The sequence below is a fragment of the Leptodactylus fuscus genome, chromosome 5 (assembly GCF_031893055.1).
Source record: "Leptodactylus fuscus isolate aLepFus1 chromosome 5, aLepFus1.hap2, whole genome shotgun sequence".
Taxonomy (NCBI): Eukaryota; Metazoa; Chordata; class Amphibia; order Anura; family Leptodactylidae; genus Leptodactylus; species Leptodactylus fuscus.
This window is the reverse complement of record NC_134269.1, coordinates 120,445,705-120,734,062: the sequence shown is the minus strand read 5'-3', so window position 1 is coordinate 120,734,062 and position 288,358 is coordinate 120,445,705. Positions and strand designations below refer to the sequence as shown.

Below are 288,358 nucleotides of genomic sequence, written 5' to 3'. Positions count from 1 at the left end.
GGCACTTAGGGTGAGTTGAGCCTTGTACCAGCGTGTGTCCCTTAACATCAGGCGGGCCCTAAGTTCTGCGCTTTGCACAAAAGTTCCACATTAACTAGGCTGAATGGTACAAAGATTAGTAGGCCCGAGAACCAGGAACAGGTCTTGCAATGGCTGTCGGATAACGCTTAAAGCACATTGTCCACCAGCCAGTCAGCCTCTACCTCCTCTTACCCAACAGTCTTGTCCTCCTTCCACCCAAAATTCCCAATCTTCTCAGAACAATAACCCCAACTGTCCCTGCTCCCCAGAGCTGTTCTCCCTTCCTTTGACTGTACCGCAACCTGCCCCTCCATTTCGCGATTCCACGGACCTAACAGACGAGTATCTGTGTCCAGATGCTCAAACACTAGAGTCTCCTCCATTCCATCTCCGGTCGATTTGGTGGCGGATGACCAGCAACCCACCCTCATCGACGACGATGAGACGCAGTTGCTGTCAGGGCAGCCAGTTGACATGCGCATTGTGCAGGAGGAGGAGGCGAGACAGGAGTTGGAAGAGGAGGTGGTGGACGACGAGGACACCGACCCTACCTGGACAAGGCAGATGTCAAGCTGGGAAAGTAGTGTGGATGTTGAGGCAGGTGCAGCACCAAAAAGGGTAGCTAGAGGCAGAGACATGTCCAGAGGCAGAGGTCAGCTGCTTTGCCGAAGCCAGGCCAGACCCGGAATGTCCGAAGATGTTCCCTTTTGTACCCAGCCCAGAAAAACTCCCCCATCGAGGGCACGTTTCTTGAAGGTGTAGAGTTTTTTCAAGGAATGCGCCGAGGACAGATATAGTGTCGTCTACACAATTTGCCTCTCGAAATCGAGTAGGGGCCCTGAGAAGAGCAACCTGTCCACCACTTCAATGCACCGTCATTTGGAATCCAAGCAATGGAATCAGTGGCAGGCAGCAACGGCAGGACAAACGTCGCCCGCCGTTCATGCCACTGCCTCTGCTCACAGTGCTGGCGATGCACTCCAGAGGACGAGCCAGGACATCACTTCATCTGCCTCCGCCACTTTGTTGACTTCTCCCTCATCCTCCCCTGTTTCTGTCTTATCTCCTTCTCCTGCACCATCAAAGGCACCATCAGGCGCTTCTTTACAACAACCCACCATCTCTCAGACATTGGAGCGCCGGCAGAAATACACCGCTAACCACCCACCCACGCAAGCCTAGAACGCCAACATCGCTAAACTGCTGGCCCAGGAGAGGTTGGCGTTCCGGCTTGTTGAAACTCCCGCCTTCCCGGACCTGATGGCAACTGTGGCACCTCACTATGCCGTCCCTAGCCGTCTCAACTTCTCCCGGTGTGGCGTCCCCGCCTTGCACCAGCACGTGTCACTCAACATCAGGTGGGCCCTTAGTTCCGCGCTTTGCTGCAAGGTCCACTTGACCACCGACACTTGGACAAGCGCCTGTGGTCAGGGATGCTGCAGTGCTTATCTTTAATGACAGGCAGGGTGAATGTGGTGGAGTCTGTTCCCCGGGTGCAAACTGGGGTGGCCTATCTCCTCTCCCAGGCCAAAATTCATGGCAGGAGTAGACTGAAACCCTACGACGCTGCAACCTCCACCACAGCTACTAGCGGCAAACGCTAAAACACTGGTGTGGGGAGACGTCAGCAGGCGGTGCTGAAGCTCATCAGCTTGGGGGACAGACAGCACAGTGCCTCCGAGGTCAGGGATGCCATCCTGGCTGAGATGGCATTTTTTTTTCCCTGCTACACCTGGGGCCTGGCATTTTTACGCCTGTGATAATGGCTGGAACCTGGTAGCGGCTCTGGAGCTTGCCAGCCTCCAACACGTTCCATGTTTGGCCCACGTCTAACCTAGTGGTGCAAAGTTTTTTAAAAACATACCCAAATGTACCGAAGCTACTGTTGAAAATGCGGCACTTGTGCGCCCACTTTTGCAAGTGCACAGGAGTCGCTGCTAGCCTAAAAACACTCTAGCAAGGCCTACATCTGTCCAAACACAGGCTGTTGTCCGTCATTCACACACGCTGAAACCCTACAATACCATATCTTGAGCAGGGTGTGTGAGCTGCACAGACCTTTGATGAAGTTCCATCTACAAAACCCAAGGGTTCCTCAAAGTCAGCAACCAAAGTTTCTGCACCATGAGTTTCCAGGGGTGGCAGAGTTATGGCTAGGGGAAGAGGCATGGATAGGGATGATGTCTAGGGGCAAAAGCAGTGTGGATGTGGAGGCAAGCTAAGCAGGAAAAACTGGGGGTACAAGCTAAGGCATGGACTGGGGTGATGTCTAGGGGCAAAAGCAGTGTGGATGTGGAGGCAAGCTAAGCAGGAAAAACTGGGGATACAAGCTAAGGCATGGACTGGGGTGATGTCTAGGGGCAAAAGCAGTGTGGATGTGGAGGCAAGCTAAGCAGGAAAAACTGGGGGTACAAGCTAAGGCATGGACTGGGGTGATGTCTAGGGGCAAAAGCAGTGTGGATGTGGAGGCAAGCTAAGCAGGAAAAACTGGGGGTACAAGCTAAGGCATGGACTGGGGTGATGTCTAGGGGCAAAAGCAGTGTGGATGTGGAGGCAAGCTAAGCAGGAAAAACTGGGGGTACAAGCTAAGGCATGGACTGGGGTGATGTCTAGGGGCAAAAGCAGTGTGGATGTGGAGGCAAGCAAAGCAGGGAAAATGGTGGCTAGAGGCAAAGGGATGTCCATAGGCAGCAAGGGCAAAGATGCAAAACTCTCCCGTTTCAAGAATTTTCCTGACTTGTTTCCCCACAAAACATTCCTGGGAGGAGGGCTGAAACACCACCCTCCTCCTCCTCCGCTGTTAGATTTACCCCAGCTACGAGCTGAAAACGCTGCAACACTGGTGTGGGGAGACGTCAGCAGGCTGGGCTGAAGCTCATCAGCTTGGGAGACGGACAGCACACTGCCTCTGAGGTCAGGGATGCCATCCTGGATGAGATGGCAATTTGTTTATCCCCGCTGCCCCTGGGGCCAGGTTTTTTAGCTTGTTGGAGGGCTCTGGAGCTTGCCAGCCTCCAACACGTTCCATGCCTGGCCCACATGTTCAATGTAGTGGTGCAATGATTTTTAAAAACATACCCCAAATTAGCTGAGCTAAGGGTGAAAGTGCGGCACTTGGACACCCACTTTCCCAAGTCTACAGTACCTGGAGCTAGCCGCAATACACTCCAGCAAGGCCTACATCTGCCTGAAGCACCTACTGTTGTGCGAGGTCACCACACGCTCTAACCCTAGATACCGTATGTTCAGCAGGGTGTGTGAGCAGCAGAGACCTTTGATGGAGTACCAGCTACAAAACCCAAGGGTTCCTCAGAGTCAGCTCCCTCACTTTCTGCACCATGAGTTTCCATGGGTGGCAGACTTATGGCTAGAGGCACAGGCATGGATAGGGGTGATGTGTAGGGGCAAAAGCAGTGTGGATGTGGAGGCAAGCTAAGCAGCAAAAACTGGGGGTACAAGCAGCCGGTGACATCATCACTGACAAGCACAGCTGTCTGTCAGCTGACAGGCTGACTTTCACCAAAATGAACAGACAATGGATAGACTCATCATATACATGTCAGTTACATGACAAATTTAGTGCAATTTGCAAGTCCAAGATGGTTTGGAGATCTGCGGAGAGGAATCTCACCACCTCTTGCGGGTGCCATCATTTGGAAGGCAAGCCCTGGGCTCAGTGGGTGAGAGCAAGCGCAGGATAATCGTCGTTTGGCCTGGCGGCCACTGCCTCTTCCACTGTTGACAGGGCTGGCGCTGCAGTCCAGACCAGGAGCCAGGACACCTCCACATCTGCCTCTGACACTTTGGGGAGTTCACCCTTATCCTCACCTTTTCCTGCCATTTCTCCTTTTGCCCGCGCCATCATGCGCCTCTTCCCAGCAACTCCCCATCTCCCAAGCCTTTCATTTCATGCTAAAGTACAGCGCAACCCACCCACATGCCCAAGGCTTCAATGGCCTCATCTCAAGAAATCTGGCCCAGGAGATGTTGGAATCCCGGCTGGGGGACACTCTGCCCTTTTTGGGCAGAGTGTCTACTGCGCCACCGCACTGTGCCGTCCACACCAGCACTTTCCCCCAAACATGAGGCGGTCCCTAAATTCAGCGCTTAGCCCTAAAGTTCCATGTGACCAGTTACGAATGGACAAGTGCATGCGGACAGGGATGCTACCTTTCAATTTGGGCACAGTGGTTGAATGTAGTTGAGGCGTGGACCGGGTCGCAAAATGTGGTGGCCTGACTTGTCTCCCCACACAACATTCCTGGGAGGAGGGCTGAAACACCACCCTCCTCCGCTGTTAAATTGACCCCAGCTACGAGCTGGAAACGCTGCAACACTGGTGTGAGGAGACGTCAGCGGGCCGTGCTGAAGCTCATCAGCTTGGGGGCCAGACAGCACACTGCCTACAAAGTGAGTCATGCCATCCTCGATGAGACGGCAATGTGGTTTTTGCCACTGCACCTGGGCCCAGGCATGTTGTCATGTGTGATAATGGCCGTAACCTGGGATTGGCTCTGTAGCTTGGCAGCCTGCAACATATTCCATGCCTGGGCCACGTTTTTAACTCATTGCTGCTAATCTTTTGAAAAAGGTACCCCAATGTTCCTGAGCTACTGGTGAAAGTGTGGCGCTTGTGCGGATAGTTTTTAAAGTGTATAGTTGCCGCTGCTAGCCTCTATGCACTCCTACAACGCCTGTACCTGCTGGAACAACGGCTGTTGTGCGACGTCTCCACACTGCTGGCACTAAACATATCATGTGTTGAGCAGAGTGTGTGAGCAGCACAGACCTTTGATGTAGTTCCAACTCCAAAACCCTCGGGTTCGTCAAAGTCAACTCCCTCAGTTGCTCAACCATGAGTGGCCATGGGTGGCAGACTTATGTGAAATCCCATCCCATCCATTGCACTGGACACGAAACATTAGCATGCGCTCAGCACAACTTCGGATATGGCAGATGCGTTAAGCAGGGTGCAGGGTACAACACAGACCAGGCCCGAGCACCAGGAACAGGTGTTAGAAATACTGCAGCATCTGCCATTTCCTTCCAATTTTGGGGTTTTGGACCCGCCACCGACTTGTCTGGACTAGAGATGAGCGAACACTAAAATGTTCGAGGTTCGAAATTCGATTCGAACAGCCGCTCACTGTTCGAGTGTTCGAATGGGTTTCGAACCCCATTATAGTCTATGGGGAACATAAACTCGTTAAGGGGGAAACCCAAATTCGTGTCTGGAGGGTCACCAAGTCCACTATGACACCCCAGGAAATGATACCAACACCCTGGAATGACACTGGGACAGCAGGGGAAGCATGTCTGGGGGCATAAAAGTCACTTTATTTCATGGAAATCCCTGTCAGTTTGCGATTTTCGCAAGCTAACTTTTCCCCATAGAAATGCATTGGCCAGTGCTGATTGGCCAGAGTACGGAACTCGACCAATCAGCGCTGGCTCTGCTGGAGGAGGCGGAGTCTAAGATCGCTCCACACCAGTCTCCATTCAGGTCCGACCTTAGACTCCGCCTCCTCCGGCAGAGCCAGCGCTGATTGGCCGAAGGCTGGCCAATGCATTCCTATGCGAATGCAGACTTAGCAGTGCTGAGTCAGTTTTGCTCAACTACACATCTGATGCACACTCGGCACTGCTACATCAGATGTAGCAATCTGATGTAGCAGAGCCGAGGGTGCACTAGAACCCCTGTGCAAACTCAGTTCACGCTAATAGAATGCATTGGCCAGCGCTGATTGGCCAATGCATTCTATTAGCCCGATGAAGTAGAGCTGAATGTGTGTGCTAAGCACACACATTCAGCACTGCTTCATCAAGCCAATACAATGCATTAGCCAGTGCTGATTGGCCAGAGTACGGAATTCGGCCAATCAGCGCTGGCCAATGCATTCTATTAGCCCGATGAAGTAGAGCTGAATGTGTGTGCTAAGCACACACATTCAGCACTGCTTCATCAAGCCAATACAATGCATTAGCCAGTGCTGATTGGCCAGAGTACGGAATTCGGCCAATCAGCGCTGGCCAATGCATTCTATTAGCCCGATGAAGTAGAGCTGAATGTGTGTGCTAAGCACACACATTCAGCACTGCTTCATCACGCCAATACAATGCATTAGCCAGTGCTGATTGGCCAGAGTACGGAATTCGGCCAATCAGCGCTGGCTCTGCTGGAGGAGGCGGAGTCTAAGATCGCTCCACACCAGTCTCCATTCAGGTCCGACCTTAGACTCCGCCTCCTCCGGCAGAGCCAGCGCTGATTGGCCGAAGGCTGGCCAATGCATTCCTATGCGAATGCAGACTTAGCAGTGCTGAGTCAGTTTTGCTCAACTACACATCTGATGCACACTCGGCACTGCTACATCAGATGTAGCAATCTGATGTAGCAGAGCCGAGGGTGCACTAGAACCCCTGTGCAAACTCAGTTCACGCTAATAGAATGCATTGGCCAGCGCTGATTGGCCAATGCATTCTATTAGCCCGATGAAGTAGAGCTGAATGTGTGTGCTAAGCACACACATTCAGCACTGCTTCATCAAGCCAATACAATGCATTAGCCAGTGCTGATTGGCCAGAGTACGGAATTCGGCCAATCAGCGCTGGCCAATGCATTCTATTAGCCCGATGAAGTAGAGCTGAATGTGTGTGCTAAGCACACACATTCAGCACTGCTTCATCAAGCCAATACAATGCATTAGCCAGTGCTGATTGGCCAGAGTACGGAATTCGGCCAATCAGCGCTGGCCAATGCATTCTATTAGCCCGATGAAGTAGAGCTGAATGTGTGTGCTAAGCACACACATTCAGCACTGCTTCATCACGCCAATACAATGCATTAGCCAGTGCTGATTGGCCAGAGTACGGAATTCGGCCAATCAGCGCTGGCTCTGCTGGAGGAGGCGGAGTCTAAGATCGCTCCACACCAGTCTCCATTCAGGTCCGACCTTAGACTCCGCCTCCTCCGGCAGAGCCAGCGCTGATTGGCCGAAGGCTGGCCAATGCATTCCTATGCGAATGCAGACTTAGCAGTGCTGAGTCAGTTTTGCTCAACTACACATCTGATGCACACTCGGCACTGCTACATCAGATGTAGCAATCTGATGTAGCAGAGCCGAGGGTGCACTAGAACCCCTGTGCAAACTCAGTTCACGCTAATAGAATGCATTGGCCAGCGCTGATTGGCCAATGCATTCTATTAGCCCGATGAAGTAGAGCTGAATGTGTGTGCTAAGCACACACATTCAGCACTGCTTCATCAAGCCAATACAATGCATTAGCCAGTGCTGATTGGCCAGAGTACGGAATTCGGCCAATCAGCGCTGGCCAATGCATTCTATTAGCCCGATGAAGTAGAGCTGAATGTGTGTGCTAAGCACACACATTCAGCACTGCTTCATCAAGCCAATACAATGCATTAGCCAGTGCTGATTGGCCAGAGTACGGAATTCGGCCAATCAGCGCTGGCCAATGCATTCTATTAGCCCGATGAAGTAGAGCTGAATGTGTGTGCTAAGCACACACATTCAGCACTGCTTCATCACGCCAATACAATGCATTAGCCAGTGCTGATTGGCCAGAGTACGGAATTCGGCCAATCAGCGCTGGCTCTGCTGGAGGAGGCGGAGTCTAAGATCGCTCCACACCAGTCTCCATTCAGGTCCGACCTTAGACTTAGACTAAGTCTGCATTCGCATAGGAATGCATTGGCCAGCCTTCGGCCAATCAGCGCTGGCTCTGCCGGAGGAGGCGGAGTCTAAGGTCGGACCTGAATGGAGACTGGTGTGGAGCGATCTTAGACTCCGCCTCCTCCAGCAGAGCCAGCGCTGATTGGCCGAATTCCGTACTCTGGCCAATCAGCACTGGCTAATGCATTGTATTGGCGTGATGAAGCAGTGCTGAATGTGTGTGCTTAGCACACACATTCAGCTCTACTTCATCGGGCTAATAGAATGCATTGGCCAGCGCTGATTGGCCGAATTCCGTACTCTGGCCAATCAGTGCTGGCCAATGCATTCTATTAGCTTGATGAAGCAGAGTGTGCACAAGGGTTCAAGCGCACCCTCGGCTCTGATGTAGCAGAGCCGAGGCTGCACAAGGGTTCAAGCGCACCCTCGGCTCTGATGTAGGAGAGCCGAGGGTGCACTTGAACCCTTGTGCACCCTCAGCTCTGCTACATCAGAGCCGAGGGTGCGCTTGAACCCTTGTGCACACTCTGCTTCATCAAGCTAATAGAATGCATTGGCCAGCGCTGATTGGCCAATGTATTCTATTAGCCCGATGAAGTAGAGCTGAATGTGTGTGCTAAGCACACACATTCAACTCTACTTCATCGGGCTAATAGAATGCATTGGCCAGCGCTGATTGGCCAGAGTACGGAACTCGACCAATCAGCGCTGGCTCTGCTGGAGGAGGCGGAGTCTAAGATCGCTCCACACCAGTCTCCATTCAGGTCCGACCTTAGACTCCGCCTCCTCCAGCAGAGCCAGCGCTGATTGGCCGAATTCCGTACTCTGGCCAATCAGCACTGGCTAATGCATTGTATTGGCTTGATGAAGCAGTGCTGAATGTGTGTGCTTAGCACACACATTCAGCTCTACTTCATCGGGCTAATAGAATGCATTGGCCAATCAGCGCTGGCCAATGCATTCTATTAGCGTGAACTGAGTTTGCACAGGGGTTCTAGTGCACCCTCGGCTCTGCTACATCAGATTGCTACATCTGATGTAGCAGTGCCGAGTGTGCATCAGATGTGTAGTTGAGCAAAACTGACTCAGCACTGCTAAGTCTCTGCATTCGCATAGGAATGCATTGGCCAGCCTTCGGCCAATCAGCGCTGGCTCTGCCGGAGGAGGCGGAGTCTAAGGTCGGACCTGAATGGAGACTGGTGTGGAGCGATCTTAGACTCCGCCTCCTCCAGCAGAGCCAGCGCTGATTGGTCGAGTTCCGTACTCTGGCCAATCAGCGCTGGCCAATGCATTCTATTAGCCCGATGAAGTAGAGCTGAATGTGTGTGCTTAGCACACACATTCAGCTCTACTTCATCAGGCTAATAGAATACATTGGCCAATCAGCGCTGGCCAATGCATTCTATTAGCTTGATGAAGCAGAGTGTGCACAAGGGTTCAAGCGCACCCTCGGCTCTGATGTAGCAGAGCTGAGGGTGCACAAGGGTTCAAGTGCACCCTCGGCTCTCCTACATCAGAGCCGAGGGTGCGCTTGAACCCTTGTGCACACTCTGCTTCATCAAGCTAATAGAATGCATTGGCCAGCACTGATTGGCCAGAGTACGGAATTCGGCCAATCAGCGCTGGCCAATGCATCCCTATGGGAAAAAGTTTATCTCACAAAAATCACAATTACACACCCGATAGAGCCCCAAAAAGTTATTTTTAATAACATTCCCCCCTAAATAAAGGTTATCCCTAGCTATCCCTGCCTGTACAGCTATCCCTGTCTCATAGTCACAAAGTTCACATTCTCATATGACCCGGATTTGAAATCCACTATTCGTCTAAAATGGAGGTCACCTGATTTCGGCAGCCAATGACTTTTTCCAATTTTTTTCAATGCCCCCAGTATCGTAGTTCCTGTCCCACCTCCCCTGCGCTGTTATTGGTGCAAAAAAGGCGCCAGGGAAGGTGGGAGGGGAATCGAATTTTGGCGCACTTTACCACGTGGTGTTCGATTCGATTCGAACATGGCGAACACCCTGATATCCGATCGAACATGTGTTCGATAGAACACTGTTCGCTCATCTCTAGTCTGGACCTAAGTGGGGATCATGAGACACAGTTGCCATCAAGGCAAGCTGTGGTCATGTGCGGTTTGCAGTAAGGGGGCAGTGCGCAATTGGAAGAGGAGTTGGTGGATGACGAGGCCACCGACCCCACATGGACAGGGGTGATGTCTAGGGGCTAAAGCAGTGTAGATGTAGAGGGAAGCTAAATCAACAAAAAACCTGGGTAGAAGCAAAGGCATAAACTGGGGTGATGTTTAGGGGTGAAAGCAGAGTAGATGTGGAGGGAAGCTAAGCAGCAAAAACAGTGGGTAGAAGCAAAGGCATGCAAAACTCTACCCTGTTGGAAGACTTATTCCTAGGTCTGGAACACGTTAATGGCCCCCCTGGACAAATTACTGCCACTCAGGGGCCTAGTGTCACCAGGAGGGACAAGTATAGGCGCATGTTGTGGGAATACCTGGCCGACACCAGCTCTGTCCTCTCCGATCCCTCTGTGCTCTACAGCCTAAACTTATTTTCTCATCTTTTTTTCTGAACTGCACATCTCTTGCCTGCTTCCTTTGGGATCTTAGAAATGGTGGTCCACTTCCACAGATGGTAACTTCAATAGACAGTGTAACGGGAGTAGCTGAGGGATCGCTGTCTTAACCACTTTTTGGCACAAAATTAACTTCCAAAGCCAAATATGGTGCAAGTATATGATGCAAGGACACCTACACACCTATCTCTGACACATTGGGGAGTTCACCCTCATGCGCCCTTTTGGCCTGCACCATCATGCGCCTCTTCCCAGCCACTCCACATTTCCCAAGCTTTTCATTGCAGGCAGAAGTACAATACAACCCACCCCCATGCCCAAGCCTGTAACAGCCTCATCGATAAACTGCTGGCCCTGGAGATGTTGGTGTTTGTTTATGCTTCTGGAGACCCAGGCCTTCCGTCAGCAGATGGCATCTGGGGCACCTCCCTATGCTGGGCCTAGCCGTTACTACTTCTCTTGGTGTGCTGTCTCTGCCTTGCGCCTGCATGTGTCCCATAACATCAGTCGGGCCCAGAGCTCTGCGCTTTGCTGCAAGGTCCACTTGACCACCGACACATGGACAAGCGCCTGTGGTCAGGGATGCTGCAGTGCTTATCTTTAATGACAGGCAGGGTGAATGTGGTGGAGTCTGTTCCCCGGGTGCAAACTGGGGTGGCCTATCTCCTCTCCCAGGCCAAAATTCATGGCAGGAGTAGACTGAAACCCTACGATGCTGCAACCTCCACCCCAGCTACTAGCGGCAAACACTGTAACACAGGCGTGGGGAGATGTCAGCAGGCCGTGCTGAAACTGATCAGCTTGGGGGACAGACAGCACAGTGCCTCCGAGGTCAGGGATGCCATCCTGGCTGAGATGGCATTTTTTTTTCCCTGCTACACCTGGGGCCTGGCATTTTTGCGCCTGTGATAATGGCTGGAACCTGGTAGCAGATCTGGAGCTTGCCAGACTCAAACACGGTCCATGCATGGCCCACGTTTTCCAACTTGTTGGTGCCATGTTTCTTTGAAACCTACACCATTGTGCCTGATATACAGGTCAAAGTGGGGCCATTTTCGTAAGTGAGAACTAGCCTCTGCTAGGCAGAAAACATTCAGAGCACACTCCTCTCATCTTCGCACCGTTGGCTGGCGGAGGAAGACGAGGGGGTTGGAGTGGCATCTGATGTCCCTATCCCACACGAGGCTAGAGGGTGCACTTCAGTGCATCCCATTGCTTCACCACAAATGGTGTGAAGGGGAGTGGAAAATGGAGGAAATGGAGAGTGACCCTTACAGTTGGGGCCAGCAAAGGCATGCCAAGTAACACACTGGCACACATGGCTGACTTCATCTTGGGTTGCTTTTCAACACATATTTCACATCATGAAGAACAAATAATACTGGATTTTTTCAAGCCTCGAACCCCGGTCTAGGTCTAATGTCTGTTCCTTTCTTATATTAGGGGAGAGGGAAAAAAAATTACTTCAGTGATACGTTTAGCGTACATAGACTGACTATTAATGTGTATCCCACTTAGTGTTGTTAGGGTTACACACCGTCACAACCTGGCTAAAGCTTCTATAGCTGTTAATAAAGTCAACATAACTTTACGGTATCCAAAAAGACAGCTGGTACCGACAGAGAGCAAGACAAATGTCACCCAAAGCTGTGAGCTCTGAACACCCACAGTGACTTTGGCGTCATCATCATTATAAGGGAGCGGGTGGTAATAAATAACTTGGCAGTGCCTAAAACCCAAAAAGCTTATACAACTATATTTACATTAAGATACACAAATGAAACTTTTCAGTAGCATGTCATGAGACAAGCTGATAAGCTCTTCCTTTGTGCAGTGCTATTTGAAAGTTAAACGCTGCCTTTATTTTAATTCTGGAGAAGGTGCAGACATTAGATTTAGAACATGTTGTCTTCATTGTCCAAATCCTCTATATAGGTAACGCGTTTTTCGGGCCGAGCTGTCTGGGAACGAGCTGGTGCAGCACTGACAACCTGGGTGAATATGGCAAGAGCCTGAGATGTAGGGTGAATGAATCCCCAAATTATTTGTGGAATTCCCAGTGAGACAATGGCACTGTATACCAGTATTAAAAATTGTGGGTGCACATAACCCCCATATATTCTTTGAATTCCCAGTCAGACAATGGCACTGTATAGCAGTATTAAAAATTGTGGGTGCACGTAACCCCCATATATTCTTTGAATTCCCAGTCAGACAATGGCACTGTATACCAGTATTAAAAATTGTGGGTGCACATAACCCCCATATATTCTTTGAATTCCCAGTGAGACAATGGAACTGTATAGCAGTAGCAAAAATTGTGGGTGCACGTAACCCCCATATATTCTTTGAATTCCCAGTCAGACAATGGCACTGTATACCAGTAGTAAAAATTGTGGGTGCACATAACCCCAATATATTCTTTGAATTCCCAGTCAGACAATGGCACTGTATACCAGTATTAAAAATTGTGGGTGCACATAACCCCCATATATTCTTTGAATTCCCAGTCAGACAATGGCACTATATACCAGTATTAAAAATTGTGGGTGCACATAACCCCCATATATTCTTTGAATTCCCAGTGAGACAAAGGAACTGTATAGCAGTATTAAAAATTGTGGGTGCACGTAACCCCCATATATTCTTTGAATTCCCAGTCAGACAATGGCACTGTATACCAGTATTAAAAATTGTGGGTGCACATAACCCCCATATATTCTTTGAATTCCCAGTGAGACAATGGAACTGTATAGCAGTAGCAAAAATTGTGGGTGCACGTAACCCCCATATATTCTTTGAATTCCCAGTCAGACAATGGCACTATATACCAGTATTAAAAATTGTGGGTGCACATAACCCCCATATATTCTTTGAATTCCCAGTCAGACAATGGCACTGTATACCAGTATTAAAAATTGTGGGTGCACATAACCCCCATATATTCTTTGAATTCCCAGTGAGACAATGGAACTGTATAGCAGTAGCAAAAATTGTGGGTGCACGTCACCCCAATATATTCTTTGAATTCCCAGTCAGACAATGGCACTGTATACCAGTAGTAAAAATTGTGGGTGCACATAACCCCCATATATTCTTTGAATTCCCAGTCAGACAATGGCACTGTATACCAGTATTAAAAATTGTGGGTGCACATAACCCCCATATATTCTTTGAATTCCCAGTCAGACAATGGCACTGTATACCAGTATTAAAAATTGTGGGTGCACATAACCCCCATATATTCTTTGAATTCCCAGTGAGACAATGGAACTGTATAGCAGTAGCAAAAATTGTGGGTGCACGTAACCCCCATATATTCTTTGAATTCCCAGTCAGACAATGGCACTGTATACCAGTAGTAAAAATTGTGGGTGCACATAACCCCAATATATTCTTTGAATTCCCAGTCAGACAATGGCACTGTATACCAGTATTAAAAATTGTGGGTGCACATAACCCCCATATATTCTTTGAATTCCCAGTCAGACAATGGCACTATATACCAGTATTAAAAATTGTGGGTGCACATAACCCCCATATATTCTTTGAATTCCCAGTGAGACAAAGGAACTGTATAGCAGTATTAAAAATTGTGGGTGCACGTAACCCCCATATATTCTTTGAATTCCCAGTCAGACAATGGCACTGTATACCAGTATTAAAAATTGTGGGTGCACATAACCCCCATATATTCTTTGAATTCCCAGTGAGACAATGGAACTGTATAGCAGTAGCAAAAATTGTGGGTGCACGTAACCCCCATATATTCTTTGAATTCCCAGTCAGACAATGGCACTATATACCAGTATTAAAAATTGTGGGTGCACATAACCCCCATATATTCTTTGAATTCCCAGTCAGACAATGGCACTGTATACCAGTATTAAAAATTGTGGGTGCACATAACCCCCATATATTCTTTGAATTCCCAGTGAGACAATGGAACTGTATAGCAGTAGCAAAAATTGTGGGTGCACGTCACCCCAATATATTCTTTGAATTCCCAGTCAGACAATGGCACTGTATACCAGTAGTAAAAATTGTGGGTGCACATAACCCCCATATATTCTTTGAATTCCCAGTCAGACAATGGCACTGTATACCAGTATTAAAAATTGTGGGTGCACATAACCCCCATATATTCTTTGAATTCCCAGTCAGACAATGGCACTGTATACCAGTATTAAAAATTGTGGGTGCACATAACCCCCATATATTCTTTGAATTCCCAGTCAGACAATGGCACTATATACCAGTAGTAAAAATTGTGGGTGCACATAACCCCAATATATTCTTTGAATTCCCAGTCAGACAATGGCACTGTATACCAGTATTAAAAATTGTGGGTGCACATAACCCCCATATATTCTTTGAATTCCCAGTCAGACAATGGCACTATATACCAGTAGTAAAAATTGTGGGTGCACATAACCCCAATATATTCTTTGAATTCCCAGTCAGACAATGGCACTGTATACCAGTATTAAAAATTGTGGGTGCACATAACCCCCATATATTCTTTGAATTCCCAGTCAGACAATGGCACTGTATACCAGTATTAAAAATTGTGGGTGCACATAACCCCCATATATTCTTTGAATTCCCAGTGAGACAAAGGAACTGTATAGCAGTATTAAAAATTGTGGGTGCACATAACCCCCATATATTCTTTGAATTCCCAGTCAGACAATGGCACTGTATACCAGTATTAAAAATTGTGGGTGCACGTAACCCCCATATATTCTTTGAATTCCCAGTCAGACAATGGCACTGTATACCAGTATTAAAAATTGTGGGTGCACATAACCCCCATATATTCTTTGAATTCCCAGTCAGACAATGGCACTGTATACCAGTATTAAAAATTGTGGGTGCACATAACCCCCATATATTCTTTGAATTCCCAGTGAGACAAAGGAACTGTATAGCAGTATTAAAAATTGTGGGTGCACATAACCCCCATATATTCTTTGAATTCCCAGTCAGACAATGGCACTGTATACCAGTATTAAAAATTGTGGGTGCACGTAACCCCCATATATTCTTTGAATTCCCAGTCAGACAATGGCACTATATACCAGTATTAAAAATTGTGGGTGCACATAACCCCCATATATTCTTTGAATTCCCAGTCAGACAATGGCACTGTATACCAGTATTAAAAATTGTGGGTGCACATAACCCCCATATATTCTTTGAATTCCCAGTGAGACAATGGAACTGTATAGCAGTAGCAAAAATTGTGGGTGCACGTCACCCCAATATATTCTTTGAATTCCCAGTCAGACAATGGCACTGTATACCAGTAGTAAAAATTGTGGGTGCACATAACCCCCATATATTGTTTGAATTCCCAGTCAGACAATGGCACTGTATAGCAGTATTAAAAATTGTGGGTGCACATAACCCCCATATATTCTTTGAATTCCCAGTCAGACAATGGCACTGTATACCAGTATTAAAAATTGTGGGTGCACATAACCCCCATATATTCTTTGAATTCCCAGTCAGACAATGGCACTATATACCAGTAGTAAAAATTGTGGGTGCACGTAACCCCCATATATTCTTTGAATTCCCAGTCAGACAATGGCACTGTATACCAGTATTAAAAATTGTGGGTGCACATAACCCCCATATATTCTTTGAATTCCCAGTCAGACAATGGCACTGTATACCAGTATTAAAAATTGTGGGTGCACATAACCCCCATATATTCTTTGAATTCCCAGTCAGACAAAGGAACTGTATAGCAGTATTAAAAATTGTGGGTGCACATAACCCCCATATATTCTTTGAATTCCCAGTCAGACAAAGGAACTGTATAGCAGTATTAAAAATTGTGGGTGCACGTAACCCCCATATATTCTTTGAATTCCCAGTCAGACAATGGCACTGTATACCAGTATTAAAAATTGTGGGTGCACATAACCCCCATATATTCTTTGAATTCCCAGTGAGACAATGGAACTGTATAGCAGTAGCAAAAATTGTGGGTGCACGTCACCCCAATATATTCTTTGAATTCCCAGTCAGACAATGGCACTGTATACCAGTAGTAAAAATTGTGGGTGCACATAACCCCCATATATTCTTTGAATTCCCAGTCAGACAATGGCACTGTATACCAGTATTAAAAATTGTGGGTGCACATAACCCCCATATATTCTTTGAATTCCCAGTCAGACAATGGCACTGTATACCAGTATTAAAAATTGTGGGTGCACATAACCCCCATATATTCTTTGAATTCCCAGTCAGACAATGGCACTATATACCAGTAGTAAAAATTGTGGGTGCACATAACCCCAATATATTCTTTGAATTCCCAGTCAGACAATGGCACTGTATACCAGTATTAAAAATTGTGAGTGCACATAACCCCCATATATTCTTTGAATTCCCAGTCAGACAATGGCACTGTATACCAGTATTAAAAATTGTGGGTGCTCATAACCCCCATATATTCTTTGAATTCCCAGTGAGACAAAGGAACTGTATAGCAGTAGCAAAAATTGTGGGTGCACGTCACCCCAATATATTCTTTGAATTCCCAGTCAGACAATGGCACTGTATACCAGTAGTAAAAATTGTGGGTGCACATAACCCCCATATATTCTTTGAATTCCCAGTCAGACAATGGCACTGTATACCAGTATTAAAAATTGTGGGTGCACATAACCCCCATATATTCTTTGAATTCCCAGTCAGACAATGGCACTGTATACCAGTATTAAAAATTGTGGGTGCACATAACCCCCATATATTCTTTGAATTCCCAGTCAGACAATGGCACTATATACCAGTAGTAAAAATTGTGGGTGCACATAACCCCAATATATTCTTTGAATTCCCAGTCAGACAATGGCACTGTATACCAGTATTAAAAATTGTGGGTGCACATAACCCCCATATATTCTTTGAATTCCCAGTGAGACAAAGGAACTGTATAGCAGTATTAAAAATTGTGGGTGCACGTAACCCCCATATATTCTTTGAATTCCCAGTCAGACAATGGCACTGTATACCAGTATTAAAAATTGTGGGTGCACATAACCCCCATATATTCTTTGAATTCCCAGTCAGACAAAGGAACTGTATAGCAGTATTAAAAATTGTGGGTGCACGTAACCCCCATATATTCTTTGAATTCCCAGTCAGACAATGGCACTGTATAGCAGTATTAAAAATTGTGGGTGCACGTAACCCCCATATATTCTTTGAATTCCCAGTCAGACAATGGCACTGTATACCAGTATTAAAAATTGTGGGTGCACATAACCCCCATATATTCTTTGAATTCCCAGTGAGACAATGGCACTGTATAGCAGTAGCAAAAATTGTGGGTGCACGTCACCCCAATATATTCTTTGAATTTCCAGTCAGACAATGGCACTATATACCAGTAGTAAAAATTGTGGGTGCACATAACCCCCATATATTCTTTGAATTCCCAGTGAGACAATGGCACTGTATAGCAGTAGCAAAAATTGTGGGTGCACGTCACCCCAATATACTCTTTGAATTCCCAGTGAGACAATGGCACTATATACCAGTAGCAAAAATTGTGGGTGTATATAGCCCCAATTCTATTGCTAGGGGACTTGCAGGGTATTTCTGAGGTGAAGGTGGGGGGGCACACCGTTGGAACGGGGATTTGGGGTGTATATATGGGGTATACGGGAATACACTGTCAGTGTGTTCCATTCAGGATCCTGGGAAAGCTGGGTTGCGGCGATTGAGCCCGTCAGTGCCACGTTACACTGACAAGCTTCTCCCTGGAATTGAAGTTATATGTAAGCCCAATATATTCTTTGAATTCCCAGTCAGACAATGGCACTATATGGCAGTAGCAAAAATAGTGGGTGTATATAGCCCCAATCCTATTGCTAGGGGACTTGCAGGGTATTTCTGGGGTGAAGGTGGGGGGGGCACACCGTTGGAACGGGTATCGGGGGTATATATCGGGTATACGGGAATACACTGACAGTGTATTCCATTCAGGATCCTGGGAAAGCTGGGTTGCGGCGATTGAGCCCGTCAGTGCCACGTTACACTGACAAGCTTCTCCCTGGAATTTAGCTCTTATAAGAGCTGTTGGTTGTCTTCTCCTTCCTATCCTAGCCTGTCCCTGCCTACCCAGAATCTAACCCCTAGCTAACTGGACGGAAACCTCCGTCCTCGGTGAATTGCAAGCTCAGAATGACGCGAAGCTGGGCGGCGCTGTTCTTTTAAATTAGAGGTCACATGTTTTCGGCAGCCAATGGGTTTTGCCTACTTTTTTCAACGTCACCGGTGTCGTAGTTCCTGTCCCACCTACCCTGTGCTGTTATTGGAGCAAAAAAGGCGCCAGGGAAGGTGGGAGGGGAATCGAGTAATGGCGCACTTTACCACGCGGTGTTCGATTCGATTCGAACATGCCGAACAGCCTAATATCCGATCGAACATGAGTTCGATAGAACACTGTTCGCTCATCTCTAACTGAGAGTACACGATATGGTCTTCATCCTTACATAGCATTAATAGCTTCTTAGATTAGATTTCATATATGTTCTGTATATTGTCATATCATGATTTTTCAGCAGATTTTTTTATGCAGTGGTACATTCAGTATAAACTTTGGTTGTTCTATAAGCTACAATGACATCAATAAATCAAGCTTTACCAGTATAGTTTCTCCTATTAAAGATTCCATTTATATTCAAGAAAATATGCTGCCATTTACAAATTTCACACTGCCTTAAATAATAAGATAACAAAGAAATGTAAATGTACTATGTACGTTTCTAGGTTTTCTTAGATAAATAATCTCTGTTATGTCCAAAGATCATTGCTCATAGTGATTTTCTTTTCGCCTTCCACTCCCATGCAAGTATATGGATTCATACCTGTGTTGAAGTCTCCATAAAAGACTATGTGGCAGAATCAACTTAAAATCGGAGGAGAGAAAAGTCCTGCAAGAGGCCTTTCTCTTCACCAGTTTTCTCCCTAATTAAATCTATAGGGAAAATGCAAGCATTTCTGCAGTTAAAATTGTCATACCGAGTTTTTGAAAACGCAAGATTTCTGCAGCATTTTTTTTCCTGCAATGTGTAGATAGGATTAGCCAGAATCTCATTCACTTTGCTTGTACTGTAAAGTGAATCGGTTTTTGCTGCTGTGTTTCCACGGCCGAAAAAACGCTGCATCTCCAAAACGTGGTTCCTTAGCCTTACATGTATCTTTTCTGTTGATCCAGAAGAAGAAATAAAGAGACACAAGTCTGATGTTAATTCTCCCATGTCAGGGGTAAAAAAATTCCTTGCTGACTTTAAAATTAAGCAATCAGTATAAAATGCTGAATCAACTTGTCTGTAACTCAGATAAGCCAAATACCACCTGTATTTCTCAAATGGACTCCTCCAACATAAATCAGGTTTTCTACACTCAAAGAATTGCTGCTGCTAAACTCTGCTGCTCTTTTAGCACTGGAATGCTTGTACATAAGAGGCTATCACTGCACAGAATGAGGCAATAAATCAGTTAACTAGCCTGCAGAAAACTCCCACTCCTCCACTCCCATCCCTATAGCGTTCTGTGGATGAGGCTTGATAGGGAGACATCAGATTAAAGATAAGGAGCAGAAGAATAGCTTAATAAGTGGCGACGGAAACATATTTCCTTAATAAGATATATTACAAGGTTTCTTATTTTTACGTGGACCATTCTTTTATGAAAAGCTATTTATAACTGAAGGCATGTTTTAAATTAAGTCTAGAATTACCTCCCTCATGTTGGATCCTGTAATAGTTGGGAAAGTTAATTGCCTTTACATATAGTCCATTAGTAACTGTTCTGTTTCCTGAATTATACTTACAATAGACTTACAGTATTCTAAACTCCTATTAATATATGTTTCCCTCCTCTTCATTCTACCCAAGTGCTAGGGTACTTTATAAATATGGGATTGCGCAATAAAAAAAAACTAGTATAATTACATTATGAATATATGTTGCATTGTAATGTACAATTGTTTTCCCTGGATATGTTTATTAAAAACGTAAATGACCATTATTTATGTCTTATATATAAGGGAGATTTCCATGCCTGTCAATGGTCAGTGGGGGAAGCTGCATATTCAACACTCCCTGCTGTGTGCACACAGTGTGTATTCACAGATGTTTAGATTATATCTATTAGGTCTTGCTGCATGTTATCTAAGGGCTCATTCACATCTGCACCTGGGGTCTCCGTTCTGCAGGTTTCCATTTCCTGCACGAAACTGAGCAGGAGACGGAAACCTGCAGGCATTTTCAAACCCATTAATTTGAATGGGTTTGAAAAGTGTCCAGCAGTGAGTGTCCGTGAGCGTTTTGTGCTCTCCACGGCGAAACCGTTTTTTTTTAACCGGACACAAAGTCGGACATGCAGGACTTTGTGTCTGGTTTTAAAAAAACGGTTTCAGGCGCTCACGGCCAGGCACGGTGTGACAAGTTTCCGTCTTCTGTCTGCAGAAGACGGAAACCTGTTAACGGAGACCCGAACGCTGGTGTGAACCCAGCGTCACTGGACTGCCTTACTGATTAGTCTATGTAGTCCCATACATCATAGCAACCATTAGTTCGTTGCTCCAACTGCAAATATCCCTAATGAAAAATAAAGTAGTATTTAGTGCTTATGGTTCCTCACAAAACGGTGTGTCCATGGTTAGAGATTACAACTCTGTGCACTCTCATCCTGCAGTCACACTACTGCACCTAACATCTGTCCAGTAGTTTTTGCTACTCTACTGAGGTTAGCAAGGTGTATGGAACATATGTAAGGTAATTTCAAAAACAGACTACAAAGAATGCTGTATGGTCTATTACAATGGAGACACATAGATCTGTGTGTATGAGTAGGATAGGATACTGGAGAAATAAATCAGTTCTATATGGGTATAAACTCATTAAAATTGTGTTGTAATGTAAGATCCTAGCATATTCACATATTATGCCATGCTGATAGGTATTATATGTGAATATACTATACCTGTTAATATTGTAGTGTTGATTCAGAGTGGGCTCTAGATGTTTTAACCATTGGGATCAAAGGACAGGAATCAGAGGTGGTTATTTCCATTGCAGTTAAGGGAGTATAGAAAGAACTGAGCACTGCTGCCACTTAAACATAGTAAGCTATATGAGAACAGCACTACTACTCTATGGATTGACCTGTGGATATGTCATAATTGTCTTATAAACCCATTCAATTCATAACCAGTCTAAATACAAAACAAATTTACTCTTAAACACCTACAATCATTTTCAGATTTTGAACCTATACTCAAATCTAATTGTTACTTATATTTCTTGTTCACCCTATCACAGTACATAGTTGTCAAAGAAAAAGTTGTGGGCAACTGCTATGGAATTGAACAATTCTCCAGTGGCTGCTACTGAAACCAGGAAGGAAGAGAATGATGGAGACAGTGAGTTCTAAACCTGACCCAGCCCCTGTCCTTGCCTAGGTGGTAGATGGCAACTGGGCGATAGTCCCTTCTCTGGATAAGTGTTACACAGAAAAGGACAAGACAAACACAGAAGCAGAGTCAGCAAGCCGAGGTCAAGCCTGAGAGACAAACAGTACCAAATCAAAATCCAAAAGAGTAGCAACAAGGCAAGTCAGAAGTCAGTACAATACAATACAATAGCAAGAGAACCGCTTAGCAAGGACAGAGTCACAATAGCCAGCAAACGTGTGAGCCTAAACACTTTTTTTTGCTATCCATGCACCCATCACCAGATTCTCTGTCTGTCACCCCCAGGCTTCTTTCATGTGTACTGCACTTATATCTTCTCAGTCTAGCTTCTCCTCAGCTCCTGATTAGACACCATCTTGGCTTCTCAATTTTCAATCCCATGATGCCTCAGCACAGCATCACATGGGCAGCTAGGGGCTGTACTATATCTACCTACTGGGGACAAATTATTTAGGATAGTATAGAGGGAATGAATTGCACTAAGACACTACATGTATATAGTTAAGGAGGCTGAACTGTGAACCTTTATTACAACTATGTAACAGCAACTTGTCTGCCCATCAGTAGTAAGCAGTGGCGTAACTACCACGGAGTCAGCAGAGGCAGCTGCCACAGGGCCCGGGACATCAGGGGCCCGGTGACAGCTGCTATCATTATTCTCGGAGGTCTTTTCGGACCCCCGAGTATAATGATCGGGGCCCCCTGTTGGTAGAATACTTTCCACAAACAGGGGGCCCCGAAGCAGCAGCAACGGCTGACACACAGGAGCTGCAGGTCTGGCTCCTCTCAGTGCTTCAGGACGCTCCCCCTCTCTCCCCCCTCCCTTTCTCTGCCCACCAATGAGAGGGCTGAGGAGAGCCCAGGAGGTGGGGCTTATCCCTGCCGAGTTCCTGCCGTCCTGCACTCAAGAGGAGAAGAGGAAGAAAGGAAGAAGGAAAATGAAACTAAAGAAAGAAAACAGGTCCACAGGTACATACTGGGGTTACTATACTTATTAATATCAGGCATTTGGGGTGATTACTTTTGTTTTAGTAACTCCATGTGCCTCATATTAATAGCAGTTAACCCTATCATGTCCCTCACATTAACCCCTGTGTGCCTCACCATAAGAGTTACTAATATGTGAGACATATGGGGGTAATAGTAATGAAGATACTTTATTATTACCTCCATGTCTCTCACATATCAGTAACTCTTATGTGAGGTACACAAGGGTTAATGTGAGGGACATGATGGGGTTAACTGCTATTAATATGAGGCACATGGAGTTACTAAATTGTAATGCACATGACCAGATTTTTTTATCCACAATTGTCCTGGTATAGCAGTCAGCGGGTGACGTGACAGTATTTAGTCCTGTAGGGGCCACTAAGGGACATAATATTGTGTGCAGTGGCCACTATTGGGTATAATACGGTGTGTAGGGGCCTCTAAGGGACATAATACTGTGTGCAGGGGCCACAATGGGGCATAATACTGTGTGCAGGGGCCACTATGGGGCATAATACTGTGTGCAGGGGCCACTATTGGGTATAATACGGTGTGCAGGGGCCTCTAAGGGACATAATACTATGTGCAGGGGCCACTATGGGGCATAATACTGTGTGCAGGGGCCACTATGGGGCATAATACTGTGTGCAGGGGCCACTATTGGGTATAATATGGTGTGCAGGGGCCTCTAAGGGACATAATACTGTGTGCAGGGGCCACTATGGGGCATAATACTCTGTGCAGGGGCCACTATGGGGCATAATACTGTGTGCAGTGGCCACTATTGGTTATAATACTGTGTGCAGGGGCCTCTAAGGGACATAATACTGTGTGCAGGGGCCACTATGGGGCATAATACTGTGTGCAGGGGCCACTATTGGTCATAATAGAGCGCGCAGGAATGCGTAGGAGGGACTCGGTCGAGATCTTCGGTGTCGGGGGGGCCCCATGTCAAAAGTTCGCCACGGAGCCCCGCCATTCCTAGTTACGCCACTGGTAGTAAGTAAGTTTCTGAGGAGAACCTGTGTGCAACAGTTCCTCATACAGGAGGTCAGAGATCTAGGCATTATCTCCTGTACATTTTCTCAGGTCAGGGTGAGAATCACATGGTCTAGTAGAAAAGGATTCAGAGATATTGGACTAACTAAATAAGGTACTTAATAAATGAAATCACTGAAGAGCTTCTTTAAGTAATATTAGGTGAATAGCAGCTTAATGTTTGCTTTGAATAAGTTTCTTGACAGCCTCCTTCCCTGCAGTTTATATAAGCCTGCTGGCACTTGTAAAGATGTGCGACTAAGGTTTTTAGTTAGCATTTTAGCATAAAGTTATCTGCAAGTTTTATTATTTACAGGGATTATGGCCTTTTAGTCTGGAATGTGTCAGGTATTTATACTGTATATTGTGAATAACCACATGTGAGCTCAGAGCTGCGTATACTTATAGAGCTGTTGTTATATTGTTATTGTTATAGAGCTGTCTGTTTTAGGAAAGTAGTATGTATTTCTCATATATTATTGCCTTCCTTTGAACCGATGTCTAATATAAGTTATGAGGAAATGTCCTTGAATTGTGGCTAACCTCCCCACTTTTAAATCTTCAAGTAATTATTATTCTATAAGGGTGCATTCACACTGAGTAAACGCTAGCTTATTTTGTAGAGTAAAATTACACTTGTAAATTTTGCTATCCCATTGACTTCAATGACATTTTACAGGCGTATTTTTACAGGCGTATTTTTTACAGGCGTATTTTTTACAGGCGTATTTTTACACTTGTAAAAAAATATCATTGAAGTCAATGGGATAGCAAAATTTACAAGTGTAATTTTACTCTACAAAATAAGCTAGCGTTTACTCAGTGTGAATGCACCCTAAGGCAATATTCTCCAACCAATAAACCTAATTTTGTACCATTGTGTGTAGAAATGTCCCTTTTTGTCCTTGTTCTTAGCTTTTTTTTACCTGGAAAAATTAAATGGATAATTGGTTTCATTTTCTGCTTCTACTGGGGCCATAAACACAATAAACTAATAGTTTTCTCTCCCCATGCCACAGTTTCCAGTGCCAGCAACTCAATATGTCTGTATATAGGTCCTCCTGCTTTTTCTACCAGGTGACCACTGCAGCCAATCACAGGCCTCAGCATTCACCTCTTCACAAACTGCACATCATAGGGCTCATTCACATCTGTGCCCGGGGTCTCCCCGTTATACTGGTTTCCGTTTCCTGCCCGAAACTGGGCAGGAAACGGAAACATGCAGGCATTTTTCAAACCCATTCATTTGAATGGGTTTGAAAAGTGTCCGGCCGTGAGTGCCGGTGAGTGTTTTATGCTCTCTGCGGAGAAACCGTTTTTTTTTTAAATCGGACACAAAGTCGGACATGCAGGACTTTGTGTCCGGTTTAAAAAATGGTTTCACTGCGGAGAGCATAAAATGCTCACCGGCGCTCTCGGCCGAACACGGTCTGACAGGTTTCAGTCTTCTGCCGGCAGAAGACAGAAACCTGAGTATGGAGACCGAACGCTGGTGTGAATCCAGCGTCAGCAGTCACACGTTGTTTGTACAAATGGAACATATCTAAGGACCTGTATGCAGATGAACAGAGCTGGGAATGGAGGCCTGGGGAGAGATGAGTATTAGTTTGTTATGGCCCGATTATCAGCAGTGTATAATAAATAATAAATGATATGACACTTACAACTACTATAACAATTCTTCATTCCTATTTTGGAATGAAAAGGTTAAGCAAACCCCAAAAATAAATAATAATAATAATAATAAAAAATAATAATTTTGACATAATTGCTACCCTCCCCCAGGAGATATACATGAAGTATCTGTGTTTACACTTTCATGATTTTTAAGGAGCTCATTGACTTTTCATGTTTTTGCCTGGAGCTCTGTGAGTTGTCTTCTCCTGTAACCTTGCATGGGATGAGGGTTTTTCACTATCACCTTCTTCTTTCCTTAGATTATTTAGGTTTTGCTGCATGAGTATCAGAATTAGTTTTCTAATAGAAACAGGAATATTTGTGCAGACAAGGAAAATACAAAACAGAGCAGATGAATTAGGAATATAAGTGAAATATGTTACAGAGATTTATATACGGCATGTCTCAGGTAGTAGCTTTGGGCTATAGCCCCAGGTATATAAGCCAGTGTTGGGTTCGTAGTGTCCTGTTTTTACTTTGCCTTCAGCAACTTTGCAAAGCCATTAAACTGTCAGGAAATCTGGATTTTAAAAGCTGAAATACAATATATGCGTATAATGTTGTATTCCCAAATATTATTCATCAGAATTAGACCATAATAATTCATTTAAAAAGAATGTACAATACGCAAAGAAAGTCTTCCTCCACCAAAACCTCTTGTGGACGGAGTATCCAGATCATGGCCGTCTTTGCCAATGTGTATGTGGTCAAACACATTGGGACCGGTTAATTTGGCTAGCGATGAGCTAAACGATTCATAACTAGCCAAATTTGACCTGAGTTTTTCAAAAGTTTCATTTTTTACCATTAAGAGTTTTGTTGAAATTTTTTTTACAATACAAACAGGAAATCAACAATAATAGGCATACCAGGCAGAGGGATGGCTCAGGAGAAAGCGGGGAAAAAGCTTAATTTTTCAACAAAACTGAAACCCTCAAAATTCGTCTTTGGTAAAGTAACATGGCCACTATGACTTTCATAGTGCATTTAAATTACAGAGAAGAAGAAGGGTCACATGGTGCTGTGCTGGAAGCTGGCCTCTAATATAGCCTGACCTCACCTGACAGCCTCTCAGCGTAAGTGGTAGATGGACACCTTACCAACAACATTGCAATACATTTCTGCACTATTCTATGGTGTCTGTGTGAATGCAGTTTTTCCGTACACTGGACAGTTCACCGTTTCATTACCAATAATCTCATTGTATTAAGTATTTTTTTGCAATAGAGAAATTTCTTTTGTTACAATATAGTGTCAGATTTGCCATTGTGTACTACAATTACTGTATCTTGCTGCACTGTAATTGTGACTGTCTGACATTGTTTTTACTGACAATATGAGTCATTTTGGTAAGAAGAAAAACAAAACAAAAAAACAAGGTGACTGAAGCAGCGTGTTGTAGTCTATAGTACAAAATCTTCTTATGGTAAGAGTTTTTCTTTGAGCAATGGTGTTTTTTTTTTCCTTATTAATGAAGATTTCATTATAATAGCTAAAAAAACAAGCTGACTGAAATAGTCTATTGTGCAAAATCTCCTTTAGTTAAGGATTTTTTTTTTCACCAATAGTGATTTTTTTTTGTGTTAACTAACACAAATAAAGTTCCATTATCATGGTAAAGAAACAAGGACTGTTGCAGCATGTTGTAGCCTATAGAGCCAAATCTCCTTTTGTCAAGGGTTTTTGTGGGCAACAGTGTTTTTCTCTTAACCAATACATAAAGAGTGCCGGCAAAAAATAAAAATAGCAAAAAAAAAAAAAATGGTTTCCAGGTGGAGAGGCCACATATGGACACCGGCAGTCACCTTTAAAAACCCATTGAAATGAATAGGTTTTAAAGCTGACCACCGGCAATCCTTCCCCTGTCCAGTTTCCGTGAGGTTTAGAACGGAAACCCTGGGGCGGACAGCAGCGGTAGTGTGAACCCAGCCTAACTCTTCAATTCTTTATAGTTTTGGAAGGGGACATTAATGTATAATTTCATTATAATAAAAGCTATCTCTGAAGAATTATGTTACTAAATACATTCCAACAGATGGCCTTCTTCTAGTGTGATAATAGATGGAGGACCTTTCCAAATGAGTGTATAGAATTTTCTATAGTTACCTTTATAAGTGGAGATTGTACTGGTTAGAATCCTGCACATAAACACCAAGAAGTCAGCAAATAGCTGTAATGTGCTATGAACATTTTGTTCTTAGCATGACTGGGCAGACTGCCAAAACCCTTTCAAGTATGTAATGGGCAAGGTAACACTTTTGCCTAACAAGCAGCCCCCACAGTCTGCCTGCAAAATAAAGCTGTCAGTAAACTAAATAGCAGAAAGATGAACATATTCCAGTATCCACTTATACTGTGCCAGTGAACTGCAGCCGTTTAACTGATATATTCATAGAACAACAGGTTCCAGGGGGCACTGGGGACACGGCCTCTTTCATCTCACCTATCGTGTAAGAAAACTGTTCCCGGCAAATTCTCCTTACAGAGGCTGCCTAATCTTCATAACTGTAATTGTATGTAATGGGGATTATTGACCTAAGCTTTAAATAGATAAAAGAAGTCAACCCCTGATATTTATAACTATACATTTCTTTTCTAGGCATGTCTAGACAAAAATACTTTTGAATTGTACATTTACATATAAATAGTGTGAGTGTTTAAATAGTCATTGAGACTGAGCTTTTCTTTTTATAATGTGGTGTACGAGGGAATCAGAAGCAATTTTTTTTGCAAACTGGTCTTTACTGTAACACACAGGGTTATGTGTACAGTTTTCTGCTGCTCAGAATGTCAAACAAAGGCAGCTAACTAAACAGTTCAGTCCCTTACTAACCAGGGGGTCAGCCTATCGCTGGCCTCCTAATAAAGTTTGCAGATAAACATGGGGCACACATACCCGGATCTTAGCAGTGTCCTCTGTGGCAGACTTCTCTCACACTGGTCAACTGCCCCAGTGTTTCAGTCTTGCCCCACTAACCAGCACACCTGTGTCCCTTACATTCCCCTGCTGGTTTGTTCTTAAGTTTGGAGTGGACTGATCTGCAGGATTGGCCCGAACTCCTACTCCAGTCCGGGACCTAAAAACTAAATGCCTGAGCCTACAGCAACAACCTTGGGGAATATAGTGATTCTCCCAGACTATACCTTTCTCAACCTCACAATAAATCTACATGTACATTTATGTTTTAGGGAATTTTATGAAAAAATTGTGAATCATCGTATATATTTAATATGATGTTCTCTCTCAACTCATATATCCGATTCTATTCAAGTTAACAGGTAATATAAATACAGGATGATTCGCATTTTGTGACAAAAGTAGGAAGGAACTTTACAAGGGCAGTGGTCTTTATATCTATCTATCTATCTATCTATCTATCTATCTATCTATCTATCTATCTATGAGATCAAAGTGCTCCTGACCCTCTGTATAACACTGGCACATGTGCACTAGCTTATAATATATCTTTGAATAGAGCCCTAGGCTACCAATAGTGAAATTATCATAGCTTCCATTGTATTTCAATATGACCATGATTGTAATGCCTGTGCAGTACATATTCTTAAGCACACAATGTCCTGAACCATCTACTCCCAAGAGGTTTCCCATCCATCTCAGGAGGTTAACTGGGCTATGGCTCTAGCATGAACCTTCATACTGTTATGGTTTTGATGCAAGGCAAAAAAAAAGTAAAAGCATGATCTGGATGACAACAATGAGCAGTAGAATCAGCTATTTAAAATCAGCACCGCACTGCCAGCTAAGACAGACCCCAGGCACCTTCACCGGCACTGACCACATGATCAGTTGGACTTTTGCTGTATCTGGGAATCTGAGCTGTCACCAAACAGTAACTGCACAAATAATAAACGCACTGCAAACTGAAACCAGAACTAGAACCAGAACCCAACTTCACTTACTGAATAAAACTGGCACAGGAGATTAGTCGACAGGCACAGGTCAAAACCAGGAGAGGATGTCAGAGGCAAAAGCTGGAGACAAAGGCAATAACAAGTCAATGGTCAAATCCAAATAGCTATGTCAAAGGCAAAATTAGCAGACAATAGAGTATCTAAAATTATATGAATGATTCCTAACAAGGGGAAATAAACAAGGAAGTATTTAGACTATGCACAAACAGTAGCTCAGGACACAGGTTAACTGGCAGTACAATGCAACATGAATTAGATGTGTTTTTCCAATGTCCATTAGAATGGAGCATAGAGAGTCAGACTTTTTTCTCAGTAGTAAAGATAAGATGTGTCGCATCTCTCTTGTTGGAATTTTTTTTAATTAATGGAAATTTCTTCATGTTCACCTAAATCTGAGCCCAAACTGTGCACAGTTTATGGGACTTCTACTTCTGGACTTTCTGTAGAAGTGGAAAACAAAATAACTCAAGGATGAAACACATGCTTACATATTACAGAGAAACAGCAAAGTATTCAAGGAAATAGGATGTTGGTTATGGAAAAGTTTTGCAAAAGTAAGACTGATTATCTGTAATATAACATCTAAGGAATTGTTCAGGTGTCTGGTTGAAATACTATGCCTGGTGAAATCAAAAACAATTTACCAAACAGAGTAGTGTGAGGAGCTAGTTGCTGAAGAAATGGCAGTAATTACAAGCCCTTTAGGCTGGGGCCCCACGTTGCAAATATGCCACTGCAAAAATAGACTGTGTATTACAGTACCTGCAAAGTGGATGGGATTCCCATCCAATTACTGTAGAAATAAAATTGAAGCAGAAATGCTGTTGAAATTTCAAAAACCACAATGTTTTTGTAAATCACGCATGTTAATTGTACGTACAGAAGTGCTGGTATATACCATATAGGTATAATAGAGACAGAAAGTCCTGAGAGGAAAACTCTGTGGACTTTCTGTGAAAAACTCTGAAAAAGTGCAATGCGTTTCCACCGTGGCCCGTTTTTCAGCTGTGGCTCGCTACGTGGGATCTTAGCTTTACCCTTCGTTCACATCTGTGGAAAGTAGTTTACAATCTACTTTCCTGTACGCATGATTCGTGCACACGGACCCCATTATAGTCTATGGAGTTCGTGCGCTTTTACTGCACACCGCTTGCAGTTGCGTTCGGTATTCCATCTGGGGGGTTCCCCATGCGGACTCCCCCGGATGGAATACCAACGCACATGTGAACGAGGGGTAACAGAAACTGAAATTCTCAGATAGCATTTGGTTTCCAATTAACTAGATTGGCTACTGGAAAAGTTATGGAGAATCTGGTTTTAAAGAGAAGGCCCAGGCGTGAGGGTCTCCTTGCACAAGGAAAATGATGAGCCCATTCATTGTTTCCAGAAGGAGGAGGGATGTTAGACAGAAATATAATTTACACTTTTCAAAAAAATTAGTGAAGGATTTTCGATCTGTAAAAAATCTGTCAGGGCAGCAGATGCTGTTTTGGTAACCTTAAAGCAATGGCTGCATGCAGGAATTCAGATTCTGAGATTTCCGACACTATTATTCACCTTTACGGTTTGCATACTTACATGTGGAACCTAAATAAAAACCTTAACAGGAGTAGACGGGTTTTTGGCAGATAGGTGGGAGAATTTGGCATATACAGCTGCTAAATCACAACTGCTCTGTAATAACATTGATCTTAAGTAGGATCACAAATATGCACTTAATAGTCCAACCTTACCAAGGAATATTTCTTCCAAACTGGAAATCTTAATATAGCAATTGCTGAAAGTATACTCTAATCTTAGTTTAATGCTGACTACGTTCGAAACATGCAACTTATTACAAAAAAGTGCTGGTTTAAGCTCTCTGGTCACCAGGTTATCCCTGGAGGATATATATAGAAAAGTAGCCATTTATAGACCATTGACCTGAGATAAAGCGCTTTCATGCTCAGCAGTACTGCTAGCGATTCCTAGAAGCAATGCATTTTAATAAGAGTGGCACTGCTTATTATTAGAGATGAGCGAACACTAAAATGTTCGAGGTTCGAAATTCGATTCGAACAGCCGCTCACTGTTCGAGTGTTCGAATGGGTTTCGAACCCCATTATAGTCTATGGGGAACATAAACTCGTTAAGGGGGAAACCCAAATTCGTGTCTGGAGGGTCACCAAGTCCACTATGACACCCCAGGAAATGATACCAACACCCTGGAATGACACTGGGACAGCAGGGGAAGCATGTCTGGGGGCATAAAAGTCACTTTATTTCATGGAAATCCCTGTCAGTTTGCGATTTTCGCAAGCTAACTTTTCCCCATAGAAATGCATTGGCCAGTGCTGATTGGCCAGAGTACGGAACTCGACCAATCAGCGCTGGCTCTGCTGGAGGAGGCGGAGTCTAAGATAGCTCCACACCAGTCTCCATTCAGGTCCGACCTTAGACTCCGCCTCCTCCGGCAGAGCCAGCGCTGATTGGCCGAAGGCTGGCCAATGCATTCCTATGCGAATGCAGACTTAGCAGTGCTGAGTCAGTTTTGCTCAACTACACATCTGATGCACACTCGGCACTGCTACATCAGATGTAGCAATCTGATGTAGCAGAGCCGAGGGTGCACTAGAACCCCTGTGCAAACTCAGTTCACGCTAATAGAATGCATTGGCCAGCGCTGATTGGCCAATGCATTCTATTAGCCCGATGAAGTAGAGCTGAATGTGTGTGCTAAGCACACACATTCAGCACTGCTTCATCAAGCCAATACAATGCATTAGCCAGTGCTGATTGGCCAGAGTACGGAACTCGACCAATCAGCGCTGGCTCTGCTGGAGGAGGCGGAGTCTAAGATAGCTCCACACCAGTCTCCATTCAGGTCCGACCTTAGACTCCGCCTCCTCCGGCAGAGCCAGCGCTGATTGGCCGAAGGCTGGCCAATGCATTCCTATGCGAATGCAGACTTAGCAGTGCTGAGTCAGTTTTGCTCAACTACACATCTGATGCACACTCGGCACTGCTACATCAGATGTAGCAATCTGATGTAGCAGAGCCGAGGGTGCACTAGAACCCCTGTGCAAACTCAGTTCACGCTAATAGAATGCATTGGCCAGCGCTGATTGGCCAATGCATTCTATTAGCCCGATGAAGTAGAGCTGAATGTGTGTGCTAAGCACACACATTCAGCACTGCTTCATCAAGCCAATACAATGCATTAGCCAGTGCTGATTGGCCAGAGTACGGAATTCGGCCAATCAGCGCTGGCTCTGCTGGAGGAGGCGGAGTCTAAGATCGCTCCACACCAGTCTCCATTCAGGTCCGACCTTAGACTCCGCCTCCTCCGGCAGAGCCAGCGCTGATTGGCCGAAGGCTGGCCAATGCATTCCTATGCGAATGCAGACTTAGCAGTGCTGAGTCAGTTTTGCTCAACTACACATCTGATGCACACTCGGCACTGCTACATCAGATGTAGCAATCTGATGTAGCAGAGCCGAGGGTGCACTAGAACCCCTGTGCAAACTCAGTTCACGCTAATAGAATGCATTGGCCAGCGCTGATTGGCCAATGCATTCTATTAGCCCGATGAAGTAGAGCTGAATGTGTGTGCTAAGCACACACATTCAGCACTGCTTCATCAAGCCAATACAATGCATTAGCCAGTGCTGATTGGCCAGAGTACGGAATTCGGCCAATCAGCGCTGGCCAATGCATTCTATTAGCCCGATGAAGTAGAGCTGAATGTGTGTGCTAAGCACACACATTCAGCACTGCTTCATCAAGCCAATACAATGCATTAGCCAGTGCTGATTGGCCAGAGTACGGAATTCGGCCAATCAGCGCTGGCTCTGCTGGAGGAGGCGGAGTCTAAGGTCGGACCTGAATGGAGACTGGTGTGGAGCGATCTTAGACTCCGCCTCCTCCAGCAGAGCCAGCGCTGATTGGCCGAATTCCGTACTCTGGCCAATCAGCACTGGCTAATGCATTGTATTGGCGTGATGAAGCAGTGCTGAATGTGTGTGCTTAGCACACACATTCAGCTCTACTTCATCGGGCTAATAGAATGCATTGGCCAGCGCTGATTGGCCGAATTCCGTACTCTGGCCAATCAGTGCTGGCCAATGCATTCTATTAGCTTGATGAAGCAGAGTGTGCACAAGGGTTCAAGCGCACCCTCGGCTCTGATGTAGCAGAGCCGAGGCTGCACAAGGGTTCAAGCGCACCCTCGGCTCTGATGTAGGAGAGCCGAGGGTGCACTTGAACCCTTGTGCACCCTCAGCTCTGCTACATCAGAGCCGAGGGTGCGCTTGAACCCTTGTGCACACTCTGCTTCATCAAGCTAATAGAATGCATTGGCCAGCGCTGATTGGCCAATGTATTCTATTAGCCTGATGAAGTAGAGCTGAATGTGTGTGCTAAGCACACACATTCAGCTCTACTTCATCGGGCTAATAGAATGCATTGGCCAGCGCTGATTGGCCAGAGTACGGAACTCGACCAATCAGCGCTGGCTCTGCTGGAGGAGGCGGAGTCTAAGATCGCTCCACACCAGTCTCCATTCAGGTCCGACCTTAGACTCCGCCTCCTCCAGCAGAGCCAGCGCTGATTGGCCGAATTCCGTACTCTGGCCAATCAGCACTGGCTAATGCATTGTATTGGCGTGATGAAGCAGTGCTGAATGTGTGTGCTTAGCACACACATTCAGCTCTACTTCATCGGGCTAATAGAATGCATTGGCCAATCAGCGCTGGCCAATGCATTCTATTAGCGTGAACTGAGTTTGCACAGGGGTTCTAGTGCACCCTCGGCTCTGCTACATCAGATTGCTACATCTGATGTAGCAGTGCCGAGTGTGCATCAGATGTGTAGTTGAGCAAAACTGACTCAGCACTGCTAAGTCTCTGCATTCGCATAGGAATGCATTGGCCAGCCTTCGGCCAATCAGCGCTGGCTCTGCCGGAGGAGGCGGAGTCTAAGGTCGGACCTGAATGGAGACTGGTGTGGAGCGATCTTAGACTCCGCCTCCTCCAGCAGAGCCAGCGCTGATTGGTCGAGTTCCGTACTCTGGCCAATCAGCGCTGGCCAATGCATTCTATTAGCCCGATGAAGTAGAGCTGAATGTGTGTGCTTAGCACACACATTCAGCTCTACTTCATCAGGCTAATAGAATACATTGGCCAATCAGCGCTGGCCAATGCATTCTATTAGCTTGATGAAGCAGAGTGTGCACAAGGGTTCAAGCGCACCCTCGGCTCTGATGTAGCAGAGCTGAGGGTGCACAAGGGTTCAAGTGCACCCTCGGCTCTCCTACATCAGAGCCGAGGGTGCGCTTGAACCCTTGTGCAGCCTCGGCTCTGCTACATCAGAGCCGAGGGTGCGCTTGAACCCTTGTGCACACTCTGCTTCATCAAGCTAATAGAATGCATTGGCCAGCACTGATTGGCCAGAGTACGGAATTCGGCCAATCAGCGCTGGCCAATGCATCCCTATGGGAAAAAGTTTATCTCACAAAAATCACAATTACACACCCGATAGAGCCCCAAAAAGTTATTTTTAATAACATTCCCCCCTAAATAAAGGTTATCCCTAGCTATCCCTGCCTGTACAGCTATCCCTGTCTCATAGTCACAAAGTTCACATTCTCATATGACCCGGATTTGAAATCCACTATTCGTCTAAAATGGAGGTCACCTGATTTCGGCAGCCAATGACTTTTTCCAATTTTTTTCAATGCCCCCAGTGTCGTAGTTCCTGTCCCACCTCCCCTGCGCTGTTATTGGTGCAAAAAAGGCGCCAGGGAAGGTGGGAGGGGAATCGAATTTTGGCGCACTTTACCACGTGGTGTTCGATTCGATTCGAACATGGCGAACACCCTGATATCCGATCGAACATGTGTTCGATAGAACACTGTTCGCTCATCTCTACTTATTATGTTTGTGCTATTGAATAGCAAAGTGGTGTCTTCCTCTATATGTCTTCACGCCGTTGCTAACTGAACACTAAGATACATATAATAATACACTGTATTCTTTTGGTGGTGCCTTCAGTTTTACATGTTGTGAGAGCATAAAAATAATTTTTTTTTATGGATTTGTAAAATTATATTTATACAACTAAAAAACAATGATATTCTAAAACTACAAACCTTCAGCCAACTCCAAATACATGTACTGGAGATACAAACTAAACATCATACAACTGTGAGTCCAAACAAAATAAATACACCTATATATAAAAATATAAAATGTTATTGGTATAATAAAAAATAAATAAAAAATTGTCACATGACAAATAAAAAAGGTCACATGATATGATATTGATAATTGCATTAACTTCTATAATACATAAGGCATAATCAAATAAATAACAAATTAATATCAGTACAAATAATAAATAACAAAATTCTAATAAATACTTCACAAAGCAAATTTCAACCTATATAGAAAAATATGTAAAAGAAAGTAAGGAGACATCCACAACGTCCACCTTGAGCGCCAACCCAAGTTTCTCCCCACAACTTCCTGTGAGTCTACCATATAATGTAAGGGCTAGGTCACACATAGTTTTTTGGTCCGGATTTTAATGTGGAATCTGCATCAAAATCCCGGTCAAAAACCGCTTCCCATTGAATCCAATGGGAGCCAGTCATCTCTTTCTTCCGCAAGCGGTATATTACCGTAATATACCGCTTGCGGAAAAAAGAAGCGACTTGCCCCATCTTGACGCAGATTCCGCAGTGGAAACCACTGCGGCGTCTGCATCAAGACAATCCCTCTGGACTAGGCCCATTCATTTGGGCCTAATCCAGAGCGGAAAGCCGCAACTATCGGAAACCGTGACAGTCGCAGCTAGCCGCGGCAGGTGCATTTTAGTCCAGATTCTGACGCGGCTTCCCGCGCCAAAATCCGGACCAAAAAACTGTGTGTGCACTAGCCCTAATAAAATTGTATATTTTTATGTATTGATGGTTTTATTTTTTTCGCCTCAAAGTTGTAGGGTGTTTAAATAAAAAAAAAAAAAAAACAGTTGCAACATTTCTTCAATATCTTCATTTTTCCAAATTCTCTACTCATTTGACAAATTTAAGCCAAAATCTGTTATAATAAAACCTATATCCAGAAGAAAGTAAAGTGTCAAATGTCTCAGTGACTGCAAACCCATTAAATATTTTCTGAATTTAGATCAACCTTTCTTGGTACATTCTATTATGATTTTTTTGACAGAACCTAAAATAATAATAACCTTCGTATTTTTGTAAGTGATGGCATAGAATGGATTGGCTAAGAGTAATGCCAGGGTACAATTTTAACTGCAGAGTAGAGTGAAGGTTACATAAGAGGAAGACATTCCAAAGGTTTCATTCATAATTTATCATACTCTAAGTGTTTCAGATGAGGCTAAAAACACATTTCATTATTATTGATGGTTATGAGTCATGGTGGCATAAAACATAAAGTCACATTCCTACTTCTATTATTTATAAAAACAGTATGTATGCATGAGCTAAAGCACACTTCCCTAATCGCATATTTATGAAAGTGAATGTCAAAAGACAGAGCAATGTAAACACCTAACTATTACTTATAGTGTTTACTATACGTTTATTAAATTCTTTGTTATAATGATTATGGCAGGTTTATTGTGCTCTAAAACAACATCATGACTGAGCTGGATTACATATAAAGTGTAACTGCAGAGTGCTAAAAGAGTAATGGTTAATGGTAGTGCTTAAATTGGGAAATTTTTTTAGGGAGAACGCTCCCTCTCCCCCTCCTCTCCCCACCCCCCCTTCCCGGAAAAGACTTTGACTGACCAACCGACAACCACCCCATCCTCCTTCTCCCCTGCATTCCTGCATACACTATTATGGGGCATAATACTTTGTGCAGGGGCCACTGTGTGGCATAATTTAAGCCCCATAGTGGCTCCTGCACATAGGATTATGCCACATTGTGAACATCCATAAACAATTATTATACTCTGGGGTCTTTTCAGACTCCAGAGTATAGTAATCGAAGATTACCCAGGGTCCAGGGAGAATACAAAAGGCACTGTTACTTCTCTCTGGCTCCAGTGCATTCCCCGCAGTTGTGGAATATTTACAATGATGTACAGGACATCAGATGTCACGTGAGCAGGGGCTGGCGTCGCAACGCATAAGGACACAAGCCCCGGCCCATGTGATATCTGGAACGACACCAAGTAGGTCCGAAGCCTTCTGGAGCCAGGAGAGGTAAGTAACTGTTTTTTCTATGTTCCGCACATTCCATTTCAGACACATTTATGCCAGAACACTTAAAGTCATTTGGCATTTATGCCGGAACTGAGTTCCGGCGCGTTGTGGCCCAATTTAACCACTGGTTAATTGTCTTAAATAAAGATCACATATGTGAGCCATAATTATTTGATGCTATTGATGAAACCAAATTATACTTGCATTGTATTAAATTTTCATGCAATAGCAACATTGTTATTTCTTTATTGATCTTTAGTTAAGAATGTACAGGAATGTAGAACTAGAAAAAAAAAAAAACACCTTTAGGGAGCCTTCACACGATGTAAAGCTGCGCTCATTCTGATCGTAAAAACACATTCAGAATGAGCGCGTAAAAAGCAGCTCCCATTGACTTGAATGGGAGCCGGCATACGTGCGCTCCCCATTGAAATCAATGGGAGGCTTTTTTTCCCTATTGCTTTCAATGTATTTAAGTGTTATAAAGATTTAATTTTTTTGTTTTTCAGTTAAACTCATGTATTGTATTGTGTCTCAGTGATCTTTGGGTCACTTTGAAATCAATCTCAAACACTTTTGATAATTAGTTTACCAGGAGAACCCAATTAAAGGAAACCTACTTAATTAAGAAGGATGTTCCACATTATTAAGCAGACCACAGGTGTCAAGTCATATCGAAAAGAAAAAGGATCTCTCTGCTGTCAAAAAGTGTCTAATAGTGCAATGCCATGGAGAAGGCATGGAAATATTACATATCCCATGAAAACTAAAGCATGATCATTGTAATGTGAAGAGATTTGTGGCTGATTCAGAAGACAGACAACTTTGTGGGGGAAACACAGTGGCTCAGTGGTTAGCACTGCAGCCTTTCAGCGCTGGAGTTCTGGCTTCGAATCCTGTCAAGAACAACATCTGCCAGGAGTTTGTATGTTCTTCCCGTGTTTGCATGTCATTTCCTCCAATACTCCAAAGGCATAGTGACAGGGAAAAAAAGTAGATTGTGAGCCCATATGGGGCTCACAATGTACATTTTTAAAGAAAAAAAAACAGACAGTTTTGTGCAGATAAAGGTATAATGAGGGAGGTTTCTGTCAGAAAAATTAATTGGATTAAGAGAGCAGCTACTAAAATACAGCTAAAGTCTCACAAACCTCGAAGTGATAATACTCGGGCCTGCGTACCAACTGGTCTAAGTCCTCTTATATGCCCATAGGTTGTACTCTGACCTGGGCTGCATTACCATTGTCTGTAGCCGGTAGGGTTAACCTGATAAAAATGATTGCTCTGCCCAAGTGCCTGTACTCCCTCAGTAACTCAGCCGTGCCTGTACCTCTCCGATTTTTTAGACAGATGCACTCCTTGTGGACCTCTTTCGTATGGGGACATTCTAGACCCAAACTGCGATTGTCCGTTCTTCAGAGGCCAAAACAGCTCAGGGGTGCGTCACTCCCCGATCCGCTTCTTTACTATTTAGCGGGACAACTGCGTTTTATAAATCCTTGGCTTTCCCCGACCCAGCTCTCGGGACCTGAGGCGCACCTGGCTCACCACCTGGACTTGCGTGTTTTGTGGCCAGTCCTGGACCAGTCTCGGTTTTTTAGAGGTCGGCTGCTGCCCATCCACACCTTGGTGGCACAGGTCTGGAAACAAGCCTGGAAGGTGTCTTCGTATTCAGACACCCCCACGGAGAGCCCTTTATGGGACAATCCTGGGTTACCTGATTTCTTTGAATTACCCGACGCCAGGTCCTGGTCAGATGTGGGGTGTCTTCCCTGGCAGACTTATACACACAGGGGGTGTTTGTCACTTTTGATTCTCTGGCCTCTTCTCATGAGATTCTGAGACACCAATTCTTTAGATTCCTTCAGATACGGCATGCCCTTTCCTCATTATTTCCTGACCAACCCTGTGCCATATCAGAATACCCGCTTATTGGTGTGCTATGATCCCAGGGCCCAGGGGCCTTATTTCAGTTCTTTACGATCATTTGATTCATGTGAAGGTATCTCTAGCCGAAGCCCCGACATTGATGCGATGGCGTACTAATATTCCAGAACTGACGGAGAAGACGTTTCAGGAGGTTTTAGAATCTCCTCTTTACGTCTCACCCTCGTCTAATAACAAATTGATTCAGATTTTCATTTTACACCAATGTTATTTGACCCCGGTCCAGTTACACTGGATGGGTCAGCTACCTGGACCTAGTTGTCTTAGGCCCGGTTGTCCAGGCCTTTTGTAGGGAGGTGGTGGACCTTCTGGCAGATATCCTGAGCCGTACTGTCCCATTTTCTCCCGAAGTATGCCTGTTTGGCATGTTGGAGGAGGAGCTGTGGCAACATCACACCCGCATTTTTCTTCGGGAATGCTTGTTTTATGCGAGGAAAGCCATTGCCTTACAGTGGATGTCCTCTAGACCCCCATCCGTTTCCCAATGGCGAAAACTGATTAATGAGGTTCTCCCAGATTATATATAAAGGGAGGGGTTGTCCCCAGAAGTTTTATAAAGTTTGGGGAGCATGGTGTGACTCCCCCATGACCCAATATTCTGCTCCTTCAATGCGTTCGGCAATTGATACCTTCACTCCATGAGGGGAGGCTCCTGCCGGATAGGTTCACGGCTCCCCCTGTAATGGCAATGCTTTTTCTTGTCAGTATAATGTGTAACGTTATGCTCTGAACTGTATGGGTGGTGGTGGGGGGCTTAGAGATGGGAGGAAATGATGATGTGGCTTATCTTTGTTCGTCTGTAATTTTCTTTAAGTTTTATTTGTGCTTAGATTTTATTCTCTTCGATTGTATTATTTGCTCTGTTATGCATTCTTCAATAAAACGAGTTTTTTTAAAAAAAAAAAAAAAAAAAAAAAAGTCTCACAAACCTCAAGGTGTAGGATCCTCCAGGGGCTTGCAGTTGTCCATAAAACTACTATTTGGCAAACTCTAAATAGTGCTCACTTATGAATGCCATGCAACCCTGGATGAAAAGAGTAGTGGTTGGTTGGTGGAGGGCCACCATGTCCCAACAAGCTTGTGATGTCAGAAGGGAGAGAGCCAGTACGCCCCTTTAGGGTGCCTGAAGGTGTGAAAATGACCTTTCCAAAATATATAGAGTTTCTGATTGTCCACATTCTTTCATGGTACAAAAAGAAAAAATGCGCCTTCCATAGCAAAATCATCCTCATGCATGCCAATGCACCATGTCATGCCAAGAGAAAAGAATCCCTCTGAGTCATTGTTTGATATGGGCATAAAAGGAGAGAAACTCATGGTGGGGTCACCATCCTCCTGTGAACTCAATCCTATTGAGAACCTTTGGACTATCCCCAAGGAAAACATTTATGAGCGTGGGAGGCAGTTCACATCAAAACAGCAGCTTTTGGAGGCTTTTCTGACAATCTGCAAAGAAATTAAATCAGAAACTATTCAAATACTTACAAGTTCAATGGATGCAAGAATTGTGAAGATGATATCATATAAGGGGTCCTATGTTAACATGTAACTTGGCCATTATCAGTTCTGTACAACTTATAAAATGTTTAGAAACTCTGTTCTGCATAATAATTTGGAAGAATACTGTAGATTTAGATTTTTTTTTTTTTTGTAAAAAAATGGTATCCACTATGTTTGTCCAATAAAATTTGATTTATACTTTATTAGTTGAAGATTTGAACATTATACTAACTGTTATTTCCATTGACCATTTAGGAAAATCAGAGAAAATATAATTTGCATAATAATTTAGAACACAGTCTAGATTATATATACTGTAGATTATCCATCCTACCTAATGAAAATCTCCAATTCTTTCGAGATCTTCATTAGCTTGGATACATAAACCAATCCCACTTAGTTGAATGAACTGTTTCTGGTGCTGCATGGGGTGTTTTTGGCACAGTTTCACTGACTTCACTCTATGACGGTTCTGGCATGAAAGTATTGGTATAATCACACTCAGCTCCTGCTTTCTGCAGTCTATGGAAGAGGAAGAGTGGAATGACCAAATCTGTTCTGATCTTTGTAATTCTACAGAACCACTTGAAGTACACGGTAACTCCTCTTGTAGAAGCTTATACTGTCTTTGGACTATACTTTCTTGAAGAGAATGCGCAATGGTTGTATTTGATTTGCTGAAAACAGTACAGGAATCAGATTTTCGAAGAAGAAAATCTGTATAGAAGTTTACTATTGTAAAACAGCCCTAAACAAACTAATGTGATAAAATCTGCAGTAAAGAGCGGTATACTGCATACCCTGCGTTCAGCGTATTAGTAATTATTATAGAACTAGTTGCAGAGTTGATGCTATATAAGTATAGACATACTAGCTCTGTCTTGGCTCTTTAAACATTACCCCATGAATGATCTATACACTTAGATGACAGTGTGTTATTATAAATAGCTTCTAGCTATCTGTGAAAATTAAGGACACAGAATTGCACATAGCTCGGTTGATTAAATTCTGGCTCAGTTTATTAAAATCTGCTTTTGTTAATGTCCTGTCAACTATTAAAACCAAAATGCTCCCATGAATTCTGTTGGGGCAGAGGGAGATTATTAACGCTCAATGATGTAATATAAAGAGAACTGTACAGACTTCATTGACTTAGAGGAACAATAACATAAAATGCTTATTTTTTATTTTGTCTCCTACCTAATTTATGTTGTATAAAATGTACAGTACATGGCTTGTTCCTATGATGATAAACTAGATCCAGATTTAATAACACCATTCCTGTTTTCTAAAATGGAATCAATGAATCAACACTGAAATACTAAAGTCTATGTCGCTTAAATTGTCAACAATCACATTATTGTAATATGAACCTTTTCTGTGTTATATCACTAGATATATAATGCCTGTCTTTTCTTAGGATTAAAATGTAACCAGGACATCTTTCCTCTTCCCATGTCTTCTTCCTATATTGGCTTCTTGTCATTTATTACATTTTTACTTGCTAATTATAAAAATACTTTATATATCGTTATATTGCATCTAGCTTTTGATAGACAGAATCTGATTTATAGCATTGCCTCCAGCCATGACTTTACATCGTTACATCACATTACTTTGTCACTTATTAGTTTTGTCAGGATATCTGGGCCAATATATGTACTGGCAGTACATTTTATGTTCATTGTGCTATTGCTTTACAACAGATTTCCCTGTGCAAAATATACAGTAGGCTTTAAATGGTGGAGATGTCATTCTTATTTTTCTAAAGGTGAGGAGCTATTGGATTTCTATCAGAGGTTCTGCGTATCCCCCAAAAATAGTGGGACAATTCATGCTGAGACTCCTCATAGAGGCCAGATTTGTGAAGTGCAGGACTTATAGTTGTCCTATGGGCACATTCTCCCACCTGAGCTGTGGATTTCTGCAGCTCCTCCAGAGTGACTGTGGGCCTCTTGGCTGGTTGTTTGACCACTGCTCTCCTTGCTCGATTTGTCTGTTTTGATGGACGGCCATGTCTTGGTAGGTTTACAGTTGTAGAATACGTTTTCCATTCTGGAATGATGGATTGAACAGTGCTCCTTGGGATATGTTTTTATGGCTTCTTCACAACTTTATCTCTGACATGTCTGGTGAGTTCCTTGGTCTTGCTGGTATACTGTCCTTGGCTTGTATACAGGATAACCTCTTGTCTTTTCATTTTGGTGCTCACTCAGATTGCACAGCATGTATTTTTTGCACTGAGCTACTGGGACAATAACCTGAGTCCAAATTCAATGTAAGTGCAACTGGTTTCATAGCAGGCTCTGGTGAAGAATGGCTGGTGTGCCTCAGATCTATCTCCCAGCTCAGTGTGAAATTTAGCTTGCTTGTTCTACTGCTTTCTGATATCTGCCATTTCCTGCTATTCTTGGGAATTGCTCCAGTGGCAATTCCATAACATTCAACTTTTGTAATTGTCTCTGGCAACGTTATATAGATGTGATATCTGCCCAAAAAAAAAAAAAAAAAGATTTTTTTCTTAAAAAAAAAAAAAAAAAAATTCTTCCCATTTCTACTGATGGGCATATTGACAACCTGCCACTAATGTGTCTTCAAAACTAGTTGTCATTCCTCCAATGCCATGTTGTTGCTGTATCTGCTACGAGAAAGGTATACTTTTGGCAGGTTTTTTTTTGCCTATTTCCCTTTTCAATCAGGCAAATTGACAGTCTGCCACAATTCAAATTTTGCTTCATATTCTCTGCTTTACACTTCCACTGTCACATTGTCAGCATTATAAAAATGATATAAACCCATTGCTTCTTACAGTATCACCATGTTAGTGCAGCAGCTTCGCCCAAAAAGCAGCAGTTTCTGGTGCTTCTGTCTGTTTTTTAAAGCAACGTCTTCCCTTTTCAAGTAGGCATGCTGACTGTCTACAACAAAAACTCTGCAATGCCACTGTGTTGGTTTTTCCAATACCAATGCCATGTTGGTGTAGTATTCTATTCTCATAATGGGATCATTTTAGGGTTTTCTTTTGAAAAACACAAATTTTCCTTCAAAATAACAAATTTGTTCCCAAAACAGGGATTTTTTTTTTTTAAAAAAAACATTACTTTTTCCAGTATAACCACTGTGTTGATATGAAAAATGCTCAGGCAGGCATCTTATCGAATGGGCATTTTTAGCATTAAAAGTGTAAAACCTGGCAGCGCAGTGTATGCTAAAACAAGCAGTTTCTATCCACTGCCTACCATCCATTTTTGCATAGATGCATGTGCAGTATACCAGCGGACATTGCAAAACACATGCTGTACTGCATTTACTGTGTTGTGTGCTACTTGTAAATAGTATTTGCAGTTTTATATGTAAATGTGACTGTTTCCCTTCAAGGGTTGTTCACTAAGGATTGGGAAGAACATTTTGTGAGCCGATGGATTAACTTAAGGAGGAGAATGGTAGCTTTCTGGCACCATATTGTTTGATCCTGGATTTATATTTCTGTAAACCATCACCTGGCTTTTTCCCCTCAACCACAGCAGAAATGTTAACAAGATCTGAACCCTAATCTGTTATTGGAAGGTGTTTGGTTGCTGTTGCATCCATTTCAGTAAAGTTTCAACCTATTGTCACCTGCAATCTGACTCTTTTCCTGTATTCACCATCAAGTTCCCTTCCAAATACCACCTCATCCAGAGAGGCTCAAGACTACCAAGGAAGTACTCTAACAGAACTACTACCACCACCATACGGTCCTCTATAGACCCTCTCCGCCCTGCACAAGCCCACGAGGTGAGCTGGAAGATTTGGTCGACTGCTGAGAACTTTGAGTATTCCTACTACTACTCCTAGCCTCAAGGCCCCTCTGATAAGTTGCCACACATGTTACTGTCATTTTGACATGACTTTGGCTGTGTTTACCTTAGAGAGCTAGAAATGCACTAGATAGAACCCTAGAAGCCCTGATAGTTTTATACACTATGTGTTAAGATAATTTAAACTTTGATTTATAAAGAACTTATTCGATCCAAAATGAATCTTGCGAGCGGCTTCCATCATGTTGCAGCTGCCTTCACTGATGACTTAGTACTCACCCTCTCTAATCCCTCTACTGGTATCCCAGAAGTACTCAGTGTATTTGCCCTTTTTGGACAGGTATCTAACTTTAGGATTAATTTCGATAAGTTCGAAATCCTTAACATTAAAGCCCCACCTAGCTCCCTCCAAGATTTGAAAACCTCCACTCCCTTCTTCTGGCCCTCCTACACTATTAAAGTTTTGGGCATCAGGATTCCTGCTTTACTCCCTAAACTACACCCCTCTCCTGGCTGACCTCAAACAGAAGCTTTCTAAAATGAGCATTCCCTTTGTCTCCTGGATGAGCAGGAAAAACATTCTCAAGACGTATATACTCTCTAACTTACTTTATGCTCTACAAATTTCCCCCATTCTCCTCCCTAATACTTTCTTCAAGACTCTCTGTATCCCCTTCATCTCATTCCTCTGGAAGAACTCCCGCCCATGCCTAACCTATTTCCTCCTAGCCCGGCACAAAATGCAAGGTGGCTTTTCAGTTCCTGACATACAATCCTACTATAAGGCTGTGCATCCTTGCAAGATGGCTTGAATTAGTTTCCACTGACCCTCATCCATACTGCCCTGGAACGGTACTTACTACCTGTTCCCTACCAATGGTTTCTCTGGTCTTCTTGTTATACCACTAATGCTTCCACAATACTTAGCAATCTCAACAGGGGCACCATTTGTGTGTGGCAAGTCTTTTCTACACTATCTCCAAGCACTTCCCCTTCCCCCAAAATACCTAATGGACCTCCTTCCTTGTTGGGGTTCCTTTACTCTTCCAAAACTCTCTTTTCCTTGGACTCACCTCCTGCATGTCCCTATCTGTTCCTCACTGAGTGATACGGACCGTCCTCCCCTAATGTACCTCTTGTCCGAGCGGGACTGCCATAGAGTGACCTTCCTGCACTCGCTGTACTCGCTATTTGCCATGTTCAATTGAAGCTACGACCCGAAACCATTCTCCTTTGGGCGCCCTCTCTCGACTTTTCTCCCAGACGGTCATGTCTTATCACTTGGCTAATACAAGCAGCTGAGCTACTGATTCCCCTTTGATGGTGTGAGACTGACCCCACCCCCATCAATCTCCCAGTGGAGGTATAAGGTTAATTTACAGGTTTGAAGAGCTCTGCAGCTGGGGACTTCTGGTTTGTTCCAGTTTCCTGTCCACCTTGGGACCTTGACATCAATTTACTCGTAGAGACAGCTAGCACCCCCGCCTCCCCCAGCTAATATTTGGCTTCCATGGGCCTATAATCCCCACCCTCCCCTCTGATACCCCACCTACATTTGCTTGCTTCTAGTCCTTATGGACTTACCTGGGTTTACTCGAGCCTACCAATCACCTTCCCTCTAGTCTCCCCCCTTCTCCCTCCCTCTTCTGTTGTTTGTTGATCGTGTTACCTGTTAATATTGTGTTTATGTAACTGGTTTATGTGGTATTTGGTTTCATTTCAGCGCATTCATGTATCTCTGCCACGCCACTTTGTCATTTTTGTATGTTCTTTTATAAATAAATAAATATTGAAACAAAAAGAGTCTTGGGGAACAGATCACCCAGATCAGAAACAGGCTGACTCATCTCTACTAAGGGGTTACCCTGCTCTTTTAGTACATCAAACAATGTACTCACAATGCAAAATCATACAGAAATCTATATGAACAGAACACGTCCTGATCCGAAACTACACATATATATTTGTGGGTGTCATGCATCATACCAATGAACCACCTGCTCTTCTGTGTCTGGATATCCCTTGCAATTTTAATAGTTATATTTGTTCTTCGCTGTAATAAAAATAAATGTATATTTAATAAAAATTCATAACAGCAATAAATGTGTAATTCTTTCCTACATTTCCATGGGATTAAGACTCATTTGTCCATATTTTATAGATTCTAATATGAAAATACTTTGCCTACGCTGCAAGTTTACTAAACAAACAATATATCATCATTGTGGACTTAAATTGTGACCCGTTCATTTCTCCTCTGCCAGTGTTCCTGAGAGATGCTGACAGACATGGTTTTGCTCAGAGCAGTTGGATATTTGTCTTTATTAATCCAATTTATCATTCGTCCTGAGTCAGCCTTAACTAGAACTGGATTCCTTTGGTGATTTACAAAAAGGTCAGAATCCAATTAACTATTTTACCTTGTTTCCGGTTTATGAAACTCCACACAAATTATGACAGTCTGCATACTATATTGTATTATAGCTATGGAGAAGAACTATTCTACATTCTAATGTATTATTATAAAATATTGGTCCACATTTACTAATGGCCATCACCATGGCTCATCAAGGGGCCTAAGGCTAAGACCATACATGGAGACACACAACTAAAAAATACTGCAGAAATTTTTTTTATCAAAAACACTTGTGCTTTTCACTACTTTTCCTCTCCATTCTCACTTTAGCCTCCCCACACTATAAAAGTCTATGAGGAAGATGCAGATTTTTTATAGGTAACATTAACATGCTGTTTTTTGCAGTTTTTGCAAAGCATTTTTATCTAAAGTATGTGGATTAGATTAAATAAAATTCATTCACTTGCAGGGACTGTAAAGCACAGTGTTTTTTTCCATGGAATTTCCACAACAGTCACAATGCTGTGATATGTAATGTGTGGTCTTAGTTAGAGATGAGCGAACACTAAAATGTTCGAGGTTCGAAATTCGATTCGAACAGCCGCTCAATGTTCGTGTGTTCGAACGGGTTTCGAACCCCATTATAGTCTATGGGGAACATAAACTCGCTAAGGGGGAAACCCAAATTCGTGTCTGGAGGGTCACCAAGTCCACTATGACACCCCAGGAAATGATACCAACACCCTGGAATGACACTGGGACAGCAGGGGAAGCATGTCTGGGGGCATAAAAGTCACTTTATTTCATGGAAATCCCTGTCAGTTTGCGATTTTCGCAAGCTAACTTTTCCCCATAGAAATGCATTGGCCAGTGCTGATTGGCCAGAGTACGGAACTCGACCAATCAGCGCTGGCTCTGCTGGAGGAGGCGGAGTCTAAGATCGCTCCACACCAGTCTCCATTCAGGTCCGACCTTAGACTCCGCCTCCTCCGGCAGAGCCAGCGCTGATTGGCCGAAGGCTGGCCAATGCATTCCTATGCGAATGCAGAGACTTAGCAGTGCTGAGTCAGTTTTGCTCAACTACACATCTGATGCACACTCGGCACTGCTACATCAGATGTAGCAATCTGATATAGCAGAGCTGAGGGTGCACTAGAACCCCTGTGCAAACTCAGTTCACGCTAATAGAATGCATTGGCCAGCGCTGATTGGCCAATGCATTCTATTAGCCCGATGAAGTAGAGCTGAATGTGTGTGCTAAGCACACACATTCAGCTCTACTTCATCGGGCTAATAGAATGCATTGGCCAGCGCTGATTGGCCAGAGTACGGAACTCGACCAATCAGCGCTGGCTCTGCTGGAGGAGGCGGAGTCTAAGATCGCTCCACACCAGTCTCCATTCAGGTCCGACCTTAGACTCTGCCTCCTCCAGCAGAGCCAGCACTGATTGGCCGAATTCCGTACTCTGGCCAATCAGCACTGGCTAATGCATTGTATTGGCGTGATGAAGCAGTGCTGAATGTGTGTGCTTAGCACACACATTCAGCTCTACTTCATCGGGCTAATAGAATGCATTGGCCAATCAGCGCTGGCCAATGCATTCTATTAGCTTGATGAAGCAGAGTGTGCACAAGGGTTCAAGCGCACCCTCGGCTCTGATGTAGCAGAGCCGAGGGTGCACAAGGGTTCAAGCGCACCCTCGGCTCTGATGTAGCAGAGCCGAGGCTGCACAAGGGTTCAAGTGCACCCTCGGCTCTGATGTAGCAGAGCCGAGGGTGCACAAGGGTTCAAGTGCACCCTCGGCTCTGCTACATCAGAGCCGAGGGTGCGCTTGAACCCTTGTGCAGCCTTGGCTCTGCTACATCAGAGCCGAGGGTGCGCTTGAACCCTTGTGCACACTCTGCTTCATCAAGCTAATAGAATGCATTGGCCAGCGCTGATTGGCCAATGCATTCTATTAGCCCGATGAAGTAGAGCTGAATGTGTGTGCTAAGCACACACATTCAGCACTGCTTCATCACGCCAATACAATGCATTAGCCAGTGCTGATTGGCCAGAGTACGGAATTCGGCCAATCAGCGCTGGCTCTGTTGGAGGAGGCGGAGTCTAAGGTCGGACCTGAATGGAGACTGGTGTGGAGCAATCTTAGACTCCGCCTCCTCCAGCAGAGCCAGCGCTGATTGGTCGAGTTCCGTACTCTGGCCAATCAGCGCTGGCCAATGCATCCCTATGGGAAAAAGTTTATCTCACAAAAATCACAATTACACACCCGATAGAGCCCCAAAAAGTTATTTTTAATAACATTCCTACCTAAATAAAGGTTATCCCTAGCTATCCCTGCCTGTACAGCTATCCCTGTCTCATAGTCACAAAGTTCACATTCTCATATGACCCGGATTTGAAATCCACTATTCGTCTAAAATGGAGGTCACCTGATTTCGGCAGCCAATGACTTTTTCCAATTTTTTTCAATGCCCCCGGTGTCGTAGTTCCTGTCCCACCTCCCCTGCGCTGTTATTGGTGCAAAAAAGGCGCCAGGGAAGGTGGGAGGGGAATCGAATTTTGGCGCACTTTACCACGCGGTGTTCGATTCGATTCGAACATGGCGAACACCCTGATATCCGATCGAACATGTGTTCGATAGAACACTGTTCGCTCATCTCTAGTCTTAGTCTATAAGAAGCATTTTCATGCAATATAACCCCCCCCCCCCTTACCATGATATACTGTATATGTTGCAGCAGATTTATTAATCCTATCTATGAATAAAGCCACATATAGCAAAAATGATGCGGAATGTCCACAGAAGTTGAAATCCACGGGTAAAATTCACAGAAATATTTGAAAGAAAAAAGGCTAAGGCCCTATGCAGTGAATCACAGGTGAAATACTGCAAGAAAAAGCATAGAATAAAGGCAGCACAAACAAAAGTCATTTGGCCTTCCTGGCCTACATAGGTGCCAAACTGTTTTCCAGCCAGGTCATTTCGAAACCTAAAATTCTGCCAGCTAAGAGTCGACAGTCAAGTGGTTCTTCCTGATGGTTCATTTTGTGATCATTTCTTTCATGTTTATTTCTTTGGTTACTCTCCATGTTGGTAAAATTTTATATTTCCACTTTCACCTTTATAAGGTTATATTATAAACAGGGCAAATCAAATACTGTTTGTGGGTTTCCTTTTTCTATATAGACTATCCATTTAATACCAGGTTTTTCTGTCCCCAAATGCATGTTTCATACTGGTGACCTATCCACAAGACAGGTTGTCAGTATCTGATCTGTGGGGGTCTAACAATGAGACCCCACAGAGACCATACACTGATGACCTCCTCCGTCTGTGTCCATTCCCATTGTCTTTGAGACAATGATAGAAGCCAACATGATAGAAGCTTTCTCCTGTCATGTCTGTTTACTATTGTAATAGTTCTCCTTGTAGAAAAGTAAAAAAAAAAAAAAAAAAGACAGATAAAAGCTTTCATCATAATTTTTACATGGGGGTTAATGCAGATGGACACCCAACGGAAGGGGCTCCATTTACAATTTGTGTCTGTGACTCTCATTTTTTTTACAGATTAGAGCAATGGACATTAATAACAGTAGTGTGAACCTACCCTAACTGTAGAGTCACAGAACCAAAAGTAGTACAGTTATCTATGAAGCTAGGAGTCCCTCTCCCAGCATGAAGTTCAGACTGGTAAATCCAGCAAACATATGTCGTATGAATGGGGTTAGGCTTTGGTATTACCTTCAATTTTAGCCTGAGGCCCCACAGCTTTTTTTGATGCAGATTTTTCTGCAGTTTTTTGAGCCAAAGCCAGGAGTGAATTGAGCAGAAACAATAAGTATAAGAGGTTCTTATACACTGCTCAAAAAATAAAGGGAACACTTAAACATCAACAATGAAGGGCGGAATAGACTATAATGGGGTCTGTGTGCTTTCCGCGTAGTGTCTGCACGGAACATACAGACAAAAAAGTACTTTATGAACTACTATTATACTCTATGGGGTCTGTGTGCTTTCACTGCTTGTCAATGCATTCGATAGTCCGTTTTGGGGGGTCCCCATGCGAACTCCCCGAACGGATTACCGAATGCAGATGTGAACCAGGCCTTATACACATGGTTGTATAACATTTGCTAATGGTCATTGTATAGTCCTAGCCTAGGACCGAGGGCAAAAACTTCACCTCTAAACATGCACAAACATGTTAAAGGAAACCAAAAATTTGTGTTTTATAAAAAACATCTATTCGCAATATAGTCTCACTAAAGTTAAATTTAGTTTTAATGATAGAACCTTTTAGTCAAACTATGATCTAAATTAATTTTAGGATAATTCTATGCATAATAATTAGAACTGTAATGCGTTTTAACTGCAAACTCGGAGTAATGAGCAATTATGAAAATATAAATGACTTGTCAGTGAAACGAGATTGTTTATGAAACAAAGTATTCCCAATAAGTAAGGAGGACATTATCAAGTAAAAAAAACTGTCAGCAATTAAAAATGTGTTTTTTTTTTTCTACCTTGCATTCTTCTCACTAATGAGATTGCATACAGTTAGTATTTAGCTATAGTGGATTGAAGCCAATATGCTCTTAAGGGGGTATCTCATTTTATAAAGTAATGGCAATTGCTATGATGTGTGAAACTAGGCAGATTGTATATACTGTATATTTAGCACTAGCATTGCTATAACATAGCATTGTGTTCCCATCAATTTTTTCCCCATTTTTCTTGTGGCCGCTGGCTTGCACAGTCGGCTCTGCCCGAGGCCTACAAGTTTGACCGCCTGCGCCAGAAGAAGACGTGTGAAGAGGACGTTCCTGAAGAAGATGGACATGTCGCTGGAGAGTTCTCTCCCAGCATTGCGGACGCCCCCAGTGCTGTTTGAGTGCTGGGACCCGCCCCCAGTGCTGCGAGAGAACTCATTTGTATATTGACGAAAACCGGGATTTCTACAGAACGGCGGCGCGGAGAAGACATCTAAAGGTAGGAGAAGTATAGTTTTTCTTAAGGCTATTCCTACGTGTCAACCAGAAAAAAATTGTGATTTAATGATGGGATCCCTTTAAAAGCTGTGCCCAGTTGTCTTCTGTACAGGGACGACAGTGGAGTCCTATTCAAGTATGGTCAGAGAAGACTGCATAGTGGTCACAGTCCTATGAATCATAATGATATGGCTAGAGATGGGCAAACAGACCTAAAATGACTGCTGTGACATTCACTATGCAGAGTAATTACAGACGAAACATGTCTGTGACATCCTGGAATAACCTGACAGCCTCTCAGGCAATTTTCAGTGGTACGTTACAATGGATACCTTACAGTGCTGATGCCATATATGTTATATAAGATGCTTTGGGAGGAATACAAGACATGGACAAATTACTTTGAGAAATAATCGCAGATAGGTATTCTCCATCAAAAATATGTGCTGTGATCAGTTGTTGAAATGCACCACCAGTAAGTTGGCCAAGTAGTAATTACAGTTGCGTGCAAGCCGGATGAGTGGTTGCAGATTTCTTTTTACTGGATACACTTTGTTTTATAGATGATGACTGACACTGGCCTGGAAGATGAGGAGGAGAAGCAGATTGAGATCATAATGAATGATAATGATAACCAAGACCATGTGCTAGTGGTGGATGTGACCTATCAACAAAGATGATCTTGGGAAGAAAGAATAGAATGGTGTTGCTCACTTGACGCCACTGCCAATTCTATATGACCTGGTGATGCCATTTCATATCAGAGCAGAGAGACCTAGTTCCTACACGTGTGACTGAGCGTCAGTCAGCTTTTAATTTGCTGCCGTTAAAATGGCGTGAGATTGTATGTATATTGTTGTAAGCAATACATAAACCTTAAAGGGGTTGTCCGGGATAACTGAAAAGCCCTACACTAATCTAAACACCCGCTCGCCTCCTACTTTCTAGAGAACATAATTCATCAAAAATGTATATTTACCCATATTCCTGGGGAAGTCATGTGACCGCCCAGGGACATTTTCTGATTATCCGGAGACTATCTGTTTCCCCATTTCCGGAAAAGAATCGTTACTACTATTCCCGCCCCCCCCCCCCCCATTCACCCCTCCACGCTTCTTCCTCTGAGATGGCTCCTCTTTCTTTACTGATTTTGCAGGGCACGTGCTCTACTCCAAGACCTGCTCTATGCACTGTTGCTGATCATCCACCTCTACTGTGCAGCTTCCACATGCGCAGTAGAGTCGGATCATCACTGCAGAGAACAAAGCACACCCTGCAGAATCATTAAAGGAGGAGCCATCTCACAGGTAGGTAAGTATACTGTATAGTGGGGTCGGGGGTTGGGCTGAGAAGGTAGGGAAGGGTTGGATACAGTGGCATAACAAGTGTCTTTATGTTCTCGAGTGCAAACTTTCGTCCAGGGCCCCACCCCACCATAGTTTACCATTCCCCCCAGAGGTGGTCCCCACACAGTATTATATGCCCAGCAGTGCCCCCCCCCCACATCCACAGTATTACAGTGCCCACCAGTGGCCCTCCACAGTATTACATGTCCACCAATATTGTCCCCCACACACACAGTATTACATGCCCAGCAGTGCCCCCCCCCCACAGTATTGTATGCCTAGAAGTGTCCCCCCCCCCACAGTATTACATGCCTATCAGTGTCGTCCCCTCCCCCTAAACACAGTATTGTATGCCCAGCAGTGGCCCCCACAAAGTATTATATGTCCAGCAGTGCCCCTCCTCTCCGGTGCTATTATTATAGTTTGGGGTCTAGTCAGACTCAGGGAAGGTGAATAAAAATAACAACACTAATACTCACCTTGCCTCACCTTTCCTGGGCATCCTGACTCTGGCTGTCTTCAGCATCTTCTTCAGCCATTTCCCCAATGTCCCTGCTGAGGGCTGTGATTGGTTCTCAACGGTCACGTACATTAATGAAAGCGGTATTTTTAATACGTCCCTGATAGTTACCTACCTATCCTGTTTCTTGTTTGTGCTCAATCGCAGACCTCAGTCACAAAATGGAAGAGCACCAGAGAGGACGCTGAGCCCGGGAGAGATGAGTATAACTATTTATTATTTTAAGTCACCTTCCCTGATCATGGGCATTTAACCACTCAAATGCAATCATGACATATGAGTGGTTACTTTCACTTTCTATTTCATGTTCGGTAATGGGACAGCTGTTCCATTACCATGTCAGCCGTGCTATAGTATTGTAACTAATGAAGCCTGCGTGCAGCAGGCAGATCAAAAGTTCAAGTCCCCTAGGAGAGCTTCAAAAAGTTAAACAAAAAATGTTTTTCAAAATATAAAAAAAATGAAAAAGAACCTAAAAGTTTAAATCCACACCCTTTCCCTAGATCACATATAAATATAAACAAATGAAATTAAACTTAAACACATTAGGCATCTCTAAGTCCAAAAATGCCCAAACTATTAAAATATAAAAACCATTTGTCCCATACAGTGAATGCTATAGCAGAAAAAAAAATCAAAATGGCTTATGGCAGTTTTTGTTTTGCCAAATTGCCTACTTAAAAAATGTAATACATAACCCAACATGGTATCAATAAAAACTACATATTGTCCTTTAAAAAAACCTTACACGGCTCTGTAAACTGAAATATAAAAAGTTAAAGGTGTCAGATTATGGTGATTCAAATTTTTTTTTTCTTCAAAATTTTGAATGTTTGCATAGTTATTAAAACACGAAAAAGTTTGGTATCACCGTGATCGTACTGACCCGCATAATAAAGCCAACATGGATGCCATAAGAACAAAACCCATAAGAAAACGGCAGTACTGCATATTTTTCTCAATTCCACTTAATTCTGAGTTTTTCCCGCTTGCCAGTACATTGTGTAGAATAATAAATGGAAGCATTTTGAAGTACAGCTTGTCATGCAAAAAGCAAGACTTCATATAGCTATGTATATGGAAAAAAGAGAAAGTGATGGCTTTTGAAATGCAGGGAGCAATAAATGAAAACACAAAAAAGGAAACATTTCTGCGTCATGTAGGGGTTAAAAAAATTATTTGTAAAATGAGACAATTACTATCCCTAAATTAAACATGCCATTGCTACTATAAAAGCCAGAACTACTGAAGCTATTTTTTTTACTAATAATCTTTCAGCTTTCATGTTACCTAGGAGATAAATATAGCAGAAAAATATATTTATATAAAAGAAAGACATGAGGTTAACAAGAGAGGATAAAATGAAAATGAAATTCATATAACGCGCCTATTAAAATCGCCTAAGTACAGCATAAATAGCATTAATTACATGAAAGAATTACAAGGATTAATTAAGATTAAATGGTTCAAATGATTTTGTGAAAAATGGAAATAATTTAGTAAATTATAAAACCTTTATCAAAGGAAGAAATAATTAGAGAATATTTTCTTGATAAATCTAAGTCATTTATTTTATTTATAAAAATGTTCAGCAAGCCTCCCAAATCTTTTATTCCCTTGATTTCTTAAGATTCTGTATCCCTGTATTGTCAGTTGAGTTCTATCCAGTAAGCCTTACACTAGGTCTCAGTACGAGACTTCATCCACCATTATGCTTAACCCCTTAGCGACCCTTGACGTAACTGTACGTCATGGGTCGCATGGGGATGTATAGAGCGAGCTCACACGCTGAGCTCGCTCCATACACCGCAGATGCCGGCTGTATAATACAGCCAGGACCTGCCACTAACAGCAGCGGTCGGTGCCCGAGCCGATCGCTGCTGTTAACCCTTTACACACTGCGGTCAAACGTGACCGCAGTGTGTAAACGGCGCCGGCGGCATGGGCGCCGCCATGTTTTGCCGATCGCCGCCCTCCTGAACGTCACAAGAGGGCGGTGATCGGTTGCTATGACAGCCGGAAGCCTATTGAAGGCTTCCAGGCTTGTCTCTGCACTAGATCTATTAGACGATGCCAGAGGCATCGTCTAATAGAAGTGCTGCGATTTTCCTATTCACTGCAATACTGTAGTATTGCAGTGAATAGTATGAGCGATCAGACTCCCTAGGTTTCAAGGTACCTAAGGGGTCTGATCATAAATGTAACAGAAGAAAAAAAAAAGTTTTTAAAAGTATTAAAAAAATTAAAAAAATATAAAAGTTCAAATCACCCCCCTTTCCCTAGATCAGCTATAAAAGTAATTAAAGAACATTAAACATAAACATATTAGGTATCCCTGCGCTCCAAAATGCCTGAACTATTAGAATATTAAAACATTTATCCTGTACTGCGAACGGCGTAGCGGCAAAAAAAATAAAAACAGCCAAAAAGCGTTTTTTTCAACACTTTGCCTCCTATAAAAAATTGAATAAAAAGTGATCAAACCATCGGATCTTTCCCCAAATGGTATCAATAGAAACGTCATCTTGTCCCGCATAAAAAGACACCACAACCAGCTCCATACATGGAAATATGAAAAAGTTACAGGTGTTAGAACATGATGACACAAATTTTTTTTTCTATTTTGCAAAGTTTATCATTTTTTTTAAAAGTATCAAAAAATTTCAAATACTATATAAATTTGGTATCACCGCGTTTGTACTGACACGTAGAACACAGGTAACATGTCATTTGTACCAAACAGTGAATGCTGTAAAAATTAAACCCATAAGAATATGGCGCAAATGCATTTTTTCTCCAATTGCGCCTCATTCTGAATTTTTTTCCAGCTTCCCAGTACATTGCACAGCATATTGAATGGTGCCATTACAAAGTACAATTTGTCCCGCAAACAATAAGCTATCATGTGACTCTGTGAACTGAAAAATGAAAAAGTTATGGCTCTTGAAATGTGAGGAGGGAAAAACGAAAATGCGAAACCAAAAAATGGCCTGGTCCTTAAGGGGTTAAAATATGTGGAGAGAAAAATCCAGCAAGGTGAAAAACAGGAAGAAACCCAGTGGACCACATTATAGTCTATGGGGTCCGCGGTTTTCTGCATTTTTATATGGACAGGGTTTCTGTTATAAGCGGACCCGAAGGGTGGAAGCCTGAGTGTTAGTGTGAATCTAATATTATTTAATTAAACTTTCCATCACAAACAATTAATAAATTAAACGTTGAGATTAATTTTCTTATTTACAGTCACAAGTGGAAATAATGTAAAAGACAAAGCCATATAATAGAATTTTAAAACTGCCATCTATGACATATGTGTTTGTGAGCACTCGCTTCTGGCAAATAATATAGGTTAACTACAGTAAGATGCAATCTTAGATAATTGTTAGGATTGGGTCCCGCAGGTTACTATCATAGCGCACAGCGCCACCTGTGGGTCAGTCTAACTGTCCAGCATTCACCTTACTGAGCATGCTCAGACCTATTGGAGCTGCTCACAAGCTAAGTGTCATTTCTCCCCTATTGAGCATGAGCGGTGAGGTCATCACCACCGCCCCTATTGTGCGGGGACTTCCCTTTAAATAGTGTGAGCCGACACCCGCCGGGTGCTCACACTTCCACTAAAATTTCCTCAAAGTCCACGGAGTGAATGACAGTAGTTTTCAGGGATAGGCTCCAGTACTCTGGCAGGTTTCAGACTAGGCCTCTGTGTGGGGTTCCTCTGCTTCTCCTGGGTGCTGTTAGGTAGGACCTATAAACCCTGAACCGTTAGATCGACACCAGGGCTAGGAGCAGTAGACACCATTCCAGCTTGTAGATCTGCGGCAGGTATGGTCTCTGAGATAGCCTATGTGTACTGTCTGACTTCATGTATGGCTCCCAGTTGTGTGCGGGAGTATGGGTGTGTGATGTCTCCAAGCTGTGTGCAGGACCATGCAAACTCCCCTGGTAACTCCAAGCTGTGTGCAGGAGAATGTTCAAAACTTTCGTGGTGGCCCCTAGCTGTCGCAGGGGTAAGTGTGTGTGTTTGCTGGCCTGGGGTGAGTGTTAACCCTTGGCAGCCGTGTGTGTTTCACTTGTACTGGTGCACCTGGCCAGTGAGCTAAACTGGCAGGATTTTAGTTGCACATTTAGTTCAGGCTGCAGTGTCTTGCAGTAGTTCACATTTGTTCCAGGATGCAGTGTCTTGCAGTAGTTCACATTGAGTCCAGGCTGCAGTGTCTTTGCAGTAGTTCACATTTGAGTTCAGACATACAGCCGCCCACCATTGGGCCTGTGGACCTCGCTGTAGTGTTCTACAGCTAAGAGGTTCTGTAGTTTTTTTTTAAAAAAATTATATATATATATATATATATATATATATATATATATACACAGAACCGTAACAATAATCTAGTGAAAAATCAAAACTGAGATTGGTTGTTTTTAGTTTCATTATGTTCTAGGTCCAAATCATTTGATATACTAGTAGATTGCTGGCTGAAGTTATAGAGTACATATAAACTGTAGTTAGACCTATGATCTTGACTTGTAACGATTGCTGACCAAAAGATATGTCACATAGTATTTGCATCTTGTACCTGTTATCTGTTTGTCCAAAGGGTGAAGAAGTATATTTTTACGGGATTTCCATTACTTTGATAGCCTATCTAGTAACAGGCTTTACTTGAAGACTCACGCCTGCAAAACATTAACACAGGGCAGGTTGCTAAGAACAATGCGAGACCTGAGCACCATCAGAACAGTCTATAAAACAAATTGATCAGCCATACAACCTCTTTACACGTTTCCAGTATCAGTCTATAATACCTCTCATGATATTCAATAGCTCCTACATAGATGGAGAAAGTGAGACCTTAGTCCAATAAACTTTGAAACAAGGATGTAGCTCTCCAGGACAACATCCATCACTTCTATGTATTTTCTAGAAGCACTTCTCTGAAAACGTGGGAGAGTAGTACAGTCATGGCCAAAAGTTTTGAGAATGACACAAATATTATATTTTCACATGATCTGCTGCCCTCTGGTTTTTATGTGTGTTTGTCAGATGTTTTTATCACATACAGAAATATAATTGCAATCATATTATGAGTAACAAAAGCTTATATTGACAGTTAGAATGAGTTAATGCAGCAAGTCAATATTTGCAGTGTTGACCCTTCTTCTTCAGGACCTCTGCAATTCTCCCTGGCATGCTCTCAATCAACTTCTGGACCAAATCCTGACTGATAGCAGTCCATTCTTGCACAATCAATGCTTGCATTTTGTCAGAATTTGTAGGTTTTTGTTTGTCCACCCGTCTCTTGATGATTTACCACAAGTTCTCAATGGGATTAAGAGCTGGGGAGTTTCCAGGCCATGGACCCAAAATCTCTGTTTTGTTCCCTGAGCCATTTAGTTATCACCTTTGCTTTATGGCAAGGTGCTCCATCATGCTGGAAAAGGCATTTTTGATCACCAAACTGCTCTTGGACGGTTGGGAGAAGTTGATCTTGGAGGACATTCTGGTACCATTCTTTATTCATGGCTGTGTTTTTAGGCAAGACTGTGAGAGAGCCGATTCCCTTGGCTGAGAAGCAATCCCACACATGAATGGTTTCAGGATGCTTTATAGTTGGCATGAGGCAAGACTGGTGGTAGTCTTCTCCGAATAAACTGTTTTCCAGATGTCCCAAACAATCGAAAAGGGGATTCATCAGAGAAAATTACTTCACCCCAGTCCTCAGCAGTCCACTCCCTGTACCTTTTGCAGAATATCAGTTTGTCCCTCATGTTTTTTCTGGAGAGAAGTGGTTTCTTCGCTGCCCTCCTTGAGACCAGGCCTTGCTCCAAGAGTCTCCGCCTCACAGTGCGTGCAGATGCACTCACACCTGCCTGCTGCCATTCGTGAGCAAGCTCTGCACTGCTGGTAGCCCGATCCCACAGCTGAAATACTTTTAAGAGACAGTCCTGGCGCTTGCTGATTTTTCTTGGGTGCCCTGGAGTCTTTTTGCCAACAATGGAACCTCTCTCCTTGAAGTTCTTGATGATGCGATAGATTGTTGACTGAGGTGCAATCTTTCTAGCTGCGATACTCTTCCCTGTTAGGCCATTTTTGTGCAGTGCAATGATGACTGCACGTGTTTCTTTAGAGATAACCATGGTTAACAGAAGAGAAACAATGATGCCAAGCACCAACCTCCTTTTAAAGTGTCCAGTGGTGTCATTCTTACTTAATCTTGACAGATTGATCTCCAGCCCTGTCCTCATCAACACCCACACCTATGTTAATGGAGCAATCACTGAAACAATGTTAGCTGGTCCTTTTAAGGCAGGGCTGCAATGATGTTGAAATGTGTTTTGGGGGATAAAGTTAATTTTCTAGGCAAATATTGACTTTGCAAGTAATTGCTGTTAAGCTGATCACTCTTTATAACATTCTGGAGTATATGCAAATTTCCATTAGGAAAACTGAAGCAGTAGACTTTATAAAAATTAATATTTGTATCATTCTCAAAACTTTTGGCCATGACTGTAGGCACCAAATATTGGAAGTAGACGTTGTAGACATATTAGGCTAACCAGCAAACAATTTTGGACTTACAGTGCTGTGAATGAACAAAAGAGAAATTTAGAATCAAATCAATATTTGGTGTGACCATCCATGGGAGAAGGAGTCATGGAAGTGATGATATGGCTTCCATGAAGCTCTGATGTCAACATCATCAAGTCTTTCTGAGAGAACATGAAGAGATAGATAGTTCTACAAGATGTTTGAAACAACCTTCCTGCCGAGTTCCTTCAAAAACTGTATGTAAGTGTACCTAGAGGAATTGATGGTCACACCAAATATTGATTTCATTTAGATTTCTCTTCTGTTCATTCACCTAATTTTGTTAATTGAGAAAAATAAACTATTAACACTTCTATTTCTGAAAGCATTCTTGGTTGGCAGCATTTTCTAACAACTGCCTAAAACATTTGCCCTGTACTGTGTTTGGATACAAATTGGTGTTCATAGGTAGACATTTACAACTGGATTGTAGCATAAATTCAAAGGAAATCCCCTAGGTAAAACAAAGAGAGTTGTCGCCGTTAGAGACGCTCCTTCCGAGATAACAGGATGACCTTGTCTTTCCATTTCTAAAATTATAGGCACACCTGAAAATGAAGTGCTGTGATAGGCAAATAGAAAATATTGTTCAATTTCTCCTGAACAAGTGTGACATAAAACTTTGTACAATTTGTAGATAGAATAGTATGCTGCTAAACCAGCGCTTGCTGTAGTTAAAGAAAGGCCTGTGCAATATATGACCCTTTCTGCCTTCCAAGTTGTACCTCACCTACAATTAGGGGGCCCTAGTCATCAGTCACAATTAGGGGGCCCTAGTCATCAGTCACTATTAGGGGGCCTTAGTCATCAGTCACTATTAGGGGGCCCTAGTCATCAGTCACTATTAGGGGGTCCTAGTAATCAGTCACTATTAGGGGGCCCTAGTCATCAGTCACTATTAGGGGGTCCTAGTAATCAGTCACTATTAGGGGGCCCTAGTCATCAGTCACTATTAGGTGGCCCTAGTCATCAGTCACTATTAGGGGCCCTAGTCATCAGTCACTATTAGGGGGTCCTAGTCATCAGTCACTATTAGGGGGCCCTAGTCATCAGTCACTATTAGGGGTCCTAGTCAGCAGTCACTATTAGGGGGTCCTAGTCATCAGTCACTATTAGGGGGTCCTAGTCATCAGTCACTATTAGGGGCCCTAGTCATCAGTCACTATTAGGGGGTCCTAGTCATCAGTCACTATTAGGGGGTCCTAGTCAGCAGTCACTATTAGAGGGCGCTAGTCAGCAGTCACTATTACTGGGCCCTTGTCAGCAGTCACTATTAGGGGCCATGGTCACCAGTCACTATTAGGGGGCCCTAGTCATCAGTCACAATAATAGGGCCCTAATCAACAGTCATTATTAGGGGGCCCTGGTTACCAGTCACTATTAGGGGCCCTAGTCATCAGTCACTATTAGGGGGCCCTAGTCATCAGTCACTATTAGGGGGTCCTAGTCATCAGTCACTATTAGGGGGCCCTAGTCATCAGTCACTATTAGGGGTCCTAGTCAGCAGTCACTATTAGGGGGTCCTAGTCATCAGTCACTATTAGGGGGCCTTAGTCATCAGTCACTATTAGGGGGTCCTAGTAATCAGTCACTATTAGGGGGCCCTAGTCATCAGTCACTATTAGGGGGTCCTAGTCATCAGTCACTATTAGGGGGCCCTAGTCATCAGTCACTATTAGGTGGCCCTAGTCATCAGTCACTATTAGGGGCCCTAGTCATCAGTCACTATTAGGGGGTCCTAGTCATCAGTCACTATTAGGGGGCCCTAGTCATCAGTCACTATTAGGGGTCCTAGTCAGCAGTCACTATTAGGGGGTCCTAGTCAGCAGTCACTATTAGGGGGTCCTAGTCATCAGTCACTATTAGGGGGTCCTAGTCAGCAGTCACTATTAGGGGTCCTAGTCAGCAGTCACTATTAGGGGGTCCTAGTCAGCAGTCACTATTAGGGGGTCCTAGTCATCAGTCACTATTAGGGGGTCCTAGTCATCAGTCACTATTAGGAGCCCTAGTCATCCGTCACTATTAGAGGGCGCTAGTCAGCAGTCACTATTACTGGGCCCTTGTCAGCAGTCACTATTAGGGGCCATGGTCACCAGTCACTATTAGGGGGCCCTAGTCATCAGTCACAATAATAGGGCCCTAATCAACAGTCATTATTAGGGGGCCCTGGTTACCAGTCACTATTAGGGGCCCTAGTCATCAGTCACTATTAGGGGGCCCTAGTCATCAGTCACTATTAGGGGCCCTAGTCATTAGTCACTATTAGGGGGCCCTAGTCAGCAGTCACTATTAGGGGGCCCTAGTCATCAGTCACTATTAGGGGGCCATGGTCAGCAGTCACTATTAGGGGGCCCTAGTGATCAGTCACTATTAGGGGTCCTAGTCAGCAGTCACTATTAGGGGGTCCTAGTCATCAGTCACTATTAGGGGCCCTAGTCATCAGTCACTATTAGGGGGTCCTAGTCCTCAGTCACTATTAGGGGGCCCTAGTCATCAGTCACTATTAGGGGGCCCTAGTCATCAGTCACTATTAGAGGGCGCTAGTCAGCAGTCACTATTACTGGGCCCTTGTCAGCAGTCACTATTAGGGGCCATGGTCACCAGTCACTATTAGGGGGCCCTAGTCAGCAGTCACAATAATAGGGCCCTAATCAACAGTCATTATTAGGGGGCCCTGGTTACCCGTCACTATTAGGGGCCCTAGTCATCAGTCACTATTAGGGGGCCCTAGTCATCAGTCACTATTAGGGGCCCTAGTCATCAGTCACTATTAGGGGGCCCTAGTCATCAGTCACAATTAGGGGGCCCTAGTCATCAGTCACTATTAGGGGGCCTTAGTCATCAGTCACTATTAGGGGGCCCTAGTCATCAGTCACTATTAGGGGGTCCTAGTAATCAGTCACTATTAGGGGGCCCTAGTCATCAGTCACTATTAGGGGGTCCTAGTAATCAGTCACTATTAGGGGGCCCTAGTCATCAGTCACTATTAGGTGGCCCTAGTCATCAGTCACTATTAGGGGCCCTAGTCATCAGTCACTATTAGGGGGTCCTAGTCATCAGTCACTATTAGGGGGCCCTAGTCATCAGTCACTATTAGGGGTCCTAGTCAGCAGTCACTATTAGGGGGTCCTAGTCATCAGTCACTATTAGGGGGTCCTAGTCATCAGTCACTATTAGGGGCCCTAGTCATCAGTCACTATTAGGGGGTCCTAGTCATCAGTCACTATTAGGGGGTCCTAGTCAGCAGTCACTATTAGAGGGCGCTAGTCAGCAGTCACTATTACTGGGCCCTTGTCAGCAGTCACTATTAGGGGCCATGGTCACCAGTCACTATTAGGGGGCCCTAGTCATCAGTCACAATAATAGGGCCCTAATCAACAGTCATTATTAGGGGGCCCTGGTTACCAGTCACTATTAGGGGCCCTAGTCATCAGTCACTATTAGGGGGCCCTAGTCATCAGTCACTATTAGGGGGTCCTAGTCATCAGTCACTATTAGGGGGCCCTAGTCATCAGTCACTATTAGGGGTCCTAGTCAGCAGTCACTATTAGGGGGTCCTAGTCATCAGTCACTATTAGGGGGCCTTAGTCATCAGTCACTATTAGGGGGTCCTAGTAATCAGTCACTATTAGGGGGCCCTAGTCATCAGTCACTATTAGGGGGTCCTAGTCATCAGTCACTATTAGGGGGCCCTAGTCATCAGTCACTATTAGGTGGCCCTAGTCATCAGTCACTATTAGGGGCCCTAGTCATCAGTCACTATTAGGGGGTCCTAGTCATCAGTCACTATTAGGGGGCCCTAGTCATCAGTCACTATTAGGGGTCCTAGTCAGCAGTCACTATTAGGGGGTCCTAGTCAGCAGTCACTATTAGGGGGTCCTAGTCATCAGTCACTATTAGGGGGTCCTAGTCATCAGTCACTATTAGGGGTCCTAGTCAGCAGTCACTATTAGGGGGTCCTAGTCAGCAGTCACTATTAGGGGGTCCTAGTCATCAGTCACTATTAGGGGGTCCTAGTCATCAGTCACTATTAGGAGCCCTAGTCATCCGTCACTATTAGAGGGCGCTAGTCAGCAGTCACTATTACTGGGCCCTTGTCAGCAGTCACTATTAGGGGCCATGGTCACCAGTCACTATTAGGGGGCCCTAGTCATCAGTCACAATAATAGGGCCCTAATCAACAGTCATTATTAGGGGGCCCTGGTTACCAGTCACTATTAGGGGCCCTAGTCATCAGTCACTATTAGGGGGCCCTAGTCATCAGTCACTATTAGGGGCCCTAGTCATTAGTCACTATTAGGGGGCCCTAGTCAGCAGTCACTATTAGGGGGCCCTAGTCATCAGTCACTATTAGGGGGCCATGGTCAGCAGTCACTATTAGGGGGCCCTAGTGATCAGTCACTATTAGGGGTCCTAGTCAGCAGTCACTATTAGGGGGTCCTAGTCATCAGTCACTATTAGGGGCCCTAGTCATCAGTCACTATTAGGGGGTCCTAGTCCTCAGTCACTATTAGGGGGCCCTAGTCATCAGTCACTATTAGGGGGCCCTAGTCATCAGTCACTATTAGAGGGCGCTAGTCAGCAGTCACTATTACTGGGCCCTTGTCAGCAATCACTATTAGGGGCCATGGTCACCAGTCACTATTAGGGGGCCCTAGTCATCAGTCACAATAATAGGGCCCTAATCAACAGTCATTATTAGGGGGCCCTGGTTACCCGTCACTATTAGGGGCCCTAGTCATCAGTCACTATTAGGGGGCCCTAGTCATCAGTCACTATTAGGGGCCCTAGTCATCAGTCACTATTAGGGGGCCCTAGTCATCAGTCACTATTAGGGGGCCCTAGTCATCAGTCACTATTAGGGGGCCCTAGTCATCAGTCACTATTAGGGGGCCCTAGTCATCAGTCACTATTAGGGGGCCCTAGTCATCAGTCACTATTAGGGGGCCATGGTCAGCAGTCACTATTAGGGGGCCTTAGTCATCAGTCACTATTAGGGGGCCCTAGTCATCAGTCACTATTAGGGGTCCTAGTCAGCAGTCACTATTAGGGGGCCCTAGTCATCAGTCACTATTAGGGGTCCTAGTCAGCAGTCACTATTAGGGGGTCCTAGTCATCAGTCACTATTTGGGGCCCTAGTCATCAGTCACTATTAGGGGGTCCTAGTCATCAGTCACTATTAGGGGGCCCTAGTCATCAGTCACTATTAGGGGGTCCTAGTCAGCAGTCACTATTAGAGGGCGCTAGTCAGCAGTCACTATTACTGGGCCCTTGTCAGCAGTCACTATTAGGGGCCCTAGTCATCAGTCACTATTAGGGGGCCCTAGTCAGCAGTCACTATTAGGGGGCCATGGTCACCAGTCACTATTAGGGGATCCTAGTCAGCAGTCACTATTAGGGAGCCCTAGTCAGCAGTCACTATTAGGGGGCCCTAGTCATCAGTCACAATAACAGGGTCCTAATCAACAGGCAATATTAGGGGGCTATGGTCACCAGTCACTATTGGGGGGCCATGGTCACCAGTCACTATTAGGGGGCCCTGGTCATCAGTCACTATTAGGGGGCCCTAGTCATCAGTCACAATAACAGGGTCATAATCAATAGGCAATATTAGGGGGCCCTGGTCACCAATCACTATTAGGGGGCCCTAGTCAACAGTCACTATTAGGGGTCCTAGTCATCAGTCACTATTAGGAGGTCCTGGTCATCAGTCACTATTAGGTGGCCCTGGTCACCAGTTACTATTAGGGGATCATGGTCACCAGTCACTATTAGGGGGTCCTAGTCAGCAGTCACTATTAGGGGGCCCTGGTCACCAGTCACTACTAGGGGGTCCTGGTCACCAGTCACTATTAGGGGGCCCTAGTCATCAGTCACAACTTGGAATACCCTATCACCAGTCACTATTTGGAAGCCCCTATCACCAGTCACTATTAGGGGGCTCTATTCACCAATCACAATTAGAGGGACCTAATCATCAATTTAAAAAAGCTAAGAACATTAAAATTTAGTTGAATGACATTCAAAAGAATGCAGATATCCTTATAATAATACATATAAAACTGCTGCAAATGCAGATAGAAGTGTATTTGTTTTCTAAATAAAATGAAAAAAAAAATAACCATTTTTCTGTTCACATTTGTGCAGTATTGTATGCTCTTTGGCATGTCATCATTGTATTATGCTGCTCTCTCTTCTATTACTACATTTAATGCCTTGCAATACATAAGGTGAATTGATTTATACTTCAGGCTGCTGGAAGCTTTAGCTGAGCTGTAAAGACGATTACTAGATAAAAAGTCATGTGCAAAACATTAAGCTTCAGGCTTCAACAATAGGATGTGCTGCCTCATGAGAATGGAAGATAATTATATATATATAACGTCGTAGGTAGCTAACGTCTGCCCTAATTTTTTATCGACTTTAATATGACTGCTGTATTTGACCTACTGTAGACACCTACACAATTCCTTGAGTTGGTGGGAGGAAGAAGCGCGCTCTGATATCCTTCACATGAATATTGTTACTAGGGAAATCACTTTGTTCAGCTACTATTGTCAACTGTTTTCTTGTCTCTTTCGTTTTGTTTCAAGCTTAAAACACAATGGAACGCTGTCAGTAGATGAGAAAAAATGCAGGAAATCTTCTCCATAAAAGCTGTCATATGGAGGCTCAATTACTAGATTCCCCCGGACTGAGGTTGGCCAACAGCATTAGCTGGAACTTGACCTGGTAACATTTTATGGGAAGAAATGGTTTCATGTAAAGACACATCATATTACTGAAAATGTTTACTATATTTATTCTATTAAGACAATCAAATGATAATTTTTTTCTAATTACCTTCTTAATATTTGCAGCATCATATGGCTCCATGCACACAGCATCTGTGGTCTCCTGCACACGGTGATAAAGTATGAAACATTCTGGAAATATATGAGGCCTTTTTCCCATCCCAAGCACAGCCGGGATTTCAAGTATCATAGAAGTCTAAGATGCCAGGACTCCCTGTCTCCTTGGGGTTCTAGTGTCCCACAATATATACAATACAGGGAGGTAGAGGGCAAAGTTGATATTCCCTGTTATCATAGATGACTGTGAGGTAAAGGGCCCCTTCACATGGCTGATACGCTGGCTGCTTTAGAACGTGTAAACATTCCGTAGCAGCGGCGTCTAAAGCAGTTCCCATTGTTTTCTATGGGAGCTGGCATACGTGCGCTCCCCATAGAAATGAATGGAAAAAGCAGCCCATTAATTTCTATGGCGAGCGCGCGTCTGCCGGCTCCCATGGAAAACAATGCGATCTGCTTTAGATGCCGCTGCTACGGAACGTTTACACGTTCTAAAGCAGCCAGCGTATCAGCCATGTGAAGGGGCCCTTAGAGTTCAGATCTCTTGACTTGGTTCATTTGGGGAAGTCTGACTTATATGCAGGCTGGATTTCGTTGTTAGTATACTGTATGTTTCATAGTTAGTATATGTTAGGAAGATTTCCTGGCATATGGGTCTGGCATATTCCACTGTATAGTATGGTGATGCCTACTATATCCTAACAAAGGTCAAGAGGACACGCCAGGAGTGTCTTCCGATGCATACACTAGTGACTAAAAGTAACTAAAAGTGACTAGTGACTAAAAGTAAGGCTAGATGCAATGCAATGTAAGGCCAGATAAGGCCTATAGGACCACAAGATCTGTTCATCATATGAAACATGAATGATACTCTATTCCATTGCTGCCAAGCCTCATCTAAAAAATAGCTTGCTTACTATTTTAACATCATCAAAAAAAAGTGAACAGATGGCAGTGACTGATCATGATACTTGTCTTCTAAACATATCAGTCACCATGATCGCTTTCTCAAAAAACTCAACACATCAGATTTCAGTAATTATTAGTAAGACAGAAAAATCTAGTAAATAAAACAAAAGATAAAAGAACAGCAGGTAACTAACTAGTGCTGGCCAATTATGATGTTGAATCAGCCCTATGGCCTGATCCACTGACTGCACATGGGTACAATCATATATTTGGAAGTTATGCAGATTACTATTACAGGAACAGGTCACATTCATCCCCTGCAACTTGTAAACTGAAACTGTGCTCAGTGTTGGGCGGGATGCTATTCGATATCTGGATATTCTCCCGAATTTGAGCACAGTTGCCCTGGTGGGCACTGACAAGTATCAAACATGCTGAATCAAACAATTACGATCGATGTGATTGTACAATAACGTTAGGCAAATGCACCTACTGAATTTACACATATAGTATATATAAGCAATCCTGCTCTTATGTTTCTTATTTTTTCCTATTTACCCTACATTAAGAATGTACATTAAAAATTTTTTGGTACAGAACACAGATATTATAGAATGGTGGCTGCTGCTCCATAAAGAGGGGATGGCAAAGTATTTGTATGACAATAGGACATATACTTATTTACTGCTAGTATAAGAGTGGTTGGACTTTTTTTTTTAAAGGCCATGCTCAGATGCTACATTTTGGTCAATTAAATTTTATAGGAACAGCTATAAACACTCGGGAATATTTATTATGCCTTGTATGTCAGTTTTCTTCAATACAAGGCATGAAAAGTATAAATTTTCGAGCCAAAAAATTATGATCTTTGTTACATTTCCACTCCTTTTGCCACTTCCTGTGAAAAGGGGGCAGGGCGAGGCCGGATAGGTTGTGGGTCATTGGCCCCTCCAGTTTTATCATCATTTACACCAGAAATCTGGCATAAATGAAGTGAGAAATATATGTCAACTATGAGCGTGATGCCCAGTGGAGGGTGCGTGTCATTTATGATGAAGTGTAGATCTTGTCATAAATGAGGTGCCCCATCTAGCAATGATGGAGTTATGAAGACTGGCATTGATAACACCACTCTTCATAAATCTGGCCCACTGTGTTCTTGGATGTTTTAGGCTGAGGACCCATGTTGTAGAAATGCAGCTTTTTGTTGCAGATTTTGCTTGAGATAGGTATGCAAAAAGATTCACATTATGAAAATGTTTTAGTAGTTTTCCTATTTTTCGAAATAGGAACATAAGCTGGGATGATGTCTGGTTGATGTTTAGGCTTTAGGAGTCCATCAATTGCAAATATAATCAATATGATCTTGCTCTGTGCATTTTGGTAAGACTGGTTTATTCCATCATTTTCAGATAGCCTGTCAGATACAGCAGGGAAATGTACTGTATACTGGAATGCTGTCAAATTTGACCTTGTTCATCCAGTTTTTTTTATTTAATATTTAATATCTGTTCTGACCAACTCTAGTTCTTCTTGAAGTTCAATATAGGAATATGTGATGGTGTATTCTTCTGAAAATTTGCCAATTTTATTCTCCATATGACCAACCTTTCTCCTAGAGAGTCCACGGCAGTACTGACATTAAAGATGGCAAGCATGAAGTCTTTTATGAGTGGCTCAGAGATAATTTAGTCTTTTGCATATTGTTTGGCATCCAAGCCATGCCCTTACCCCTTAGATAAATTTGGTTGATCAATATATTTAAGAAAAACACATACTTTGCCAAACATGGTGTGAAAATGGCCAAAGTGCAAACTCCCAATGTTGAAAAGCATTGAATTCGGCACAAAAACTGTGTACGAAATCCTGGTTCACATTAGCGTATGTGTTCCGTTTGGAAGGAGTCCACATGGAGACCCCCAGATGGAACACTAGAGCAATTGCAAGCGCTGTGCTGTAAAATCACACGGACCCATAGACTATAATGGGGTCCATGTGCTTGCCGCACACTTCCTGTACGAATGCTTCGTGCGGGCAGTGCGTGGCAAGCACACAGACCCCATTATAGTCTACGGGGTCTGTGTCCTTTAACTGCACTGCGCTTGCAGTTACATTGGTATTCCGTTCGGGGGGTCCTCATGCAGATTCGCCCGGACAGAATACATATGCTAGTGAGAACCAGGGGTAAGAGTTTCATAGTAAGGATTTCCATGGGCGAGCAGGTTGCCTTACATCACCAAGTACAATGCCAAGCCTAAGAGGAAGTGATATATATAATAAAATAAAATATAAAATATACTTTTCTATATGGCAGTCTGATGGATTCTTAGTTTGCTGAATATCTGGAGAATGTTATGTGTCTGAATGTGCCAGTTTGGTGAAGGAGGGATATTGCTGCAGTGTAGATTTTCAGGATTTGTAGACCATTAGTTCCAATCAAATGAAATCTTAATGCTTCAGCATGCAAAGACATTTAAACAATTGTAAGGTCCAACGTTGTGGAAACAGTTTGGAGAAGACCCTTTTCCGTTCCAGCATGATTGCACCCCAAGTACACAAAGCAAGGTGAATAAAGGTATGTTTGGGTGAGTTCAGTGAGGAGATACCTGACTGTCCCACACAAAGCCCTGACCTCATCCTCATCAAACACCGAGAAAGAAGATCACAAGCCAGGCCACTCATCCAACATCAGGGTCTGACCTCACAAATACTATTCTCAATGAATTGCCAAACATTTCCATACACAAACAAAATTCACTGCAATGCTAACACAGCTTTTTCAATGTTTTTTATGCTCTGTGATAAGATATAAAGCTGCAGTGTCACTGTTACTGTCAGTCATGCTATATCTGTGTAATATGATATTGTTCAATATTTTTACTGGACTTTCCTTTAATGATCTTAGTTATGTAGAAGGGTCACCTAAATCAAATGGTGTTTTTGGTGAATTTGTGTCTCTATTGCTGAGATATCGCTGTTTTTATCAAAATGCAAATGAGCTTTTTGGAGCAGTGCAAGTGTTGTCATTGCTCCAAAGAGTTACATGGCAATTGATCCAAAGGGCTAATCTGCATATTGACAAAAACTTCAATATCTCATTAAGGGAGGCTGGGTTGACATGTTGGGTTTTGGTAACAGACTCTCTTTAATTTTACCGTAAGATATTACATTACAATGCACAGAAAGTGGTATTGTACAGATTGGATACAACATCCACTGAAATATTCAATAAAACTATATACTGACATTTGTAAGAAAAGATACTATGTTACATATACATCTGTGACCTGTGTTTAAAGTTCATCTTTTATATTCAGAATTACAATGTAGCACACTTAGGAGATGGTAGAGCAGTAGTTCTTCTTCACCAGTTATAATAAAGCCTTGTACAGTATATGTCACTTGCAATCTATAGGGAAGAGATGAGTGTTAATTTGCATAAATTATAGAGATCCAATGTATAAAGGCTGTGATTAGTAGGTGGTTAAGTCATTACTACCTATTTGCATAATGTTGTATGAGAATGTCAATATCATCTCAAAAGGTGCAACTGAAATAACACCGAGTACTGTCAAATGGCAACAGTGAATTTAGTCCTGAGTTTATTATATTTCTTATCAGTTTTTACTTGATGAAGGTGGAAAGCTATATTCTTTTCTTGTTACGTCTTGGGAATATGTATACGTGTAATAGAAATTTGGTTTATTTCCACTTTGATTTGGTTTACTAGTTAACAATTAGAAATATATGTTTAAAAAAAAAAACACTAGCCAAATATCCCAGGTTACTGTTTAGTACTAGATACACCATCACCAAAGCCTAACAATTCCTCCTACTATTATAAATGTGAAAGTTTGTATGTTTGGATGTTTTTGTGTTTGTTCCTCAATCACGCAAAAACAGTTGAACCGATTTGGATGAAATTTGGCACATAGATAGTTTGTAACTTGGATTAACACATATGTATGCAGATAACCTGCACAGTTATCTCTCTATTTAAACACAAAGATAACACTGATCATTCTCTGATTGGAAGAAGTCTTCTGTGTCATGTTCAACCAGAGGGAGGAGGGGGAGACAAATACAGGAAGGGAGGAGCAGACATTCGAGGCATTGTGTTCAGACACTGACCTGGGAAAACCCTTTCATCCAAATCGCCAGTTTCAAAATTTTAAGCAAATCGGAAAAACTAAAATAGAGTTTGTCGCAACATTTGCAAAAACTAGAGCTATGAAGGTAGCCAGAAGTCAACAGAGTTCTCCTCAAGTGGAGCTGAGGAAGATTGAGCAAGCTAGGCGTCAAGCGACTCTTAGAGCTAACGAAACGCCAGAGCAGACGGATCATCGACACCAACAAGATGCTCAGTATATGGTGTCCCAGCAAGCTGCTGCGATGTCGAAACAATCACAGGCATGGCGCGCCAACTGTCACACATAGCTATACTTCAGGTTTCCATAACAACCCTGCTATTTTTATACACTACACCTGTAGCAGGGCCGTGTGGGTATGCAGAAATGTAGCAGGACCGTGTGGTATGCAGAGATGTAGCAGAGCTAGGTATGCTGTGCATATGTAGAAATGTAGCAGAGCTGTGTGTATGCAAAGATGTAGCAGAGCAGGGTATGTTGTGCATATACAGAGATGTAGCAAGGGTGGGTATGCTGTGCGTATGCAGAAATGTAGCACAGCTGGGTATACTAGTGTTTTCATACCTTTATACAGGTGGTATTAGTGTAGATTATAAAGAAAGGCCATGTATAGCTGAAAAGTTTACACATTTACTTTTTTATCCTTTCCATTCTGGGTTTTCTCATTAGCATATAATGTACTAGCAGGAGGACCCAGCTTTGCACGTGTATATTTCATTTTTTGTTTGCATAAGCATCGTGGTATCATATGTATCTCATTATGGATATCATTGAAAAACCTGCCATCCAGTTGTTAGCTCCAAACATCCAAACACACAAACTTTCATATTTCTAATATTAGTAGGATGTATCGGGTCTAAAGGACAAACATTTTGAGCTTATTTTTCCTTAAGCATCATACACATGACCTTCATAGTATCTGATGGCACATGTCATGATTCACACAGAATCCAATAGAAAAGACACCTCATTATGACTGTATAAAATTGGATCTATATGGAGATGCAGCTGATGCAGACCCCGTCATTTACATAGGTAATGTATAATGGTCCTTTGATGACTCAGAACTATGGAACTATAGCATGGTAGCGTATATGTGCCCTTAAACTTTTCTGTTTTTTAAATAAATATTACAAAAAAACCTAAAAATGACAATCTCTTACAGTTTATACATAAGTATATAGTATAATAATATCTAATATGACATAATATAATACATGATATATTTATTTATATACATAGGCAAACATCTTGATACAATATTTGAGACAATATATTGAATCAAACTGAAAAATAAATGTATTCATATTCAATAATATTACATCAGCACTTATATATTCTGGTGAAAACATGACTACCCAGATTAGTATTAGTCACTAGCTGAAAACCTGACAATATTTGTCAATCCATTGTCATTATCTTTCCAACTAGCCTTTAAAAGGTATCAACTTTCTGAAGATTTTCACTTTTCATCTTTAATATACAAAGTTAATTTCAGAAAATTATAGTAAGTTAGAATTACTGAAATCAGCTTGGTTCATGGGAGAAAACTTACTGAGTACAAAGATTATTTTTTTTATTAATGGAGAAAGAATTTTTCAAGAAAATGCATTTACATGAACAAAAGTAAATGAGTACAATCTGAATTGATGCATTCAGTTCTGAAAAGTGAAATGATTGCTGTATAGCGTGAAGATCCCAGGTGTGCGGGGACAAAGCGCTGAAATTCTATCAATTATACATTGCTTGTGAATGATGACACTTTAATCATATCACTTGACTAGAAAACTCTACAAAATACATTGACATTACCTATTAGAAAATCATGCAGTGATGATAATAAAAGTGCCTTATACTCAACCAGGGTATATGAAACTAGAATGTGCTGCACAGCAGAGCATTAATATAACATCCGTTACATTCAGGATTAGAGATGAGCGAACAGTGTTCTATCAAACACATGTTCGATCGGATATCAGGGTGTTCGCCATGTTCGAATCGAATCGAACACCGCGTGGTAAAGTGCGCCAAAATTCGATTCCCCTCCCACCTTCCCTGGCGCCTTTTTTGCACCAATAACAGTGCAGGGGAGGTGGGACAGGAACTACGACACCGGGGGAATTGAAAAAAATTGGAAAAAGTCATTGGCTGCCGAAATCAGGTGACCTCCATTTTAGACGAATAGTGGATTTCAAATCCGGGTCATATGAGAATGTGAACTTTGTGACTATGAGACAGGGATAGCTGTACAGGCAGGGATAGCTAGGGATAACCTTTATTTAGGGGGGAATGTTATTAAAAATAACTTTTTGGGGCTCTATCGGGTGTGTAATTGTGATTTTTGTGAGATAAACTTTTTCCCATAGGGATGCATTGGCCAGCGCTGATTGGCCAGAGTACGGAACTCGACCAATCAGCGCTGGCTCTGCTGGAGGAGGCGGAGTCTAAGATTGCTCCACACCAGTCTCCATTCAGGTCCGACCTTAGACTCCGCCTCCTCCAGCAGAGCCAGCGCTGATTGGCCGAATTCCGTACTCTGGCCAATCAGCACTGGCTAATGCATTGTATTGGCGTGATGAAGCAGTGCTGAATGAGTGTGCTTAGCACACACATTCAGCTCTACTTCATCGGGCTAATAGAATGCATTGGCCAATCAGCGCTGGCCAATGCATTATATTAGCGTGAACTGAGTTTGCACAGGGGTTCTAGTGCACCCTCGGCTCTGCTACATCAGATTGCTACATCTGATGTAGCAGTGCCGAGTGTGCATCAGATGTGTAGTTGAGCAAAACTGACTCAGCACTGCTAAGTCTGCATTCGCATAGGAATGCATTGGCCAGCCTTCGGCCAATCAGCGCTGGCTCTGCCGGAGGAGGCGGAGTCTAAGGTCGGACCTGAATGGAGACTGGTGTGGAGCTATCTTAGACTCCGCCTCCTCCAGCAGAGCCAGCGCTGATTGGTCGAGTTCCGTACTCTGGCCAATCAGCACTGGCCAATGCATTTCTATGGGGAAAAGTTAGCTTGCGAAAATCGCAAACTGACAGGGATTTCCATGAAATAAAGTGACTTTTATGCCCCCAGACATGCTTCCCCTGCTGTCCCAGTGTCATTCCAGGGTGTTGGTATCATTTCCTGGGGTGTCATAGTGGACTTGGTGACCCTCCAGACACGAATTTGGGTTTCCCCCTTAACGAGTATATGTTCCCCATAGACTATAATGGGGTTCGAAACCCATTCGAACACTCGAACAGTGAGCGGCTGTTCGAATCGAATTTCGAACCTCGAACATTTTAGTGTTCGCTCATCTCTATTCAGGATATGAATAAAGATAAACTATTTTGCATATTACGGTATATAGTTATTGCATAAGAGCTCAAAATAAAGATTCTTTATTGACTATACTGCGCTTTACAATGAATGGAACTGAGTGAGTTGCTTCAGCATGCATGGACATCCTTGGGATAAGAACACCCAACTATCAAGCATTTATGAATTATCCTCTAGCAGTGACATCAACCTGGAAACCCCTTTACAGATGTATTCTATACACTTGCTATACATTGTAATAACCTGTTAATGCCACACAGTATATTCATTTCATTCTTTCTATACATTGTTTGAAACTCTTTAACAGCAGACAAGGGTTCACTAACTTCTATGTAAAGCCCCTGCATATCTTAATGTCTACACTTGTCCTCACACATGTGGCTAGAGTCTTGCAGTCTTTTAGTTGGGGGTCAAGGAGATTTAATGTACTACTTAAAGGGCATATCCAATGACTGTTTAACCCCTTACTTCCTTCAGGGTGCTATTTAAGTTGAGTCTTGGGTCTCAGCGTTGATTTATACCCTAGATCCCATCCCTGGAATTAACACTGAGCAACTAAATCAATCTTACTCTTCCTTTCTCCCCTGTGCGCATTGGTATTTATGTGTACTATAGCGGTTAGCAGAATAGATCATTATATTAAAGTCTCCATAACTACCTGTGAACAAGAGACAGAGGGGTGGAGGCAGATCACTTTGTGTGTTAGGAGTTGGTCCCTATCATATGATCCAGGATTGGATCCAGCCATGAAACTCAAGGTTCGACCCAAACAGATTCCCATAGGAAATAAGTGGTTAAACATGCTTTGGATAACCCCTTAAAGGAATTGTCTTTAAGGGGGTTGTACCATTAAGTACACTTGTCTCCTATCCGCCAGACAAGAGATAAATGTATGATTGGGGAGGCATTTTTACCGAGACCCCAATGATCAGGATAATGGGTGACCAAAAGAAACTATAAGGCTTCCTTGGGAATGGAGGATCAGGGCTATTATGTGACAAGAGTTTCATTCACTTCTGTGGTCACACAAGTGCACTGGCACTTCATTCACAGGGCGTCTTTAGGGTTAACTATTGGTCCCCCATCCTCCTGATCACTGGGGAACCTGGTGAACGGGCTCAAAGTGATCAGACACTTACAATATCCTCTGTACAATGGATAGGGGATAAGTGTCCTTAATGGCACAACCCCTTTAAAGAGCCTCCTGTAAGGAGTAGAAGAAAAGGACGACCATGTAACCATATATCACAGCTGTGTAGCCACAGTTATTATTACAGACCTTCTCTACTGTTAGCTAAGTGATAAACTGCCAGGATCTTGGGTGAAAATTGTAAATGATGGGGGGACAGTGAGGGGTCCTCGAAACAGGGAGAGTTGGCTCCTCTGCCTTAGTACTTGTGCCACATACATACATAGCAGAACTGAAGTTATTTAATGTATAACTGTATATATAATTTAAAGCAACGCTCAGGTCAACATAATGATCAGAATGATCTATTGCCACAGCTGCTAGAAGTCACATCTGGGATGTGAGAGAGACATCCAGGCGAGGTGTGATTCGGGAGGCCATTCTGACAGTTCCATGACCCGAGGGTCCCTTTCAGCAGCCGTATAAGTAGAGGGTGAGTGAGCACCATCTTCTTCAAATACTGCTATGCCTAGTACTGATGGGCTGAAGAATAATACAATTCACCAGAGTGTAACATTGAGATAGCTGCAATTCTTTTGAAAACCAAAGATAAAATATTATGATATAAAGGCTCATGGTGATAGTTTCAGCTCTGCTATATCTGTGCTTTAAACTAACAATTATTTAATTTAATTTGAATGTATTTCCTATGTATTCCCAAACAATTTCTTGCAATAAAAGCTTTCTGCGTTATGTGCTATTTATTGTGTGTTGGAGAATGCACATGGTTTTATGCAGCGCGTACTGGTCTGTTGTCTTAGAAACCAGATTATAAGTTTGAGAATTTTCTAAATTTGTTTGTATAATCAGCTTGGAAGTGTTCAGGAGCGCCTCTTCACCCCTGTCGTTCTGTTGTCTTGGAAACACTACAGTAAACCGCCGTTATATCATGTAAAATAAGCTCTAAGGAAATATATTAAAAGATATTATTATACCTGACTGTTCAAATAAAAATATATGTATTATGAAGTAAGATAAGTGCTGGCTACAGAAAGATGTTCCATTGTTTGATTATAGGTTTGCTTACATATTCTAGTAACCCTTTAAGACAATGGCACAAATTTACTAATACTGTGCTTTTTAGTTACAGATTTTTGTGAGCCAAAGCCAGAAGTATAAGTGCTTCCTTTATATTTCCTATTCTTTCTGTAGCCATTACTGGGTTTGGATTAAAAAAGCACAGCAAACGCTACAAGACAAGAGCAGCTTTTCCACGATATGGGGTCTAAGCCTAAAGCTGGTTTCACACTAATGAGTTTAGGACGTGAGACTCTGTGTGTGATCCAGATTAACAGGCTTGTACATGATTCCAGGAGACAGACGACTAGCAGTATAGTTATCTAGCATGCTAAGAGTCCCGGCCTCTCTGCGCCATACTGTCCCATAGCGATTAGAATATGTAGTCAGAGAGGTAAGTACTCCAAGCATCAGAGATAAGTATAATGCAAATTCTAGATAAGGCATTTAGTGGGGAAAACTGCTTAATAATGCAGAATACAAGTCATATAACAACTAGAAAGAATGTTACACATCATGGACACACGTTTCAAAGTATCCTGATCAGTTAAGTGAAACGACAGGTACGCTTTAAGTAGAAAATGCAGAAAACAGTAAAATCCTTTTAGGCGTACATTGAGTTTGAGACAGTACCTTGTAGAGGTAGTTCTACTTAAAGACACATTTTCATGCACATCAATGTTTTATTCAGTGTTTTGCCTGGGTATCTAGTGTTGAGACTAAAGTCTAGATGCGTTTCCCCTAATTTTCTTATACATAAAAAGGTGATTTACATGAAAATGGATCTCCAAAACTGAATAACAGAGATGTATTTGGAAATCAGCTCTACAAGGTACTGTTATTGGGTTTATAACACATTTACTTATGACACAATCCATTTTACTGGTAGCATAATGTTATTGTGAAGGTTTTAAATATATGAATCACAAAAATATTGTTATCCTTAAAACTAAATGCAGTAACTATTTATGTTTGAAACTGAATATGATATTACGTGACAAGATGACGCCTGCACCCGGGATCTCTGTGAAGGTGGCCCAGAAATAGAAAATCAGCATATATCTGGATACAGCTATGATGTGCCTTTCTGCCCCAGCTTGAAGTTAAAATCATATGTCCACCCTGATATTTTGTAATCCAATGTTATCTGGGGGAGACAATGGTCCAGTTGATTTGAGCCAACTCCCTTTAGCTGGAAACAGTGGACCCTGGGGTGTCTGGTGCCCAAAGTGGATAAGCACTTCAATATAGCCAATACAATGGATAAGGACGGTAAATAGACACTTCTGGAGTAGATTTCCAAACAAAAGGTAGAAAAACCAGCTGGACTGTCATAGAGAATATACAGATAAGATTCTGGCAAGGACAGTAAATCAAATGACCCCCAGCCCCTCACACATCTTATTTCTGTCAACTATATAAACCCTGGCATTCTCAATAAACCACATGTGTGCCACCTGCTCTTACTGAGAGAGAAACTCATATCAACGCTCTGTGTCTGAAGTTATTTCCTTGCCGCATGTACTCAGTAGATTCCTAATTTGGATAGCGACAGTCACCCAGTGTAGAACTACAGGGACAAACTCAACATTATTAGTTAGAAATGTTGGATTGCTGCAAAACTTGACATTCAGTCATGTCTCAGACAGATATATAATTTATAGATATGGCCTGATTACAAGCTGGGTCTGGCCACAAGAAGGCGAAAGAGTGATTTTCTGCTATGAAAAGGCTCTCAGAGGTTGCTTTTGGGTAATCTACCTCTTAGTGAGAGATCGCTGATTGTCAGACATACAATGATGTACTAGAAGACATTTTGCCTGACAGATTTTGAGAGGGGTTACATCACTGGACTTAGAGAAGCAGAATGGTCATTTAGATAAACTGCCCACCATCTAGGTTGTTTTGACCAATTTATATATCTATATATTCTTCTCCAACTAAAATAATTTCTTCAAAATGCAACAGATTCCTCAAACAACAGACATAAACTCACATAGAAACCCTGCAAATTAGTAACAATCACACATTCAAAAAACAATTACAAAAATGTAAATATATTTTATTAATCACATAGAAACAGACATAAACAGAAAAAATAGGCGGAAGTCGAGGTAACACCCCACATATATCATGCAATGTTATACAATGTTATTAAAAAAAATTACAGAATTATATATTACCTTTAGGCAACAAATATAACAGATATTAGTAGTGCAAAAAACACATCATTATAGTACTGTGATTGCCTCACACATCTCATAATATCATATATAATTGCAGCACAAAATACTATTACAAAGTCATAATGCAGGAGTACTAATAGAAATCGTGTAAAGTACACTGAAATCCTCAATATGCATATTAATCAATAGTCAGGACATAGGTCCTATAACATAAAATAATGTCACCACCTTTATATGTAACCCTGCAGTCAGCAAATACCAAATGCTAAATAACACAGGGGGAAAAAGATACCACGACTTCCACCTTAAGCCCTATGTATGTTTCGCCAACACATCTTCTTCAGGGGGCTACGCAATTGGAATTGCAGATGTTGACTGTTATTATTTCTGTTTGCAGAGCAGTTGGGATGTTCTGTATCTACATTATATTTACACAGTCCAGTCACATTAATGTGACCACCGCCTACTTTTGACGTCAACGCTAAATAACCAATTGCAGAAGGCACGTGTCATCAGCCATCTGGGTGCACTCATCATTGTGGAAGGCACGATGGATCAACACACATATACATCTATCCTTGCGGACCATGTTCACCCCTACATGCGAATTGTTTTTCCTCAGGATAATGGCATCTATCAGTCATAGTCAAAGTCAAAGTCATAGCAGAGAACATACAAAGAATCAGAGATACACAACACTAGACCAGCCATTCACATATGACCGACAATACACTATATATTTTCTATTGTAGAAAAAACTATCATATTGGAAATTTTGAACTGTGGGTGAATTGTGCTACTGAAAATAAAAAATGGACACAATAATGGCCACCTGTAAGCAAGGTTTTTTGCAAAATGTATGTGTTTTTTTTTTTTTTGTTATTTGGTGTGTTATCGTAACATTATAAGCAACTGCTGCAGGATTGAATATCATTAGCTATATGGTTCGGTTCCTTGGGCCCTACAGAAAAAACTGTTCTGAAGACACTCTCTGACTATGTAGAGAGCATGTGCTTTTCTACTTTTAGGCCCCACATAGTGAAAATGCAGAATTTCTGCCACAACGATAAACGTTGCATGTTACAGTACCTGCAAAGTCGATGGGATTCTGGCTAATCCCATCCACACATTGCAGAAAAAAACTTCAGCAGAAAAGCTGCATTTTCAAAGACGTCTGCGTTTTTGAAAATCGCAACATGAAAATTATGCCTCTGGAAATGCTGGCGTTTTCCATACAGGTATTAAAGGGGCATAAAGTCTGCAGAGGAAAACACTGCAAAATCGCAATGAAAAGTGCTGCTGAAAAACTGTGATGTGTTTCCACCACAATGGACACATGAAGCAGTAGTAATGGACAAGAACAATACATGGCTTCATGGCCCACTGGGACATTTCCCGTTCCATCTTGACTAGGGCAAGCAGTTGTGTCCACTGTCTTTCCATTGTTTCATGAGTGGAAGGTGAAGTGTTGCCATGCAGTTTTACAGCGAATGAGCTTTGATCCGAGAAGCTACACAACGGAGGATCTGCTGCTGTACCCTGTAGCAAGTATCTCATCGGATAGCTCCTTTCCAACTACAATGGGGCAGCGGTGCCAGCAACATTGGTACAAATATTATGTCTTCACTGTAGTTGGGTATAACAAAATATTGGTCCCTACTAGAGTTGAGCGAGTACTGTTCGGATCAGCGATCCGAACAGCACGCACGCATTGAAATGAATGGAAGCACCTGGTGCTTCCGGTTTGACGGCAGCCGGCCGCTTAACCTGCCGCGTGCCGGCTGCGTGCATTGATTTCAATGCGTGCGTGCTGTTCGGATCGGCTGATCCGAACAGTACTCACTCAACTCTAGACTCCCTACAAAAAAAAAAAAATCGTGCCATTGCTTCTTCTAATGCCAACGCTGTTTTAGTGTCACAACTGCTCCCATAAACCGATTATTTTTGGTGCCTTTTTTGAAAAGCCATTTACTCTTGCTCACTTTTCATCCAGGTACACTGTCACAAATTTTTCTTCAAAGTAACAAGCCTGTATCACTTACAAGTCTGCAAAATCGGTAAATTTCTTATATAAATCAACCAGTTTAAATGGGGTAGAGAATCAACTGAAGATGACCCCCATTCAGGGCAACCTGTTTATCATCTTCAGAGCAAATATGACAAAGTGGAGGGAATGTTTATGGAAGATTGTTGGATCAAACTCAGTGTTCTAGCTTATATCTTCAATCAGGGGTCGCAGACCATCCTGAAAGGCAGGGTTATCAATCAACGTGAAGTGTATGGAGTTATTTAGGTTTAGGACTGTTAACTGTTGAGCCTGGTGGAATGCTTGTGATCTAAATGTAGGAAGTGAAATGTATGGATGCATGGTTTGGTCCAATGCAATGTCTGTGTGGTCTATCACTGGGAAAAGTCATTTTTAACTAATCACATCCTTACATAGCCTTTAGAAAGTCTATTCCACACCTACCTATAGTATGTAGATTGCCTCAGTGGTTTCTGAATAAGTCAGTTTTTATTTATATGCTAATTAGACTGTTGCACGATACATCGTGCACTCCTCTCCTGTTGTTTCCTATGGGAGGCTGCTGCTGCTGCTGATGACTCAGCTTCCTGTTTGCCTCACACACATAGAAGATAATAGAAGAGAGGAGGCTGCTGGGAACTTCCTGAGCTGGCTGGAGGCTCATTAGCATATTAATAAAAACGGACTTATTCAGAAACCACTGAGGCAATTTACATACTAAAGGTAGGTGTGAAATATCATTTCTAAAGACTATGCAAGGATGTGTTTAGATAAAAATGACTTTTCCCAGTGATAGAGCCCCTTTAATCCAATCCTTGATCATTCTCAGATGAGTTACCATAAACGCAGCTGTAAGTCAGGTCCCCATTGGTTTTATCTTCTGTATACATTGTAGGGGATCCTGCGTCTTTTCTTCTCTACTTGAATCTATGGTATAAATATATTTGGGACATAGATCTTGCAGCAGATCTGTGGTCAGGTTGCAGAGTTTTAGAATTGTGTATTGAACATTAAATGGATATGTAAGATCGGCTAAGAGAGCTGCCTTTGTTACCCCAACAGAGAAGTTATTAAAACAGAGTCTCACTTACTTAATGGAACAGATTATTATACAGTACTACGCCAGTTTTGCAGTGTGAAAAAAGTTGCACCTTTTTTTAATGCTAGTTGCAAAACAAATTTTTGCAACTGATATTTTTTCCACCCATGCTAATTTCCTGAAGTAGGCCTTGCAAGGGCATGTTGGCGGTGTATTATCATTTATGCCAGAAAACTGCTGGAAACGATGCTGGAAATATAGTGTATGATTTTGGGTACACTGGTGGAGATTGATCAAGACCAGCATTTCCTTATCCAGTGTTGATCTTCTCTTCACTAGGTTAAGGTGCGCAGAATTTGTTAAGGGTAACAGCAAAATCAAAGACCCTCACTAATGTTACTTAACAAGAATAGAACTTAAGCTAACAATAACCAGAACTCTATGGTGATATCACTATAATAAAACACAGGCTATGAATAAAGATACGTGAAACTGAGAAATCCATTACACTAGAACACCATCTAGGAACAAAGACAACCACTATTATAAAATCACCACAATAGAACACTTGGAAAGAAGTGAGAGAAACTACTGAGATATGAACACAATGGAAAACAGTCTAGTAATAAAGAAAACCACTGCTGTTACAAAGGACAAAATTGTAACAAAAGACATTGGCTGGTGTAAAAGCATGAAATAAAAACATAGACTATGAATAATGCACTAAGCGTTTCCAGGACATTATGAAAATACAACATACTTTATAAATGACAAGCCATTGTGACATCATCTTAACAGCACAAAACCTAAGAATAAGTATAAAAACTTTAGCAATTTTAGTTGAAAGAACATAAGTTCTAAATGATCATTCAATATACTGTATTGTATGTGATAAAAAATAGGATGAAGTCTATAAAAGGTATAATCACACCCTAACACAGTCCACATACCACAGATACACACTACGACCACCTATTGAGTTGTGGGCCAATAGATACCCAACACACGTACTCTTGCTCTTCTCTAGCGGTCAGTCAGCTAACCACACTTCAAAAGCAATAGATCCACAGAACATAGAGGAACTAACAATAACTACAGTAAATATCTTAATACAAAAGGGTTCAGTGCTAACAAAATTACAAAAAGGAAACAAAATATAATATCATACAACAAGCAGTGGCAGCTAGGGTTGAGCGATCGGGATTGGAAAAGATCGGATCCCGATCGGTGATCAAGTAAATTTCATGATCGTGATCGGATTCCGATCCCGCCTAAAAAAGATTGGGAACGGAATTCCGATCCCGATCGTTCAACCGACTTACCTGCACAGAACTGCTGCCACTCCCTGGAGCTCTGGGCCGTTGTTCTCTACTCTCTTTCATTGCATGCCAGCACAGCACTGTGCACGCCCCCACCTCCCTAGGCTAGTGTTACTTCTGGGAGTAGGCAGGGCTTTTTGTGGCTTAGGAGAGTGTGGGCGGGTACAAGCATCAGTCACACTAGCCTGGGAGGCAGGGGCGCGCATAGCACTCTACCAGCGTGCGAAGAGAGAGAGGAGAGAACAACAAAGCGTACACATTGGGAGAGGAGGCAGCAGCAATTCTGTGCAGGTAGGTGGGGGGACTAAGTAGCCGGCAGATTTTTTTAATCACTGCACAGCGTGGAGGCTTCAATTTTTGGACTCCACGCTGTGTAGTGGACAGGATCGTTTTTAAAATCCGATCTTTGATCATTAAAAGAAAATCCCATTGACTTACATTAGGATCGGAATTGGGTTCGGGATTGATTTCGAATGGAAAATGATCGGAAATCGGATTTCAAAAACGATCCTGAAATCTCAAGATCGGCTCAACCCTAGTGGCAGCTCTCTTGTTTTGATCTGTTGCCAATGAATATGACCGTAAATGCAGGAAATTATCAGTGTTAAAGTATCAGTGTTTCCAGTAGTTGAGCTTTAGTGAATTGCATTAAATTTTGGAGACTAATAATCTTGGAGAATCTGTGAATATATGGATTCCTATACATTGAGGGAGTGAGTGGAGTCTATTGAGACATAAGCAGGGTTTGTCTAGACCAGGGGTCCTCAAACTTTTTAAACAGTGGGCTGGAAGCAGAGCAGGTCACACAGACATCGGGAGTGGTGCCCTCCAATACATAAAGTGAAGAGCACTCCATGGCCTGACACGAGCTCCCCAGGAGCTTCATTATAAATGCACGCCTGCTGGTGTTGTCGGCGGGGCCAGACAGAAGTGCTTGGCGGGCCGCAGTTTGAGGACCGCTGGTCTAGACCAACAAACCCATTGGAGGATCCCACTATGATGCGCCATTCTCTGATTGCCCAATGCATCCATTCTTATTGGATATTAGGTGGAGCCTGACTTTATAGTCTCAGCATTTCCATTATAACAGTGTTTGCTGACATCAATGCAGACATGTGATACTGTGTGTCTTGAATTGGCTACATTGTTGGACTTTAAAAAAAAAATAAAAAAATGATGAGAATATATCTGAATCATATTTTAGAAATGTGTAGGGTCTTAGAATTGTACATAGGCAGGGATTATACATTAGTGTAGACAATAGTTTGGGGGTCTCTTGATGTTACCAGTGCACCTATGTTGTATAAACATGGAGGTTAGAACACAGAGCTTCTTGGTCTGCACTGCAAAATAAGTGCATAAGGTATCCCAGTATCTGTGTGAAATACATTGCCCCATCTGCTTATGGCAGCGATGGTTAACCTTTTGAGATTGGTGTGTCAAAACTTATAAAAAGAAAAAAAAATAGCCAAATCGTGTCTCATGGCTCCCAAACAGTATCAGACTCCTTTTTATGGCACACAGTTTAATACACCCTATATATGGCCCCCACACAGTATATGGCCCCTTTTTTTTAAGTATATGACCTCCCTTTCCCCCCCATCCCCACACATAGTATGAGGGCCGATAATTTTCACTTGCCTATTCACATTCCAGTCCTGGCCACCCTCTGCTGCTGCCTCCAGGGTCTGCTGTAGCCGACACCGAAGAACGTGGGGAAGCTATACATAGAAGTGCTGCCTAGAGGAAGCAGTGGAGGGTGGCCAGGACAGGAGAGTAGACAGCTGAGTAAAGATTATTTCCAGCTGTTTATTGCAATAACACAATAAGTAGCTGCCAATTTAAAAAAAATGCCGCCCTCCAGTTTATTCCATTAGGCGCCGCCTGAGGCCATCACATCAGGTCCCTTCATGGGAGGTGCACCTCTGTAGCTGTCACTTGGTTCGGGCAATGTGTATCATCCAAAATGTCTTGACATATCACCTTTGACATGGGTGTCATAGGTTCACCATCACTGGCTTATGGCAGGAGAGGTAAAGTCTGGGTATTTGTAATGGACACATGGGTGGATAGATTACACAGGGTGTAACACAATTACTATTATGGTGTACAAATTGAGACATAAATAAAGTTTAGGTTTAGCTCCCAATACCTGTACATTGTGAGATAAAAGTCTACCAGAAAAGCCATATGGAATTTGTAAAAACAAGGGATCAGTAAGTGGAGTAATTTAAAGTAGTATCTTCATGTTGAAGTATAACACTGAGAAAAAATAATCTAATTTCAACCCTTTGTGAACCACAATGTCCTATCTTCACCAGTACATTGTGGACATGGTTTTATCCTTTAATCTTCTTCACTGCTACTCGAATGACTGTAATAACATTTCATAACTTCTGGATTGCTACCCTATATAGAAAGGTCTTACATACTTTAATACATTAGATGCATTCTGCACAAAAGCACGGGAAAAGAACAGAAATTGCCAGTGCAAAAAGAGAAAAAAAATGTTTGTGAGAATGACAATTTACAGGAGCCTGGAAACAGAAAACTTACAAAATATTACTTTAGCTCAGAAGCAGCAGTATATATTTCTTGGCATGCAATATCATAAAAAATGTCTTTCTTTCAAGCTAAATCATTTTAATTGATGGAATAATTATTGTTATTAAGTTGACAAGGACTGCCTGCTGACTTTTGACATCAGTCAGAGAAGCTCCTTATACAGCAGCAACAATTATCAATATCGCTGCAGGTAAACCTCCTGCAAGCTATGGGAAAATCTGATGCAGTTTATTACTGAGCGTCCTGATCATGTGACCGCTGGAGGCCCAAAAGAGGTGAGGGAAGGTGGCTATAAATGTTTTTTTTTTTTTTTTTTCTTTTTTTTACACATTCCCGGGTCTCTGACCCCAGAGTATAAGAAAGTCACTTTTCATTTTGACATAGCTTTGGCTGTATTTTCCTTAGAGAGATAGAAATTGGATAGATAGTTTCTAGTAGCTCCGAGGGTGTTCTACACTATGCTTTAAGCCAATGTAAGGTGTGGTTCATACCAAACTTGTTCGACCTGAAATTAATCAGAGACTTGGGACACCCGAATCCGAAATGAATCTTGAGAGGTTTGCCATCTCTATTGTAAAAAAACAAAAAACTTGATAGTCTTCAGTAGTTGATACCTTTTTAATGGCTGACTAATAATTGAGCATACAATAACTAATTAGTAGAAGAACCAATCCTCTATCCTCAGATTGATGGGAAGGGATAAATGTGTATTAGGTCATTGTTTTATTAAACAGCATATCTTAGCCTCTTAAGGACACAGACAATTTAAACCTTAAAGATTCAGCGACATTTTTCAAATCTGTGTCATTTCCTGTAGCAATTTTGGAAAGAAAAAAAACATAGAGGGATGTTGTAGGTTTACAATAATCCCAAACACATTGTTAGGGTATAAAAACTAGATATAAATGCCAGTGCTTAGATATCTCCAAGTTTTATTTAAAACTCCAAATAAAAAGCAGGCTTGAAAAGCCTATATCCAACAAAACAATAAAAACCTTATAAAAAAATGTAAAAATACAAAAGCATTTAGGAACCGAGTGCTTCCTCATATATACACCTTCCACATATTACAAATCAATTATTGACATTTTGAAGCACATTTAAGAGTGATGGCTGTACTTGTATCTGTAACTCAGCACTCCATTCAGCGCCATCTGTCAGACTACACAGATTCCCATAATACATTGAAACTACAGACTAGTATTGGTTTGTTATATTATAGTTCTGTTAACATCTTATTAACAATGTTGCCAGCTTCTTATCTGATGTTTAACAAAATATTAGCCCATGTAAAATCTGTTGGCAATATCAATGTATTACTTGCCTGCATTACATTTCAAATTTGCAAATATTTAAACGATTTACCACTCATTTTATTAGTATTGCACTATTATTTATTGTTGCCCTTTGCAACCAGAGGAATCAATTGCAGCTTTCTGTGCATCTGAGACCAGTTTTAAAAGTTACATTATAAAGCAAGTGCGTGAGTATGATTTGATTCTAAGAGTGGGTTTGCCTTAATTGTAACTAAGATTAATTGACTTTAGATTCAGGGACTTTAAAACACACACACACACACACACACACACACACACACACACACACACACACACACACACACAAATAAACTATTTGAGCATATACACTTTTTATGTGAACTGTTCTTATTTTACTTTTACTTTTTGTTTTGGTGTAATAATCCCCATCAGGTAAGATGTGCTCCATGCTTAGCAATGCGGTCCAGTGCACATTTTCAACATTTATTCTCTACTTGAGCGGCCGCTTGAGGGGGTACACTGCGCACCCTGCTTTGTGGGTGTTAGCCATATGTAACGGCTGATACTGTCCTTTAACACCCACATTTGGAGGTGAGCTCTGATTGCATGTGTTACACCCTGAGATGCTGTGGTCAAACATGACTGCGGCATCTCAGAGGTCTTATTATATATTGGGGTCCCTAATCTTTCCCCCACACAACATTTTCAGGGGGTGCCTCTGCTCCTATTCGGCAGCCTGGGGTCTGACTAGTGACCCTGGGTTTGCCCAATCGCTGTCTCTTCACATGTCTGGTTGATCCTGCCTTGAATGGAGACTGTCACCCTATGCGTTTGCTCGGGCTGACAGCCTCCTATACACTGCAACACAAATGTATTGCAGCATATACCTATTGAAGCAGTGATCAGAATATTTCTGCTTCCATCCCCTATGGAGACAAAAAGAAAAAAATGTTTAAAAAAAGTGTTTAAATGGTCCTGCTGTGGCAACACAGTTCTGATACTCCGTGCCACTCTCAAGGACATTGTTCTTTGTATGCTTAAGAAAAATTTTAAGAAAAAAAATGTTCCAATATAATGTAGTTCATAGTACACTGTCAGAAATAAAAACTGTTTAATACAATAAAAACAATTTAACAAATAATGGTTAATTCTCTGGGATTTTTAACTAGTTTCATGTCATGTAATGAGCTATGCATGACTTGTTATTCTGTAGACTCGGCCGTAATTACAGTTTTCATGGTCACATCAAAAGGACACAGAGCGCAGAGCATGTAAATTCCTAGGGAATTCTCGATATGTTCAGTGCCAGCATGGAATACAGATTGCGAGACAGCTGGGAAGAGATGTCAGCCCTTGTGCTCTTCCAGGCATGTCTGTGATGCTGAGTTTCTTAGATATCTGTGAAGTGACAACTTTATTTTAGTTTCTTATTAATACTGTGTATTAATAGATGACAATCCTGCAGATTGTATATAAAGCTGTAAATCACTTCTCACGTGCATAGTTGCACAATTACATGAAAAAAATCAAAAGACCTCCAAGATAAGCTTGACTTTTTTCAAATTTATTTTTTACTGTTTTTAAAGATAATTGAAAGATAAAAGAACATATAAAACATACAAAAATACAAAGAGAAAACACATCTTATAGCAGATCAGATGAGTATTTGTGCAAATGGGCAAGTATGTTATACCATCTAGCAGTAAATTTTGGACTGTGCATCCATACACAACAGGAGGGGCCCATGAAATGTCAAAAAATAGTGGTAACCTCAGCAGATGTAAGGAAGATATGAAGTTCAGTCTCCCAGGCTTCCAGATAAGAGGGGAGTGATTCTTCTTGGTCTGTTCCACAGTTGGAATATTGTAGGGAGCAAAGTAAAAGGCCTTGCGGGAGAGGTAGGATTCAGGTCACCCAGCACCACCATTCATAGACTGCTGATGTTAGGATATTATTAACCACAACCTTCTTGGCAGAGGACTTTTGAAGCCAGAGTTGGAAAGCCTATAGTAGATTTCTCTACTGGTACATACAGCCTGGGATGGACGGACGTGTGAACCAATCAAGGGCTCCAGAGAGTTGAGCATGGTGGTCGTAGGTTTCTATATCTGGCAGACCAATGACACCAGATTTCTTTGATTTAGTCAATGTGTGGAAAGCTAGTCGTGGGTGAGTGCCCTGCCAAATGTAGGGGAGAATAATCTCTGTATTCTACTTATTATACTTCTAAATAAAATTAACATCTACAAATTTTTTTCAATGTTATCCTGCTTCTATTGTAGCCTGCAATAGAAGTGTCGATATTTAGCAGTGCACTGGTATTGTAATGCAGAGCATTAATGATCAAACCCCATGGGGTTCAAGACCCCATGAAATAAATAATTAAAAATTCAAATAGTTGACAAATCTGCCTGCCATCTGATTTTTGCTGGTGAACTGTATTTTTATTTTTTTTTTAAATCTGTAACAATGCCTTTTGATCACTTTTTACGTTTTGGGGAGATGATGTGACCATTAAAACAATTCACGTGTTGTATTGTATTTTTTAAAAATATTGGATGGATAAATAACAGTTTGAAATTGTTTACCAATTATATTTAATTTTTAAAATTTTTAGGCCAGGTTCACATCTGTGCATGAGTCTCCATCATCTGGTCTGGCCTGGAGACCCGAACGACAGAGACCCGGGTCACTATAACAGCGGTTATATTCATATTCTTAAAACTTAACTATTGTAAAATTTCTTTTACATATGAACATGCGGTTGCTCTATTGCCTGTACAGTATACTGTATTAGGGTCCTTTCACATCATGATTGATCAGTCTTATGAATGCAAACAACTGATGCCAAAAGTGCATGAGATAAATGTAAATTGATGACCATCCATTTTTTGGCTTCAGTTGTTATTCATCTGGAAAAAGAATCAGTTAAACTGTCTCTGGCTGAACCCAATAGGCATCCATATGTGGCAGACTTGAGGCCATTGTTAAGGTTACAGACTGCTATGGTCGCTCTAACCACTTAGATACTGTTGTTGTATTTATCACTGCTTCTAAATGGTTATTCAACTAGAATCTGAGTTATAACTCCAATGGTGAGGCCAGGTACCAACTGTATATTACACAGCACCCGGTAAATTATGTGCATGCTATATCACAGCGCCAAACTATTAAAGTATTATGAATTAACTACATGCTATGTGTAACGTAATAGTACAGTACAATGTGGAAAAAGGTTAAACATCCATTGCTTACTATTTTGGATGCTGACAATATTTTCTATTTTTATGGTGTTATGTATTGTGGATCAGATCAGAATAAATTAGACATAACTACTACACATGAAAGAAACATGTAAATATGAAGTATTAAGGACACAATATTTCCTATATGTTGTCACATGTATGATGAATAAAAAGACATCATATTAGACGCAAGTTGTTTCTGTGAGGTATATTACTGTATACACTCTATGTATGACTTGTATGATTGCATTGCATTGGAGAGCACAATTTTCTGTGCTTTACATAGCTAGAAATAAAGTGGCAAGCAAAAGTTTGGACACCCCGGGTCAAGCTGACTGTTATTGTGAACAGTTAAGCAAGTCATGATATGTTCTTTAAAAGGCATACAGTAAAGATTAAACACATTTGTCTATAATGTTAAGCAATATCAGTGTATTATTATGTTTGAGTACAATTTTAGAGTGAAAAAGAGAAAGGAGTACCATGGAAAAGTTTGGGAACCCTTGCAGATTTGTGTGCTCAGATAACTTTGACCATTAGCCAGTTAGGGTTATGGCTTTTTCACCATCATTGTTAGGAAAGGCCAAGTGATGCAAATTTTAAAGGTTTATAAATCCCCAGCCTCCTCCGACATTGTGCCAAAAATCAGCAGCCGTGGGTTCTTCTAAGCAGCTGCCTAGCACTATGAAAATGAAAATGGTGAAGGCTCACAACGCAGGAGAAGGCTATAAGAAGATAGCAAAGCGTTTTCAAGTAGCCCTTTCCTCATTTCAAAGTGAAATTAAGAAATTATAGTTAAAGGTACATGCTTTTGGGTTGTGTTGCAGCCAATGGCACGGGGAAAATTTCACAGGTAGAGGGAAGAATGGATTCAATGAAATTTCAAAATTCTTGAAGCAAACATAACACCATCTGTAAACAAGCTGGAAGTTGAAAAGAGGATGGCTTCTACAAATGAATGATGTTCCTAAACACACATCACAATCCACCATAGACTACCTAAAAAGGCACAAGCTGAATGTTTTACCAGGGCTCTCACAGTCCCCTGATGTAAAGGACACAGAAGACGGAAACCCGGCATTCTGTGTCCGCTGGTGAGCGTCTTCTGGTCTCCGCGGTGAAAACGTTTTTTTTTTTTGAACCGGACACAAAGTCCTGCATTTCCGACTTTGTGTCCAGTTAAAAAAAAATGGTTTCGCAGAAGATGCTCACGGCCGGACACTTTGCAAACCCATTTAAATGGATGGGTTTGAAAACTGAGTGCTGGTTTCCGTCTCCTGTCCAGTTTCTCGGGCAGAAGACGGAAACCTGAAAGCGGAGACCGAGCAGCTTCCCAAAAAGCGGTGTTGGAAAGAGCATGCAATGGGCAGAGCCATTGACCTAGCCAGATTTACTGGCTCTGGCATAAATGATGTGGGAAATGTATGCTAGCTACTAGCTGGCGTACATTTCCATCTAGGTGCACCCTCTGCTGGCAGTGAAGGATGTGCCCCATGAAAATCTGCCCCAATGGATGTGATATACTCTGAAGACTTGGATCTGTCTCTAATGTGAACCACTTTCTATTGTTCCAAGTCCTATATTTCATCTTAGACCTAAGTTGGGTTTTTAAGAGCAGCCTACTAGTGCATTAGATACTGTAAATCCAATGTTTGTCAATAGGCCATGAACTGATAAGGCAGAAATACTACAGTTGAAGAGTTACAGGTCACACTAAGTCTTCTCTAAATGACAGACCCTAAGCTCTAGTCACTGCTATAACCCATAGTCCAGTACATACAAAATCACATTTTTTCCCTCAACACTCAGAACTATGCAGGGTGATTCACAAAACATGGTGCAAAAGCACTGGCCTTGTAGTTGAAGTAACATTTCTAGTAAATGACCAGTGAATGAAAATCAAAGCAAAACTGGCTCACGCTAGGTTCACATTACCATTGATCTCTCCTTCATTCAGATCTGCATGAGGATTCAAACAACGGAGAGTCTGTCCTCACAAAAAAAAAAAAAAAACTCGTATAAAACTGTCAGAAACTAGATGGATGCCCAGTGACCCACATAGTCTATGAGGTCCATAGGTGTCCGTCAGGTTTCTGCCAGTTTTATACTGAAACCATGCAGGACTTTTCTTTCTGCCAATTTTAGGCAGAACCTGCAGCGGAGTCTTAATTGTTTTTTTTTTTTTAAATGTAGATTGTGAGCCCCATATAGGGATCACAATGTACATTTTTTTTCCTATCAGTATGTCTTTGTAGAATGGGAGGAAATCCATGCAAACACAGGGAGAACATACAAACTCCTGGCAGATGTTGTTCCTGGTGGTATTTGAACCCAGGTCTCCAGCATTGCAAGGCTGCAGTGCTAACCACTGAGCCACCGTGTTGCCCCCATAGCAGAGTCTTAATTTAAACCTAGCTTTAGTAGCCCATTGCAACCAATCACAGCACATCTTTTATTCTTCAAAAATCAAATGTGAATTGTACTTACATAGTGTGACGTAAGAGGGTGACATTGAAGCAAGAAAAAGCCTTTTGTGCATTAAAATTTTTCTAGAACGGGGTTGGTTGTGACAGTACAGTGAAACATTAAGAATAAAATTGGCAAATGTGATCCCCATTGAAAAAGCATTTCGTGTTGGTTTAAGCAATTCTAAACCACTAGGTATTTATGTCATAGAAAAGTGCGAGTGGCCCAAAGACCTCAGAAGAGTCAATGAACAAGCTTCAAGTAGTGTGCAAGCATGGTCCCAGTGTGCAAGCATAGTCCTAGAAAGTCAACTAGAGTAGTATGGAACTACAGCTGCCACAAACCACCGTATGACATATCTTATATCCATGTTGGAAGCCATAAAGGTTACATTTTTCTTCAAAAACCCTACAGTTTTTGGCACAAAATAAGCAGCACAAATCTTCTCTCGCTTATTGGGGAGACAAATATGTGATGCACAAAGTAAATTGTCAGAAATTTATAAGTTTACACCATCTTAAACTTGGTCTACTTTGCTTAAGAAAATCCACACCATATTCATTCTTTTCTTTTTCATAAATGTGTCGTAAAGTTAGACATTTCTATAACACGCCCATTCTGGTGCAAAGGTTTCAAAAAGTGCAAAGCCACTTGTATTTTTTGAGTATCATTCTCGCTGGTGCACACTGTTCAAAAATATGTTACAGATGCTGTGCACCATAAATTTAGGTGCAACTGTAGAAAGAAAAGTGTCGGACTTCTATTGATAAATATGCTCCAATGTATCATCTCCCCTAACATAGGATTTGAATGACCTGAGACTGGATATGCCGTTCCGTGTCTGCACTAGCGCTTAGACATCTGCCAGGTTATCAATGGAAAGCACATCAAACATTTGCAGCATATAGAAAAAACTTGGATAGATACCGTGTCTTTTCATGTAAATAAATTTGTTTTATAATCTCTCGGTTGTGAATGCCGGGCTATACAGTTGCACCATTCTTTTTTAATTACCCTGTGTATATATATATATATATTTTTTTTTTTGGTTGTTCTTTTCATACATAAACAAATACTTAAAGTATTGCAAATAAAGTTGCTAGAGGAAAATCTATATGTACGACCTCTAAATGTTTCCATTAAAATTATTTGCATGTAATAGCAACACAGTCACTTGATTGCTATTCTGAGCGTAATCACACAAAGCTGCCTGCTAAAATCCCTATCATGTACTGGATAGTTCTGTCACCATTTGATCCATTAAATTATTAAAAGGTTCACTGACATTGCACCTTTAACCTCCTCAATGCTTACAAAGCCATTTCATGTTACTTAATTTAGTCATTAGAAATTCTCAGCTGCATAACTTTTCTAAAGCTTTGTGACCATTTCAATTTTCATCATGAACAAAAAGGGATCTAATACATGAGCATTTCAATCAGTTTTAATATAATAAAAAATTAATATATCGCATTACATAAGTATATATCCTCTAAAATTGCAGATATAATTTCATTTTGTTACCATGCTTACAAAAGAAAGGGCTAATTACAATAATTTCTCTTTGAACAGTACATCATAGAAATAGACAAAATATTTATGCATATAGTATGCAAAGAAAATTACATTACAAAGCAGTTACAAGGTTGACACAAAACGACAGAATAGTTTCCATCATTTAAAGGCAATTCACAATCATTTTGAGGAACTGGGTGTGTGTTTAAGGCCATTAGTTCTAGAATAATGTATTGTATTTTACACAAAGTTGCACAAAACTGTGTAATATGCTGTAAAAACTGTACATGCAAAAACATTGTACTGTTATATATGAACAAGCATATATACGTATTTGGGTAATTTAGTAAACATATTTCTTGTGTATAGTCACACACATGTGCATTTCTCAGACATTTCTCTGACACCTCAGTGCTCTGAAGTCCTGCATTAGCATTACTCAGGTAGAGCAATGGAAGACAGGTTCTCAACACATTGCCGCACATTTTCGTCTGCCCATATACTATGGCATTAATGTGATTAGGTGCTAATAATAAACCCCAATATGTTGAGTTCTCTTTTTCAACATACAGATTAAGACACCATGCACCTTATTATAAGAATACAAAACATAAAAATAAGTTACTTAAAAATAAGGAAAACAGTCATACAGGTAGGTAGATGTATTTATGACCTGTCGCTAAATTAATCTGACAAGGCCACGTTTATTAGATTAGGTTTCTAGACAATTAAATATTTTCAGGTTCTCTCTGAATTCTCTGTGTCAGAGTCGTATTTTTCTAAGCTGTTTCATCTGATGAACGGTAATAAGTGCCAAAGTTCAGGGTTTCTTCTTCCTTAAGACCTGTGCATGAACTTGCCCTTGACTTGGGTTGTGTAAGAGATCCTTAAAGGGATATTGCTTTATGTGGCTATATTTATTGCCAGGTAGAAGACACTGGATTTCTATGATTTTAAACTTTTTTTTTCTTTTTTTTGTTTAAGAATAGTTACAAAAGTACTGAACGTTAAAAATTAGTAACATGTAAACATTGACACCAAGGAATTGCATTCCCACATAAGTAGATAGGGAGAACAATAAGGTTTGGATTAAAAGTGTGATTTGTGCTTCCCCCAACAGTTCGAATAAAAATGAATGATCACAAAAATAAGACTCAGATAGGAAACAGTTTTTGTTTTTTTTCTCTTGACAAGTATTAAATATTTAAATTTTCTCTTGCTCTCATATTTACAGTTTTGGTCTGTAAACAGAATCTTCTAGATCCAAAAGCTGATGCTTTTCCAAATACACAAGCAGGTCTTTCAAAAGATCAGTTTTAGTGCACCTTACGTTGAAGCTGTCCAAGCAGCTTTCAAAATTTCACAACAAGTTGGAAGAACTGTACTTTAGTCAGATCTGAGTCTGTAATAGGTGCCCAGTTGGTGTGTATGGTGGTGGAGCTGGAAATGGCTTGAATCCTCTAGATCTCATGTACAAGAGAAACTGGTCAGGAATCTCTGCTAAGACATCCTTGGCAAGTCGTGCCATGCTCAGAACATGGTTCCCAGTTCTGTCAATGTAATCTCGGAAAGGTACAAACTGTAAAGGAAAGTAATAGCTCAACATCAAGAACAAATGACACTATTTAGGTAAATTCCTTGCTGTGAATGTTGAATTATTAATGAAAAGCTGCTATAATTTGTTGTGAATGTATCTTGAGCTCTCTCTTTTATAATGTTCAATTTATGAGGAACATTACTTTAAATGGGGATGCAGCTAATGTACTCAGTAAGACATGATAATATTTCATAACGTCTCCACAGGATATCATGGAAACTATTATAATGACAATATTATTTGTAATGAAATGAAAATGAGCACAAATACACCTGCATGATGTATGCCCTGGTGTGCAGTGGAGTTTTGGACTGTTACACTTGTGGTCCTTCCAATTTACAGTCATTCCATGGTAAAGGAATTATTTAAAAAGACAATGACCGGGAGTAAGAGCTATAACTAATACTACTACATGTTTACCTGCACAATGTCCCTTTCTGCATATCGTCCTCTTGATGAAACCCGGACTTCATCACCATCCAATTCTATCATGGCTTTCACATGAAAAAGTAAGATATATTTTATTCATCAAACTGTATTGAAGATAAGTCAATCACAACAGATATTTTAGGATCCTGAGTAATAAATATGAATTAAGATGTACATTAACTAAACTGACACTCTATGAGACTTTAATGCGATCAAACCAGGCATGATTTGTTGATACGTGGTGAATTTCTGGTTTTGGACTGACACGTTGATGCACCTGGCATGGCCATACACCTTTATGGGCAAAAATATATGCGACTTGATGTGTGACACCTCCTTTTTCTTTATTAAATGTAAAATATCCAGCATGACCAATCTAGTTTTGGCAAATTAAAGTGTCCCATCGATTTGCTGCAAACATTGAGAGCATTGATGTACCTAAATATCACCCAAAAATCTAATGTGTATGGCCAACTTAACCCCTTCCTGACATCTGCCGTACTGTTAAGGCGGATGGTGGGTCTTTAAAAATACCCTTTTTTGTGATTACATATGATGAATACCCCTACTATTTTTTCCCATGTTCTATATATGGAAAAAGATAATAAAGCGCAAGTTCTTGTGTCAATAGTTCCACTTTATAAATGTCAATAAAATAGTGAAAAATCAATTTTACCAGAAAGAAAACAAGCATATCAAGCTATACAAGTAACAAAAGAACTAAAAGTATGTAGCATACAGTAGTGGGCTTTTGAAATGTCATCTTTCTAAAGCACAAAAGGCATTCTTTGTATTAATTCATCATGAAGCATTTGCCAGACAAAGGGGGGGAAAAAAAAGCAGAAAAACACATTTTTTCTGTATTGACTTATTGCACCACATATCGATTGTTTCAGGCAGTAGGCTTGTGGCAAGCATTCTGCCAAAGTATCAGTCAGTTGCACATTTATTTTCCAATGAATTGTGCATTTGGCTTATAAACATGCTCTTGTCTGATTCCAATTTTACATTTCAGACATTTTTAAGACATGATTGTTTTGTTCAACTGTTTCATATTACAAAGCTCTTAAGGATAACCGCTCATTTACTTGACTTGTATAAACAGCAGCTATTGTGTTGTGTACCACTTAGCAAATAAGGCATACAACACATATAAAATAAAACATATGCAATTACAGATTCAGGATCCTGAAAGCCGTGAGAGTTCTTTGTGGTCACAGTCAGACTCACATTTTACAGAATAGAGGAAATTATACACGCTGCTACTATGTGATTGAAAGAGAAGTAGGTTGGCAGGTATTTATTTTACCCGACAAGGCAAGGGAAACAAAACTCATAGGTTATGTGTATAAAACAATATTTTGTACATCTCATAAAATATCAGGTTAAAAGTTTTAATACAAGAGAATGAAAATTCCTACAATATATCATAAAATACAAACTGCTGTATTACACAGACAGAGACATAGATCTTACCATCAAATTCTGCAGGTCCCACTCCTACAATAATAATGGACATTGGAAGCTTGGAAGCCTTTAAAAGAAAATAATATATTGTAGACCAAATGTACCAACATAGCAATACTGTATGTAGAAGATACATAGAGATAAAGTTACTTTTTAGAAATACTATAGCAAATTCTGTAGGTGCTGGTGGAAGGGAATATAATGTTTAGGGAAACATTGTAATCTGAAAACATGGGTTACTTATTATTGGGAAGATCTAGCAGTCTAGGTGAACATTTGTGCCAATGACACAGTCAGAAGAAGGTTTTGAAGGCTTAAAGATTCGAAGAGCTGTTATAAGGGGGAGGCTAATATGTAAGGGGGCTATTATAAGGAAGAAATTATTATATATTAGGGGCTATTATAATTGTGAGACTGTTATAAAGTAGGGAGGACTATTTATAACAGGTGCTATTATAATATATAGGTGGCCTAATGACATCATCACACCAAATGCGTTGTGACATCCTGTGTGTTACTGTTAGTCTATGGCAGAGTAGGGACTTTTCCGTTCCCTGCTCTGTTCAGGCTGACACAGTATTGGCATGTACACTGGGCAATTGTCTAGTCTGTCTCCTCCCCAATGATGGCCCTGCCCTCATGCCCCCTTCCACTTCCTGGTTTTTCACACAAACAGCCAGCCTACTTGTGCTTGTTGTAAACTGTACAGTTATCTCTGAGTTATTGATCAAGATACTTTTCTAGCCCCTGTCAGGGCTCAGCAGCTGAAAGCAACATGCAGAGAGAAGCAGAAAGGAGAATATAAATGATCAGGTGCAAGGACTGAGTCAACAGTCCCACCAAAGAAGTGGTCTGTAATCCAGGCAACCAGATGTAAACACTGAAACTGTAAAAGTTTCTTAGCATCTGGTAATGGATGCTGCTCCACTGATTCCATTCCCGAGCAACACATACACTTAGTTTTGGTGCCTGAGGTGCTCTGTAATATCAAAGAGCAGTATCAGGCAGGGGGTGTGATTCAGAGCTCCAATCAGAGGCAGCCAGTGTCAGAGCTCAGAATCGCACCCCTTGTCTGCACCTGCCTAACACCGCCCTTCTGACAGTACAGAGCATAAACAGTATATCAGACACCAAAATGAACAGCAAAAGGAAAAGTAAGGGATAGAGAAAAAATTCCAATAGTCCCAGAATCAGTGAAGCAGTACCTGTTAAATGATGTAAATAAGTGGACTTGTTGGAGGTGGTGAAATGTCCTCTTTGAGCTACACATCTGAATATATAGTAGTTAAGATGGTAATACCCATTAAATGTATCTCTCTTCTTTAAGATGGGGGGGTTTATTCGTCTTCCGTACAGTGGAATTAAACTTCCATACTGGCTACTGGTATACATTATTTAAACTGAGGTAACTGATTTATAACATTCATTCTAAGGCCTCTATTGTCATTCTAATGAATACAATTGTATATTTTCTCTGTATAGAAATCATCAGATATAAATATTTAGACTCAATTTAAACTCATTCAAAGCTAAGGGTTGTTCTGTGTGACATGTGACAAAGCAGACTCGTATTAGTAACATAATTATTGACTAAAGCACAATATGATAGCAGAAGATCCCTGGTAAATATAAGGATATTCTGAAATTCCAAGAGCTGGCCATTTATATCATGTGAAAGTGTTTGTGACACAAATTACACACTATTAGCCAAGTACTATGTAATTTTCCTACAACCACTTAATCTGCTTACAAGTAAATGCGATCTAGCTTACTAACATGATTAAATATAATTTATAGCTTGCCCAGCATATAGCAATGACCACACAAAACTTACATGATTTAGACCTCATAGTTTTCTATTAGCTGTAGGCATCAGCCTCCTTTCTACCAAAAATGTTCCTATTAAAGACAATCCTGCTTTATCAGAACAACTATTTTTAAACATGTAACCATAAATATTTTAGAGTCCTCTTCCTTACAGCAAGTACATCTGCTAGATTTGGAACAGAATATAGACACTCTGCCTAAAGCAAAGCAATGACCGAATAACCGACGTATCAAGAAAATGTCAAGGCAGGGGTACACGGGTGACCTTTTGCCCCATAGAAGGCACAACTGACTGCAAAACATTGATATGTCCTGTCTATGTATGCCCTTGCCTATGAAAAAGAGACACAGCCATTTACATCTGTCTCTATATAATCAGGACTTTGTGGTACTTTTTTTTTAAATTGGTAGGGACCATTTAAAAAAATTTGATAAAGTCTTATTTAAGGAAAAACTGCACCGGAAATGTATTGCGGTTCTTCCCACGACACTTTTCACAGAAACTCTCCAGATTTTTCTCTGCAGATTTTTTGCTTGTTATACGTATATATAAGTAAGCATAATAAATAAATAAAATACATATACAGAAAACCCCAGTAACATGTCCACAGCAGATATTTTTCTGCACTGTGCGGATGGGATAAGCCAGAATCCCATCAACTTTGCAAGTACTGGAAAATAAAACGTTTTTTTGCGGCTGTGTTTTTGCAGCAGCAAAATCACAGTGTTTACACTATGGTTATTAAGTGCAAACACACAGTAATAAGTACTAGAAAAATCCAACAGTACAGTCAGTATACTCAGTCCCACAGATTAAACTCCTAAGGGCTCGTTCACATCTGCGCCCGGTCTCCGTTCTGCAGGTTTCCGTTTCCTGCACAAAACAGAGCAGGAGACGGAAACCTGCAGCACTTGCACCCGAACCTGCACCCGAACAGAGCAGGAGACGGAAACCTGCAGCACTCTTTCATACCCATTCACTTGAATGGGTTTGAAAGATGTCCGGCGGTGAGCGTTTTATGCTCTCCGCCGCGAAACCGTTTTTTTTTAAATCGGACACAGTGACGGACATGCAGTACTCTGTGTCCGATTTAAAAAAAAACTGGTTTCGCGGCGGAGAGCGCAAAACGCTCAACACCGCTCACGGCCGGACCTGGTCTGTGGTTTCCATCTTCTGCAAGCAGAAGACGAAAACAACAGAACGGAGACCCGAATGCTAGTGTGAACCTAGCGTAAATGAATCTTTGTACACACAACCATAGTTTATTGATACAAAGCTTTCTGCAACTTTATATAGCACAAAGGAAGACAATAACCCATATCCATGCATTTCCCAAATATGTGTATTAAAATTGTGCTTGTATTTTAATATTACAGTATATTGTTAAAAGGCAGCATATGGTTTTGAAGTCATTTACTTTCCACATAATACATTCTATTTTATTTAAATAAATAGAATTGTAAAATAGAAGAAATTCTACAACAGTATACTTTATACTATGATGGCGACTTAGGCTCTATTCACACAGAGTAACGCCAGGTGTCATTTGTGTGTAATTTGTGTGTCTTTTACGGCCGTCATAAAACGTTTACATAGAGTTCTATAGGAAAAGACGTCCGTAATTTACGGCCGTCGTTACTCTGTGTGAATAGAGCCTAAACTGATTTCCATTAGTGTCAGGCCATTATTAGAGATGAGCGAACACTAAAATGTTCGAGGTTCGAAATTCGATTAGAACAGCCGCTCAATGTTCGTGTGTTCGAACGGGTTTCGAACCCCATTATAGTCTATGGGGAACAGATACTCGTTAAGGGGGAAACCCAAATCCGTGTCTGGAGGGTCACCAAGTCCACTATGACACCCCAGGAAATGATGCCAACACCTCTGGAATGACACTGGGACAGCAGGGGAAGCATGTCTGGGGGCATCTAACACACCAAAGACCCTCTATTACCCCAACATCACAGCCTAACAACTACACACTTTACACATTCCAAAAAACCTCTATCAAAGTGGGAAAATACCTGGAAACCTTCTTTACTCCCCAAATGGATGAACACAAACCCCAATTTAAGCTCAACAAACAGTAACAACCACCCCTTTAAATCACGTTCCCCATGACAACCACGGATGGAATAGACAATGGGAAATGGGAGCCCTCACCCTTAACTGTCATTTTGAGTGTGTGTGTGTGTGTGTGTGTGTGTGTGTGTGTGTGTGTGATGTGGTAAGACCTTCCAAAATTCACTTTTCTAGCCCTTAACATGAGCCCTTCCAAACAAAGTTACAGGACCTTAAGCTGAGCTACCAGCAGAGATTGAGGCCCTTGGCATGAGTAGAGCCTTGCACCAGCAGTGTTTTTGGCACTTAGGGTGAGTTGAGCCTTGTACCAGCGTGTGTCCCTTAACATCAGGCGGGCCCTAAGTTCTGCACTTTGCACAAAAGTTCCACATTAACTAGGCTGAATGGTACAAAGATTAGTAGGCCCGAGAACCAGGAACAGGTCTTGCAATGGCTGTCGGATAACGCTTAAAGCACATTGTCCACCAGCCAGTCAGCCTCTACCTCCTCTTACCCAACAGTCTTGTCCTCCTTCCACCCAAAATTCCCAATCTTCCCAGAACAATAACCCCAACTGTCCCTGCTCCCCAGAGCTGTTCTCCCTTCCTTTGACTGTACCGCAACCTGCCCCTCCATTTCGCGATTCCACGGACCTAACAGACGAGTATCTGTGTCCAGATGCTCAAACACTAGAGTCTCCTCCATTCCATCTCCGGTCGATTTGGTGGCGGATGACCAGCAACCCACCCTCATCGACGACGATGAGACGCAGTTGCTGTCAGGGCAGCCAGTTGACATGAGCATTGTGCAGGAGGAGGAGGCGAGACAGGAGTTGGAAGAGGAGGTGGTGGACGACGAGGACACCGACCCCACCTGGACAAGGCGGATGTCAAGCTGGGAAAGTAGTGTGGATGTTGAGGCAGGTGCAGCACCAAAAAGGGTAGCTAGAGGCAGAGACATGTCCAGAGGCAGAGGTCAGCTGCTTTGCCGAAGCCAGGCCAGACCCGGAATGTCCGAAGATGTTCCCTTTTGTACCCAGCCCAGAAAAACTCCCCCATCGAGGGCACGTTTCTCGAAGGTGTAGAGTTTTTTCAAGGAATGCGCCGAGGACAGATATAGTGTCGTCTACACAATTTGCCTCTCGAAATCGAGTAGGGGCCCTGAGAAGAGCAACCTGTCCACCACTTCAATGCACCGTCATTTGGAATCCAAGCAATGGAATCAGTGGCAGGCAGCAACGGCAGGACAAACGTCGCCCGCCGTTCATGCCACTGCCTCTGCTCACAGTGCTGGTGATGCACTCCAGAGGACGAGCCAGGACATCACTTCATCTGCCTCCGTCACTTTGTTGACTTCTCCCTCATCCTCCCCTGTTTCTGTCTTATCTCCTTCTCCTGCACCATCAAAGGCACCATCAGGCGCTTCTTTACAACAACCCACCATCTCTCAGACATTGGAGCGCCGGCAGAAATACACCGCTAACCACCCACCCACGCAAGCCTAGAACGCCAACATCGCTAAACTGCTGGCCCAGGAGAGGTTGGCGTTCCGGCTTGTTGAAACTCCCGCCTTCCCGGACCTGATGGCAACTGTGGCACCTCACTATGCCGTCCCTAGCCGTCTCAACTTCTCCCGGTGTGGCGTCCCCGCCTTGCACCAGCACGTGTCACTCAACATCAGGTGGGCCCTTAGTTCCGCGCTTTGCTGCAAGGTCCACTTGACCACCGACACTTGGACAAGCGCCTGTGGTCAGGGATGCTGCTTATCTTTAAGGACAGGCAGGGTGAATGTGGTGGAGTCTGGTCCCGGGGTGCAAACTGAGGTACCCTATCTCCTCTCCCAGGCCAAAATTCATGGCAGGAGTAGACTGAAACCCTAGGACGCTGCAACCTCCACCACAGCTACTAGCGGAAAAAAGTTAAAACACTGGTGTGGGGAGACGTCAGCAGGCGGTGCTGAAGCTCATCAGCTTGGGGGACAGACAGCACAGTGCCTCCGAGGTCAGGGATGCCATCCTGGCTGAGATGGCATTTTTTTTCCCTGCTACACCTGGGGCCTGGCATTTTTACGCCTGTGATAATGGCTGGAACCTGGTAGCGGCTCTGGAGTTTGCCAGCCTCCAACACGTTCCATGTTTGGCCCACGTCTAACCTAGTGGTGCAAAGTTTTTTGAAAACATACCCAAATGTACCGAAGCTACTGTTGAAAATGCGGCGCTTGTGCGCCCACTTTTGCAAGTGCACAGGAGTTGCTGCTAGCCTAAAAACACTCTAGCAAGGCCTACATCTGTCCAAACACAGGCTGTTGTCCGTCATTCACACACGCTGAAACCCTACAATACCATATCTTGAGCAGGGTGTGTGAGCTGCACAGACCTTTGATGGAGTTCCATCTACAAAACCCAAGGGTTCCTCAAAGTCAGCTCCCAAAGTTTCTGCACCATGAGTTTCCAGGGGTGGCAGAGTTATGGCTAGGAGCAGAGGCATGGATAGGGATGATGTCTAGGGGCAAAAGCAGTGTGGATGTGGAGGCAAGCTAAGCAGGAAAAACTGGGGGTACAAGCTAAGGCATGAACTGGGGTGATGTCTAGGGGCAAAAGCAGTGTGGATGTGGAGGCAAGCAAAGCAGGGAAAATGGTGGCTAGAGGCAAAGGGATGTCCATAGGCAGCAAGGGCAAAGATGCAAAACTCTCCCCTGTTTCAAGAATTTTCCTGACTTGTCTCCCCACAAAACATTCCTGGGAGGAGGGCTGAAACACCACCCTCCTCCTCCTCCGCTGTTAGATTGACCCCAGCTACGAGCTGAAAACGCTGCAACACTGGTGTGGGGAGACGTCAGCAGGCTGGGCTGAAGCTCATCAGCTTGGGAGACGGACAGCACACTGCCTCTGAGGTCAGGGATGCCATCCTGGATGAGATGGCAATTTGTTTATCCCCGCTGCCCCTGGGGCCAGGCTTTTTTTGTCTTGTTGGAGGGCTCTGGAGCTTGCCAGCCTCCAACACGTTCCATGCCTGGCCCACGTGTTCAATGTAGTGGTGCAATGATTTTTAAAAACATACCCCAAATTAGCTGAGCTAAGGGTGAAAGTGCGGCACTTGGACACCCACTTTCCCAAGTCTACAGTACCTGGAGCTAGCCGCAATACACTCCAGCAAGGCCTACATCTGCCTGAAGCACCTACTGTTGTGCGAGGTCACCACATGCTCTAACCCTAGATACCGTATGTTCAGCAGGGTGTGTGAGCAGCAGAGACCTTTGATGGAGTACCAGCTACAAAACCCAAGGGTTCCTCAGAGTCAGCTCCCTCACTTTCTGCACCATGAGTTTCCATGGGTGGCAGACTTATGGCTAGAGGCACAGGCATGGATAGGGGTGATGTGTAGGGGCAAAAGCAGTGTGGATGTGGAGGCAAGCTAAGCAGCAAAAACTGGGGGTACAAGCAGCCGGTGGCATCATCACTGACAAGCACAGCTGTCTGTCAGCTGACAGGCTGACTTTCACCAAAATGAACAGACAATGGATAGACTCATCATATACATGTCAGTTACATGACAAATTTAGTGCAATTTGCAAGTCCAAGATGGGTTGGAGATCTGCAGAGAGGAATCTCACCACCTCTTGCGGGTGCCATCATTTGGAAGGCAAGCCCTGGGCTCAGTGGGTGAGAGCAAGCGCAGGATAATCGTTGTTTGGCCTGGCGGCCACTGCCTCTCCCACTGTTGACAGGGCTGGCGCTGCAGTCCAGACCAGCAGCCAGGACACCTCCACATCTGCCTCTGACACTTTGGGGAGTTCACCCTCATCCTCACCTTTTCCTGCCATTTCTCCTTTTGCCCGCGCCATCATGCGCCTCTTCCCAGCAACTCCCCATCTCCCAAGCCTTTCATTTCATGCTAAAGTACAGCGCAACCCACCCGCATGCCCAAGGCTTCAACGGCCTCATCTCAAGAAATCTGGCCCAGGAGATGTTGGAATCCCGGCTGGGGGACACTCTGCCCTTTTTGGGCAGAGTGTCTACTGCGCCACCGCACTGTGCCGTCCACACCAGCACTTTCCCCCAAACATGAGGCGGTCCCTAAATTCAGCGCTTAGCCCTAAAGTTCCACGTGACCAGTTACGAATGGACAAGTGCATGCGGACAGGGACGCTACCTTTCAATTTTGGCACAGTGGTTGAATGTAGTTGAGGCGTGGACCGGGTCGCAAAATGTGGTGGCCTGACTTGTCTCCCCACACAACATTCCTGGGAGGAGGGCTGAAACACCACCCTCCTCCGCTGTTAAATTGACCCCAGCTACGAGCTGGAAACGCTGCAACACTGGTGTGGGGAGACGTCAGCGGGCCGTGCTGAAGCTCATCAGCTTGGGGGCCAGAAAGCACACTGCCTACAAAGTGAGTCATGCCATCCTCGATGAGACGGCAATGTGGTTTTTGCCACTGCACCTGGGCCCAGGCATGTTGTCATGTGTGATAATGGCCGTAACCTGGGATCGGCTCTGTAGCTTGGCAGCCTGCAACATATTCCATGCCTGGGCTACGTTTTTAAATCATTGCTGCTAATCTTTTGAAAAAGGTACCCCAATGTTCCTGAGCTACTGGTGAAAGTGTGGCGCTTGTGCGGATAGTTTTTAAAGTCTATAGTTGCCGCTGCTAGCCTCTATGCACTCCTACAACGCCTGTACCTGCTGGAACAACGGCTGTTGTGCGACGTCTCCACACTGCTGGCACTAAACATATCATGTGTTGAGCAGAGTGTGTGAGCAGCACAGACCTTTGATGTAGTTCCAACTCCAAAACCCTCGGGTTCGTCAAAGTCAACTCCCTCAGTTGCTCAACCATGAGTGGCCATGGGTGGCAGACTTATGTGAAATCGCATCCCATCCATTGCACTGGACACGAAACATTAGCATGCGCTCAGCACAACTTCGGATATGGCAGCTGCGTTAAGCAGGGTGCAGGGTACAACACAGACCAGGCCCGAGCACCAGGAATAGGTGTTAGAAATACTGCAGCATCCGCCATTTCCTTCCAATTTTGGGGTTTTGGACCCGCCACCGACTTGTCTGGACCTAAGTGGGGATCATGAGACACAGTTGCCATCAGGGCAAGCTGTGGTCATGTGCGGTTTGCAGTAAGGGGCCAGTGCGCAATTGGAAGAGGAGTTGGTGGATGACGAGGCCACCGACCCCACATGGACAGGGGTGATGTCTAGGGGCTAAAGCAGTGTAGATGTAGAGGGAAGCTAAATCAACAAAAAACCTGGGTAGAAGCAAAGGCATAAACTGGGGTGATGTTTAGGGGCTAAAGCAGTGTAGATGTGGAGGGAAGCTAATTCAACAAAAAAAACAGGGTAGAAGCAAAGGCATAAACTGGGGTGATGTTTAGGGGCTAAAGCAGTGTAGATGTGGAGGGAAGCTAATTCAACAAAAAAAACAGCGTAGAAACAAAGGCATAAACTGGGGTGATGTTTAGGGGTGAAAGCAGTGTAGATGTGGAGGGAAGCTAAGCAGCAAAAACAGTGGGTAGAAGCAAAGGCATGCAAAACTCTACCCTGTTGAAAGACTTATTCCTAGGTCTGGAACACGTTAATGGCCCCCCTGGACAAATTACTGCCACTCAGGGGCCTAGTGTCACCAGGAGGGACAAGTATAGGCGCATGTTGTGGGAATACCTGGCCGACACCAGCTCTGTCCTCTCCGATCCCTCTGTGCTCTACAGCCTACACTTATTTTCTCATCTTTTTTTCTGCACTGCACATCTCTTGCCTGCTTCCTTTGGGATCTTACAAGTGGTGGTCCACTTCCAAAGATGGTAATTTCACTAGACAGTGTAACGGGAGTAGCTGAGGGATCGCTGTCTTAACCACTTTTTGGCACAAAATTAACTTCCAAAGCCAAATATGGTGCAAGTATATGATGCAAGGACACCTACACACCTATCTCTGACACATTGGGGAGTTCACCCTCATGCGCCCTTTTGGCCTGCACCATCATGCGCCTCTTCCCAGCCACTCCACATTTCCCAAGCTTTTCATTGCAGGCAGAAGTACAACACAACCCACCCCCATGCCCAAGCCTTTAACAGCCTCATCGATAAACTGCTGGCCCTGGAGATGTTGGTGTTTGTTTATGCTTCTGGAGACCCAGGCCTTCCGTCAGCAGATGGCAGCTGGGGCACCTCCCTATGCTGGCCCTAGCCGTTACTACTTCTCTTGGTGTGCTGTCCCTGCCTTGCGCCTGCATGTGTCCCATAACATCAGTCGGGCCCAGAGTTCTGCGCTTTGCTGCAAGGTCCACTTGACCACCGACACATGGACAAGCGCCTGTGGTCAGGGATGCTTCAGTGCTTATCTTTAATGACAGGCAGGGTGAATGTGGTGGAGTCTGTTCCCCGGGTGCAAACTGGGGTGGCCTATCTCCTCTCCCAGGCCAAAATTCATGGCAGGAGTAGACTGAAACCCTACGATGTTGCAACCTCCACCCCAGCTACTAGCGGAAAACACTGTAACACTGGCATGGGGAGATGTCAGCAGGCCGTGCTGAAACTGATCAGCTTGGGGGACAGACAGCACAGTGCCTCCGAGGTCAGGGATGCCATCCTGGCTGAGATGGCTTTTTTTTTTCCCTGCTACACCTGGGGCCTGGCATTTTTGCGCCTGTGATAATGGCTGGAACCTGGTAGCAGATCTGGAGCTTGCCAGACTCAAACACGGTCCACGCATGGCCCACGTTTTCCAACTTGTTGGTGCCATGTTTCTTTGAAACCTACACCATTGTGCCTGATATACAGGTCAAAGTGGGGCCATTTTCGTAAGTGAGAACTAGCCTCTGCTAGGCAGAAAACATTCAGAGCACACTCCTCTCATCTTCGCACCGTTGGCTGGCGGAGGAAGACGAGGGGGTTGGAGTGGCATCTGATGTCCCTGTCCCACATGAGGCTAGAGGGTGCACTTCAGTGCATCCCATTGCTTCACCACAAATGGTGTGAAGGGGAGTGGAAAATGGAGGAAATGGAGAGTGACCCTTACAGTTGGGGCCAGCAAAGGCATGCCAAGTAACACACTGGCACACATGGCTGACTTCATCTTGGGTTGCTTTTCAACACATATTTCACATCATGAAGAACAAATAATACTGGATTTTTACAAGCCTTGAACCCCGGTCTAGGTCTAATGTCTGTTCCTTTCTTATATTAGGGGAGAGGGAAAAAAAATTACTTCAGTGATACGTTTAGCGTACATAGACTGACTATTAATGTGTATCCCACTTAGTGTTGTTAGGGTTACACACCGTCACAACCTGGCTAAAGCTTCTATAGCTGTTAATAAAGTCAACATAACTTTACGGTATCCAAAAAGACAGCTGGTACCGACAGAGAGCAAGACAAATGTCAACCAAAGCTGTGAGCTCTGAACACCCACAGTGACTTTGGCGTCATCATCATTATAAGGGAGCGGGTGGTAATAAATAACTTGGCAGTGCCTAAAACCCAAAAAGCTTATACAACTATATTTACATTAAGATATACAAATGACACTTTTCAGTAGCATGTCATGAGACAAGCTGATAAGCTCTTCCTTTGTGCAGTGCTATTTGAAAGTTAAACGCTGCCTTTATTTTAATTCTGGAGAAGGTGCAGACATTAGATTTAGAACATGTTGTCTTCATTGTCCAAATCCTCTATATAGGTAACATGTTTTTCGGGCCGAGCTGTCTGGGAACGAGCTGGTGCAGCACTGACAACCTGGGTGAATATGGCAAGAGCCTGAGATGTAGGGTGAATGAATCCCCAAATTATTTGTGGAATTCCCAGTGAGACAATGGCACTATCTACCAGTAGCAAAAATTGTGGGTGCACGTAACCCCAATATATTCTTTGAATTCCCAGTGAGACAATGGCACTGTATAGCAGTAGCAAAAATTGTGGGTGCACGTAACCCCAATATATTCTTTGAATTACCAGTCAGAAACTGGCACTATATAGCAGTAGCAAAAATTGTGGGTGCACATAACCCCAATATATTCTTTGAATTCCCAGTGAGACAATGGCACTGTATAGCAGTAGCAAAAATTGTGGGTGCACGTAACCCCCATATATTCTTTGAATTCCCAGTCAGACAATGGCACTATATACCAGTAGCAAAAATTGTGGGTGCACATAACCCCAATATATTCTTTGAATTCCCAGTGAGACAATGGCACTGTATAGCAGTAGCAAAAATTGTGGGTGCACGTAACCCCCATATATTCTTTGAATTCCCAGTGAGACAATGGCACTATATACCAGTAGCAAAAATTGTGGGTGCACATAACCCCAATATATTCTTTGAATTCCCAGTGAGACAATGGCACTGTATAGCAGTAGCAAAAATTGTGGGTGCACGTAACCCCCATATATTCTTTGAATTCCCAGTCAGACAATGGCACTATATACCAGTAGCAAAAATTGTGGGTGCACATAACCCCAATATATTCTTTGAATTCCCAGTGAGACAATGGCACTGTATAGCAGTAGCAAAAATTGTGGGTGCACGTAACCCCCATATATTCTTTGAATTCCCAGTGAGACAATGGCACTATATACCAGTAGCAAAAATTGTGGGTGCACATAACCCCAATATATTCTTTGAATTCCCAGTGAGACAATGGCACTGTATAGCAGTAGCAAAAATTGTGGGTGCACGTAACCCCCATATATTCTTTGAATTCCCAGTCAGACAATGGCACTATATACCAGTAGCAAGAAATGAGGGTGTTTGTAACCCCAATATATTCTTTGAATTCCCAGTCAGACAATGGCACTATATACCAGTAGCAAAAATTGTGGGTGCACATAACCCCAATATATTCTTTGATTTCCCAGTGAGACAATGGCACTATATAGCAGTAGCAAAAATTGTGGGTGCACATAACCCCAATATATTCTTTGAATTCCCAGTGAGACAATGGCACTGTATAGCAGTAGCAAAAATTGTGGGTGCACGTAACCCCCATATATTCTTTGAATTCCCAGTCAGACAATGGCACTATATACCAGTAGCAAAAATTGTGGGTGCACATAACCCCAATATATTCTTTGATTTCCCAGTGAGACAATGGCACTGTATAGCAGTAGCAAAAATTGTGGGTGCACGTAACCCCCATATATTCTTTGAATTCCCAGTGAGACAATGGCACTGTATAGCAGTAGCAAAAATTGTGGGTGCACATAACCCCCATATATTCTTTGAATTCCCAGTCAGACAATGGCACTATATACCAGTAGCAAGAAATGAGGGTATTTGTAACCCCAATATATTCTTTGAATTCCCAGTCAGACAATGGCACTATATACCAGTAGCAAAATTTGTGGGTGCACGTAACCCCATATATTCTTTGAATTACCAGTCAGAAACTGGCACTATATAGCAGTAGCAAAAATTGTGGGTGCACATAACCCCAATATATTCTTTGAATTCCCAGTGAGACAATGGCACTGTATAGCAGTAGCAAAAATTGTGGGTGCACGTAACCCCCATATATTTTTTGAATTCCCAGTCAGACAATGGCACTATATAACAGTAGCAAAAATTGTGGGTGCACGTAACCCCAATATATTCTTTGAATTCCCAGTCAGACAATGGCACTATATACCAGTAGCAAGAAATGAGGGTATTTGTAACCCCAATATATTCTTTGAATTCCCAGTCAGACAATGGCACTATATACCAGTAGCAAAAATTGTGGGTGCACGTAACCCCAATATATTCTTTGAATTACCAGTCAGAAACTGGCACTATATAGCAGTAGCAAAAATTGTGGGTGCACATAACCCCAATATATTCTTTGAATTCCCAGTCAGACAATGGCACTATATACCAGTAGCAAGAAATGAGGGTATTTGTAACCCCAATATATTCTTTGAATTCCCAGTCAGACAATGGCACTATATACCAGTAGCAAAAATTGTGGGTGCACGTAACCCCAATATATTCTTTGAATTACCAGTCAGAAACTGGCACTATATAGCAGTAGCAAAAATTGTGGGTGCACATAACCCCAATATATTCTTTGAATTCCCAGTGAGACAATGGCACTGTATAGCAGTAGCAAAAATTGTGGGTGCACGTAACCCCCATATATTCTTTGAATTCCCAGTCAGACAATGGCACTATATACCAGTAGTAAAAATTGTGGGTGCACATAACCCCAATATATTCTTTGAATTCCCAGTGAGACAATGGCACTGTATAGCAGTAGCAAAAATTGTGGGTGCACGTAACCCCCATATATTCTTTGAATTCCCAGTGAGACAATGGCACTATATACCAGTAGCAAAAATTGTGGGTGCACGTAACCCCAATATATTCTTTGAATTCCCAGTCAGACAATGGCACTATATACCAGTAGCAAGAAATGAGGGTATTTGTAACCCCAATATATTCTTTGAATTCCCAGTCAGACAATGGCACTATATACCAGTAGCAAAAATTGTGGGTGCACGTAACCCCAATATATTCTTTGAATTACCAGTCAGAAACTGGCACTATATAGCAGTAGCAAGAAATGAGGGTATTTGTATCCCCAATATATTCTTTGAATTCCCAGTCAGACAATGGCACTATAAACCAGTAGCAAAAATTGTGGGTGCACATAACCCCAATATATTCTTTGAATTCCCAGTGAGACAATGGCACTGTATAGCAGTAGCAAAAATTGTGGGTGCACGTAACCCCCATATATTCTTTGAATTCCCAGTCAGACAATGGCACTATATACCAGTAGCAAAAATTGTGGGTGCACATAACCCCAATATATTCTTTGAATTCCCAGTGAGACAATGGCACTGTATAGCAGTAGCAAAAATTGTGGGTGCATGTAACCCCCATATATTCTTTGAATTCCCAGTCAGACAATGGCACTATATACCAGAAGCAAAAATTGTGGGTGCACGTAACCCCAATATATTCTTTGAATTACCAGTCAGAAACTGGCACTATATAGCAGTAGCAAAAATTGTGGGTGCACATAACCCCAATATATTCTTTGAATTCCCAGTGAGACAATGGCACTGTATAGCAGTAGCAAAAATTGTGGGTGCACGTAACCCCCTTATATTCTTTGAATTCCCAGTCAGACAATGGCACTATATACCAGTAGCAAAAATTGTGGGTGCACATAACCCCAATATATTCTTTGAATTCCCAGTGAGACAATGGCACTGTATAGCAGTAGCAAAAATTGTGGGTGCACGTAACCCCCATATATTCTTTGAATTCCCAGTCAGACAATGGCACTATATACCAGTAGCAAGAAATGAGGGTATTTGTAACCCCAATATATTCTTTGAATTCCCAGTCAGACAATGGCACTATATACCAGTAGCAAAAATTGTGGGTGCACGTAACCCCAATATATTCTTTGAATTACCAGTCAGAAACTGGCACTATATAGCAGTAGCAAAAATTGTGGGTGCACATAACCCCAATATATTCTTTGAATTCCCAGTGAGACAATGGCACTGTATAGCAGTAGCAAAAATTGTGGGTGCACGTAACCCCCATATATTCTTTGAATTCCCAGTCAGACAATGGCACTATATACCAGTAGTAAAAATTGTGGGTGCACATAACCCCAATATATTCTTTGAATTCCCAGTGAGACAATGGCACTGTATAGCAGTAGCAAAAATTGTGGGTGCATGTAACCCCCATATATTCTTTGAATTCCCAGTGAGACAATGGCACTATATACCAGTAGCAAAAATTGTGGGTGCACGTAACCCCAATATATTCTTTGAATTCCCAGTCAGACAATGGCACTATATACCAGTAGCAAGAAATGAGGGTATTTGTAACCCCAATATATTCTTTGAATTCCCAGTGAGACAATGGCACTGTATAGCAGTAGCAAAAATTGTGGGTGCACGTAACCCCCATATATTCTTTGAATTCCCAGTCAGACAATGGCACTATATACCAGTAGCAAAAATTGTGGGTGCACATAACCCCAATATATTCTTTGAATTCCCAGTGAGACAATGGCACTGTATAGCAGTAGCAAAAATTGTGGGTGCATGTAACCCCCATATATTCTTTGAATTCCCAGTCAGACAATGGCACTATATACCAGAAGCAAAAATTGTGGGTGCACGTAACCCCAATATATTCTTTGAATTACCAGTCAGAAACTGGCACTATATAGCAGTAGCAAAAATTGTGGGTGCACATAACCCCAATATATTCTTTGAATTCCCAGTGAGACAATGGCACTGTATAGCAGTAGCAAAAATTGTGGGTGCACGTAACCCCCTTATATTCTTTGAATTCCCAGTCAGACAATGGCACTATATACCAGTAGCAAAAATTGTGGGTGCACATAACCCCAATATATTCTTTGAATTCCCAGTGAGACAATGGCACTGTATAGCAGTAGCAAAAATTGTGGGTGCACGTAATCCCCATATATTCTTTGAATTCCCAGTCAGACAATGGCACTATATACCAGTAGCAAAAATTGTGGATGCACGTAACCCCAATATATTCTTTGAATTACCAGTCAGAAACTGGCACTATATAGCAGTAGCAAAAATTGTGGGTGCACATAACCCCAATATATTCTTTGAATTACCAGTGAGACAATGGCACTGTATAGCAGTAGCAAAAATTGTGGGTGCACGTAACCCCCATATATTCTTTGAATTCCCAGTGAGACAATGGCACTGTATAGCAGTAGCAAAAATTGTGGGTGTATATAGCCCCAATTCTATTGCTAGGGGACTTGCAGGGTATTTCTGAGGTGAAGGTGGGGGGGCACACCGTTGGAACGGGGATTTGGGGTGTATATATGGGGTATACGGGAATACACTGTCAGTGTGTTCCATTCAGGATCCTGGGAAAGCTGGGTTGCGGCGATTGAGCCCGTCAGTGCCACGTTACACTGACAAGCTTCTCCCTGGAATTGAAGTTATATGTAAGCCCAATATATTCTTTGAATTCCCAGTGAGACAATGGCACTATATAGCAGTAGCAAAAATTGTGGGTGCACGTAACCCCAATATATTCTTTGAATTCCCAGTCAGACAATGGCACTATATGGCAGTAGGAAGAAATGAGGGTATTTGTAACCTCAATATATTCTTTGAATTCCCAGTGAGACAATGGCACTATATGGCAGTAGCAAAAATAGTGGGTGTATATAGCCCCAATTCTATTGCTAGGGGACTTGCAGGGTATTTCTGGGGTGAAGGTGGGGGGGCACACCGTTGGAACGGGTATCGGGGGTATATATCGGGTATACGGGAATACACTGTCAGTGTATTCCATTCAGGATCCGCGGAAAGCTGGGTTGCGGCGATTGAGCCCGTCAGTGCCACGTTACACTGACAAGCTTCTCCCTGGAATTTAGCTCTTATAAGAGCTGTTGGTTGTCTTCTCCTTCCTATCCTAGCCTGTCCCTGCCTACCCAGAATCTAACCCCTAGCTAACTGGACGGAAACCTCCGTCCCCGGTGAATTGCAAGCTCAGAATGACGCGAAGCTGGGCGTCGCTGTTCTTTTAAATTAGAGGTCACATGTTTTCGGCAGCCAATGGGTTTTGCCTACTTTTTTCAACGTCACCGGTGTCGTAGTTCCTGTCCCACCTACCCTGCGCTGTTATTGGAGCAAAAAAGGCGCCAGGGAAGGTGGGAGGGGAATCGAGTAATGGCGCACTTTACCACGCGGTGTTCGATTCGATTCGAACATGCCGAACAGCCTAATATCCGATCGAACATGAGTTCGATAGAACACTGTTCGCTCATCTCTAGCCATTATTACTACACAAGCAGCCTTGTGCCCTGCTGTTAATACGTTTAACAGGTATGAATGGGAGCAACAGAATCATCAACATGCTTCATCACATAAGTAAATATATGATATGACAGGAGTAAGTCGAATCAACAGAGTTCATAATAAACTTAAATATATCTATGGTATTTAATAATGAAACAGAAAAAAAAATTTAGAAAGTTTAATTTGTTGCTAAAATTAGAAATGATACAACTACAAAGAATAAAACAAACACTCACACTCACCTGTCTGTCTGGACTGTGACAATTGTAAGTTTGTAAGAAGGATAATGCTTTGGGATGTTTTTCAGGAGTGGGCCTAGACCCCATAATTCCAGTGAGGGGTAATCTTAGTACCTCAGCATACTAAGAAATTATGGTCAACTGCATGTATACAACTTTGTGGGAATAGTTTGAAGAACGTTCCTTTCTGTTCCAGTATTACTTTACTACAGTGCCCAAAGCAAGGTTCACACGGATCTGGCTGGATGAGTTTAATGTGGAAGAGCTTAACTGGTCCACACAGAGCCCTGGCCTCTAGTTTATCAAACATTGAGGGATGAATTAGAATGGAGATTTCAAGCTAAGCTGCCTCGCCCAACATCAGCGTCTGTCCTACAAATACTCTTTTAGATGAATGAGCAAACCTTTCCATAGACACTCTCCAAAATCCATTGTGACACAGAATTTCAACTAAGCTTTTTCAATGGCTTTTGTTGTATTCTGTGATATTTATATACACATATACACATTACACTTTGCTACATCTGTGTAATATGATATTGCTCAATACTATTTTCACTGTATTGTCCTCTAATGCTCTTAGTTGGGGGAAACTAATATATACCGTAGAAGGGTAACTGCATATTTATTAGTTTCATTCAGTCAATTAGCCAGAAAAAGGTTTATTCACTAAACAATAATATATGAAGCTTTTATTCATACGGTATGGGAAAATCACTTACATTGACTATTGCCTCCTTTGTCTGAGCCATATCAGAGATAACTCCATCTGTAATAATCAGCAAAACAAAGTACTGGGAGCCATCTTTTATTGAGGCAGCATATCTACATAAAAGAATGAGAATAATAATTGTTACTTTTAGTTAAAGAAAGAAAAAATTCTAAATGAATATTTCAGACTTTGTAATAATGACTGCACAAGAATCGTGAAATCCTGAGCTCAGTTATGCCTGAACCACATTGCTAAGGGTAGACTTTCCTGAGAGAATCAGCCAATTATCATGATAATAGATACACCGTGGATGTGACAATCTCCAGCATGTCCTGAAATTCTTTTCTTTTTTTTTTTTTTTGCTACTGTATATGGAAATGTGGTATTGAAATCCTCTTTGACATATGATGTGCTTACTGTAATTTACTGCTGATTTATTAATGCTGGACAGAAAATCTCCATGGAAATCTACCATGTCTGAATATGGCCTAAGATGTATAGATTTCAATCAGAAACATTTCTCCCAGCACATGTTAATTCTATGCAAGACACTTTGCACTCACTTTCAAATAACAGTAACATTGTTAACACTGGCTTCATGTCTCTGCTTGTACACCTTTATCTATACTGTATGATATTGATTTTTGTTTCACAATGTCATACGCCGTATGGTCTTACCTTTATTTACCAGTAATCTACATAATAGATACTATAGTTTGTTAATAAATTGCGACATACAATTACAGTATTTAGTATTAAAGTACCCAAGAGCATTTTGGCCGTATGTACATTTAGCTGACATGTGGTCTTATTTAGCAATTGACAGCTGTCTCTAAATGCCTGTGCTAGGTTATACCAGCCAGATACTAATAGGACCTCCCCTCAACTTCTCAGCACAGAATCAGTAGGGATTTAAATGAATAAAATACAAGTTCTACTGAAACTTTTCTCACATACCTATATACTGTATGTATCTGCCAAGCTGCAAGTTATAAAGCACTGGCTGCACTGCCTGCAAAGAATGTTGCAATGAATAATTCTCCATAAGGAGCCTTTTTGCCTTTTCAGGCGATTTTGTAACATGCAGGGACCTATTAGTGTATGCATGCCCTGCTAAGAAATCTAGGAAAAGAATATGCAAATAAGTCCTCTTTGATGGAAAAAAAAAAGGGACTTACCCTAATGCCAGCTTTTAGAAGGTTGTATGCAATAGATCAGTTCCTATCCTAGTTTTCCTTAAAACCAAGTAGCATTGTTATGTATAGTGGGAAGTGAACCCACAAGGAATCATAACTGGTTTCACTTTGGGCCACTTTCAAAAGGTGTTGCCTAAGTAACCTCCCCAATGTTCACCCTTCAAACCCTGTATAGGAATCTGGACTTTTTTGCGAATAAAGAAAACTCCCCCTGCGCTCAAAGATCCTTATTTAAATAAAGAATTAAGCCGGGCCGGAAAGGTCATGGAAAAAATACAGTGTTTTACAGTCATAGCAAAGCGGATGGGATTCTAGTGAATCCCATTAATTTCAAATCCATCGTGTTTTTGGAAATTTCAGCATGTTGATTATACTTGCAGAAACACCAGTGAATGCCCTATAGGTAGAATTGAAACAGAAAGTCCACAGAGGAAAGCTCATGAAATTGGCCCAGGAAATGGCATGCCCTATTTTTTTTCTCAGATCGGTCACACAGGGTCATAGAGAACCAATATGTATAGTGTGCTGGCTCTTAATACAATGGCTAGCACACAGCTGTTGATAGAGCACTTAGTGAGCTTGTGAGCTTTGCACCGATGAGAGAATAACTTCCAAACAGCTGCCTGTGGATGATTTCTTTTGGAGGAGTTATTCTGGCTTGGCTTTACTCTTAATCATGCTACTAGGTTTCAGGAAAACCAAACATTGATCTATTGGGAGTTAACTTCCAAACCAGAGGTTCCCAAACTTTTTTTTCTCGTATACCACTTTCAAAATTATACTGGTTTCAGTGGACCCCCTGGTGCTACATTTCTACCATATTCCCAAAGCTCGTCAAAAAATGTGAAGATTAGATCTAACGATAGAAATTTGCGTCGCGGCTGAGTTCCCAAAGGGTCCACCTGGACCACTTTGGGAATCACTGTTCCAAACAATAGTGCTAGAGAAAGTTATCTTTTTTCCACTAGGAGGACTTATTTGCATATTCTTTTCCCCAATATCTAGATCTTTCTAGTTGGAGGACCTGTTTTGTATTCGTACTCATACAGTATACAAAATACTTAAAGGGGTATTCCCACCTTAAGGAACCTATCTATACTGCTAGCTTATGTAAATTGAAGAGTTTTCCTAAATATTATGCTTTAGCAAGGCTGTTTTGTTTGCCTGCTATGTGAAATTATTCATCTCATTGTTTACACAGCATTTACATAAAGCCTGACCTGTGTGATAAGACATGTGATGTCACTCACTGCTCTCACTGTTATCTACAGCTCTGCCATTCAGGTAATTGCATTATCTGTAATCTCTCTATGCAAACCCTGTGGGTAACACTGAGTCCTTTCTCTACAAGCATGTGCATATACATACATTTATATTAGATTTATAATAATCATAGTAAGTATTGTGATACTTCACAGTGTCTTGTTCTGTGGGCTGGGGAGGGCTGGCTTTGACTATTTGATAAGGAATACAGGAAGTGAGAAGAAGAAACAGCAGGCAAAGCTGCTGAAACAGTGAGATGGGAAAACCACTTTAACATTGTCACTGAATGTAGTATTTCTCATTTAAGCTTAGTTCTGTATGATAAGCATCTTCTAAAATAAAGTACATGTATCACATATGTTAGGCTGTGACAACACCATTGCTAATTTACTACTGTAAGTGCTAATCTCATAATTTCTGACATTCTTTACTAAAACTAGAAAGCTGTAATTTTCGGAGATGACTGAGTGGTTATGTAGTGCTAAAATTAAATTGATTCAAACAGTAAATATTCGATTCGATAGTTGGAACTTCCATCAAGATATAGTAAGTGCAGGAACAACAAAGACAGTGAAGCAAGAATAATAATTACATTTGTGCTAGCAGAAGCATGATGTAGAAATACCCTACTTACATGAAGTATCTCATGAATGTCAAATTATTTTAAGATGAACCTTTACAACAATGTGAATATAGTGTTAAAAGTGTACAATGAACATCAAATAAATGGCTTATTTTTGGGGGAAAACAAGGAGATGTACAGAAACTAGAATTGAAGTCCTAAATTTAGATGCATCTCAGCCTCATTTTTTAACATGAATTATAATGGACATTTAATTCTACTGTACATTATCTCTCTTAGGTGAGTTAAGGTCATTACTATATACTGTACAGTATATGAAAGTATATACTGTACAATAAAGAATGTGAAATGTTAGAATTAGAATAGATAGTAGCAAAACCACCTCTTCTGAAATTAAAAGATATCTTTTTATACCTTGTATGCCAGAAAGCTAATAATGATATAGATATTAATAAATCTGTCTTTTTGGACTGACCAACTCAACTGCAGTGTTAGTACTTTAGACGTGTAAAGCAAACAGCTAGATTTTACTGCCTATTGATACTTGAATATTTTGTTCTGCCTAAAAGTATGCACAACATATACAGTATCTCACCATGATACTATATATTAAAATAAATAACACATTGTATCAATTTGAGGTTTAAGGAATCGGCAGAATCTTATAAAACACTACCTTTTTCTATTGTATGGATTAAACCAGTGATGTGCAAGCAAAATACACAAGATTGATGTTGTCTAGTATAAAGCAATGACTATAGTGTTAATAATTACCAGAATGTTTCGTAACATTCTAAGCAGCAAAGCAGGATGCCTGGCAATAATCTCTGATAACTGTATCTTATTTGTCTTGTAGTCAAACACAGAGACTCTGCCTGACAGGCTAGCATTGATATAGAAAGCATAATTATATTACCTTGCTACATGATTAATTACTGGGGCAAAATTTGTAGGTCCATATAGCTGCACACTCTTCAAGCTTCTGTAGTATGCTTCCATCACACCTTCTATTCCATGACAGTATGGGTTTTGTGGGTTGCCATTCTGTGGTACAAAATAAATATATGGTTCTATATTTTCCACATAACAAGTTTTTGAAGTGAAGAGAGAGAAAAAAAAACCATAAGGAAGGTGTAAAGAAGAAAAATAAACCACATGTTCTCATACATTTTCAAGTGAATAATCAATTTTATAGATTGCAGACATTTGATAATTATTTTTTATAATAAATTATCAATAATATCTTGAATATGGATGCAGATTTAATGCCTGAATAGTTTATGAATCTTACTTTTAACATCCTTTTACAGGTAAAGGAGAGGAGAAGGAGGTTACTAGAAAAGACAAATATAGCCGATTGGGGATACTGCAGATACTAAACTCTAATAGACTTTGTAACTAAGATCTAAGTTCCTTGAACTCCTTTATATGAAGCAATAAATCAACTAGAAAGCCAACAATAGCCCCCTCCTCTATAGACTTGTGTGAGTGAGGTTGGATATGGATTCAAGTGCTATTATAAATAAGAGTATGAGTGAAAGTATCGAAAAGGAAAGTACACTTATAAAGAAATATATTACATTCTCCAGGTAATATGATATATTGCACAGTTTCTTATATTCTAGTGCCAACATATTCCATAGTGATGCACATACTGTAGACCGCCAACATTTACATTGGTGTTCTCACTGGGGCTTGAATCTTATATAGACAATAAATCTATGGAAAAGGTTAAGCAACTTTGTAAATACAATTTGGAAGATATATATTAAAAGGTAATCAACTTTTTATATGGCTTATATTTCAACTTGTGTGTATTAGAAGTGGACTCTATGCAGAAAATATATTTTTAGGCTACGTCTATGATTAGCCTTAATGGTTGCACACATATATTTAGGTTTCACTGTATGTCTGTACCATAGTAGAGTATTTTGTTATGGCAAATTAATAAAAATGGAAAATAATGAAAGCTAAGTTTACCAAGGAACTATTTCATTATGTATCCATAGAGCATAGAAAACAAAGCATATTAAGCAAATTATGTGTGGAATTATTCATCAAAGGACATAATGCTCCTTCTCTGCCACAGCGGATGGCATAATAATTGTACCTATTATTTCACGATAACCAGAGAAGCAAATGTAACAACTGCTTACTATAATAGCTGAATGACACTCAATTTTGCATATATTCCAGAAATACAGTAGGATACAGATATGAAAAAGAATGTACACTTCTCAATAAAATAAAGGGAACACTAAAATACCACATCCTAGATATCAATGAATTAAATATTCCAGTTGCAAATTCTTATTCATTATATAGTGTAATGCATTGAGAACAATAAAACATAAAAATGATCAATGTAAATTTAAATTAATATTCCACGGAGGTCTCAATTTGGAATGTGTGTGGTCTCCTTGTGCCGGAGTGACCTCCCTACAATGCCTGGGCATGCTGCTGATGAGGCGATGGATGTTCTTCTGAGGGGTCTCATCCCAGTCTTGGATTAAAACATCAGTCAACTCCTGGACAGTCTTTGGTGCAATGTGGCATTGGTGGATGGAATGATACATGAGGTCTCAGATGTTCTCTATTGAATTCAGGTCTGGGGAGCGGGCAGACCAGTCCATAGCATCAATACCTTCATCATGCAGAAACTACTGACACACTTCAGCCCCATGAGGTCTAGCATTGTCATGCATCAGTAGGAACCCAGGGGTACACTGCACCTCCATATGGTCTTACAATGGGTCTGAGAATCTCATCCCGATACCTAATGGCAGTTAGGGTACCTCTGGCTAGCACATGGCTGTGCGGCCCTCCAAAGGATGTTGCAGGCAGCAGAACGTTCTCCATGTCATTTTCATCCTCTATCACATCTATCACATGTGCTCATTGTGAACCAGCTATCGTCTGTAAAGAGCCCAGTGAGCCAAAGTCGAATCTGTCAAACTTGGTGTTCTCTGGCAAAAGCCAATTGCCCTGCATGATGTTGGGCTGCAAGCCCAACACCCACTTGCGAACTTTCAGCCCGCATACCACCCTCATGGAGTCGGTTTCTGATAGGTTGAGCAGATACATGGATGTTAGTGGCCTGCTGTAGGTCATTTGGCAGGGCTCTGATGCTGCTCCTTACACAAAGGAGGAGGTAGCAATTCTGATGCTGGCCCTCCTATGTCCCCTCCACATCTCCTGGTATACTGGCATGTCTTTCTTGTATCTGCTCCATGCTCTGGACAGACAGACAAAGACACAGGTAGCCTTCTTGCCACAGCTCTCATTGATGTGCCATCCTGGGTGAGCAGCAATAACTGAGCAACTTCTGTGGGTTGTAGACACCGCCTCATGCTACCTCTAGTGGTGAGAGCAATGACAAAATGCAAAAGTGACTAAAACAACAGTCAAAAAGGATGAAAACAGAGAAATGAGTGTGGTCACCACCTGCAGAACCTTCCTTTATAGAGGTGGTCTTTCTTATTGCCTATCATTTCTACTATTCAACTGGACAGGTTCATTTCACAGAAGTGTGATTGACTTGGATTGTTTACATTGTGTTGTTTAAGGGTTCCTTTTATTATTTTTTTTCTATCTATCTATCTATCTATCTATCTATCTATCTATCTATCTGTCTGTCTGTCTGTCTGTCTGTCTGTCTGTCTGTCTGTCTGTCTATCTATCTATGATAATATAATATTCTTGGTATCTGTCCATGTGACCAGTTCATTTGCACAACAGCAAAATAAATTGATTCACAATCAATGTTGCTTCATAACCGAACAGATTGATTTCACAGAAGTGTCATTGACTTGGAGTTACATTGTGTTAAGTGTTCCCTTTATTTTTTTGAGCAGTGTATTTATTTAATGAGTCAAATAAATCAAGAATATGAGATTAATCTGTTACAAAGAATGTTGGAATGCTCTAGCTTTATGTCACAATCAGACGTGCCCTTTATTGGCACTGTCATTGTCAGCACAGTCCAATGAGGATTATATGGTTTAACACTAGCTATTACATCACATAATACAATAACATTTGTGCTCTAAGGGTCCGTTTGAAATTTGGAGGAATTTGCCATGTATTTGGGGGTGGATTTTGTCCCCAAATCCGGAGCAGATTCCTCCCATTGTTTTCATTGGGAGGCAGAGATTGCAACAGAATGTGGAAAAAAAGAAGCATTCTGCTCGATATTGCCGAGGATTCCACTGGCGGTGTCCGGGGCTCGGCACTGCCTCCTGATTAGGCCCATTCATCTGTGCCTAATCAGGAGCAGGATGCCACGATGGAATGCTGATTCACTACATCGGCATCCTGTCGCGGCTAGCCCACGTGAAAATGCTGGTGGCGGAAAATGAAGAGGAATTTCCTCTTCATTTTCCACCATGTGAACAGACCCTTAGATTTGAGCAAAGCTAGTGTCAAACTACATGTGATGTGATTTATAACATGTGATCAGTTAACTAGCTTTTTGGAGTCACGATCATTGGCTAACATTCAAGGGCCAATCATTTCAATACGGACATACATATACACTTAATTCCACCACTACAGTTTCTGGCAACAAATTCAGATGCAAAAAAGTTGGAAGTACAAAACAATCCTGTGTTCGACGTGTCCAGAGCTAGTGATACTACTATCTGCTGAATCCTAACCACACACTGCAGAAAAAGACGTGCAGCGGAAACACTGTGTTTTCCAAAACTGTTGCAGGATGTCAATTATATCTACGGAAACACTGACGGTTTCCCTATAGGTATAATAGAAGCAGTTTCCACAGATGAACATATGCTTATTCTTATTAAAGGAACATTTCTTATAGTACACTTAAAAGGGTTGTCCAGTTTCAGACCAATATTGATGCTAAGGGGGCGTTCACACTGCCGCTGCTGTCCGCCCCAGGGTGTCTGCTGTAAACCCTGGAGAAACCGGACAGCAGACAGCTTGCGAGCGGTTGGCTTTAAAACCCATTCTCCGCCTGGAAACAGTTTTTATTCTGGGGACAAAAAGTTGGGCATGCAGGACTTTGTGTCCGCTGAAAAAAAAAAACTGTTTCCAGGTGGAGAGGATGAAAACGCTCACGGTCAGTCACCTTTTAAAACCATTTCAAATGAATGGGTTTTAAAGCCGGCAGCTCGCAAACTGTCTGCTGTCCAGTTTCCCTGGGGATTACAGCGGACACCCCAGGGCGGACAGCAGCTGCAGTGTGAACGCCTCCTAACTGATGTTAATGTGTCCGGGTTTTTTTTTAACTGTTCCATTTCATGGATCATTTAAAAAAACTAACACATTAGTATCAGTTAGCAACAGTTGGTGTACGAACAATAGCCATGGACACTGTTGAGTGGACACCAACGGTAGTGTGAACCCCCCACCCCCTAACACAAAGCATTCCTTTATAACTATATAAAGTGACACTTGTCAGATTTGAACAATGAAGGTCTATCAAGAAGTCAAATACTTTCAGCAGTGGGAAGGGGTTAATATCTGAAAGATATGTTTTCCATATCATAAACATATTTATAATAATAGCTTGTTTAGGATAGCTATGCTGATTTTACAAACTACACCCTGGATTCAGGCGGCCTGAATGTATTGTTCTCGGTGTAAAACGCACACACTTACCAAAGCAAATTCATGACATACTCTTCCATCAGGTGGCAACTTTGCTCCAAAGCCTAAAGCAGGAAACATTTTATCACTGTCATAATCCTGAATAATTTCTCCAACTGCCTTTAGTGCCATGCCATATGCATTTAGCTGATAAGGATTCATGTAGTGCAGTGAAGTAGGCTGTGCAGGGTTTCCTGTATCAAAAAAGTCCATGGTTATTACTTTCTTCTTTTAGAAATTAGTAGTTGCAGTAAATGACTAACCAACAGAACAAGCATCATAGTGTTTTAAAGGGGTTGTCCAGGAATTTGTAATTTACGGCCTATCCTTAGGATACACTACACAGGGCCAAAAGTAATTGGCTCCATGTCCTATAGAGGAGCTGGGTGCCAATACTGCAGCTCAGCCCCCATTGAAGTCAATGGAAGGGAAGCTGCAGTACCAGAGCCAACTGCAAGTGCCACAGCTGGCCCTGTGTTGAGTATACTACGGGCAGATGAAGCAGCCCCATACAGCTGATCCACTTCAACACCACCAATTAGATATTTATGGCCTATATGAACGTAGACCATAAATGACACATTTCTTGACAACCCCTTTAACTTTTACAAATACATTTACATATATAGTATATGCAGTGCATGTGTACAGCCACAAATAAACATTATAAAGAACTGAATTCCAAGATTAGGGTGGCACTGTAAAAAGCAAAAAAAAAAAAAAAACAAGATTATACTACCAAGTAGGGTGCTCAGCTAGCAAGATAGACTCAACTTGTCCAGCAGAAAAAACACAGAATAATGGAAGCGGCACTCCAACAGTATACAGAAGCGAAGGATTTATTAACCCATAGTACACATGTTGCATCTATTCTAATATGGATGACTAAATCTTTCACTTCAGTGTACTGATAAAGTAATGCTAGTACCGTATCATTTGTTGTTATTACGTGGTTTTGCATATAAAGTACTGTACAGTATATTTGTAGTTGAAATGATAAAACCCAATGCACTGATATTTCCTATTGGGAGTAAACTAATTTTACTCTCATATAAAAGTAGTTAGGTATAGATTTAGGCTAGAGTCCCATGTACCAAGCTACAGCTAAAAAGCAATGTAGGAAAAACCACCGTGGAAATGCATCACATTTTTGCCATAATGCTTTTCACAGAAAGTCTGCAGTTTTTTTTTTAACTTTCGGCTTCTATTATACCTACAGGGAAACTGTCAGCATTTCTGGAGGTATAATTGACATGATGTGTTTTTGAACTCGCAGCATTTCCATTGCGGATTTTTTTATGCAATGTGTAGATGGGATTAGCCATAATCCCGTTCACTTTACAGGTACCAAATTGAGGCATTTACGCTTTCACTGAACATTCCAGCCTGCTAATCTGAAACTAGAAACAGAAAGAATTTGGTGTTGATACAAGAAAGTGTATTCTATGATTATGGATAAATGAATAAAACCTTTGCAGACTTACCATTTGATGCTGTGAAGTCTATGGCGACTGTGAAATTGATCTGAGTCCTATAATACAAAGTAATATATTCATACAGGGGTTATGGAAAGTATATAAAAAAGTGCTAATCTATAATCCATAAATGAAAATTTACCAATCAGAATATCATATTTGGTAAACAAGCTAAAATTCTGAACTTGTAGAAAATCATGTATATCCTAAGGTTCCATGATGAGCCCCGATGATAAACATAGAATTATTACATTGAGCACCACAGTTTAAGTTCTTCTTGCTCACCTTTACGAAATTGGTGGCAGGACTGAGCTCACATTGAGCCAATCACTGGCCTCAGCAGAGAACCAGTGAGACCAGTCACTAGCTATGTAGGTCAAGGGTTGCCAATGTCATGTCATAGTTCCAGGTGGGAAGAACCAAAACTGCAGTGATTGATCTTATATGTAAAGAATTCTCTTTATTTTTATGGCTTTTCCAACCATTACTCTTTTTTTGTGAAAGCAGACAACAATATGCTCATCCTTTACATCATTTAGAAATCTTTAAAAAAAAATTTAAATTTTGTTTCAGAAATGTATAGATTCATAGATGAATCAATAATGAGCGATTTAGACACCAATAAAATGTAATGGATCATTGAGGGGTAAGAGGTTATTATTATGGGTTGTCTTGTTTATAACATTCATTTACCTTCTTAGGGAATTTTAAATTAATACATTACTAATCAGGACCCTATTAGCCATAGTGGAGAGAAATACTAAGACTTCATTGTAAATTGACACTGCTTGTGTACAGAGTACAGACCAAAATCACAGGAGAAATACTAAAAGGCACAGCCACTTTTCTGAAGTATTCACCTCCCCGATTGGTTTATGAAAAAGTACTGTGACAACTGGGGATAGTTTAGCATCAAAGGTATTGATTTTCTGTACTCAACAGAGAAGTTGGTGGCGCTGGGTGCCAAACAAACAGCATAGGATGTAACGGCAATCCAAAAGAAATGGCTTCACGCAGCTTATAACAGGAACAAAAATAACAAAACAGCCTAGCCCACACACAGGGCAATGTCTCACTTCTTGTACCCTGACTATCTTCCTAGGGCAAGAAGTTTTACTGGAGATTCTCCTCAGCAATGTGGCTCACACTGAGCTCAAACTTGGAACCCATTCCTTTTGGGACAGACCACCTGTCTGTCTCCCACTGGTCCACGGACCACCTGCAGGTCAGCAGCAGTACTGTCCCTGGAGTTGGGACCCCTTTCTCAGGTATGGGTTTGGTCAAGGTCCTTTTCAAACCTGTTTTGGGTCGCTCTCCATGTGAACAAGTCTTTTCTGTTTTTCTACCACAGGTGCAAAAGGATTTGGTTTGTGCACTATAATAGCAAAAGTATTTGGTTGGTGCAATACATGCGCATTTTTTCTTTCCCATTTGAGGTCAAGTGTCTGTCACATCTGGGGATAGCCAAACCGCTTAATTTAGAACCTGATTCAACCCGAACCTAGCAAGTGTCCTGACATCATGATGCTCAGCGAGCCCCATGAGAACCGAGGTGCATGACATCAGACAGAGGCCAGAACAGGATGCCAGGGAGCGCTGAATGCTGCAAAGATGCCCAGGAGAGGTGAGGCAAGGTGATTATAAGTGTTTGTTGTTTTTCACTACCTCCACTGGGTTTCCATTTATTATACTGTGGAGTCTGATGAGACAGCAGGAGTTTTTACTTTAAGGGCTTATATCTCAGGGTTCATTCACACTAGCGTTCGGGGGATTCTATCCCCCATTCTGTTTCAAATAAGGCAGAAAGAAAAAGGCCTGCTAGCAGGCCTTTATTCTCTGCCAATTTCAGTATTAAATCTGCAGAAACTGGGCAGAAACCCAGTGGATCCCATTTTAAATGGTTAAGGGTTCTGTTTTTCAGGTCCCCAACCCTACCCAGGAACAGAAACCCTAAAGCTAGTGAGGGTGTATGAATATTGAAAATAATTATGCAAATGGATTTAGATCTTGAAACCTATCTGCGTAATGCATATAAGCAAGCATTCTTTGCAAGAGCCTTGCTTCTACATAAAGTTAGATACACTTAGCGTATACTGTATTCTATACAAAACCAAAGTATATTATTTATTTGCTCTATCTTTGACTCATATAGATGTCCATTGTCATTATAACCCCATGTGGTATCTGTGAAGGTCACAAAGCATTTGCAAAACCTGATCATGTACAAATCCTGCTAAAAGCTTAAGTGTTTTCAGCAAGTACAGAGGCCAAGATGTTGCTTAGAAACTATAATCTACCAAGCTATTTTTATGATCAGAAGTCGGAACACAACCATTTCTATTAGCAAACAATCCATATAAAGTGCAAGTACTGGAAAAGCTTCACTTCAATAGCATCTGTGCCATTGCCATGGTGTTAACAAATCTTTATATTAGAACATATATTAAAGTGATACGTATTATCTTATAAATCTAGTGGTTTTTTTTCTAACAATGTTTATTAAAAAATGAAAAGCACTAAAGGCAATACATAAATGTCAAAAGTGCCATACTTCAAGCATTCATTCTTTTCATTGCACGTCATACTGAATCAGGAGCTTCTGGCAAAAAGGTAAGCGTACACATAAATAAACAGGTAGTGACACAGTACAGACCTCATGACCTGCAAAGTGGATGGGAGTCTGTGTAATCCCATCACACTTTGCAGGGAAAAAAATCAGTAGTTAAAAAGCTACATTTTCAAAAACCCTCATTTTTGAAAATCGCAGCATGTCAATTATACCTACAGAAATGTTGGCGGTGTATGGGTATAACAGGCGCAAAAAGTCAGCAGAGGAAAACTCTACAGAAATGCAATGAAATACACTATGGAAAAAATGTGATGCATTTCTACCGCAATTTTTGCACAGTGTATTTTTCGCTGCATTTTGCTACGTGGGGGCTTAAACATAGGCTGCCAGCTGGGTCAAATAGGCTTCCATAGATGCCATGGAAGCCACCACTAGGCCTCTAACTGCCACCTGAACCTATCTGGCTCTGCAATTAGGATGTGAAAATAAAATGCAGTGAATAGGGCGGGTCCAGTGTAAATAATGACTTTTTGTCAGGCAGATGTCTTGATACTTTGTACTTTGAGGACCCCATGGGAACCATGTATGTGCACAATTGTGCATGTGCTGGCATTGCCACCAAAGTAGAAATTTCAGGGCTTTTCCCAATCTTCAGTATCATATTCAAACTTATAGCTTAAGCAAGCTTAAAACTAGTGTTTTACCCAATACATTGCTTTACTAATCTTGCTCTGTTTTCCAGATACAAAACATTATCTCTCCTTGTTGTCTAGGTATCAGACCACCTCTCTATCTAGCTGCTTCCCAGGCTGGCTAATATGTAGGGCCATGACCAGAAAGCTGAAAATTTGCAGATGTGAATCAGGGAAGAGAGGCAAGGCTGGACAGTATTTCACGCGGGCTCCAGCACTCCCCTTTGCACTTCATCCTAATTTGCATAATAATAAAAATGTATTTTTTGATGGATTACAGCAGTAAAGGTATGCAATGCTATTAATATCCCCTACAAGCAAAGTTAGCTTTGTATCTGACAGACTCCCTGTAAATTGAATTTACAATAGCAGAAATAAGTTTTATATTAGTTTAAGTTAAAATACTAAAATATAAAAAAATACATGAAAAAGACATACATCTTTAAAACACAATGAAAAAGGTTTTGAGATATAATTCATTTACGGTACATTATCTAGAATAGTCAATGGTAACTGAAAGAAATATGCTACGTTTGATGTATACATAAGCAGAAATATCCACACAACAGCCTGACAATAAAAATAGCTGCTTTACAGGTCTCTGTTTTCAAGTGATGATTTCTTTGTTCTGAAATAATCTGATCTGCTTTTGTGAGCATGTCAAAATTATTATTACACTAATAAGCTTATCTCAAAGTCAGTGATTCATAATGGATAACTGGAAAAACACACCCAGTGATATATAAATCTAACACAGTCGTTTTTTGGCTATTAAAGTGAATAAAATAATGTTTTTTGATAAACAAACACTCAGTGTAGCCATTTATATTACAAATCGCAGTCTCCATACAAGAATGCAGTATATTCTGGAATGAAGACTGATTGATTCTTAATCTGTATCTTTCTATAGTAATTACAGATGGTAAATTGAAATTTTTGAGGCAGAAGAATTTCAAACATTTCAAAGTTTAATGAAGCATTAAATCAATTCTATTGCACTGTGAAAAAGCAGAGAATTTAATCATAAGATGTTAAATTGTATTTAAACTCTGTCTTTGCTATATTATGAGTGTATGTATTGATACAATGAACTTATCCCTAGATGAGTACCCCCTTGAATGCCTCCAAGTAATTTTTTTTTTTTGGGGAAACCCTATGAAATGACCACACATTGGACTTACATATGCTGTGAATCCAAATTGGATGCAGTATGTACTGAGTCACATAATTGGACTGAAGTTAGAGGAGCAAGACGCATTGAACAGCCCTTGCAACTGTTAAAGGCGCTCTAACATTGGGAAAAGTCATTTTTAACTAATCACATCCTTGCATAGGCTTTAGAAAGGCTATTCCACACCTACCTTTTGTATGTAAATTGACTCAGTGGTTTTTGAGTAATTCCATTTTTATTCATATGCTAATTAGACTGGGATGCATTAGATGCATCATGCACCCTCTTTGCTATTGCTTTCTATGGGTGTATACAGCACAGGCTGCTGCTGATGACTCAGCTTCCTGTTTGCACACACACATAGAAGATGATAGCAGAGATGAGTGCTGCTGGGAACATCCTGTGCTGGCTGGAAGCTCATTAGCATATCCATATAAATGGACTTATTCAGAAACCACTGAGGCAATTTACTGCTGGTGAGCAGTCCTGCTGAAGGTCAGCACATCTACCGCCAATAATTTATCTGTGCAGCTCTGTGCTGCTGGAAATAACAATTCTTGTAAATTGCCCCTGAAGAGTCTTAAATGAGACGAAACACGTAGGGATTCTTTAGGAGTTATATGTGTGGCTGGGGCGACTGGTCTGAAGCTCTGTTATACACTGGTGTAGGGTGGCCAGCTTCCTTCCCTGTTGGTGTGGCGTTAGGCCAGTATCCTTGGGGGGGGGGGGGGGGTGTTGGCACTCTCACCAATTTCATCATATTGGATCTCAGAGTAAAAGTATTCAGAACCAGTGTCCCCTGACATGCCAACATACGATATATAGGGAGTGAGGGTATTAGTATATAGGGACAAACAATAGTCTATGGTCCCTTATGATACCTATCTCCCTAGTGTACTGACCATTATAGGTACACAAGAATATTGGCATAATGAACGTCAGTGTGGCCGATCCTATCTAGCGTTTTACCTTTTATACTTACAGTTGGTTTTTAACTTATTCAAATACAGGTGAAGTTTTAGTTTTATTTTATACCCTATCTTTGGGATCTAGGTCCTTGCAGTGAATTAATATTATGATATGGGTTTTGATATCTAATTCTCAGTGATTTTTTTTTTTTCAATATTGTACAAACTCATAATAGTGTGTATTGACACTATTTGCCAAAACCTGCTATTCCCTCGCTTTGTATAACTTTGTGGCTTGTCTGTCTTGGTGCTCTAATTTCAGCTACCAGTCGTGTCTTGTGTCACTTGTCATTAAATGTCATAAGTGCGTATTTCTATTAGTTTTTTGGTTCTTGTGTTTTTTTGTAATTTTTGCATATTTTTTCATTAAAAGTTATGTTTTATTAAATTATTACATTTTTTGAGTGCTGAAATAATTTTTTATTTTGCAATAGTTCATTTGACCTAGACCGGGAGGTTTATTATTTTCGTGCACCGTGTTTTTTTGTACATTTTTTGATTCTCAGTATTTTTGACTGTGAGGCATTTTCTTCTTCTTTTTAGATAGATATTGTGGGGAAGGTAGCTTGGTAGTGCAGACCCAGTCAAGACAGGGGCACAAACTATGCAGCAAGCAGGTTTATTTAGAAAAAACAGGAAAATAAACCTTCGCTTCAGGCACAAATAAGAAAAACAAAATACAGCCTTACAGAAGTAATAACCAGTGCCACACCTCCCATGAGGCGACCTGAAGCGAGCGCTTCAGGCGGCACTATGCCAGGGCCTCAGGGAGGGCGGCATTTTTGCTAACCTAAGCCAGTCCAGGACAAGCTGTCCTGGACTGGCTTATCACCGAGCGGTGGTTTGGGGAGGCCACCGGAGCAGCGCTGCTCCAGCAGCCTCCCCTCACGCTAAGGCAGAGAGCAGGCAGTCTCCGGGCCTACTCTCTACCGGCGAACTGGGCTAAGCCCTGCCCCTTCACTAGGCCACGCCCCCGATCCAATCGCCCACGCCCCGATACAACCAGCCACGCCCCCTATCCGTCCGGCCACGCCCCCGATCTGCCCCCTCCTCCGGCAGGGGGGGGGCGGCTTTCTGCAGTTAGCTCGGGCGGCGAAAGGGGAAGGTTCACCCCTGGTAATAACCTAACTATATTTGTGGCTTACTACCAGCCACACGAAAAATACAAGCACAAATTGGTCTCACCGGACTCAGGGTTATAGGACAGACCCAGCCACCTCGTCACTTCCTGGATTTGCCCTGAAGTGCAGGCTCTGCAACCTTTTATGGGCCAGTAACGAGCCTATGACCCACATCTGGGCTGAAACCTATTCCAGACCCGCACTGGACCACGCATAAGTCAGAAATCTGGGGCTAATATAGCAGGACTTCAGCACTTTGCTTTCACCTTTTCACACTATATATCTCTCTATATTATAAAAATGAATTCTTGTCTGTCTGTTCTCTATGCGCAACCAAACGAATGGACCGATCTTCAACAAATTTGGTACAGATATACTTCAGGTATCCGGGAAGGTTTAAGATGAGGCTCCAACTCACTTGGACGTACCATTGTTGAGATACAGCATTACGAACACAATGCCCCCCCCCCCAGCCAATACAATCCTGCAAGTCTGTCACTCATATTCCAACTGCAATACACACGGTCACTCCACATGCACAATCCAACTCTGATATCCAAACTGAGATACACGCATCAGAGGATTAGATACACAGATCAGCACACAGTATCACATGCCAGAGGCTTAGATACATGCGTCTGCACACAGTCCCACACACCAAAGGATGAAATACACTTACCGGCCACTTTATGAGGTACACCATGCTAGTAACGGGTTGGACCCCCTTTTACCTTCAGAACTGCCTCAATTCTTCGTGGCATAGATTCAACAAGGTGCTGGAAGCATTCCTCAGAGATTTTGGTCCATATTGACATGATGGCATCACACAGTTGCCGCAGATTTGTCGGCTGCACATCCATGATGCGAATCTCCCGTTCCACCACATCCCAAAGATGCTCTATTGGATTGAGATCTGGTGACTGTGGAGGCCATTGGAGTACAGTGAACTCATTGTCATGTTCAAGAAACCAGTCTGAGATGATTCCAGCTTTATGACATGGCGCATTATCCTGCTGAAAGTAGCCATCAGATGTTGGGTACATTGTGGTCATAAAGGGATGGACATGGTCAGCAACAATACTCAGGTAGGCTTTGGCGTTGCAACGATGCTCAATTGGTACCAAGGGGCCCAAAGAGTGCCAAGAAAATATTCCCCACACCATGACACCACCACCACCAGCCTGAACCGTTGATACAAGGCAGGATGGATCCATGCTTTCATGTTGTTGATGCCAAATTCTGACCCTACCATCCGAATGTCGCAGCAGAAATCGAGACTCATCAGACCAGGCAACGTTTTTCCAATCTTCAATTGTCCAATTTCGATGAGCTTGTGCAAATTGTAGCCTCAGTTTCCTGTTCTTAGCTGAAAGGAGTGGCACCCGGTGTGGTCTTCTGCTGCTGTAGCCATCTGCCTCAAAATTCGACGTACTGTGCGTTCAGAGATGCTCTTCTGGCTACCTTGGTTGTAACGGGTGGCTATTTGAGTCACTGTTGCCTTTCTATCAGCTCGAACCAGTCTGGCCATTCTCCTCTGACCTCTGGCATCAACAACGCATTTCCGCCCACAGAACTGCCGCTCACTGGATGTTTTTTCTTTTTCGGACCATTCTCTGTAAACCCTAGAGATGGTTGTGCGTGAAAATCCCAGTAGATCAGCAGTTTCTGAAATACTCAGACCAGCCCTTCTGGCACCAACAACCATGCCACGTTCAAAGGCACTCAAATCACCTTTCTTCCCCATACTGATGCTCGGTTTGAACTGCAGGAGATTGTCTTGACCATGTCTGCATGCCTAAATGCACTGAGTTGCCGCCATGTGATTGGCTGATTAGAAATTAAGTGTTAACGAGCAATTGGACAGGTGTACCTAATAAAGTGGCCGGTGAGTGTACATGCTTCTGCACACAGTTCCACACGCCAGAGGATTAGATATGCGCGTCTGGAATCCTAACTAGATCCCTAAACTGCTCCTGCCTTTCACTGGAACCTAGCCCTGACCTCCTGTCTCAAAGTATATAGTCAAAGTGTGAGCACCGGGCCGGCGTCAGCTCACACTATATAAAGGCTAGTTTCTGTCCATCGGGGCGGTGGCAACTTCACCGGGCATGCTCAGTATGACCCCCACGACCACAGGCTTCAAGAAGGCCCTGAAGACTCACCTATTCAGGAAGGCCTACAACCTCCAATAACACTATCACCGTACCGCCATCTGTACAGTCTTCCCCTCTCCTTCTGTCTCTACCCCCCTTCCCTCATAGATTGTAAGCCCTCGCGGGCAGGGCCCTCTACCCCACTGTGCCAGTCGGTCATTGTTAGCATTATATCTACCTGTATATTCTGTGCATTGTATGTAACCCCCAAATTGTAAGTAACCCCCAAATGTAAAGCACCATGGAATTAATGGTGCTATATATATAAATAAATAAATAATAATAATAATGGGCAGAATGGAACTTAGCCTCTGAGCGCCTCCAAAAGGTCTGAGAACGCTCAGTAAGGGAAGAATGGGACTTAGCCTCTAAGCGCCACCAAAAGGTCCGAGCATGCTCCGTAGGCAGAAAGCTGGACATAGAGTCCATACAGCTCACTGCACGAAGCCGAGGGCGAGGGTTGGATTGGCCCGCAGGTGGCGCTGGACAGAAAACCTGTGGGACCCCATCCTAACAACCACACAGGGAGGATTAGATACGTTCCTCTGCACACAGTACCACAAGTCGTAGGATTTGATATGTGCCTCAGCACACAGTACCATACGCTGGAGGATTAGATAGACGGCTCTGCACAGAGTACCACACAGAGTTTTACTCCAGGTTTCCATAGCAACCCAGCTATTTTTCTTCACTGCTGTATGTCAGCTTTAAAAAAGCAGGGCACTGTGGATGACACTGTTACACAAGGTCACATACACACAGCTTTATTACAGATCTACATAACAACTGATCACAGGTTTTTCACTAATATCCAAAGTGAGACACACATGATCACGTGACGTTTATGGACACACACAAACAACATACAAAATACACCAGTGCAAAATTGGACAATTCTTATGGGGCCACTACACAAACAAAAAATGTAATGTACCCGTGCAAAGCCGGGTCCTCCTGCTAGTTGATATATATATATTGCAACAATAGTTCTCATTATGGGAATATTTCTTTTTAAACACATATATATTATATGTATGTATAGTTTTTTTTTATAATTTGATTCAGTAGTTTTATCTACAACATAGACAGCACAATGGCAGCTGTGTAAAATAATGAAGATCATGTGTGTCCATTACAGAAACAACCAGAGAACTAGATTTTTAGATGCCAAATTCAGCAAATAGTTAAGAGATAGTCACTGACAATCTAGTTTTATGTGTACAGGGTGTTCATTTTGTCACCCAGAATAGCACACAAAACACAGAGGCAACGTCTTGATAAGATAAAACAGCACAATAATAGTTTCTGCTGTGACAAAATATTATCACCTTTCTTGGATTCTCTTTATTTAAGGCGGCTGCAGAATTCCCACTACTGTATCTTTCTAGCACTTCACTTATGTGTTAGGATTTATTGCTCACACCATCATATTGTGTGACCTATTATACTGAGGTGATATTTTAAGTTCAGATTCATTTTATCCATCAAAAAGGGGGTCAACATTTATCCACATTTGGAAGACGTTTTTTTTTCATATGGTGTTATGTATTAAAAGAAACATGAGCCTTAACTGTGATAATAATAAGAAAATCAAAAAAATATTGTTTAATTCTATATGCTTTTGTGGCAAGAGCCTGGATAACGGCAAAATCTGACCTTTGCTAATACTGGAGGAAGAATGTTCCCGCCACTTCAAGTATATTTAGTGTTTTACTCCACTACAACATATAATAAGTGAAATACAGAAAGCCAAATAGAGCATTATTTGTTGTCTTAATAATAAGCTTAGGACATTGACTGGTGGGTTCTACAAATACTTCACATATCATGCTGAAGAACAGTTCTTTCATAGAGTTACCACCAAACATTTCTCTACTCCAGCAGTAAACCATTGTGGAGAAGATATATTATGTGTTATGTGTAATGTTTTCTTCAGCTGCATTGATTTTCAGCTTAATTAGCAATAAAGTACTCTTTGAAAACAAAAAAAAAAAAAAAAAAACTTGTTCCATTATTCTGTGCAGAAATGTTTTTATACCAATGGAAGCCATTTAAGATCCAGGACTTCTGGGCAACACGGTGGCTCAGTGGTTAGCACTGCAACCTTACAGCGCTGGAGTCTTGGGTTTGAAGCCCACCGGAAACAATATGTGCAAGGCGTTTGTATGGATTTCCTCCCATTATACAAAGACATACTGATAGGAAAAAAAATGTACATTGTGTTCCCTATATGGGGCTCACAATCATTTAAAAAAACAAAAACAAACTTCTTTTAGTTGCAAAAGTCATTTTGACAGTTACTCAGATGAAATAAAATTGCATGAGCGAACTATTCACAGACTTCACCCACTTATTGCATTGCGACCACCTTCAGGGACCCATGGAATGGTAATATTATTTTACAACCGGTTAAAAAGACCTTATTTTTATCTGAATCCTTCTCTTCAGGAAGGTCATGTGACTTTCAGAGTGATTTGATAAAATGTATAGGAGATTATGCATAGATTCTGATTTACATGAAAGTGGTCTTCCAAAGCGGAATGACAGAGACATATTTGGAATTGAGTCAAAATACAAGGTACTGTGATAAGGTTTAAAACCAATTTACCAGTGAAAGACTCCATTTAAAAGCAGTGAAATGTATCACTTTTTTCTAATCTATTTTTATATTCTGCTTGTAGATTTTTTTTTTCTTTCCGTTGCATTTACCAATATACTTTACAGCCATTTCATTGCTATACGCAGCAATAGATTGGAGACAACCCATTGAAATCTGTGGGAGTGTCTTCTAGACATGCATGCTCTGTGCAGGGAGTGGGAGTAGATAAATTATACCATCATTTATTACCAGTAGCAGACAGTACTAAATTACAGTACTGTGCAAAAGTTTTATGCAGGTGTGGGAAAAATGCTGCTGTGTTCAATAATTTAAAAAATAGAAGAGTTAGGCCGTGGCCCTGTATTGCGAAAACACAAAGTTTTTGCCATGGGTGAAATGCGGCAAAAACCACTGCGTTTTACAGTACCTGTAAAGTGGATGGGATTCTAGCAGAAAAAAATCTGCAGCAGAAGAGATGAAATTTGAAAAATGCTTGTTGAAAATTACAGCATGTCAATATAGGTATAAAAAGGGCAGAAAGGCTCGCTGCATGGGGCCTTAGACTTAAATAGGTTTTCCTATTAACATAACATTTAAATTTGAGAATGATTAAAAGTTAAACCTTTTTGCATGTAATTACAGCATTTTATAGATTTTCTGTAACCATCTTAGTGGTGATGACCGGTTGCCAATGGATATGACCATGAATGCAGGCACTTTCTATGGTCTGGGACTTGTCAGAAACCCAGACACAGGTTATCAGGCAGAAATACTAAGCTAATAAGAAGATAGCCTGGCCACAATAAGGAAATCATGGCTGGTTTTCTGACCATAGAAAATTCCTACATTCACAGATATATACTTTGGAAACCGTTCAAGACAAAAGACTGTCACAACCAGCGTTTCTGTAGGTATAATTGATATGCTGCGATTTCCAAAACAGCAACGTTTTTTGGAAATTGTAGCGTGGCATCAATGTATGGATAACATTCACTAAAATCCCATCCACTTTGCAGGAATTGTAAAATGCTGCGTTTTTCTCTGCGGCATTGACGCCATGTGGGGCCCCCCGACTTTAGGCTAAGGCCCTATGTTGTGGAAACGCAGAATTTTTGGTTGCATATTTAACAGTGTTTTTTGAGCAAAGTCCGGAGTGGCTTGTAAAGAAATAGAAAATATAGACTTTTTCCTTCTGCAAAATCCACTACTGACTTCGGCTCAAAAACTTTGCAACATGGGGCCTTAGCCTTAAGATTATATTTTTTCTGTTTACAAAATTAAGTGAATGGACAAAAGAGGCATCTAAATGAAATCAATAATTTGTGAGACCACCCTTTGAGGGAGAGTTCTGGAAGTGATGATATGGCGCCCATGGAGCCTGATCTCAACACTGAGTCCATCTTGGATTACACGAAGAGACAGAAAAATTTGAAGTCAGTTCAACAAGATGTTTGGAACGTTGCAAAGTTCTTTAAAAAACTCTACATATGCACTGTATCTTGAAGAATTGTTTTGTTTTGTTTTTTTAAGACAAAAGGGTGGTCACACCATGTATTGATCTTATATTTGAATAGATTTTTCTGTTGTACATTCATGTTGCCATTTCTATTTTTAAAAGTGGTAAAGGTAAAGAAATGTAAAGTGTAAATGATTGTAAGCGGTTATAGGTGTATGCATACCCCACAACCCTGGAAATTGGACAGAATGTTATATAAACATAGCATCTCAAATCAGTGGTAACATATTATGGGCAGTCAGATACAAATTAATTCTAAAAATGAAGCCATGGCAAAAGGATACATGGAATAGGCTCTAACATTTGGATGGAGTTGTCTTCAAACATGCTTCAATCCCAAGCTCTCAGCAAAAACATGGCAGATAGTGCAAGAGGAGGAAGCAGACACAATGAAAGTAGTGGATAGAAGTTAAAGGGATTCTACCATTAAACTACCTTTTTTTTAAGAAAGGCTATTCGTCTCCTACCTTTAGACGTGGTCTCCGCCGTGCCATTCCGTAGAAATACCGGTTTTAATCAGTATGCAAATGAGCTCTCCACAGCAACGAGGGTGGGCCCCAGCGCTGAAACACCGATGAGCGCGTCCCCATTGCTGCCCAGAGCTCTTTCCTGCACTGCCTCCTTCTGCAGCAACTCCGCCTCTTCTGGCTTCTCTTGCTCTTGTATTTCGATACAGGAGTATAGAGAGGCCACCCCAAAATGGCCGCCGGCCAGCTCCTGTATTGAACTGCAAGAGCGGCTACCCAAAAATGGCCGCCGGCCGGCTCCTGTATTGAACTGCAAGAGCGGCTACCCAAAAATGGCCGCCGGCCGGCTCCTGTATTGAACTGCAAGAGTGGCTACCCAAAAATGCCCGGCGGCCATTTTTGGGTAGCCGCTCTTGCAGTTCAATACAGGAGCCGGCCGGTGGCCATTTTGGGGTGGCCTCTCTATGCTCCTGTATTGAACTACAAGAGCAAGAGAAGCCAGAAGAGGCGGAGTTGCTGCAGAAGAAGCAGGCAGTTCAGGAAAGAGTTCTCGGGCAGCAATGGGGATGCGTTCATCGGCCTTTCAGTGCTGGGGCCCACCCTCATTGCTGCGGAGAGCTCATTTGCATACCGGTTAAAACCGGTATTTCTACGGAACGTGGCGGCGGAGACCACGTCTAAAGGTAGGAGATGAATAGCCTTTCTTAAGGCTATTCCGACGTGGTAATTAGAAAAAAAGTAGTTTAATGGTAGAATCCCTTTAAAAAAAACCTATCCGAAGCAACACTGAAGTTTCTGATACGAAGGATAGGTTTGCCAGAATAAGTAAGCATAAAATTAACTTTAGGGTGTAGCAGATCACAGAAAATAGAAAGTAGGATAGATATACTGTATACCTGACAGAATAATGCCACCTGAGAGGAAATATGTGGCCAACAGACATGGCACCTAAAGAGTACACCACAGTACGTTAACATAACTCCTGAATAAACCAGCTGCCACTAACATGTGAGGACATATACCCCTAGAAACAAACCTGTAGAGACATCTAGAAAACAACCTTTAGAAAAAAAAGTAATTAGCCAACATTGATATACTGCCTACCTTAGTATCACCTATAAGTCTTATAAAGAGAGACGGCTACAGTGAAGCAGAAGCAGAACCTACACACATTACGAGGCGAAGCATGAGGACATCCCCACAACGACAACAAGTGGTAAGAAAACATTACTAAATAAAACAAAGGCCTCTCAGAATAATTGCTAAAATGGCACCAGGCTGGTAAGAAAGTATAAGTCCCTGGCAGGGTATTGAGAAACTGGAACTGAATAAATATCTAGCCACGAAGAAACGTCCTCAGTGGAATGAAATAATGAATGTCCTCCTTCTTTCTTCTCTGTTCCTTAGCTGCTATGGACTCCTAGTATATCTTTCTCAGCATATGTGTACTTCTGTAATATTTACTGTGTATTATCATGCATCTGTATTACTATGCAGCTGTAACATACTGAAATTTCCCCACTGTGGGACTATTAAAGGATTATCTTATCTTATCTTAATGTGGTTAGACCATTGTCCACAACATGGATCCTAGATGAGAAGAATATAGAGCATTTTAGATTTGTCACTCCATTAAACTATGCATGTTTCTTCTGCACTTAAATGAATGTCCAAATTTCCACCAATATGACCACATATGAGAACTTGCTCATGGTAGAGGCACATAACATCATCTCTGTCTCCGTAATTAAAGAATGTCACAATTAAAAGTCCTTGAAGGAGATTCACCGGTGGAGATCTGGGCAAGATGCAGAGTGTGCTCTCAAGCATAAACAAAGGCAAAAAGCTGTCATTGATTTAAAAATTCTTCCAGGTAGGTGGTTGGATATTGTCCCTCAGATCTCTCAAGAAATCCCACAAAGGGGAGATTATATAGTCTGCATAAACATTTGCCTGTCCTCCATATCGCTCATACATTACTCCACCTCAGTAACTCTTTCTTTTGGTGCATTCAGAATCTTGACAAATCAGAGTTAAACTCAAACGACGTATGGTAGACGGTGAGCAACCACAGTAGAGTTCAATGGCCGGTCCTGAGGAGCGCCTTAGCTTTCCATCATCATTGTGACTATTCTGTGCAGGAGTCAAGTTTTCACATAGAGGAATATATGCAGTCCAATAATATAGTAGCAAAGCAGGTATATCAGAATTGTGAGTCTAAATAAATGGCATTAAACCACAAGAGGTGTCCTCTGGATAAACTAAAAAGGCCAAGTACTCACATGTGTATAGTCTACAAAAAATTACTCCAAGGTTAGTTTGCATAGTTCAGAAGGATATGATGTGGAAACAAGGTATATGGTACTTTCACAAGTGTACTATACACCAGTGAATCACTATTTCAAATGCATAAGGTGGTCTGGGGGTGTCTATGACAGGTGTCTAATTTAAATAAAGATAACACTCATAGAATGATACTTCGCTGTGTAAATGAAGCCATTCTGGAATCCTTAGGGAGCAGTGACTGCCTTTTTGTGTTCCACTCAGCATTGTGTATACACTGGCAAAGCAGATTCCCACTCAGCTTAGCTGTTGAGTTCTTGCCATAGCAGTAAATGGATGGAAGTTTTCTTCACTGGTGTTTGCCCTGTTAAAAAGGGAACAGTATGCAATGCAGGTGAAAAGGCCACTCAATAAATGCAGCTACCCATCAGGCTCACTCTCTGAGCACTGGGTCTGCAGAACTTGGCAGCACCTGCATTTCAACATGGCCACAGTCCATTCTTTCATATTTCCTCTTCAGCCAGCAATGGTACACATGGCACAATCAAATCCTGGCAGGCACCTCAGGAAAAGTTTAGGGAAACACGGTGAGAGTTACTTGGTTTGATGTTTCCTTCCAGTACTGTGCTTCTGATCTTGAAAATTTTCATTGGGTGTTCATTTATATAAGCAGGTATTACAGGTTCATATTACGTAATTTATAACCAGTTTTTGTGGCTGCTTAGATTTTGGAGTTTTTACAACATGACATCTTTTTTATCCATCAAAGTATAGGTGTGAAAAATGATATCAGTAAATGCTCAGTCATACTGCATTACAAGACTACGACCACAAGGAAGTATAAGCAAGACTTTGTGAAAATTCCTATAATAAAATGATTGTGAGTGGGTGTATGTTTCACAGAGCTGATGTCTATGATCTGACTGTTCTATGTTTAGCAGACTGGTACAAGTGGCTTTGTGCTGAATGTAACATACCTTTTAATCAGTGAAAGGCTATCGACAAGGATTAAGAGGTGTGGGAAGAAAAATCTATCCTAAATTGAGTGTCTATTATAGGAAAATCTGCAATCTTTAATATTTCTTCTTATATTATTATCAGCATCATCTACGGGGAGGACATTAAGCCGACTCTGCTTTCACTTTTACCTCTAAATCTGTCCTGAATTGCCAGTCAAATGAAAATATTATTCTAGAAAACCTATACGTGATGGTTTTATAGATTCACTCTTTTCAGACTAGCAGGATGCCATTTATATTGCATTGCACATCCATATTTGATGCAAGTCAATGCAACAATTAACAAGGATCAAGAGAAAACCGATGCAATTATTATAAGATATTTAACAAGCAAAGAAGCTTAATCTTCTGGTACCACATTGATTCAATGCAGCCCTAGCTAACAAGCCAACATGATTCTATGCAGTTATACTGATCAGTATAGGGAGACAGTGTTGTACCAAGTCTTTGTTTTTCAGGCTGTCTGCTTTGCCATTTTTTAACACCAGCGTCCTTGCATAATGGACCACTGACCCATTAAGTGGTAGATTAGGTAAATAAAAGTAAACTCTGAATAGTATTGCTGCACACAGTGCTAAAAAGTAAGTACTTTAAAAATCAGGAACATAAAAGAATGTATCATCAGAGAATAACATTTTATTTCAATCCAGTATAGATTTTTAGAAAACATTTTTTTTAAACAAAATACTTACCCTCCTTTAATATAATCAAGGAATGAAACCTCTGTTTCCACTAGAAAAGAAAGCAAAGTAACCTAAAAACAAAGTAAATATGATTAGAAGCAGATACTACTAATATTACTTTATGCCAGGACTGGATAATCATATACAAACCAGCCCTAAATCTCCTAAAGCCATGTCCATTTTCAACTTTTCATTTCAACCCCTTCAATACTTAGCTCAACATTACTTGTAGTGATTTTATTCATATTCATTCTGTATCTGTATTCTGTGAGTAGTGTGATGTATAATCAGAATCTGTTCATTTAAAAGATTCCTTTAAAGCGTAGAAAAAGTATACTCTCTAGGGAAATTTCTTGCATGCAGGTTAGGCATCTAATGTTATTTCCAAAGATTCTTCTTTTAGAAATTCTACTCCTTTGTTCGTTTAATGTAATCTATCATCATTCACGCTGTATGTTAATAATATAATACTATTTGATTGTAATGAACTGAAAAAAATGAAATGGGTTTGGAGTTTCATGTATTAAAAGGGAGACCGTGGCACAGAAGGTTAAAGGGAGTCTATCACTGCCCCAGCTACTGTAAATGCTCCCATAGTGCTGCAGATACTGTTTGAAGAATTAAAACTACATTTGTAATGTTTCGGAGCCTCAGGGATGCGGAGAAAAAGCACTTTTTAATATTTACTCAAATGAGGGTGAATTTTCTTCTATACTGAGCACTGCTGTATCATTACAGCCAAGTACAGGCAGTTCTAGCATGTGACGAGGGTGTGGCTGTCAGGGGTCAACTCACTCCACTCATTCAATCTTGCACTCACCCTTCATCTAGGCTGAAATTTGTGCGTAAATCACATCCCAACACAGTCCACGCACACAAATGCACACTGCCACCACCACTGATTCTCCAGCTCAGCAGAAACTGCACTAACATAAACACGCATCATGAAACATAAGAAAGGTATCATTTTTATTTTGCTTTTACAGTAGCTGGGGCAGTGATAGACTCCCTTTAATAAATAAGCACAGCTTTAAATTGAAGTTTTACACAGAAGGATGTTTGCAAAGGTGTACAATATTCACATTGGCTTAACAACAGAGCTGTACTGCTCATGTTCTGAAAGCTGGGATGTGGTTCTGGAAGGAATGTTTGGTTTTTTCTCAAGAAACCCAAACCTGCTTCCAGATTGAGTAGTCTATTATAGTTTCATCTCACACTAGGGGTAAAGTGTCCATCAAAGTTTCTTCTTTTTTTTTTTTTTTTAAAGTATAAAAAATTAAAGCAAATATCATAACAATTGAATGTCGAATTCTCAGTTACTTCAACTGGGTAGATAAGGCAGAAAAATGGAGGGAACATAGGCTAAATGAAACCAAGTGGTTGAATGAAATAACAATACTACAAATCTCAATAGGAACACTCAAAAACATTACTATATAAAAACAGAGAAATGTTTATTTATTGCAATGTAGTAACTTTTGGGCTGCCCTAAAGGCAGCTAAGTATGATGGGGTGGATGGGAGGGGGGTGAGTTAGGAAGTACTAGTATCAGGCAGGCTAGCTAGGGAAACAGGCAGGAGGTGTGACTGAGAAAGGGCAGGGTCAGAGTCAGCTCTGACTGATGCACAAGGTATCATGGTAGATGTAGGAAAACAAACCAGAAAGCTACCCATGTAAACAAATGCAGAAGATGCCAGGAGCTTACAGATAAACCCATAAATCATTCAAAACACTGCTAAAGCTTTTTGGTTGAACTTATTAACCTAGTAGTAGCATAGTAGCACTAACCAACCTTTTTTGAAAAATTATTTTTTGCCCAGAAAACCCCTTTAAATTAAAGGCAGGCAAGGTCACCAACTTGAGTTACCAAAAAAAAAAAAAAAAAAAAAAAAAAAAGGGATCAGTCTGGGTAAACTTATTTGAATGCTATTGTTAATACCATTCTTCATTAAAGCAAATAATGACTTGCAGTAAGAACAGTCTAGAAGGATTGTCAAGAAAGTACAAGTGAAAGGATCACAAAGGCAAGTTATTAAAATATATCAAGAGAATATTTAACAAGACATTTATGCAAAAGTGCTGCAGTTCAGTCTCGGCCGAACTGGAAATTCATTACTTAAAATTAAAAGAGAAAGAGAAAAGGTCTGTGCATAATTTCTTACAGAAATCATTTGTATTAGAATATTCTGTTATCTAGTAAAATGAATACTGGTCAATTACTCAAGTTTTATTGTAATACAACAGTTGATGTGAACTGTTTTTGACTTGGGATACTTTTGGATTTCAGTATATTGAATATGTAAATTGCAAATGCATCAAAATTAGGATCCGGTGAAAGCAGCCTGACCATGTTTTACAGAATCTCCTTTACTAACTGAGAATGTATCTCATTGTGAAATTAGTGAAAATATCATCAAAACAATAAAACTCTCTTGACAAGTTTTCCCCTTACTAATTTTCAGCAGTTTATAGTTCAGCATGTATTTATAGGTAACTACAGGGTATAGCTTACTTACAGTTCCTGAATTCAGATACTTTTTCTTTTTGCCTTTTTTCTTGGCATTTATTACCTTGAAATCCAAACAGAAAGATTATTAAAGATAAAAAGTGAAAGATATTTGATTACAGAGCGTAGTGTAGCCGCTTCTTTTTAATCAATCATTTTTGTCCCTACTTATGGATCGACAACAGCTTAAATATGTTGCACATCTAGCAGGAAGGAGAAGTGTAAGTCCTCTCATTAGATTTCCCATTACTTTTAAAACCACTTCTGGCATGGCATTAGTTTGAAATGTTTTTAATGCTTTGTTTTCTGAATGGTGTTTTTCATTGCCATTTTATTTTGTGGCACTTTGTACATGTTGAGTTTGTTCCGCTGATTTTGCAGCAGAATGCACTTGGATGACATCTGAGCGCATTCCTTTATTCATGCACATCTATGGAGGCTTCTGATCCATTCTTTACCTATGACACAGAGCAGGATTGGACCTGCTGTATAATCACCCATGTCATCATAATGGAATGAATCCAAAGTCCCCATAGATGTGAAGGCATAGTACAATGCACTCTATCATGTACATTGTGTCTAAGTATTGAAAAATATATGCTAAGAACACGTTTCATATGTATAAAAACAACACAAAATAGCCATTTTAATATACAGCTAAGATGCATTCCAGTAATTTCTTTCGCCCGTTTGCAAATGAGCTTCTGTGTAGTGTAGTGTTACAAAATAACTTACTGATAATACTGGTAACTTTATTATTAAAAGAAATGTCCAGGAATTACTTTCACATGGCCCATTCTTAGCTATAAGCTATAAATATACATGTACGATCGGTGGAGGTTCAACAGGTGGCCCTGCACAGATGAGACATATAGCGCATTTCCGATGCCTGTACTACATATAACAAAGACCGAAGCAGATGGCTCCCTGTATAGTGGCTAGGTGCTACTATTCCGGCCTAGTGCACATTGAAGTCAATAGAAGCTGAGATGTTTTACTGATGATCAATGAGGGAAAATACTATTAAGGTAAGTTCACACGGGGTACCTGTGACTGGATGCCGATGCAGTGCACCAGCATCCAGTCGTACACTCCACTCCGATTTAGGCCCAAATGAATGGGCCTAGTCAGGAAGGAGTGTCTGACTGAAAGAATGAGCATGTCGCTTCTTTTTCTGGGAGCTGGATCAAACGGCTCCCGGAAAAAAGAACTGACCGACTCCCATTGATTTCAATGGGAGCCATATTTTTGGTCAGGATTTTGAGGCGGATACGGCCTCAAAATCCTGACCAAAAAACCCTGTGTGAACTTACCCTTATTGCTAGGCTAGGAAACTGAAGCAGCAGTGAACCCCTTTCCAACATTCACAGTAATAGTATGATGGATGTCAGGTGTTTAAGTAAGATACCCACCCACAAAGGAGCTGAGCATAGACCTGGCAGAAGTGACTGCGACCAGAGATATCTCTGATCACAAGTCCTTAACCTCTCAGGTGTTGTAAGATGCAACCATAGCATCTGAGTGATTCAGAACGCTTCCACTCTTCCCTACCAAATGGTTTACACACAGTGAGATTGCAGGATCAGTTAAGTTACTTTGGTAGCTGGGGGCTTTTGAAGATTCCCAGGCCCACCATAGAAATATTACTATTGACAGATATATTTAGATTTTGGCCCAGTCTGCAATATAGTAGTATAAGTGATCAGCTGATCATAAGATCAAGACCTCATGGGAAAGTAATCTCTGTCACAAAAATGTCTGGACCATTGTATAAGCAATGCTACCTCCAATGCCGGTTCTATTATCTCTTATGTCACCCCCTCTACCTAGATTATAAGCTCTTTCAAGCAGGGCTCTCAGCTCAGCCCGATTGTATGAATTGACTGTTACTGTGTAATATATCTTTTTATCTGTACTTGAAACCTACATTTTGTAAAGTGCTGCGGAATATGTTGATGCTATATAAATAAAATGTGTAATTATTAGTAGTTAAAAGTTGCAAAAATGTTTTAAAATATAAAAAACAAAAAAAAACTGCAAGTCTTCAGTAGGTGATACCTTTTTTAATGGCTAACTCATAATGATGACAGAATATGACGTTTCGAAGCTTTCCTCGAAGAAGCTCAGAGGAAAGCTTCGAAACGTCATATTCTGTCATCATTATGAGTTAGCCATTAAAAAAGGTATCACCTACTGAAGACTTGCAAAGTTTTTTTTTGTTTTTTATATTTTATAACCACTGGCTAACACGGTACCAAAACAAACATTTTCCTTTTAAAAAATGTTTTAAACATTTTAGAAAAGTTTTGAAAGATGTAAAAATTCAAAAGCACTCACTTTTCCTAGAATATATATGTAAAATAAATAAGCAAACATATGAGTAACTACATTTTACTGCTCTGTGAACATCATAAAAACAACCTATAAGAAAATGGCACAATTGCAGGAACTGTAGTCTTTTCCAATTCCAACCCATTCTTCTTCTTTTTCTTTTTTTTTTTTTTTTTTTTTTTTTTTTTTTACTGTTTCCCATCAGGGTCAGTTCACATGGAATTTTTTGGCGAGGATTTTGGAATGGAAAAAATCAGCTTCAGGAATTAGAAAATGATTTTTTGGAGCGGTTTTTGAGGTGTTTTTAGTTTTTTTTTTTTTTTTCCTCTAGCACAGTGTATGGACCTTGACAAAAACGCATAAAAACCCCCTTCAAAAACAGCTAGCGGTTTTTCCGCCTCCCATTGATTCCCATTGGTTTTTTCAGGTGGAATCTGCCTGAAGAAAAGTCAGCTTGCTTCTTTTTTCTGCTAACGGGAAAAAAACAAAAGCTAGCAGATTACATTGGACTCTATTTATTATGAGGCAGGTTTTGCAGGCGGATTTTGAGGCGGAAAATGAAATTGAAATATGAAAAATGGCTTCAACAGAATATCAGGAGAAATAACAGCAAATTTTATAGGGCATTGTAATTACAGTAAAAGGGTTGCCCGAAATTAAAAATTGTTCTATTTTTCCTTTAACTATTTACACTACAGGAGCTCATAATTTTTAATAATGTAACATACTTTATGGATACCAGTGAGTTCATTTAAAATTACATACTTAAAATATTTATTCCATGACATAATTTAATAGATATTCTACCACTATTGGTGATCTTTACACGTAACAATACTTTATTACATCTCACCTCATATACATTGAACTGTGACTGTCCTCTAGACAACTCTCTGTAGCTTGTGGAGAATTCACCAATGTAATCATGACTGGTAAAAAAAAAAAAAAAAAAAAAAAGATAAATACACATTACAAAGGGGTAGACAACAAAACCACACACAAAACTGACTTTAACTGAGTGCTGAAAGAGTTTCATCGTTGGAGCTTAGAGGTTGTCCATTTTCAGCAAATAAATGTTTTTGTTTGTATAATGAAAAGTTCTACAATTTTCCAGTATACCTTCTATATTGATTCCTTATGGTTTTCTAGACCTCTGCTTGCTGCCATTCATTCTGTTTTCTTCCAGCGGATAAAAGTCAATTTGTAATCATATGATATACAATACAGGGTCATGTGATGGACACACAAGTGCACAACTCATTGCAGTCACAGTACAGTAATCAGACATCTGCCTGGTAACAAGCTGTGCACCTGTGTACATCACATGACCATGGTCTAATTTTTATCCAAAGAAAGTAAGCAGAGTAAATGACAGAAAGCAGATATCTAGAAAACTAAGGAATTGTTACAAAAAGTATATTGGAAAATTGTATGCCTTTTCATTATAAAATGTATTTACTGAAAATGGACAACCCCTTTAAGTTTTGGTATTGTTTTGAAGCTGAATATAAAAGTAAGAAACAAAAACATTGCCCATTCACCGTTAGTCCCTCCCCTGCACAGCCTGTCAGTGACCCTTAGGTTGAGATACAAACCAACATATCAAATAGGACACAGATGTCATCATTGTTGAGCAGAACCAAACACCAACAGGGAGAAATGGGGTATTAATTAAATAGGTGAGTAAACCTTCTTTTGTCATTTTATAATAACCATTTAGCTAAATTTGTTTAGATTTTGGGAAAACAAACTTTAATGAAAAAATGTAAGTATATGCAGATATTCTGTATGTACGTGTAGTATGTAGGTGTTTTTTCAAGGAAGTGTTTTATATGTTAAAGGAGTTGTCCAGGCAAATTTGGAAAACCACTAACTTTTAAATCAGCCAGGGGCAGTGAAAAAAATAAAAAAAAGGATACTCACCTGTCCCCGATGCTCTGGTGTCCTCCCGGCGTGTTCTGATTCTTCTGCTCCGGTGGCTTCTCCCAGGTCCCTTGCGGACACTGATTGCTTCAGCAGAACTCCAGAAGTGACCTGTTCAGCAGAAGGATCGATATGCGCCAGGAAGACACCAGAGCATCAGGAACAGGCGAGCATGATTTTTTTTTTTCATACCCCTGGTTGATTTAAAAGTTAAAAGTTTTGCCTGCACAACCCCTTTAAGAGTCTTGTGTCATTTATAAATATTTGCATGTATTGTGATGTTAAATTTCTTGTATTTTTAGAAATATAGCAATATACATATTGGAAATGGAGTGGACTGTTTTATATATATATTATGTATATATATATATATATATATATATATATATATATATATATATATATATATATATATATGTGTGTGATTTCTTTTGCAGGTTTAGACAAAAAGTCCTTTATGCATGGCTTCTTTGCCCATCGGTTTCCATTTAAAAATAACAGACTCTCGACAGACCCTATTATAGTATGTCCATCTAAGGTCTATATGCGACCACTATTTTAGGAGTCTGTTTATCCATTGTTCTGGTCCTCTGTGGAAGAGTCCTTAGCCATCACTAGTGTGAACTTAGCAGAAGACTATATATTGCATACCCCCGTTTCAGCATTTTAAAGGGGTAGTATCTTGTTAATGTAGAAGTCTTGTATCTACCAATTTTGTACACTGTGAGCTATTATTTCTGCAGTGTGTTTTATGTATAACCCTCTGGTTGGATACCAGTAGTAGGCAAACATTAAACAGTTTGGTAGGTCTTTTACATTCTTCAAGTAGTTCAAGGTGAGGGAGTAAACTTTTTAAGATGATTTTTTTTTTTTGTAGCATTTTGCCAATATGTCATGCATATTGGAAGACTGCTGGAATCAACAAACATCATTAGAACATGCTAAGGAATGCATGTTGCATTTCCAGGCAATTCCATACAGAATGGACATTGGATAACCATCATTGAAACTTCACTATATGATGAACAAGTGAAATATATAATACAGCATTTTAAACTGTGTACAGTCACAGTCAGAGTGATTTAGATATTTTTCTTAGCGAGTTTAGAACTTGATACTTAAGAAAAAGATGCCAGCTCTGCAGAATAAACAGCTGTTCATCTTTCTTTTACAGACTCGTCCACGCTCTTGTATTAGGTTGATAGGCTTCACCAAGATAAATCTTCGGTCTCTACAAAACTGCTGACCCATGTATACATAAAAAGATATGCTTTTAAAATGTCATCCATTAGATCGACGGAAAGATTGATACTGCATATTAAAGGTGAAAAAACAAGGCAGACTTTGTTTAGCTATGTCATGTTAAACTTTAGGAGTAAACAAATATTCAATCCCATTCTACAATCTTTTTGTACCATGGCTTTTCTTTATGATTTGCAGATATACAATCCTAAATTGTTAAAGTGCAATTATACTACCTTGGAATTTGTCCCTAAATAAGTGAACAATACAATGTAAGTCAAGAAGGGTATGTAAACATTAGAACATGAAAAAAAAATTGTCACAGATTTTGCAACAGATTTCAACATATGCATTGGGGCCATCATTTTCTAGCCCTTTGGTCGATACAAAAATGGTAACTAGGTAATAAATAGAATAGACAAGAGTTTCTTTTGCTGACCAGCTTAATAAATACATGCTGATAAAATTAATCAGCCAGGTACAGTTACTGACTGATTTACTTTCATTAGGATTCCACCACACAAGTTGGGTACATGGCAACACAAATGGCCAAATATGCCACATTACAAAAATATATGCAAAAACTCTACCTTCCATCTCTATCCCAATCATAGACTTCCACTTTAATTGTTCTGTCAACAAAAACAAATTAAGAATCATTACATAAGGTACAAAAAAAATCAATAAATTAAGGTCAGTTGGCTCACCAATATCATTGTATGAACTTCTTCTAAGGTGCACGTCCCATACCCCCGACCTCCTGGGGTGATATGTCAATAACTTCAAAAATGGAAAAATTGGGTCCGCACTCTTTGGGTTCTTTAAAACATAGCTTTTAATCCATTAATTAAAAACGGTAAACAAAACACATATACAGCGTGAAAAAGAACCAGAAAAAACAACGAAAAAGTGATTTAAAAATCGCTCATAGCTTACGCCTTTCAGGACTTCCCTAGTCCATTACTCATAGCAAATCGATTTGTTTTAAATGAAGAACCCAGAGTGTGGACCAGATTTTTCCATTTTTGAAGTTATTACATAAGGTACACTGTGAGGACATAGACCAGAAATAGGTAGACCATATATAATATCCAGGTTGGCCAGCTACATAGTCAGACAAGTCATAGGGTCTCACGGTCAAATGTTCAGACTGTACAAATTAAGATAGTATGTGTAGGAACAGATAACTAGATTCCAGTGAGCGCTGACTGTCAAATATAAGTACCTATAGCATTAGTGGAATACACTACAGTTATAGGGGTTAGCAGCTTTCAAAAATCATCTGCAAATACATCCCACTGCAGCCGATTTTTGACTTCTTGACAGAGCTAAATTTTTCAAATCTGACACGTCACTTCATGCAAAAATAACTTTAGAACAAAATATTCTACACTGAAATGATGTACTTCTGAAAAAATTATCTCTCACTTTGCACATCTGATGGTGCATTCATTTGTAGAACATAAATTAATGCAACACTTGCAGGTAAAAAATATTCCCTGTACCACAGGATAAATTCCTTAGGTTCCTTAGTTTTTGAAATGGTATCATTTGTCAGGGGATTCGACTTTACTAGCATTTCAGGAACTCTGTAATTAGCATGATGTCCAAGACTCAAACTGTCCCCAAAACCCAAACAGCGATGCTTCTCTTCTGCACCCTGTGCCCAAATAACATTTTAAATCCACATATGAGAGTTAACTGGGGTATCCTGGGTACAACAATGCCATATGTGGGCATAAGCTGCTGTTTGTGCACACAGTAGGGCACAGAAGAGAAGCACTGTTTGGCTTTCAGAGCATTTGATTTTTGGACACCATATCATTTTACAGACTCCTTGATGAGGTGCCAGTAAAGAGGACTCTGCCATTTTGAAAACTGCACTCCTCAAAGTATTTTCCAAATGGTATACTGAGCACTACTTTCCTGGAATTGAATATGTAAGTTGTTTGGAGTACATTGGGTACACCAAATCCTTTGCTATTTTCCCACTAGCTCCTATGACATGAGCAGTGGCGGCATTCTCAGGGTCAGTGCTGGTGTCTTTTCTCTTATAAGCTGGGGTATACCTGATACATGCTCACTCAGCATTTCATGCATTTCCTTCTTTTATCAAATGATGGTCTATGCTTATGATAGACCATCAATTTTAGATCAACAGGGGTCTGACGATAAGGACCCCTCCCTGCAGATTAGACATTTTGCAGCATGTGCAGCTCTCAGGACCTTTTACATACTTGGTGCTGCAGTATTGACTCACTCACTGTACTTTTAGTAGAGGCGGTTATAAGGTTACTCAGTGTTTCAGACCGCAATGAAAAACTTCAGAACTCTCTGAGTATTATGCAGTTAAGTAAGTTTTAATAATCCATTTATCAATGTGATAATCCTTCTCTCTCTTTCAGCACATGCAGATAGTCTGATGAAGGTCCAGTGGATCGAAAATGTTCACTTTCCTTGTCATCTTTTAACTGTGAATCATTAAAAATGACTTCAAAGCTTAATACTCAGGGAGTGCTAAAGATTTTTAATTTGGATATATACGAGGGTTAAGACCCTACTAAGCAGTCTTCCGAATACCATCCAGAATGTCACATACAAGCAGATTGCAATGGAACATCACTGCAGTAACTATAACCACCACTAATACATTTACGGTGAGTGAGTAGCACAGGACCTGGCATGCGAACAATATCAAGAGATACATGCTCTGGTAAAGAGCTAATCTGCAGGGGCCCTGACATTCGAACCTCTGCTGATCTAAAGTTGAGAATAGGTCACCATTGTTTAATTTTCCAGCTATCAGAATTGAAGGTGTTAAGTCTTATGTAAATGGAGCCTAACAGGTATTTTATGATTTTTCCAAAGATCGTCTGTTTGTGCCATTACAGCCTGTCAGGCCTTAACCTTTTTTTTTCCTATTAGCAAGGGGTTCATCTTCACAACACATAGCCTGAAAAAACATCAAATTGTGGAAACTTTAGAAATTCTCACTTCTCTTACCTGTCAAAATCCCCATTGCACAATGCTCTGACTGGAATCTTGAAAGCCTGCCACACAGGGTTTAATGTATTTTTTACTACTTCTGTCTTGTGGCAAATTGTGAAGCTGAGAAAAATTAAACATATTAGTCTTATAACTCACATTACAAGGTACTCAGCTGGTGTACACACAAACCAATTCTAGGACATTGAAGAAGATTTATTGATTCTAATTTTTAGACACTGAAAACATAGATCTGATAGTCTAAAATTGCACCAGATTTATCGCAGTGACAGTGGATGGATAATAAACGTGGTGGAGCTTTAGACTGTCTAGTCTAAGTTTACACCACCCATTAGTTGGCTTACTTTAGGAAGAATTTTGGTACAATTCTGATTCACATTGTCTTATATTAAGCCCTGCACTTTATTGATAATCCCCACCATTTTTAAGTAAATCCTGCCCCTTGTCATACAAGGTGTAAACAAAAAGTGCCTAATGCACATAATAAATGTGGTACACACTGTACCACATGGGCTAGTTTGTGCTACAAATTAAGCCATCAAGTCCAACCTACAAGTACATAAAGTCCAACCTATAATCCTACCAGGTTGATCCAGAGAAAGGCCAATTGTCCTATCAGAGAAAAAAAATACCTTCCCCACTCCAAATTTGGAAACTGGTTCTATTCCAAAAATTGCAGTCCCCATAAACTGTGTATTTTTAGTTTAAGAAACTCATTCAGACTCTTTTCGAACTTGTACAAGTTACCAGCCATCAGCAGTTCCTGTGGCACTGAGTCCCATAGTCTTGTCTTGCCACAGTTATAGGCCAGATCTCTGGACTGTCCATTAATATATTTGTACATTGTAATTATGTTGCCCCTAAACCAACTTTTTCCAAACTAACTTCCAACCCAAAGCTGGATAATCTGTCTTTATGTTGTAATCCACCCATCCCCTTGCCTTGGTCATCCTTCTCTGCACCCGCTCTTGTTCAGCTATGTCTTTCTTATATACAGGTTCCTAAATTATGCATACAATTCAATATGTGGACTGAGCAGTGATTTATATAGATGTATAACTATGTCCTTGTTGGGATCAACCATTTCTTTCTTCAGCAGTCCATGATTTTATTTGCAGTAGTTGCTAAAATGTATTGTTTACTGTCAACCAATATACCAGTGTTTTTAGTGGTAGTTTTATACAGTGTGTTATTCATTGTCCAAGACTTTACATACAGTATATCCACACTAAAAGTAATTTGCCATTTCCTTTCCCCAGCTTCCAGCTTCCTCAATCCCTCTGTAATATTACACAATCCTCCTTTGTGTTGATGTGTAATCATCTGCAAATATTAAAATTCTATTCTGTAAACCATCTACCAGCACATTCATAAAAATATTAAAAAGAAGAGGAATCAGTTATTAACCTAGTAACACATACTTCCCCTAGTCCCAGTATTCACATTTTATGTACCTACATTTTATTTAGTACAATATCAAAAACCTTTGAAAAGTCCAGATATACACATTTACAACCTCTCCCAAATGACAATAATAATAATGATAACTTTATTTATATAGTGCCAACATAATCCGCAGCACTTTATAAGTAAGGGCTCATTCGCATCTGCGCCCAGTCTCCGTTCTGCAGGTTTCCGTTTCCTGCATAAAACAGAGCAGGAGATGGAAACCTGCAGGACTCTTTCTCACCCATTCATTTGAATGGGTGAGAAAGCTGTCTGGCCGTGAGCGGCAGTGAGCGTTTTATGCTCTATGCCGTGAAACCGTTTTTTAAAATCTGGACACAGAGTCGGACATGCAGTACTCTGTGTCCGGATTAAAAAAAAACGGTTTCACAGCGGAGAGCATAAAACGCTTACCGCCGCTCACGGCCGGACCCGGTCTGTGGTTTCCGTCTTCTTGCATGCAGAAGAAGGAAACCACAGAACGGATTGCCGAACGCAGGTGTGAACCTAGTGTCATGGAGTGCGCAATATGATAAAGAAATCATATCAAACAGGAGTGAGGGCCCTGCAATCAATGAGAAAACTGGGAGACACATGAAGTAAGAAGGTTTGTTTGATACAATGATCGTCATCCAGCCATCTTTTAATAAATAAGGACATATAAATGAAGTTGTATGAGTCGGTCACCAGCCAGTATATACGGATACTAAGTGCATGGACTGCAGGGTAACTTCTAGGTGAATGGGTCAGTTTTGTGAGGCATAGAGTAGGAAGGATAGTGTAAGACAAGAAATGTTAATGTAGTGTGCAGAGGTGTAAAGCAATGTGATCAGATCATGTGATAAACCGCCGAAACAGATGTGATTTTAGGGCAGTTTTAAAGCTACTACAGTTAATTTATTTGTCCAGGATAAAGCATTTTAAGGCACCAGTCCAGTTAGAGAAAAGTCTTGGAGATGGGATTGGGCTGTTCAGAAAACAGAGGATACAAGTCTAAGGTCATGGGCAGAGCAGAGAGGATGGTTAGGGCAGTAGACAGTGACTAGGGAGGAGAGGTAGGGAGGTGCAGCGCTATAGATGGATTTGTGAGGGAGTGTGATAATTTTGTGTTGTATTCTGAGGTGAATGGGCAACCAATGCAGTGATTGACATAAGGTAGATGTGTATACTGTGTGTACAGGTTTGACAGAAAGAGGAGTCTGACAGCTGCATCTAGGACAGATTGTAGAGGGGGTGAGTTTAGTACAAGGCTTACTGGGGGGGGGGGAATTTTAGTAAGAGACCAATAAGAAGAAAATTGCATTAGCCAAGACAAGAGTGAATCAGACCAACAATGAGGGTTTTTGAAGTTTTCACAAAAGAGAAAATGGCTGATTCTAGAGATTTTTTTGAGGTGCAGATGGCAAGAGTGTGCAAATGAATATGTGGAGTGAAGGTGACATCAGAGCCAAATACAACCCCAAGACAGAGAGTGAACTGCCTCACTGTAATAGTAAGAACACAGACAGAAATGGAGATACTAGGGTTAGGTTGGTTAGTAGATGAAGGGAATGCAAGAAGTTCAGCTTTTGAAAGATTCAATGTCAGATAAAGATGATGTTAGAGACAGCAGAGACAGTCACTGGTGCTCTGTAGTAGAGCAGGGGTGAGTTCACAGAATAAGGTATATAGGTGGGTGTCATCATTATAAAGATGGTACTGAAAGCCAAATCTATTGATGGTTTGTCCAATAGGGATTGTGTACAGAGGAAAGAGGAGGGGGCCTATGACCGAGCCCCAAGGAATCTCAGTAGCAGCAGGAAGAAGAGAAGAAATAGCACCTGCGAATGATACACTAAATGAGCGATCAGAAAGATAGATAGAAAACCAGGAAAGAGTTGTGTCTATGAGGCCAATAGAGTGGAACATACCAAGGAGGAGTTGGTGGTTTATGGTACTGAAAGATTCAGAAGAATAAGTAGTGACTAGCTCTTTAGATTTATCAGTCAGGAGATCATCATAGACTTTTATAAGGGCCATTTCTATAAAGTGTAGTGCACAAAAATCTGATTGTATGGGGTCCAGAAGAGAGTTAGCAGAGAGATAGCAGATTAGGCAAGAATAAGGCAAGGGTTCCAGAAGATTGGAGATGAAGGGGAGGTTAGAGATGGGTTGATAGCAGCACAGGGTGAGTTGAGGGAGATACAGTTTACTACCTCATGAAATAGGAATAGCCCCTTATAAACCCATGCTGACACTGTATTATAAATTTATCATCAAAGTATTCCAAGATGGCATCTCTTAGAAACCTATCAAATCCTTTTCCCACACAGAGGTTAAACTTACTGGTTTATAACTTCCAGACTCACTGTTAGACCCCTTTTTGAATATTGGCACCACATATGCTATGCACCTCCTGTGGAACAGACCCAGTCATTACTGAATCCTTAAATATTAGGTATAAGGGTCTGTCTATCACAGTACAAGATTCTCTCGGAACTCAAGAGTATTTGCCATCCAGACAAGGTGATTTGTCTATTTTCGTATTTTTAAAGGTGGAATCTGACAAAAGTAATAATAAATAAAAATTCTATGAAAATGAACAAATGAAAGTCAGACATTGCTTTCCAACCATGCTTCAACAGAATTTTTTTTAAAAAAATTAAACTCATGAAACAGACCTGGACAGAAATGATGGTTCCCTTAACTTAATATTTTGTTGCAAAACCTTTTGAGGCAATCACTGCAATAAAACGATTCCTGTAACTGTCAATGAAACTTCTGTACCTCTCAACAGGTATTTTGGCCCATTCCTCATGAGCAAACTGCTCCAGTTTTCGCGGCTGTAAATGGTGCCTTTTCCAGACGCCATGTTTCAGCTCCTTCCAAAGATGCTCAATCGGGTTTAGGTCAGGGCTCATAGAAGGCCCAATGTTTACCTCTTAGATAATCTTGGGTGTTTTTAGCTGTATGTTTTGGGTCATCATCCTGTTGCAAGACCCATGACCTGTGACTGAGACCAAGACCCGTGACTGAGATCAAGACCCATGACCTGTGACTGAGATCAAGCTTTCTGACACTGGGCAACACATTTCTTTCTAGAATCCCTTGATAGTCTTGAGATTTCATTGTACCCTGCACAGATTCAAGACACCCTGTGCCAGATGCAGCAAAGCAGCCCCAGAACATAACAGAGCCTCCTCCATGTTTCACTGTATGGACAGTCTTCTTTTCAAGATATGCTTCAGTTTTCCATCTGTGAACGTAGAGCTGATGTGCCTTGCCAAAAAGTTCGATTTTCTTTGTCTCATCTGTCCATAGGACATTCTCCCAGAAACTTTGTGGCTTGTCAACATGTAATTTGCCAAATTTTGTCAGATTCAAGTTATTTCTGTGACCATTGTGGGTTTTTCTTTCATTAAATGAGGGGTACCAACAATTTTGTCCATGTGCGTACATGTACTTTATGCGTTTTCCTTATCCCTAGTCTTCCTTTCCCTCTGTTCTCACCCCATCTCTGCTCCACTCTAAGTTACATTACTTTTCTCTGGTTCCCTGTCCACAATATCTAGCCCCCTACATATATTATTGCCTTTACCCTTAGTCCCTTGTTAAAAATATAGTTACTACGGTTAAAAAAAAAAAAAAGACATGTTTGACCAAATTAGGTATATCTGTCCCATTGTCTTTAAGCCACTGCAAAATAACTACAATTTTTACTTTACCCCACTAAAAAACCAAAACTTACACCCCCATCAATTCCATATATCGAAGCATACCTTTCTTTAAGCACCACATAATTTCTCTATTAGCTGCTGATTATGACAATGTTATTTTGTTCAAAGACAATTGGCTCTTCTGATGTAACGCATTACCATGATGCGTTGAAAATGGGTAATTGGGAACACAATGACAAATTTAAAATATAAAAGAATTGGGAAAAACGTTTGAGGTCTTTTTTTTTTTTTTTTCCGTAATACATAGTATATTCCTACACCACTAGAGATTATTTTTTGGAAGCTTTTACTCCACTTTTGTCAGTTAGACTCCATAAAATTTAAGTACCATTCCTGAGATTTCTTTATTCTTAAGGGTATAGCGATGTATAATGACCTTTGCAAGCACTCACCTAATGCATCCTTCACTTTATCTCCCTGCTGATCAGGTTTCCAAGCAGATCATATGATTGGCAGTCTAACCTGTAGATTCCCATACCAGCAGGAAGCTCCTGTCTCTGAAGCATGACGTTCATCTCTCATAGACTTAAAGCGCATAGAGAAGAATTACTTCCGACCAGTGTGTGAATCATCAGATTAGTCTTTCAATCACATTATCAATCAGGAAAACTGATTGTCTGCAGGAAACAGTGAAGGATGTGCTGGGTGATTGATTACACCATTCATCAAATATCAGTATGTCCAGTACTACAGGACTAAAGAATAAAAAAAATTAAATAAAAATAAAAAAAACGCACAAAAAAACCAAAAACTCAGGAGTAAGGATTCTGAGAAAATGAAAAATAGATTTTGACTATACTGAAGATACAGAACTGAAAAAACATGGCGAAACACAGGTTTCATGGGCAATCTTAGGGTCAGTGTGGCAGGGCTGTTGTCCATGCCCACACTGGGTCAATAACATACATTATTTAGGAGAGCCTGGGCATTTACCATGTGTTTGGGTTATTTATGCACTTTGTATATATATGTATGTATAATTTTTTTGTATTAGCAATATTCCCCCACATGAAAGAACACTTATGAATTGTAGTTTTATTATACTTTTTGCACAACTATATATTATTTATGTTGATGAATTCACACATCATGAAATTGCCCATCTGTCATGACCTACAACTGCCGAATTTTTCAGCACAGTTTTTGTGCTGAAAAAGCCCCCCTCGACTTATACTCAATTCAAGCAAAAAAAAAAATATATATATTTTTTTTATTATTGGGGGGGGGGGGGGGTCTATGACCAGCCCCAATAGTAATGTATAGAATCTCCCATAATATAGTGAAAATAAAAAGAGAGGCTTTAAAAAAAATATAATAAAAAAACTAAATAAATAAAAGTTCTAAATCCCTCCTTTCCCTACAATACATATAAAAGTAGATAATTACTGCAAAAAACACATACACATTAGGTATCCCTGTGTCTGAAAGTGCCCGGTCTACTGAATATAGGGTATCTGCAGTGCTCCTGTTCCGTCGGGAAGGGGTTAATAGGAGCACTGCAGATACCCTATATTCAGCCAGGCTGAATTCCAAGTTGGGGAAAAAAAAACCCTCAGTCCTCAAGCTCAGGGAAGGGGCAGACAGACAACCAAAACACCCCCTCCCCTTCCCCAGCATCTACTGCACCCAAAAACTCCGACCATTTTAATTTATGAAATTTTCCAGTAGCTGCTGCATTTCCTCCCCTCGGCTTATACTCAAGTCAATAAGTTTTCCCAGTTTTTTTGTGGTAAAATTAGGGGCCTCGGCTTATATTCGGATCGGCTTATATTCGAGTATATACGGTATATTAACCGCAATTACAGCTTCATAACTGTGGATAATATACAGACCCATTCATTCTATGGCCACACACGCACTTCGGTAGTTTCTATGGATGTGTCTCCAGGCCTTGGAAATTAAATATTGAGAAGGTCCTATACATGTCCATATTTGTGGCTCTGTCCTTTTACTCAAGTGTACGGATCAGTTAAAAATGCAGACAGCACCAATCTAGGTGTCACCCGTTACATTTTTACAGATCTGTACACTGCACAAGGCCATGTGCATGGGGCCTAACAGTACAGAACAGTACAGTACATTTAAGTAACGTACCTTCCATCTTCATTGCTTCGGTGAAACACTAGAAATGGGTCTGACTTTCCAAAAAAGTCTTTCTTGTCAAGTTTATTGGCACAAAACTGCATTAACACAGCATCCTAAAAGGTATGAAAAATGTTACAGTAAACTTATAAATGAATAATTTAACACACCACCTTCTGGGCAATTAGTTACAATCAATCAATTAAAGGGATTCTACCATTAAAATTATTTTTTTTGGCGATCAAATGTCAGAATAGCCTTTAGAAAGGCTATTCGTCTCTTACCTTTAGACGTGGTCTCCGCAGCGCCATTCCATAGAAATACCGGTTTAACCCGGTATGCAAATTAGTTCTCTCGCAGCGATGGGGGCGGCCCCAGCGCTGAAAATGCGATTGAGGCGTCTCCACTGCTGCTCGAAAACACACTCCAGCGACGCCTCTATCTTCGGCTGGATCCTCCTCTTCTTTCGTCGTCTTCCTTTGCTTCACCTCCGACGCCTGCGTAGTTGGCTCTGCCAGTGAGACACCAGCAGAGCCAAGTGCCCATGCTGGCCGGCGGCCATTTTTGGGAGGCTGCTCTTGCTCTTGTAGTTCAATACAGGAGCGGCCTCCCAAAAATGCCCGCCGGCCGGCATGCACACTCGCCTCTGCTGGTGTCTCACTGGCAGAGCCAACTGTGCAGATGTCGGAGGTAACGCAAAGGAAGACGATGAAAGAAGGGGAGGATCCAGCCAAAGATAGAGTCGTCGCTGGAGCATGTTTTCAAGCAGTAGTGGGGACGCCCCCATTGCATTTTCAGTACTGGGGCCTGCCCCATCGCTGTGAGAGAACTCATTTGCATACCGGGTTAAATCGGTATTTCTAAGAAACGGCGCAGCGGAGACCACGTCTAGAGGTAAGAGAGGAATAGTCTTTCTAAAGGCTATTCTGACGTGTGATCGCCCAAAAAAAATAATTTCAATGGTAGAATCCCTTTAATGAACCATTTCTAAAAAGTACAGTTCTAATTTTCAGCATAATTGAGAAATTGATGTTTAGCCCCTTCTCAAGAGTCTTGTATATTTCATGCAGTTTTAGGCCTCCTCCCACAACCGATGATCAACAGTTTCTTCACTATAGTCAATAGTTGGGTGATAGGATGAAGAAGCCAGCACCACATATATCAGACTCCTACTGTATCAATTAACTCTAGTAATATCTTTCAAGAAATATGTCATATTTATACTTATTTTTTAAATCTATTACCAATTGCATTGTCTCTTTTACTGACTCATTGACTAGCTAAACCTGGAAGCAGGAGGGGAACACTGCTAGGACCCCTCAATTTACAGTCTTATCCAGGAGAAAAGCAACATTACACTGGGTCACATTGAACTCATCAAGGAAGATTTATGAAGACTGTCAATTTTCACCACTGGTCTTCACACTTCCTGTGCCAGCTAGAGGATTCAGGTGATTTATGGCAAGGCCAATTGCCCCTCCGCAACACACACATTTTCAACAAGTGGTGAAGGCAGCATAAAAACCCCTATTGCAACATTTTTAGTCTCAACTGGATTCTAAAAAATTACAAACCCGTAGTTCCACCAAAAACTGGTGTGGACAGATCATGAGTCTGATCCATTCTCTCTAATATAATCACTGTTTATAATCTTAGCTTATATTTACAAGGCTATTGATGCGTTTGGACATCGCTCTCATTAGTATGCATTCTGTAAAGATTCAGCTTCATCATCTCATAAAGCAATGAGAAAGACAAAAATTTTATATGCTTGGAGAAAACAAATTTCTTTTGCCAACCTTTTGTCATATATTATTGTGCATGACTGATCTGACACATCCCTCTGGACCTACAGTATAATATTGCAAACTAGATTTTGTGCAGATCTCCTCATTTATCAAAAAAAGTAGTTTTTTTTTCATTTACTTAAAAAAGCTGGAGAAAACTACAAAAATAACATACTTTTAATTCCAAATGTAGACTTGTTCCTTTCTGCCTCCTCGAAGTGCTAACTTATTAAGTATGCTCTTGTTATAACCACTTAATATAGTATGATACTATAAGATATCTTATATATTATATACTATATAAACTGTGATCATAAAATGGATTAATCTGAAAACTGTATAAACTATTTGCAGATGCTAAGGTGCATTGTTACTACCAATACATTCATCTCTATACCTAGTGATACACATGATACTGTGACAGGTACATGCACCTCAAGTCTAATGCTTCTAAATGTGTGTGTGTAGCTGGGTGGTGACTGAACAATATAGATGGCACATTGATGATATGGACCTGTCCTGAGGTTTGCTGCGGGCCCATGATACTAAACTGTCATGTGTATGGTGTCATAGGAATGAATGGGTCAGTGTGCTAGCTGTGACAAACATGACTAGCACACTGACAATAAAGATGTCTGAAACAAAATAGGAAATCATCTTTTAATGGTGTTTTTCTGGTAAGTGAAGGGGTTTTCCCACAAAAGACATTTATAGCGTATCTCTAAAGTAACCTCAGGCTTTGTCCACCGGCTCTCAATTTACTACAATCTCACTAACATACTGTCCTAAATGGTTGGGTTTTATGGAAATGTGAGTAATCAAATTGGCATAGAACAGTGATTTACACTGTTTCCATAGCACCTATTTGCTTTGTAGGATAGCTTATCAACTAAAGACTATCTGGGGACGCAATACTGGAAACTCCAGTGCATCTGCTTGTATAAAGTAGTCTTCATGCTGTCTTCACAGGCCATGTGATGTCTCGTTCATAGATCACATGGCCTGATCTCAGCTCAGTACTGTTCAAGTGATTGGGCTGAACTATGCAGTGTATGGTGCTGTGCCTGTATTCAGTAATGCCAAACACTAAACCAAACACTTCAATCTGCTGAACGCAGGTGTCCTGGGTGTCAGACTTCACCATTCACATACTGATGACCTATCACTATAGGAAAAAGAGAAGAAGAAGCTATGCTGTTTCCGTAACTCCAATTCACTTCTTAGAATAGGTCGTCAAGTGGGGATCCAACAAGGAAACTCCCACAGATTAGCTGCTTGAAGCAGCAGCCATACTGCCTGAACATTGCTTTCCCTGCACAGGCCACGTTTCATCATTTTCATCAGTCACATGGCGTATTTGCAGCACAACCCTTTCATGTGAATGAACTAGGCTACATAAAAAATGCTGCTGTGCATGGTATTCAGTAAAGAGGCCATAAACTGTAGCCTCTTCAACCAGCAAAACCCTGGGGGTCTTGGTATCAGACACCCATGATCATGTATTGATGACCTGTCCAAGGAAAAGGTCATCAAATATGCAAGTCCTGGAAAAGTCCTTTAAATACCCAAGTATTTACATGCAGTTTTCACATTACAAGAATGCTACCACTCTCTGTCTTAATATTAAAGTATAGTTCAATATAGCTGAAGACCCCATAAATTCCCAAATAGGAACAGTAGCTAACTGGGAGAACGTGGATGAACTAGCTACTTACTCGGCAATTGTTCAGCTCTTCAGCAGTAACCATAATGGTTCCACAGTTCTTTCCTGGAATTCCTCTATTCAAGAAAAAGAATCATGTAAAGAGTGAGACATTAATAGGAAAACTTACAGTTTAAAGTACTAATTAAAACAGTAATTATAAGTAAAGTATACCATATTATTTGGGCATATAATTACTACTTTGCATAGTATACGCATTACAATATGTTTACATGTCACATGCAGGTAACTTCTAACCTTCAATAGACTTCGAGTACAACATAACATTACTGTGATTGTACAAAAATTGCACGACAAGAAGTAGGCCTGGGCATATCCAAGCGACAATTGGCAATTACACTATTCAGCAATGACGTAGGACATATGTTTTTATTAATCATCTTGGTACTATCATATAGTCACTGATATTATTGTAAACAGCGATGTGTAAAACCACATTTTAATATTTCTGTCTAAGTCTATAACCTCCATATACTCTTAGGGGCAATCCATGTAATTCTTTGATTAAACCCTCGTACAGAATTGCCTATGGAGGGACGTTCTATTCTGTGAGATAAAGAAGGAATTTCCCAAAGAGCATTGAAAGCATTATCCAATCCTATCCTTAATAAATTTATAGCTCTGCCTAGAGCCATAATACGCCTGCATATAAATGCCTTGCTGCCTTATGAAGAGAAGAGCAATATGTCAGCCCCATGCGAGCTTAACATAACACATAAACAACCGCCAATACCTTCACAAGGGTATATTCATTTAAAGCAGTAATTCTTTTTTTGCATCTGCACAGCAAGCTCATTTTTACACTACTTTGCCAAGGGAGAACACACCCTAAGGCCGGGCCCCACGTAGTGTAAACATCTTGATTTGGCCGCAGCGTTTTACATTAACTGCAAAGTGGATGGGATTCTGGTTAATCCCATCCACACATTGTAGAAAATAATCCACAGTGGAAATACTGTGATTTGAAAATGGCTTGCATATTTGCAAATAGCAGCATGTCAATTATATCTATGGAAAAGCTGAGGTTTTACGTATAGGTATAATAGAAACAGAAAGTCTGTAGAGGAAACGAAACGCAGTTTTTCCTGCAGTGTTTTTTTTTATTGCGGCCTGCTACGTGGGGGCCTTAGCCTTAATGTGAGATAAAATTTAGGTTATTTATAGGTTTTTAGTTAGAATTACTGCAAAATGGGTTCTTAATCATTTGAGTCTGCAGTTTGTAAAAGCTTTATTAAGTTATAATATTCAGTACAAAACGATTTAGGTAAAGTCATGTATTAATATTTTGTCTACTGATTAGGATCATTCTCTAATCATTGTGGATAACTACTTAAACATATAACCAGTACTCCACTGACAATACACTGAGAAAATATTGTTGCATGTGACATACAAGACATATACACTATTCTTGTACCCATGCCTATATGAGCAAATGGTGTCCAAGGCTAAATATGGCCCCATAAAAGTCCCCTTTTACACTTGCCAGCTATTGTTAAGATTTTCTCGTTTCCAAGCAATTGCAATGATAATTACTCATCATTAATAAAAGTGAAGAGCAATGACAAAACTCATTTATCATTGATCATCAATTATGAAGTCGTAATAATAATTATTGGTGACACATCTGATAAATGTTAATGCTGCTCAAAGTCACATTTACAAAATCCATTGATGCCTAGTGTACAGCTGGATCCCGTGTTCAGTGCTGTGGACCAAGTTCCCCAATAACTAATAACAAATAATTCTAATATATAGTCACAAATTAATACCAACATACTGTACTAAGACTGACTAACACTACCATACAATGAATGAGAATTTTATTTTATACTATTACTAAATTTAAAAAAAAAAATATGTAAATATTGCCAATACTTACATACCCCTTAGGGTATGTTCGCATGGCGGAATTTGCATTCCGTGTGTGAACACTTCCACACAGCTTGCTGCGACGGGATGCCAGTGCAGTGCACTGCCTGAAAGGGTGTCCCCATCTAGAAAGTTAAAGCTATAACCACAGGACCCATATACAGTACAATTTGGATATTCTCAGAAATCTCTTAGAATTGAATGGAGAGAGCCTCACATGCCTGGAGTACTCTCTGCTTTTCTGTATATAGAAGTTAAAATTAATATTCACCCCACTAAAGATATTAGATATAGATATTCTCAAGTGCATAACCATAGTATTCTCAGGTCCAGTCATTTATATATTTTATTGCTCTATGATTTTTTTTCTTTTTTAGAAAGAGAAAATCAAGCACATTTTTCACCCCAATAACAGGAATGCTCTAATATTATTAAGCATTCTCACCAGGGGTTATCTTAGAGCAAACACAAAACTAACAAAATTGAGGCACAGGCAAAAATCAATATCTAATTTAGAAATTGTTCTTTTTCCAATCTTGTCAAAGCCTATTTACCTCTCATACTAAGCTCGATAGAGGGAAATACCAGCATTTTCAATGAAGCACCACGAGTTCTCTATGTTATTTGTTGCCAGGGAATCATATTTGTAACAGCAGAATTTCAGCGATAAAAGACAATACCAGAATGTTTAACCGGTTAAGGACCAGGCCCAAAAGTATGTTAAAGACCAGGCCTCTTTTTTCAAAACTGACATGTGTCACTTTAAATGGCAATAACTTTGCTTTAACTTACAAAAATGATTTTGAGATTGTTTTTTTCGTAACACATTATACTTCATGTTAGTGGTAAACACTAATCAATATTTTTGCATTTATTTATAAAAAAAACTAGGAAATTTGATGGAAATTTGAAAAAAATTGCAATTTTCAAAATGTGAAATTCTCTGCTTTTCAGGCAGATAGTCATACCATCCAAATACATGAATAAATATTATCTCCCATATCTCTGCTTTATATTGGCATCATCTTTTGATTGTCTTTTAATTTATTTTGGACGTCACAAGGCTTAAAAGTGTAACAGCGATTTTCCAGATTTACAAGAAAATTCTCCAAACCAATTTTTTAGGGACCACTTCAGATCTGAAAGTAATTATAAAGGCCTGTATAATAGAAACCCCCATAAATTACCCCATTTTCAAAACTGCACCCCTCAAATTATTCAAAACAGCATTTGGGATGTTTGTTAACCCTTTAAGCATTTCATAAGAATAAAAATAATATGGCAGTGAAATTTAGACATTTCATTTTTTTTCACTAATACATTCATTTAGACCTAAAATTAACACATTCACAAAGGGTTAAAGGAGAAAATGCATCTGATAGTTTATTGTGCAATTTTTCCCGTGCACAGAAATACCCCACATGTGGGTATAAACTGACTTTTGGGCACACGACAGTGCATGGAAGGGAAGGAGCGACACTGGGTGTTTGAACAGCAGATTTTGCTGGAATAATTTTCAGGCGCCATGCCTTATTTGCAGAGACCCTAGAGTACCAAAACAATGGAAACCCCCCAAAAGTGACCCCATTTTAGAATCCACACCCCTCACAGAATTCATCAAGGGGTATAGTCAGCATTTAGACCCTACAGTTGTTTCACAGATTTTACTAACATTGGGATGTGTAAATGAAAAATTACTAAAATGTCACTTTATCTCCAAAGTTTTCATTTTCACAAGGGGTTAAAGGAGTAAAAGCCCCCCACAGTTTGTTAAACAATTTCTCCTGAACACGGCAATACCCCATATGTGGCCATAGTATGCTGTATGGGAACATGGCGGGGCTTGGAATGGAAGGAGCGCTATTTGGCTTTTGGATGGCAGATTTTACTGGAATAATTTTAGGTGCCATGTCTCATTTGCAGAGCCCCTAGAGTACCAATACAGTGGAAACCCCTAAAAGTGACCCCATTTTGGAAACTACACCCCCCACAGAACATATCAAAGGGTAGAGTGAGCATTTTGACCCTACAGCTGTTTCACAGATTTTATTAACATTGGGCCTTGAAAATGAAAAATTACTTTTTTTCCAACAAACTGTCAATTTAGCCCCAAATTTTTAATTTTCACAAGAGGATAAAGGAGAAAAAGCTCCCTAAAGTTCGTTACACAATTTCTCCTGAACACAGAAATGCCCCATATGTGGCCATAATCTGCTGTATGGGAACATGGCGGGGCTCAGAATGGAAAGAGGGCTATTTGGCTTTTGAAGGGCAGATTTTGCTGGAATATTTTTCAGATCCCATGTCGCATTTGCAGAGCCCCTAAAGTATCAATACAGTGGAAACCCCCTAAAAGTGACCCCATTTTGGAAACTACACCCCTCATAGAATTTATCTAGGGGTAGAGTGAGTATTTTGGCCTCACAGGTGTTTCACAGATTTTATTAACATTGGGACGTGAAAATGAAATATTACTTTTTTTCCCAATGAATCGTCCATTTAGCGCCATATTTTTAATTTTGCAAATAGTTTAAGAATTAAAATCCCCCCAAAGTTTGTTACACAATTTCTTCTGAACACGGCAATACCCCATATGTGGCCATAATCTGCTGTATGGGTACATGTTGGGGCTCAGAATGGAAAGAGCGCTATTTGGATTTTGGAGGGCAGATGTTGCTGGAATAGTTTTCAGGTGCCATGTCGCATTTGCTGAGCCCCTAAAGTACCAATACAATGGAAACCCCTCAAAAGTGACCCCATTTTAGAAACTACACCTGTCAAGGAATGTATCAAGGGGTATTATCATTTTGAGCCTAAAATGCTTCCCAAAAATTAATGTACAAAATGAAAATTGAAATTTTTAAAAATATGCCATTTCGGTGCCCAATACGTTGCACCCACTTTGTGTTGTCAGAGACCTACACTCCTAAAACTATTAAGGGGCCATCCCGAGGGGCAAAAAATTATATATGTGGGTGTAAACTGCTGCTTGGGCACACAGCAGGGCTCAGAAGGGAAGGACCACTGTGCGTTTTAGCTTTTGGGGTAGAGATTTAGAGGGACCCTCTGGGCACCATGTTGTTTTTGCAGAGCCCTGGAGGTGCCAGTAAACTGGAATTCACCAAGAAGTGACCCCATTTTGTAGGGGCAATTTTAGGGTCTCTGCAAATGTGACATGGTGTCCAAAAACGAAGAATCTAAATCTGCACTCCAAAAGCACATATTGCTCCTTCACATCTGCGCCCTGCTGGGTACCCAAATAGCAGTGTATGCCCACATGTATGACACTGGTGTACCCCGGATAACGGACTTAATGCCATATGTGGGTATAAATGGCTGTTTGGGCACAGCCGGGGACAGAAGGAAAGGAGCGCTATATTGGTTTTTGGAGCACACCATGCCACTTTTGCAAAGCCCCTGAATTGCCAATAAAGTGGAATCTGCAGACATGTCACCCCATCTTGGACACTAGCCCACTGATGAGATTTATCAAGTGGTGTAGTGAGATTTTTTTAACCCTTGAGTGTTGCATTTATTTAGTTTCCAGAAATGAAATCGCAACTGATAGAGAAGTTAAAAATGAAAATTTTACTGATTTGCCATTTCAGTGTGCAACATGTTGTGCCCGACTTAAGTCAGCAGAGACACTCCAAAAACTGTTAAGCGGGTATCCTGGGCACAACAGCTTTCAGAGCGTTCATCTCTGATACAAGTCGGGCATAACATATTACGCACTGAAAGGACGTATTCCTGGAAAAATGGTCATTTTCACCTTTCACAATCAGCTTCGTATTCATTTATGGATAATAAGTTATAGCAACACTTGGGGGTTAAAAATGCTCTCTGTACACCTGGATAAATCCTTCAGGGGTGTAGTTTCCAAAATAACATCTCATATCAGGGGATTCCACGTTACTGGCGTTTCAGCTCTGCAAAAGTGTCATGGCATCCAAAAACCAAACCGTCTGCGCTCCAAAAACCCAATAACCCTTCTTCCCTTCTGTGTCCGGCTGTGCCCCAATATCAGTTTATACCCACATATGACATTACGTACGTTATCCCGGGTACACCAGTGGCATACATGTGGCATAAACTGCAGTTTGGGCACACAGCAGGGCGCAGAAGGGAAGGAGCGCGATGCGGCTTTTGGAGTACAGATTCAGATGTTTGGTATCTGGACGCCATGTCATGTTTGTAGAGCCTGTAAGGTACCAGAAAAGTGGATTCCCCAAAGGAGTGACCCCATTTTGAAAACTGCACCCCTCAAAGAATGTATCAGGGGGTGTAGTGAGGATTAGTATGCCAGATGTGACTGCACAGCGGATGGCGAAGAGGGAATATATAAGCGGTGCGGAAGACATTGGGGACACCAAATTCTGTACTATGTCCCAGTAGCTCCTATGATTGGGGGAGTCACTCTGGGGGTCACTTTAGGGGTCACTTCTGGTGTCCGTTCCCTCATAAGCTGTAAATATGGGGTGTCCCCTGATATCCGCTCGCACAGCTTATATATTCCCTTCCTGCCGCAGCCAGTTGTGTTCTAATAATTTGGCGATTTTTGCGGACTTTTGTCTTCACATTATTAGATGCTATATTTTCTTTATTTTTCTGGTGACGTGGCCATATAAGGACTTGTTATTTGCGGGATGAGATGCATTTCGTAATGACACCGTTTTGGGGTGTCTACATCTTATTGAATACATTTTATTAACCCTTTTTTGCTGGATTTAAAAAAAAAAATCAATCCTGGCATTGAGTTTTACTTTTTTAATTTTGCGCCATGCAGCGTACAGTATAAGTAACATGTGTCCTTTATTCTGCGGGTCGGTACGGTTACGGCGATACCTCATTTATGTTATTTTTTTATGTGTTACTAGTTCTGCAGAGGAAAAACACATTTGGGGACATAAATCAATGTTTTTTGCATAGCATCTTCTGAGAGGCGTAACATTTTTATTTTTCGGTTGACAGTGTTGGTTGAGGGCTTATTTTTTGCGGGACAACCTGCGCTTTTTATTGGTACTGTTATAGGATGCATATGACTTTTTGATCACTTTTTATAGTATATTTTGTAAGGTGAGACGGCGAAAAATCATTACTTCCGGCGAGTTTTTTCCGGGTTTTTTTTCCGGCGTTCGCCGTGTACATTAAATATTATTTCAGTTTTATTGTATAGATTGTTACGGACGCGACAATACCAAATATGCATTGTTTTTATTACTTTTTAGTTCTTTTTTTATATAATTCATTTTCTATAGAGAAAAAGGGATTTTTGGGCTTTATTACTTTATTAATTTTTTTCATACACTTTATTTTATTTTTTTTTTTATTTTTTTTTTACTTTTTCATGTGTCCATTTAGGACACTTCAATCAGCAATACTGTGCTGATATAGAATGCCATGTGAGACACAGCCTGCAGGTGTCCCACATGGCATTCCGTAGCAGGATGTCAGGCTGTGTAGACGCACAGCCTGACATCAGAAGGTCCTGGCAGGATCACCAGGTATGTGGGGGCTCCGGGCAGTCTGGGGTCACTGGCCAGACCCCAGACTACCTTTTACTGCTATCGGCACCCTCCGATCTCGCCGCGGGGGGTGCCGATCTGATTCAATTGCTGGCGGATGCCTTTCGATCGCGCCGTGATGATTCACGGCGCGATCGAAAGGGTTAAAACGTCCAGTCGGACTCAGTTCCGACTGGACATTATTGAGGAAGGGGTTAGGTGTTAGTAACACCTAACCCCCGTCCTCCCCGAACCCCTCCCCCCGCCAAGAAGGTACCTAAAGACAGGACGTATTTTGACAATAGTCCGGTCTTTAGGTACCTGGACCGCAGGCCGTAAATTTACGTACGGCGGTCCTTAACCGGTTAAAAACTATTATTATTTAACTATCTCTAACCTGTAGTCGAAATTTACAGATATAATTTGACTGATTTATACTGGCCATACTAGCAAAGATGAAGAGGGACTCCTGCACCGATCTGACCAGTCAGTGTGTGGTAGGACTGAGAGAACTATGGGGGAGAACTGTGCAAACACATGTACAGCTCTCTGACTGGGGAAAGGAATATATCAATGCTTCTCCTGATCATTATGCAACCGATCAGCTGGGTCTGGCATTGACCAGAATATAAGACACAGGGACTTTTTAGCAATGTTTCTCTTTGCGAAAAAGTTCCCCTTACAGTCTAAAAAATATGGCATTCATAAAATTCTCGAAGGAATAAAAGAAGAACTGCTCTAAAATTGTCATAGTATAGGGATTACAGTTATTTATTATTTTTGGTAGCTGCTCGAACTTGTTGGCAGATCAAACAATCCTCTTTACTGGAGGTCTGTCTGGGCCTACTGGAGCCTGCTTGCCATATGCACAAACCCTCATATAACCAATACTCTCAACAGCAAGACCCAGATGGAGATTTGTCAAATGAACCATCCTGCTTGTCTTAGCCGTGTGATGAACCCTCTTTCAAAATCTGACAAACAGACAAAATGTCTTAGAGTGCATCATACCTATAGCAGGCAACAATCTCTATCCAAAAGGTGCACTACCCAAAAGTAGATTCTGAGATCCTTTTTATAAGACAGCAGGGAAAGTATTATTATGTCCTCTCTGCATTTCTATCTGGGAACTTTTGGGGATGATAAAAGTGTAGAGCAACAGTGTTGCATTTTAATGAAAGAGTGGCCTTAAAGACAAGTATGGAGTGTATAACAACATCAGTCAAAAAACATGTATCATAGTGTTACTATGTGTGGCTCTTTAACAATACATTGTCAAAATATGTGTTTGCAGTACTGTATTTACCGTATTGTGAGTTAAAATAACTAGGACAGATGCCAGCAAAATCAAAGTTTAATAAAACATAATTTCATGGCTGAGGCCCCATGTGGCGTTCCACAGCAAAAAAAAGCACTGTGAGAAAAACCATGGCGGCAACATATCGCCGTTCTTCCTGCAGCGCTTTGCACAGAAAGTTTGCAGATGTTTTCTCTGTGGACTTTCTGTTTCAATTACAGCTATAGGGAAAGTCAGGTAGCAAGAACAGTATCCAAATTTCCTGCAGTAAAAGGGTTAAAAGTTATTTGAAAGCTAAAATTAATGACATAACATAATATCTCCAAAATAGTCCATATGGTACCAGCAGAAAGTAAAAATCATACCAACACTAAGAGTAATGCTTATATATAATCCTAAGGATGTATACTCACAGTGTGGGAGCCACATGCGCCCAAATCTCAACCCAAACATGATCGATAATAAATGTATGGTTTTGCTGTATAATTGTGCATGCGGGCAGGGTCTTGTGGGCATGCACCCTAACCAATTTGCTTCTGCAATCAATAGGAAACCAAAATCTACACTTCCAAGTGTCTTGCAATGTGACAAGCAATATCATTTTTCTTTAAATATCATTATAGCTACAGAACAGATTTGTTTAAGCCCTAATTAAATGTCTGCCAAATGATTTTTGAAGATGTTGCCAGCAATTCTAAGAGAAACATAGACAAATTAGGTTTTATTAGATACTAGAGAGGAATATCAATAGATTTGGCACCTTGCGACTAATGAATGGTTAACTCTCAGCTTTGACTATATTGAGCTGTATAAAAATGAGCATTAAAATATAAGAAAATTACAGAGTAATGAGAATGAAAGGTGCATAAAAATGCTGATCTACTGAAGAAGCAGGGCATGATTTATTATTTTAAATTTATTATTTACTTCTGATTTTATTAAATGGTAAATTCTGAATTAAAAAAAAAATCAATTGAGTCTAAGTAAACATTTTACTTTACTTTTAGTAGGACCGCAAAACTTCCTCTACTAAAGTAAAAACAAATTTCTTAACAGCTGTGAAAAATAAATATTTTCTCAAGCAGAAACATTCAGAATTTGCACATTAGAAATTAGTATTGCCTTTCTGTAATTTATTTGTCCTGCCTTGCGTTCCTCAGAACAAACACAATCTCTATAGATGGGCAGCTTTCCAGAATTTTGGAAAGAAAAATGCCTGAAATCAGAGATTACTCTCACTAACCACCACTACTACTTTGCTGTTATAAAGCCTGTATATTTCTTTGTCATTCATTCTATTCTGCCCCTCTTTATCTCACCCTCGCCACTCTTCCATCAGTCTTTACAGCCAGTGCATCCCAGTTGATTGTGCCCCTGTAGTGCTTATGCACTAGTCATCATGTCACCCTGCCACTGGCTCTGTCCCCTTATCTCCTCCCATGCATGCAGCCCCCATACTCTGGTGCAGTGTGCACCATTTCTCCTCACCATTTCCTGGCCCTATAATTTTATCACCCTTTATTGTGTACGGAGCTGAGGGCATACAAGCATGCAATGTTTACTCCTATTTTGGGAACATTATATAGACTTCTATATTATTATATATAAAATCAATAGCAGAATGAAAGATAGCAGAACTCACCCATGGTAATTCTTCTTTATTCATATAATGGCATTGGAATGCTGACACATTATTATGGATGAATTTCGCTATCTTTCATTCATATACTATTGACTTTATTAGAGGATCTATATAAGGAGAGAACCAATGGTTTGAATTATCTCAGTGACTTCCTGTTTCATTTTGAGACTAAATATGTGCACAACTGCAGTGTTTGATTGATTTTCTTCTGGCTAGTGGAGTATATTTTTATATGTACTTTTATGCCCAATTAAACTACTATCCAGAGTAACTGCTGTGCACATCGATAGCAGCTAGATGGGCTTGGTGTGACTCAATAAGGTGCTAGTAGGTTGTCTCAGATATCTGGAGCCCTGCTGTCTTCAATGCATCCCACATTTGCTGAAGGGTGCATAGAGGAGGATCCACAGAACACAATGATTGAAGTGGTCCCAAAAATGCTCAATTGGATTCAATTCTTTGGAAGTACTGGTCCTGCGACATGTGACATTTCTTGCTGGAAAATTCCATTTACTCCAGGGAAAAGAAAAATCATGTATGGATGTAAGTGATCTGCAAAGATGAAACCCAAATCAGTAGAGTGCGCCTTCCATATGAACAGGTGGGCCCAGAGAATTCCATGAAAAGTTTCCCCATACTATAAAGCTGCTATCACCAGCTTGTGCCCTTCAAACATGGTTCCATAGTGTCTGGTGTGTAAGGCTACACATATAGTAGAACAATGTCCATCCGTTTGAGAAAGCAGACAAAGGCAACCCTATGAAAATCAGCAGTGTTCCAATTCCAATACTACTGTCAAAATTGAAACCTTTTTCCAATGCACCTTTGTTAGCATAAGTGCAGTGACCATCCCCCTGCTTCAGAGCCCCATATTGTATCCTGTTCATACCATTTGTCTTCACTTTTTAGGCCTAGGCTAGTCCAATACAACAAATTACAGTTGCATCTGCCATTAATATATTGTACATGCACTGTTGAATCATTTTTATTTAAGAGCCGAGTGCTTTGGAGCATTTTTATGGTTAAAGAAAACAAAGAAACCATGAAATATAGATAAAGCAAGCTGTTATTCAATAAAGACAAAAAGAGGTGCTGAAAGCTTAAATAACTTTCTATGTACAGAAGTTCCTTTGGGGTTCTGTACATTATATAACGTGTACAGAAAAATAAAATTAACTCTACTGTAGAGGTTTGCTACTAGAAAGTGAATTAGTAAATATGCTTCATAAATGCAGGAATTTTACCCATAAACTATCCAAGCTGGTTGGATCAGTGATATTGTCCAATGTGGTTTCAAGTTACTGTATCACAGCATATTTAAAATTTTTATTTCATACAACCTTACATAGATATGAAAAGAGGCCATTTAAAATTTTCTTTAATATTCTTATTGTATTCTTTAAAGAACAGTATTGCAATAGTTACAATGCAGTGATTTCCAACCTTGCACCACACTACTGTGTTATAGTAAGCAACTTATTTAATCTAACCACCATACTACTACCATGCGATGCTAGAGCACACAAAGAACCCGCCGTCACAAAAAAAGAGCTTAGGGCTCGTTCACATCTGCGGCCCGGTCTCCGTACTTAGGTTTCCGTTTCCTGCCTAAAACACAGGCAGGATACGGAAACCTGCAGGAGACTTTCTCACCCATTCATTTGAATGGGTGAGAAAGCTGTCCAGCCGTGCGCGGTGGTGAGCGTTTTGCGCTCTCCGCCGCGAAACCAGGTTTTATAATCCGGACACAGAGTCGGACATGCAGTACTCTGTGTCCGGATAAAAAAATCCGGTTTCGCGGCGGAGAGCGCAAAACGCTCACCGCCGCGCACGGCTGGACCTTGTCTATGGTTTCCGTCTTCTGGCATGCAGAAGACGGAAAACATAGAACGGAGACCCCAGACGCAGGTGTGAACCCAGCGTAACTGTGCACAGCCAAGATCCCACTGCAATGGTTTGAATCACAGAAAACTGAAATCTTGTCTGTTTCAGCCATGATTATAGGATACTTCAGAGTGAAAAGCAATATTGCCTTCCAGTCAGTTACTTAAAAATGTATACATTTTTTTTTTATTTTTTTATTTTTTTTTGGGGGGGGGAAGACCTCCGTTTATCACAAAGCTTCATGAAGATGGTAACGACAATAAACTCCTAGAGGCAGTATATTTTCAGTCTTCAATAAAAATATAGGTTTTGAGAGTAGACTAACTTTTTAATCCCAGTTTTTACTAATGTGCTATTTTCTGGGATTGAAGTATAGGATATACACATGTAAAGTCATAATCCACATACACGAGAGAGAGAGATACTCCCCAAAGATGCCTCTTTTAACACTGTCTATTTACATGATACTTACGTCACAGGCTTATCAAGCCGACTTCCTTGAGATCCAACGATTTCACCCAAAGTACAAAACATCTGACCAAGGAAATCCTGTAAAAATGTTTAAAAAAAAATCACTAAAACCAGAATGCCTTTGGACCAACATCAACAACTGGCTACACAAAAGTGCATATTTACTAAAATGTAACATTTTAATGTATGAGTTGATTGAATAAGGAGAGGATACTGAGCTGGAACAAGTTTACCTGTTCTACGACAAGATATAAAACACAGGGTACATAGGTGTCTGTGCTGCTGGAGTTTGAAAGAAAATAGAAATTTGATAAGATACTACATATAAAAAAAAAGTGGATCTGTCAGGTCCAGAGGTAGAACCTGAAGCACCTGGGCACCAATGCAAAACCTGTAGTGGGGCCCATACCTACATTGTGCCATTCAGAATAGTGGTATTTTTTTTTACATAGCAGAGGGACCGGTGTCCGACCGTTAGTGTCCGATGCTAATGTCCACGTGAAATCTTGCGCGGACATTAGCATCGGACACTAGCTGTGTCCGTTACATTTTGCATTAATTTAAATGGGACATCATGTGCGTTCTTTACAGTCCCTGTCTGTCCTTAAGTGTCCGTTCACAAAGATGTTAGATTTTTCAAGCGGACAGAAAAACCCTATGTAGGTTTTTGCTGTCCGCTTGAAAAAGCGGACATCTTTTGTGAACGGACACTTAAGGACAGACACGGACTGTAAAAGAACGCACATGATGTCCCATTAAATCAATGCAAAATGTAACGTACACAGCTAGTGTCCAATGCTAATGTCCGCGCAAGATTTTGCGTGGACACTAGCTGTCGGACGCCGACGCTAGTGTGAACGCTCCTTTACCTGGTTACTAATTCACTTTAAGAAAGTTCCACATAACAGTATTACTGTATTTCAATCTCTGAACATACCAGAGAACTGACCACGTGCTAGTAGGGATTTAGATCACAATATATCATCACAAAGTGAAGTGATATGCTCACAATAGTATTAGTGTTCATATACAGGCATTTTTAGTGGATGTGGAAACTGGGAGGTATGAATTATAGTCTTTCAAGACTTCACAGTATGTTGTGATATTCTGTTGCATTGGTTTCATGAGATATTGCAGATTAGGTAAGGGATTACTCAAAGCCTCTTTCACACTATATTTTATCACCACACATATTTTATGCCCTACACACTGAAAAGACCTCTGTGGAGGAAGTGGGGGGGGGGGGGGAGTGTCACAAGCCAAGTTGAGAAATTTCTTCTCTACATTGCAAACTGTGGGCAATGCTGATTGCTGGTGTTTGATGATGGCACAGTCATGAGACTAGTCACATGTCATGTAGCTTGTAAACTACCTCCATACAGTATATGGAAGAAGGGTGGGGGAACAGGGCTGAGTATGTGGGGAAATGTGGAGGTAGTAGAGTGTGTACAGCAAGCATATGTGAAGGAAGAAGCAGCATAGTCAAGGAAATATACTGTTACAAAGCACCAAAGAAAGCATACTACTACCACATATAGCTGATTTCTTTTTGAATGGGGCCAAGTATGGTAATGAAAGTCTCTCCTATAAGCGGTCCTTCATTTAGAAAGTTTGGGAACCACTGCCCTACACTAACCAGAGAGGAATGTGTCCGTGCTCTGCACCAGCACATAGAACTGAAGTCAGCAACAGACTGCATACCATGGTAAATGAGGAGAACAAGGAAAGAGCTATGCAAAAGGAACTGAATAAAATCAATGTATAATATCATTGTGTGAGACCCTTGGCCCCTTGTGGTGGGCCCCTGTGTATATCAGCCTGCATTCTGTTGTAAATAAAAGTTGAATGCGATTTTCCAAAGACTGTCACTCAAGTACTGTACAGTTAATGAATAGGTTAATACCCAAAAGCAAATGATATTAGAAGAATACTGTAAATCAATACAGGACAATGTAACGTGGGCTGAAGATATATGCTCTAATAGTCACAATAGCCATTACAAACTATCATCATTCCTACATTACGGTAACAGAAATTCCACATATCTATATTCATGTATGCCCAGTACCCAGAATGTTTTATTTCATAACCAGATATTTTTCACTGTGCAGGTACTATTTTATATCCCGTGTAATCCCACAGTTGAAATACACTACGGAGACAATCCAGTAGCAATATTCTAGCGTTGAAGAAATCACAGGAGACAAAGCCAAGATTGGGCTTCTATGGTGTCACATGATGAAGAAAGGTTAACTCTATCTAACCAAAGGGGTTTTATACTGGATGTAGCTCTAATTCAATGTAACAACTAGCTATTTCTGGATGGTCGGAAAACAGATATATCTAGTGACAGCAAGGCCAATATTGCAAAGGATCTCAGTAAACTGACATTGGGGGAGGAACACACAGAAACACAGAATTGCAAAAAAAACTACTACTCTTATTTATCACAGTAGCTGATAGCTGATGCTAGCAAATAGATTAACCTATTTAGGACTGGGAACAATTACAAGAAATTAAATGGAAGGGCCAGATCTGTTGCAAGACAGAAACAGGTGGTGGAGTCATTGTGTTTTTACCATAGGTTCCGGGATTTTACTTGACAAAATAGCACAGAATACTACACTATTCTGTTGAACATTGTAACATGGTCTCCAAAGTACAAGTGAACAGAACCTTGAAATTGGGCTGGTTTAATTAAAACAAAAAAAAAAAATAAAAATACAACACATTATTGGAAAAACAGGGCAATTGTAACCTTATGGATCTAATGAGAAGAAAAAGAAAAAAAAAAAGAAGGAGAGATTTATTTTCATGGTCAGGATTTGTACTCCGCAAACCTGCAAAACGTTTTTAAAAGTTTCAGCAGCAGATTACTGCCACAGATTTATTGGTGATAATTCATATTTTTTAATAGATGACATAATAATGAGACCTAGTTTAAAATCCAGGATATGGTCATTACTAGGGTTGAGCCGATCTTGACTTTTCAGGATCAATTTTAAAATCCGATTTCCGATCATTTTTCATTCGAACCCGATCTCAATCCCAATTCCGATCCCAATGCAAGTCAATGGGATTTTTTTTATTAAATCGGAGATCGGATTTTAAAAGCAATCCTATTCACTATATAGCATGGAATCTAAGAATTGTTAGAATCCACGCTGTGTAGTGAATCACTAAGTAGCCAGAGGATTTTTTTTAAATCCTCTGGCTACTTAGTCCCCCCTGGTGCCACTTACCTCCAGAGATGGCTGCTCCGCTGCTCTTCGCCTCGCTACTGCTCCAGCTGCAGTCTTCTTCGCCTCGCTGCCCCCTCCCTGCCAGGTTAGGAGAGTGTGGGTGGGTTAGGAGAGTGTGGGCGGGTACTGGGAGGGGAGACATCACGTCTCCCCTCCCAGTACCCGTCATTTTCTGCTTTCTAGACAGCACACTACCCAAATTAGTTTATAAATATTATTTACCATATAAAACGTTTACATTAGTTATCTTGGTTACCCCAATGTTACATATATGAAAATAAACTGGGCAGACAACAGGGGGGCTCAGAAGGGAAGGAGTGCTATTTTTTTGGCTTTTGGAGTGCAGAGTAAGGGCCCATAGCCCCGAAACGTGTCGTCATTGATGTGTTGGTATCGTCGGTGTGGTATGTCCTTGTGAGACACTTTTTTGTTGAATATGCTCGTTGTCTCATTATTCAGAGTTTTTAATGGACATTTATTTTTGCTATTAAAAGCAAAGTTTTATCAAGAATACAAGACGTGCTGGGTATACCTTTTTCTCTTTCATACATGTTTATCTGTGTGCATGCTAATCTTGGGGGTAATGGCTGTGAACTTTATTGTGACTAAATGCACATGTATTTTGGCAACATACATGTGTAAAAAATACACGTGCAAAAATAAGACTCCCATTGACTTCAATGGTCAGGAAACTGACTCAAATTCCTCCTTCAAAAAACGTCTCACCATACAGTCCTATGGTGAGACGTTTTTAGAAGGAAGAATTTGAGTCAGTTTCCTGACCAAATTCCTGAACAAAAAACTCAGTGTGAACGTTAGAGGGAATGGCTTTTGGTTGTTTCTGATGAGCTCAAAGTACAGTGGAATTACTTAAGAATTGACACTATTTGGCTGCATCCGCCTCAAAACCCTGAACAAAAAAGACAGCTCCCATTGAAATCAATGGGAGTCGTTTCTTCCGGCTCCCAGAAAAACAGAAGCGAGATGCTCATTCTTCAGGCCGAGTCGCCAATCAATGGAAGTAGTAAGCATTTTTACTCTCCAAATTTTTGGTACTTAAGGGGCTTTGCAAAACCAAGATGCCATTCAGAAACCTAATCATCTACACCTGTGTTCAAAAAAACTAAATAGGCTCTCCTTCTCTTCTGCTCCCTGCTGTGGTGTGCCCAATCAGCAGTTTATGCCCACATAAATGCCACTCTTATGTGGTTTATTCTGGGTTTCAAAAATTCATATAGGGGGCGGAACTTGGCCACTGACTGCAGTGGATGGTTGAACAGGAGGCTGTGAGATAACCTGGCATCTAATCACAGCTCACTGCTTATGACTACTGCATCCAGCTCTAAAAATGCAACTATAGGGTCAAGGACCCCTGTTGGCCAGCTGTTGTGAGAGGTTTTCCCCATCTGGACTGCTTGTTAGTGCTACCTGGATACTACAGGGCCGCAGCTCAGCCGCTATTACTGTCTCCTTGCCTGTGGATTGCAGCATCTTCTTTTTTTGAAATGCGGCGCTGAAAGCTGCTGTCAGAATAACAGCCCAGGACATGCTGTTAGAACTCCATGATCCCCTTACCTCCCGCAGAAACCTGCATCCCACCCTCACATGTAGGGAAACAACCATCTTAGCCGCATTTGCCATATCCATTCGGCCATTGTGTGCTCCTCTGTATGCTCCTTCTGGCATTTTCCCACACTTTGAGGAGCTCATCTTGGGATGTACCCAGGATGGGCCTACTCCAAGTAAGCGGGGTAAGTGGCCACAAGAAAATGGCTGCTTACACCAGGCAGGCATGCGCAGTCGGCTCTGCCCAAGGCCGGACAGTACAGCCGACTTGCGCATGCGTAGACGTTTCATTCCAGTGCCGGAAGAAGGCGCGTGAAGAGGCTGTTCCAGACGAAGATAGAGGCGTCGCTGGAGAGTTCTCTTGCAGCATTGGGGATACCTCCAGTGCTGTTTGAGTGCTGCGAGAGAACTTATTTGCATACCGAAAAAAACAGGATTTCTACTGAACGGCATCGCGGAGAAGACATCTAAAGGTAGGAGAAGAATAGCCTTTCTTAAGGCTATTCCTATGTGTTAGTCACAAAAAATTGTATTTTAATGATAGAATCCCTTTAACCCCTTCCCGCCGATGGCACTTTTTGACTTCCTGACCAAGCTCGATTTTTCAAAACTGAGATGTGTCACTTTATGTGGCAATAACTTTGGAACGCTTTAACTTACCAAAGTGATTTTAAGATTGTTTTTTCATAACACATTGAACTTCATGTTAGTGGCAAATTTTGGTTGATATGTTTTGTGTTTAATTATGAAAAAATTGGAAATTTGGTGGAAATTTTGAAAAATATGCATTTTATAAAGTTTGAAATGATGTGCATTACATACAGATAGTCAGACCGCCAAAATTATATCATAAATCTCGTGTCCCAGATCTCTGCTTTATGTCGGCATCAAACTTTAGGAGCCCTTTTAATTTTTACGGACATTATAAGATTTACAAGTGAAACAACAATATTCAAAATTTTCAAGAAATTTCCAAAACCCATTTTTTAAAGGGACTAATCCAGTTATGAAGGGGTTTTGAAAAACCCTTGTATTAAAGCCCCCCATAAATCACCCCATTTTCAAAACTGCACCCCTTAAATAAGCCAAAACAACATATACCTAGTAGTTTAACCCTATAAGTGCTTAACAGGAATTAATACAAAATGGAGGTGAAATTTTCAAATTTGAATTTATTTTACTAATATTTTCGTTTAGCCCTAGAATTTGCACATTCACAAGGGGTTAAAGGAGAAAACACATCCCACAATTTGTTAGGCAAGTTCTCCCGACTACCATAGTACCCCACTTGTGGGTGTAAACTAATATATGGACCCACAGCGAGATGCAGGAGGGAAGGCGCGCCAAGGAGCTTTTAGAGGGCAGATCTGGCTGTGAGCAGTTTCAGGAACCATGTCGCATTTACAAAGCCCTTGAGGAGTCAAAACAGTGGAAACCTCTAGAAAGTGACCCCATTTTGAAAACCGCACCCCTCAAAGAATTTATCAAGTGATGTAGTGAGCATTAGTAACCCCAAAGTGAATATGTAAGCTGTGCGAAGTAAATTGGGTACACCAAATCCCATTCTATTTTCTCACTAGCTCCTATGACGCAGACAGGGAAGAGGGGCATTCTGGGGATCAGCACTGCTGTATTATCTCTCATAAGCTCTAAATATGGGGTGTCCCCTGAAAACGCTCGCACCGCTTACACATTTCCTTCTAGTTGCAGCCACTTACGTCCTAATGATTTGGCGACTTTTGGGGTTTTTGTCTTCACATTGTACAAGCTAGATTTTTATTTTTATTTTCTGGCAATGTGGCCATATGAGGGCTTGATGTTTGCGGTATTAGATGTACTTTTCAATGCCACCATTTTGGGGCCTGTAACTTATTGACTACATTTTATTAACTCTTTCTGGGTGGGATGTAAAAGGAAACATCAATTCTGGCATTGCTTTTTAGCATTTATTTTTTTTCCCGTGCAGCGTACAGCATAGGTAACATGTTACCTTTATTCTGTGGGTCAGTACGGTTACGGCGATACCTCATTTATATTATTTTTTAATGCTTTGCTATTTGTGCAGAATAAAATTCAATTTAGGGAAAAAAATCAACTATTTTTGCATCGCCATCTTCTGAAAGGCATAACATTTTTATTTTTCGCTAGACAGAGCTGGTTGAGGGCTTATTTTTTGTGGGAACACCTCTTCTTTTTATTGGTACCATTTTGGTTTTCATCTGACCATTTGATTACTTATTATTGAACATTTTGTAAGGGAAAGGTGGTGAATAATCATTATTTTGTGCGGTTTTCTACTTTTTTTTTTTTTTACGACATTCGCCGTTCGGCTTAAATAATGTTTTAATTTTATTGTTCAGGTTATTATGGACGCAGCGATACCAAATATGTAATGTTTTTTTCTATTTTTCTTTATTTTACATAATAAAACATTTTATATGGGGAAAATGGGATTTTTGGGGCTTTATTTATTTCTATTTTATTTTAAACTTATTTAAACTTTTTTATTTTTACTTTTTTCCAACTTTTTTTTTTCTGTCCCCATGGAGGATTGAAGCAGTGATCGGCTAATCACTGCTTCACTACATATATGCTGCAATACACGTGTTACACGTGTATTGCATTGTATAGGAAGCTGTCAGCCTGTGTAGACGCACAGGCTGACAGCTTTCTTTTTAGGCAGGATCAACCAGGTAGTGAAGGGGGTAAGTGATGGGGCAGACCTGGGGTCACTGATCAGATCCCGGGCTGCCCCCTACGAACACCGGCACCCCCCGAAACCGGTGCGGGGGGTGCCGATCGGCACCATTTTAGAACGAAACCCCGGAGGTGCCGGCGGTCATGTTGACCGCCGGCATATCAGGGGTTAACACCCGCGATCGGACCCGGTTCCGACCGCGGGTGTTACGGGGCATTGTCAGCCGTAACATACGGCTGACACCCGCAGCGCATGGTGCGCACACAGTTTCTGTGTGCACACCATGCATCCGCAGTAATAGTACGGCGGTTTGCGGGAAGGGGTTAAAAGACCTTGATCTGTACCTTGACCGCACTCATTGTATTCCTAAATCATAGCTTATAAAAAACAAAAAAAACTTTGTAAGTCTTCAGTAGGTGATACCTTTTTTAATGGCTAACTCATAATGATGACAGAATATGACGTTTCGAAGCTTTCCTCTGAGCTTCTTCTTCAGATATAACTAAAAAACACTTTCTAGAGGCTGCATATTTATAACTGGACACAGGGGTAGGATTACAGGAGGGAGGGGGGAAGAGGCTTATTACTATATACTTATAACAACAAACAATCAATTGCCAGATCCCCCAGTTCTTATCTTAATGGCTGTCTTAATGATGTGTATAAAAAGACATAAACCCACGTGAGATATTCATCCCATTGTCCAATGTCTGGAATAGGGTCATGGCCTTGTACTCATAAATCAGTCGCTGTTTCCTTGATCCTTCCTTAATCAAGGACCTTCTACTACAATCAGGTTACAGAGACTTACTGTAATGGAATTGCAATAGGAGCAATTCCCAAGCTCTTGGTGAGCCCTGGGGGAAGGAGCACGACAAGACAGTGAGCCCTAAGCTGAACCCACTGCAACCCCTATCTGCTTGCCTCACTGCCTTAGGTGGCAGAGGACAACTGGTCGACAAGCCCTTCCTATATATAAGTGACAACACAGACAAAACAAACAACAACAAAGGGAGGTCAGCTAGCCAAGGGTCTGGTAACAGTCAAGCAATGCAGTACAAAGTCGTAAACCAAGAAAATAGTCACAAGAGAAGCCAAAGGTCAGAGGTCAGTAATACAATAGAAGCAGAAAGAGGAGTTAGCAGGGACAAAGTCTAAGGACAGAGTCAAAATAGCCAGCCAGCTAGCCTGTGTGGGCTGATGGCCTGCATATAGGAAGCCAAAGACCCACCCTAGGCTTGATTGGAAGACAGGCTGTCAATCACACAGGCAAGGCTAGAATTAATTATTTGATGAACAGGTGAACAAGGTGCAGGAGATGGGTGTGGTGGAAATTCAATTACAGAAAGAGCAGTGTTCACACTGCAATGAAAAACACTAAGCCAAGAATCAAACTGAACATGCCTCCTGCTCCACAGCGTGTGAGTGGAGGGTGGCGCAGAGACCCAAACAAGCAGAGATGTTACACTTACTGTTTATAACTCTAAGGTCCTTCTTGCTTATAGTATTCCTTTGTCAGGTAGTTACAACTGCTCTATTCTACTTTAGAGCGATTATGTCATTTTATCATCCTGTTCTCTTCCCTCACAGATAATAGTGCTATGCACTATGACTGGACTTATTACTGGATATATTACTAGTTATTTTATGTTACATTTTATTCCTAAGGGGTTTTTTTAGTATTATTATTATCTGGTTAACCCATTTCTATGCTTATCAAACTAATTTTCTGCTTGGGAACATCGCATTTTCTTTTAGCGATGTGTACGTGCTGGGGCCCAGACTCTTTCTATACGTAGTTTTTACCTTGACTAATAATGGTACTTAAAATCTACTCTTTAAATGCCAAAGGCTTGAATAACCCATATAAACGTAGTTTACTGTAGAGAAAAGTACTGTGTTTAGTCTGTTATATGTTGATGGTATAGCAGGATCCATTTCCACATGGATAAATTCTGCATATTGTTATGGCTTCTGGCCCTGCTAAACACAAAGCTGTTACGGTGGCTGTTAAATATATTGTCACTTTCTCAATATCATTTTCCAGGATCCATTGGGCAGATACAACATTAACAATGTTCTTTATACTATATATAACGTTTACTTCCCTTACAAATCTCAAGCTAATTTTTTTAACTACATTACTCCCTAAGATTAAAGCCTCTGCCAAGGGCCTTCTACAAACTGGAGGATTTTCATTTTTTGCAGTAGACTCTATTACCCGTAAAAGACATACTGCCCACTTTTCTGAAATAATCTTCTTCATTCTTTTCCCCACCACATCAATCATACTCGAGAGTAGATTTCTTAGTTTTTGGCCCCATTCACCTGCAGACTCAATCCACATGAATTGGAGATCTAACATGGTCAGACAACGGTCCAACATCACTTGAACTCAATGAGTGGATTTCCTTTCCCTTCCTCTCACACCATTTATGTTGTTCTGCCCACTCTGGTGCAACTGGACCTGGTGGACTTCGTGGCAGGCAGTGTTAGGAGTATTTTGTGTCGTGGGTATTGGTGCACACCTTCTGACTTGCTCGCACGCACTGTTGGTAGGCAGCTTGATTTCCTGGTTCATTAGTCTGTCCTCCCATTTGCACCTGGGAGGAGTGGTCTCTACTCTGTATTTAAACCCATGCCTCCCATGGTTCTGTGCTGAGTGTCGCTTTTACAGAGCTAGGCCTTAGCAGGAGGAGTAGGTGGTTATCTTGGATAGAGGAAGTTCCGTGGTTGGTTTTTGGGAGGTTTTGGGTGAACAAGTTGGTTTGTGTGTTTTCCCTTCTGTGTTCACCAATCCTCCCTCCGTGTATAATTGACTGTGTGAGTGAATTGCCTTATCCTTTGATTTCTACTCAGTTTCCCTGTGTTTGTTTCCTAGTGTACGGTTCCTTCCCATATTGGTTTGGGGAATTCTTTCCTACATGTTTCCTGTGTGCTGCTTGTGTTGTTAGTCAGCGCACACCCTTGTCAGTCCCTGTCAGTAGCAGCTTCACTTGTTCGTTAGGGGTGACCCCCTTTAGTCTCCAGTCCCTAGAGATCTTATAGGGCATTCCTTCTCCCACTTCCCTCTAGGCCTACGGTGTCAGTGAGAGAGGAGCTGTCGGGGTCAGGTTTAGCCTGAGAACAGCCGACCTACACCCGTGAGGCAGGGACCGGGTTAGCTAGTGGGAGTAGTGCAGGGCGAGATTCCCTACTGCTATCCCTTAGCCCCGTTGCAGCTACCTGGACTGACATAACAGTACACTCAGCCGGTAAAAAAAAAAAAAAAAAAAAAAAAAAAAGGAAAGGTTCGTTTGCATTATGACGGACCTGAAACAGTTGTACCAGGCGGTGCAGCAGATCTCCACTGAGATGGAGGGGATCAAGCTACGAATGGATGCCATCCAAGCTTCTGGCGTATCTCAAGTACAGCAGTTGGCTCAACACACAGCCTCTCAGGTGGAGGGCATACAGAGGCAGGTGAGTAGCGCCCCTGTGGGTCGGCCTCTGGAGCCAAAGGTCAGCTTACCTGAACCCTTCCGAGGTAAGAGGTCAGATTTTTTCCGATTTCAAAAGGACTGTCTTTTGTATTTCCGGCTACGGCCGTTTTCCTCCGGTTCTGAGGTACAGAGAGTTGGGATTATTATTACTTTATTGAGAGATGATCCCCTCATCTGGGCACATTCGTTACCAGCCGACTCAGCTTGCTTACTAACTGTAGAGGCGTTTTTCTCCACAATGGGGTTACTGTATGACGACCCAGACAGGGTACGCACGGCTGAGTATAACCTACGACGTGTGGTGCAAGGGGATCACGCTATAGAGAAATATTGCACAGAGTTTCGTAGGTGGGCAGCAGAAGTACACTGGAATGACCCCGCTCTACTTAGTCAGTTTGAGACAGGGCTCTCGGACCAGGTTAAAGACCATCTAGTTTCTCACCCTGTTCCGGGAGATCTAGATGAGGCCATGCAGCTGGCAATTAGAGTTGGACGGCGCCTCCGGGAGCGTGGAGACAAGAGTCCTGGGGGGGTTAGCCCTCCTCAATTCTCTGTTTTTGGAGAGGACCCGGGGGACCAACCCATGCAGATTGGGGCCACTGTGCGAAGTGCTAGACCCAAGAGTGAAGGGTCCCGCACAGTACGCTGTTTTGTGTGTGGAGGAATGGGACATTTAGCAAGGGTGTGCCCCTCCAGAGAATGGTTCGCCAAGGAGGGTAATAACCCCAGGTCTATTGAGAGTAAGGGAAGAAAACCTACTAAGGAGGGAGGTGTGCATATTTCCTGTACTCAGACTGCCGGGTTGACCCTTGATGGATGGGTAAATGGGCAGAAGTGCCGGATTTTGGTTGATTGTGGTTCGGCAGTCAACCTTATTGACTCTGAGTTTTGCGAGCAACTAAGGGTGAGTCCTTTGGTCTTGAAGTCTCAGATACCGGTGTGGGCTATTGATAAGACCCCTCTACAGCAATCTGTCATCTCCAAACAGGTGGAGGGTCTGGAGTTTATTGTGGGTGGCCACAGGGAAGAGATTGACTTGTTCTTGTTGTCTAAATTACCAGCACAAGTAGTGTTGGGGTGGCCCTGGCTGAAGCAGCATAACCCTATTATCAACTGGGAGACCGAGACAGTAGTTTCTTGGGGGCATGGGTGTAATGGTCGATGTCTGCCCATATCCGTGATGTCTTTGTCTATAGACAATTTGCCTCAAGAAATATGTGAGTTCAGGGAGGTCTTTGAGGAAAGGGCAGCCAAGACATTACCACCACATCGCACCTATGATTGCTCGATTAAATTTATACCTAATGCAGTGTTACCCAAGACAAGGTTGTACAATCTCACTATTCCGGAGAGGGAGGCGCTCAAAGAGTATATTGAGGGGAGTCTAGAGGTGGGGCATATTCGCCCATCTAAGTCCCCAGTAGCAGTGGGGTTTTTCTTTGTAAAGAAGAAAGATGGAGGGTTGCGCCCTTGTTTGGATTTTAGGGAGATTAATAAAATCACGGTGCGGAATCCCTATCCCATCCCGTTGATCTCGGATCTTTTCAGCCAGATTACGGGAGCTCGCTGGTTTAGTAAAATAGATTTACGTGGGGCGTATAACTTGCTGAGAATCAAGAAGGGGGATGAGTGGAAAACAGCGTTTAACACACCCCTAGGACACTTTGAGAATCTGGTGATGCCTTTCGGTCTAACCAATGCGCCCGCGTTTTTTCAGAATTTTATTAATGATGTACTAAGTGCCGTCATAGGGAGGGGGGTTGTGGTCTATCTGGACGATATACTCATTTACACCCCGGATTTGGAGACTCATTGGGAGAGAGTGAGAGAGGTTTTAAATCTCCTGAGGGTTAACCAATTAAGTGCTAAGCTGGAGAAATGTGTGTTCGCGGTCAATAAATTATGTTTACTTGGCTATATCCTATCGGACAAGGGGTTCGAAATGGATCCTGAGAAGGTCAGGGCAGTCTTGGAGTGGCCGCGACCTGAGAACCTAAAGGCGGTCCAACGGTTCTTGGGATTCTCCAACTATTATCGCCAGTTTATTAAGGGATTTTCTGAGGTTGTGAAACCCATCTCGGACTTGACTAAGAAGGGGGCTGACTGTGCTAAGTGGTCGCCAGAGGCGCTAGCCGCGTTTGAAGAATTGAAGAAGCGATTCTCCTCCGCTCCCATTTTGAGACAGCCGGATGAGAGGTTGGCCTTCCGAGTGGAGGTGGATGCCTCCTCGGTGGGGGTGGGTGCAGTACTTTCTCAGGAGTTCGAGGAGGGTACGCATCCCTGTGCCTTCTTTTCTAAGAAATTCTCTGCCTCTGAACGGAATTATGACATCGGAGATAGAGAACTACTGGCAATAAAACTAGCGTTCGAACATTGGCGTCATTTCCTGGAGGGGGCCAGAAGGCCAGTCCAGGTATTTACCGATCACAAGAATTTGGTTTATCTTGGGTCGGCGAAGAGATTAAATGCACGGCAGGCCAGATGGGCTCTATTTTTTGCGCGGTTCCATTTTACCGTGACTTATGTGCCGGGTTCAAAGAATGTTAAGGCTGATGCTTTATCCCGGTATATGTCGACTGAGGAGGAACGAGAGGCGCCGGCCACTATTCTTGGGGATGGAGTGGTGGTAGCAGTATTGGGCACGAAATTGGAGAAAGCCTTGATCGAAGCGCAACACGCTGCACCTTCCAAGATACCTAGAAACAAGCTGTTTGTCCCAACTACTCTCTGACAAAGTCTACTGAGGGAGTGTCACGAGTCGGTTCTTGCTGGTCACCCGGGGGTTTCAGAGACCATGAGATTGGTGTCTAGGAATTTTTGGTGGCCAGGGTGGAGTAAGGATGTCTTGCAGTTTGTTCAAAATTGTTCGGTCTGTGCAAGAGCCAAGGCGTCGCATACCCGTCCCCACGGTCTTCTACATCCGTTAGAACCTCCTAAGGCACCTTGGACTCATCTGTCTATGGATTTCATCACGGGCCTTCCAGTGTCTAAGGGTTTCACGGTCATTTGGGTAGTCGTTGACCGCTTCACGAAAATGTGCCATTTGATCCCGTTTTCCAGGCTGCCATGTGCCAAGACACTATCAGGGTCATTTATTAAAGAAATTGTAAGGTTGCATGGTCTTCCGGAGGAGATCGTTTCGGACAGGGGTCCGCAATTTGTGGCTAAATTCTGGCGGGCTTTTTGCAGCAGGTTGGGAGTTACACTGTCGTTTTCCTCCGGGTTTCACCCGGAGTCTAACGGGCAAACAGAGAGGAAGAATCAGGATGTGGAGCAGTTTTTGAGGTGTTTTGTTCGAGAGAACCAGAATAATTGGGCTGACTTTCTTCCCCTGGCAGAATTTTCCTTAAACAACCATGATTCCAACGCCACAGGTACCACACCTTTTTTTTGCTCCGGTGGTAGACATCCTGTTTTCGGAGTATTTTCTTCCATTTCGTCCCCAGTTCCGGAGGAGGAGCTATTTTCTAAAAAGCTGCAAGGGGTATGGTCCCGTATCCGAGAGAATCTGGTGCGGGCGTCGCACCAGGCTAAGGTCCAGGCGGATAGGAAGAGAGGAGAGTTGCAGTTCTTCCCTGGTGAGATGGTTTGGTTGTCCACCAAGAATATCAGGTTGAAGGTTCCTAGCAAGAAGCTGAGTCCCAGGTTTGTGGGTCCTTTTAAGATCATCAAGATGGTAAATGAAGTGGCGGCGCAGCTGCAACTACCTAAAAGGTGGAAGATAAACCGGGTGTTCCATGTCTCCTTGTTAAAGAAGGCCAAGAAGGGAACGTCTCCAGTTAAAGTTCCACCAGTTTCTGAGTCCGGGGAGTATGAGATATCCCGAGTTCTGGATAGCAAATATGTTCGGGGGAAGCTACGGTATCTGGTGGCATGGAAGGGATACGGTCCTGAAGATAATTCTTGGGTTCTGGAGTCGGATATGTCAGCCCCCAGACTCGTGGAGAAATTCCACAAGGAGTTCCCGAAGAAGGATGCTCCTAGAGAATCCGGAGTCTTCTCCTTGAGGGGAGGATCCTGTTAGGAGTATTTTGTGTCGTGGGTATTGGTGCACACCTTCTGACTTGCTCGCACGCACTGTTGGTAGGCAGCTTGATTTCCTGGTTCATTAGTCTGTCCTCCCATTTGCACCTGGGAGGAGTGGTCTCTACTCTGTATTTAAACCCATGCCTCCCATGGTTCTGTGCTGAGTGTCGCTTTTACAGAGCTAGGCCTTAGCAGGAGGAGTAGGTGGTTATCTTGGATAGAGGAAGTTCCGTGGTTGGTTTTTGGGAGGTTTTGGGTGAACAAGTTGGTTTGTGTGTTTTCCCTTCTGTGTTCACCAATCCTCCCTCCGTGTATAATTGACTGTGTGAGTGAATTGCCTTATCCTTTGATTTCTACTCAGTTTCCCTGTGTTTGTTTCCTAGTGTACGGTTCCTTCCCATATTGGTTTGGGGAATTCTTTCCTACATGTTTCCTGTGTGCTGCTTGTGTTGTTAGTCAGCGCACACCCTTGTCAGTCCCTGTCAGTAGCAGCTTCACTTGTTCGTTAGGGGTGACCCCCTTTAGTCTCCAGTCCCTAGAGATCTTATAGGGCATTCCTTCTCCCACTTCCCTCTAGGCCTACGGTGTCAGTGAGAGAGGAGCTGTCGGGGTCAGGTTTAGCCTGAGAACAGCCGACCTACACCCGTGAGGCAGGGACCGGGTTAGCTAGTGGGAGTAGTGCAGGGCGAGATTCCCTACTGCTATCCCTTAGCCCCGTTGCAGCTACCTGGACTGACATAACAGGCAGTCAAGCCCCGGAAGTGACGAGATGATTCAAAAACCTCATTCAGTGGGCAGAAACCTCTCGGATGCCTTCCCTGCTCATGGCCTTGTATATGGAGAATGAGTTTGATAGAATACACTAGGGCTACCTACTTAGCATTTTAAACATATTTGGAATACTGGGCATAATAAAATCTGCTATACTCACCCTACTCTGTGCCCTGGGACTCTATCCTAGATTTGGAGCGGTGTCCTGTTATAAGTGTAATGCTACCAAGTCTCAAATACTCAATGTTGGTATGAATAGAGCCACTCAGTCTTTCCTCTCAACTAATTAACCGTAACAGTGAGAGGATGGCTCGTTTCCTTACCTTTGGGTCTCCCTAACCAGCCCTAACTCGCCATTGTTTTCACATAATTATGTCCCACTTCTCACAAAGGTCTCCATCTCCATTAATTTTTTTAACATGCTGTTTGTCCTCTACATGTATAGTTTTATAACCTTTTAATAAAACTTTTAGTTGGAATAAAAATGTCATCTAGGTTATCATAAACTTATTGTTTGGGTATACTTTGGGGTACAGAAGGGATGAAATGTTATTTGGCTTTTAGAGCACAGATTTAGATGGTTTTGTTTTTGATACCATATCATGTTTGCATATCATTGAACTGCCAGTAAAGTAGAATTCTTGGGAACTGACCCCATTTTATAAACTGTAACCCTCAGGGAATTTATCTCTGGCTGAAGGCCCCGTAACCTTCCAGGCCCAATCGTTACGCCACTGCTACCCACCTAACATAAGTGGAGTACTGATTGCCCATGCACCCTGGGGTAGGTGAGCTGATCAAGATTTTTTTATCGTCATTTTGACATCAACACCCATGATTGCATTGTGGAGGGGCTGGCTGGGTAACAGAGAGAGTGCCCTTCTTATTAAGAGCAGACAAATTTACAAATGAATGTCCCAAATGCAGCAATTAGTGCTATTGGATACTTTTATAATTGACAGCCAATCCTGGCCTCTACTGTGCCACCTAACTGGTTAGACTTTAGCGTTGTCTAAGTGGTCCCTGGGTTTTTACCCTTTAACCTCTATACAGGGATCTGGTCTGCAGGGAACCACCAGGTTATTACCTCTAGGAGTAGTCTTGGTATAGTTGGCAGCTAACCCAAAGTCAAAAAAGATGCCGATGCACAGCAGCACAGGAACGCTTGTAACGCTTTAAGGCTTGGTTCACATCTGCGTTGGATCTACGTACAGGCATTCTGTTCCCCTCTACGCATGAAAAAGTGCTACAAACCTAACTTAATTAATATTGATGCACTTGGGACCAGGAATAACCGAACAGCCTGGGTTTTGGAAATAAGGAACCGCGCTCCTCCAAGGATCAATATCCAAAACATGAACATTACTTTCCAACAAACTTAGTATTTTGGGGTAGACATCCTTTTTTCAAGTGTACAAGGAAAAAAATTACAGCACTGAACAATATACACAACATTAAATAAGAAAAAATGAGATTAGAAACGCCCACAAAGTGATGCTAAAAGGGGGTATAGCTAATATTAACATAGTGCTAACTTATTGGTGACTACATATAGAAAAATACATCAAGCTCATGGTCTTGTAATGCCCTAGAACCAAGCGGTTAATAATAATAATAATAATCTAGCGGTGGATAGAACAGTGTCGCTCAGAGTTATGCATGCCATACTGCACATGCGCAGCTATTATCACATGCACAGCAGTGAGTGTAATGCCATTTGCTTCTATTGGCCACTGGGCATGCGCGTGCCATGACTAAGAGACCACAAGACAGGTCTCGAAACGCGTAGGCTTTTTTTCTTATCTTTCTGGATCCATGTTGTAGATTTTTAATTCACATGAAGTAAAAGTTACATTTTATTTTCTATTATTCGGGTGTGCTGGATGTTTTTACGCTTTTTCGTATATGCGCAGTTATGTCTGCGGTTGAACTGAACAGCTGATCGGAGAAGCGATCAGCTGTTCAGCCCAAAACATTTGCGGCGTGCAAGTGTGGCGGTTGTGTACCGAAATGGCCTCCATGACAATTGACGTTTGTAAACATCAGTGCATGTGGAAGTCCTGAGTGATAACGTAATAGTGATCGGCTGCTCAAAGTGAAACAGCTGATCACTCAATGCTGAATAGACTGTGATAAGACACTTATTGTAAAAGACCTGATTAAAACAGCGTATAAATGCAAAATAAATAATAGATAAAATACATAAAATACACAATAGTAAAGGCTTGATTGTTAAGAAAGTCTTGTGTCTCAGTCTTAGGCCTCTAGGGATGATATTTTCTGTAAGATAGATGTTCAGAAATTTCCGATTACTGTAGTCCCGTGGGACTTAAGAGAAAAACAAAGGAAAATCCCAATAGTGAGATATGTGTTCCTTTTTTAGGAGAAAGAGGGGCGGTAGGGGAGGAAAAAAAAGAAAAAATAAAATTTCCGGCTACTCTTGTCTGCTGTTATGTCATCAATAAACACAAGTGACCCAGTGCCATTGAAAGCCATGCATGCCCATGCCATCACGTTGCCTCCACCATGTTTTACAGAGGATGTGGTGTGCCTTGGATCATGTGCCGTTCCCTTTCTTCTCCAAACTTTTTTCTTCCCATCATTCTGGTACAGGTTGATCTTTGTCTCATCTGTCCATAGAATACTTTTCCAGAACTGAGCTGGCTTCTTGAGGTGTTTTTCAGCAAATTTAACTCTGGCCTGTCTATTTTTGGAATTGATTAATGGTTTGCATCTAGATGTGAACCCTTTGTATTTACTTTCATGGAGTCTTCTCTTTACTGTTGACTTAGAGACAGATACACCTACTTCACTGAGAGTGTTCTGGACTTCAGTTGATGTTGTGAACGGGTTCTTCTTGACCAAAGAAAGTATGCGGCGATCATCCACCACTGTTGTCATCCGTGGACGCCGAGGCCTTTTTGAGTTCCCAAGCTCACCAGTCAATTCCTTTTTTTCTTAGAATGTACCCGACTGTTGATTTTGCTACTCCAAGCATGTCTGCTATCTCTCTGATGGATTTTTTCTTTTTTTTCAGCCTCAGGATGTTCTGCTTCACCTCAATTGAGAGTTCCTTTGACCGCATGTTGTCTGGTCACAGCAACAGCTTCCAAATGCAAAACCACACACCTGGAATCAACCCCAGACCTTTTAACTACTTCATTGATTACAGGTTTACGAGGGAGACGCCTTCAGAGTTAATTGCAGCCCTTAGAGTCCATTGTCCAATTACTTTTGGTCCCTTGAAAAAGAGGAGGCTATGCATTACAGAGCTATGATTCCTAAACCCTTTCTCTGATTTGGATGTGGAAACTCTCATATTGCAGCTGGGAGTGTGCACTTTCAGCCCATATTATATATATATATATATATATATATATATATATATATATATATATATATATATAAATAATTGTATTTCTGAACATGTTTTAGTAAACAGCTAAAATAACAAAACTTGTGTCACTGTCCAAATATTTCTGGCCCTAACTGTACATACATACGGAAACTCACATTGACCAGACACTTTGCAATTAGGGCCAAATGCTATTCCCCCCCCCCCCCAACTGCAATTAATTATATTACTAAAAGCAAGTTATACCCAATTCAACATAAAGGTAGCAATATAGACACATTCTACTCTCTATCACGTCTATCACATCTTAGTGAAAATAAGAAGGGAATCACTCTAACCAAAAGGAAAAAGGAGGCCCTACAATCTCTTAAAAATAACTGTGACATCGATAATAATGCAGACAAGGGAGGGACCATTGTCCTATAAAACAAGGCCACCTACCATAAAGAAGCAGAAAAAATATTGTCTGACTTATTATACCCAACTGAGTAATGACCCTACCCCTCAACATCTACTAGAATATTATCATCTAATACAAGAGGCCTTCTCTTATGGGGTCCTCTTGAAAAAAGAGAGAGTTTCTATGGGTCAAGAACCCCACTTAAGCTCTGTACTATCATCTCCCCAAAGTCCAAAAGGACATGAAAAATCCTCTGGGTCGACCTATAATCTCAGGGAAGAATTCTATAAGTAGAAATTTGTCTCAGTTTGTAGACATTCAACTCCAACCTTTTGCAGTATGTTTGATATACTATCTTAAGGATTCCCCTAGTCTCATTAACAGTTTGTTTAGTATATCCTGGAAACCCAGTTATAGATGGGCAAAACTCGGTCACTGCACTCTATAGCAATATTCCCCATGATAAGAATATGAAGAATATAGCAGCGGTATTACATAAAGAACAGTGTAGGCCTCAGCTACAAAAACCCTTTATATTGAAAGGTACTGAGTTTATTTTAAAACATAAGGCATTTGGATTTGAGGATAACATATACATCCAAACCAGGGGTACCACTATGGGTACACGTTTTGCACCTAGTTACGCAAACCTTTATATGAGTAGATTTGAGGAAACTTATGTATATGGTTCAAGTAAATGGTCTGAACACATAGTGTTCTACAAGAGATACATTGATGACCTGATTTTTATATTGAATGGGTCTGAAAAGGAATTTATGGATTTTACATGCAAACTGAATTGCAATGACTGGGGATTAAAATTCTCTGGTAGTACAGATTCAGTCACAATTAATTATCTTGACCTCACTCTTATCAGCGAAGGTGACAAGACAAAGACTTTCTTCAAGCAGGTTGACTGCAATAGTCTGCTTGACTATTGCAGCTTGCACTACAGAAAGTGGATGAATAATGTTCCTTATGGGGAGTTTAAGAGAGTTAGGAGAAACTGCACACGGAACTTTGATTCTGAGGAACAGAGTAAAAGCTTTTCTAAAAGGTTTAATGAAAAAAATTATCCCAAAGGCCTTACAAAATGGCAAAAGACAAAGACGCTAATTTAACACAAAATGACTGTCTGCAACCTGGAGTCAAGTGTAGTACAGATCAATTTAATTTTAATTTCACCACTACTTTTAATGGGAAACATGATATTATTCGTGCAGAAATATTGGTACGTGCTCCTTAATGTACATTTCCTAAAGGGTGTGTTACCTAGACACCAAGGTTTGACATTTAGAAGAGCACGTACCCTTAAAAATGACTTAGGTCCTAGTAGATTGAAAAAGGAAAAGGTTACCAGCACTGCTCCATTTAGCCAAATAAACAGCTATTCTAATGGCGAGATTTTCACCATTAATTACAATTTGAGGTGTGCTTCCTCTTACATCGTCTATGTGTCCTTGCAACCTACAATATGTGGGCTGCACAATTAAAACACTCAGGGAATGGTTAAATAAACAGCGATCGAATGTGTTAAACAAATTCTTGAAACATACTGTCTCCCGACATGCACCTAGCTTCCATAATGGACTCTTTGATGGCTTTCTACTAACCCCTTTTGACAACATCTCTGATTCTGTTTCCAATAGATTCGATGCACTACACAGAAAAGAGATGTATTGGATCTATAAACTGAATACTTTGGTTCCAACATGGCTCAATGAAGCCTTGGTAGATATTACGGGGTGATACATCTCTTTGTATACAGTATTTAATTTTTTTTATTAATTATTATTTTGTAATTTTGTATACAGTGTTTTACTCTATCTGTATTTGGTTTTATAGTTTTAGGGATGCAAGTTATTCATTTATGGTATGAACATACAATTTTACAATTATCTATATTATTTATACATTTTCTATGTTTGATATTTGTACCACTGAGTTTACTTCGTTTTCTTTATTGCTCTTATAGCCATCAGTTTTCACAAGAACCCAACATTTATTGCTATTTTATATAATTATTACCACTCCTATGTTCTTGCATATATATTTTGTACTTTTTTACTATCTATTATTTATGTTATTTATTTATTTGGTGACTTAACACAGACCAATGTTTTATGCATTTATTTTTTAGTTTTTACTAGTTACTGTACTTTTCTGTTGTTGTTTTTTTATATAAATAATTTATATGCCCTGATTATTTCATATTATTATATGACGTTAGCTTGTATGTGTTTTGCATTTATATGCTGTTTTAATAAGGTTTACAATAAGTGTTTTATCACAGTCTATTCAGCATTTAATGATTGGCTGTTTCACTTTGAGCAGCCAACCACTATTCCTTCATCACCCGGGACCTTCACATGCACTGATGTTTACAAACATCAGTTGTCACAGGAGCCATCTGGTATGCAAGTGCCAAGCTTGCACGAAGCATATATTTTGGGTTGAACAGCTGATCAGTTCTCCGATCAGCTGTTCAGTTGATCTGCCGACTTAACCATGCATGCCCAGTGGCCAGTCAAAGTGCGCAGCATCATACTCTTAGTCACGCGTGATAATAGCTGTGCATGCTCATTATGGCATGCATAACGCTGAGCGGCACCGTTCTATCCACCGGCTGGCTTATAAATTTATGGAGGTAATCTCTCTTATTTTATGAATATTATTATCATCATCATTAACCCCTTGGTCCTAGGGCATTATGAGACCATGAGCTTGATGTATTTTTCTGTATTTGATCACCAATATGTTAGCACTATGTTATTAGCCATGCCCCCTTTTGGCATCACTTTGTGGGCATTTCTGATTGAAATTTTTCTTATTTAAGTTTGTAATGTTGTGTATGTTGTTCAGTGCTGGCATTTTGTTCCTTGTACACTTGAAAAAAGGGTGTGTACCCTGAAATGGGGAGTGTGTTGACAAATAAAGTTCATGTTTCAGATATTGATCCTTGGTGGAGCGCAGTTCAGTATTTCAAAAACCCAGGAAAACCCAGGCTGCTGGGTTTTTCCTGGTCCCTCCAAGTGCATCTTCTACTGGATCTCACTGAGTATCTACCCAGAGAGGAACTCTCTGTAAAATCGGTTCCATTTCAACTCATGGTTCTTGTGAACGGATTCACAACATACCAAGGTGAGAAGACTTCCTAACTCATGTATTTGTGTTCCCCTATTTTATGGTGTTACTGCACCGCTTGATGCTGTTTCTCTGTTTTATTTCAGATAATTAATATTGAGATTTTTTATGACACATTGTGCTTTGTATTGGTGGTAAATTTTGGTTAATATTAGAGATGAGCGAACAGTGTTCTATCGAACACATGTTCGATCAGATATCAGGGTGTTCGCCATGTTCGAATCGAATCGAACACCACGTGGTAAAGTGCGCCAAAATTCGATTCCCCTCCCACCTTCCCTGGCGCCTTTTTTGCACCAATAACAGCGCAGGGGAGGTGGGACAGGAACTACGACACTGGGGGCATTGAAAAAAATTGGAAAAAGTCATTGGCTGCCGAAATCAGGTGACCTCCATTTTAGACGAATAGTGGATTTCAAATCCGGGTCATATGAGAATGTGAACTTTGTGACTATGAGACAGGGATAGCTGTACAGGCAGGGATAGCTAGGGATAACCTTTATTTAGGGGGGAATGTTATTAAAAATAACTTTTTGGGGCTCTATCGGGTGTGTAATTGTGATTTTTGTGAGATAAACTTTTTCCCATAGGGATGCATTGGCCAGCGCTGATTGGCCGAATTCCGTACTCTGGCCAATCAGTGCTGGCCAATGCATTCTATTAGCTTGATGAAGCAGAGTGTGCACAAGGGTTCAAGCGCACCCTCGGCTCTGATGTAGCAGAGCCGAGGCTGCACAAGGGTTCAAGCACACCCTCGGCTCTGATGTAGGAGAGCCGAGGGTGCACTTGAACCCTTGTGCACCCTCAGCTCTGCTACATCAGAGCCGAGGGTGCGCTTGAACCCTTGTGCACACTCTGCTTCATCAAGCTAATAGAATGCATTGGCCAGCGCTGATTGGCCAGAGTACGGAACTCGACCAATCAGCGCTGGCTCTGCTGGAGGAGGCGGAGTCTAAGATCGCTCCACACCAGTCTCCATTCAGGTCCGACCTTAGACTCCGCCTCCTCCGGCAGAGCCAGCGCTGATTGGCCGAAGGCTGGCCAATGCATTCCTATGCGAATGCAGAGACTTAGCAGTGCTGAGTCAGTTTTGCTCAACTACACATCTGATGCACACTCAGCACTGCTACATCAGATGTAGCAATCTGATGTAGCAGAGCCGAGGGTGCACTAGAACCCCTGTGCAAACTCAGTTCACGCTAATAGAATGCATTGGCCAGCGCTGATTGGCCAATGCATTCTATTAGCCCGATGAAGTAGAGCTGAATGTGTGTGCTAAGCACACACATTCAGCACTGCTTCATCACGCCAATACAATGCATTAGCCAGTGCTGATTGGCCAGAGTACGGAATTCGGCCAATCAGCGCTGGCTCTGCTGGAGGAGGCGGAGTCTAAGGTCGGACCTGAATGGAGACTGGTGTGGAGCGATCTTAGACTCCGCCTCCTCCAGCAGAGCCAGCGCTGATTGGTCGAGTTCCGTACTCTGGCCAATCAGCGCTGGCCAATGCATTCTATTAGCCCGATGAAGTAGAGCTGAATGTGTGTGCTTAGCACACACATTAAGCTCTACTTCATCAGGCTAATAGAATACATTGGCCAATCAGCGCTGGCCAATGCATTCTATTAGCTTGATGAAGCAGAGTGTGCACAAGGGTTCAAGCGCACCCTCGGCTCTGATGTAGCAGAGCTGAGGGTGCACAAGGGTTCAAGTGCACCCTCGGCTCTCCTACATCAGAGCCGAGGGTGCGCTTGAACCCTTGTGCAGCCTCGGCTCTGCTACATCAGAGCCGAGGGTGCGCTTGAACCCTTGTGCACACTCTGCTTCATCAAGCTAATAGAATGCATTGGCCAGCACTGATTGGCCAGAGTACGGAATTCGGCCAATCAGCGCTGGCCAATGCATTCTATTAGCCCGATGAAGTAGAGCTGAATGTGTGTGCTAAGCACACACATTCAGCACTGCTTCATCACGCCAATACAATGCATTAGCCAGTGCTGATTGGCCAGAGTACGGAATTCGGCCAATCAGCGCTGGCTCTGCTGGAGGAGGCGGAGTCTAAGATCGCTCCACACCAGTCTCCATTCAGGTCCGACCTTAGACTCCGCCTCCTCCAGCAGAGCCAGCGCTGATTGGCCGAATTCCGTACTCTGGCCAATCAGCACTGGCTAATGCATTGTATTGGCTTGATGAAGCAGTGCTGAATGTGTGTGCTTAGCACACACATTCAGCTCTACTTCATCGGGCTAATAGAATGCATTGGCCAGCGCTGATTGGCCGAATTCCGTACTCTGGCCAATCAGCACTGGCTAATGCATTGTATTGGCTTGATGAAGCAGTGCTGAATGTGTGTGCTTAGCACACACATTCAGCTCTACTTCATCGGGCTAATAGAATGCATTGGCCAATCAGCGCTGGCCAATGCATTCTATTAGCGTGAACTGAGTTTGCACAGGGGTTCTAGTGCACCCTCGGCTCTGCTACATCAGATTGCTACATCTGATGTAGTAGTGCCGAGTGTGCATCAGATGTGTAGTTGAGCAAAACTGACTCAGCACTGCTAAGTCTGCATTCGCATAGGAATGCATTGGCCAGCCTTCGGCCAATCAGCGCTGGCTCTGCCGGAGGAGGCGGAGTCTAAGGTCGGACCTGAATGGAGACTGGTGTGGAGCGATCTTAGACTCCGCCTCCTCCAGCAGAGCCAGCGCTGATTGGCCGAATTCCGTACTCTGGCCAATCAGCACTGGCTAATGCATTGTATTGGCGTGATGAAGCAGTGCTGAATGTGTGTGCTTAGCACACACATTCAGCTCTACTTCATCGGGCTAATAGAATGCATTGGCCAGCGCTGATTGGCCAGAGTACGGAATTCGGCCAATCAGCGCTGGCTCTGCTGGAGGAGGCGGAGTCTAAGATCGCTCCACACCAGTCTCCATTCAGGTCCGACCTTAGACTCCGCCTCCTCCAGCAGAGCCAGCGCTGATTGGCCGAATTCCGTACTCTGGCCAATCAGCACTGGCTAATGCATTGTATTGGCTTGATGAAGCAGTGCTGAATGTGTGTGCTTAGCACACACATTCAGCTCTACTTCATCGGGCTAATAGAATGCATTGGCCAATCAGCGCTGGCCAATGCATTCTATTAGCGTGAACTGAGTTTGCACAGGGGTTCTAGTGCACCCTCGGCTCTGCTACATCAGATTGCTACATCTGATGTAGCAGTGCCGAGTGTGCATCAGATGTGTAGTTGAGCAAAACTGACTCAGCACTGCTAAGTCTGCATTCGCATAGGAATGCATTGGCCAGCCTTCGGCCAATCAGCGCTGGCTCTGCCGGAGGAGGCGGAGTCTAAGGTCGGACCTGAATGGAGACTGGTGTGGAGCGATCTTAGACTCCGCCTCCTCCAGCAGAGCCAGCGCTGATTGGCCGAATTCCGTACTCTGGCCAATCAGCACTGGCTAATGCATTGTATTGGCTTGATGAAGCAGTGCTGAATGTGTGTGCTTAGCACACACATTCAGCTCTACTTCATCGGGCTAATAGAATGCATTGGCCAGCGCTGATTGGCCGAATTCCGTACTCTGGCCAATCAGCACTGGCTAATGCATTGTATTGGCTTGATGAAGCAGTGCTGAATGTGTGTGCTTAGCACACACATTCAGCTCTACTTCATCGGGCTAATAGAATGCATTGGCCAGCGCTGATTGGCCGAATTCCGTACTCTGGCCAATCAGCACTGGCTAATGCATTGTATTGGCTTGATGAAGCAGTGCTGAATGTGTGTGCTTAGCACACACATTCAGCTCTACTTCATCGGGCTAATAGAATGCATTGGCCAATCAGCGCTGGCCAATGCATTCTATTAGCGTGAACTGAGTTTGCACAGGGGTTCTAGTGCACCCTCGGCTCTGCTACATCAGATTGCTACATCTGATGTAGCAGTGCCGAGTGTGCATCAGATGTGTAGTTGAGCAAAACTGACTCAGCACTGCTAAGTCTGCATTCGCATAGGAATGCATTGGCCAGCCTTCGGCCAATCAGCGCTGGCTCTGCCGGAGGAGGCGGAGTCTAAGGTCGGACCTGAATGGAGACTGGTGTGGAGCGATCTTAGACTCCGCCTCCTCCAGCAGAGCCAGCGCTGATTGGCCGAATTCCGTACTCTGGCCAATCAGCACTGGCTAATGCATTGTATTGGCTTGATGAAGCAGTGCTGAATGTGTGTGCTTAGCACACACATTCAGCTCTACTTCATCGGGCTAATAGAATGCATTGGCCAGCGCTGATTGGCCGAATTCCGTACTCTGGCCAATCAGCACTGGCTAATGCATTGTATTGGCTTGATGAAGCAGTGCTGAATGTGTGTGCTTAGCACACACATTCAGCTCTACTTCATCGGGCTAATAGAATGCATTGGCCAATCAGCGCTGGCCAATGCATTCTATTAGCGTGAACTGAGTTTGCACAGGGGTTCTAGTGCACCCTCGGCTCTGCTACATCAGATTGCTACATCTGATGTAGCAGTGCCGAGTGTGCATCAGATGTGTAGTTGAGCAAAACTGACTCAGCACTGCTAAGTCTGCATTCGCATAGGAATGCATTGGCCAGCCTTCGGCCAATCAGCGCTGGCTCTGCCGGAGGAGGCGGAGTCTAAGGTCGGACCTGAATGGAGACTGGTGTGGAGCGATCTTAGACTCCACCTCCTCCAGCAGAGCCAGCGCTGATTGGCCGAATTCCGTACTCTGGCCAATCAGCACTGGCTAATGCATTGTATTGGCGTGATGAAGCAGTGCTGAATGTGTGTGCTTAGCACACACATTCAGCTCTACTTCATCGGGCTAATAGAATGCATTGGCCAGCGCTGATTGGCCGAATTCCGTACTCTGGCCAATCAGTGCTGGCCAATGCATTCTATTAGCTTGATGAAGCAGAGTGTGCACAAGGGTTCAAGCGCACCCTCGGCTCTGATGTAGCAGAGCCGAGGCTGCACAAGGGTTCAAGCGCACCCTCGGCTCTGATGTAGGAGAGCCGAGGGTGCACTTGAACCCTTGTGCACCCTCAGCTCTGCTACATCAGAGCCGAGGGTGCGCTTGAACCCTTGTGCACACTCTGCTTCATCAAGCTAATAGAATGCATTGGCCAGCGCTGATTGGCCAATGTATTCTATTAGCCTGATGAAGTAGAGCTGAATGTGTGTGCTAAGCACACACATTCAGCTCTACTTCATCGGGCTAATAGAATGCATTGGCCAGCGCTGATTGGCCAGAGTACGGAACTCGACCAATCAGCGCTGGCTCTGCTGGAGGAGGCGGAGTCTAAGATCGCTCCACACCAGTCTCCATTCAGGTCCGACCTTAGACTCCGCCTCCTCCAGCAGAGCCAGCGCTGATTGGCCGAATTCCGTACTCTGGCCAATCAGCACTGGCTAATGCATTGTATTGGCTTGATGAAGCAGTGCTGAATGTGTGTGCTTAGCACACACATTCAGCTCTACTTCATCGGGCTAATAGAATGCATTGGCCAATCAGCGCTGGCCAATGCATTCTATTAGCGTGAACTGAGTTTGCACAGGGGTTCTAGTGCACCCTCGGCTCTGCTACATCAGATTGCTACATCTGATGTAGCAGTGCCGAGTGTGCATCAGATGTGTAGTTGAGCAAAACTGACTCAGCACTGCTAAGTCTCTGCATTCGCATAGGAATGCATTGGCCAGCCTTCGGCCAATCAGCGCTGGCTCTGCCGGAGGAGGCGGAGTCTAAGGTCGGACCTGAATGGAGACTGGTGTGGAGCGATCTTAGACTCCGCCTCCTCCAGCAGAGCCAGCGCTGATTGGTCGAGTTCCGTACTCTGGCCAATCAGCGCTGGCCAATGCATTCTATTAGCCCGATGAAGTAGAGCTGAATGTGTGTGCTTAGCACACACATTCAGCTCTACTTCATCAGGCTAATAGAATACATTGGCCAATCAGCGCTGGCCAATGCATTCTATTAGCTTGATGAAGCAGAGTGTGCACAAGGGTTCAAGCGCACCCTCGGCTCTGATGTAGCAGAGCTGAGGGTGCACAAGGGTTCAAGTGCACCCTCGGCTCTCCTACATCAGAGCCGAGGGTGCGCTTGAACCCTTGTGCAGCCTCGGCTCTGCTACATCAGAGCCGAGGGTGCGCTTGAACCCTTGTGCACACTCTGCTTCATCAAGCTAATAGAATGCATTGGCCAGCACTGATTGGCCAGAGTACGGAATTCGGCCAATCAGCGCTGGCCAATGCATCCCTATGGGAAAAAGTTTATCTCACAAAAATCACAATTACACACCCGATAGAGCCCCAAAAAGTTATTTTTAATAACATTCCCCCCTAAATAAAGGTTATCCCTAGCTATCCCTGCCTGTACAGCTATCCCTGTCTCATAGTCACAAAGTTCACATTCTCATATGACCCGGATTTGAAATCCACTATTCGTCTAAAATGGAGGTCACCTGATTTCGGCAGCCAATGACTTTTTCCAATTTTTTTCAATGCCCCCAGTGTCGTAGTTCCTGTCCCACCTCCCCTGCGCTGTTATTGGTGCAAAAAAGGCGCCAGGGAAGGTGGGAGGGGAATCGAATTTTGGCGCACTTTACCACGTGGTGTTCGATTCGATTCGAACATGGCGAACACCCTGATATCCGATCGAACATGTGTTCGATAGAACACTGTTCGCTCATCTCTAGTAATCAATTCTGGATGCCATCTCTTTGGCCTGATATAAAATTATTGCTGATTCACTGAAATGAATTGTTTTGCATCTAGGTTTGCTTGGTAGTCATGAAATTAACAAAATAATAAAACTGTTACAATAAACAGTCATGTAACAGGAAACGACACCATAAGCTTTTTTTCAGACTTTTTTTTCCACTTTTTTTTACTTATACTGAGAGGGAGAACTTGCCTGTCCTTTGGATGCCCTAGCAGCAGCAGGATGGCTAGACGGAGAGGCAAAAGCTGCATGGAGAGAAACCGAGGTAACAATGCCTGCTGCGAGTAGTAATACAGCGGCCATTGTAGACCACTGTCCTTACAACTTTATTTACCCTGCAAAATTAGCACTTTTTAAAACTCATCAAGAGTTGATGAAGCTAATCAGACTCCTTCCAAAGTTGAGCCTCTGGGGACCAATAACATATGAAGAGGTTCTCCAAACTTGACAACTGTTTTTTGGTTGTTTTTTTTTTTTTTTGTAGTATTTGTACAGTAAGAAAGGCCACAATTGACAGCCATATATTTTTTTCACTCTCTCTCTCTCTCTCTCTCTCTCTCTTTCTTACAACAGACAATCAACGAAGGTTACATGGCAAGGATTGAACTAGCACTTCAAAATTGTTTGAACAAATTTCAAATACAGACTATAAAGAATGAGACGGATATTGGAAGTTTGACTTACATGCTTTGCTAAATTGGGACTCTTTGAGTCAACATCATACCTAAAAACAAAGCAAAGAAAAAGTATTGAAAAGCTGAATTATCAAATTATTTTCAGATTCCATTCTCAATGCAATGCAAAACAATTATTCCCATAGTTCTATTCCACAGTAGAAATTCAAGAAATGAATAAATTATAAAACCACTAATATACTTTAAGGTACTGTACAGGTGTCAACGTTTATATATGATTGCTAGAGCATGTAAAAATCACATGTAAAGATCAAAACAATTTGTAATATATCAACTTCAAATTCCCTTGCTTTACAGTGTAATGTTTATGTATTTAAAGATTCTGTCCCCTAGTAGACAGCATGGATTCTTTGTGCAGTGAATGACACTTCCCACACAGAACCTAATTCCCTTCTAGTTTCTGTATATGTATTAAAACGTTAGACTTTTCTGTAAAAAGCAGGTAATGGACATTGAGAGAATGCTTTGTTACCCCCAGCTACATGACGCAAGTGATTTTTCAAAAAAATAAATAAAAATAAATAAATAAAATGATTTTAACAAAAGTCTATTTAAAGGTTTATATTATAATACAACTCTTTAGGTATCTAAAAATATGTCAATTTCATTACTTTCACAGCTTACTACTAATTATGCATTCTTATTGTAAATAATGAAAACAATGGGAGACAGAACTAGTGTGACTCTGCTTTAGGCTTAGGCCCCACGTGGTGTCCAGCAGGAAAAAAAGCGATATGGGAAAAACCGCAGCGGCAAAGTATCGTGGTTCTTCCTGCAGTACTTCAGACCGAAAGTTTGCAGTGGTTCCCTCTGCGGACTTTTTGTTTCAATTATACCTATGAGGAAACCAACAGCGACTCTATATGTATAATTGACATGCTGCGATTTCCAAAATCATGCCGGTTTTGAAAATTATGGCATGTCCACAGGGAGTTTTTACTGCAAAATGGGCATGGCATTCTCTAGACTCCCATCCAGTTTGCTCTGACTGTAAAACGCCACGAGTAAATTGCGGCGTTTATGTCACATTGGGCCCCAGCCTTAAAGTCAGTGACAAATTTCAACATGTGAACAGATCTTTATATTCCAAAGATGCTCCTTGAGCATCCTAAACTACAATACTTTCCACTGAACAAACACTATGGAAGTGTGTATCAGGCAGCATTCAGGTAGTGAATCATGGCGCATTCTAATGGGGTCTGACCACCTACCCTCTTGATTCAGTAAACAAAGAAAGTTGAACCTCGATCCAATAAAGATTATGCTTCTAAGTAATGTAATTATGCTATTATTACAACGTTTCGGCTTTGATACACTTCTTCAGGTAAATGGAATATGTCAGCAATTTGTGAATAACAATCTATAATGAAAACATGGATGGATTGTAGGTTCAGGCCCTGGTTTTCTATGGTGTGAAATACCACCCACTGAAGGATTAAACCTGAGTAAGGCGAGGGCCCCACGGGCCAGAAACGCAGCGATTTGTGCGGGAAAAATTGCAGCGTTATACAGTATCAGCAAAGTGGTTGGGATTCAGGCGAATCCCAGGCCCACTTTGCATTTAAAATTCACAGCGCGAATATGCTGTAATTTCCAAAACTGAACCAGAAAGTCCTCAGAGGAAAAAAAATTGCGATGAGTTTCTGACGTGGTCTTTTCCACAGCGTTTTTGGCTGCTGCTCGCTACGTGGGGTCTTAGCCTTAACAAAATTTGAGTTTTGTCTATATGCTTAAGTATGAGGACAAATTGTCACTTTTCTGACCTCAGGAATATATCTGGATCCCATGTGAAGAAAAATACAGAAAAAACACTAAACATAAAGATGACTTGCATGGATTGTAAGAATTAGGCCCAGTTCACATCTGTGAATGGGTTTCCATTCGGGGAGTCTGTTTGGGGACTCCTCAAACGGAAACCTAATCCGCATAAGAAAAAGCAGTTACCTTAGGAAACCCGCGGACCCCATAGACTATAATGGGATACATGTAGTTTCCATTCAGTTTCTGCCCAAAAAGGGCAAAAAATGCAGAGATGGAAACGGAATCCCCACACATAGACCGGGCACAGATGTGAAATGAGCCTTAGAAAAACATTACTGCAGCCATATTTTTCTAACATTGGACAATCCCTTTAATAAATATTTAAAGTAGTAACACAATACCAATTGCATACAGTATATCTAGTTTGCTGTATTAATATGGATTCTATGACCATCGCTAGCTGAATTGTTAGATATACCAGTGTTAGCCACATTATACGGCATTACAAGGAGTGTCTATGATTTACAATTAATTAGAGATCAGAAAGAGAACTTCAAAGACAAAGAAAGAAGACATAAAAGCATGGATCCTACACATTAATGACAAGGCACCACACAATGCTTTTCAGATATGAAAGTCACAAAATGTATCGTATGCTGGAAAGAAATAGCAAGGAATAAGATTCTATTCAAGAACAATGTCTCTTAAATAATACAGCTTATCTAAAGAGACACTACCACAATAACATGACGATTTTATGGAAAATTTCTTTGCCAGATCAAACATATGCTAATATGAGCCATTCAGGACAGTGAACACTGAAAATATCTAACCCATGCTTTTAATTTCTTTCAAAACTGCTGATTCCTCATGGCAGGAAGACAGAGTATCACAAATGACAGGTATGACAGAATTATTAGGCTACATATTTGTGCTGGGAGCTCCAGATCCATCTCATAATCTATTAAAAACTGCAAATTAAAAGGTCCTGCATGCAAAAAAAGCCATATATATATATATATATATATATATATATATACATACACACACACACACACACACACACAGTGGGGCAAAAAAGTATTTAGTCAGTCACCAAAAGTGCAAGTTCCACCACTTAAAAAGATGAGAGGCGTCTGTAATTTACATCATAGGTAGATCTCAACTATGAGAGACAAAATGAGAAGACAAATCCAGAAAATCATATTGTCTGATTTTGTAAGAATTTATTTGCAAATTATGGTGGAAAATAAGTATTTGGTCAGTAACAAAATTTCATCTCAATACTTTGTTATATATCCTTTGTTGGCAATGACAGAGGTCAAACGTTTTCTGTAAGTCTTCACAAGGTTGGCACACACTGTTGTTGGTATGTTGGCCCATTCCTCCAGGCAGATCTCCTCTAGAGCAGTGATGTTTTGGGGCTGTCGATTGGCAACACGGACTTTCAACTCCCTCCAAAGGTTTTCTATAGGGTTGAGATCTGGAGACTGGCTAGGCCACTCCAGAACCTTGAAATGCTTCTTACAAAGCCACTCCTTCGTTGCCCTGGCGGTGTGCTTTGGATCATTGTCATGTTGAAAGACCCAGCCACGTTTCATCTTCAATGCCCTTGCTGATGGAAGGAGGTTTGCACTCAAAATCTCACGATACATGGCCCCATTCATTCTTTCATGTACCCAGATCAGTCGTCCTGGCCCCTTTGCAGAGAAACAGCCCCAAAACATGATGTTTCCACTCCCATGCTTTACAGTAGGTATGGTGTTTGATGGATGCCACTCAGTATTCTTTTTCCTCCAAACACGAAAAGTTGTGTTTCTACCAAACAGTTCCAGTTTGGTTTCATCAGACCATAGGACATTCTCCCAATACTCTTCTGGATCATCCAAATGCTCTCTAGCAAACTTCAGACGGGCCCGGACATGTACTGGCTTAAGCAGTGGGACACGTCTGGCACTGCAGGATCTGAGTCCCTGGCGGCGTAGTGTGTTACTGATGGTAGGCTTTGTTACATTGGTCCCAGCTCTCTGCAATTCATTCACTAGGTCCCCCCGCGTGGTTCTGGGATTTTTGCTCACCGTTCTTGTGATCATTTTGACCCCACGGGGTGAGATTTTGCGTGGAGCCCCAGATCGAGGGAGATTATCAGTGGTCTTGTATGTCTTCCATTTTCTAATTATTGCTCCCACAGTTGATTTCTTCAATCCAAGCTGGTTGCCTATTGCAGATTCAGTCTTCCCAGCCTGGTGCAGGGCTACAATTTTGTTTCTGGTGTCCTTTGACAGCTCTTTGGTCTTCACCATAGTGGAGTTTGGAGTCTGACTGTTTGAGGGTGTGTACAGGTGTCTTTTTATACTGATAACAAGTTTAAACAGGTGCCATTACTACAGGTAATGAGTGGAGTAAAGAAGAGACTCTTAAAGAAGTTGTTACAGGTCTGTGAGAGCCAGAAATCTTGATTGTAGGTGACCAAATACTTATGTTCCACCATAATTTGCAAATAAATTCTTACAAAATCAGACAATGTGATTTTCTGGATTTGTTTTCTCATAGTTGAGGTCTACCTATGATGTAAATTACAGACGCCTCTCATCTTTTTAAATGGTGGAACTTGCACTATTGGTGACTGACTAAATACTTTTTGCCCCACTGATCCATCTCATAATCTATTAAAAACTGCAAATTAAAAAGTCCTGCATGCAAAAAAAAAGCTATATATATATATATATATATATATATATATATATATATATATATATATTTTATATGTATGTATATATATATATATATATATTAGCAGGAGGACCCAGCTTCACATGGGTATATTACATATTATGTAACATGTAGAAGAATGTGTAGTCTGTGCAGTGGCATGTATCTAATCCTCTGGTGTGTGGTATTGTGTGAAGACGCGTTTATCTAATCCTCTGGCACGTAGAACTGTGTGCAGATGCATGTATCTAATCCTCTGGCATGTGGTACTGTGTACAGATGCGCGTATCTAATCCTCCCCCGTGTGGTACTGTGTGCTGAGATGCGTATCTAATTCTCTGGCGTGTGGTACTGTGTGCAGAGGCATGTATCTAATCCTCCAAAGTGTGGTACTGTGTGCAGATGCATGTATCTAATCCTCCCCTGTGTGGTATTGTGTGAAAAGACGCGTATCTAATCCTACAGCGTGTGGAACTGTGTGTAGACATGCGTATCTAATCCTATGGCATGTGTTACTGTGTGCAGACGCGCGTATATAATCCTCCCCCATGTGGTACTGTGTGCTGAGATGCGTATCTAATTCTCTGGCGTGTGGTACTGTGTGCAGAGGCATGTATCTAATCCTCCAAAGTGTGGTACTGTGTGCAGATGCACGAATCTAATCCTCCCCTGTGTGGTATTGTGTGAAGAGGCACGTATCTAATCCTACAGTGTGTGGAACTGTGTGTAGATGCGCGTATCTTATCCTACGGCTACGGCATGTGGTAATGTGTGTAGACGTGTGCATCTAATCCTATGGCATGTACAACTGTGTGCAGACGCACGTATTTAATCCTCTGGAGTGTGGAACTGTGTGCAGACGCACGTATTTAATCCTACGGCATGTGGTACTGTGTGCAGATGTGCTTAACTTATGCTCTGGTGTGTGGAACTGTGTGCAGATGCGCGTATCCAATCCTTTGCCATGTGGTACTGTGTGCAGACGCGTGTATCTAATCCTTCGGCATGTGGAACCGTGTGCAGATGCACGTATCTAATCCTTCAGTGTGTGGAACTGTGTGCAGAAGCGCGTATTTAATCCTCTGGTGTGTGGGACTGTGTGCAGATGCGTGTATCTAATCCTCTGGCGTGATACTGTGTGCTGATCTGTGTATCTAATCCTCTGATGCGTGTATCTCAGTTTGGATATCAGTGTTGGATTGTGCATGTGGAGTGACCGTGTGTATTGCAGTTGGAATATGAGTGAAAGACTTGCAGGTTTGTACTGGCTAAGGGGGGGGGGGGGGGCATTGTGTTTGGAATGCTGTATCTCAGCAACGGTACATCCGAGTGAGTTGGAGTCTCATCTTTAACCTTCCTGGATACCTGAAGTATCTAATTTGGTGAAGATCGGTACAGTCGTTTGGTTTGTAATAGAGAACAGACAGACAGAAATTCATTTTTATAATATAGAGAGATATATACAAAAACATTTTTCTTTGATTTGCATAAGGGCTGAAAGTGCGCTAGCTGTTTTTTTCAAGGCTAGCACACCAGGGCCCCAAGTCTTTGAAAACACAGAGCTTTGGCCATAGCAGAAACGTTGCGGCAAAGAACGTACCTGCAAATTAGATGAGATTCTGGCTAAATCCCAACCACACATTGCAGAAAAAAAATCGACAGAAGAAAATATGTGATTTCAAAAACAATTTTACATACAGAAGCGCTGGAATTTTCTATATAGGTATAATTTGGTCAGAAAGTCCGCAGAGGAAAATTTGTGGACTTTCTGTGAGAAATGCTGCGGGAAAAAAATGTGATGCATTCAGCCATTCAACATTTAGCTAAAAAATTATTATTTGCCTTTGTGTCAAAAAAAATATTATAATGAGATACTACGCTTACATTCTGTAAAATCATAACTAGTATATTACACTACCTGAATGAAAAAATATCAATTGAAATGGTGGAGCTGAGATAAAGCCAACTGGTTTCACATATATACTCAAGATTTTGAGTAAGCCAAACTTATAAGTGGTGTTGAGAGCCACAGGCAGATCCATTGTAGGATAGACTTAATTTATCCTCTGTGTCTTGTTTTTTTTTTTTTTTTAAATGTAGATTGTGAGCCCCACATAGAGCTCACAATGTACATTTTTCCCTATCAGTATGTCTTTTTTGGAATATGGGATGGAAATCCATGCAAACACGGGGAGAACATACAAACTCCTTGCAGATGGTTTTATGTCCTTGGCGGGATTTGAACAACAGGACTCCAGCGCTGCAAGGCTGCAGTGCTAACCACTGAGCCACCGTGTCTTGGTTTTAAGTGTTGGGGGTTTAAATGCAGAGTATAAGCCTAGTGAGGCTCTACCGTAGATAATATAGAGTCAATTATTGTATTGAAAAGTACAAATAACTCAGAAGGTGAATTGGACACTAGTATACCACCAAACTTCACAGAATGGGTCCCCAAAAGGAAAAAAGAATAAGAATAAAATACAACTTTTAATAATAATGATTAAAATGGATCCCCCTAGGGAACGTCAAGCTCCCCACCATTTGATACAAATAAAGGACACACCCCCTCTATATATTCTCCTAGTATAAGGGGTGAAACCAATCCATGACCCCTAAATCTTAATCCAGATCGCACTAGGTACCGCAAAAGGATCTCGTTGGCCTTTCTAAGTACCGGAACATACCACCAAGGCTTCAGGAGCTGTGGTTTTTACCACACTACATCACTCTTTATATTGGTAGTGAGAATCTCCTGATGAGCTTGAGTTCATTTACAAGCGAAACGCGTACAGAGGGAGTCTTATTTGCCTATGGGGATAGAGATATCAGTATATCCCTGTATAGGAGAGGGAGAGTGAATAAGAGTTTGGACCCACCCACAATGTGGGGCCACTTAGATTTTTATTCGGGGGTGCCTTAAGTTCCCCATCCGCCCCTGAGCAGACATAGCTCCAAAACACATTCGGCTTTAATTATAGAATATATACAGTAATAGCTAGATGTAACAAGCCAATTCTTATTATATAACCAACCGAATCCACCATCCAAACTCCCTGAAGAACAATCTAAATACAAGACCGCCGATTAGCCTCCACCTTGCAGAAGGCTCATCCACTAGTAAATAATCTCAACATCTGCTATATTGCTACAAGCAATAACCAATGCTGTCATTTGAATTGCATTACTTATCTGTGTTTTGAATCATTCTGATCATTTACTTGCTGATACGATTTTATTTGTGAATATTAAAACATGTTATTCCAATGTTGCCATCTTCAGTCTGAAAAAAAATGTGTTATACAACTTTATGTCCATTGGGTATTGAACATCCTGTTGATTTGTTGCCAGTGCAGTCTGTCGGAGTCCAATAAAGTACAGTTTATTTATTATTCATTATTATGACTTGGTAAAGTACTTCTTTTTCCCTCGCAATATTTGAGAGTTATTCACATACTTGTTTCCATGTGCCTTCTTTCGTTTGGAAACATTGCTGCCCTTGGTAGTGTCTACCATCTGCAAATAAGTAAGCTGGTTACAGGTCTAAATTCCCTGCTTTTTGTCCCGTTTTATTAGTTCCTCTGCATGTGTGTAAGCCTCACTAAGGCTAGGTTTACATGGTGGAAAATGAGGAGAAATTTCTGTTCATTTTTCACCGTCAGTATTGCAGTGCATCCGCATTCCGTCGTGGTTTTCCTTTGCTGATTAGGGTCAGATGAATGGGCCTAATTGAAAGGAACTCCCGAGTCGTGCAATCCACAGCCGAATAAGCCATGGAATCCATGTTTTTTTTTCTGTTACGTTTAGCTATGTCGGGTATTATCCTCAATCATGTTACTTAAGTAAATGTATGTGCAAAAGGAATTGTAAGCAGTCACTACCCATAGCTCTCACAAATATTCTGATACACAAATTGTGAGAAGCATGGGGAAAGGCAATAGACCACATATCCAAAAATATTCAACATGCAATATTTTTTATCTTTTTTATCCTTTCATCTGTTAAAAATAAAAGCAAAAAAAAACCTTCCATATATTAGCTGGAGGGGGGTATTCAAATTATTTACACAAATTTCTGCTGCACAAGGTAGATAAATACATGATAAACACACACTAGTTATTATTATTTGTTCTTACATGAGCCTTAAGAGTGCAAACTATGCATATCATTAATAAAATAGAAGATAATGCATCTAGGTCATTTGTGAACATAGTTCACAATGTTGAGACTTGTTCAGTTTAAGTATCTAAACCCTCCCTGCTGCAGGCATTTTTAGATTTTCATTATTGACTCCCTGCCTTCCAAATGTCATAACTTTTATACTTTTCCATTCACAGAGCCATATAACTGCTTAATTTTTAATAGTTGTACTATTTAATATTCTGTAATATTTACTGAAAAGCTGGAAAAAAAAATTCAGATTGGGGGTGGAATTGGAGAAAAAACTGCATTTGCACAACTTTACAGCATTCACTGTGCACCCAAAAAGACGTGTCAACTAAATTACATAGGTTGGAATGATTCTGATGATACCAAAGTTATATAATTTATTTTTTGTTTTAACCCATTAAAAAAAAAAAAAAAAAAAAATTGAAAACTTTTGCAAAAATAAAATTAAAATTCTTGGATTCTCCATATTCTGACACCCATACTTTTTTATACTTCTGTGTACAGGGATACATAAGGAGTTTTTATTTGTGAGGCCAGATGCACTTTTTATTTATATCAATTTGGGGAGAGTGTATTGCTTTGATTGCTTTTGATTTTGATTTTCCTTTCACCTTGTGTAGACTGTGCATATGTGTTTAACTTTTTTTATTCAATTTTACATGTGTTCTAGGGTAAAGTGGTGGTGATTTGCATTTTTCTTTTTTTAACCCTTTCCCGCCGATGGCATTTTTTTATTTTCGTTTTTGACTCCCCTCCTTCTAAAACCCATAACTTTTTTATTTCTCCGCTCCCAGAGCCATATGAGGTCTTAATTTTTGCGGGACAAATTTTTCTTCATGATGCCACCATTAATTATTCTGTAGAATGTACTGGGAAGCAGGAAAAAAATTCAGAATGGGGTGGATTTGAAGAAAAAATGCATTTCTGCGACTTTCTTACGGGCTTTAGATTTACGGCGTTCACTGTGCAGCCAAAATGACATGTCCCATGTATTCTGTGTTTCGGTCCGGTTCCAGGGATACCAAATTTATATGATTTTATTTACATTTTTACCTTAAAAAAAAATCCAAAACTGTGTTAAAAATTTTTTTTTCTAAAAGTTGCCATATTCCGACAGCCATAACTTTTTTATACGTCAGTGTACGGGGATGCATAGGGCATTTTTTTTTTTTTTTTTTTGCGGGGCCGGGTGTACTTTTTAGTTCTACCATTTTCGGGAAATGTTATTGCTTTGATCACTTTTTATTCAAATTTTTATCAGAATCAAAACAGTGAAAAAATGGCAGTTTGGCATTTTTTACTATTTTTCCCGCTACGGCGTTTACTGAACAGGAAAAATATTTTTTACAGATTTGTAGAGAGGGCGATTTCGGACACAGGGATACCTAACATGTATGTGTTTCACAGTTTTTAACTACTTTTATATGAGTTCTAGGGAAAGCGGGGTGATTTGAATTTTTAATACTTATTATTTTTATATATATATATTTTTTTTTATTATTATTTTTTGTTGCATTTATTAGACCCCCTAGGGATGTTGAACCCCAGCCTACAAAAGAAAGAGATTGCAGACAAGCCTGGGAGCCAGAAGCCGGCTGTCATGCCAACGTGACGTCGGCCCATTCGCCACCGGGAAAATGGCACCTCCGGCGCCTTTGACCGTGGCACCGGAGGAGTTAATGCCTCCAATTGGTCCGGGGACCAATTGGAGGCATTAGAGCCGGTTGTCTACTGTTTAAAGCAGTTGCCATAGTTACACACCAGACATGCGACTATTACGGCGGATGTCAGGAAGGGGTTAACTTGTGCTGAAGTTAGCTCATTAGAAGCAGTGGTGTGGACCCAAACAGTCAAGACCAGTGACACAAAATATGCAGCAAACTGGTTTAGTTAGAAAAAAAAAAACTGTGAAATAAATAAACTTTGACTTGTGGCACAAAATGAGCAAAACAAAATACAGCCTTAACTTCAGGCAAAATAAAAAACCTGCTCGTTTCAGCAACTAACTAAACAGAACTGACAACCTAACTATAAGTGTGGCATACTTCCAGCCACACAAACAAAATAAGCGCAATATAGTCTCACTGGACTCAGGGTTACAGGACAGAACTACATACCTCTTTTTACTCCATGGAACTGACTTGGAATGCAGGATCTGCAGCCTTTTTCTGGCCCAGTAATGAGCCAAGGATCTACTCTTGGGCTGAGGCCTACTCCAGATCCATCTTGGACCGCACATATGTCAGAAACCAGGGGCTGATATATCTGGACTTTAGCAGTCATCTTCTCGCAAACTGTAATTATTTGACCACCTAGGAGTCTTGAATCCCAAGGGGTCAGATCACTAATAAAGTGCATTACAATGCTAAAGAATTGCAATGCATTGTAAAATCATAGCACTTCTGTTACAGGGTTAATAGAGCATACCGCATGCCGACAAGTGCTTGCCAACATGCCTGGGAGCCTTCAATAGGCACCGCCAGGAAAGTGGCATCTCTGTCAGCTTTGTGGCACCTGAGTGTATAATACAGCTTGGTGGCTATGGAGGCTGCTCAGCTCCTAGCTCCATATCAGGAAAGGGATAAAGAAGCAATTCAGGAATAATGCTGTCTCATATTTCATTAAGGCAGCTAGGTCATGCTAAGGCTACCTGTCCAAATTTGCTCTTTTATGTAAACTGGAGGTTTGTTTCTTAGGGGTTTTTTTTGTTTTTTTTTGCTGTGTTACAGCATCACCTAGAAAATCACAATTGGTAGTTGTCAGGTCTCTTTGCTTTTCACTCAGCTCCACCCTCCTTCTTCCTTTGTAAATATCCTTAAACTTGGGTTGTAAGTACCCTTAAACTTGAGTTGTGTATTTTCACTCTTTGAAGTAAAAGTTAAGTCTTAATAGTTACCACATAAGTTTTAAAATGTTTGCCTTTTGATGGGTGAGTATATCCAGATGTCTGGTACATGTGGGAAGTCCCGATGTAACCATTTCTGGGTTTGCTCTGTATGTTCTCCAGTGCAGCTAATGAAATAAAGTTTGCCCTATCTCGGGTGGCTGTGGGAGTGTTGCAATAAAATACTTAAGTCTCTACAACCATAAGATGCAGGTATGTAAAACTCTGTTGCTGTGCGCAGGATCTCCAGTGTATTTTTATAAGATGCTGCTCACACATATCTGCAAAGGTATCATGCTTGCAAGAGTTGATAAGAGGAAACCTACCACAACCACTAGACAGGAAAGTCAGCTAAAATGGAATAGATGGGACTAAACTGAGACCACAGTGTGGTTTAGGGGACAGAAGTTCTATGATAGGTCTCTGAACATGTATATACAACACGCACACATGGGCATCTATATTTTTCATGAATAAAAACATATGTTGAAGTTTTTTTTGTAAAATGTTTTTCTAGTATTATGAATATACTTGGACGATTAACTGTTTCTGGACTGCCCAAAGACTACATCCTTGAGGTGGTAAGCAGCTGCAGGAAATTGTGCAGCTACAGAATCAGGTAGCTGAGTATTACTACATTCAGACTTCCCATAAAGAAGACAAGGATGGTATATAACTGCCCTCCTTTCCAAAACTGACCACTGCATACACTGTTATTTTAGCCACCAATGAGCAATATGTAAATAGTAATGGGTGCTGCCAGCCCAGCAGTCAAGTGACTGCTATGGTTCAAAAACTGTATGAGCTGCCGGGTCCCAGATCAGCTCTCAAGTGTAATTCAGAAGGCTGCATTCCTGCTGTATCTGGGGCTAATGTATTGGTTCAATCTACACGAGAAAGCTGAATAATAAAAGCAAAAATTATTTTAAAGTACCCCTCCCTATGGTCTATTATGACCTTATGGGGTGGGGGCACAATGTATAAAGAAAAAAAAAAAAAAAAAAACACAAAATAAATTAAAAAAAAATAAAGTAAAAAAAAATATTTATATATACATAAAATTATATATACATAAAATTATATATACATATTGCTTCTATCACGTCCATGTCACAATACTTTACTACCTCCACCAACTCCAGTTCTTAACAAATATCAGTTAAAAAAGATGAAAAACGTCTTACTTGTATAAACAACTGCAATAGCCAAAGCCACAGTCACAATCTATCAATTAAACAAAGTAGTAAATAAAATCTGTAATTGGTTTGAAGAACTTACAAATCAAATCGTAGATTCTGTCTTTCTTCAAAGAAGTAATCCATTATAAATTTTTTTACAAAGTCCGGGTTTAATGTGTTGTCTATCACTTCTGTCCTGCCATACTGTAGAGTAAAAGCAAACAATTAATTGTGTGTATTTCAGAGGTGAGCACTATATAATGGAGGCTTACAAGGCCTAAAATGTGCAAATCAACTGTAACTACTGAATCAACTACTTTTCAACAGAAAAGATTCCCCAATGATTTTATGGCAGTTTATGGATCCAGCGACGATATGACTGGCTGCACTAGTAATATTTCAACCTCATACAGGTGGATGGTGTGAACAAATACCAGAGAGAGACTCTAAACCTGTTGGTGATGGTGCAAAGTGTGATATTAAAAGTAAGAGCACTCTTGGTTTTCCTTTAAAGACACACACTTGATTTAAAGGGGCTCTATCAGCAAAATCATGCTGCTAGAGCCCCACATATGCGTGAATAGCCTTTAAAAAGGCTATTCAGGCACCATAAATGTTATATTAAACTACCCCCCAGTTTTAAAATAATAACCTAAAAAACAATGTGCTCTACTTACGGATTGTGCATGCTGGGCGGGCATTCAGGGTGTGTCTTCATCTTCATCCCCGCCTCTTCTTCCTCCGATGTCTTCGGGTCCCGTCCTCCTCCGGCGCTCGCGGACACTGATAAAAAAAAAATAGCTTGGGCGCATGCGCAGTAGCATGCGGCTTCTACTACGGATACTGTGCATGCGCCCGGGCTATTTTTTTTTTTATCAGCGTGCGGGAGCGAGCGCCGGAGGAGGACGGGACCGGAGGACATCGGAGGAAGAAGAGGCGGGGATGAAGATGAAGACACACCCTGAATGCCCGCCCAGCGTGCACAATCTGTAAGTTTATCACATTCTTTTTTAGGTTATTATTTTTAAACTGGGGGGGTAGTTTAATATAACTTTAGTGGTGCCTGAATAGCCTTTTTAAAGGCTATTCACGCATATGTGGGGCTCTATCAGCATGATTTTGCTGATAGAGCCCCTTTAAATATTCTTTTTAGAATTATAGAAAACCCAGTTAAATTTTATATTTTTAAATCAAGAAAAAAGTGAAGTATTTATATTATACAGTATATTTATATCTATATTTGTGTTTTGACCATATAATCTTTTGTATGGTACTAACTTATGTGAACTGGAAAATTTCTTTATTTGCTACAAACCTTTATGTTTTTTCAACATAAGAACCAGAAATGTACTTTTTTTTTTGTTCAAGTTGCTCTATACAAATACAGTATCATGATTCCAGCCTCTGTAGAAGTAACTATGTTCATGAGGTCTAAGATAACATTTCACATACAAGTCATCCATCACCATTCTATACAAGTACAGTGTAAAATTTAATATGCATCTATCCTACTGAGCTTTGGAAATACCAAATAGTGTTAATACTGCACTATGCTACCCTCTAGAAAATGTCTATTGCATATGTTTGTTTGTATGGTTAATTATTTAGATTTAGACATATAGGGCTTCAATGAAAAAAAATCCACAGAAACGTGAGAGTGCATCCCATAGCAACCAATAAAATACTAGTGGTCATTATCCTTCCATACAATGAAAGAGGTGCTCTTACAATATTTAAGAATGAGCCCCATACTTTTAATAAATAGATACAGTTTACTTTCACAACATAGACTGAATTTACGAGATCCTACAGTTATCCTGAGATCTTACAGCTGTTAATAATAGAGTGCTATTAAAGCTGAATTACAGCATAAATCACGATTAAAAGTGCTTTATTCACAGCTGTACAATCTTGTGAAAAGTAGCAAGACCTTGCAGGTTCAGTCTATGCCAGAGGGGCTTGTGGGAAAGTGACATCAGATAGGATGCACACACCAATTTCACAGGTATAAATTGTCAAATTGCGTTTTGAAAGTTTTTTGGGTGTTTTTTGCAGTTTTACTTAGATATATTTGCAAAATGCATTTTTTGTCAAGTCTAACTATCAAATATAAATAGGGGACACAATCCTAATGATAGATCCTATTTAAGGCCTCTTGCACACAATCGTACTCTTGATCCGCAATTGTGGATCCATATTTCTGGATCAAAGTACTGACACATATATTTTTATTCATTCTAGCGAATCCCATCCACACACAGCAGAAGAACACTGTGGTTACCATTGCGTTTTTGGAAATTGCAGCATGTTATTTATACTAGGAAAAATCTGTGGACTTTCTGTGAAAAGCGCTGCAGGAAAAACTGCAATGTCTTTCCACCACCTTTTTTTCTGCAGGGCTTTTTCACTGCAGCCCACTATGTGAGACCTTAGCCTCAAGGGTTTTCTGAGACTTTCATTTTGATGACCTATCCTTAAAATAGGTCATCAATAAGTCATTGCTGAAGTTATGACGCCCGGAAAGAGACAGGTTGAAGACCCTCCAGTGTTCAGGTGAGTGATTCAAAATCTTCACTGAATAGTAATTGTACAGTGCTCTTCATTGCGTAGGGGCTGTGGTTGGTATTGTAGCTCAGTCCCATTTACTGTAATAGAAACAATTTACTATGGTACCATGTGACTGATGAAAATGACATCATTGGCACACTTAACTGACCATAGCGCTGTTCAGCTCCACTGTCTCTTTAAACAGTTGGTCTGTGGGTGTCAAACCCCCATTGGATACATATTGATGACCTATCTGAAGGATAAATCATCAATCCCCCAAAAAGAACCTGATCAACGTGCACAACAACATCATCAGAAAACCTCATTCACACTGCTTATGCTTATTGCAGAACATTTATTTCTTTATTGTTCTAGGACCCTCTTCTTATTACTATTTCTATGCCACTGCATATTGAGCCACTGTCCTGTTCATATTTCTGAATTAGAAAACAATGACAATTCTCTTAACAGATAGGACAATCTTACTGCTATAAGAGTAAAACAGAAATCTTACCTCTCTCCATTCCTTGTTTCCAATACCTTGTGTATACAATACACATACTGTAACAGGATAAAAAGAAAATATAGGTATTAATCTTAGTACATTACATGCTATCCAAATAGTAATATAATTATTCCTTTTTAATATCAATAATGATGTTATGAATATCATACAAAATCCCATAATATTTTTTTCTCTTCCCTGGAAGATGAAATAGTGCTGGTTAATACTGAATGGCAGCATTGCTGTTATAAATAGCCACGGCTTATCTTCCTTCCGGTTATGTCTGGCCGTTGTACCACTGATATACATGGCTATTATTTTTATATGTTCTTGCTGTAAGGTAATTTGTTTTCCCTAATTCACATAAAACTGGGCTGAAATCTAGTGAGTCACTACCTATCTCGGCGCTGGCCTAGAAAACTAGACCATCCTGTCAGCTGTAATTTTGCCTGCTGTGTGAGCTACAATAGTTGAGCACTGCAACAAATGTTTCCTTTTCTGAACATGGGAAATGTCAAGCTTTGCTAAAAGGTCACGGCTACAAAAATGTTTAATTGTAGTGGTAGAAGACCTCACAAAATATGCCTTCAAGATAACATTTAACTTTTTACTAAAAAAAAAAAATCAAATAAAAAAAATAATCTGTATTTACAGTTAATACTAAGAGAGTTTGTCAGGTTGTCGGGCTAAAACACATTGTTTTGATCCTTGCAGAAGGTTGAAAAATTATGGCATAAAAATGCATAATGTGGTCATCATCCTACTACTTTTAGGAACAGCTTTTTATAATGGCAGACTGAACTGAATTCTTTGTGTCTGGGACTTACGATGGCCACACACATTAGACAGCCATTGGATGAACGGTCTCACCCAACTCCTCATACTCATGTGAAAGTATAGTATACTGGTAGAAGGGAGAAGGTGCTGCCAACTGAATGATGGGTTCAGCTGATGCACATATAATGTGCTTGACAAACTTTAAGGAGTAAATATGCAACAAAGGAGTATACCATTTGGGTGTTAGGGTTTGAAGTAAGATAAATATATTACATGATCTTCAAAGCTAAAGGTGTACAGCAGCTCAGTCTGTTTTATCCCTTCATTCACTAAAGCATACATAGTACACATGGGGATGTATGCCACTCACTCAAACCGCATGTGCCTGAGGTCATGAAGGTCTTCTTTAAATCAGCCCCAGAGGCGTGAACGTAGTGCTATAATTTTTTTGTAGAATGGTCGCAAATATGCAAATAATCTAAGAATGCAGCTAGAGCAGCAGCGACAAGATCTTCCTCTTGCTCGCAAGGAGTTCTGGTTACGTTAGTATTCCTGGGAGGGCTACAGAATGAGAGAAAGGGTTTTGCAACAATGCCCAGCTGTCCCAGAATACAGACCAAATGCACTCAGCTTATTTTAATTGAAATAAAATAACAAATTATAGAACTGCCCTCATAGATCTGACAACTATAAGGTACTGGGGATGGTTTAAGAATGTTGTTGGTGCTGACAGACTACCTTTAATATTAAGCACTCAAAGTAGACAGATATTGATACCTATAATTTAAAGTAAAAGTAAGTTTGCAATTGATACTACACTGTAGTTAAAGAGATACAAAAATAAAGTGCATAAATAGAGAAATTTCATAGTTCTCCCATAGTAACTGTCACCAACAATACCACATTGGCCAGTGGAAAGATCCTACACACTGCAAGATATAAATACAGTAATATCAATTGATAATGAATTATAAAGATATGAGTAATTCAAGTCAGTCAATAAATGCATATAAAATAATGGGTCAAAAGGTGATATATGAAAGAACAATATGGCTCCTAATGTGACTGATGTAATTGTATTATCCTCTCAAGCAAACTATATATGCATACATCATATGGACAAAAGTATTGGGACACCTACATATTACACTTATGGGATCTTTTATGACATCACACTAACTCCATAGGCATTAACATGGAGTTGGTCCCTACTTCTAAGGTTTCTACAAGAGTATATCTGTAGGAATTTTTCCCATTCATCCAGAAAAGCATTTTTGAGGATAGACATTGATGTTGGATGAGAGGGAATGGCTCACAATCTTCGTTCTAGCTCATCCCAAAGATTTTCAATGGTGTTGAGGTGAGGGCTCTGTGCCAGAGTTCTCTCACACCAAACTCACTCAACCATGCCTTTATGTAGCTTGCTTGGTTCACTGGGGCAAAATCATGCTGGAATAAAAAAGGGTCGTTCCCAAACTGTTCCCATACAGTTATAAGCATGCAACTGTCCAGCTAAAGAATTAAGATCTTTATTAACTGGAATTAAGGGTCCTAGGGCAACCCATGAAAAATAACCCCACAGCATTATCCCTCCTCCACTATACTTTACAGTATGCACAATGTAATCCGGCTGGTAACATCCATGTCAGGGACTATTGAACAAAATGGATGAATTTTACTATACCTCTACGCTCATATTTTTGCATATTTTGTGACATGTCAATTTTAAAAGGGTCTACCAGGCAAACAATATTGATGAGTTATCTTTAGGATAGGCCATCCATTTCAAATCTTTGGTGGTCCGACACTCAGGACCCACACTGATCCGCTGTTCTCACTAGAACAGAGCCGGATACTTCTGTTCTGTTTAGTGGCTGTGCCGAGTGACTGCAGGTCATCTGCCATTCACCTTTATAAGAGCTGTGCTACAGTAACTCAGTGAGTACATAGAGAACAGAACTATCTGCTTCCAGCTCTGTTTTCCATATTGAGGCTGCTGAGGATAGGGGTCCTGGGTGTCAAACCCCCAAAGAACTGATATTGATGACCTATACTATGTATAGGAGATTAGAAGGGGTGCTAGAAGTATTGGTAATTAAAATAATAATATTTTACAATATACCACTGAGGTCATCACCTCACTGACGTCGCTCCTAGAGCTACAAAAGAAGCATCAGCACCCAACAAGTTTGGGCAGATGTCAAGGCCCACAGAAGGAGAGGGGGCCCATTACTGCTTCCTGCTCTGAATTTCAAGCAGGAGAATCTATAGAGAACACTGCTTGTACTTGTGTTCTGTGCAGATTCTTTTCTGACTCAAGGCAGTGGGGGAAGGGCACTTAACACTTTTAGGGGAAGACCTGAGATATACGTAATTCTGAGATTAATCTGTATGTAGTCCCTGGATGGACTGAAAACCACAATCTACTGCATGGGAGGCAAGAACATTAAGATTTAGCTATAGGCTTAACTGTCGTCTGTGAGAGGATTTTGTCAGCCGAGCCTTCAATTGTATTCTTTTATACAGGCATAATTTACCGGTATATACAGATAATGACATCTCTGTGTGCCTTTTCCAGCAGGATCATTCAACACATGACCAGGAATGTAAGTACAAGGGTCAAAATAAACATTGCTGTAACAGTGTATCTTTGTCTGTGATGGGGAAACAGTAAATGCAATTCCTGTGTAAATTCGTACGCTTGCACAATTTGTTATCATGGTTGTCTATAGTGCAAGTTCTTTAGACAATAACACACATTAACACATATAACAATAACACATCTGACCTGCTCAGAACAATACTTTCAGTCACTAAACATGCTAATGCCACCACATTATGCTCTACCTACCATGAGCCACAGATACAACAGGGTTAACCAGAACTTCTACAATTAGTTAAAATGTTGCAGAGTGATATATTATCACATAATAAAATAAAACAATGAAAAGTAATTGAAAAATGCTTATCCAGTGACTTCTCATTGTTTTGTTTTTTTGTAGTATTCTGTGATAAGAAATCACCATGCAGCAATTTATCTCACTGAAGCTCGTGTTAACTATGCTAATCTGTATATGCTGTATATATTGTTTATTTACTACACAATTTTATTACTTGCAGACATACATTTGATATATAAGTTGTGTGAAGGTGACAGGCAGCGTATTGGACTCCTGGTATATCAGCCCCAGGTTTCTGACATATGTGTGGTCCAGGGCAGGTCTTGAGTAGGCCTCAGCCCCAGGTGTGGGTCCTGGGATCGTTACTAGGCCATAAAAGGCTGCAGAGCCTGCACTTCAGGGAAGACCCTGGGAGCAAGAGGAGGAGCATGGGTCTGTCCTGAAACACAGTCTCTAGTGAAACTCTACTGTGCTACTTTGTTTTGTTTGTGTGGTTGGTAGTACACCGCACATATAGTTAGTTTTGTTTTTTTTTACTGTTTAGATAGAGCTCAAACCAGCAGGATTTTGTTTGCCATTTTAATTGAAGGATGTTTTTCCAAATAAACCTGTTTGCACCAGACATTGTGTCCTTATCTCTGACTGGTTGGATCTGCAGCACTGCTGCTACCTAGTGACCTTTTCCACAAAGTGTTATAAATCATTAGGCCACTTACCCCTGAGAAAGCCTCAGGTAAATTTGCCTTTTTATATGTTTTTAATATTTTTTGTTTTGTTTAGTTTTTTTGCTCGTATTTGTAAAATAAGGTTTAAACTTTATTTTCAAACACTTATTGTTGTGGTTGTGTACACTTTCTTGTGCTGTGTTTTTCTATTATAATAAGCAATGTCTTCTAGTGGGTGTTGGGAGTGATAGCTTATATGGCAACCACTCACTTCCCTGGTTCACAAGTCTCTCTGTGACTTGAGTCCTTTGTGTGAGAAAATTGCATTACCAATGTTTGTCATTGTCATTTTGTCATAGTTTCCACTCTAAATAGAAATCGTTGGTGCTTTTCAAGCATGACTGCTTCAGCTACAGCTGGTAAAAGGACAAAACACAGATGCTCAAAATCAATTGGAAGCAAAAATGGCTATATTGACAAGTGAAAATCTGATATTTATTGATTAAATTGTAAGTGGAGACAAAATATTTGTTTCCATTTCCCCACTAAGGCTTGGTTCACAGCTGCACCCAGTCTCCATATGGAGATTCTGTTTCCCCTGTATTTTATTATTGCAGAAATTTCCTGCACATGTACTTCACCTGTATGGTATCAACTATTAAACTGAAAACTGTTGGTGCACTGACTGTTATCCTACAAATGAGATGAATAGTAACATATGCTAAGCATTACTGCCATTAAAAACCGCACACAGTGTAAGCCCAGGCTAAAGCCCCACAAAACAAATTGCTGCAATAAAATTTCTCCAGAAAAGGCCTCTGTGGAAATGCATTGTGTTTTTTCTGCAGCATTTTTCACGGAAAGTCTACAGAGTTTTCTGTGGACTTTCTGCCCCCATTATATCTATACAGAAAAATGTTTCCGTAAGTAGAATTGATGTGTCGTGACTTTCATAAATGCAAGCATTTTTGAAATCGCAACTTTTCCGCTGCAATTTTTTTTTCTGTGTGAATGTAATAAAATAATTTTTCCCAGTCTAGATTGCCCATCCACTTTGCAGTTAATTTAAAATGCAGCATTTTTTGCTGTAGCGTTTCCGCAACATGGGGTGCCAGCCTCACACTGACCATAAACACGATATTAAACGGTCTATCAGACAAATGACCCTTTAATAACCCCAATTATACTTTTGGCAGAAAGTACTACAGACATGCAAAAATACTGTTTGATGCAGCAGAAGGAAAAGTTGCCAATTATAGCATTCGCTACATATTGTCAATGTGAGCCAAGAACAAAATAGTGATATGTTGCTAGTTAACAGCTATATGAAGGAAGGAGATTGACTAAATGATGGAAGACAAACCTGGAACTGTGTCAGATGACAATCTTAGGTTCATGGCCAGTTTTAGAAATCCATTTTAGCAATAGGAGGTGAAATAAATTGCATAACCAATGCTTCATAGTGGTGTCACAAAAATTTAAATTAAAAGGGTTGTGCAGCCAGGCAAATTAAAAATAGTAATAAAATAAACTCTTAGAATGCTACAGTACAGCAAATACACTTTAACCAATTCCTTGTCATTTCAGTTCCATCTCTGTCTGGTGTCCCGCAGTCTCTATTCCTGTTGCAGCAGTAAAGGACTTGTGTCTGCTGCTATCACTCCCTGGATGTAAAATATAAAAAACAAAAAAAAATTTGCAAGTCTTCAGTAGGTGATACCTTTTTTAATGGCTAACTCATAATGATGACAGAATATGACGTTTCAAAGCTTTCCTCTGAGCTTCTTCTTCAGATATAACTAAAAAACACTCTGTAGAGGCTGCATATTTATAACTGGACACAGGGCTAGAATTACAGGAGGGAGGGGGGGAAAGAGGCTAGTTACTATATACTTATAACAACAAACAATCAATTGCCAGATCCCCCAGTTCTTATCTTAATGGCTGTCTTAATGATGTGTATAAAAAGACATAAACCCACGTGAGATGTTCATCCCATTATCCAACGTCTGGAATAGGGTCATGGCCTTGTACTCATAAATCAGTCGCTGTTTTCTTGATTTAAAGTTCCCTTTTAAGATCAAGATTTTCATGTCATTGATGATGCTGTGGTGTTCCTGGCAAAAATGATTTGGCACAGGAAGATCAGTTCTCTGTTGTTTGATTGTATGGCGATGTGAATTAATTCTCATTCTGAGTTTCTGACCAGTCTCTCCAACATACAGATTTTCAGTGGAACATTTGGTGCAAATGATCAAATACACCACATTAAGTGTGTTACAGGTGAACGTACCTGGGATTTTATATTCCCTGTTAGAGTTTGGTATCTCTATCTTGTCAGTGGTCAGTATGTGGGGGCAGGTTTTGCACCTCTTCTGTCCACATGGGAATGTTCCTTTGTTAGTTGGAGGTGACAGAGAGCTGCTAATAATCATATTCCTAAAGTTTGGTGGCTGTCTGTAGCATAGGAGAGGGGGGTCAGAAAATATGGATTTTAGACGGTTGTCTTTTTGCAGTAGTGGATGTAATTTGCGTGTGATTCCTCTCAGCGTCTCCAGGTGGGGGTTGTATGTGACAACCAGGGGTACCTGAGTGTTCTCCTGTTTGGTATTGTATTTTAATAACTCCGATCTTGGTATCCTGGTGGCTCTGGTGATTTGGTTATCAACTGTTCTTGGATGGTAACCCTGCCTCAAGAATGTGTTTTTGAGGCCCCCAAGGTGTTCGTCCCTATCTGCAGGGTTTGAACATATGCGATGGTATCTGATGGCCTGGCTGTATACAATGGAGTTCTTTATGTGTTTAGGATGAAAACTATCCCATCTTAGGTACGTAGGGCGGTCAATTGGTTTCCGATACAGCGATGTCTCAATTTTGTTGTCCTGTATCTTGATGACTGCATCCAGGAAGTTTATTTCGGAGAAGGAGTGATTGAGCGTCAGGCATTTATACCGTCCTGGTGTGGGATGTTGGAGTACAGGGATTCTACATCCATGGTGGCCAGGATGGTTCCATCTGGAAGGGGACCTATAGTGGATAGTTTGTTTAATAGGTCTGTAGTATCCTGTAGGTAGCTGGCTGTATCCTTCACTAGGGGTTTCAGAGTGCCCTCCACCCATCCAGAGATTTGTTCAGTGAGAGTCCCAACACATGAGATGATCGGTCTCCCTGGGTTCCCAGGTTTGTGCAGTTTTGGAAGCATATAAAAAGTCCCTGTCCTAGGGCTTGCTGGTATGAGGCTGCTTAGGCTTATTGCTCCATCAGATATGCCGGAGATCACCTTTTTTAGTTTTTTGGAGTACTCCACTGTGGGGTCTGAATCCAACTTGGAGTAGTAGTGTGTGTCATTCAGCTGTCTGTGTGCCTCCTGTATGTAGTCTGATGTGTTCATCATGACTATAGCACCACCCTTGTCCGCTGGTTTAATGATGATGTCGTTATTATTTCTCAGAGATTTTATGGCCCTTCTTTCCTGGGCAGTGATGTTAGATGGCAGTGCTTTATTTGTATCCAGTATAGTGGATTTGACCATGTGTCTGAAACAGTCTATGTAATTATCCAAATCAAAATTTCGTCCAGTTGGAGGTGTCCAATCAGATGTCTCCTTTTTTGCTAAGATTGGAATCTCTGAAGGGGTAGGTTGAGTCTCCTCTGTGTCATCTGTGTCATGAAAATATTCTCTCAGGCGCAGTCTCCTGAAAAAATCCTCCATGTCGCTGCACAGTTCAATTTTATCCATGGTTTTAGAAGGACAAAATGAGAGTCCCCTGGAGAGTACCCCAAATTCTGCTTTGGTGGGTTCATAGGTGGAGAGATTGATAACACAGTTCTGTGTTTCCAAATCCACGTGTGAGTGGTCCCGGTTGTTGTTAGATATATATTTTGCTTTGTGTGTATTCTTGTAACCAGTTCCATCCCACCATCAACCTGACGCTCAATCACTCCTTCTCCGAAATAAACTTCCTGGATGCAGTCATCAAGATACAGGACAACAAAATTGAGACATCGCTGTATCGGAAACCAATTGACCGCCCTACGTACCTAAGATGGGATAGTTTTCATCCTAAACACATAAAGAACTCCATTGTATACAGCCAGGCCATCAGATACCATCGCATATGTTCAAACCCTGCAGATAGGGACGAACACCTTGGGGGCCTCAAAAACACATTCTTGAGGCAGGGTTACCATCCAAGAACAGTTGATAACCAAATCACCAGAGCCACCAGGATACCAAGATCGGAGTTATTAAAATACAATACCAAACAGGAGAACACTCGGGTACCCCTGGTTGTCACATACAACCCCCACCTGGAGACGCTGAGAGGAATCACACGCAAATTACATCCACTACTGCAAAAAGACAACCGTCTAAAATCCATATTTTCTGACCCCCCTCTCCTATGCTACAGACAGCCACCAAACTTTAGGAATATGATTATTAGCAGCTCTCTGTCACCTCCAACTAACAAAGGAACATTCCCATGTGGACAGAAGAGGTGCAAAACCTGCCCCCACATACTGACCACTGACAAGATAGAGATACCAAACTCTAACAGGGAATATAAAATCCCAGGTACGTTCACCTGTAACACACCTAATGTGGTGTATTTGATCATTTGCACCAAATGTTCCACTGAAAATCTGTATGTTGGAGAGACTGGTCAGAAACTCAGAATGAGAATTAATTCACATCGCCATACAATCAAACAACAGAGAACTGATCTTCCTGTGCCAAATCATTTTTGCCAGGAACACCACAGCATCATCAATGACATGAAAATCTTGATCTTAAAAGGGAACTTTAAATCAAGAAAACAGCGACTGATTTATGAGTACAAGGCCATGACCCTATTCCAGACGTTGGATAATGGGATGAACATCTCACGTGGGTTTATGTCTTTTTATACACATCATTAAGACAGCCATTAAGATAAGAACTGGGGGATCTGGCAATTGATTGTTTGTTGTTATAAGTATATAGTAACTAGCCTATTCCCCCCCTCCCTCCTGTAATTCTAGCCCTGTGTCCAGTTATAAATATGCAGCCTTTACAGAGTGTTTTTTAGTTATATCTGAAGAAGAAGCTCAGAGGAAAGCTTCGAAACGTCATATTCTGTCATCATTATGAGTTAGCCATTAAAAAAGGTATCACCTACTGAAGACTTGCAAAGTTTTTTTGTTTTTTATATTTTATAACCACTGGCTAACACGGTACCAAAGCAAACATTTCCCTGGATGTAGTGAATCACCCCCATGGTCAGTAACTGTCTGCAGTGGCAAATGTTTTGTGTCAAAACATCATCACTGGACCAAAAAGTAGAGAATGAGACCAGTAAATGATTAGTCATTTCTTATACAGAAACATTCTAAGCTAATTTTTTTTAAATAATTTCTCCCGTCTAGATAGCTTGGGTAATACAGTGGCCCAGTTTTACTAATAGTTTGAGAAAATAAACCTAGATAGACTGTTTTAGTACGTACCAGATTTATCACAGTGACAGAAGCTAAGTGATAAATCTGACATGTCTTTACACTGTCTAATTTTAATTGCTCACTTTTAATCAGAATTATTCAAACACAAATTTTTGGGGGCTACGTTACACGTTTAAGCCACAGATGCTTTTTTTCTGAAAATTCACATCCTTGTCTAGCAAGTCTATAATTTTTAGCCCAAACTAGATGCCTCAAGAGGTGCCACACTGCATCAATGAGGAGTCAGCTTTATGCCACTGTCTAGTCATAACTACAATAGTAAACCTGGGCTTTTATACCTTCTCCTTGAAAGACATTCAAATGTCTTTTGCAATAATACAGGACATCTTGTATCTAACTGACTGGCGGGAGATCATGCAGTTGGGGAAGCATGGGAAAGGCTAAACGTAAACCATCGCCATATGAGGAGACATTATCCCTTTCCAAGACAACAACTTTTCCTTTAAGAAAATGCATCTTATGTGGTGTTCACACTTGTGCCGCTGTCCGCCCGCTGTGATTCCGCCTAAATCTCAGGAAAAACAGCTTAAGGACGGCTTGCCAGCGGTCAGTTTAAAGACCCATTCACTTCAATGGGTTTTTAAAGAAAACCACTGGTGTCTATATGCAGCTTCTCAGCCGTGCATGTCCAACTTTGTGTCCGTGCAAAAAAACTTGTTTCACGGCAAAGAGACTGCATACGGACACCGGCGGTTTGCTTTAAAAACCCATTGAAAGTAATGGGTTTTTAAACTCACTGCTGGCAAGCTGTCCCCAAGCTGTTTTTCCTGGGACTTAGGTGAAATCACAGCGGACAGGTACAAAGTGCAAGTGTGAACCCTGCATAAGCTATATGTAGGCTTTGTGTCAGAACACAGACTAGGGTGCCATAACATAACACCTGGGAGAGTGCGCTACATATCATTTCATTAAATACTAATACATGCACATGATAATGTTACGAATACTCCACAAAATAGTAGTCTCTATCATGATTTAGGAATCATACATTAATAAAGTGATGAACGTTTACAAATGCAATGTCAACACAGTACATAAGCACCACAAATGCACATCTTAAAGTAGTAATACGTACCATTTTTGTTAATGAGGTCAACTTGCAATGTTCCCAAAACACTGTGACCTTGAAATCACCACAAAAGTTGCCAAGCAATTATTTGGATTGGTCCTCAGATTATTGGCAAGGGCACAAAACGGCGGTAAACACCATTGCTAACAAGCTAATGAATAAGGGGAACATTGCGAATCAAAACAACGTTGCTCAAATTCATTGGCTCGTTGGCAATGCCATCAGCCATGTTTCAGTGGGTCAAGAATGTAAAAAGAGATGATATCCTTAAACAGTGAACTTGATGTTATTCAGGTCATCACAAACTCTCAAATCAGACGCCAAAACATATGTACTTTATCCACAAAAACAATTCTTAAAGTACAAAATCCTGAAACTAGTATGCATAATATTTAAAGGTATGTTCAAGAGATGAGCGAACACTGTTCGGATCAGCCGATCTGAACAGCACGCACCCATAGAAATGAATGGAAGCACCTGTGATACCAGCCGGCCGCCGGCAAAGTCAGCAGTGTTCGCTCATCTCTAGTATGTTCATATAACTATTGTCTTCTCCGTTGTTCAGATCCGTCTGTAGATCAAGCCTTTTTTGTCTTTCATTTGATTCAGCTTAACGCTGTTCCTTATGGTATTTGGCACATTATTTTTCTGTCCTAAGGGCCCCTTCACACGGAGTATATGCTCACTGATTCTGAATGTGTAAACGTTCCGAATCAGCGGCGTTAAAACAGATCCCATTGCTTTCTATAGGAGCCGGCATACGTGCACTCCCCATAGAATGAATGGGCTGCTTTATTCCAAAAGCAGCCCATTCATTTCTAAAGGGAGCGCACGTATGCCGGCTCCCATAGAAAGCAATGGGATCTGTTTTAACGCCGCTGATACGGAACGTGTTACATGTTCAGAATCAGCGAGCGTATACTCCATGTGAAGGGGCCCTACAGAATATGCATCTGTAGAATGTCCTCAGATGGATCAGAACAAAGTGAAGGAGTAGGGCAGTGTGAAGGTACCCTAAGCATAGCTTTGGCAAACAAAGAGAATAGACACTGAGCTAATTACATTAGTTAAATAGGTTGCACCAAGCAATGAGGCTATGTCTGGTACGATCTGACATAATAAAAAAACCTAAATATTTCTGTATTTAGCATTGGTGGCTGTTTGTTACACCACAGGAGTAGACAGGAAATAAATGCATCTTCATGACCTCAAAATGTTTAGCTTAGATCAGGAATGCTGCTTCATTTCAGTAAATTGCATAATGGATTTCTAATGAATAACTTATTAACCAGGATTTCACTAGAAGCACTGCACATACTATAGTGAAATTAGGAAATTATCCCTGCAGTCATGACTCACAGCTGAATATCACGCCAAAGTAATGACAAATAAATGATTTATTATTTTACTCTATAACCAACTTTATTCAAAGACGGAAACTATACATTGCAAACATTGTGCACCTGTCTTGATGAAATGATGATTCACAAATCATTCGAAACTACCTTATGCTGAGGCCACACAATGCAAAATAGCTTCAGTTTTTACTTCCGTTTTTGAGCAAAGGCCAAGAGTGTCTTCAGAAGGACTGAGAATCACTTATACTTCTCCTTTGTGCTAAATCCACTTCTGGCAGTCTCTCAAAAATAAAAAATGACACAGCAAAATGTGCATCAAAAAAAGCCCCAACTTTTCTGCAACATGTGGCATCGGCCTCAAGTGAAGCTTTGCATTTATGGCTACGGCACTACATAGCGGGCCACAACAAAAAATGCTGCGGGGAAAAACAGCAGTAGAAACACATCACGGTATTTCCTATACCGAAACCGCCAGCATTTCATTTTGGAAATCAAAGAATATCCACTAACAGTATATTTCTGTAATGTGTGGATGGTATTCACTAAAGGTGGGCCCTGAAATGTCCATGTGGTATTTAAAGGTATGTATGTCTTTAAAGGTAAAGAAAGGGTTAGAGGTTTGGGCAAATTAGTGGCTGCCAGACATACATTATAATATTATATATATCATATATAATATTGGGCCACACAATGCCACCCATCTCTAGCCCATCGTACTCTGGATAAATTGTTACTCTCACAACCTTTCTTGTCCTGGACATTTCTTTGAAAACATTATAGACCAAACAAATATAGGACTAGTTTAATGTTTGTTCCAATTCTTCTGGCTAGTCAACCACATTATAAGCAATTCCAGTTTGACAGTGGTCACATAAGCAGAAAGGGAGCTGTCACTATATTTTGCCACCACAAACTGCGGCAATGACTGGATAGGAAAGAGCTGCAAATTATAAGTCTAAAGCCCCATATAGCAAGCCACAGAAGAAAAAAAAACACTGCAGAAAAGAGCATTGTAAAACTGCATCGCGGGTGTTTCCGTAGCGTTTTTCACAGAAAGTCCGCAGAGTTTTCCTCTGCAAACTTTCTGCCGCTATTATACCTATATGGGACACACCAGCATTTCCATAGTTATAATTGACTTGCTGCAATTTACAAAAACATGAGTGTTTTTGAAAACACAGCTTTTCTGCAGATTTTTTTCTGCAATGTGTGGCTAGGATTAGCCAGAAGTGTAAAAGGCAGCATTTTCACAACGTGGGGCCCCGACCTCATTCTCTACGTTTTATCTTGCTACTCACTGGCATTCCCCCACAGTCACCATGCAAAGTGTGTGATGGTTATATATATTGCTATATAATAATACATATCTGGTACATTTATATTGGTAATATAAGAGAGAGGAACCTGTTTTGTTCTAACTGTGGTGAAACGTTCAGTCGTTTCCCAGATATAATGGCATATTCAGAATCAGTATGTTTTTATGTATCCAGCCATTGTCAATGTGTGTAGGGGAAAATACAGTGAGAGAGAGAATCCCTTGAAGGTAGGATGGCAGTCAAGTAACGTCACCTCAGCTAGACTGGTTGGGGTCAATGCTTGCAATATGGTTTTGCTGCAAAGTTTCTAAATGCATTTCTGCACTTCAGAAGAGATCCATCCAATTTCCACAGGTCTAGAGGGCTGATAAAAAACTCAGAGCTGCTGAATTTAATTTATTACTTTCCTTGAGGGAAAATGAGGAAGCTCTCTAAATAAAGTCTGGGGGAAAAAAAACCTGCCAAACCTAGAAGATTAAATGTTTACAGCAAATAACCATTATCATTAAGTTTTGGAATAATGGAACAAGAATTCAGAGAAAATTTTTAAAAAGTCATTGAAATCGTACATATCACTTCCCTTATATACTGATTTCATCCTTGCATTATTAATACTCCCATGACTTAACCACTTGCAGTCTGCTAAAATCCAATGCCAGTGTAAAAAAGTCCTGACTTAGGAAAAGTCTAGATCTCATTTAAAGTATGCTATTGTGAAGTGTTGACTATTCAGATGTGGAATAACCCCAGATTAAGTGCAATATTGTTGGCATGTATACTACAAAATGAAAACAAGTTCCTACTTACATGGATCTGATTTGGAAAATGTATCTCTGTCCAAAAGATTCCTGTTTGGAAAGAAGAAAATATTTTACATTAATTATTGATAACAAACGATAACTGAATATTCTTAACCAATAAAACATGTAACCACCTTAAAGGGGTTGTCCCACGTCGCATACTTACCAGTCTTCGTTTCTGTGAATTCTTCTGTCTTCCAGCTTTGTCTCATCATTGGTGGGCGGGGTCACATATGCAAAGCCAAGCGGCGAGATGCCGCCGGCCCTGCGTGCGCGCTCATAGACCAGTCTAGCCTTCACAGTGCAACTACAGACCCGACAGGGTGCCAGGTCTGTATTCGCATTGTGAAGGCTAGACTGGTGTATGAGCGTGCACGCAGGGCTGGCGGCATCTCGCCGCTTGGCTTTGCATATGTGACCCCGGAGCGGAATAACAGCATCACTTCTGCCGCTGCTTGCTTCATGCAGGGCAGAAGCATAGCGATGTTGCTGGCTTCACCTGTGCCGGCGTCTAACTGTCCCCAGCATCCGCCTCTCTATTACAGCGGATGCTGGGGAGTGTTAGACGCCGGCACAGGTGAAGCCAGCAACATCGCTATGCTTCTGCCCTGCATGAAGCAAGCAGCGGCAGAAGCGATGCTGCTATTCCGGGGTGGGGGGCGGAGGAGCGGAATAACATAGAGATGTTGCTGACTTCACTTGTGCCAGCGTCTAACCCTGTATTGGCGGCCCCTTCCCCCAAAGGGTAAACTACCCCCCCTCCCACCAGGCTCGCTCCCTGCACTTAGCCCCTCCTCCCTCCCCCTGAGAGCAGGCAGATACATCACTTGACTCAGGAGAAGCTAGGTCAGGGCTGTGGCCACAAAAAAATGAATAAAGTAAGATAGTGGCCAAACAAAGCAATTTTGCTGAAGCAATGTATTTAGGAAAAGTCTTACATCCACATTAATAAGCAGTATAGATAGGATCCTTGTGATGGGACAACCCCTTTAACAGTTCTATTTCTCCAGCTTTATCATCTCTGCAAGCTTAAAAAGGATCTAAAGCAGACATATTAAATCATTAGCATGCCCCCATTACCAACCCCAGGATGTGATTGTGTGATGCCAATTCATTGTCGTGGTACTGAAGGGCACCACTGCACCATCAGAAGTAAATCTATCAGACTCTTCCAGAGGAAGAACAAAGTTAACATGTTATTTATCGTGCCCAGTGCACCATGCATGATTTAAAATATGAAAAACACCACATGGTTAAGAAACAGTTAATGAAATTTAATTAATAAGCTAAATATTTCCCAAAAAGGTGCAACAAAAACATACTACTTCAAATAAATAATCCCTCTATTTTGTAAAAAGTGAAAAAGTTATGGCTTTTAAAATGCCACAATAGAAAAAGCTAGACTGTCAGGAATGCCCTTCTGATAGTGATGAGCTATCGGTAAATACACCAATAGTTCTTCCACCTGGGCACATAATGGGAAAGTCGATTGTGCGCTGAATTCAGTGTACTGTCGGCTTTCTAGCAGTATACAAAACCGCATGTCCCTGAGGACATGAAAGGTCCTCTTTAAAGAGGACCTTGCACCTTCTGATTCAGCACTTACAGCTCATTGCATCATTTAATAGATGCCTCTCCATTGATTCTGGAGCAGATGGAATTTTTTATTTAGCCACCACTTTTCAAGTAATAAATGCAGCTAGTTTTGGTGCCTGATATATTATTTAGGCTCTCAGTTCTCAGGTGAGTAGTGTCAGGCAGGAGAAGGAAAGGGGAGAGATTCTGAACTCTGATACAGCCCACCTCTGAATTTTGAACAATGCTCCCCTTCCTGCTCCTATTTGATACTACCAATGGATAATATGGAGCCTAAACAGCATATGAGGCACCAAAAGTAACAGCACTTATTGTTCAGGAACAGTGAGGGCTAGAGAAGAACTTTCAATTGTACCAGAATCAGTGAAGCCACATCTATTTAATGATACAAGAGCTGAAATTGATGGAGGTGGTAAAAGGCTCTCTTTAGAGTATCAAACTCTGCCATATCCTCAAGTGGTTAAATATTATATGTTAATACTGAATCATTTAATAAATGCAGAGCCAGTTACATATTTACTTGGGTATTTATTTTGCTTACTTATATAACTTGAACATACTCTGCAGCACATTTGCAAACATTGTCAGTCGTTGTCCCATATCGGACTCACAATCTAAATTGTCTATCATTATGTCTTTGGATTTAGGATAGAACTGGTATAGACAGTTCACTAGTTGTTGAAGTGTCCATACATTTCTTACACCATTGGCTTTCAATTAGAGGAGCTTTCCATGCTACTATAACACCCTGCTCATCTTCTCAGTCCCATAGAATATAAGGAAACCTCTCTGAAGCTAGGGATACCTATGTATAATAAGAAGCAGCCATAATTCTTTTTCATTGGTATGAGTGCAATGAGTGCTGCCCTAGCTGAGATTTACTTTTTTCAGTTCTTCTTGAAGCTCTACACCTGGTTTCTGGATAGTATCCATCATGGAAAGTGTCTCTGCTTCTAAGACATTTTGCTTTTTTATAGATGAGAATTTATGAAGAAGTGTCATTTATAAAAGGTATCAGAGGTGGACAGCCCTGGCCGCTATGACAACTACAAGTCACATAATGCCTTGCCCAAAACACATCCATCAGAACAGAATGTACAGACGTAGCAAAGTTTAACTGACACAGATAAATGGCCACAGCATAATACATTATCACTGAACACAAGAAAAGCCATTGAAAAGCCACTGACACAGTCAGGTTAATATTTGTGTCAGTGTTATTACTGGGTTAAGTTTTATACTCGATTACATCTGTTTTGGAAATAGGCTAAACCCCCCACCCCACAAATGTAGGTCAAAAGGTACAAAAACGGTTATTGACTACCTCTTGCCAACAGCATACATGTCAAAAGTATTGTGCAAGCTTCAGTCTGTCTCAGAAAGCCATATAATATTAGCAGGACAGAACAGCAGAATGAGAAGGAATTGTAGTCTTAGGGTATGTTCACACATAGATTTTTGCTGGCTGAAAAATTATGCTCTGGGAATTAGGAAACTTTTTTTTACGCATGGTTTTAAATGATGCATGTTTTGCCAGTTTTTGATACTTTTTTTAATACGTTTTTTGTCATGGTTTATTGACACAAATTTTTTTTTACTCCAACAAACAGTATGGACATGGAAACTTCACTTTAAAAAATTGTTAGCAGTTTTTGCAAAAAACGCATAAAAAAAACCTTGTAGAATAATAGTGGTACACTTCTATCCTAATAAAATAGGATTGTACAAAAATGCCTAGCATGATAATATAATGCCCGATTCTGTTTTGATGTAGTGTTTGGTGAAATATTCTAAATTTACAAGTGAAACAAATATATGTACCAGCTGTAAATTCAAAAACTGTGCTAAAAAATTTTTAAAACTTTTTTGTCTTTAGTAAAAATTATTTTGTAGGTGTATTCTAAGAAAAAATTTTTTTCCATTGGAGCCGAGTCTACAAGATAAGGAAACACTGCCTTACACACTAATGGTGCCCACATTTGCTCCCCTATATAGTATTAATGCCTCTAGAAAGTAATAATGCCCCCTTTTTACCCTCTACACAGTACAATGCCCAACTTTGTGAGCCTTACAAAGGAGGGAATTTTTATTGTGTTTGGTAAAAAAGAATTTTGGGTCCCTCTTTTAATTTTTCCCAGGGCCTGAGGATATCACAGATTCCTTTTGATTTACAGTATGTATTCCTTCCTAGAATATAAATGCTTATTGCTTTGTCATTCTACAAGTCTAGTGTATAAAAAGAAGCTCCAAGAGACCAATCAAATTCCAGATTTCATTCCATCAATTCCAATTAGAAAATAAAGGAAATGATCCACATGGTTACAATAGACAACTGTTCCACGCTGCGCATGGAGACCACTGTGTACAATTTTCTACAGCAAAAAGTGTTGTACAGTGAACTTGAGACTCTTGTGGTATCATGTAATTTTGTAAATGTTTCTAAGACAGCCTCCCCGGCTTAGAAAGCATTGAATGTGCTCACTTGTTTTGCCCTTTTGTCAGATAATAGTTTGTATGAATGGTGAAGATGCTGCTTATTTCAGATACTGCTGTCAGCTTTTGCTGATCGCTAATGATGTGGAGCTGGAAAATTACTAGTGTGTGAAAGACACATGGAGACTTGAAGAACCTTCCTTTGTGCTTTCATAAAGCTTGCTGTTTTATCCAGAACATCTATTTATGTCCACAATTAGTTCCATTGTTTCTTAAAATCAAAGAACAGATGCAAGGAATAAACACTAGCTCAGATGAGAAATTGTTTTAATTTCTGAAGTCATAGTCAAAAAATACAGAGGATAATGGTAATTGCTGTGAAGCAGAACTTTTGTCACTGAGGTTTGAAAGCTTTTTATATATGTATATACATTTCTACATGAGTATATCTATATATGATATTACATGTTTGTTAGTGTTAGATACCTAGGCCATCTTGTGGCATGAAATGAATGTAAGCCAGGTAGACACAGTTAATAAGAGCTATTGTTCAGCCCAAAACAGCAAAATGGGGAAGAAACATCATCTACAGCTCTGAAAGCTCGGCATAGACAACAGATAAAGATCAGCCGTACTGCAGTCAATCGATAGTGGCAACTATCAGACAAACCATCCCACCATCTACATAGACAACTAAATTGCCCGATCAGTGTCTACTCAAAATGGCAATTGATCGGTAAAAGTCAGCCAATTATGCCACGCGCTTTTATTTTCCCCTGACCATCAGCTGTAAATTTCTAATATGTTGGATACTTTCTGGCAGACAGAAGTCAAATGTTAATTTTTTTTAAATGGTTATTTGTGGGTTTTTTTTTTTTTCTTTCTGGCTTTAGGTTACTAGAAAAATGGGACACGTCAAGCACTACGTTCATTATACTTGACAAACATATTTTTTTTAGCTTGCTTGATAAGTAGGTGTAGTTAGTGGGAAGACCCAATAGATAATATTAGTAAATGTGCCCCAATTTGTAGACAGAAGCTATAATAGCACCCGTAAGCCCCATGAACACATGGGAATCCAAACACAAAATCCAGTCTGTTTACTGGGTGGATCTCCTTATCCAAACCTAGTTAGTAGATGGGACTCTTTGCATCATCTGAGTGTCTATATCCTTGTGACTCTCCTGCCCCATAATGTATATTAGTGTGGACATTAGAACTGGGAGGAGGCAGGGACTCATACACATCATGGATCACTATGTTGCAAAGAGTCCAGTCTAGGTCAAAGTAGAACACAGAGGTCACTTTAAGCAGACAAGGAAGTGATAACTGAAATAACAAGATCACAATATTGGTAGAAGAACAGCATCTCTGAACACAGAAGGACAGATTTACTGCTAAAAATGTGACAGAATTCTGGCACACATTGTGTTAGAAACGCATACATGCTTTATGCCACATTTATGAACCGTTTTACAGACTCAGGGTGTGTTCACATGGTAGAAAATGAAAATTAATTCTCTTGCCGCGGTCGAGCCGCGATGGGTTGCACGGTCTCAATCCATGGCTGAATCAGCCACGGAATCCACGGCAAGATTGAGCAGGACGCTTCTTTTTTCTGAGTCCTGCTACGATCTCTGCTCCAACTGAAACCAATGGGGGGCGGATTCCGTGAGGAATCTGCTCCAGATTCGGGGGAAATCCGCCCCCAAATCTGCAGCAAATTCTTCCGTGTGAACTGACCCTCACAGTTTCACATTTTTTTTTTTTTTTTTACACCAACAGTTTCTGCACCTTGTGTGACAGGTTTTCCAAAAAGGGAGCAGAATTTGTAGGTATGGGAGCATGGCTTAAAATGCCATTCACCAATATTTTGATACTTTTTGTCTGAAACTCAGCTAACTCATAGGTGGTGTGAACTGAGTCTAGACAGTTTTAAGAAACTGAATAATAAATCTAGCACATTAGACTGTCTAGTCTAAGTTTGTACTATCTAATACTTAGATAAAGTTTTGATGCATTTCTTGAGTCAAAAGTAGACTTAGAAGGAATCGCATATATAAAGGAAGAATTTCCCTTTTTTGTTGAATCTACTGCAAAACTCCATCAAAAACTGCTACAAAAAACTGTACCCCTCCTAAATAAAATAAAAAGCTGTGTGAAGAATTACCCTATGGTCATTTTTTTTTTAATATGTTTATAGTTTTTTCAGAAATATAGCTATATAGTTTTATAGTTTCTTCAAAAATGTTGCACTTTTTAAAGACTTCTTTGTTTTAACTCTTGAAACAGCTATTTATCAATTTTTTTTTATTAATTGATTATGTCGGAATAATGCCTGGGAAAGCCTCACTCCTTTAAGCATCATGTTATTAAAGATAGCACTTGGCTTAGCACTTCATAATGCAAGAGTCTTTAGACTGTCAGGATGACAACAGAAAACCTGCAAAAAAACGCAAAGCAAAATATTTAAAACAGGTAAACTGCCCCCTCCCAAGAACTACAGTTTGTGTGTGTATTAAGCCTATGGCTGCATTCAGACTGTCATGGGAACATCCATTGTTATAAACTTTCAGATGAACAAAACTGTAGACATTAAAATTTCTCTTATTAGCGTATACCAACAGAAGACTTTCCATTTTGCATGCATCCTCATACACTGCCATAGTAAAATAAAATTGGAAGGTCCTGTCAGCTTTCTGTTTTTTAGACAGGATAAATGGCACAGCATGCAATGTTTCTCTGCTTTCTGTCTGCATCAGTCAGGAAGAAAAACTTTAGCCTCTGTTGTTTACACATAATCCTATCGACTAAAATCATCTCCACCAAAAACAATGCCACTCTTGTCTATGGGCTTTTAGAAAATGTATATATATATATATATATATATATATATATATATATATATATATATATATATATTATATATATATACACAGTATATATATATATATATATTTCTTATTTATCTCATGATAAAGTTAAGTTCCATTTCCTTCTTGTCCTAGATGTATAGCATATACTGGATCTATAGTCTAGATGCATGCAACAATATTCTACACAGTAATGACTCATTGTAAAGAAAAAAAAATTACAGAGGCGTGGCCTGTACATGGCCCCGAGTGGACGCATCTGCTGAGAGATCTGTTCCCACCCGATACCTGACGCCTTCATTATCCTCTAATAACATTTCTGATTGTCAGAAAAGCTAAGAAAGAGAGCAATTCTCCTTATGCTACCAAAAAGACCCCCTCTGCAGCCAGTACCCAGCGCTTTTTTGAAGACAAGGTGTCAAAGGCTTCTTTCTCAAAAGCTTCAGCAGTCTTGTCAGAAAAAATACAGCTGCACGGCGTTGTCCTCGTAGGCCAAACAGCCCTCTACTTCTGCAATAGCTTAAGAACCTGGCTATTTGGCTTCCTCCATCCCTTGCCTAGTTTCTCACGAGCAGGCACTAACCTCCAAGACCTGAAACAACAACTATCTGCCATTCCTATTAAGCAAGACATGGAGGGGTATGTACTTCAGCTGGAAATAACCTATAAGGCAGAGATTCAAACTTTGACTGCTAATCTGTTCCAACTAAGAGACTAGGTTCAGAGTTTGGAGGATGAAGTTACTAATGTGGGGTGTCAACATGAGGTCCAGCAAAGGAATTTGTGGTTACACTCTAAGGGGCGTTCACACTACCATCTGTGTCCGACAGGTAGTGTCCGCTCCTAGTGTCCGCTCAAAATCTGGCACGGACATTAGGAGTGGACACTAGCTGTGTCCGTGACACCTGTCATTTATTTAAATGGCGATCGGGTGCGTTCTTTTGCACTCCGTGCCCTTCCTTCACTGTCTGCATGTAAAGATGTCAGACTTTTCAAGCGGACAGAAAAACCCGACAAGAGACCTTTGGGGACATCTGATCACTTTTTTTTTTTTTGTACTTGAGGCTGATTTCTCCTATAACTGGGGCTGGTACATTTAACCTCAGTTACAGGAGAAATACAGACTCCTGCACACTGTATACACAGTATACAGAGCTGATCTGGGGTCCTGTAGGACCCAACAGCTCTGGCAGGACACTGCTCCCGGCAGATCACGTGTCTGCCGGGTCAGAGGGCAGCTGATTTATGGCAGCGTCCATAGCCGTGTATACAGCGCTCATTGAGCGCTGTATACACAGCGATCGAGATAGCAGAGGAGGTAATAAATCTTCCCTGCTATCTCTCTGGGAGCTCCGGCTGAAGTTACAGCCGGCTCCTAGTGAAAGCAGCTACACGATCTCCGTGCAGCTGCTGTGTTCTGACTTGGACGTACAGGTATGTCCGGTCAGAACTAGGCAACCACTTCCCGGACGTATATAGTCTATGGGCGGTCCGGAAGTGGTTAACAATGCTGTAGATCATGAAAACAGAACAGAAATCGGTGTATCTGGAGGTCTGGAAACAATCATGACTGCACAATTGATACAACATTATGCAACTTTGCTCTGCTGTTCTGGGAATTCCCTTCAAGTGGATGGAGCATGCTGGGAGTTGTAGTTTCACAACAACTTGAGTGTCAAGAAGTTGCCAACTTCTGAACTATAGAACTGTTATTTTATGATCAGATTTGTATATTTTTTCCTTTTTTTTTTTTTTTGTTCCTAAAACAGTTACATGTAGTTTGCAACTTTGATACATTGTAGTTATAATCATGAGCTTTGGTTACTTTGGCTACTGTGACAATTGGGGATACATTAGCATCAATGGTAGTGGTTTCCTGGATTCAACAGAGGTGATGGTAGCGCTGGGTGCCAAACAAACAGCAGAGCAGGCAATGGCAATCCAAAAGAAATGACTTCACTCAGCTTAGAACAGGAGCAAAAATAACAAAATCGCCTAGCTCACACACAGGGCAATACCCCAATTCTTGCAACTTGACCACCCTCCAAGGTCAAAAGGTTTCAATGGGGTTTCTGCTCAGCTCACACTGAGGTTAAACTTGGAACCCAGTCCTCTTGGGACACACCACTGGTCTGTCTCCAACTGGTCCATGGACCACCTGCAGGTCAATAGCAGCACTGTCTCTGGAGTTGAATCCCAGGTATGGGTGTGGTCAAGGTCTTTTTCGACCCTGTTTCCAGGTTGCTCTCCAGGGCCCTCTAGGTTCACACCCTTACAGTGTATACTTGTCATCAATGCGTTGATGGTCACGTATTGTTATGTAAGGGTGGGTTCACTCTACGTTGGATGTCCATTCTGATAGTGTCTGTAAAAATAAAATAAAAAAAACACAACAGGCAACTATCATAATAGACATTAATGGATACTAACTGATGTTACAGTGTTAATTTTTTTTTTTAATTGATCCACTTAAAGTTCTTATACTATATAATACTGTAATAACAGACAGTATAGTATAACAGATGCCGATCCGTTACTGTGTGTTACCCACAGACTTTAATGTTAAAAAATAACGGACGCTTGACGTCAGTCATGAAATCGTTGTTTTTCATGGACAGAAAAGTCCTGCATGCAGGATTTTTTGTCTCCGAAAAATAACGAACATGTGATGGATTTGGCGGAAACGGACAATAATGGTCACGAACGGACACAAGATAAAACCACAGCAGAAACGCATAGAGTTTATTTCCGTAATACTTTTCACAGTAAGTTCGCAGAATTTCCCTCTGCGGACTTTATGTCCCTATTATACCTATAAGGAAAACGCCAGCATTTCTGTAGGTATAATTGACATGTGATTTACGAAAACGCAACATTTTTTTAAATCATAGCACGTCCACTGCAGATATTTTTCTGAAATGTGTGGATGGGATTAGCCAACCACTTTGCAGGCCAAAGCGCGGTGTTAACACAATGTGGGGCCCTGGTCTAAATTTACTCAAAAAAATGTTTTACTCTAAGATTCCTTTCGTGCTAGACTTGATGCCTTTATTTACTTTTATTGATTTAGTTTCCAAACATTAGCTAAATATTTCGTATAACAATATTGTTATAATATGATACTCTAAAACAGTACAACAGGGGTCTAAAGTTCACCAAGCTGCAAGAAACCAGACACACCAGAGAATAGATTCTGAGAGAGTTTCTGAGCACAATCTTCTTTATAATGATTCAAGCGGTTTTAAATTATCTGTTTCCTTGGTCACAAAACTGCTCTTAATAACTTGAGAATGTGTTTTTCACTTCCATAAGTGCCCTACATTACAGCCACTTTGACACTACCAAAACATGTTTCCCAGAAGTCAATATGGACATATTTTCTGTTATCCTCAGATACCAACAGACCAAAAGTGAGATTGTAAAACAGTGTTAAGAAATCTTCTTGCTCATATAAAATAAGATATGTACTGGATGCACTCACAGACATGACATATAGGATGTAGTAGTTTATAAAGTTAAAAATCTTGTTCCAAAAAAACAAAAAAAAAAACAACAACTTCATGTAATGATACGAATAATTAATATGGATGTTAGCTAAGGCTCAAACTCCAGGCTATTTATAAACATTTATACATAATCTATATAATCTACCATTGTTCAATATATTGACTGTCCAGCAACTTTGGGACTGTTTATTTTAGCATGATGATTGGTATTATATTGTCTTAAATGGTACCTGCCAAGTCTATATAGAACACTAAACCACCCACTGGTCCTTTGGAAAATTGTGAAATAAATGAATATCTCGGATAGGGATGCACACATTTTAATGGGGAAAAAAACATTACATTCAAATGAGTCTGACCTATCTGTGTTGCTTCTTTAATATGCTTCACCCAGGTGATAGACTCCTTTTAACCTTTTCCCATCAACAGCTGTAATAGCGTGTTGCGGAAGCTGAGACCTGCCCTAAGGATCACGATTAGAATTCACTCTAAACATGAGTATTGTTTTATATTATGCCCCTGCCCCCAAAAAAGTCCTCCAACCCCCGTACCTTTATCATTGTGGGAGCTGTCCTGTTCCTATGATAGCCAGGAGCCTTGTAAAGACTCCCAAGCCTGTCATCCTATCCTACTAATATTATAAATGTGAAAGTTTGGCTGTTTGAATGTTTGTGTGTTTGTTTCTCATTCACGGCTGAAAGGATTTGAATGAAATTCAGCACATAGCTAGATTGTAACCTCGATTAAAACATAGGCTACTTTTTATCCAGGTAAATGACATGTCATCACGACTGTTATGAATTTATGTTCATATACTATATTACACTGCTCCTGCAGTAGCTTATCTCAGGTCCCAGGTCTGTTATCTCTCTGTGTAAACACATGCTAACCCTCAGTGGATTCTGTAAACACATTTGCATCTTATCTGATCTGCTTCAGGCTGACATACTGGATGGGAAAACACCTTTAATCCAGTTTGCTACTTTTAAACATGCCAGGAAAAAGCAAATTTAATTTGTTGCAAAATTTTAAAACAACGACAGCTATGAAAGAAACCAGAAGTCACAGAGCTCTCCTCAAGCGGAACTGATGGGGATCATCGGCGCCAACAACACGCTCATCATATGGTGTCCCAGAGAACTGCTGAGATGCAGAAACAATCACAGGCACAGTGTGAGGAATTAGTTCAGTGGCAGGCCAGCTTAACAGCTGCTGAAACGCTGGAGCAGGCGTATCATCGATGACAACAACATGCTCATTATATGGTGTCTCAGTGAGCTTATGAGATGCCGGAACAATCACAGGCACGGTGTGAGGAACAAGTTCAGAAGCAGGACAGCTTAAGAGCTGCCGAAACGCCGGAGCAGGCAAACCATCGACGACAGCAATTTGCTGAATATAGGCGGATCATCAAAGCCAATAACATGCAGATGAAGTCATGGGCAGAGACACACACACAAACGACATACAAAATATACGACTGAAAACTGGGCAATTCTTATAGGGCCTCTACACAAACAAAAAATGAAATCTACCCGTGCGAAGCCGGGTCCTCCTGCTAGTAAGAATATAAATATTGAAGCTGGTTTATGATCAATCTCATTAGCTATTTAGTGATTCTCCCCTAAACTGCAACACAGTTGTTTATGTGATAAGCATTCAAAAGACTACAGGTTCAAGCTCCCTAGGAGGCTACAACAGTTTTAAAAAAATAAAAAAAAAAATGAAAATTTTAAATCATCACCCTGTTGATATAAAAAATAAACAAAACCAAACAAAAAGCCCCAAAATTATAGAAATATTTTTCCCATGCAGCGAAAACCATACCAAGGTGGTGGTGGTGGGGGGAGCTGAATCAATGTTGGTTTCCCCATCCCACCCCCCCAACTTCATGAAAACTTTAAGAAAAAGTGACCAAACCACCAGACATTCCAAAAATTGTATAAATATCTTTATACAATAAAAATCTTTATACTATAAAAATCTTATATGGCCCCATCTGGGACTATAAAAAAAAGTTATGGGTGTCAAAATATGGTGACTTGTTGTTAAAACGTTTTACAAAAAAAAAAAAAAAACCCTATAAATTTGGCATTCCTGTAATTATTCTGACCCATTGAATACAGGTGACGCTAGGTTCACATCTGCGTTCAGGGTCTCCGTTCTGTGGTTTCCGTCTTCTGCATGCAGAAGACGGAAACCACAGACTGGGTCCAGCCGTGAGCGGCGGTGAGCGTTTTATGCTCTCCGCCGCGAAACCGTTTTTTTTTTTTATCCGGACACAGAGTACTGCATGTCCGACTCTGTGTCCGGATTATAAAACCCGGTTTCGCGGCGGAGAGCATAAAACGCTCACCGCCGCTCATGGCCGGACAGCTTTCTCACCCATTCAAATGAATGGGTGAGAAAGACTCCTGCAGGTTTCCGTCTCCTGCTCTGTTTTATGCAGGAAACGGAAACCTGCAGTATGGAGAGGAGAACGCAGATGTGAATGAGCCCTGACGTCATTTTGGCTGTACAGTAAACACCTTAAAAATGAAGCCCGTAAGAATAATGTAGAAACACTGGTTTTCTCTAAATTCCAACCCTTTCTGAATTTTTTTCCCCAGCTTCCCAGTACATTCTATGGAAAGTTAGAAGGTGGTATTGCAAAGTACAATGTGTCTTACAAAAATTATGCCCTCATATGCCTCTGTGAACGGAAAAATATAAAGCAATGGCTTTGCAAAGTGGTGAGTAAATGTAGCAGCAGCAGTGTCTGGAAGGGGTTAAAAATGACTGCAATTTTCACACTGTTCTGTTCCATTGATGCCGCTCTCCACACTGATCACTCTCAAGTTACTGATAAAATCCAGATTGTGGGGATAACGTCTTTCCTTACAGAGAGACCACCTTCTCAGATGTGTGGAGACTTATACAGCCATAGTTGCTCCACTGCAAAGGAACATGGGAAGAATACGCAAATCTGTCTCCCAAGATGTAAACAGGGAGACAGTGCCTCTGTTATGCTGCCCTCTATAGATATGATAAAATCCATACATGCACAGTGATGATGAAGCTGCTGCTAAGAAGTTTCCAATCTCTCACCAGTGCTGGATTCACTCATCTGCTCAGTACTGCTATGTAATGTCCTGCAGGCTGCTCTGCACTAAGATCTCTGAATGTGCTGTGTATATGAGACATCAATAGTAGTCCTCACTCACTAACTCAGGGAAATTGACAAGTAGAGATTAAAGAGGTATTCCCATGATGCTTGTTCACTAACCTGCAGGCTGTTGTGCTCTCTTCACTCCCTGCTTTTCTCAACACATAGGTGGGCGGGGTTTCACTTGCACGGGATTGGTTGTAAATTAATTACCACAGTGTGAAGCTGATGTAGCAGACTGGATTTGAGTCAGTTTGCATTACATACAGAGGTAACGGACTCCCTATCTCAGCCCTTATCAGCCAAATTCAATTAAACTGACCGATAAGAGCTCAGAAATCCCAGAGCTCTCACCTCCCGTATCTGTGTCATTTTGGAGCTTCTCAGACAGCTCAGAGCTGCTCCCAGCCCCTCCCTCCCCCCTGAGAGCAGGCAGCTACATCACTTGACAAATGAGCAGATAATCCCAAGGGCCAAAGAAACGGAGTGTAAACAATGAAGTGAATAAATTAAGATAGCGGCGAAACAAAGCAGTTTTGATAAAGCAATGCATTTAGGAAAAGCCTTAAATCCACACAAACTAGCAGTATAGATAGGATCCTTGTGATGGGACAACCCCTTTAAGCCTACAGATGTAGGACTATTCTAATTTTTAGTGTTATTTTTCAACACATACAGTTTATTTTTTATACCCTGAAAGGAAAGCAACACTTTAGGTTATCGAAACTCTATTATTACTTCCATTTGACTCCTGTACCCTAAGACATAAAGAATACTTTACAACTATTTCTTTTTTGCTCTAGTGAATCTAAAATAAATGAAAAAATAAGCAACTAGGTGAATAGTCTTGATTACAAGTATCACAATCTTTGTGTATATGGATCCTGTGGAGATCTATGAAAGCCAGAATGAAGCAGCTGCTCCACTTTGTTTCACAGACTATGGTGTGTAATCTGATTCTACAGTTATACTTTACTCCCAGATTAAAATCTACAGAAACGTAATTCACACATTTCATTCATCACATCCCTTCCTCCTTCTACTACTTGTAACACTTGTTATTCTATTATAGAGGCATGTCAGAACCCTTTAACAAGATTTCATAAGGTTTATATAGGGAATTAAACCAATAATGAAAAAAAGAAAAAGTGACTAACAAATCCCTGTTTTTCCAGGCAGCATCTATATGCCTTCAGCACCCTGCTTCCACCTGCTTCATGAGCACATCTATATACTTTTGCTTTGACTGGCTAAAAATAAATATCTATACACGTGTATATGTATCTGGCCTGTGAGACTTTCATTAGTGTAATAGAGAGTTGGTGCTTCACAGTGAGGACAAAGAGATTTGTATCCCCACAATGTATAATCACATTCCTTAAAGGGTTTGGTTACTTTCAGGCCAATACTAAGAGACCAATATTATTGTTTGGATAATAAAAAGTTGTACAATTTACCAATAACTTTTCTGTATCAATTCCTCACAGTTTTCTAGAGCTCTGCTTGCTTTCATTCATTCTGCTTGCCCTCGGTGGATAAAGATCATTCCATGGTCATGTGATATACAGTCCATGGTCATGTGATGAGCACACAGGTGCACAACTCGTTACAGTCACAGCAATCAGATATCTGCCTGGTAACGAGCCGTGTACCTGTGTGTCCATTACTATAGAAGTCACCTAAACAAATGCCGACTTGAGACGAAACAGATATGAATAAAATGGGCTCATTCAAAAACCACTCAGGCGACTTACATACAAAAGGTAGGTGTGGAATAGCCTTTCTAAAGGCTATGCATGTATCTGCTTAGTTAAAAATGGCTTTTCCCAATGATAGAGCCCCTTTAAATGCGGTCATAAAATTTCACATTGCCATCCTGTTCCGCCACGCATCTCTCAACCCTGGCTTCTGTTAGCAGCCTTAGTGCTGAGAGAAGACATCGAGATCAGATGCTATGTGTAACTTTGTTTCTATTCCCTCAGATCTCAGATTATATTCCAACAGAGAAAGGAGAATCATTGTGTGGAGACTGTGTGTCATAAAGTGCTAAAAACACTCAAAATTACCTCCCCAGAATAGTTTAGTGTTATTCTACATTCGAACAACTGAGGTGCATAATGGCCATGACAACATACATTTTTCACAGCTGTCTTGCACCTGAGTGGCAGCTGTTTTCATCGATCCCCATACATTTCAGGGTATGGAGGGATCCGTTAAAATGGACAAAATAAAGAACATTACCTATATTTTGATGGATGGTCTGTTACAACGGACCCTAAAAATAATGGTCATGTTAATAGTCCCATTCATACAAATAGATTTCAATGATGCTGTGTAAATGTAGCTTTACTGTTAGCTAGGCAGGGTTTACACTACAATTAAATTCTGTTATGAAGTTTTCCATTAAAAAAAAAAAAAAAAAAAAAAAAGACACCTATCATATCAGACATTAATGGACACTAACTAAAGTTAATGTGTCTGTTTTTTTAACAGATCCACTTAATGGATCAACAAAAGAAAATGGATAGACTAGCATTAGTTAGTGTCAGCATCATTTACTGTGAGTTAGTGTCCTTTTTTATACTGTAGGTTTTTTTTTGTTTTGTTTCTCCTTTCTGAGCATGCGCAGAAAAAAACGGACACAAAATAATGAACTGATGACTATCAGTTACTGTCCACTATAAGTCCGTTGGTCATAGACTTCAATGTTAATAAAACAAAGGCCACTTGCCATCCGTCAAGAATCGATTTTTTTCAAACGGACACAAAAGTCCTGCATGTAGGATTTTTTGTCCGCTGGAAAAAAATGGACTTCTGACAGTTTGGGTGTAAACAGACACTTAGGGGTCACACGGAGTAAAGTGGTGCTGATTCTGCCACGATAACTCACGGCAGTATCAGCGCTGATAAAAAGACTCCCATTGAGTTCAATGTGTTACGCGCAGAAGACGGAACTCATTGAACTCAGTGGAAGTCTTTTTATCAGCGCCGATTCTGCCGTGAGTTATCGTGGCAGAAACAGTGCCACTTTACTCCATATGAATGACCCCTAATGCACACAAGATAAAATCCCATTGAAATGAAGGGAAATTTTAATGGATTGTTGATCTTTCAGCTAATGTCCATTGCTAAAATCTTGTAACAGATGTGGGGAATCGCTCGGGTAGATGCTTGTAGCAGTGCAGGAAACAGGGACATAGACACTGGATTACAAACAGGTTCAGGCTTTATTCACATGTGGCTTTGCAAAAGCAGTGTATGCGCTACAGGATAAACAAAACAAAACCCTTCTCGGCTGAGAGACTAACTTAAACGTAAGGAAACTTTTCCCTGACTATACAGGAGACTGTCTACCAGTCTCCCACCTTGGCAACAACAATGGGTGGCGCAGTACCTGCTCTGTAGATTTGGTCTGGACAGGTCAGCTCTGTCAGTGTGGTTCCACACTGCTAGTCTTCACATTCAGACTGTTATTAGGGCCTGATTAGTCAGCTGACCTCCCTGGTGTGGGTCTTTACCAAACACGCTTTAGCTGCCTGGCTAGGACATACCTGTCTTCCCACACCACACCCTTCACTCTCTCACACAGACAATAGCTACAGACAAAGCTGAAGGTCACCAACAGTAGTGTGAATGCCCCCTTAGATTACCATTTTAAGTAGATGGTTTAGTTTATACAGGTTCAGAATTAGGGTCATTAATTAGATCATTTAGGGCTTCAAATTAGTTAATAATTACATGATAAAACATATATAGTATGTTTGCATAAATATATATTTTACGCTTATATTTATTCAAAATATGAATTCAATGATTTATTGTTAGGGACATTTGTAAAGGTATTAATCATAGTTGTTCATCAATTAATTAGTTGGGGGGGTCATTAATTTTTTTATATTGGTACTGCTGAACTCAGGAAATGAATGTTTTTAAATACTTTATTCGCTTTGCTTTAATTCTTATGAAAATCCTAAAAAGTTCAAAACGAAAAAAACTTTCTAAGGCTAAGGCCCCACAGGCCGGAACCGCCGCACTAAAGCGATGCGGTAACAACCGCGGTGTGAACGCATTGCGGTTCTTCCCACAGCGCTTTGAACAGAAAGTTCACGGAGTTTTCCCCTATGGGAAAGCGACGTTTCCGTAGATATAATTGACATGCTGCGATTTTCAAAACTGCAATGGTTTTGGAAATCACAGCGTGTCCGCACTGCGATTTTTTCCACAAAGTGGACATATGATTCGCATGAATCCCATCCACTTTACAAGTACTATACAACGACGCAATTTTTCCCACGGTGGAAACACCGTGGCCAAATTGCGGCGTTTCTGGGCCGTGGGGCCCTGACCTTAAGGTAAGGCCCCACATTGCACGGCACATTTTATTCCGCAGTGTTTTCAGTGCATTCTCTGCAGATTTTATTCCCTTATTAAATAGACAGGGAAAATGCAAGCATTTCTGGAAGTATAATTGAAAAGAGGTTTCCTCTGTGGATGGTTTCAATTATACCTAGGAGGAAACTGCCGGCATTTCCGTAGCTATAATTGACATGCTGCGATTTCCAAAACTGCACTGGTTACAGCGTGCCACAGCGCAGTTTTTACCGCAAAGTAGGCATGGGTTTCGCTAGAATCCCATCCACTTTGCTTTGACTGTAAAACGCTGCAATTTTTTCTGCGGCGTTTCTACTGCAGGCAAATTGCTGCGTTTACGTCATGTGGGGCCCCGGTCTAAGACGTGCTTTTCATGTGCATAAGAGAAGTTGGAACAGCTTTCCAAATCACTGAACTTATCACTTATTTGATATTTTCTTTAAACATGCACAATATAGTAAATACTGCAGCTGAAATATTAGGCATAAATATCACTATTAAACTACATCTGTTAAGGAATTTAGTATCTTAACCTTCAAATTAGAATATAAATATTACATGATGACAGAAACAAAGACAGCTATATAGATAGCCTGCAGCACTAAGCTTGTACCTCCAATGGATCTTGACAGATGCATTGTTTCTAAAAGCCTGGCCACATGGAAGGAACTTATGCAGCGAACAATTTCAGGTTCATGTTTCTGACAAAGGGTTTAATGAGCAGAAAGCTCAAGTGTTCCAAATCTAGGCAGGATATGAAAAAATCTAAGACAGCAAGTGGTGCTCAGTCAGTTACACTTAATATATATAAACTCGAGGACCAACATGAAATATACAACGTTGTACAAAACAGAGCTCCAGTTAAAGCAACAATAAGCAAATATTACAATGCAGATTACTGGGTTAAACATAATGAAATTATGGAAAACTGCTCAGCATCATCCTGGTAAGTGTACAATGAGACACAATTGTGGTGCTTGAATGAAAACAGTCACACAAGTATACATGTACACACATCTATCCAATAAGGATGAAGAGAACTCGCCAAGGGATTATAGACAACTGTTACAAACATGACTTCTTTTCCCATCTGACAAGTACTGTAAATACTGCATGTTTTATTATGGTGTGACAGAGTAGAGCTTCAGCTTACCGCTGTGGGTTTACTCAGTAGTGTCATGCCAGGGGATCTGCAGCTGAATCAGCTACAAAATTGATGGCAAATATCAAGTAAGACACATGTCTGCCAAAAGATTGTCTACCGCTGCCTCCCAATGAAAGGCTGATTCCAGCTGCAATTTCCCATTCCTTTTAAAGTCGTTCTTGTCTTTGGCTCAAGAAGCCATAGCAGAGTCTGCAACACAGCTTTTCCGTAAAGTGTGTCCTCAGCCTAAAGGTTCTGTGAATTACAATGACTGGAGATAGGTTGTTGATCCAGGGATTGAATCCGACAGTCATATTTAAAGTTGTGAAATTATTTTCCCCTCTGATATGGGTCTATTGGCACCTAACTCATTGTTTTGTTCTGGATCAACACTTTAGGTATACAAACGTGTGACTTTCACTTATGGAGAGGAAGCTGTATATATGTACAGCTGTTCTGTAAAGGAATAACCTAAAGTTAACGTGGTTTCACTTGTGCAAGATTTGTGCAAATTATTTGCCACGATTTTTGCAGTGGTTTTGTTTCAGAAATCATGCCAAAGTGCCACAAAACCGTCACATGTGAATACACACTTATTACAACCTTCAGGGACACCATTACACTGTGTATGGCAAGTGAACAGAGCGTAAACAAAATTACCGGGAGATGCACTGTCCCAGAACAGATGATCTATGGGGGGTCCCAGCTGTTGGACCCCTGCAGATCTAATATTGATGGCCTATCCTAAGGATAGGCTATCAATATAACAAACGTGGATAACCCATATAAATTATCCAATAGAAGAATAAACTAGTGAAGAGTAAGGTCCAAGGATTTTTGAGCACATTTTGCCCTTTGCAAGATTAGATATAACTGCAAGAGATCAGCCATGTTTCTCAAACTAGTTATGATTACTTAAGACCAAATAAGAATGACATTCATGGCTATATAACAGATGGCACATGAATGGCATACAGCATAATCGGACAAATAAGGACTTGGACTACTGTACATGACATCCAATGTTGTTATTGTTGCATAATCAATCTGCAAAGTAGAATCATTTCTGTAATAATGCAGCATATGCCCTTACGGTAACCAATATATGCTTGAGAAAGGCTTTGCATCACTGGTGTAATGACCCCATCTTTTGAAGTGAGATTGTTGTTGCCAGGTTTCCTTTGTGGAAATGGCTTTGAAGTGGGTGACACAGCCCAAGCCCTTTAGATGACATGCTAATAGTCATTAGCAGAGAAGTGCTCACTGCTCATTACCGAGTAACACTGACAGACACATGACCCTTGCCAATTTCCAAGTGACAACAGTTAGAACTGACATATATAACACGAATTATACTCTGACAAAATCTATAATCCTTAAATGGATCCCATCATTGGATACCCTTTTTTCTCGATAACACGTCAGAATAGCCTTAAGAAAGGCTATTCTCCTACCTTTAGGTGTCTTCTGCGCTCCGCCGTTCGGTAGAAATACGGGTTTTCTTCGGTATGCAAATGAGTTCTCTCGCAGCACTGGGGGCGGGCCCAAGAACTCAAACAGAACTGGGGGCGTCTCCAATGCTGTGAGAGAACTCTCCAGTGACGCCGTCCTGGGTTTTCAATTTTCTAGGCCTTGAGCAGAGCCGACTGCGCATGCCCAGGCCACATGAAAATGGCCGCTTACACAGCTTACAATGTAAGTGGCCATTTTCTTGTGGCCCAGGCATGCGCAGTCGGCTCTGCCCGAGGCCTAAAAAATTGAAAACCCAGGTTGGAAGAAGATGCGCAGAGAGGCGGGTTCCTGAAGAAGATGGAGGCGTTGCTGGAGAGTTCTCTGGAAGCATTGGGGATGCCCCCAGTGCTGTTTGAGTGCTGGGGCCCGCCCCCAGTGCTGCGAGAGAACTCATTTGCATACCAAAGAAAACCCGGTTTTCTGCCAAGTGGCAGTGCAGAGAAGACATCTAAAGGTAGGAGAAGATTAGCCTTTTTTAAGGCTATTCTGACGTGTTATCGAGAAAAAATGGTATCCAATGATAGGATCCCTTTAATACAACACAAATAATGCTATTTAAAGTTAAAGTGAATAAAATCCAAAAATATCAAGGATTCCTTTACTAATCATCAGCCAAATAATACAGTGAAGGTTAAATCAAAATAAAACACACTCACTTTTCATGGCTTTTATATCTTTGGGAACACCCTCTGCCTTATCATTTCTGGGTCACTCTTATAATACTGTGACATGTTTACTTAGCAGCTTATAGTTTACAGCTGTCTGCAACTAAGACTACTAAATTGAAGGAATATTTCCTATATGTACATTAACATTTCACTACATGTGACTTTTCTTTCTCCTGGAAGATAGCTGGAATTTCACAGACGTGTCTGATGATAACATTACAAAGTACCGCAACATATTTTTGATAATTCCTTTGTATCAGATTTCCATTGCTCTTTGATACTCTTTGATTCTGATATGGACACTTTACCAGTCATTGAGATACATCAAGATCCATTAACAGAATAAATTATGATGGATTTCAACATTCTCATTGTGGATTCTGGGACAATGGAACCATTAAGTCTGTGAAAATTATAACCCAAGTAGCTCAGTAGTTAGAAGAGTCGCCTTGCAGCATAGGGTCCTGTGTTTGAGCCTGACCAAGGGCCACATCTGCATGGAGTGTGTATGTTTTCTCCATGTCTACGTGGGTACCATTAGGATACTCTGAGAGCTATCTGTCTCTGTAAAGTATATGTCATAGTTTTCTTCAATGTATCAGTAAAGTTATATTAGTTATTCTGGCTTATTGCCACTGAAGAAGAGGCAAATAAGACATTTACCAAAATTCTAGTTTTATTGTTTTTAGCTCTCACTATAATTTGCAAGACTTGCAGCTACTACTTTGATTTTTCTCCTGGTATTCTACAAATTGAGCATTGATAATAAAAGAAAAAAGGTGATGCAACTAATCTATGAAGACATAAGGTACTTTCTCTAAAAGAGGTGATTTTTGCAGTGACTTGTAGACTACTTCAGTATATATTCAATAAGTGTAATACACTTTTGCTGCAATATTAAAAAAGCACAGTCTCGTGTATTCTGCTGCATGCAGCATTTAGTCAGCTCATGGTGGCCAGCCAAGCAAAGCAAAGAGCAGACGTACTGTGATTGGATATGGGCAAAGTGCCGACATCTCCTTTCTACCTGACTACACAGAGACCTGATTCACTGCTTTATTTATCAGGACATGAAATAGTAAATCTAAATCACCAGACAGGGGAAAAATAATAATAATTCATAAGAAAAAGGACACATCTTACAAAGAGCAGCCATATCTAATGCAAAGTGGCATTTCAATGACTTTTTCTTCAGCTAATAAAATCTGTCATGTTACTGTGGCAACCTCTGCCTGACAAACACTTACTGACAGCCTGTCACATTTTCTGTATAAATGCATGCAAAGTAGAATTCACCTATTAAAATACCTTCTAATCCTTGAAAGAAAGTCATTATACAGCAATATATCTGTATACAGCACTAACAGGCAGTCCTTTTTTATTGTGACTATATGGACACATAAGATCATACGTAAAGGGTTATAGAATCACTACCAAGATGCGAAAACCTGTTTATAAGTCCCAGCCACCAAGGCAAGACTTACAGAAACAGGTGAACAGTACTGCTCTACGTTGTTTCCCCGGGCACTATAGAGGTAAATGGAGCTACAGAAACAGTATATCATATTACGCTACACTGTTTCCATAACTATGTAGCTCAGGTGTGCTGTGCTGTTTCCATTCACAAAACACGCATTAACACAGCTCAGTATAGGACAGTGATGGTGAACCTTTTAGAGACTGAGTGCCCAATCTGCAACCCAAAACTTACGAAATTATCACAAAGTGCCAACACGGTAATTGACCCTTAATACTGTGCGGATCCACAATTGCAGACAATTACGGACCCACAAAATACGGTCGTGTGAATCGGGCTTTACGGAGCTTTCAATGATACAAATAACTTTGTACTGCATTTGGTATAATTTTGAACAATTAATGTTCACTATTTACATTGTACAGATCTGTTTTCTAGGACTGTGCAATGACCTGTAATAATATCATGTCTGCAATAAAACAGATACTGTGTGATATAAATAGTAAAGGGTCTCCACTCAGTCCAATCTGCTTCACAGTGGCCCCCAAACAGTATGATCTGCTTCACAGTGACCACCACACAATGTAATCTTTTCCACAGATGGGTGCCCACAGAGAAGTCTTTGAGTGCCACCTAAATTTATGTATTTTCTGAGGCCTCTTATACTTATGATTTTATCATTAATAAACTGCCACACTGTACCATCCACTCAATGCAATGCCTGGCCTGAAGGCCCTTCAATTCCTGCTGCATTAGAAGTAGCTGATGTACTGTAACATGAGTGACAAGAACACAGGGAGGAGGCTGTGGAAGGAAGTATGGGGAAGTAAATATCTTGTATAGTGCTTAGGAAACACAAGGATGATGTACGAATGTGTGCACCAGGAGCAGAGATGTGAAAACAATCTAGTCATGGACAAGACACATACGGCTCCATAGGTCACTAAATGAAGTATAATGTAACGGTACATCAATTACTGCCATATATTAAAGTATCCTGACTTACGCTAGGTTCACACCTGCGTTCGAGTCTCCGTTCTGTGGTTTCCGTCTTCTGCATGCAAGAAGACAGAAACCACAGACTGGGTGCGGCCGTGAGCGGCGGTAAGCGTTTTATGCTCTCCGCCGCGAAACCATTTTTTAAAATCCGGACACAGAGTACTGCATGTCCGACTCTGTGTCCGGATTAAAAAATTTGGTGAATGGGTGAGAAAGAGTCCTGCAGGTTTCCGTATCCTGCCTCTGTTTTGTGTAGGAAACGGAAACCTGCAGAACGGAGACCAGGCGCAGATGTCAACGAGCCCTTACAGTGTGCTGTAACTAACAATAGGGATCCTGCTGCAACTGCCAGGATCTAACATAATTTGGATCACGCATACCTCCCAACCGTCCTGCACTTAATGGGACTTTCCTGATTTGAAGCTCCTGTCCCACGGTCCCGCACAGCTTCCACCATGTCCCGCTCTGCTCTGAGGTGTTTAACTTATTAACATACTTTCCCTGATCACCCCGCGGCTCTTATAACAGATACAAGGTTGTGACTGGGATAAGAGCCGGGGGTGATTGGGAGAAAGCTTTTACTAGTGTAATCTGAAGGACCCTGTGTGACATTAGACGTCACGTGACTAGGCGTGTCTTAGTAGCCCTTGCAATGTTGAAAGAGAAGGACAGATGTGCCGACTAAGGGCTAGTTCACACGGGCACAGAGGGGACGGATTATGGTGCGTAATCCATGTCATAATCCGCCCACTCACAATGGTGGTCTATGGAGACCGCTAGCGGAAAAAAGAAGCGAGCTGCCCTTTCTTCAGGCGGATTCCGCGGCAGCAACCTCCGGAGTCGGCACATTCATTTCAACAGACTCTGGAGGGGGAAGCCGTGACTGCGACAGTCGTGGCAGGCAGGTTTTGACCCGAGAGTGCCGTGGCTCTCGGTGCCAAAATCTGTCCCCCGTGTGAACTAGCCCTAAAGGTACTGAGAGGGAGGGGGGACGTGAGATGCAGAGTAGAGAGTGTGTGTGTGTTAATACAACTCTGGATATGATTAGTAAAAGATACATTAATGCTGCTCTACATGTGATTAGTCTAATATATCTGACTGCAGATCTAAATGTTACTAGTGTAAGATATGTAAATGCTGCTCTGGATGTGACTAGTGTAAGACATGTATGTACTGCTCTGGATGTGATTAATGTATGACATGTGAATCCAGCTCTGGATGAGACTAGGGTAAGACATGTGAAGGGAATGCCACTATGGATATGACTAGTGCAAGGTCTGTGAAAACAGCTCTGGATGTGATTAGTGTAAGTTATGTATATGCTGCTTTGGATGTGACTAGCAGTATAAGGTGTGTGTGTGTTTTTTTCAACAGTAACCTAGGGGCAGAGATGGAAGGGGAACATCATACTGAAAAAAGAGATGAGAGGGGACATGAAACTGGGGGCAGATGGAGGAGGGCCATTAAACGAGGGGCAGATAAAGGGATATATAAAACTGGGGACAGATGGAGAGGAATATGAAACTGGGGGTAGATGAAGGGGTTGAACTTAAACTGGGGGGACATTAAACTAGGGACAACTGGAGGGGGCATTAAACCGAGGGAGTAGCTGGAGGGGGACCTGTCTGCCTCTAGTTGCCCCCAGTTTGATGTTACCCTCCTCCTGCTACCCCTACGGTTTAATGTTTAATGTCTGCGACTAGCTGCCGAGTTTAATGTCCCCCTCTAGTTGCCTCCAGTTTAATGTCTCACTTCAGCTGCCATTAATTTATTGCCCCTCTTCATCTACCCCCACTGTTAATGTCCCCCTCCAGATGCTCCAGTTTAATGTCCCCTCTAGTTTCCCCCAGTTTAAACTGGGGCACCAGGAGAAGGACTTAAAGGGATTCTACCATTAAACTACCTTTTTTTCTAATGAACATGTCGGAATAGCCTTAAGAAAGGCTATTCGTCTCCTACCTTTAGACGTGGTCTCCGCCGCGCCGTTCCGTAGAAATACCGGTTTTAACCGGTATGCAAATGAGCTCTCCGCAGCAATGAGGGCGGGCCCCAGCGCTGAAACACCGATGAGCGCGTCCCCATTGCTCCCCAGAGCTCTTTCCTGCGCCGCCTCCTTCTTCTGAAGCAACTCTGCCTCTTCTGGCTTCTCTTGCTCTTGTAGTTCTATATAGGAGCATAGAGAGGCCACCCCAAAATGGCCGCCGGCCCGCTCCTGTATTGAACTGCAAGAGCAGCTACCCAAAAATGGCCGCCGGCGGAGACCACGCTGCGGAGAGCTCATTTGCATACCGGTTAAAACCGGTATTTCTACGGAACGGCGTGGCGGAGACCACGTCTAAAGGTAGGAGATGAATAGCCTTTCTTAAGGCTATTCCGACGTGGTAATTAGAAAAAAAAAGTAGTTTAATGGTAGAATCTAGAGATGAGCGAACACTGTTCGGATCAGCCGATCTGAACAGCACGCACCCATAGAAATGAATGGAAGCACCTGTGATGCCGGCCGCCGGCAAAGTCAGCGTCACAGGTGCTTCCATTCATTTCTATGGGTGCGTGCTGTTCGGATCGGCTGATCCGAACAATGTTCGCTCATCTCTAGTAGAATCCCTTTAATACTGTGGGGCAGTTGGAAGGGAACATTATTATAATGTGAGTACATATAATGTTAGGGTGACTGTAGGAGGATTATACTGTGTGAGGGCACATGAAAAATTAATGAGAATGGGCGGGGTCAACCTAAAAGTGGGCGGAGCTAAATTCGCAGTGGCGCAGCACATTTTGTTCCTCTTTCTGTTCTTCAAAAGTTGGGAGGTATGGATCACGTAGTGTAAACTTTTCAGATTGATATGGTAACTGACAGCCCAATCGGCACCGTGAGAGCCAACTATGCCTATGGGTTGCCATGATCTAGAGATGAACCAAAGTCAAATCAGTTAGGTGACATATTGACTAGATGCAGCAGTTTACACTAGGTCTTAGCGCTCACTATGTCACAAGGCTAAACTGATATTAGATGCACTATTATACACATAGAATGGTAGATTTACTAAGCATAATAGACAGCTGGGCCACCAAACCAGTTTGGTGTTCGGCCACTCCCAGAGGCTTTAGCTAAGTCTCTCGTGTTTCAAATGTTAACCCACGGGATATGGAATTCACTGCAGGTGGACTACTAGATCACTATCTCTGAGTGGTCCCGGGAAGCTGACAGGGCAGAGTAGCAATGTAGTTTACCAGGAATTTTCTTAGTGAGCTCTCCTCCTACACAGATATATGGAGGAGGCTCTGTATGCTTGTCATTGTGACAGGACCAAAAGGTCCTACAGTCACAGAAACAAGACAACTCCAGACTCTGGAGAAAAAAAAACCCCAAAGAAGGTTAACTCCTTACCAACATCCAACTTAAGTGTATGGTAAAGTCAGGTACTTAAATACGGCGACTGTCATGGCTGCTGGATCTCCGCTGTAGTATAAGCAGACCTGACAGTAGACACTATATGCAAGACAAGCCAGAAATAACTCTCTCAGGAACTAGCAATGCTATAGACTTATGTCATAAAAAATAAAATGCTCAAGTTCCATGGTAGAGCAGATATAAATAGGCGAGGACTAGCTGAGGAGCCTGCAGGTGTGCACATGAGGCCTTCAAGTAGCAGGAATGAAGGGTGTAACCACCCAAAGGGCACAACAAGGTGCAGCAGAATAAGGAAATATACAACTACAGGAACAGTATAGGGAAGCAGTATGATCACAGTAAAAGCTAGGGTTTTTCTTTTTTTTCATTTTTAAAAAATTGAAAGTTTTGAGAGAAAACATTTGTTTCTGCTACCTGTTCCTTTTTAATTTTTTTATTTATGGATTTGTGTGTGTGTGTGGGGGTGGGGGGGGTGGGGGGGGTTGCGTTGTTTTAAGCAGGCTAAGATGTTGTTTTTGTTTATATCATTTGTGAGAATGTGTGCTGTTTTGATCACTTTTTTTATTTTTTTGGAACAGGAAAAAACAGCGATTCTGGTATTACATCATTTATACTGTTGACTACAAAACTATTATATTGCAGTCTATGGTAAAATTGCTGCATTACTACAGGCAGAACGTTTCTGGCTGCCATAATAACAGAATATCTACCTCAATCTCACCAAAAATAAAATACTCAGATGCTGTGCTCGTGTCTGATCATATCACATGTGGGGTTAAGTGCCCTGTTCACTTCCTGGTGTTCTCGGTAAATTGGTGGGCGGGGTTTCACTTGCTCTGCTATTTCTCTTCATAGCAGTACATGTTTGCAGTCAGTAATGAGGAATGGTTGTGAAATAAATTATCACAGTATCACTGGAAGATGCACAATATGAAGCTGATGGAGCAGAGCTGGATTTCTTAGGTGATGAGAATCCCAAACTTACATGCTACAGGACCACGAGTCAGCTTGCAATATACTCAGTTTTAGGTCTGTATTTAATGGACTCCCTGTCTCAGCCCTTATCAGCAAAATTCAATTAGCCAACTGAAAACTAGAAGAGCAGGAGATAAACAGCTCAGTAATACAAGCTCCGAGCACTCAGCATCCCTTCCCCTCCCTGAGAGCAGGGAGCTACAGCACTTGTCCAGGGTGGAGAGAAAAGACCATCCCCAGGACCATGGTTATGGAAACGCAGTGTAAACAATGAAGTGAAGCATCTCAGAGAGCAGCCAAACAAAGCAGTTTTGCTTAAGCAATGTATTTAGGAAAAGTCTTAAATCTAAATCTTAAATCTAAATCATAAGGTAGCAGTATAGATAGGATCCTTGAGATGGGACAACCCCTTTAACAATAGTCAAATTAGTTATAGTGGTTCATTGTGGGTAATAAATCTGGTGCATCTTCAGACATTCTTGTCTAAATGTACATTAGCTTCTGGTCTGTTTACTTTGTGCCAGAATTGAGACACACTTTGGCATATTTTGAGCCACATCTCTTTCCAACTAAGCCTTGACCCTTTCCCACAAAGTCAAAACTCCTTGTAAAGAAAGACAACAAAAAAAGTTTTTTTTAAGCTAAGGTTTCACATAGAGAGCCACAGCAAAAAAGTAATGTGGGAAAACCGTGACGGCACTTATACCTATTATATTTATAAGGAAACCACCGGTGTTTCTATAGGTATAATTGGCCTGCTGCAATTCCTAAAACCGTTTTAGAAATCGCAACGTCTCCGCTGCGTGTATTTTTTTCACAATGTGTGAATGGGATTTGTTAGAATCCTATCCACTTTGCAGAGACTGTAAAATGCTGCAGTTTTTTCCATTTCTACGACATGGGACCCCGGGCTGAAACATAGAAAAAAAGTGGTACAAGCTAAGTACTCCAGGATTTCAGCACAAAGTGAATCAGAATTCTGCTTTGTAAATCTTTCCCAGTGTGTACTGCATGTTAGTAGTTGTGGCCTTAGTGTGACCTGTTTTCATTTTATCTCTGAGTTTAATAGAATCATTTTTGCATAATGGCTAGCTAAACTGTATAATAGTTTAGCATGCTGAAGTCCTATATATCATTATAATATAAACATTTAATCCAGGTAGAGGATACTGAAGAAATGTCAGCGATAGCCTCCTCTTTAATTGCTTAACCTTTCCTGAACCAGTAGCGTTTTCTCCTATGCAGTGAACACATGTAATCCAAGTCTCTCTTTTTACCACGAAAAGGAAAGCGATTGAATGCATTATCTGATCCAAGTCTACAGAAAAGAGCATAACGAAAGATAACTAATATATTCTTCACTTTTCAAATGTCAACAACATGTTCTACACTCGCTTATTAACCTTCTCATTTCTTCTATCTGCATCTTGACCTGAGAAAGGTGACTGCCAGTAAAATATGGTTTTTATTAACACATAGGGTTGAGCCGATCTTGAAATTTCAGGATCGTTTTAAATTCCGATTTCCGATCATTTTCCATTAAAACCTGATCCCGAACCCAATTCCAATCCCAATGCAAGTCAGTGGGATTTTTTTTAATAATCGAAGATTGGATTTTAAAAAACGATCCTATTCACTACACAGCATGCTTAAATTTTTGGACTCCACGCTGTGTAGCGACTAAAAAAAAAAATCCCCCGGCTACTTAGCCCCCCTGGTGTCCACTTACCTGCACAGATCCGCTGCCGCTCCGCGTACTTCTCGGTCCGGTCCTCTCTCATTGACATGCCTTCAAAGCGTCGTGCACACCCCCACCTCCCTAGGCTAGTATTAGAGATGATGGGGGTAGGCTCAGTGCTGTGGCTTAGGAAAGTGCCTGCCCACACTCTCCTAAGCCACAAGCCCTGCCTTCTCCCAGCATCTCTAACAGAAGAGGTGAGAGAAGAACGGGCAGCGGCAGCACTTCTGTGCAGGTAAGTGTAGAGAACTTCGCAAGTAGATAGATACTATCTACTCTTCTACTTTGTCCCTGCTTTACTGTATACTCAGCTCAGAGTTGAGTATACGGTAAAACAGGGACAAAGCAGAAGAGTGGCGGCTGCGGTAAATCCATAGGAATGAATGAACGCAGCCGGCACGCAGGGGGTTAAGTGGCCGGACGCTGGCAAAGTCTGCGTGCTGTCTGCTTCCATTCATTCCTATGGGTGTGTGCTATTCGAAACTCTCAGGAGGGAGGGGGAGCTGAGTGCTCATAGCGAGCTTGTATTTCTGAGCTCTTTATCTCCTGTTCTTCCAGTTATCAGGTCAGCTAATTGTATTTTGCTGATAAGGACAGACAGTGAGTCTGTTACCTATGTATAAACTGAGTTTATTGTAAGCTGACTCTTGGTCCTGTAGCATGTAAATTTGGAATTCTCATCACCTATCAAATTCAGCTCTACTACATCAGCTTCATATTGTGCATCTTCCAGTGATACTGTGCTAATTTATTTACAACCATCCCTCATTACTAACTGCAAACATGTACTGCTATGAAGAGAGATAGCAGAGCTGGCTTTGTCTATGAGATAGCAAGTGAAACCCCACCCACCAATTTACTGGGAAAACCAGGAAGTGAACAGAACATACAGCCTGCAAGTTGGTGAGCAGGTGAGTTGGGAAAACCCCTTTAAAAAAAAAAAAACAAGACTTTTTTTTTCAAACTCATAGGCGATTCTTAATTTGGAATTTAAGTTCAGTGAGCATCCACATTGAGAAATTGTTGGGAGAAGCTGCATTAAACATGTCTATCACCCAACAACTGACTACAAACTTTTAGCCCCCTTAAAGACAGATGATTGGTCAGTGTGCTATACAGGTTTTTCCCATATATCACACTGACCCATTAATTTCTATGGGCCCGTACACACGACCGTGAATGACATGGTCATGTTTGCGGGCTACAAAATGTGAAACAGGTCCTATTCCTGTACTATTTTGCAGCCGGTGAGCACACAGTCACATGCAACTGGCTTTAATCCTAGTTTGCAGCACAGAGGACAAATCCTGCATGTAATATGACTCTGGGGTAGGGTCATCCGTGATCTCACAATTCTGGTGAAAATCAGAATGATCGATTTTTTTAAAATTGTGAATTAATTTAATTAATTGCACTGCCCCAAGTCAATATATTGCCTGCAGGACTCCCATCTCCTGAAGTCCAGTAGGTACAAGGGATTTTAGCATAATATTGCCTAGCTTCAAGTACGGATCTTTTGCCTTATAATCAGAATTATCATTACTGAAGGTTCTCAAATTTGTTTAATATTAACACATAGCTTCCAAATTTGCAGAATTAAGCCTGTGTAGTCATAGTATTATGCGCATACTAGAACAAGCTGAAGAGAGATCTAAAACCAGTAGATAATGGCACCAATATAAATAACACACAATATAATTACTCTGCTTCCAAAAGTAATTATTGCATTTTATCTATTTTATTTCTTCCTGAACATGAAAGCTCAGCCTTCAGTACTAACTGCTCCTGTGACATTTTGTAAAATGCCATCTCCAAAGCCTGGGGAAACTATTCTGATAAAAGAAATCATTTATTAAAATGTAAACATCACAAATCCAGAACCTAAAATAATATTGAACAATAATAAGCCAAACTGTGCTGCCCTGATCAAAAGAGGCCCAATTTATGAGACAGATAAATGTTGTCTTCCAGTACTGTATATTATGCCATTAATACATAGCTGCACTCAGTTTATAGACTTGGTAAGTGGTGTACCCTTATTCTTTGAAAGGGACACAAGACAAAAAAAAAGTAAAAAAACAAAAACTATATAGACAACTGCTCCCTATGAGTATGCACATCTTTACTGCAAGCTGCAGAAACTAGCCGTTTTGTTGTAAACCTGCAGCAAAGTGCACCATAAAGAGTCTGCTGGAAACTAGTAGACACCTCCAGAGCCATTAGTAAAGGGGGGCATGACTTTGAGATAGGGGAACCAATAACTCCTACAGTTTCATTTTTCTGCAGTAGTTGAGTAGATTTATATAGGCTTGTGGATGTGTATATTCATCTTTAGGATTATAGTGCTTCCTGTCTTATTAGGGTGACATAATTGTGTATTCCAAAAGAACAGTATTCTGACATATGTTGGGCTTATTATATCCAATATCACAAAAAAAAGAGAAAAAGGGGGGCACTCACCCAAGGCAATCTTCTAAAAACAGTCTTTTATTGAAGGATAAAAGTAAACATGGGAGGGAGTATAGACGCTCAGACAAAAAGGCAACAGCCGTTTCGCGCCACAACCGACGCTTCCTCAAGCCATCTGTGTATAAGCCCCCCTTTGTTCTCACTTTTTTTGTGATATTTAGAAAGTTGTAACGGTGTTGTTGAGCATCACCCGTTTTAAGGTATAGCCTTGACAGGCTTGTTCAATGTCTCTTGCCGCCATAGCCTTACGTGCATTGGATTCTTATAGGGACAATAAGATAAGATAATCCTTTAATAGTCCCACAATGGGGAAATTTCAGTGATACAGTTTCATAGATGGTACAGTAGTATATAACAAGAGAGAAAACATATACAAGCTCATGGCAGATAGAGAAATCCTAGGAATCATAGCAACTAAAAAGAAAGAAACACAGACACACTGCAGGATCATTTAGTTCTCTGTGCGGAGTGATGTTAATAATACAGCCCGACCGTGGTTGGAGGACACGAGGAAGGGGTCACAGCATGTAGATATAACAGGCAGAAACTTTTTTTTTTTTTTGCAGAGGTGGGGGACATATGCAGCTATCATGATAACATGTGGTAGTTCCTTTGGTAGGTAGTGAGAGCTCATGCTCACAGCTGATAGTTCGGTATCTTGCACTATTGTCCATTAACCACAAAAAAAAAATGCCCCAAATATCCTTCATCACAAGCCCTCTTCCTCCTTTCTTCTTACCACTGTGTTCTACTGCCCAAAGAAGTCTGAAGCCATCCAGGTATACATGGTGCTGCTCTCTTGCCATCCTTCCATAAACTCATGGAGTAGGTGGGTGATGGTAAGTTCCCAGGCTGTAACAGAGTCCCACGTGTCCACAGTAAAAGAAAGAAGTACCAGTCAGCTGTAGGCATCTTCACACATCAGCAATAGATGCCAAAAATCATCTCCTTGAAAGAAGAAGTCCACACTTCCATGTAGGTTTCTCCTCCATGCCACATGGTGTCCATGCTGTCCTTAGCTCCTGGGGGGATGGTAACAGGCACATGTGCAAACAGGAAAACTCCAGCTGATTCAGGTCTTGAGTCTTGTCCATGCTTAACAATAGAAACAAAAGGGAAAAAAATACACCACAGGTTCTTCCATTCGATTTATAGTTGCTAATTCATAGTGCTAGTTTGCTTGGTTAGAGGATTCTTGAAGATACAGACAAAAAGAGTGAAAAAGGAGGATAAAGGTTGCTCTCAGCTTGGAAATCTGTATCGAGGCAGCCACTCAGTGCAGCGCCATATTTATATAGTGCCACCCATTTGTTTTTTCTTTATTTGTACTTATTATATCCAATAAACACGTTATTTTTAGGATTTTTCCAGTGTAGATGTGTTGTTTGCATAGCTTTACTTTTCAATATAGCAAGAGCGATTTCTAAAAGTATTATCATAGAAATGTAACCAGAAAAAAGGTAATACACGTATTCAGCCATCAAAATATTATGCATGCTATAATTGTTCCTTCACTGCTGAAAAGTTGCTTTCTGTGGCATCTCTCCAGTCAATAAACGTCGGCTTGTAAAGATAACAAGAGCTGGTTGTATAGATCTGTCAGATTATTTTTACGCTGATGACATGTTATGATAACACTAACACTGAGATGATGAGACTAAGAAGGCAGCTTTACAAAATGTCAGAACACAATTAAAGACTGACAGATGCTGATTGCTTAATTACTTTACCATTGTCATTGTGAACAGTAGCAGATCAGATAGCAGAACCTTATTCTATTTAACAGAAAAGAACAAAGAGAGCAAGTGCCTCCATTAACACCTGCAAAGGGAACTAGAACACTGTTTATTTCTCCAGATTTATAATGTCTATAAAAGTCATCAACTTCTTAAAGGGGTTATTCAAGAATTGGACAAATCCTAGGAGGAGGCAAGGAAGGTGTAACATAAATAAATAAATAAATAAATAAATCATACCTCACTGTAGTGTCCATCGCTGCTGTCCATGTGCGCGGAGTGCCTACACCGGCACTGCAAGTGGCTGGAGTCAGGTGGGTATGATTTTTTTTTTTATTTTACACCTTACCCAGTCTCCTCTAGAATTTGTCCAAATTCTGTGCAACCCCTTTAGGCTCCGTTCCCATGGAGTAACGCGCCATGCATTCAGACATATATATACACGTGTCAGAGTGTGAGCGATCAAAACAGATGCCATTCATTTCAATGTGTGTCGGCTCACGCATGCCACACTTTGAAATCAATGGGTTAAATAGCCTCCCATTGATTTCAATGTGTTACACTCGTGAGCCGGCACACATTGAAGTGAATGGCATCTGTTTTGAGCACTCACACTCTGACACGTGTATACGTTTCTGAATGCACGTCGCGTTACTCCATGGGAACGGAGCCTTAAGAACAAAGATTATTTTAGCTTTGAGGTTGGGTTTAAAACGGCACAGGGAACCGAGGAACTGCACAGTGTTTTTAGTTGCAGTTAAGAGTCCGCTAGCGTTTTCAGTTTCTTGGTGGTTAGCATACAGTACAGATGAAATACATAGTAACATATGCTAGGCATTACTGAAATTCTAAACTGCATGTAGTTCTTCAGCAACTGCATAAACCCAGCCTTAGAGAGCAATGTAACCATTATGATAGGGCTACACAACAATTTTGGCCGTAACTCCTGTTGTGTAACCAAAGATCGACAAACATGCTTGACCATAAAATATACGTACATTCATAGAGGGATCGACCAAGTTGGCAGAACAATGGACTGCACCCTATTTTAGAGATGAGATGGAAAATTCTGCACAATTTTGAACTTTTTGATTAGTTATATTTGCAAAAATGTATAACTTCATGGGGGTTCAAATATTTCAGGGGCGTCTCGATATTTTGCCTCCTGTCTTAGTGGTGACTAATAACCATTTTGTTTCTATGCTATGTAAAGATTTTTAAACCACCCTGGGGAGGTAACTAGTGTAAACATCTGCTCCATTAAGAGGCCTTCTGGGTTCTCTATTTAAATGGGTTATCCATTTTCTATTATTTTTGGTCCTCTGTAACATCCTCACCCATCTGGGCTTTGGTGCTATCCTCCGGCTGGACGGAAGCCAAACACTATTATGAACCGACCCTAAGACCTACTTTGAAAAGAAGCACTAGCCCCTTTTTTGGAGAAAAAAAAAATAACGGAAGACCCAGTCTTATTTTTGGAGAGACCCCATATCTGCATGTCTGAGCTTATATGCTGGGATCTAGTAACAGGCTCCCTTTAATGTTTTGGTATGCCTGAAGTATATGTACACTGAAAAAAAATCTCCCAACATGTGAAACATGCCTATACAACACCAAAACCTATGGAACATTGGGGAATTTCTTCAAAATCGAGGCTTTGTAAATTTTTAATTTGTTCAATTTAAGCAAATAAATGTTATTTGCACAATAAAAAGTTGTACAATCTTCCAATATACTTTCTTCAAAAATTCCTCACACTTTTCTAGATCTCCACTTGCTGTAAACCCTTCAGTTTGCTACCAGTGGATAAATATCAGTCCTTGGTCATGTGTGTGACACACAGTGCACAGTGTAGAGATAGTTGTGAGTATTGTGCTGCAACTGTATCAACATGCACATCTGTGTCCATCACATGACCATGGACTGATTTTCACTGGAAGTAAAGGAGAAATGAGAAAACGGATTTAAAAAACCTTACAATTTTCCAATATACCTTATTTTCTTATTTTTCACTAAAAAGAATAAGAATAAACAAAGGATAACACTTTCTGAAACTAGACTTCTTTATCTTTATTAGAATACAGTAATCTTCGCTATTTCATACAGTATAAAAAAGTTTCACCAACACTGTGTATATGCAAATGGGTGCATTTACTGATACATGTGTGAAATATAGTGATAGGCTGAGGCCTCACGTTGTGGAAAACACACTAAGGCTGTATTCACACAGAGTAACGCCAGGCGTTTTTTGTGTGTTTTTTGCACATAGCGCCACGTTTACGCCGCGTAGCGCCGCGTAGCGCCGCGTTAACGCCGCGCTATTTAGCGGTGGCGTTGCCCGGCGTTAACGCGGCGTATACGCGGCGCTATGTGCAAAAAACACACAAAAAACGCCTGGCGTTACTCTGTGTGAATACAGCCTAAGACACAGGAAGCCCCAATGTGCCAGAAATAAAACTTACACTAGCTAGAGGAATGTAGATTTCAGCTATAAATTTTCTGGGGTGAGGTGCCAAGGTGGCCGCCCTTGAGTCTGTCCCATAATCTAGGTTGAAAAGTGTCAACCAAGGCATTAAAACAAACTGGTGCAAATTGAGGTCCTGCATCAAAGATGCCCATTTTTATTCTGGCATACTTATGTTAGTAAATTTCCGCTGAGACGACCATAACAAAAATACAATTTCCCGCATCAACAACAAAGTCAAAACTGATACAGTTGTACTGTTGTTAAAGTCAAAGCAAATTAATTGAAAAGTCTACATTCACATATTTTTTTTTTTTTATTTGCAGTTTTTTTTTTTTTTTTTAGTGCTTTGGGGATTTTTGGCTTGTTTTTCAAAATTTACACTTTGGGCATGACATTTTTTTTTCCCTAGGCTACTCGGAGAAACACCTGTTTTTAACCCCTAAGTGCTAAAAGACTGATCTAGCCGTTGTGAGGAAGAGGAGGTTTGAGCTCATTGGTAGATATATCAGTTTGGGCACAATGACAGTGCCCAGGTAATGAATGCTTAATACCCCTCCTAATCATCATTCAACCATCTTGCACCTACTTGATCCCTGCCACTCAACCAGCCGACCGAAACCCTCCCAGTTATATACTCTGGTCTAGTGGTGTTCCCTTGGGGGAGGATCAGCTCTCCACAAAATATATTAAATAAAACAATATAACACATGAATGGAAATAAAGATTTAAGCTTTAATAATACATAATAATTAAGCTGTTACAGAAATACATAGTGAAAAATAGTACAAATAGGAATTAAACACAAATACCAAAGGTCCTGCCCCCTGCTTCTTCTGGAGATTTTTTGTGTAAGTGTTCAGTAAAATTAAAAAAAAAAACCTACACATAATTGGTATAGCGGTGTCTCATCCAACTTGCAGCTACATATAAATATCCCAATCCCAACTGCATCTCTCTGGAATTCTTAGTATCATATGAACAATTAGAATCTCCTCTTTCATATGAAACTAAGGCTGAAGCACCACATGGCATGAATGCAAATCCCATCCACACATTGCAGATAAGTACCCGCAGCAGAAATACTGTGATTTCCAAAACAGGTTTTGGAAATTGCATCATGTTAATTCCAACTATGGAAATGCCGGCAGTTTCCCTGTAGGTATAATTGAAGAAGAAAGTCCGCAGAGTTTTCTTTTGTGAACTTTCTGTGAAAAACGCTGCAAGAAAAATCTATGCTGCCTCCTTAAAGGGTTTAATAAAATAAACCATATAACAATGTTTGAATCTCAGTTTAAAAATAATGGGGGAGATTTATGACACTGTCTAAATATTGTCTGTTACCAATAGCAGCCAATCACAGTGCAACTTTGATTCTTTATTCTGCTTTTGAAAAATGAAACCTGCTTTGTGATTGGTTGCTATGGATAACAAAGAAAGTTTTAGTCCAGTGACCGTGGTTCCTAGAAAACCTGCCAGTGGGCCACAACACTCTGTTTGGGAAGATGACGAAATGCATTCATGCAGCATTTTCTAAGTTCTTATCATGTTTTATGTCTTTTAGTAAAAGTTATTTTTTTCAATAATTTTTTTCTATCCAGGGGTGCCCCGAGTCTGAGAAGGTTGGGAAACCACGTTTTACCCGAAGCCACACATTGTAGAAAAGCTTCCTTTCTTTGTTAAAAGTTTTTGCTATGATTTTTTGAAAAAAGCCAGGAGTGGCTTCAAAAAGAGTGGGAAATATGAAGGAAGCACTTAGTTATGTCCTGCTAAATCTGTTCTAAGCTTTGGCTAAAAAAAAAAAAAAAAAAAAAAAAAAAGCCATAAAATTGAAACAAAAAAAGCAGATTTTCCACAAAACGTGGCCTCTGCTTTAGGCCTCTTGCAGACGACCATGGGCGAGATCAGTGTGTTATCTGTTAGCACACTAACCCATTCATTTTTATGGCCAGGATTTCCACTGATCAGTGCGTGGGCTGAGAGTCCATGCTGTAAAATACAGAACAGGTCCTATTCTGTTCAATGTTTGCGGAACGGACTCGCCCATAGCAGCCTATGGGAAATTAAAAACCTAGGACAGCACACTAATGTACTCAGTGTGTCATCTTGTTCGTCTTTGCTTACGAGCTAGGGTTTTCATTAGATGCAATCGGCCTTGCGCTAGGTTCACACCTTCGTTTGGATAACCATTAAGGGACTCCACTTAAAAAAGCGGTTACCTTTGGAAACCCCTGGAACCCATAGACTATAATGGGGTCCACTGGGTTTCCGCACGGTTTCCACCCAAAAAGGAATTTTTTTTATAGCTCTATTTTTGGACTCCTGCCCCTCAATCAAGTAAATGTGAATATATATTGGATAATGTTGAGCAGGTGTTGCATAAAGTTACACGCACACGTTGTGTACGCATCTGTGGAAAACATCACAGAAGGACACATGGACACATTCCATCAGCGGAAATTATCTGCCACTTAGGAAGGTTCCAAATAGATCCTATTAGCTGTAATGAGAGCCACAGCACAGCAGAACTCTTTTTCCCTGACAAAAAAGAGAAACTAACTGCAATAAGGCAAAGGAAGCTGATGTAAAGATCCCACTGAAATAAATGATTTCTCTCATTTTTCAGCAAACATGACGGAACAAATAAAGCAGAGAACCTTTGTACATTTGCATATAAGCTATGTAAGATATCTGTAGCCAAATAAAATGCCGATTCTATAAGTCTAAAGCATTTAAAGGGGTTATCTAGAGACAGTAAAACTTCCCTGGTGGCAGAGGCAGTAATAAAAGAAACGTAACTTGGCCTACCCTCAATCCTTTGCAGAGTAGTGGCTCCTATTCTCCTCGTTGGTCCATGCTGCCAGTGCTATAGATTACATCAGAGTCTAGCTTTAACCAATCGCTATGATCGTTGATCAGCCAAAGAGGGAGTCTGTGACACCATCGTGTAGCACCAACAACACGGACTGGAGTAGAGAAAGGGAGTCACCACTATAAAACAGAGCACTAAGAAAGTATGAGCATGGCTGCATTACTTTTGTTATAACTGTCCTAGCAACCAGGGAAAATCTATCATTGGATAGCACATTTAGTTGGAAGAACTTAAAAACATACATATATAATGTAAACCCTCAAATACAATAAATACAGCCTTGGACAGATGTGACTCAAGTCGACTGCAACACTTGCCAGGAGTGGCTTATTGCCAGTTTTTAACTTACCACATAGATAAATCTGCCCTATTGACTTTCTTCTATTTCTGTTTGCTACTGAGAATAAAAATACCATTTGGATAATGAATGCAAACTTGTCTTGGCATTCAACTAGTACAATTCGTATTCATATATTTCTGCTTAAAAGGGAATCTGTAAACACCAAAAAGTTATTAAACCAGCCCCAGTACCTTATAGTGCTCAGAAGCGTGAGAATAGTGCTAGAATTTGTTTGTAAAATGGATGCTTAATTTTAACAAAAATCTGATTTGTATTCCTATGCAAATGAGCTAAGAGTGAATCAGGGTAGTATCATGGGGCAGCTGAGCATCGCACCAAGACCTTCTTCTTCTTAGAGAGGAGACAGCGAAAAGCTCTGATTATGTCAGCGTTGCTTGATGGGGTTTTGAGCAAGGGAGAAGATCTCAGGTTGGGTTCACATCTGCGCTGGAGTTCCTGTCGGAAACTCAGTCTCCATCTTAGAAACCACCAAAAATTGTTGAAAAGGTCCTGCACAAAGGACTTTTTTTTCTCTCCCATTTTCAGTTTTAAAATGGCGTTGACTGGCTCCATGTATAATCGATGTTTTAGCGGTCCGGCTTTCCGATGTTCAGGTCACCTGCCGGAGCCAAACAATGTAAAGTGTGGAAGTAGTGTGAACCTAGCATAACTGTGATGCCCAGCTTCCCAGAACAATCCCACAAATTCCACAAGGAGGAATTTGCCGCGGATTTTGCCCCTGTATCGGGGCAGATTCCTCCTGGAATCCACCTCCCATTGTTTTCAAAGGGAGGCAGAGATTGCAGCAGGATGTGGGAAAAAAAAGCGTCCTGCTCACTTGCGGATTCAGCCACAGAGTTTAGGCCCATTCATCTGGGCCCAATTAGCAGTGAGAAGCCGCGAATGCGATGCACTGCATCATCATCCCGTCGCAACTAGACCGCAGGCAAAATGCTGGCGGTGGAAAATTAACAGAAGTTTCTCTTCACTTTTCATTGTGAACATACCCTAAAGTAAAGGGGCTGGTTTTGGTGTTGACTGGCTCCCTTTAAATGTATCTCTCTTTGTTTCTACAAATAAAGATACGGTACCATACAAGGAACAGTAAAAGACAAGTTATGACCTGCAGTCTATGGGAGATTTGCTATATAGCTATTGAGGCTGGCCATAGACCAGATTCAATAGCTAGATTTGTATGACAGTCCTGGGAGCCTTTCTAAGACCATGTGGGAGCTGTCATACAACATTATAGGTACAAGGACAGTTGGGACTGGTCGAGTGAACTCTGGTCACAGGAATTAGCACCTGGTCTCTGCTTTAGAGTGGCCACCATGTTTAAAGACTCGGCTTCACACTGTACTACTACACCTGCGAATTTTGAGAAAGGGTTCATTTGTTTAGCTCCTCCTGCTCTGTACCATAGAGTTCTGATTACTGTGCTGTGAGTATAATGAACTGTGCGCCTCCATAGTCATCACATGACCATGGACTGATTTTTTATTTTTTTTTTATTCACTGGCAGTAAAAAAAAATTAATACTAGCAAAGAGAGATCTAGAAAACCGCGAGCAATTGATACAGAAAGTATATTGGAAAATTGCATAACCTTTCATTATACAAACAATAACATTTGCTGAAACTTGACAACCCCTTTAGGGTTAGTTCACACGGGGTGGGGGGGCGTATTTTGGTACTGATTTTGACGCAGTATGCCACGGCAGAATAGGACCAAAATATGCCTACCACGACTTCCGACAGTTGTGGCACTCCGGTTGGCCCAAATGAATGGGCTTAGTACGGAGCGGGCTGCCACGAGGCGGAATTTGCCTGAAGAAAGGGCAGCTCGTTTCTTTTTTCCGTGAGCGGCAACATGCCGCTTACGGAAAACAGTAAGCTAGCAGTCTACATAGACCGCTATTGTGAGGGGGTGGATTATGACGTGGATTCAGCGCCAAAATCTGACCCCCTCTTTCCTTGTGTGAATGGGACCTAAAATGTGACAGACTATGGAGGCCCTGCTGTCCATATTTTTTTTTTTTTTAGAAAATACAGTCAGATTTTCATTACAGCACCCAAACAATTATGACCCCAAATATGGCATACAGGTAAATCAAGTGTCTGGGAAGGTTTTTTTTATTTTGTAAAGGTCCCAATCTTGCCACACATCACCTGGCTATGGCAAGAACAACAAGAGGGCACTGTCGTCAGCCACATTTATAATGGGTTAACACCACTTTTGTAACCACTTGCAACAATATTTGTCCCAAGTGATGTTTTCACACCGCCCCAGCCACTTTCTTTACCTATCAGATGTAACACCATTTATGCCAGTTTTCTGGTGTAAATGATTCCTGCAATCTACGCCAGAAAATAGCTAGGATATATTTCAGTACGACAGCAGACTATGACATAGAATGCGCCTGATTGATGATGAGCTGTGCGCCTCATCCGTCTGTAAGTGTAGAGATTATCAAGTCTGGCGTGGAAACAACCAGTCTTGATAAATCTCACCCACTGTCTACATCATCTGCCTCACCCGCATGTGAGCTGACAGATTAGTCCTCATCACTACTGATCTGTTATCAGACATTACCAGAGGATAGTATATGTATACAAACCGCACTCACTCACTATTGTTCTCTATCAGCTATTATCAGAAGATTATATTCAGAGGATACATATATGCACTTCATTCAGGTCATAAGACCACAGAGTTTGTGGCTGTAAACAAAAATGGCCTATGTTACATAAGTGGTGGTGGAGGGGTTACATATATATCGGCCTTTGTCTTGTTCAGTCTCTAGGATCCAAAGCTTTCAATTTGATGATTTTTGTTTTTTTACATTTCCATCTGCCTGTAGCAAGCAGGACTTTGCTACATAATCCTACATGGGAAAGTACAGTGGAGAGGCTGTCTATATCAGCCAGAGTCTTGGACAGATGCCATCTGATCAGCTGCTATCAGCTGACATCTGCCTTATTTACTTTTGTATTACTTTAGAACAGTCATCCTCCAATGAATCTTATGCTTTTTGGACATATATTAAAGTTTTTAGTCTTAACTCTTAGCAAGAGGTGCCAACTGCCTGTTGATCGCCCTTACATCAGTGATATCCTTCAGACCAACACTTTATACCCAGCACTGGCTGATGTGTTTCTGGTCTGCTTAGTCACATTGTATCTATGATTTGATATTAATATAAATAACATAATATATAAACCGTACGCCTAATTTATAATATTATTTCTAATATCAGTGGAAAGGAGATATCAACAGAAGGTCATGTTCACACATTGGAATTTTCACATGGATTTTGGGATTTATTTAATGCCAAATCCATGTTAAAGGGGCTCTATCAGCAAAATCATGCTGATAGAGCCCCACATATGCGTGAATATTATAAATAATAATAAATTCTATAAAGGCTATTCAGGCACCGTAAATGTTATATCAAACTTACCCCCCCCCCCCCGTTTTAAAATAATACCCTAAAAAAGAATGTGATCTACTTACCGAACGTGCACGCTGGGCGGGCATTCAGGGTGCGCTGTCTTCTTCAGCCACGCCTCTTCTTCCTCCGATGTCCTCCCATCCCGTCCTCCTCCGGCGCTCGCGAACGGACTTTGATAATAAAAAAAATGACCTAGGCGCATGCGCAGTAGCCGTAGTAGAAGCCGCGTGCTACTGCGCATGCGCTCAGGTCATTTTTTTATATCAATGTCCGTTCGCGAGCGCCGGAGGAGGACGGGACCCGAGGACATCGGAGGAAGAAGAGGCGTGGATGAAGATGAAGACACTCCTTGAATGCCCGCCCAGTGTGCACGTTCGGTAAGTAGATCACATTCTTTTTTAGGGTATTATTTTAAAACGGGAGGGGGGGGGGGTAGTTTAATATAACTTTTACGGTGCCTGAATAGCCTTTTTAAATGATATTCACGCATATGTGGGGCTCTATCAGCATGATTTTGCTGATAGAGCCCCTTTAAATACACCACCAACCTGTGTCCAATTTTATTTCAATGAGAAATCCACACATTAGTTCATGTAGTTGTGAATTTGACATACTACATCGGCTCACACACACTGCGGTACAGATGCGTTTATAGGTTATAGCACTTGTCTATATATTTGACAATACATAATGCGCTTCCCACATACACGCATAGCTACAAGCCATATCATCTTAAAGTAGCATATTCTAGGAACACTTCCCCAGTACGTGTAAACTTAGCAGGGAATAAAAATAAAGTCTGTATAGCAGGGTGATAAAAACATTTCTGGAATGTAGGAAGTGTTCGGGGAGGGACGACTGCCTGGATCTGACATCAGCCACTGCCTCAGCTGTCACCAACCTTGACATCACCAATCTTGCCATTAGCAAAGAAACTAAATATTACTGCTCCACACATATGAGGTGACAGATGTAGAATACAGCAGTCAGAGAGATGGCCGTCCTAGTCTGTATTAACAAGGCAACACGGCCCTTACACAGGGTGATAAGTATGTGGGAAACTCCTCCAAGACAAGTGCATGGCAGTGCCACATTTGCCAGTTGAAAGGTCTAGACAGATAAACACATGTATCTAAATAGATATTGGTATATTAGGACACCAGTGTATGTGTCACCTGTACATACATACACATATATCAATATCAGACGTTTACATATCTATGTGTACGTGTTTGTATATAAATAGACAAAGCTGCATAAAATATATGTAGATGTGTTATGTAAGTATAAATGCATATCATGTATATGTATGTGTACAGATACAAACATACATATATATGATGTAGGTATACTCTTTATAAGTAGTGGGTAGTTCTGCTACATCTTACTAATAGGGTCATAATATGATCTCTCTGAATTGCGCCATTTTCTGTCATCGCCACTGACAACTCTGGTATTTAACATCATTGTAAAGGACCTGTTGTGGTAACTGCACACAAAATAGAAGTCCAGTGTGTGTTGTGGATTTAGTTGTCTTTCTCAGGAAACCAGCAGAGAGATCCCCCAACCTACCCCCTGCGCTGGCACCTACCACTTGTGCTGGCACTTACCTCCTGTGCTGACAGCCATGACACCTACCCCCTGTGCTAGCACCTATGACACCTACCCCCTGTGCTAGCAGCTATGACACCTACCCCCTGTGTTGGCACCTATGACACCTACCCCCTGTGCTAGCAGCCATGACACTTACCCCCTGTGCTAGCACCTATGACACCTACCTCCTGTGCTGGCACTTACCTCCTGTGCTGACAGCCATGACACCTACCTCCTGTGCTAGCACCTATGACAACTACCCCCTGTGTTGGCACCTATGATACCTACCCCCTGTGCTAGCAGCCATGATACTTACCCCCTGTGCTAGCACCTATGACACCTACCCCCTGTGCTAGCACCTATGACAACTACCCCCTGTGCTGGCACCTATGACACCTACCCCCTGTGTTGGCACCTATGACACCTACCTCCTGTGCTGGCACTTACCTCCTGTGCTGACAGCCATGACACCTACCCCTTGTGCTGGCACCTATGACATCTACCTTGTGTGCTGGCACATATGGCACCTACCTCCTCTATGTACTTTCTACCTCACTAAACTCACCTGTGCATAAACTAGGATGTCTGCCTATGAAAACAAGAAAGTAGTGGAGGCGGTCAGGACATGGAATCGTCACAAACATGGCATAGAGACCTGGCACAAGGCTTGCACGGTGGCAGATACTCTGCTTAGAGTAAACAGCCTGCTCCACACACCTGAAGGCAAAGTTCACACTGTAATCCCAGCCACACCACACTAACGTCCCGGGGCATTCACAAAAACGGCAGCTAAACTTTCCAAAAGCAGCAGAAAGGATTCTCCTCTCACCTGCAGGAAATGGTTAACTCCACTTTAGTAGCAGGGATGCTGGCACTGAAGGGGTTAAAGTCCCCCAGAGAAGCCGTATTCCTAAAGCCGAAATCCATTTCGAACCCCAATTTATCCGGTCCAAACATGGGGAGAAGCGGAGGATTTCTGGAAGAACCTGAGGGTGGCAGGGAAGGAAGGGAGCCAGGCAGCTCCAGCAGCACTCGCTCCTCTGTCAGCTAGTAAGGGGATGCAGCGTGTGGTGACAGACATCGCACTGAGGGAAGAGGGCGGAGGAGGAGGCGGGCAGACACACTCGGCTCTGTCCTCCTTATGTGGAGGAATTCCCCTTCTCTCCCACCCTGGAGACGTCAGCTGGGGCACAGCTAGCACTTGTTTGGATGCCGCTGCACTTGGATTCTTAGTCACGGGGGGTGTATTTTTGTTAGGAGGAGTTGTGAGGCAGCCACAATGCTCCAGTACTGAGCTGACAGAAAGCTGGGAGCTGAGGACATACACTACTGATGTGAGCAGCCCTCTCCTGAGCTTATCCCACCGGTGGCTGACCGGAGCCCGCCAATATTAATGTAAGCTTGTATTAAAGGATGGCCAGCACTCCAGGTAGTTGGGCTTCCTTGTAAACTTAATTTCCAGAAGACATATTCCATATTAGAGCAAGTGGTATCCAGCACACTATATCATAGCATACAGGGTGTAGAATATATATTATATTATAAGAGCTGAGAGCAATGATTCGGCCTGTGAGAGCCCTTCCTCAGGCTAAAAGGATACAAATATGTGGGTGATAGTTTAAATGATACAAAGCAGAACAAATCTACAGAATATAGACAAAGGAGGGGGGTCGGAGGAACAATGCTTTAATAAATACATTCGTATGCGAGGAGTCTGCTCATACCAATTACAGTATGAATATGAAAGGGTGATGGCCATCGCATATCTAGGGAAAATATTTCTCATGGGGCCCAGTAGAAATGATCCTGGTATAAGGAACCTGAAATAGGAACGGACAGATTCAGACATAGTAGTACATCGTAGCTGTATGTGAGACACAATTTCGGGAAATACTATGGGGTAGTCAAAGGTAGGGAACACAACCCTCAATACATATCGCAGCAATAGGCAGTTAGTCACTGACTAAATGGTTATAAACAGTCAGTTCCTTACTGGTGGTAGAGAAATTGCATAATACAAATGGTACATGGATTACATAATATAAGGATACATTCGACAAGAAAAAAAGAAAAACATATTGTACAGTAAGTTTCCAGCATGGAGAACCATTATAGATCAGATGGCAAGAGGTTAATAAACAAGCAGAGTATAATATTCACAAGGCGGAGGGCAGAATGTTAATAGGTCGCTTAGTCTGTCATTGCAGGGAAGAGGAACTACTGCACAGTATTTCACAAAATTGTGTCTAATATACAGTTACAATGTACTATGTCTCAATTTGTCCGTTCCTTTTGCAGGTTCCTTAACAGGATTATTTGTCCTGGGCCCAACGAGAAATATTTTTCTTAGATATTCGACAGCCGTCACGCCTTCATATTCTAATTGGTATGAGCAGACTCCTCGTATAGAAAAACATTTATTGAAGCATTGTTGATTTCCCTCCATCCCCGACCACCCAAAGTCTATATTCAGTAGATTTGTTCTGCTTGTATCATTTAAAGCATCCTTCTAGCCTGAGGAAGGGCTCTCACAGGCCAAATCGTTGCTCTCGGCTCTTATAATATCTACACCCTGTATGCTATGATATATTGTGGTGGATACCACTTGCTGTAATATGGAATAAGTCTTCTGCAAATAAAATTAACAAGCAAGCTCAACTACCTGGAGTGCTGTCCATCCTTTAATACAGTCTCAGGACAGTAGTGCTGTGACCATTGGGGAGCTCGCTATGATGCAGTGATTTCTGCTCGGTCCAGGAAATGTGCCAACCACACGGATCGTGTTTCATGGACTGGACACGGGTCTTCTGAATGACCTGGGGTTATTCACTTTCTATTATTGATGGCCTAAGGATAGACCACAGATATTAGATCTGCGAGGATCTGATATCTGGAACCCCTGCCATCAATACCGTAGTAGAAAATGGATAACCCCTTTAATTCAGCAGATATTACTACAGTACTAAAGCTACTTTCACCTCTACATTGGAGACTCCAAAACAATGTCCAGAAGAAATCCTGAACAAATGTCCTGCAAGGCCATCTTTTTTTGTTCAGTGATGTCTTGAAGGGGCTATATCAGCAAAATTATGCTGTATGAGCCCCACATATGTGTGAATATTCTTTAAAAAAGCTATTCAGGCACCACTGTTATTTTACACACACACACACCCGTTTTAAAATAATACCCTAAAAGCGATTATTGAAATGACACTTACCATGATCGCTGGGTGGTCCTGCACTGTCCGACGTCATCTTGCTGTCACGCCTTCCGCTTCTTACAGCAACGCCCTCCTTTCCTGGCTCTTCCACGCCTTCATCTTCTTTTCTTCTGGAATGAAGAAATTCACGAGCGTACTGCGCATGCGCAGTACGCTCGCATAGTTCTACGGGGTACTTTGAACTACCACAAAAACGGCCCATGCGCAGTAGCGCTCTGGAGGAGGCAATACTGCGCACTTGCGGGATTTGGACACAACCCGCCGGAAGAGCAGAAGATCAAGGCGGGGAAGAGCCAGGACAGGAGGACGTCACTGGAAGAAGACCGAAGAGGAAGGCTTGACAGCAAGATGACATCGGATAGTGCAGGACCGCTCAGCATGCACGG

At 41.3% G+C, this 288,358-nt stretch overlaps 1 protein-coding gene across 1 annotated transcript; it reads right to left on the bottom strand.

Moving 5' to 3' along the window:
• Positions 1-95,714: 95,714 nt before the first annotated feature.
• CPNE8 (copine 8) lies at positions 95,715-285,859 on the bottom strand. The gene is made up of 20 exons (XM_075274153.1): positions 285,581-285,859; positions 239,985-240,025; positions 225,606-225,652; positions 222,645-222,748; positions 209,832-209,871; positions 179,736-179,812; positions 167,057-167,120; positions 163,567-163,670; positions 156,308-156,412; positions 153,895-153,936; positions 150,993-151,068; positions 147,819-147,872; positions 145,312-145,373; positions 128,071-128,117; positions 126,599-126,780; positions 121,890-122,017; positions 117,942-118,044; positions 99,293-99,350; positions 97,808-97,881; positions 95,715-97,369 (listed from the first exon to the last, which is right to left on the bottom strand). The coding sequence occupies exons 1-20, from the start codon at positions 285,706-285,708 to the stop codon at positions 97,181-97,183; spliced, it is 1,725 nt and encodes a 574-aa protein (XP_075130254.1). The 5' UTR covers positions 285,709-285,859; the 3' UTR covers positions 95,715-97,180.
• Between the last annotated feature and the right edge of the window lie 2,499 nt (positions 285,860-288,358).

Bases quoted from the DNA above. Each gene is read 5' to 3' on its own strand.
- CPNE8 (XM_075274153.1), bottom strand. From the start codon at position 285,708: ATGTTTGGACCGGATAAATTGGGGTTCGAAATGGATTTCGGCTTTAGG. The intron at 225,653-239,984 runs GTAAGTAGGAAC...ATCCTGTTACAG, and splicing joins ATTTTCCAAATCAGATCCAT to TATGTGTATTGTATACACAA. The intron at 126,781-128,070 runs GTAAGTCTGCAA...TTTTTGATACAG, and splicing joins AGACTTCACAGCATCAAATG to GAAACCCTGCACAGCCTACT.